We start from the raw sequence: 286,079 nt of genomic DNA, 5'->3' as shown, positions 1-286,079 counted from the left end.
AAGAGCGATGCCATCCAAAGCAGGAGGAAAGACAGAGATGAAGACAGCTGCAGAATTTAACAGAGTGGGAGGCGGCTGTGTGTGTGGAGAGCCGGAGGCTGCTTTCTTGTTATAGGCAGATCCCCTGGTTGGAGACCTAGGAGCTCAGGAAGAGACTTGGCATGTTGATCATCTGGACACCAGAGACCTGGCATCTTCCCATTTCTCTGCTCCACGTCTGGTCATGTTGGGTCCATCTGGAACAGAGGTTTTTGGTTTTTTGGGGGGCTGCCAAGGATAGAGATGCATCTTTGTGTGTGTTCTGGGGGGAGGGGCACATACTTTCCAAAGATTCCAGAAGACCCTTCTTGAGAGATCCTCATATTTCAGGAGGTCAATAGAATCAGGAACCCACTGGATCCCCAGCTGAGGTCAGAAAGGTGCCTGGTGATGATCCCAGACAGAACCCGCTCTCTGCCAGTGCAGGGGCTCCATAGGTCACCAGGAAGGTCACAGAGTTTGCTATTCATTAGATAGGGTTATTGCTCAGTAATTATGCCCAGATTTCAATCAGTTCCTTTTGTGCTAGGTGGCAAACTTAACCTCAGGAAATCCCCAGGGTTCTTGTTCATCTCTGGAAGGCTAGGGTGGTGTGAGGCATCAGGAGGCTTTTCAAGTTCCGAGGATGCACTGAACATGAGCCCAAATTCTAGGGATGACAAGTGGTTCTGCCTACTTGTCTCCTCAGATTCCAGGTACTAGATCCTCTGCCTGGGGAAGGGCTGCAGTCGAGCTGGATGTCGTGATGGTGGAGCTGGTACAGCTGCCTGAGTAGAGAAAGGGAACCTGCAGGAGGTAGCTGGGGATGGATACACTTGGCACTTCCAGCACAGGCAAGTGTGTCTCCCTCACATGTCACTCCCCGATCTAGGCCCCGACGTCTTCCTCTTCCTTGGAGCCTAGGGAAGGGAGCCCTGCCCTCAATCTGTGGCTCCAAGACAGGGACCCTCAGCCTTGGGGTCTGACTGTGCTGGAGAGTTGAGGCCTAGGCAGTTTCTTCCTCCCCTGGTGCAGGGAACAGGGCTTGCTCTGGCATAAAAATGGCTGCCATTTTACAGACACAAAGAGATAAGGGGGACATGGTGCAGGCTGGGGTTGAGGGCAGAAGGGTGTTTTCCTTCAGTATGTTGATCTGGTCCCATTGTTTGGGAAACTGTTGGGAGCTCCCTAAGGCTTGAAGGTGGCCTAAGCTTTGCTCTCTGAGTCTAGACCCTCAAGGGACAGCCCACAGGTGCTGCTCGGAAGTACTTTAGGCTTTGGTCTGCTTGGGCGTCAGCTCAGTAGGAACACCTACTATTCCCTGGGGACCACTTGATGCCCTCCTCTACCGGCCAGCCTATGTCAAGCCCCAGCATAAGGAGACACAGGGTCTCAGAGTGTGTGGCCAGTGGAGGATAAGGTACTGCCAGCCCTTGGTATAGCTACATGAAAGCTTGCATAGACCCTTCAACGCCTGCTAGGGCTCTCCTAGAGCATCCCTGTCTGTTCAGCATCCCCCACCTTCTTATTGGAGGCATCTTGATGCCCAGGATGGCATCTCCCCTGGTGGCATTATGTCTAGGTAATTTCTCTTGGACCCTGAGTGTGGAGTCCAGGCTGAGCCTTGTCCTGAGCTACTCCATATGGTGTAAGCAGTGGGTTTTTTTTTTTAATTAGTCTGTGCTTTTCCATGAGAGACCAACTCTGACCCTAAAGCTTGGCTTTGGGGCCTCCAGCACGGTTTGTTATCCAATTCCTACAGAGCATCTCCCCTTCGCATCTAGTCTTCACCCACTCTCTGCCCACCTCTGCTAGCTTCGTGTTGGGCCTCTTTAGAACGCACCGAACTCTTTTACAGCCTCATTAATCCTCGATGGCCGTTGTGTAACTGTCATTCACACACGTACGGAGGTATATACATTGCGTGAAGTGGAACGTGTGGCCTGACAATTATTAGCAATTACAACCGGACCAAAAGAACCTGCGTTAGTGCGTCAACCGGCTACCAAGGGGAATCAGGCCTACTTGGTAAGTTGGAGTCCACAAAGCATGACTCAGCCTAAGACCTGGTTCCCAGCACCCATATCAGTCAGGTCACAATCCTGTGTAACTTTAGTTCCAGGGGATCTGATGTCCACTTCTGGCCTATGAGGGCTCCTGCAGCCAGCCACATGTGTACACATAAACTCATGCAGACACATGTATGCAGATATGCACTTGTGCTCTCTCTCTCTCTCTGAGCGTGTATGCGCACACCCATGCAGGCCTGGGCACAAAAGCACACGCACAATAAATGAACAAACAAATAAATGACTAAAAATACCGATATAACTTAGGCGTTTGTTGTTAGTCACTGCATTCTGACACAGACACGGTCAGATAAGGTTCATAGAAAGGAAGTGAAGATGAACTCCATTCTGAGGAGTTCAATAAAGATCACCACAGCCTGAAGGAGGGCAATGAGCCCATAGGCCCAAGAAGGAGCTCCGGAAGGAAAGACAAAAAGAGCATGACAGTGGTCCTGAAGGGAAGAGCTGTGGGTTTCCCTTCTCCCCTGAGGTCATTGGTCACCAGCCCAGAGAGACAAAGGGAGCAGAGTCGATGAGCAGTGCTTCAGGAGGTCTGTGAGTATGATTAGTAACAGTGACACACCAGGACACTTTTGAGAGACAGATCAACTTTACTTGGGGTGAATCAAGGCTTATATAGTTTTGGGGAAGGGGGCAAAGGTCATTGACTAAAGACTAAGGTTCTGAGATATCTCAGTAGCATGAGGAGGCATTCCAGGAATCTCAGGAGTTAGCGTTTCAGGTTCTTCTTATGGGGAGAAAGGAAGCTGAATCTGTAATCTAACCTGGGCTACGTGTCATTCAGCAGGTATAAAGTGTGGGTCTGCAATCCTCCAGGGTAAGAAGGGGAAGCTGACAAAGGAAGTCTGCTATTTTGAATCGAGCTCATGGGCTTTCTGGTAATGTCAGACTTCGACCTCAACAGCAGGACTTTCCAACAAAGAGCCCTAGCTCCCTTCCGTTCCCAGTATGTGAGGAGAGTTAGTGTTAAATATTAGGCGGCATGACAAGCCCTGAAGGGGCAGACAAATCCTCCAGTTCCCTCAGCTTCCTTCAGATCCAAGAAACAAAAGGGGGTTTCTTCCTTTTATGGATTTCCAGGGGAAGGGTGCTCCATCCCACATGACCCAGCCTGTGTGCTGAAGCTGGGAAGGCAATGATAGAAGAGTAAGCTATCACTCAAGGCTGTCTTGATTCTGAGGAGTGGGAAGGAGGCGAACCCTGAGAGCTGTAAGGTCACTCACACTAGCTTATCCACTCTGCAGAGGGAGAGACTGCAGGGGTGGCAGCCAAAGGGTCTGTGACATAGCATGTCTATCTGTGTTTCTGATAGTGTTTTCCTGACACTGAGTTCCTGGTCTTTTACGGCAGTACCAAGCACTCAGATGTGTGGGACTGGCTGGAAAGGCTGGAGGGGCCCACAAACATAAGTGTAAAGTCCCAAGGAAGGGGCAGGAGTGACGGGATGAGGCAGCCTGGGAAGAAAGTGTAGGTAGCTCTCGGCCAAGGCCGCCCAGGCTTCCACCCCCAGGCTCCCGAGGAGCGGGGGAGAAATGAGCAAGAGGAGACACAGGAACTTGTGAGCCCCAGGGCAGCCTCTGGCAGCGAGCCAGCCAGCCTTGCTCACAGCAAAGGAGCAGACCACCTGTTCTAGAGTATCAGCAAAAGCACAAAGCCACCAAGGGGGTGGAGCCTTCCTGACAGCACTTCCCACCTCCCTTGCAAAAAACCCAGCCTTGCAGCACAAAGGGGTCTTTTGCCTTGAGGTGTGGAAGGACAGACAGAAAACAAGTTTCTAATAATGGTGATGATAATAATAGTAATGATAATAATAATAATAATCATCATCATCATCGTCGTCATCATCATCATCATCATGAATGGACAGTTACTAGAAAGCACCATGCATGTGTCTCCTAACTCCATAAAACTCAGTATCTTCCCATTCAGGAAACATCACTAACTTGTACCATATGGACATCTCCTCCTGACAGCTCTGGGCGATCAGCAAATGCACTTTGAGTGACTCACAGCCTATGAGGGAGAGAGTCCTGTCAGTGGCACAGATACCTGCTGATGGAACACCTTCCTGTCCGCTTCAGGCACCCACTCTAAAGGTTGCACATGCACACACCAGCTAAGGTAGGGAACTTCCCATGGGCCACTGCTCCATGGCTGTCTGGATGCACTGGTCCACGACCCCTCCCCCAGGTTCACATGGCCCAAGAAAAGAGCATATATGTTTTTCCTCAGGAGGTGCTGGCACATAGAAATGCCAGTGTGCTGCTGGTAGCTACACTTGGTGCAAGGAAGAGAATGCCAACACAAGCCACTGATCCTCATGCTGGCATAAAAAAGACAGGACACGTATCCCAGGGGAGGGGGACCCTAGAAGAGGAGACAAGGACGGAGCAGTAGGGGAGGAGACATGGGCTGTGGTCCTGCCGATGCACCTTGCCCTGGACTTCCGGCTTTGTAATTATATGGACATTTTTACACACACCCTAAACATGGTAGGCTAAAAAAACCCTTGAGCTGGGCAGAGTGATGCGTGTCACAATCTGAGTTCTTGGGAGGCGATGACAAGGGAATCTGGAGTTCTGAGTTAGCCTGAGCTACAAGAGACCTTGTCTTATCACACAAGACCTTGTTTCAGCTTGCATGTGCACACGGGTATACACGTACACACACACACACACACACACACACACACACACACACACACATCTCAAAACAACAGTAGCAAAAATACGAAGCAAACAAAATTATCCCTCCCCCAGCTGTGTGTCAAGTTGGTAGAACTTCAGAGAAACAATAAAATAGAAAAAGACAGTGGCCTCGGAATGTGGCTCTCTGAAGGTCTATTGACCTACAGACCAACCCTGGCGCTGTCCCTGGTTCTGACACGAGTGCTGAGCGGCAACTCCAATTTACCAGTTCTTTGTATAAAAGAGAGGTCCGGGGGTCTGAAGTTCGTTGAGATAACTGAACTGTCGAGAGCACTTGTTAATTTTGAAGGGAACTAGGGTTTGATTCTCAGCACCCACATGGTGCCTCACAATCATCTATAGCTCCAGTCTCAGGGAATCTGACGTCCTCTTCTAACCTCTGTGGGCACACTTGCAATTCCAGCACAGGGGAAGCAGAGACAAGGATCCCTGAGGCCAACTGGCTACCAACCTATTTGGTGAACTCCAGAGAGGGAGACTTTGTCTTAAAAATTAGTGCCCTTGCTTTTCAGCCATGGCAGCCATCTTCTAGTAAGTCGCCAAAATGATGATCACAAAAGGAGAGAGGAGAGACACTCGGTCTATGTTCTCTAGGCCTTTAGGAAACATGGAGTTGGTCCTTTGGCCACACACATGCAAATCTACAAGAAGGGTGATGTTGTAGACATCAAGGGAATGGGCACTGTCCAAAAAGGAACGCCCCATACATGTTACCACGGCAAAACCGGAAGAGTCTACAATGTCACCCAGCATGCCTCAGGCATCATTGTAAACAAGCAAGTTAAGGGCAAGATTCTAGCCAAGAGGATCAATGTGCGGATTGAGCACATCAAGCACTCGAAGAGCAGAGACAGCTTCCTGAAGCGGGTGAAGGAGAATGATCAGAAGAAAGAGGAAGCCAAAGAGAAGGGCACCTGGGTTCCGCTGGAGCACCAGCCTGAGCACAGAGAAGCCACTGTGGGGACTAACAGAAGAGAGCCTGAGCTGCTGGAGCCCATTCCATTTGGATTCACGTTATAATGTACAAAAAGGAAATAAAGGACCAGGATTGCAAAGTGATAAAAAAAAATCAGTTCTCTCTCTCTCTCTCTCTCTCTCTCTCTCTCTCTCTCTCTCCTCTCTCTCCTCTGTCTGTCTGTCTGTCTCTCTCCTCTCTCTCTCCCTCCCTCTCTCTGTCTGTCTGTCTGTCTGTCTGTCTGTCTGTCTGTCTCTCACTCAGTTGGCCCCGCTTTGGCTGGCTTGGAACTCACTATGCAGATTCAGCTGGCCTGGACCTCACAGAGATCTGCCTGCCTCTGCCTCCTGAGTGCTGAGATTATCTTCCATGCCCAGCTCAAGATGGACAGTTTCTGATTAGCTATACCCAGGTTGACTGCTGACCTCCACAAACATGTACACACACACATGCATCCCAGCATGAACATATTCACAGACAACTGCAGACACATAGCAAAAATAAATAGGTAAAAACAAACCCTGGGCCATGAACACACAGTCCTTTGCATGGTCTTTCACAGAGTGTCCCAGGCAGGGTCAAGACCCACTCACTGTCCTTGCCACCCCTATGGCCCTAGAAACAGCAGTATGAGCCAAGCTAGGTCAGTCAAAGCCACTCCCTGAGGGGGTGGGCTGCCCAGGCTAGAGGGGGGCTGGGTCACATCTTGGCATTTCATTTTTAAAAGTCCTTTCTTCTGCTAATCATGGCTACCATTGTTCTTGCCTGCAAAAATCCTGGTAGGGAAAACCAACAGTCCGCAAGCATCAGGAGGAAGTCAGAGTAGCCTGGAAACCAGGTTGGGAATCTCGTCTCCCTGGCAACCAAGTCCAGCCTGGGGAGAGCAGGTCTCCCGCTCTCCATTTTCCGTGCTCCCAAGGGGCCAGCCTTCCCCTCCTTAAGCATGATTCTTTCTCCATCCTAGCCTCCTCCTGTGCACTGCCCCCACCTCAGCTCTTGCATAAGCTAGCCCTTACCCACCTGTGTTTTCCGGTGTGGCAGGCAGATTGCCTTCAAATGTAGGGGCTTAAAACAGCAAATTTGCTTTCTCTGGTGCCTGAGGCAGGAATCCAGGTGCTTTGTAGGGGGCTCTGGACTGTGATCTCAAATCAGGTTAGGGCTTCTGACCCATCTGAAGGCTTGGCCAGGCAAGGTCCACTCCCAAACTCACTGATGTGGCAGGTGACTACATCAGGATTAGGGCCAAAGCCACAGTCTTTGTGACTCACTCTTGAAGGTGCTGTCTTTGTCTCTATATTTTAATAAAGCAAATTCATTTTGCTTGGGCTGAGAGAGGGCTGAGGGAGATCACAGGTTGAGAATGTCTGCGGGTGGTGTCTGGGGAGGTTAACGTGCAAGCCCACTTCACCACTCCCCTAGAGATTAAGATTTGGGGGCCCAACTCACCTTGGGCTCACAGGTACTGAACAGAAACTTGACAGAGGCTTCCATCCTGGGAGTGGCCTGGCTGTGGTGAGGAAAGTCCCCATACCACCACGGACCCCTCTCAGCCACACCATTGCCTGTGTGGAAGTCCAGGGTCAACTGATAAAGGAGGGAGAAGCCAGTCTTTTAACAGTCCTCTCCCTCTGCCTCATGAGGGGTAGCATAAAATAAGAGATAGAGGAGCCACGTCTGGTTAAGGATGGCCATGACTGGATGCTGCCCTGCCTCAGCCCATCCTATGGCCCCTGTGGTTTTCTGCACTATACAGCCTGAGCCCCTGCTCCTCCCCATGTCTTCCATGTCTTTCGCATTAGGGAGATCCTGCCCACACTCTTATCCGCCTCCCAGGTGCTCTTTTCTGCCATGCACACCACAGCAAAGAGCCACCTCCCTGTTGGCTTAACTACCCCAGTCTGTCTTCTTCCCCAGCACAGGAGTCCTCATAGACATGACACCAGTCTTCTATGGCTGCCACAGGGAAGCCTCGTGCTGGCTTAGCATGAGAATCGGATGGTGGAAGGTGGTGAGGGTGAGACCACACCTGCTGAGGGCTACCATATCTCATCCTCAGCAACCCCACCCCTGCCCATTGCCTTTTGTGACCAGGGAAGACCAGAACAGACCACAGAGAACTCTGGTGAGTCTCCATCACTAGTGTCCTGCACTACACAGGAGTCTCCAGAGAGCAAATGGGTGTACAAATACGCAGAGTTATTTTAAGGAAGGGGTTCACTTGATTGTGGGACTACAGCTCTAACCCCTGCAGGTGGGCCAATAGTTAAGAGCCCACAGGAAACCATGCCCAGAGCCCAGACTGGCAGGATTCCCTCTTGCTCAGGCAGCCTCAGGCTTCCCTTCTATTTAGACCTTCAGATGATTAGATGTGTCCCACCCACACTGTACTTAGTCAAGACGTAACCATTTAAATGTTAGTCTGTGGGCTAGTGAGATGGGCCAGTGAGTAAAGGTTCTTGCTGCTAAGGCTAAAGTTGAACTCTAGGACCCACATGATGGAAGGAGAGAACTGACTCCTATAAGTTATCTTATGACCTCTGCCCTGTTGTGTAGCAATTTTCTCCTAGATAAACCTCTACCATAGAGGAAAGCTGGTTAAGACACAGAACTTAGGATATTGTAAAGGGAGGTTAAATAGTCTTTCCTGTAGGGAAGCTCTTCAAGTTCAGGAAATAACCAACACAAAGGTGTAGAGAGGATTTTGGTTTCTTCACACACACACACACACACACACACACACACACACACACACACACACACACAGTTGAGAGAGCAAGAAGGAAACAGGGAGAGGGAGAAAGAGGTTGTAGGAATATGCTTTTGTTTTAATCCCTGGTGTGGGGTATGGAGCTGCTTTAGATTGTCCACAGCAGCTGACTATGATTTGCCTCATGCTCCAGTAAGGGTGTGAGTTGGCCAACTGTAGATAGTTTCTGCAAGTATATGATGTTTGGAATTCTGGAGACTCTTGGAAGCTAGAACCCAGAGAGGGACTGTAGCTGCTGCTACGCTTTCTGCTAATGCTGCTGGTTGCTGGTTGCTGGTTGCTGGTTGCTGGTTGCTGGTTGCTGGTTGCTGGTTGCTGGTTGCTGGTTGCTGGTTGCTGGTTGCTGCTGTTGTAGTTTGTTGCAGTTTGTCAAGTGCACAAAGAGAGAAGGAGGAGGAGAAAAAGGAAGAGGAGGAAGAGGAGGAAGAAGAGGAGGAAGAGGAGGAAAAGAGGAGGAGGAGGAGAAGGAAAAGGAAGAGGAGGAGGAGAAGAAGGAGGAGGAGGAGAAGGAGGAGAAGGAAGAGAAGGAGGAGAAGGAAGAGGAGAAGGAAGAGAAGGAGGAGGAGGAGAAGAAGAAGAGGAAGAGGAAGAGGAAGAGGAAGAAGAAGAAGAAGAAGAAGAAGAAGAAGAAGAAGAAGAAGAAGAAGAAGAAGAAGAAGAAGAAGAGATATCCTAATGGCAAAGATCAAACTTGCCACAAGGAACTTGATACATCTATTCAGCAGAAAGTAGTCTGATGATATCGATTCTACTTTCTCCTCTAGCTTTCTTTCACGCCTACCTAGTGTTAGGGGTTGGAAGGGTGGAACAGGGGTAGAGAAGGGTGATACAGAAAGGAACCCAAAAAGTAGTCAAAGTCTGGTTACACAAAGGCTTCAGGAAGTCCCTGAAACCAACCAAAACTCACTAGAACCCTTATATAGCAAGTGGATATAAGCAGCGAGGACTACTGAGACCCACCAACCAAGCCACCTGAAGAGACAGAAACCCACTGAGCTGCCTGGAAGAGACACTCTGCAACCTGTGGATGTGCCTGCAGGCTTTGCAGTGTGTTCTTGGTTTCCAGCTTTCTTGAGTTCATAGCCTATGTTAGGATGGGCTTTTGGTGAAATAGCTGTCCTTGAGCCATTTCTATACTGTAAGGGGTGTCCATATTTCTCTAAGTAACCCTAAAATGAGTAAAACCCATTTGTTCGGCAAGTCAGACTTTGGTGGTCCTTACTTTGGTCTTTTGTGGGCTCTCTGTCTGGGGCAAGTAGATATTTATATCTCTCCTGTCATAATGTCACACAACATACCACAGTCATGGTACCCTGTGGAGAAACCCTGCTAATTAAGGAAACAATCTCCCATTGTGTTTCTCTTGAGCTCAGCACAAAATGAAGGACTCCCTTTACCAGGAGGGCTTCTCCCTCTCTGGCCTTGTCTGGGGAGTCTGAAATCCCCCACCTTCTACCTGTGGAAAGTTATGTAGCCTCGGTAAGATTTTGGGCTCAGCTTCCTTTCTCCTGATAAGAACCTGTCCAGCCAGCCCCTGGAATTTCTGGAATGCCTCTCCATGCAGATGAGGCATTATCTAGTACCCTAAGCTGTAGCCAATGATACTACTCACCTGCCTAGAAATCCACCTGCCTAGAAAGAGCTATCTCTTTCCTCCAATACTATATAGCCCTTGATTAATCCCAATTACAGTTGAGCTGCCTCTCTGAAACTGATCTTGGTAGTCATTTCTGTCACACTTGTGGGCTGTCGGAACCCTGATCTTAGACTATGTTCCCTTTGTTCACGTGGGCTGGTGGCCAGCAACCCCAGGGAGAAGAGAAGACCACAATACCCCCCCCACCAATAATAAATAAATAAAGTGTAATAAATGTTAATCTGGCTGAGTCCAGTGGCACTCATCTGGGCTACATAGACTTGAGACTAACCTGGGCTACATAGCGAGACCCTAGGAATAATGGGAAAAAAAGAGAAAGAAAATGCTCTTTCTCTTTTTTGCTGGCTAAATGTTAATCTTATCCACAAACACCCTCACAGACACATCCAGAATGATGTTTGGCCTACCATCTGAGTACCATGGGCCAGCCAAATGTCACATAACATTAGTTACACACTCTCCTACAGGGATTTTCTCATAGCTAAGGTGGTACACAGTCCATGCCTTACACTGTGACCCCCATGCCCTACGCTGTGACCCCCAAACCACAAGGGTTCTGATATTTGGTCTGTCCCTATCTCACCTCCCTGTAGATTGAGTCCTAGGCTCTCTGTCTGCCCACCCCACCCCACCCCACCCTACCCCACCCCAGCCCACCCCACCCTGCCTTCCTTTCTGCCCTGAATCCTTGGTATCTTTCCACTTCCAGTCTTTGCACATGTTGCCTGCCCCACATGTGGTCCCTTCATTGAGAGCTGCTAGTGGTTGCCCTGGAAACCTTCCTCTGCATCCTGAGCATCTAAAGGAGTCTAAAGTTTATCACTCACTTAGCTGCTTCTTACCAATGCAGGGTCTTGGATCCCTTACCCTAGAGCACCCTCCTGATTGGCATGTGCTGCTGTCCAGGGCTCCAGCTGTCTAGAAGCCACTTGCAGGTGCCTTTATTGGCACAGGATGACTTAGATTTCCCTTCTTGTAAGCCAGTTCTCTGTTCACTTTTGTATATTGGCCTCCCTTCATCCTCCTCTCCCTTCTTAAAGCATATTCTTTAAACGTTTATCTACGGAAGAGTGGCTAGTGCTAAAACTCTCTGAATCTTATCTGAAAACATGTATTTATTCAAGCTGTAAGACAGCATTCTAGCTGTGGTGTGGCCTGCTTATAATCTTAGCATTTGGAGGGCAGAGAGGGAGATCAGAAATTTAAGGCCAGTCTGGGCTATATTGCAAGTTCAAGGCCAGACTGAGTTACATGAGACCCTATCTTTAAAAACAACACCCAAAGTCCCCTCCAAACAAATACAGAATAAGCAATCAAAAACTTTGAGTCAGTATACTAGCTTTCTTGTTGCTCTGACATAAAATATCTCCATAAACAGCTTAAAGAAGGGAAGATAGACTATGGTTCACTGTCTCTGAGGTGTCTGTCCATGTTGCTTGGCACCAGGCTTTGGGTAGAACATCAGGGAAGGAGCGTTTGGTAGAGGTTGTTCTAGCTTCTTGACAGGCAGGAAGCACAGGGACAGGAAGGGACAGGGGCAACTCCACAGGATCTGTCACCGGTCCTCATTTCTCCATCCCTAACTCCTAAAGTTTCCGGAAAGACCCCAATGGCCACTGGCACTTGGGTGGTAATCTTTATAACCAAACATAGCAAGCGGAGTGGTAAACACTGGATCCTCAGCACTACAGAGGCTGAGGCAGAAGGGTGGTGAGTTAGTGGTCAGCTTGGGCTACCCAGCATGACCCTGTCATAAGAAAACAAAACCAAAAGAAACAGTTCAGTTGATTAATTACAGTTGTGTGTGTCTTAGGGGTACAAGGGAGCCTTTAGATACACAACACATTGTAGAATAATTAAATGAAGTCAATCAGCTTTTCAACCTCTTAGGTTTTCAATGAAGACATTTAAAATACTTTATCTTAGTAATTAAAAAAATACATTGTATTAACCATGGCCCTGGGCTGTGTAACAGATCTTAATAACTTACCCTCCTGTCTAAGGGAAATTTTGTCTCTTGGAGCCCAGCTCCTGGGCTTGATTATTTCATTTTTTCTCTGCTCCTCAAATGAGATCATGCACACATTCCCTTCCTTAACGTCCTGGCTAGCATTGTGGTACTCCATCTTTTTTTGGAATCATCATCCTAATTGCTGTCACATTACATTTCATTATGGTCTGAAGTAGCATTTCCTTGGTAACCAGTGATATTTAGTATTCTTCTGCAAACCGGTAACTACCTGCATGCCTTTTTTTGGAGACACATTTAGTTTGATCCTTTGTTGATTTTGAGTCAGGCTGTGTGTTTTTTTGACACTAAGTCATTTTCTAGACTTACGGTTATCCGAAAATTTGTTTTAGACTTAATTTTTAGAAAACAGTGCATAAGAGTTAGGTTATTTTCCCCAAACACCGTAAAGATACTAATTCACCCTCCTTGGTTTTGGTTGCTCTGCCTCCAGATTCTGTAGAATTATCTTCATCATTTTCTAGATTTTCCTGTCTTTGGTGGGCTTCATTTTTTGCTGTGTTGTGCTTAGGTAAATTGTCATTTGTTAGTTTGTTTATTATACATCAGAATCTCTACCAACACTTACCTTTCACCAGTTCTGACTTCTTTTAAATAAAATGTCTCTAAACACCGTCATTGGGATTTCAATTAGATTTTTCTTAGCTCTCTGCACACAATCTTTTGTATTTCTTTATGCTTCTAAACTTATTGGGTGTTACGTCCCTGATCATTTCTGGACAGGGGTCCTACCACTGAGCTATCTCCTCAGCCTTTCTGGATGATTTCTTCAGATTTGTCTTCCAGCTCATAAATTCCTTCTTTGTCTGTGTCTAATTTGCTGGCTAACTCCGTGCTGAGGTGTTTTTTTTTAAAAAAAAATCATCTTTATTAGGATAAAACACATCACATACCGTAAAATTCATTCTTTATTGAATACATTTCAGTGACTTTTAGTGTACCCATCACCAGAATCTAATTTTAGGGCATTTCATTACTACAAAATGAAACTTTTATCACTTCCCTTATTAGTCATGTCCCAAGTCAGTCATCCCCCTCTGTCCTTCATACTTGGCTAATCTTTCTGTCTTTGTTGGATTCTTACATTTTGAGCATTTCATATAAATAAAAGGATGTGACATGTAGGGTCTTTGTTGCCCCCACCCCCACCCGCATTATTTTTCAGTGATGGCTTAGTTTCTTTCAAGGCCCCCATTGGTCCTTTGTCATGTAAGTGAAGTTTCTTTGAGATAAACTCGTGGTTCAGTTTGGGGTTACGGGTTCCTTCTTCTGTATGTCTTGATAAGCACATCAACTTCTAGGGTTTAAGTTTGTTGTTGGCACTTATCCCTGTGTGAGTCTTTGGTTTGTTAATGTGAAGGTAAATCTAGGCAGGCCACTGGCTTTTTTAGTCTGCGGTCATGATGAACAGGGTTCATGGACCATCCACTCCCCTCCGTTTCCACAGAAAACTCTTGCCTAGAAGCCTCACCAGGCCTCTGCCCTGCAAGACTCCTAGGCTCAGGCACTGCTGCTCTCACCCTGCTGTTGGCAGGCTGGGTCTGGGCTCCACAAGGGCATTGACTTATTTGGCAGAGAATTGTGTATGAACTAATTCTTACCCTCTGCACTCTCTTCATCTAGATCCCTTCTTCAAAGTGTCTAGTTCCTCTCTTCCTCAGCACTTGTGAATTACTCAAGTGTTCATGCTGTTTGATCACCTGGTGACTGGTGTAAAATGGGCAGGAGGCTCTGTGTGTGTTCTCTTTACCTGTAACTGAACACTGAGATACCAAGGCGATATGAAACTATCATGTGCACCTATCATGTGCTCTTTACATCAAGGAGAAGAGACTGTGCGGTCAGATTGACAGCCGATGTTGTCACATGTAGCAAAGACCTGGTATTAGTGACAGTCATTTGTCTGGTGTGAGGTTCTGAGGTGGGGGTGGGGCGAGCGGGCAGAATCAAGGTCTGCTCACTGCTTTTCCCAGGGCCTGGGGGCTCTGAACCTGAAACCCCTTTCCTCCTGTGTGAAAAAAGAGGGAAGGTAGCTGTGGCTTACCCAGAGCTCAGGAGGGACGAAAGGACAGGCGGGAGCGGGAGTGCAAGGTGTGAACCTGGCCAATCATCCTATACCCCGGACCAGGATTGTCATCTCTGTGTGTGGGTGTGGTTGGTGACAAAAGTCCCTAGGGCTGAGTTGCCGGTGGGCGTCGTCATGGGCACTCTTAGGAGTAGAATTGGCTGAAACTACAGGACGCGAGGTGGAGGTTGGGGAGGGAGGAGCCCCAAGGCTGGACGTCTGAACCCCACGGCCCCTACCCCTCCACTTCCCTCTTTCGCTGTGTCTTTGTGCATTTTGCTTCCTTTAGCAGCCAAAGCTCTTCCGAGAATCTGCTAAGGGACCTCGGCCAAGCAGAGGGGGAGGATCCTCCCACGCCGGGTAGGGAGGTGGACAAGGGTGGGGGGCTGCTGCAGCGGGAGCGGGAGACCTAGAAGGGGAGTTGCGCGCGGACGAAGGGCGCCAAGGCCGGGTAGGGCGACCTGCTGCGTGGCCTCCAGCCCTGGGCGCCCCCCGCCCCGCGCGTCTCCCCGCCGCGCGCGGCCCCCGCCCCGGCTCCGCCCCGCCCCTCGCGCGGGGTCCGCGTCTGCGGCTGCGTTCCCCGAAAGACGAAGCTGCGCCCCGGTTCCGGTCCGCAGGGAGACCGAAGGGCATCGCTCCCCGCGCCGCGCCCGCCGCTGAGCCCCGAGTGCGGACACCCCAGGGATGTGAGTGCGCCCCCCACCCCGAGGCCCGCACTCCACGCCCCGATTCGCGGTGAGCGCCGAGGCGCGCGCGCGGGGACCAGGGGAGGGGACTCGGCGCGGGGTTCCCGGCCCCCCAGCCCAGGGGTGGGGACGAGGACGGGGACGCGGCGCGCACCCCTCCCCCGTCGGCAGGTAAGGTGCGCTCCCTCCTCCCGCTTTTCCTGTCCGGACGCACCTACTGCTCCTTGGGGAGAGACGACACCCTCCCCACGCAGGTGCAGGGCGAAGGCTGCGGGGACCTGGCCACCTCACGGGAGAGGGCAGACCTCTCCTCCCTGGAGGGGAGGCAATGATGGTGGATGCTCCCGGTGATGGGTTGGGGGTGGGGCATTGCGAGCTCCTGGACCTCCCACCCCCCCCAGACACCCCGCGCGCTTTTGATTCCTGGGGGGTGGTTATATCCTCAGGCCAGAAAAGGAAGGGTCCTTGGGGTTGGATCCTCTGACCGAGGCTATTTCCCTCCAGGCCTGCGCCCCAGAGGACCCCCGCCTGCAGCCCCCGCGCCTCTCTCAGGCCCTATCGGAGCATGCTGCCTGCAGCCATGAAGAGCCTCGGCCTGGCGCTACTGGCCTTGCTTCTCTGCCCCTCGCCCGGTGAGTCGGGGGCCTGCGGGGAGGGGTCATGTCGCGGGGAGCACCACTTTTATATGTCAGATCCAGCCATCCGGGGCTCTCTACACACCCGAGGGCATCCAGTGCCTTTCCACCTTGCTTCTAGTACTGCGCAGATGTCCCTCAATCTCAGAGATCCACCGAGCTTCCTATTAAGTCGGTGAACCTTTCCTGTGTTGAAACCTACCTATCTTTGGGGGTGCTGTATTCAGGAGTAAGAGGACGGGGGTGGGGGAGGCAGGATGTGTAGGTACAGCGTCAGGGTCAACCTGGAGGCTCAATCGAGTCTTGTGGGAGCGGAACTCTTCTATGGGCATGGTTCTGCCACGATGACTGCAGCAGATTGGGGAAGAAGGGGTGTAGGGTCTCGCTGTCCAGAACTGGGTTCCCCCTGGTCATCCCTCTTTCCGTGCCCTGCCTAGCCCATGGCCTGTGGTGCCAGGACTGCACCCTGGCCAATTCCAGCCATTGCGCCCCGAAGCAGTGCCAGCCCACTGATACCGTTTGTGCCAGCGTGCGGATCACGGACCCCAGCAGCAGTAAGTCTGGTGAGGGGGCGGGGCTACTGAAAGCTAGATCTAGGGGAGAGGTCAGAAGTGTCCTCTGAGTTCCTCTTACCTGGGACAAGAGCATGACTTTGAGGCAAGACAACAATGGCTTCTTCCTTCCTGGCTCCAAGGCTCAAATTGATCTGGAGGGTCCTGGGTTCTAGGGAAGGGACAGAGCTCAGGTGGAAGTGGACCTTAGCCCCTGTGCTTTCCTTCTTTCCCCCAGGCAGGAAGGATCATTCTGTGAACAAGATGTGTGCTTCCTCCTGCGACTTCGTTAAGCGCCACTTTTTCTCAGACTATCTGATGGGGTTCATTAACTCTGGGATCTTAAAAGTCGACGTGGACTGCTGCGAGAAAGATTTGTGCAACGGGGCATCAGCAGCGGGACGCAGCCCCTGGGCCCTGGCTGGGGGGCTCCTGCTCAGCCTGGGGCCTGCTCTCCTCTGGGCTGGGCCCTAAGACCCCTCCCTCCCTCCTGCTGGGCTTTGGAGCTTGTCCCCTGAGCCTGTTGCTGTCCCTTCCCAGCCTAGCCTGGCTGGGGCAGAGACAGCAAGGGCTTGGCATCAAGGTCTGAGGCTCTCAACCTCCCTAGATGTGAGTGAACCTTCTCCGTTTCTCCACCAGGTCCATATCCCAGGCCGCTGGATATCTCCAGGAGTCCAGACATCCTGGCAGGAAGCTGGGGTGGGGGGGAGGGGGAGGGCGAGGGACTCTGGGACTCTCCAGGTTCCTGAGGGGAGGGAGGTCAAGCCAGGGACAGCCCAACAGCCTGGCCTGAGGGGCATTAACTACAGAGAAATAAAGTCACTTCTGAGTCTTGTGCCCGGGTCTGAGCCTGGGTGTTGGAGGTGGGGCATGGTCTTGGTAGAGAGCAATGGCCAATCTAGGCACTGAGAGATCTGACAGATAGGGGTGTGGTCAGGGGTTCAGGGTTGTGGGAGTGTATGGTAAGACACCTGAAGATGCTCTGATTGGGGTTGCTTGGGGCTGGGAGCTTGGGAGGGGACAGTTAAGGAAGGTGGGGTGAGAGTTGAGATGGACAGGATGACAATGTGGGGCTGGCGGAGGGGGGGGGGGGAGTCGTGAGAAGTTTTCAAGCTCACCACCAGTGTAAGATTGCTCCTCGATGCATTCCCCAATGCACATGGCCAGTCTGGGTATGCGCCTCCCCGCAGAACACAGTCAGTGTCTGCTCTTCTGTTCACAGTCACAGGTGCCTGCACACACAGGCACCAAAACATTCTCACCAGTGTCCCCAGCGCCAGCGTGATGTGTCCAGGGTCCAGATGCACATTCCCACCCTTCCTAGGACGCACATTGGCCCAACGGCGGACACCGCTGCTCCTGCTCAGCTCTCTATGGGTGGCTAAGGGTCCTGGGGTTGCTTAAGGTGGAAGTCGAGGTCTCATTTCCTGGACTCTGTTCCTTCACTGGATATCTGCACCGTCTGCCCCACTATGAGTTGGGGTTCAGCGTGGATGGAGTCCTAAGGCCTGAAGATGCTGTTTCCCATGCAAAGTGGCAAAGGTGGGAGAGATGGGGAAGACTTGTATGGGGAGGTGAGCTATACTGGTCTTTCCATCCCAGCTGGTGGTCCTCAGTTTCATCCCTGAGTCCACCCTGCTTCGCTGCTTGCCAGATGCTCACCCCGTGATGCTCCAGGAAAACCCCAGGCATTCTCTGGGGCCTGAATTTTGGCCAGTGCTTCCCCCATGTCACCTGTGGCTGACCCAAACCCATGGTCACCGATGGTTCCTGGACCCCCCAGAAAGAGAACTAGTTCCTGTAGGATCTAGCCTTGACATTATTCCTGGGAACTGTGCTTGAGTGACTGGAGTAAGGCTCAGGCGGGTGACTGGGAAGGGGCAGTCCCTGTCACCACTAGTTGCTGATGTCTGCAATCTGTTGGACACAGCCAAGGACTTGTCCCTAGATGCTTGGTTCCTTTTGCATTTGCACTTTGCCTCAATTGACCCTTCTGCCCCGTCCCTCCTTCTAAAGCACTCCTTGTGCCTGGTGACTAGGGACACGGAGCACAGTTGGTGCAGGGCAAAGATGTATGTGGAGGGAACAGGAAGGCTGGGAGTAGTGGATGCCTGGGAGAAGTCCGAGGAGCTTCTGGAAAGCCAAGCCGCCCACAGGAGATGAGGAGACTGTATGCGCCAAATGTGTTGTCTTAACGGTGTTTAAAAAACGAACAGGAGCAAGATTCTCTGGCCTCACTGAAGAAATACATGAAGAGAAGAGGAACTCTCTTGACGTACCCTTGAGGGGATTCGGAGGGAGGGGTGACAGGCATAGAAGGCTGGGCCCCCTCAGCAACCTTATTTGAGTTACCAATGTTCTAATCTCAAGGAGAGGTCCATGGCCAGCTTTGGTATGGTATTGGGGTGCCTTCCTCGTTGGTGACAGGTACAGGCTTTCTGGACATAAGTGCTTCCGTGTCCCTTGCCGTGCTTTCTTTTTTTAATTATAGTTTTTATTTGCTGTATTGTGAATGTGTGTCATGGCACACACATGAAGGACAGAGGACATGGGGGGAGTTAGTTCTTTCTCCTTCCATCATGTGGGCTCTGAGGATGAAATTCAGCATCGGGATTGGTTGACAGGGCCTTTATGGACTGAGCCATCTCATCTCCCCTCCTGGCCCTTTTTGCTAGGAATCCACTTAGCAACCTCCTTCCAGGGAGTTAGACTTGGTGTCCTGTGGGTTTTCAAGTTCCAACTTGTCCTGGGGATGGGCGGCTCTGGTTTATTTAGCCAGCCCTTAGACTCAGAGTTGTCTTCAGATTTCTGTCACTGGCTTTGGAGGGTCTATCCTTGTCCTCCAGTGAGGGGCTGAGGTGATCAGCTATGAAGGGTTGGTTTGAGGAATGGGGAGGCAAGCAGAGAGGAAATTTCAGGAGGCTTTAGGTTCTCTAACAAGGTGATGAATCTGTCTTGTTTAGCTGTGTACTGTCAGGGGTTTCTGGATAAAGGATAGAACCTTGCCGACATCCCATCTGACAATATGTCGGCAATGGCTGAATGTCCTTGAGGCCCTTAGTCCATGTCCCTTGAGGAGTCCCGGTTTCTTCCTGCTGACCTTCCGTGCCAGCATTGGCCTCTTCCTAGCATCCATGACTCTATGTAGGTCTGGCAGTTAGGTGGCCACTTCCTTGTCTTGCTCTGTGGTACCACATGTGTGCTATACTGAGGCTGGAGGCATTGAGGTCTATCAAATTCTTGTACAGCCTGGGGCTTCCTGCCTCAGAAGCTCCTCTGTCTTCTTGTGAATCTGTGCTGTGTGTTCTTCAATGTTGACAGGCTTGGTAGCTGCACCCAGACATCATCCACCCGAGCTTCACTGTAGCAGGAGGGAGAGGGTTGTTCTAAGCGGCCACTGTCTTTCAGTGTCATTTATGAAACAACCCAATCTCCACACTGACTTTACAACACGATGCATTTTTTACCTAGACAGGATGCCCAAGAGTTACCATGTCTCTGGTTCTGGCACTGGTCTTGGCCATGCCTTTTCAGTTGGGGGAAACATTTTAATGGCTCCTGAGGCAAATGACCTTTGTTATTCCTCTGGAAACATTGCCACTTCTGCCCTTGATTCTAATATAGGTGAAGTCTCCCATATCCAGAGTCTCCTGTTAGAATCTGTTTTAGAGTTTGCTCTCTGGGGTCTGAAACTGGAGTGCAGGTGCAATCCTCATTCAGACCTATCAGGGCCTCCAAAGGACTATGTAGCTTTCTCCACATGGGCTGCTTGCCTCCCTAGGTGTGAATTGATGGGCTCTCCATAGCTTCTGTGGTAGTATAACGATAGGCCCTTTCCTTTGAAATCCAGTTTGTTATATTTATGTGAGAGGCTGATGTTTTTGGCTTTCTGGGTTTTTCCCCCCGTGGGTGGTTGGTTCATTCGGTAGGAGCGAGCAAATGAGATCTACTGACCAATCAGGGATAGGCCCTGAGTCCCCCAGCTTTTGTGCCTCCAGAAACCTAACTTCCCTTTGCTCCTCTAAGAGGAGTTGCTTAGAAATTTCAAAATAGGGAGCATGTAGCCAAGTGGAGGGGGTACACTGAGCAGGGACATTCCTGTTAATGGTACATCCCAAGGTCCCAGATCAGAGGGAGGTGATGCTATGATGGTGGCCCTCAGGCAGCCCCAGAAGGGCAGGTTGGAGGAGTTGACAGATACAACAAGGATGAAGATTCTTTTGGCTGATGACCATTGGGCTCCTACAGGTTTCCACAGATACCTAAGTGACAGACATGATGGTCTGCTCTCCCTACCCTCTAGCCACCACCCTGGGAAGACAACCTTGGTGTAGTCTGCCTTGGTGAATAGCTAGGTCTGGAAATAAAACAGCAGGAATCCCACCGCCATATTTCTCGTTTAGCTGAGTGGTGTCCCTGCACACACACTGTCAGCATGCTCTAATGCAGACCCCAGCGTATGCCTGATGCTCAGGCAGAGAGGGCTTAATAGGACGGGGCTGGTGAGTTGAAGGTGGAGTCCAGCAGGGATACTTGCTGTACCAGCTATGCAGCCCTAACCCTGGGATAGCAGACCCGAGTCACCTCTCCCAAAGTCAAACCTGCTCACAGCCTCTGAGCTGCCCACGGGAGTTGGAGCCAAGAGGTGTGGTTTTAAAACTCTGCAGTGGGAAGGTGGTATCCACGGCACTGAAGCTGGCCTGATACACAGAAGAGCTTACAGCAGTGAAACAGATGCAAACCACACTACCATTAGCAGGAGAGGAAACCCCCTCCCTGTTTCTAAATTCATTTCTGGCCTCACTGAGGGGTCGAACCACGTGATCTCCGAATGACGACGCCCAACCTTGACTCCAGTTTTCCTGCTCTTTTGTTCAGTTTCTATGTTCCTGGCACAGAGCCTTTGCAAAGGGTGGCTGAGTAGTGACAGAGGCCCTGAAGTCTCTTCCCAGAAGGCCTTTCCACTACCTTAGGAACTATACTCACCTTTGCTCACATTATTCATTCATATTTCAATTAGATTTTACAAGTAAAGGATGGCTGATGAATTTATGAGAGGCTCTTTCCCATCTGTTGACACAACCATGTATGTCCCCAGCTTAATGAGCAGATAATGTAATGAGTTGCGTTGTCAGGTTTCCTGATGGCAAGCCACCTAGGCCCTGGTGACATATTTTCAAACGCCACCACATTTAAACAGGCAGTGTTTAGTCCGCATGTTTGTGTCACAGATTCGCCCACGGTGCCCTGACATCTTCATCAGAGGCAAGTTTAGCACTGTGGCAGCCGGGGCCACAAGCGTCCCCTTCCTTCCATGCTCTGCTTGGAAACCAATGGAGTCCTCTAACACCATGGGCAGCTGTCTGTCAGCAGCAGTGGGTACCCTGTGCCCTCCCAGCTCTCTCCTTTCCCCGTGGGTACAGGGAGTCCCTTACATGGAGCTGAGCACACATCCATCTTCTGTGCTCAGTTCACCTTATTGCTCCCACCCCATATATGAGGAGTAGATTTGAAAGAGATAGGCTATCAAGGATAAGACATGGATCGATGGTAGAGCACTTGTCCAACATATATAGTCCTGGGGTTCAATACTCAGCTTCCCTTAAAAACAGAAGCGTGAGGCTAGGCAGGTGGCTCATCCGTTAAGGACTTCGGTTGCAGAGAACCTGAGTTCAGTTCCCAGCACCCACATAGTGGCTCAAAACCATTGATAAGTTCAGTTCCAAACTCCTCTCCTCACCTCTGTGGGCACCAGGCACCCATGCATACATGCAAGTAAGATATGAACACACATAAAAGAAATCTTAAGGAAACAAAGAGGAGAGAGAGAGAGAGAGAGAGAGAGAGAGAGAGAGAGAGAGAGAGAGAGTAGGTGTTGAGATAGACGTCTTCCTGAGTTGCAGGAAATGCTAGACTGCTTCCATGCAGATTTCTGCTCCCTCTCTGAGAGTTGCACCCTCCCAGTCTGGTCCTGAGCTGTGAGGTGGGACATCTGGGTGATGGGCTTTTGTGAATGTGGAATTAAGGCTGAGTCTAGCCGTTGGCTCTGCTGCTTCTGTTTCAGGCTGGCAGAATGCTGGTCCAGGAGCAGCAGCTGGAAAGCACTAGAAACTATGGGCTGAAGGGAGGTTTCCCACTCAATTCCCTCCAGGACTCTGTACCAGCCATACCTCATAATAAGCAGGGTGGGTACATCAGAAGAGATGGGAAACACTGGGAGATGTGCTGTTTATTAACCATTTTATTACTTGTTGGGTGCTGAGTGCTAGGCTCTACTTCTAGGATGGAGAAGCAGACAAGATAGAAGGGTGGGTTCTCTCATGAATTCTTGTGTGCATGGGCGTGTGCATTCAGGGTATATGGGTAGCTAGGGTATGTGGGTCTTCATTTACAGCGGAAGTTCTCAGGTGGGAGGCACACCTTTGTTTCAGATTCTACAAGGCTGGAAGATGGAACTTGATGATTATGGAGAGTCAAAGTGCTGCAGACCAGAGCCAAATGATCTTAGGCTATTTTTAGTCTCTTTGAAAGTCATTCATTGCTCATTCCTCTGTCTAACCTAACAGCTTTGTGACAATACTAAAAAAACAAAACCACCAGCCTTTACAATGTATTCTTAGCAAGCTACTAGCTTTGACCAATCCAAAAGCTAAGCCGATCACCAGAGAGCATCCGAGAATCCATTAGAGAACTCCCTACTTCGCTTTGCTACGGTGTGACTACCACTGTCTCCAAATGTTTATTTTTTCCCTTCTCATGTATCTGTGGTGTATGTGTACATGTAAGTATGAATGTTCACATGCATGTGCACATGGGTGTGGGTCTCTATGTGCATATGTATCAGCTTGTGGAGGCCAAAGCTGAGGGTCAGAGTATTTCCTGGTGACCCTCCACCTATTCACTGAGGTAAGGTCTCTTGCTGAACCCCAAAGTTCACTTGTACGGCTCGGCCATCTAGGCAGCTTGCTCTGGGGAATCCATCTCTACTTTCACAGCACTGGAGTTACAGGAGGGCTGGCTGATACACTCACCAGATGATTACCTGGGTTCTGGGAATGGAAACTACAATCCTGGTGACTATGACGTGAGTGGCAAGCACTTTAACTACTGACCCATCGCCCCAGCCCCTTGACCAATATATTTAAAAGTATTTTGATTTATAGCTTTCTTTGATCTGTTACTGTCTTTGTTAGGGTTTCCATTGCTATGAAGAGACACCGTGACCAAGGCAACTGATAAAAAAGACAGCATTTAATTTGGGCTGGCTTATCGTTTCAGAGGTTCAGTCCCTTATCATCATGGAGGGGAACATGGCAGCCTGTAGGTAGACATGGTGCTGGATAAGGAGCTGAGAGTCGTACATCTCCATCTGCAGGCAGCCAGCAGGAGGGTCTCTCTCCCCAACACTAACACACTTCCTCTTCAAGACCACATATCCTAATTAGCGCCACTTCCCAGGGGCCAAGCATATTCAAACCACCTCAGTTACTATAAAACTTCATGGAGCATGGAGAAACCTGAATCTGTGTTCCTAAACCATGGACATTCGTGTTCTTGGCGCCAGAATAAACTATCATTTTTTTTTCAGATGAGAGCTGTGTTTTTGCATTGGCTGTCATGGTTCTCAAACTTAAGGCCCCAAGCACAACCCATTTGTCACCCGAATCTGCACCAGGTACCAGCGAGGAGCCTTAGTGTCTACCATCCAGCATGACCTCTTCAGATGGACGCTGCTGAGTTCTTTCTGGGGCTCCTAACTCGCTTGGTTTGGGGGAAGGTCAATACATTATTTCTGGAAACTGATTGTTAGGATCCTGCTTATTGGATACTTTTCGGGGTTTGCTTTCCAAAGCATTTGTTTTAAGGTGTTCCATTTGTCCCTTCGGTTTAGGGGCATCTTGGCTCCCCAGGATTTGGTTTGTTGTTGTCAGACCCCCAAAAGGCATTTTGGTTTGTTAATTTGTTAGCAGTCAGCCTGGTCTCTGGTTGCTCCTCTGATATCTAATTTAAAGGACAGGGAACCTTTGGACAAAAGAGCATTATTTGGTATTCCAGCTGGGTTTTATGCTTGAAAACTGCTAATTCAAATTGCATGGGTTTCAAAAGAAGAAGAGGGGAATCTAACTAAAGATAACTTGACTTTGTGCTTCTCCCTATGGGGAGCATTTAATACCTCTAAATTATTGTGTGTGTTAAATGAAATGCCCTAGATAATAGGATTATAGATCATAAACGGGCAGCCTGCCTTAGCTGGATTTTAAATACATCTAAAGAAGAAAAGATGAGAAAACTGGTAATTCACAAATTACTAACAGCAATAATAACAATTCTAAGTTAAAGGGAGATGTTGAAATTAACAAGAGAATTTTGAGAACTAAAGATGGATTCTGAAAATTCTGATGTGGTCTTGGTACTTGTCCAACTAACCTGACCTTACCTCTCTTCTCTAAGCAGATTGTTCAGTATCAAAAAGAAGTGACTGTTGTGGCTTTTTGTGAGGGACGAAACACATTTCCTAAAAGGAAAGGGAAAAAGAAAGAAAGGAAGGAAGAGAGAAAGAAAAGAAAGGAAAAAGAAAAGAAAAGTCCAATTGGGAAGGTGGCCATGTCTGCTGATTAATTGGTAAACAGAGAAAGATGGCTGTTTGATTCTGTGTAACACAGAATTGATCTTTCCCTATTGCTAAGCCCTCCTTACAACTAGGGAATATAAAAATGGAAGCTTCTTACTCTGTCACTCCAGAAGGCACACTATGTGTTGTATGTGTTTGTGGCAGCTGTTTTCTGTAATTTTTTTTTTTAGTTTTTAAAATTGTTCGTTAATTAAATTAAATTAATTAATTTAAAAATTCTAACCAATGATGCACTATATAGCCCTAGCTTTTCAGGAACTTGCTAAGTACACCAAGCTGATCTCAAAATTGCAGAGATACACCTGCTTCTGTCTCCCCAGTCTTGGATGGGGAAGATGGACTGGTGGCAATCCAGTCCAGCAGATTAACCAGGAAAGGGTTGTTGTGTGTGTTAAATGAAATGCCCTAGATAATAGGAGCCTTCAGTAAGGGATGCAAGACTCTGTTCCAACAACCTGTGAAGCTATCATTTACTTGGTACTTGGATGTAGTTTTGAGTGGTTTTATGGAAGGGGCGGAGCAGGTTAGGGTAACAAAGGAGAGAGAATTCCAGGAGACCGTGGAAAAGGAAAGGGTCAAGCCAGAGGGTGGACTTGGTTAAAATTGTCAGAGCAGATAAAACGATTCCACCAGCTGCAGTGGACATCAGTTCTGTGGAGCAGAGCAAGAAAAGCCCAAACAAAGGATGTCTGAGAATCCTGGAGTCAATAACAAGAAGGAATTTCTATTTATGAACGAGCCCTCAGAGGCATAATGTTGAAACTCTCCCTGTATGAGGCAGGAGTGAGAATATGGTGGTGGTGGTTGTTTTTGTTGCTGTTGTTATTGCTGTTGCTGTTGTTGCTGCTGTTATTGTTGTTGCTGTTGCTGTTGTTGTTGCTGTTGCTGTTGTTGTTGCTGCTGTTGCTGCTGTTGTTGCTGCTGTTGTTGTTGCTGCTGTTATTGTTGTTGTTGTTGTTACTGCTGTTGTTGTTGTTGCTGTTATTGTTGTTGCTGCTGTTGCTGCTGTTGCTGCTGTTGTTGTTGTTGCTGCTGTTGCTGCTGTTGTTGTTGCTGTTGTTGTTGCTGTTGTTGTTGCTGCTGTTATTGTTGTTGTTGTTGTTACTGCTGTTGTTGTTGTTGCTGCTGTTGCTGTTGCTGTTGTTGTTGTTGCTGCTGTTGTTGTTGCTGCTGTTATTGTTGCTGCTGTTGTTGCTGTTGTTGTTGCTGCTGCTGTTGTTGTTGCTGCTGTTGTTGCTGCTGTTGTTGCTGTCGTTGTCGTTGCTGTTGCTGTTGCTGCTGTTGCTGTTGCTGTTGTTGTTGTTCTTGTTGTTGAGGATTTCTACTCTAACTCCCAGATTTGGGCAGTGGAGAAGGAAGGCAGGAGACTTTGTGGCGGCTTATTTTATGTGTGAAGAATCCTGCAATCTGGTGTGGATTTTCCTTTTGTGACTAGCAGGAAGGACAAACCTGCCAGATAAGCAAAACTGTGGTCTCTATGTATCAGCTCCATCTTCTGTTATGCGTTCTCCTTCCATCAAATGATTGGGGACTAACCAGGGCTTCTGGGGCTGGAGAGTAGGGGAGGGCTTTCTGATTGTCTCATTGTTCCCCAGTATCTCTAATACTTGGTCTTTTGGTGACTCTTTCAGTAGATAACTACAGTCTGGGTCAGGAGTTAGGCAGTTGTATGATTTGAATATGAAGTGTCCCCCATACACCCCTGTATCTGAACACTTGGTCCCCCAGTTGGTGGTACTGTCTCAGAAGGTTTTGGGACCTTTAGGAGGTAGAGCCTTGCTGGAGGAAGTGGGTCACTGGACTCGAAGCTTTATAGCTTAGTCCCTCTTCCTGTCCACTCCTTTTTTGTAGACCATTAGTCTCACACTCTGGCTGCCATACATTCCCTACCATGATGGAATGTATCCCTTCAAAGTGCAAGCCAGAACGAACACTCGCCTCTGAAGCCAGGTCTTGTCCGGTATTTGGTCAGAAGAAGAGGCATAGCTAATACAGCAGCTTCTGTCAGCTGTTAATGGGGAGAAGTGTTATGAGTGGCCCTGGGGTGCCAAAAGTCCTCTATTCTTTCCACTTGCAACCCACAAGTTCAGGGTGTGATGAAGGCAACTTCTAGAAGAAAGAGTTTACCTCAGTTTGCAGCTCCACTGGGGGGATTCATAATAGCAGGGAAGGCAGGGCAGCAGGGAGACAGAGCAGGAAGTTAAGAGACCACATCTTTAACCAAAGACACAGAAGCAGAGAGCCAACTGGATACCAGTGTAGGGCAATGAACTCTCAAAGCCCGCCCTCAGTGATGCACTTCCTCCAGGAAGCTTCACCACCTCCCCTACCAGCACTACCAACTTCGGACCAAAAGTTAACTCCTGAATCTATGGAGGTCATTCCTCATTCCGATTACCACAGTGCAAAAGGCATACCTGGAGTCTGTGTATATGCCAAGTTTTTGACGTCTTCCCAGGATGGGGGCGCTTTGTTAAAATAGTAAGCTCTGTTTTTTGTGCAAATGTGTTTGAGGGTCAGGGCGAACTCTTTGTACCCTGGGCCACTTGCTGTTCCAAGTTTGGGAATCTGGAGTCTGTTGAATCTACGTGAACCGCCCAAGCGTGCCCTAAAATTTATGAGCGCTGATGTGTAATGTGTCCTGTTGTAGAGAGGAGGGTTGTGACATTTAGGGGATTTTATTTGTGACTAAATCTAATGTTTTGATTTCCCAATAGAGCTGGACTTGGGTAAGGCAGGAGCTGGTGAGGTTCTGATAGGCATCAATTTGACTGTCAGTCTTTTGTTTTTATGCAAGCTTTTAAGGCTACTGGTCAATAGCAGGCGGTCACTGCCCCAAGGCACCGAGGCCAGCCTTCAGCAGGTGCTATCAAGTTGTTTAGAAAGGAAAACCAACCATGTCTGAAGTGCCACCATGCATTTGCCCCAGGAAGCCTAGGGCCATCCATCCCTTATGTGCTATGTGCAGGAGGTAATTCTTTTGAAGGTTGGGAAGAGCTGTAGCTGGGGCCTCAGTGAGGGTCATTGGGTCTGGAAGGCGATGACAAAGGAAAGAGCCACGTAGTGGTTTACATCCTAGTCCCACAAGGCCTTAGAGCTTTGACAATGGGTCTATGATTAGGTATATAGACCCTGAGGTAGCATGCCAGGCCAAGAAAGCAGAGTTCCTATTGTTCTGTGGGGCTGTAAGAGCGTGGTAAAGTGTTTTCTCTGGATTGTAATAGCCCTCTGTCTGAGTTAAGGGGAGACACCTTGGGAGGTAACAGATCATTGACTGAGTTGGGCATTTGCCAGGAAGACCCTGTGTCCACCCTTTTTTTTTTGGTAGGAAATTTAGGAGGATGATAGTATCTGGGAGGGACATCTGAAGGGAAGGACTTCAAACATGTAGGCAGATGAAGGTAGAGAAGGGCAAGTGAATGCCAGGGATTGCCCAAGGCATGCAGACTGCCTCAGAATCCCTGGGGAAGAACTTCCCAAGTGAGCTTTGGGCTGAGGCAGAGCTTGGTCCTGACCAGGCTAACCAGTGCCTTGAGGCCTTGAGGAACATTCTGGAGGAAGGGTTGGATCTCTGCTGTTCTTCTCCTGTATGGACTTCCTGAATTCCCAGGCTACCGTGAAACCGCCATCTCTGTCACCAGTTTCCCACATCCCACTAACTGCACGCAGCTCCTTCTCTCAGCTCTGCAGGGTGAACACAGACAAGGGGTACCGGGAAACTTTGTGAAGTGTCTGGTATATACGGTGTCTCTGGGGACATTTGGAGTCAGCAATGAGGTGTTGGTTAGAGCAGGGCAAAGGCTGGTCTCAGGGCTTTCTTTCCCTTTCATTAGGACTGGGATGCCTGGCTGTGTGGCTGGCTTGGGCCTACTCTATCCTCTTCAGGCTACTGAGCTACTCCCCCCAACCCCACATGGGTGGGTATAGACAAGTGGGCCTGACAGGACAGCCTCTCCGAAGACCATTGGTATTCCAAATTTACTGAATGAATGACTGGAAAGAATGATGAATAAAACAGAAAGGAGTGGAGTGGGATAAAAAACGTTGCATTTACCATAAGCCAGGAATCAAGTGCCTAGTGACACCCAGGCTGGGCTGGACACAGAAGGAGATTCCTGTGAGGAGCTTTGAAGAACAGATAGCCTGGAGTAAGGAGTGTGGCTTGTTTAAGAGTCCCAGGGCCAACCCTCTTCTTTTGACCTTGCTCCCAAACACTCACTTTCTGTAAAGCTTCCACCAGGGGGAGGTTGGAAGGTTCCTGTTCAAACCCTCCCCAGACTGTCTCTTTCTAGACTTGCGGTGCCCAGGCCACACATGACCGCATCTGGGTAATAGGAGCTCAGAAGCTTGAGGTGGCACTGACTGTGATGCTGACCCAGAGAATCTGGGGGATTCAGTCTGTCTGCAGAATATGTCTGAGGCGGGTGTGCGATCCGGTAATCACCATGGTTACCCGTGCCTTTGCAACTGAGGCTTCTTGGAAAGTGGCACTGTTTAAACTTTCCCTTTCCATCCATGCAGGCTACATGTGGGCCCTGCCAGCTCTGCTCATTGCACCTTGTTGGAGGACAGACAAAGTCTAGGTTTTTAGGCCTGCAGGGAGCCGAAGCCCAAATTTTACTGAATGAATTTAACGTATATCCAAACATGTCAAAACCCCAGTGCAGGCGGTGCCACTTATGGGAGCAAGAATACTGGCTCACTGCATGCTTGGGGTCGTTACTTTCTATGGTTTTCATCCCCTATCTTGGAGGCCACCACTGCCCTCATTTACAGTGGGGGAACTGGCAGAGTACAGGAATAGGGGCAGGGCACATTTTGTGGGGTGTCAAGAATCCTCACGATGTCACAGTGGCAGTGAGAGGCAGACATGGTTACAGGTGACAAAACTGTCCTTCAAAACAGGACCAGGAACCCAGAGACAGACCTAGCAGTATGCAGAGCCCATGTGTCTTAGTTAGGGTTTATTGCTGTGAACAGATACTGTGACCAAAGCAAGTCTTATAAAAGACAACCTTTAATTGGGGCTGACTTATAGGTTCAGAAGTTCAGTCCATTATCAAGAAGGCGGGAACATGGCAGTGTCCAGGCAGACATGGTGTAGGAGGAACTGAGTTCTAAATCTTCATCTGAAGACAAACAGAAGACTGGCTTTCAGGCAGCTAGGATGAGGGTCTTAAGCCCATACCCACAGTGACACACCTACTCCAACGAGGTCACACCTCCACATAGCGTCACTCCTTGGGCCAAGCATGTACAAACCATCACACCATGTGACAGGAAGGAAAAATGAGAGTCCCTTCTAGAGTGAACTGGAGCAGGGAACCAGATATTGGATCCCTTCCTCACCACACTCTAGGATCAAGGGACGGAGGGAAATGTCAAGAGGGAAGCCTGGAGAAGGGCTTTCCTATGACCTGTGCACAGGGAGAACTTCCAAAATAAGATACAAAAAGAGCGAATTATAACAAAAGGCTACTAGTGACAATCACAAGCTGAAAGCTTTCACTTGTGGAAATCTTAAAGCAAGAGGATGAATTCCAATTGGAGAAAAGACACTGGCAACAGAGTAAGTGATTGACATTGGTAAATAAGGGAAGCCCCTGGAAGATGAGGACCAGAGATCTGTTGGAAATGGCAGAGGCTTGCAGACAGGGGCAAGCCACAGAACAGGTCTCCAGTACGGAGGTCTCCAGTTTCACTAGTTGCCAGGGAAACAACCGCAGACATGAGCTGTCCCTGTTGGATTAACACACCTGGGAGAGCTGACAGTGCCATGTGTTGAAGACCTGCTTTGCAGCCCTGCCTCGACTTTTCAGGTCAGAGACAAATTGTACAGCCACCTGGGGGACACACAGTACCTTCTGGAAAGCTAAGTGGTTATGTCCCCCACGACCAAGACATCCCATGCCAGCATATCATCCAATAAAAATGTCCCAGGGGTCCCAAACATACCAGAGACTTGTATTTGATGCTTGTAACTTCACTGATCATAAGAAAAATAAATATCCAGAAACGGCCCATCAATAGGAGAAAAGTGTTAATAGTGATGTCATCACACAGTGGAATACTACACACCAGGTGCAAAGGACAGTGCCCAGCAGAGACAACTGTCAGCAAAACAAAAATGGGGACACAAGGCTCAGACGATTCACAAGCCTGCCACTCAGAAGTTACTCCACAATGCTTTATAAGTGTGTGGTAGGGAAATAAATCTATGCGGACTTGACAAAACGGGGGTCTGGTTCTGTTTTCTACTCACAGTATTCTTGAGACAATGTAGCAGGAATTGCAGACTGAATTGTCCACTAAGTTGCCCTAGAACTGAGGGTTGACTGAATGAACTCCTGATCCTTCTGCTTCAGCTCCCAAGTGCTGGGATCACAAACCTACATCACTGCATCTGGTTAAACACAGGACTTCATGCATGGTAAGGAAGTAATCTAGCAACCGAGTCACATCCCCAGCTTTTAAATCATTTTGGAGGTGGGATCTTCTTGTTTTGCTGTTCAGCTCCAGTGTAACTGAGATTAAATGTAGCTTACTATGCCTGACTAGACCGAATAAAGTTTCTTTCTTCCATCTAGCATCTGTTCAGTATCAATTAATTGATATCACCATCTGTCATTACATCGCAATTATCTACCTTTCTGCCAATTACATATCATTATCTCTGTATATATTATGTATCATCTATCAATTATCTCCTGTCTCTCATCTACCACCCTATCTATCTCTCTATCTACCTGTCTATCATCTCCCTATCTCCGTATCTACCTATTATCTATCTACCTATCTATCCATCTACCTATCTATCCATCTATTATCTATCTATCTATCTATCTATCTATCTATCTATCTATCTATCTATCTATCTAATATCTATCTATCTATCTACCTATCATCTATCTATCTATCTATCTATCCATCTATCTATCTAATATCTATCTATCTATCTATCTATCTATCTATCTATCTATCTATCTAATATCTATCTATCTTTATCTGGCATCTACCCACCCATCTTCATACCTACTGACCATCTGTCATCTATGTATCCATTATTTATTTGTCATGGTTTGAATGAGAGCTGTCCCTTTCAGGTTCAGGTATCAGAACACTTGAGGTGGTCGTGGGGAGGTGCAGCCTGGCAGAAGGAGGTGTGTCATGGGGGTGGGTGGTTTTGAGAGGTTTTAGTCTTGCCTGTCTTCCAGTTTGCTCTCTGCTTTCTGCATGTGTTTGGAGGTGGGATGTTTCCTCCTTCTGTCAGAATGCTGGTTCCTTGCTCCCATGCCTTTTGGGGTTCTTATTCTTCTGGACCCCTAAACCCAAAATAAACTCTTTCATCCCTAAGTTTCTCTTTCTTCTGCTGTGTTTTATCACAGCAACTCATTCTCCCTTAAATTGCTCTGTTGTCTGTTGTTTTGTTTTTATCACAGCAACAGAAACAAAACTAGGTGAGGGGCTGAGGCAGTGGAGCCACTTAGACCCTTGTGTTCAAGGCCACTAAGCCTCTATTGGAGGGGACGTGTAGGCAACAGAGGTTCTTGGATGTAGATGTCAGCTTCCTGGGAGGGTGGGCTCTGGGGAAGCTTGGAAGGTACCCTGGCAATGGGCTAGACCTAGTCATTTTCTTGACCCACAGGACCTCAACTAGCTGTGGGATGGCTGAGTGATAGAGCCAGGGAGAGGGATGCTGGTTAAAGCCCCCACAAGGCAAGGCATTCTGCCCATTTCTAGACATTCATTTTTGTTGCACGTGTTTGTTTCAGGTGCTGCTTGGCACTGAATTTCCACACTGGTTTCCCTGGAGACACTCACCAAGATGTTGCTGTTTTCTGGCAGGGTTGGCTTTCCCTGGGCTCCCTCTTCCTGGTAGCCAGTGTGTTGAGGGGCTTTTGTTCAGTTGTATCTGGGTTGCTTCTTGGGTGTGCAGATGACTTTCAGGTGGCACTGTGTAGGCACCTCCCATGTGATGTTATGGCTGCCCTGGACACTCACGCCTACCCATCCCCTGGGAGAGCGTGCTCTGCACAGCTGGCTGAGGTGGCAAAGTCAGGTTTCCTTTTTTGCTTTGAGACTTGCACTGTTAGAAACCAGCTGGGAGTCACATTGACCACACGTGTGTGCTGAAACACACATGGCAAAACACATAAATAATTTCTTAATCCCACCCTTATCATTGGCTTTTAAGAAAACCAGAATGTCCAGTAAACTGGGAGAAGGGAGGACAGCAGCCCTCTCCTGGAGGAAGAGGTTGAAGGTGACCTATTTTACTGGTGGTGGGGGGTCCCCTAAGCCTGCTGAGACATCTGCTGGAGGAGTGCACCCTCTGATGTTCACATGAGGGATGGCACTCGATCTTGAGCCACTGCATGGCTGTGAGCAGTGTCTGCACAACATTAGGAAAGATAAGACCACTGTCCCAGAAAGGGGAGGTGGTGGTGGTGGTGGAGTGGAGACTCATCTGCATAAGCTCCACCCCTACAATCTCCCATGTCTGTCTGATGGCTGCTGTGAATGTGCTGGGTGTACTCCAGGTGCCTCATTATGGCCACCACGCCACTAAGTTGTGTCCACTTATGTGAGGCTGTGCTAGAGTTCCCTCCATCCATGTTACCTGCATGGCTCTTGGCATTTTTGTTGGATCCCATCTGCCCTGGAGCAGGCTGCAAGTTCCCCATCACCTATGGGCATTAGCACAGGCTGATCCTTGAGCCAGAGCTAGACCATGGCACTCCCCTCACACACTCTTCAGTACTGAAGCAGCACTTCTCTTGAGAAACAATGAAGTGATAGAGAGCATCGTAACACTCTGAGCAGTGGCTCCAGGTGCTCAGTGAGGAGCGCTGCTGGGATGTGATTCCCCCCATTCTGAAACGATCCAGGTAAGCCCCTCTTGACTGGGAAGACAGGTCTACAGTTTCTCCTCCGTTGGTCTGTGGGAAGCCTCAGATCAGGGAAGGAGGGCTGAGGGTTAGAGTCTAGTCCTCGGGGATCTCAGCGAAAGAACTCAGGGCCCTGAAGCATCCCTTCTGTTGGCACAGTTCCTCTCGGGCCCTGTCTGACTTGGATCTCTAAAGGGCCCAGGACATCCATTCCTACTCTCCCCTATTATACCACCCCCATCACAGGGCTCCCAGGAAAGACACACGAGTGGTCCTGCTGCCTGGTGACAGCTGCATTTCAAGTAACCTTGCCCTAGTCTCAGAGTCAAGTCTCAGACTAGAATAGCTTTTCAGGGGCCTTTTAAAAATTATTTATTTTATGTAAGTGAGTACACTGTCGCTGTCATCAGACACATCAGAAGAGGGCATTGGATCCCATGTCTGGTTGTGAACCACCATGTGGTTACTGGGAATTGAACTCAGGACCTCTGGAAGAGCAGCCCATGCTCTTAACCACTGAGCCATCTCTCCAGCCCCACCCTTTGAAAAAAAACACCTTTAATAATGAGCATGGGGTCCCAGCATCACCACCTGGCCACATAGGCCGTGTTGGCTGATGGGACAAGTGTAAAGTCAGAGGTCTCCACACCCATGAAACCTTCCAAATGAACTTGTCTCTTCCTCTATAAAGTCAGGATTGTTTAAACAACTTGGTCAGCTGTCATGGTGGTGGGCATCTTTACTGACTACACATGGAAGTCAGAAGCAGGAAGATTTGGGGTCTGAGGCCAATTTGGCTACACGACAAGACCCTGTATCAAAAACAAAACAAAACAATAAAACAAGTAAACAAAAAACGAGGGCCAGGGCCGGAGAGGTAGCTCAGTGGTTAAGAGCCCTGGCTGCTCTTCCAGAGGACCTAAGTTCTAGTCCCAGAACCCACACAGCAGCTCACTACCTTCCATAATTCCAGTGCTAGTCCATCCACAGGGGCGGCATACATGTGGAGCACAGACACACACCCTTCAGTTAACCTCTTTTACAGCCCATTCCCCTTGAAGTGCTAAACTACAATGGTTTTTCTGTTTCAGAGATTTTGCAGATTATTTTTTTTCTTTTTTTTCCGGAGCTGGGGACCGAACCCAGGGCCTTGCGCTTGTTAGGCAAGCGCTCTACCACTGAGCTAAATCCCCAACCCCCGATTTTGCAGATTATTTGTTACTGTTGTTGCTGCCAGTCATGGTGGTGTGTGTCAGCGGGATATGAAGAGGTGTCGCCAGGAGGACCACAAGTCTAAGGCCAGCCTAGGATACTCGTTGTTTGGGATTGGAGAGATGCTCAGAGGTCAAGATCACTGACTGCTCTTGCAGAGGACCTGAGTTCAATTCCCAGACCCCACATCTGGCAGCTTAATGCCACCTATAACCACATGTTCAGGGACTTCGATGGCCTCTTCTGGTCTCTGAGGACGCCTGGATACACGTGGTGTGTAGGTAGACAGGCAGGCACACATAAATAATTTTAAAGGCTAGATAAGCTTTACTATGTGAATTTTGCGGGTGTGCTAGGTAAGGGAGGGGCATTCAGAGACCAGTTCTCTTCCTTCATCCTGTGAGTCCCAGGGATCGAACCCAGGTCGTCAGGCTTGGCAGAGGTGGCTTCATCTACTGCACTATTTGGCTGGTTTCAGTGGTTAATCTTAATTGTTCCTACCATTGGGAGAAACGAGCTACCTGTGTAACTACATAATAAGCAGATGTTTGCCTCATATTGTAGAAGCCACTCTACTTTTTACCCACCGTTTGTATGCACATGGTGCTATTATACACCATTTGTATACATGCGGTGGTGTTTTGTACCATTTGTATACACGTGGTGGTATTAACTCTGAACTAAACTAAAATGTGACTCAGAAAGAAAAGGGCTCTTGGATGGTAATAAAATAACCCTAATCACAGCATGAGCCTGTGAACTACCAAGGTCACATGTGAGATGCAGAAACCTGGACCCAGCCCCTCTTTCCACAAAACACCCTGACACAGAGAGATGATTTTCTCTTTAATTTCCCATTATTATGTAGGAGGTCCTGACAGGATAAGCCACGCCTTGTAAAGTCAGCATTGTTTATGGACTGCCCACCCTGTTGGGATAAGGACTCTCTGACCTCTCCCCACCAGAGTGCACCAGCAGGAGCTGTGGCTGGCAGGTTGCCAGGATTTCTCCTTCATTCTAAGCCTCTCTTCAAGAGGATCAACAGGAGAGGAAGGAGAGCAGTCAGCTAGTAACCTCTGCCCCTCTGTGTGTGTGCTAGTGTGTGCATGCGATGGTGGTATATATTTATATACACGTATGTGAAGGTGTATAAGAGGGTATGTATACACTCGTGCACTGCTTCTCTTGATGTGGGATGTGGTCACAATGGTCACTGGCTCAAACGACTGAGTTCAGTATTGGGGGATGTGACTCAGTGGTGCCACTTAACTAGCATGCATGAGGTCCTAGATCTAATCTCTGTAGTGTGGACAAAAAAGAAGGACTGAACTCAGTCCATTACCCAGAGTTAAGTCTGGCTTTGACCCTGTCACCTTGGCCACTGAGGTGCATGCTGAGACCCATTGTTGCTGGCTATTGGCTGGAAATAGAAATTCAGACAATGAGACAGTGAGTGATGTTGGAGGATATTTATCACAGGTAACAATTAATTGAGTCTCTGCATCCCAACGCTGCTGCATCCCAACGCTGTCTCCTCTTTAGGGACCCTGACGCATTCTGGTTCACAGGACACTGGCCCTGCTCTGGCTCATGGGCATGAGAGGGGCGGCTCTCACACAAGAACAGCTGCAGATAAACCAACTTTTAAGATAGCAGGTGACCAAGAGAGGCCTAATCCAGAAACACAAGAGGTATGTGAATGAAGAAGAGGAGGGGTGAGTGACACCCCGGCAATAGATTAGGAGAGAAACATCCCTGGGGGCCCTTGAGGAAAAAGCACCGCTGAGCTAACACCAAGCTCAGTTGATTAGTACATCCCTGTAATCTTAGCATTTGGGAGGCTGAGGCAGGAGGGTCACCATGAGCTTGAGTCTAGCCTGGGGTATATAGAGAATACCAGGCTAATCTAGTAAAATCAAAGACTAAACAAAAGGGCTCAGCTTCTGCCAAGCCTGATGACCTGGGTTCAGTCCTTGGATCCACACAATGAAAGAGAATGGAGTCCATGAAGTTTTCCTCTGACCTCCCCATGTGTGCCGCAGTGTGCATCTGCGTCCACAAGAATGCTCATATGCAAAAGAAATAAAAATCATCTAAACATTAACAGTAGCGCTATCGTGCACATTAAAAACAAATAGGCAGGATAACATTAACGTATACAAAAACTTCTTACAAGTGAGAATTAGCGTAGTAACTCTTTCCGGCTTTTGGGAGATAGGTCAGAAGATTGGGGATTCAAGGCTCAGTGTTGGGTGCATTGACTGTCAAAGGCCAGAGTGGATTACATGAACTCCTGTCTCAAAACACAAGCAAGCAGGAAAACCAATGACTGCAAGACCTTCCCTTAAGTTGGTCCAGCCTGGTCTATAGATTCACTTCTGGAAGAGCCTAGAGTTAGATTAAGAGATCCTTTATAAAACTAAGTAAAACTAAACACAAACAAACAAAAACAAAAAGCCCTACCAAAGAAAAGATGCTACCTACCATGTTACGCCAGGAACTTAAATGCGAAAATAGAATATTAGATCATGAGCTCTTTCCTTTCGCTGCTGTGTCTCCAGCCATGAGCATGCTCAGGCTACAGAAGAGGCTTGCCTCTAGTGTCCTCTGCTGTGGTAGAAAGAAGGTCTGGTTGAACCCCGAAGAAACCTACAAAGTCGCCAATGTGAACTCCTGTCAGCAGACCAGGAAGCTGATCAAAGATGGCCTGATCATCCGGAAGCCTGTGACTGTCCATTCCCGGGCTCGATACTAGAACACCATGGCTGATGGAAGGGCAGGCATACGGACATAGGGAAGTGGAAGGGCACTGCAACTCTCGGATGCCGGAGAAGGTGACCTGGATGAGAAGGATCAGGATACTGTGCCGGCCTCTCAGGAGATACCGGGAATCTAAGAAGATCGATGCCATATGTATTATAGCCTGTACCTAAAGGTCAAAGGGAATGTGTTCAAAAACAAGCGGGGATTCTCATGGAGTACATCCACAAACTGAAGGCAGACAAGGCCCGCAAGAAGCTCCTGGCTGACCAGGCTGAGGCTCGCAGGTCTAAGACCAAGGAAGCACGAAAGCGCCGGGAGGAGCGCCTCCAAGCCAAGGAGGAGAGCATCAAGACTCTGTCCGAGGAGGAAGAGACCAAGAAGTGAAGCTTCCCTCATGTCTGTACTTAGTGGGCAGGCTGTGGCCTCACGTGGATCAGTCATTAAAATAAAACAAGCCTTTAAAAATATTAGATCATGTAAGAGTATAATTAGTTATTGCTGTGCTCAAGAGGGAAAAACATTAACTAAAACTTGGAGGGGTTGGGCAGGTGGATGGCAAGTGGAAGTCTCACCTAGCATGTCCAAAGCCTTGAGCACCATCCCCAGAACCCACATGCCCATAATTCCAGCAATTGGAAATTTGCAGCAGAAGGATCAGAAGTTCAAGGTCATAGTTCATATATGAAAGAAATAAAAATTCTTTCAAGGTCAGAAGTTCATGACATAGTTTGAAGCATCCTGAACACTAAGAAAGCAAATGACCCAGAGTACTTCTCATAAAAGGTTGCTGAAACCTGATAAACTCATTAATATAAAAACTAACATCGCTGGGGGCCGGAGAGATGGCTTACTGGTTAAGAATACTGTCTACTCTTCCAGAGGTCCTGAGTTCAATCCTAGCAACCATACAGTGGCTCATAACCATTTATAGTGTGATCTAATTCTCTCTTCTCTCTATATATACACATACATGCATATATGCATATACATACATACATACTAAAAAATAAACATAACTAACTTAAAGGCATCTTAAAGAGACAACATTCCCTGCTGGCTCCACAATTTTTGCCCCAGGGGTAGGAAAAGTTTAGAAATATCTACCACCCACCTTCTAAGGTCTCTGTTACAAACCAAAGTTTGAGTCCACCAAACTTCCCCTGAAGAGCCAATGAATTTATTGGGCTTAGTTCAAGAGTGTGAGCAAGGACTGTAAAAGCAGTGGAGAGTTTGTACCCAGCATGGTGATGGCTTTCCTTCTCCCTTTATGAGGGAACATCAGCAGTCAGCAGCCTAGTCGGTTGATCTTCTGTAAGGAGGCCCAGATGCATGCCTGAAGATCGAGGTCATTTGTCTCAGTGCTAGCCCGGTACAGCATCAGCATCTTCCTTTCTCTGCTTACCCAGAGGTAAGGAATGGAAGGGATCCTTCTAAACCACGTGTCTGAATGGAGGTTTGTACTGATACAATGTAAAGAGCTGCCATCCCTCAACAATAAAGAAACAAAGAAACATGCAGGAGTAACCAAATAAGCAGACAGAAGACACCTAGCATTTCTTGTAGTTAGCATGATGGTTCATCTCCATTGTCAGCTTGACTGGATCTAAAGTTGCCCAGAAGGTACATGTCTGGATGTGTCTGCAAGAGCTGCCCTGAATGTGTGTGTGTGTGTGGGGGGAGGGCACCATTGAAGTGCAAATGCTTGGGTTCTTTAGAGATTCAATTGTTTCATGTGATGACCTGGAAACTGTCCTATCAGAGGAAGTTTTGTTAAGGCAGACACATTGTGTTTTGCTGAGAGCAGACATGTGGTATTTTTCTGGAAGCTACCTGGAAAAGGGCATGAGATGTTTTGCTAGAGCAGACGCTTGAGAGGACACGGGATGTTGGGAACAGGTATAAGTGTAACCCAACAGACAGTGGGTGACACAGTGTGGCATTGACTCACCTTGCCTTCTTCACTGATCATCGTTTGTTGTGACTTTGTAGAGGGACACACTTCAAAGGACATCTCTGGATACTGGGGCAGCTTCTTGATGCTTCTCAGACTTGGGCTGATTGGCGGAGCCTTGTGGTTTCCATTGTATCTAACGACAGTTGCTGATTCCTGAGTGCTGTTTGAGAGTGGCTTAAGCTACTGCTGCTGACTCCTGAACTGAATTGCTGATATCCTGACAAGGCAGATTAGAATCGCCCCAAAGAAATAGCAGGTCCTCATCCTCCTTTGCTGTTAACCTTTTCTCTCCACTACCTGTGGTGGGTGGTGGGCTAGAAGGGAGGTTAAAGCATTTAAAAAGCCTTATTAAAGTAGGTTTTGAAAAATCTAAGTCTACACATCGTCTCATGGGATACGGACTCTGATGGAATAAGAGAAAAGGGGGTAAACTAGCAGTGTGTGTTCCCATTTCTTTGCTTCTTGACCAACCACAACTACACAACGCCCTTTCCCACCATGATGGTTGAGCCCCTGTAAGTGAATAAAGCTGGCCTTTCCTCTCTTCAGCTGCCTTGATTGGGACTCTTGGCTCCCAGTGATGCAGAAAGTAATATAATTGGAAAATGTGACTTTCAAGTAACACCCATTAGAATAGCCACTGTGAAAACTGATGGTGTAAGTGAGGAGGTGAAAAAATTGGAAGCTTTGTGCTGTTGGAGGGAAAGGAAAATGGGGCAGCTGCGTAGGGGGTGGGGAATTAACAATTATTATATCATTCAAACTGCTTCCATGCCCGGAAAGAATTGAAAGCAGGGCATTGGCTAGGCATTTGCCTGTGTATACAGTCAGTACATACCTTTGTATGTAGTGGCCACAACAAAAGGTGGAGGTAAGCCAAATGCCCATCACTGGAGGAATGCATATATAGGATGTGTATGCATAAGGTACACGCTTATGCTGTGGTTGGTGAGGCTGTCCTTCAAAGGTCTGAATGCTAGAAGCTTGGTTTTAGATGCTGCCAGGCAGTGGGACCAGTAAGTCATGAAGCCTGGTAGGAAGGCAGGTCTTTCTGGAGGATTGATTCTTGATTACCTCTCCTGAAACCAGTCTGTTAATGTCTGGCAGACACAGCCATCTCACTCCTGAACCTGCAGAATTGTAAGCTAAAAAAAAAAAGAAAAAAAAGCCTCTTTTCTTTTCAGAGCCTCAGCCTCAGGTACTCTGTCATAGCAGCACAAAATGGATCAGGATACTACCCAGTCATAAGAAGGAAGGAAAATATGATACATGGAAAGGGAGGGACCTTGAAAACGTTATGGTGAGTCACAAAATGACGGCCCTGTGTGATGCCAGCCATAGGAGGGCCTTAGAGAAGTTACATTCCTGGAATGTGATTGCCAAGGGCGGGAAGCAGTTTTCATTCAGAAGGGCGGGAGAGCCCTGGAGGCAGTCAGTAGCAATGGTGTCACAGCAGTGCCAGAGCGCTCATGCCAGTGAACTAGACACTTCAAAATGGCTCCGGGGGAGTGTTTTGATATGTGCGTCTTACTGAAATTGAGACAAGACACCTCGAGGAACATGGAACACATTACAAATTGGGAAGAGGCAGGGAGCTGACCAACATCATCAAGGGTTGTAGGGTTTCAGGCAAAGACTCAGTGCAGAGCTGCTCTTTGTCTGCCTGGTCAGACACAGGGAAGTGTTGGAGGAATCCAGATCCCAGGGTGACCTGGAAACCAGTGAGGCGTTATTGGAGAAGGGCCTCACAGTGCGGTAGAAATGTGGGCAGCAACATGAAGCGTGCACACTGCTTCGGGGACCCCCAGCTGCAGTGAAAGTGGGGACCGACATTTCTACTGCTATGGACTCAGCCTAGGCATCTGAATCTTGGACCAGCTGGGGGGTTGGAGTTCCAGAGCCCTGTGATGGATGTGAATGAACCTCTGGGCATTCTCAGTAGGAGTCCAAGAGGGCACAGCTGACCCTAGAGAGAAACCTCTCTCCCCTGGGATCCCATATTGCTCCTTCAGGCTACCCTTGCTGCTTCAACCCTGGGGAAATGATGTCCTGATGGTGCCACCGCCACACATGCAATTTGGGTACAGTCTTTCTTATGCAGTCTAGGGATGCTGAGCCATCTCCTCACACGGTAAGGATTTACATGTCTACAGGGTGTTTGAGGGGGCGGAGGTGCCTCAGGTAGCCCCTCAGATGAGAGCTACTGTCTTCTGGGCAGGAATGTTAGCTTGCTTAGGGCCAGGGCATATAAACTTGTCTATATGAACTTGCCATGATCTGGGCATGCTCTGAAGAAGCCAAGCCTCTGCCTCCCATCCCTATCCCCTTCCTGGACTATCATGGTTTCCATGCAGTGTAGTGTGTCAGTCCCTGGGACAGAGGGCTCCTCGATGCCCAATAACTGAGCACTCACCCTCAGATTGCACACAGTGCTTACTGTGAGGCAGGTTCCTGACTGCTGTACCAATGTTTCCTCAGCTGGGCCATGTGTGCGTGTGTGTGTGTGTGTGTGTGAACATGCATGTGCATGTGTGAAACCTGGTCCCATGGACAGGCACCGAGACCCCCCTGGTTGATAAGGTGACAGCTTTGTTAGATAAGGCTCCTCCACAGGGAGTGTCTTAGTCAGTTTTCTATTGCTGAGGTAAAACACCAAGACCGAAATCGTCCTGGCGAGGAAAGGGTTTACTTGGCTTACAGATTACAGTCCTCAGGGGAAGCCAAGGCAGGAACCTGAAGGCTATAACTGAAGCAGAGACCATGGACGAATGCTGCTTACTGACTTGCTCCTCAGGGCTTGCTCAGACTATTTTCTTATACTACTAAGGACCCCCCACCTTGGGTGGCACCACCCATGTGGGCTGGGTCCTCCCATGTCAGCCATTAAACAAGAAAATACCTCACATACTTGTTTATGGGCAAATCTAATGAAGGCATTTTCTCAACAGAAGTTGCCTGTTTCCCAGATGACCCTGGCTTGTGTCCAATCAACAAGAAGAATTTCTAACTAGGGGAAGAAAACACACTTTAAGGCTCCAGACACTTTCAGGACTATGGGACCAATGAAAAGGACCAGACATCCTCTCACCAGGGATCTTTCCCATAGAGGACAGATCCCACCACCCAGTTCAATCAGAGAGGGGAAGGGACATTAATGAAGGAGGCCCAGACCCAAGCTGAGGTCAACTCAGGGTTCTAGATGCTCTGGTGCTGGGGACCCAGTGTCACAGGTTCTTGGAGCAGCACAGGACCTCAGTGCTAATGACCTAGAAGGGAGAGTCTCTGGCATAGTTATAGATACAGGTCCTGTTGGTATTCGTCGTTCTTTCCAGACCTGGACACAAGAGGGAGCAGGTCTCTATAGTCTAGAGACTCGGGGCTTTGAAAAGGAACAAGTCTTTCTGGAAGGAGACAAGAAGGCCAACATTGAGGCCATAGGTCTGAAGTTGCAGGGTGGGGCATGGTGGCCAGTCATTTAAACTCTGCAGGTGTCCTGGGAGTGAGCACTCCAGAAGCCTGGCTAGTTCTGGCTCCTGTGTGTGTCTGCAGAGGGCAGTGACTTCCCCAGCCTCAGTGCCTGGCCCCAGGTTGGTCCCTCCCTGGCTTGTGTGCACCCACAGGAGCTAACAGAGTCTTCTTCACAAATATGTGCCCATTTCACAAACTGAGGGATGGGTGCTGGGGCTTAGTCTGTCTGAGATTAAACTTTGTTTTTATCATTGCAGCAAAACAGCCTCAGCCTTACAAGTGCTACTATTGGTGAGGGCAAGACAGAGACAGTACAGGAAGGAGCCCAGACCCTGGCCCCAGGGTCTGCTCACCCTCTGGCCACGCAGCTGTTCTTCACAGGCATCTAGTGCAAGCTGTTGGGTCAGTGGTGGCATAGTCTATCTCCTCTATCCAGTGTTGTGTTAGAGGTGACCACATGAACTGTTGGCACACCCTTGGACTATAAACAGGGGCCAGTTTATTTTGTAATTAGTCTGCACTTTATTTCCATTCTCCAGGATATCAGTGCCAAAGGGCAGCTCTTACCTAGCTTATTCTGGAATCAAATGTGAGTGACCATGGCCAAGGAGCAGTTGCCAGTTACCCTAAGCACCACCCATGGTCAATGTGGTAACAGTTTCATGGGATTTTATAATAGCCAATCAAGAGAATCTTTCTTTTATGTGTATGAGTGCTCTATCTGCATATACACCTGTGTGCCAGAAGAGGGCCACAGATCCCATTAAGGGTGGCTGTAAGCCACCATGTGGTTGCTGGGAATTGAACTCAGGATCTCTGGAAGAGTAGTGAGTGTTCTTAACCGCTGAGCCACCTCTCCAGCCCCAAATCAAGAGAATCTTAAATCAAGACTCTTCAAAGTCTGGCAGTGGTGACACACATCTTTAATCCCAGCACTCAGGAGGCAGAGGCAAGCAGATCTCAGAGTTCGAGGCCAGCCTGGTCTACAGAGTGAGTTCCAGGACAGCCAGGATTACACAGAGAAACCTTGGGTCAAAACATTCTCTTCTGTGGTGCTCCCCACCCCCAAAAACTCCACCCCCAAAAACTCCTCAAATACATCAGTGGACACGTTGAGCAGACATACCAAAGCAAACCTGTGATAAATCTCAGGTTTTGGCCTCCAACAGGCTTGGATGACATGTTTAGTCTCTTAGTTGATCTGTGTATATCCCAAATGATTTTCCTAATAGTCATAAAGAAGCTAAGTCACATACAAGAGGCCAATAATAAATGGCTATTAAGGGGTCCCAAAAGCCCAAGAAAATTTGTAATTTGGGCCTGGACCTGCAACACTCCAACCTCTCTACAATCACTGAAGTTTTATTAGCCCGTGGTCAAGCAGGCGTGCTATATTTCCAGGAATTTTGTTCACAGTGAGACAAGGAACTCACTTGGCTGGTGGCATAAGGGGAGGTCAGAACTGTGGAAGGATCTCAACACCACCATGAACTCCAAGGAGTGTGTCTTGTAAATAAAAGAGGCTGTGGTTCCTCAGGAACAATGGCAACTGTGGTGAGACAGGAGCTCAGTGTGTCCAAGTCCCCAGGGCTGAGCCTGTCAGAGCTCACCTGAGGACTTTGCTGCTGCAGGTCCTGGGGACAGAAGGATGAACTGGATGAATCTGGCTCTCACCAGCTTTCACACCCAGTCATCCCAATGCCAGTGAGAGCAACATCCTTGCTGGAGACAGGAGAATGCTGGCACTGAGAGGGTGGCTGGGCAAAGCAAGGTGACAGGGGCACATCAGAATGGGAAAAGAAACCATGTGGTTCCTGTCCTCCAGCCTTCCTTGAAAACTGCAGGAAAACAGGCCCACTGGCAGCGGCAGTCAAGGGGGCTGCTGCTGTCTTGTCCACAGCAGGAGCCAGCACCCTCCGGTGTAGAAAGACTTAGCACCATTTGTATATGGGGTATCCACATGGCTGTTGGCACATGCTTGGACTAGATAGTCACATTTCAAAATGGTTTTTAAACTAGCCTAGCCACCAGTATGCAGAAATGCCTCAGGCAGTGCCACAGGCTTTGGGGGAGTCAGGAAGTGGGTGCCATCCTACTGGCCCTGACTTAATGAATTAGAGGCACAGCCTAACTAGGTGGACTTGGAACCTGTGGGTGGTACAGAGAGGCCAGCTCTGCCTCTGCTGGTCTTGAAAGAATCAGAGCCAGGGGAGAGGAACCTTCAAACACAGCATGGGCCCTCTAGACCTGAGTGTCAACCCTGAACAGTAGCCAGAAGCCTTAGGACCTAAGTAACCCTCAACCTCTGGATTAACAGCTTGGAGGTTATTGATACCCGGACTCCTTCCATAGAACCAAGACCATGAACATGAATTCTCTTTTTATCTGAGCCCTCTGGATCCGGGAAAGCCCCCATGCTGACTCCATCCTAAAAAGCCTATCACTGCTGTTCTGACCTCTCTGTCCCATGGGTGGTCCTTATAAGCAGCAGTCTAAATAATTAGGGTTTGCTAATTGGGCATGGGGAAACAGGAGTGTAATCCCAATGCCCAAGAGGCTGAGGCAGAAGTATTCCAACTTCCAGGCCAACTTAAGCTATAGGGTAAGAACTTGTTGGCAGAAAACAAGTAAGAAAAGAAAAAGAAAACAACCAGGCCTCAGATAGAGGTAGCAGAAAGGAACTTGTGGGTCTACAGTTGGGTGTGCAAAGAGGAAGTCTACCCAAGCTGGTGTCCTTGTATCCAAGAAGAGACAGGATACCAGGAAGGAGCTCAGAGGAGCCTCTAGCTCAAAAGCCAGCCTACCCTCTCCAGAGTTGCCTAGGTAAGGCACTCTGGGAGTTCACTAATGATGATGTTGCTTGGGTGGTTTATGCTCTGAAGATGGGTCTGCAGGCTATGAGAGTTAGTGTGGCAAACTGTGGCACTGAAGGCTATTGTCTGGGAGGGCGGGCTGCAGGCTATGAGAGTTAGTGTGGCAAACTGTGGCACTGAAGGCTATTGTCTGGGAGGGCGGGCTGCAGTCACAGCTCTCCCATGGGCATTCTACCCTGAGCCCTGAGCATCTTAGTCCAGAAGCTGACATCTATCCCTGTGGACTAAGGCTACAAGCTTATCTCCCCTTGGGACAATGCCACCAAATGTACTTGAACAATGAATGTCTGCCTAGATGGTTCTTAAAGTAACTGTTCCTCTATGAAATGACTTTGCCTCACATTCTAAAGAAACCAACTGTTTGACCTGAGAAACAAACATTTGTACAATTGTCTGACTAAGCAAGCCTTATTTAGATTGGCCAGACAGCTGCCCCTCCTGGGTATTCCAGAGAGCGGTCTTTCATAGGCCTTGAGATCCCTTTTACTGATGAAGGGTTAGGGTTGACAGAAAACAGATGTTAAGATAATTGGCTGTTAGCATCTGGACAGAAGAGAAGGCAACTCAGGGTTCAAGGCAGCCTGTGGGTTAGATAAGTGCAAAAGTATATCTGGTGGAAGGGGCGACATCACAGCGTTTGGGAGTTTAACAAGGCTATGGGGTGGGGGGCTGTTGGGGGGTGGATATTCTTCACAGGGTACAAGTTCAACATCGGTTAAAATACTCTGCAGAATTCATTAAGTTAAGGAAACAAACTTACCTTGTAAGGCAAGAAACTTAGTAACAATGTATAACAATGTTGCTCCTTTAATAACAATGTAGCTCTTTTGGTTTCGCACAACCCTCTACCCTAACCTGCCTGTACCTTTACTCTCCCTCTAAGGCTAATGGACCACACAGGCCCTTTTATGAGGTATGTGGTGAAGCCAACATTCTTCTCCTTGGATATTCCTTGGATGCAACATGGGATGCTCCTCCCATGAACATCCCCCACCCCATCCCTGCCTCAGGTCATTTGGGTGTTTTCAATGGATCCTTGTTCTCTGCCTGAGTCACTGTACCAAAACACAACCACAACCCCTTTCCCAACCTGGCTGGGCCCTGGGAGAGAAAAGAAGGTACCAGGAGGCACCTTCCCAGATTTCTTAAGCTGCACCCCCTGGGGCCTGGCAGGAGGGACAGCTGAGTTACACAGCACCTAGAACTAGCACCAGCCCGCTTTTCCACTCAGCTTTAGCCTGAGCTTGGGTTCTTAACGACACCTAAGGATGTGCTTGGCTGGGATGAGCAGTGTTCCCAGCCCAGCCCTGAGGGGGTGGGATCAAGTACTGAGGACCCTGAGGGCAGTTTGTTTTATCAACAACACAAACTGGTCAGGTGGGCCCCTCAGGTCCTCACAGTGCAGGTGACCAAATGCCCCTGGGTGGCTCAGTCAGGTCTGTGAAGAGGAAGCTCAGTGGTGACCTTCCAGTTCACTGCTTCCATTCAAAGTGTCCAGATCTTATTGCCCCAGAGCTTTAAATTGGAAATTAATAGTAAAAAAATGCAGCTCCAGTTTCTCAGATTCAACACATTTCCCTTGAGAACATTTGTAAAGTAGCTTGAAGGGATGATTGAGAAAAATCTGACTTCTATCTGGAAGCCTGAGCAGCATATTTATTGGGAACTATAAAGGTTAATATTCAGTTAAGGGGTTCATTTTTTATTTTGAAATAACCTTAGATTTATTATTTTTTTTAAAAAATAATTGCAAGAAAGCTCGATGCCTAGTCCCCACACCCATAACCCTTGTATTTGGGTGGAGGCAGAGGATCAGAAGTTCAAGTCCAGCCTTGGCTATATGAGACCCTGACTCTAAAAACAAAGCAAAAAAGTTGAAAAAACAAAAGAAAACGAGAGAAGTGTAAGAATTATTCTGTACTCTTTATGTTCATTTCCCAAACACTGACATTTCACATAACTACAGAGGAATTATCAAACTCACAAAATTAAAACCTAACACAACCCCAATCCTTGTTTGCAGAACCTTCTCGGCTTCTCCCCATTCTTTGACACCTGCTCCCCACACCTCCTCTAGGCTTCACCTCACTAGCTTGTCCTACCCATGCCTCTTAAATTCAGAGCAGGACCTCAGACTTGACTTTTTCGATGACCTCCACCCTTTAGGAATGTGAGGTCTCGTCTCTGTGCCTGCCCTCTGAATGCCATCCCATACTCCCACCCCGCTCTGTCCAGGGCTAGCATGGCCATGACCTTCCCTTATGTCTCAACTTCTCTCCATTAAAACCTGTAGCTTGTGACTATGATATGTGGTACATCATGTATGTGTTTCTTTAACACATGTGGATTTAATCTGTTTAGAGTTCATGGATTCTGGACCTCTCAAGCATTTACTTATGCCTTTCTCTGAGATGAGAAAATTTTCCTACTTTCTTGCCTGTCTTTCTTCCTTGGGTCAGGGATCCACCTCAGAGTCTCACAGGCTGGGTGAGCCATTCCACCACTGAGCTACCCCCACCTCCACCCGCACCCCCAGCTGTCATTTCCTCTAATGTTTCTTTCTGCCCATGCTATTTCTCCACTACCTCCCCCAGACCTGCTACACACTCATCAGGATTTCAGGTGTTAAGCTGCTCATGTCTTCCCTGTTTCTTCTGTCTGTGTTCAAGTCAGCTGTAACTTCCGAACTGATGTTGGACCCTTTTTTCCCTTTTTTCCTTTAATGGCAGTGGTATCTTTACATAATTTGCTTACATCTAGACATTATTTTATGTCCTATTACCTTGGTAAGCTTTACGATTTCCCATGCATACCTAAATCATGTAAATGTGTGTGTGTGTGTGTGTGTGTGTGCATATGTGTCTATATGTGTCTATACGTAGTGTATATATGTGTGTATGTGTATATATACACTTATATATATATGCACTTCCCATATACATATATGTATATAAATATGTGTGTGCACGAATGTGTCTACATGTGTCTATATATAGTATATATATGTGTACATGTATATATGTATATACACATTTCCCATATACATGTGTGTGCGTGTGTGTGTTTATGTGTGTATGTGTGTGCATATGTATCTATATGTGTCTATATAGTATATGTATGTGTATATGTATACAAAAATATATATATATATACACATTTCCCATATACATGTGTGTGTGTGTGTGTGTGTGTGTGTGTGTGTGTGTGTGTGTGTGTGTGTGAAGATGCTATGTTTTCTTAGCATCCCATCTTCCATGTCATCTCAGCCCTGGCATATGTTATCAGTCTCTTTTTGTTTCTGTGATAAACCATCCTGGGCAAAAGCAACTTACAGCAAAAAGACTTTATTTGGGTTAACAATTCCAGAAGAAGAGTCTAGAATGGCAGGAGAGCCATGGCAGCAGGCATCTGGAACAGGGAGCAGTCAATAGCAAACACAATGCAGAGGGTGGGAAGGAGGAGAGGGAGGGGCAGGGATGGTTTGGAAGTGGAATTAGACCATGAACTCTGAAAACCTGTCCCCCAAAGGACGTACTTCCTCCAGCAAGGTTGCACTGCCTAAGTGTTCCATCTCTAGCATCACTGCCAACCGGGAACCAAGCTCACAATTCCTGAGCCTATGGGGGATGTCTCTCTCTCAAACCACCTCACATCTATTGCGCACTGTACTGGCTGGATTTGTGTGTCAACTTGACCCAAGCTGGAGTTATCACGGAGAAAGGGGCCTCCCTTGAAGAAATGCCTCCATGAGATCCAGCTGTAAGGCATTTTCTCAATTAGTGATCAAGGGTGGGAGGGCCCATCATGGGTGGTACCATTCCTGGGCTGGTGTCTTGGGTTCTATAAGAGAGCAAGTTGAGCAAGCCAGGGGAAGCAAGCCAGTGAGTAACATCCCTCCATGGCCTCTGCTTCAGCTCCTGCTTCCTGCCCTGCTTGTGTTCCAGTCCTGACTTCCTTTGGTGATGAATAGAAATGTGGAAGTGGAAACTGAATAAACCCTTTCCCCCCAACTTGTTTCTTGGTCATGATGTTTTGTGCAGGAGTAGAAACCCTGACTAAGACAAGCATTCTTGTCCTTGTTATTGAGGTTTGCACAGTCTTTATTTAGTCTAAGAAGTGAATTTGGTGCTGTGAAGCTGAACACTTTTGACTGTGATGGACCAGTGCCTTTGCTTCAGCAGACACTGTGGTCTGTGTTGCAGGTACTAATCCACCTGCTATGGATGATGGCACCGATCAACTCAATTTCCTAAGCCTCGGTAATGTTTGGACCCACTGCTGGCCTGAAGCCCTGTGATGGGATTGCTTCCCAAAGACCCATCCCTTGATTGCTTCAGCCATTTTGCTGTTATCTCAACTCTCTCCTTTTGGCTGGAGACCTGGAGCTGTAGACAGCATGCAAGGACACTTTCCACCCATGAAGAAGTCAAATCGGGTTCACAGGAAAAAGAGCGAAGGCAGCCCAGAGTTGACTGCAGTCTGGGTGCGCGGACCTCAGCCCATCCACTTGGAGATGTGAGTTCCCTTCCCTCAGACCTTAGGCATTTGTTGTTTGGTTTGGTGGTGGCCACTGCTGTCTGAACTTTTCCTATCCATGGGCCTCTGCCTCCTGAGTGGCTGAAATGAAAGGCTTGCAACTGAGTTTTGAGTTAAAGCCTTGAAAGCTTCCTGCCACACTCAGGCTATTAGGTGCTTTGTGTATGGCTTCCTCTGCCATTTGTATGGTCATGGTTGTTTGACCTTTAGTTTAACCTCTTGTCTAACATGTGGCACATGACTACAAATCCATTTTTACTACCACCAAGTAGCTGCTGGCTCTGTCCAGAAGAGGAACTTAGGCACAACTCCAAAGGGTGTAGAGTAAGTGATACGGAGGTTGGGTGGATGAGCTCCCCTAGGGATCAACTCACCAGTGATATTGCAGTCAGCTGTCCATAGGCACTACAGGGAAAAGTTCTATGGTAAAACTACAATCTGATCATGGCACATAGAGAGAATAATTTACCAGGGAGGAGAAAACAAAAGCCAAAGTCGGGGACCAGCATTACCTGCAGTGCTGTGACTGGCAGCACCTGTCAAGATTATTGTGACAAGCTCGTGCATCGAAGTGAGTAGATAAAGAAGCGAGTCAGCTATGGACCGGAGGAGGGTTTGCCGTGCGATTATTCTAAGTTGGGCAAATGGTGCGAGATTCTCTCCTGGCTGCACTGGGGAGGCATTGTCTTGGCCTAGGCTGTGTCTGGAGAATTAATCCATTTCACTAAAACTACCCTAATCTTTGCCTACTTCTATCTACAATTCTTATTTTGAAAAGAGCCTCTCCACAAGGCTACTCACAGTGTCTTCCCTGGCTCCTCTCCATGCTGGGAGTCTTACTTGCTCTTTTCTTGGTAAATTTTGCATTCTCTCTTCGCCCACTTATGTGAGACATAGATGTATGAGACCAAGAACTCCAAGGCATCTGTCTCAGTTTGAATATTGATGACTATTGATTGGCTGGGCACCTTAGAACCTCGATCAAGCACATCTAGGCTGAGAAAGGCCTTGTTGATCTCAAATACCCGCTTCGCCTGCAACGGACCCTGGTGACACTTGTATGTAATATTTTTCAAGACAATTTGGCTCCAAGGAGGTACCCAGCCCATGCTATCATGGCAAGATGGTCCTCTTAGTACCTGCTTCCTTAGCATAAACCAAGGAGGATATCCGAGGCCTGGTACCCAGAGACTCCCAGCATCCATGACCCCTCCCCTGGGTCACTAAGCAGTGGATTTGGCACTACTGTGGTCAGTGTGGGGAGTGAGTGGGACTAAACTCTGTGTGAAAACCCAGAACTGCAGAGAAGGTCTTGCTTTAGTCGGGGACCCTGGGAACACAGACGCCGGACCACTGAAGGGCTATGGGATATATCAATCACTGGTTAGGAAGAAACTGCAGGGTCCTGGGTGGAGGTTATAATGTACTCCCCACCCCCAGCCACCTCAGCTGAGAGTGTAGTACATGAACCTGGAGAGCAGGGTCAGGGAAGCAGGCAGGTGTGTGTGGACCAGAGTGGTCAGATGTAAGGATCTGGGACTAAGAACCCACACACACCCAAAGGCTGGGACTGAATCAGAAATGTCCCCTACAGGGTCAGGTTTTAAACCTTTTCCACCAGCTGGTAGGAGTATTTTGGGAGGCTGTGGAACTTTCAGGAGGTTGGGGGTGCGGGCTTGAAGTTTTCACCTGGACCCTGGTCCCAACTCCCCCTCTCAGCTTTCTAGTCCATTCTAAAGTCAACAGCCTGCACTCTCACTGCAGGGGGCTGGGCTCCATAGTGCCTTCCCTATCATGATGGGGCAAACCATGGGCCAAATACTTTTTCCTTAAGTTGTTGCTGACTAGCCATGTGGTCACAGCAGGGATAGAATAATACATCTGTCCCATACCATGGGCCTCCCAGCAACCTCCCTGTTTTCTTGGGCAGGCACTTCATGGCCAGTAGAGCCCACTCGGCCTGACCAGCCTTAATCAGTCTCCTCACCGCTCTCTGTGCTTCTTACCTTTGCCCTTACCCAGGAACCCTTCCAAGGCCAGGTACTAGTCATGTCCACCAGGCTTCACTTTCTGCAGTGAAGCCACAACCAGATGTGTTTTTAGACCACCTTGGCATTCTCTCCTGTGTTGTGGCACTCCAGATTCTGTCCCCACCCCTTCCTCATACAGTGGTGAGTCAGCCCTCCCTGGACTCCACATCTGAGTTTGGATTGCAAGCTCACCCGCTCTCCCTATGCTGGACCTCAGGCTTCAGGGACAGCTCTGTGTTGAGTGTAACTGTCTGGATGGTTCCTTGCAGATCCTGGCTGCTCTAGCCATAGAAGGCTGTACTGAAAGCTGGGTCCCTGGGGCAGTGAGGCATTGAAGGATCAGGAGCCAGGCTGTGGGGAAGCAGCAGTTTACTGTCTCTGAGGAGTGAGATGTCCCAGTTCCCGTGCATGAACAGGGGACACAGGAAGAGCAGTGTCAGAATGTCCTGCACCTCTGGCTTCTTCAAGTCCATCTGCCTCTCATAGTGTTTGACCGTGTGCTAAAGGTCCAGGGCTTTCTTGAAGAAGCCCGTGGCCTGCTTTGGAAAAATTCCTTGTCCATCTCCATGAGGAGCAGAAGGGTTTTATTCTTTGTGGGCCAGGATGTTAGGTAGGAGCAGGCTCCTGGGTCCTAAGCAAAGGGTATGGTGTCCTCCCTTCTAGCTCAGGGACTGTGCTTTGCCTTGTAAGTCCTGGAATGGATGAAGGTGGGGTTTGAGGCTGTGTGTGTCAGGGAAGGGTATCCCAGGACAATGTTTCTCACAACAGGATGCAGAAGAGGCCCAGACCCATTGGCAGCAGGAGCCTCCCTGGTAAGGCTCTGAACCCCTCCCAGCTGTCAGGTGCTCTGTTGCAGTGATCCCACGAACAGCATCGTCTGGTGATCCTGGCCTGAATATTTTTCACTGACCACTCAAAGAGATCGTTGGAGTTGGGACAAGTGATGGCACAGCGCTTGCTGATCTGAGTCCTGCTCTTTGTACCTGCAGAAGAACAGAGACAGCGTGTGATCCTCGAACCCTGAAGCTAGAGCGGATGGGAGGGGGGCATGCAGTGTGGATGGCTGGATCTGGCCCTGCTGCTGCCCTTTCACAGCCCAGACCCACAGAGTATCTGAAGCTCTGCTCCTCAGAGTCACCACTAACCTGGCAAAGAGCTGAGGGGTCTCTGCACAGCCCCTGCTGACCCAGGAGGTGGAGTAGGCAAAAACAGAAAAGACCTGGTTACCAAAGAGTACATTACTTGGTGGTCTAGAACTTGGGATGGCTAAAGATGTTCTAGCAGAGCTTGTGGCCTCCTTGGAAGCCCAGAACAGTCCTCCCCTAGTGAGTGTGTCAGAATCTTCCAGAACACTTAGCCCCAAAGGAGTCCTGAGAGCCCAACCCCTGCACAGGGCTACCAGTCGTTACTCCCCAGCTCAAGATCGACTGACTAAAATCTTTGATCTGGGGTTGGTGGGGGGAGGGACAAAGGTGAAAGGCTAAGAAAACTTACAGAAAGTTTCCAAATCTTCAACTACAACAAATCCCTTCTCGGTAATAAGAAAAAGAGACCCTAGGGCAGGACTGCCACTGGTGAGAACCAGCTGCTCTCCTTGGGAGAATTCCACTTGGGAAATGGTGGCTTTAACCTGACATAACATAACTACAAAAGGAGGAAACACTTAAGAGGCAGCCTGAAGTACCTGTGGATATTACTGCGAAGGACAGCCCTGCTGGGGCTCAAACTCTACTGCACCTTCCAGGGGTTTGTCCTAGGCCAGCTCGAGCCTTTATTCTCAGCAATAGGCTTGAGGAAACAGGAGATGCCTCAAGTTTAAAAATTACTCTGTAACAAGGCTCAGGACTTTTACCTCAGAGAGGAGGTAACTCTGAGGCCTCTGCAGGGCCCCAGGGAACTAGATCCAGGTCCAAGTGACTACCTCCACCATGGGTGTGCTCATTTTCATATTTTTTCCTTTCCAGGGAGAAGGGACAAGTAAAGTGTTGGCTTTTGTTCCAGTATCCTCAGGCTGATATTACCTCAGGTCCCACTGCCTCTACAATTCCGAGTTATGCCCTACATGTGGGGGTGGCCTTGCCACACCCATCCCTCCCTGCCTGTATCATTTGGGAATTCTATGTCACATCACACCTTTTGTCCTGAGGAGAGAGCTCTAGAGGCAGTGACATATGAATTGACACGGAAATTGGACGAGAAAAAGAGCAGCCACATTCAAACAACACCTTCCCGTATTGTCCAGCACCTACAGGATGCAGTGTGGAACCAGGACCCTCCCTTGCCAACCGGCCTGAAGATATCCAGGCCGGAGAAAAGACTCACTCGTGTAAAGAAGAACCTCATTGCTCACGCAGACTTTTTCGCTAGGCTGGCACTCCATGGGATGACACAGGCTGGCCCTGCGAACCTTGAAGCACTGGAAGCAGCTCAGATTTCGTGCTGTGGACAACAACGTGGGACAGTGGGTGGGGAGCACAGGCCAGAAGCCCCTCCCACCCTTCCCCATCCTCCTCCACCCCTGTCCAGCCCTTACCTGGCACTACAGTGGCCATCAAGCCTCGGGTGAGCTCCACAGACACCAGAGATGCCCAGAGCACCAGGAGCGGGCCGGTCATGACTCCTGGGAGTGGCAATTGTGCTTGGATCCCACACAGCCAGGGGCCGTGCCCAGCAACAGCCCAGTGCGCCCAGACTGTGGTTTCTGAGGGAGGAGCTGCAGCACTTGCTGGAATCTGCATTCCCTCCTCAAAGGCTTCCTGCCCCATAACTCATTCAGGACTACACATGGCCGAGGCTCCCCCTGGTGGTCCAGGCTGCAGTGTTCACCTGAATCTTCTTACTTAGTCTGCCTGGTACCCATCTTACTCAACTTCCAACATCCACACTGCCTTTCCTTCACTATCCGATTCTTTATTCACAAAGAAAACAAGTGTCTTGCCTTTCCCCACCAAAGTGGATCAATAAAGGCTCCATCTCTGGGTGAAAGGAAACACTGTCAGAATCCAGCCAGTTCTGTTTACTTACATTGTAAAGTAAAAACCAATATGTTATATTATCCAACGTGAAGCCTTACTTCAAATGACGTAGCTGAACCAGGTGGGGTATACCTGTGATTCCAGCACTCGGGAGGCTGAGACAGCTAAACATAAGTTTAAGGTCATTCTGGGCCACACAGCAGAAACAATGTCTTAGGGTTTTACTGCTGTGAACAAACACCATGACCAAGACAACTCTTAGAAGGACAAGATTTATTTGGGCTGGCTTACAGGTTCAGAGGTTCAGTCCATTATCATCAAGGCAGGAGTGTTGTAGCATTCAAGCAGACGTGGGGCTCCAGGAGTTTAAAGTTCCACCTGTTATTCCAAAGGCAGACAGGAGAAGACTGACTTCCAGGCAGCTAGGATGAGGGTCTTAAAGCCCACACCCACAGTGACACACCTCCTCAGTCAAGGACAAAACTCCTAATAGTGCCACTCCCTGGACTGCACACATACAAACCATCACAAACATGAACAAGCAATGGAAGAAAATTCAAAGCAGCTTTTCAATCTTCAAATTTTGCAGCTTCATGTGCTGAAGTCCTGAGTCCCTAGGGTCCCTAATGTCTCGGCCGTATTGCCACAGGGCTATTAATGAAGTTCACCTAAGACAAAGTGGGACCATTAGAGCAGATCTTACCCAACTGGAATGATGTCCTATAAGAAGAGATCAGGCCATGGAGGTGTACAGAGACAACCAACTGAACGCATGGGGTGAAACGCCACCCGCTGGTCATGGAGAGGAACTAACTCTGCCCCCAAGGCTCCCTGGCTCTTGCCTCCAACCCTCTTATACCCAGTCTGGCCTTGAACTTGAGATCCTTCCATGCTGGGATCATGTGTGTGTTCTCCATGCCCTGCTCTCCACAGCCTCTATTAAAGGGTTTACCTGGAAAAATCAGAACCATCAGTAAGGTTCTGGAAAAAGTAGGAAGAGCTAAGGGGGGAAAATCAGCCAAAAGTCTGGACATGAGGTCAACACACAAAGGCAGTGTGGTATTTATAGATTACTGATGAAGAGCAAGACCAAGTGAAGGGAACACTTCTTTTTACAAGTAACCTAAAGAAGAAGTGGACACCTCAGAATAAGTTTAAACAGAGTGGCACAAGAGGGACATTAAAAGCCATGAAAAAAATGAAGTGGGCCTGAATAAATGGAAGGGTACTCTAGACTTAAAAATAGGAGGGTTTTTTTTATTTCATTTATTAATTAATTGATAATTTATTATTTATTAATTGTATGTTTATGTGCACACGTGCGTGTAAGAGGTGCATGTGTGGAAGTCAGAAGGCAACTTACAGGAATTCTCCTTCTCTTGTGTGAATCCCTGGGCTCCAACTTAGATTGTCAGGTGGAGGGTGGAGGGTGGAGGGTGGAGGGTGGAGGGTGGAGGGTGGAGGGTGGAGGGTGGAGGGTGGAGGGTGGAGGGTGGAGGGTGGAGGTGGAGGGTGGAGAGACAGAGGAGAAGGAAGGGAGGAAGGGAGGACAGGGAAGAGAGGGAGGGAAGGAATAAGGCAAGGGTCAGCTCCTACTAAAATTCACAAAATTCACAGGATTTTGTGGGACAAGACTGTAATCCCAGGAGTCTGAAGGCAGGGGCAGGAGGGTCAGAAGTTCAAGGGCACCCTCAAGTTCTTAGCAAGTTCCTGATTTACTTGAGATCCTGTCTCAAGGGAAACAAAAATACAAAACAAAAACTAGTACAATACAAACAGCCGCACGGGAGCGAGCAGAGTCCCGAAGCTCATACTCATGTACATGCTCAGGTGATTTGTAAGGGTCGTGGCTTGTCTGTCTGTGGTGAGAACAGTGTTTGCACAGCTGGGGCTGGGGTAGCTGGGTAAATTCAGAATCGAGTGATGCTTCCCTCACACATCATACCAATGAAATAAAATAAAATAAACCCAAGTACATCCACAGTTTCACCCAAAGAGCTTAGCTGTAACTCAATAACAAGTTCTTTGGCTTTTAAGGAGGAAAGCTGCACCTCCCTCAGGTTGCTTGTTTGTTTCAGATAATTCCCTTCAAAGAAAGCCACATAGACCCAGCCCAAATCTCCTATCTTCCTCACCAGACCCTAACCTTGCTGACTGCCATGCTAAATTCTGCCTCTAAGGGAGCTCCTCTCTGTAGATGAATGGGGTTGAGTCTGGGCCCTTTTCTGCCCCGACATAGGAGCTCAGCCTGCAAAGTCTCCCTTACTCTCCTGCTTTGTTTAGAAAGATGAGCGTTGGGACTCTCATTTCCTCTCTTCCTGTCTTTCCTGAGCCGTTTCTTTGGGACAAACCCACTGCGTTCAGTAACAAAACTACAGTCGTCGTTACCAAACAGGAAAACTCCTTCAACCTAGATTTGGTGATGGTGTCTTAAACCAGACTACAAGAAGGAACAGAGTCCCTGGACATGAGAAAAAACCTTAAGCTTAAGGTAGTAGTTGTGCAACAACGTGAAATCCCAGCACTGGGGTCGTGCAAGCAGGAAGAGCATGAGTCTGAGCCCAGCCTGGGCTGGAGAAATGGCTCTTAAGAAATGGCACTTACTGTACAAACAGGACATGTGTTCATAATTCCGGTGCCCAGGTAAAAAGCCTCCTGTGTCTGTGCTGACTGTAACCCCACCTTTCCATTGCTCCACAGGAAATGCCACTCCACTCTTCACCCCCTCCCCCAACCCCTGACAATCTTCTCTCCACCTTTATAAATTCATCTGTTCTGAATACTTTGTGTAAACAGAGCCAAGCAGTGCACACCTTCTGTGCCTGGCTTCTTTCACATATTCTAGGGCGCACCCCCAGTTCCCACCATTCAGTACTCTGTTCCTTTTTATAACAGAACCATATCCCATTGTAGCATGACTCTAGGTGAATCAGCCTTCCCTCGGTGGGGGGGGGGTTGGGTTGGGGGGAAACAGTGGACTCTTGGACAGGTGATTAACAGGTCTAAGTGAATGAAGGCTGTCTCTTGGCCAGGTGATTAACTGAGTAACTCTCTTCAAGGGCGGAAGGGAGGACACTGATACAAAATGTTCTAATCTTTGGAGCAACCCAGAATGTCCTATCTCTTACCAAGGCCACAGGTATTATATTCTTTCTACTAGGCCTTAAGTGGTGGCAAACCAGATGTGTACCAGGAAGTGGGGGGGTGAGGACTTGGAAGGGAAGTTTCAATAAAGGATCTGCACCTTGCACTGAATCATCTACAAAGCTGGTAACAGAACAGAACTTCTGAGACTGCAGAGGTGAGAGTGCTGCAGGCTCAAGGTTAGTGCTGTTTATCTTTACCACCCTAAACAGTCATTCCATGGCCACTGCTCCTCTAATCTAACATCCTGTGACTAACAGAAGCTTTAGGAATGCATTAATAAAACCCCAGCTTCCTCCAACCAGGAGTCATCAGACACCACCTGGAGTCTATAGCAGAGGCGTCCTGAATTCACTGTAACCTCTTCACCTGATGTTTTAACTCGTGTTGAGAAGTACCTCGATTTAGGGCTTTTCTTTTGTCCTTAATATAAAAACTTCATCGTATTGATCCATGGAACTTGGGGTTGTTTGTTTTCAGACCCAGGGTACAAGGAACTGAGGTGCATATTTTTACATACCAAAGCAGACCTGGCCTCTAAATTCTCCCAGCATCCCTCAGTCCTTACCTGGCCTACCCTGCCCTCAACCCTGAACTTTCTAGCCCAGAGGCTGGTTGCCCTTCCCCAAAGGCTGTTCCCTATAGAATCCAGACATTTTGGTCTCTGCTCCCCTTCCTTCTCTCCTCTCTCCTCTCTCTCTCTCTCTCTCTCTCTCTCTCTCTCTATGACTTTCTTTCCTCCCAGTGATATCTCTGGCCTTGGTCGTTGGGGGTCAATATATAATAATATTATATATATATATATATATATATATATATATATATATATATACTTTTTAAAAAAAATCTGACTTGAATTGGCTCATTTTACTATCAGAGAAATAACTTAGCAAATTTAAACTCAGGCTTTCCCCCAGACCACCCTCATTCATATTTGGCTTCAGAATGAACTACTTTCGATCCCCTTTGAGGTGAGAGCTAAATTTTTATGTCAGCAGGTCCAAAGCTTCTGTAGTCTTCTAGGCCACTGTAACAGATATTACTGGGAGATCACCAGAGATGGCCACTCACACATTCACACCGAGTGAAAAGCCAATTGCAAGTCTTTATTCCAGACATCTGGGACTACATCAAAGTGGTGGTTACCTAGTTGTGGCCCCCAGTGTCTAGAATAGAGAGTGTAAAGGCTGAAACCACATCCTGGCATCTCGGGCACAAGAAGCTCTGAGGAAGTCGGCAGTTTAAAGCAGGCCATTTTAACAGAAGCTAAGATGATTAGTTAGCCAGCATGGGGCAGGAGGTAGGCAGTGGGGAGCTTGTTTCACACAGACAGGCAGTTTTAATAAAAGCTAAGTTAGCTAGGACATCCTAGAATACAGACGGGTGGTTTTCAATGGATTCTCCCTCACAGAGATCAGATTCTAGTCAAAGCTGGAAATGTCCTTAGCAAGAGTACAAGATGGAGGGCCCTCAGGACTGTCTTGCCCCATCACACTGATGGATAGGGATACAGAGCAAGTGCTTTCAGAATCAAAATGGACTGACTTTTGTCAAGCTCTAACTCACATAAATAATAAGAAAAAAAAGGTATATGATAATAGCCAAGGGGTTGTGAAGGTAAGAATGTAGTGCTTATGTTTGGACACAAACCAGCATGAAGCACCAACCCATTATTCATATAAAAGGCCCCGGCAAAGACGCTTACCCATGACTGCTGAACCTCAGACTGGCTACACTGTTAGGTACTGTGGTGAGAAGACCACTATGGCAATTTGGAGCCAAATTTGAAACAAGTTTCCTTTTTATTGGGTACATATGAGAGCTCAGTAGTGACTGCCTCCAAATGGGGTTCTCCAAACCCCATCCACCTTTTTTTCTGAGACCTGGCTTCTTTGTGTAGCTCTCACTGTCCTGGAAGTCACTCTATAGACCAGGTTGTCCTTGAACTCTCAGAGATCTGCCTGTCTGTGCCTCCTGAGTGCTGGGATGGTTAGGAGTAAACTACAGAGTCTTGGCAAAGTAAGTTTACAGGAGACAGTGTAGCAGTAAGGACAAATCTGCAATAGAAAAAAAAAAACAAACAAACAAGAAAACAGTGAGGTCTTCAAGTGATTCGTGGAGGTTAGGAAAGATGACCAAAGCAGGTCAGGGCCATGGGATCGGGCAGATCAGGCTCTGGGAAACAGAGCCAGACTTCTTTTTAACAATGCAGCATAAAGTTCTCTTGCCTGCAAAATTTCATCAGGAGGGCTCCTCATTTCCTCCTGGACATATTCATCCCTGTCAAATCCTTGACTGTCTTTAATAATGTTGTTGAGTGTGGTTTGAGAGGTTCCCTGAAAAAATAATGTCCCCTTGGAAATAAAGTTTCAGTTTCCCAGAGAAACCAGCAAAAATGGCTGAAAACCATTGTGAACATTTGCTGACTGAGTTGGTTCCTGGAATTTCCTGAAGGCCTCACCAAATAGAGAAAAACTAACATAGCAGCCGATCAGAAACCGACCCATGTAACTTCCCTGGGGCTGGCTAATGGAGTTTTAGCTTAACCAGCCCTCGCTAAAATTTCTCTAGTTTTCTGTACAAGACTTGGTGCCCTTTGTCTGGACTTGCCATTTTAATAAGTGGCCAACATCCTTCAGGCAGACTTCTGGCTTTCTTGAAATTAAAAACACACTTGCCTATTGCATATGTGAACGGTCATCTCAGGGCGGCCATTTTGGAACTGAGACGAGCGATTCTAGCATTTGGGAACGCTTTGGAGGATGCAGGGCCCAATTATGATAACCGGTACAAATAATATTAGAGGGCCAATTGAGAAAAATGCCCCCATACACTCCAACTCTAAGGCATTTTCTTAGTTGGTGATTGATGGGGGGAGAACTCAGCCATTTGTGGGTGGGGCCATCCCTGTGTTGATGGCCATGGGTTGTATAAGAAAACAGGCTGAACAAGCCCTGGGGGTGGGAGGGGAGAAAGCCAGTAAGCAGCACTCCTCCATGTCATCTGCATCAGCTCCTGCCTCCAGGTTCCTGCCCCATTTGGCTTCCTGTCCTGACTTCCTTTTGGTGACCGACAGCACTGTGGAAGTGTAAACCTAGTACGACCTTTCCTCCTAGACCTCAGTGCTTTTTATCTCAATGTTTCCACTTGGAGCCTTGCTTGATGCATTCTCAACAGGCGGGGAAAAGGTCACTGTCCACTGTCGGGTTTCAGACCCAGGACAAGCCGCTAAGGTTCCTATTTAACGTATCAAAGCAGACCTGGCCTCCCTCTTTTTCCAGCATCTCTCAGTCCCTACCTGTTGCAAGGTGTGGCTGGCATACCCCACTTTCTGCCCTGAATATTCCAGCCCAGAGGCTGGGCTTCCAGTCTTCCAGAAGCTGTTTCCTATGTAATTCCGGGTGTTCTCTCTCTCTCTCTCTCTCTCTCTCTCTCTCTCTCTCTCTCTCTCTCTCTCTCTCTCTCCCTCTCTCTCTCTCTCTCTAATTATACAGTCTGTGTTTGTGGCCTGCCCCCATCTCTCCAGTGATTTTCCTGGTCTCATCCTTGGGACTGGTGAACCCACCTAAGAGCTACCCCAAATAAACCTGCTCTGTTGTTGTTGTTGTCGTTGTTGCTGCTGCTGCTGCCGTCGTCATCGTCCTCCTCCTCCTCGTCATCGTCTTATTTATTTCGGCTTGCATTGGTTCATTTCACAAGCAGAGAAAACCTATTAGTCACCTGCACAATTTTAAACATCCAACCTGAAACTGCAGTGAAGGCTTGAAATGATTGACATTTGTGGTAGTTTGGATTAAATGTTCCCCATAAACTAATGAACTTAAACACTTGGTCTCCAGTTGCTGGTGCTATTCAGGGAGGTTGTGGAACCTTTAGGATACGGAGCCTTGAAGGATAAAATAAAACATGGTGGATGGGTTTGGAGAGTTATAGCCTTGCCCCATTTCTCCTGCTTTCTCTGCTTCCTGCTCACATACCTTAGACTTTGCCCTGTCTGCTGCTTGCTGTCAAGGCTCTCCAGCATTATAGACTCTAATCCCAATAAGCCATAAACCCTAATAAATTCTTTCTTCCATAAGTCTCTCCTGGTCATCGTTGTGTTATGCACCAGGAAGTAATTGTTGTGTTTTTTTAAAAGATAAGAAGCCAGGAATATATTTGGTGGAGGCCCTGTATGGTGTGGGGGAAGGGGTGCCTCTGCCTGCCCATGCTGAGGCTTCCCTGCCCCCTAAGGGACCAGCCACAAGATTGGCAGATTTATATAGGAATGAGAAACAAGGGAAGTCTATGGCAGGGGTCCGGTCAGAAGAGCTGAGAAGAGCCACAGGTACTGAGTGAGCCCAGAGGCCAGCTCCTACCTTGATCTATTGGTATGCCAATAGACACCACAGACAGCCACTTACCCTTTCTGATAGCAGTGGGGAATGTCTTCTTTGTGAAAGTGAAAGACCCCCGGAGCGGGGAGACCCTCACTCAAGTCTCGGGATGATGCGACCCCCCAAGAACTCACGTGAGACCGTCCTTGCTGTAATAAACATGAGGTTTATTGATAGGAACCAGTGCACTGGGGTCGAGACTCATATCCCACGCAGGGGCAGTGGAGTTCATCCCCGAGAGGCTGGGAGAAAGGGTATTTAAAGGGAGAAACCACAACCCAAGGGGGCAGGGGTGGTATCATTGGAAAATCACAAGAATACCAGTGAAAAATCACAATGACAAACTCTCTGTTTCTCAAGATTGTTCTCTAAGATTTTAATCTAACTTTATGGTCAGCTAGTACAGGTAGAGGGCAGGGTCTGGAATTTGAGGTATTTAGGACTTTTTTAAACTTCTGACTTCTTAGCTGCATTTTTTATTCTTTCATTCCCTACTTCTTCTAGTGGCTAGGTATAATTATAGAACTAAATTTTAGTATCTTTATAATATTGGCTTTCTTGTCCTCCTAAAGCATGATACTGTTGGCATAACATTAAAATTGGAACAGTACTCACTGCTTCTCTAATGAAGGTAACTAGTTTCTTTAACACACATGAACCTATAATCAGAAGCAGAAGCAAAACTAAGAAGGGTCCCATAAGGGAGATCTACTAAACCAGCTCTCGAACCATCCCTGATGTGCTTCTCTGTCTCTCTGTCTTTTGTCTAACTTTTCTCTAAGTTTACTCATGGAGTCTTTAATTACCTCTGAATGGTCTACATAGAAGCAACATTCTTCTTTCAGTGTAGCACACAGACTCCTTCTTTAAGGAATATCAATCAGGTCTAATCTTCTCCTATTCTGAAGGACTACCTCTGAGAGGGAGGTTAGGTATTCTTGGAGGTCAGCTAAAAAATCTTTTTCACTCTTTCTATATCTGAGTCAATGGCTGTTCTGAATTCTCCATAATCCTTGTGTTGCAGGGCAACAGCAGATGTCCTTGTAGCTGCCCTTGCAGCACCTAGACTCAGCTTTAAGATAGCCCTAAGAAATTCTCAACTCTCTTTTGTGTCTTACTAAGTCTTTAGCATCAGGATTCCAATCTGGACACTATCTGAACCTACACACCAAGGTCATGACTGCCTTTTAGAACTTCTAAACTTATACAGGTTGTGATCCCTGAGGCACAGTCCCAAGAAGTGTTAGGAGTACTTATGTACGTAATGCCTTCATAGTAAGGGGACGTTACATCATTTGCAATAGAAATCAAGCCTACCCCCACACCTGCGATTGGGGGACCTATCTCAATGGAGCCCAGGGCTAACATGAAATTCTTGTTTCTAAAGCACACTCCTCAAGTGAGCATTATAGCAACCTCCCAGTCACATCTCTGATGTGCAAGTCTAGGGAGCTTTTTGAAGATCTGAGTGTCCCTCTCAGTCCCAGCTCTTAGTCCCAACAGCTAGTATGCGGCTGGTGAGGGCTGACATTTGACGGCTGTCAGGGTGGTCAGCAGCACCAGGTATGGTCCTTTCCAACGAGGCTCGAGTGTCTGGGCTCCGTGTCGTTGTATGTAGCTGCGGTCTCCAACCTGGAACTAATGAGATGTCTCAGGGGTCCCCGAGGCATAGGCTGCTGCCAGCTGTGAGCAGACTTCTTTCTGTATCACCTGTAGGTCTTTTAGCCTGGCATACAAATCATTATTACTATGACATGTTGGTTCAGTAACATCATCTAATACAGTCAGAGGAGCTGAGGCCCCATATAAGATCTCAAAGTAGGTAAGGCTGAATCTGGAAGGGATATTTCTTGCTCTGAAGAGAGGAAGAGGGAAGGAGTGCCACCCAGTCTGCACCAGTCTCCATGGTCAATTTGGTCAGGGTCTCTTTTAGAGTTTTATTTATTTATTCTACCTGTCCTGAACTTTGAGGTCTATAAATACAATGTAATTTCCAATCGACCTCTAAATACTTGGCCACACCCTGGCTTACCTTGGCAACGAAAGTAGGGCCGTTGTCTGACCAGATTACCTCGGGCACTCCAGACCTGGGGAAGATTTCTTCCAGTATCTTCTTGATGACTACCGAGGCCATCTCTTGCTTGGTGAGGAAAGTTTCTATCTATTCCTGAAAAGGTATCTACAAGCACTAGGGGATACTTGTGACCATATTTTCCTGGTTTTATCTCAGTGAATTTCACTTCGACTTTCTACTAAACTCTCTAGGTCTCTTTGCCCTATTTGCTTGCTAAGCATTCACTTGCTGACATACCTTATACTTTTTTTTACTGCCTCTCTGGCTAAAATCTTAAAGTCTATTACATATACCTTAACTACTTGGACAAGCTTCTTATCTCCTAAATGAGTCATTTCTGTATTTGGCAAAGTGAGTCTTTTGTTTGTTCTCTGGGGAATATAGCTCTCCCTCAAGTGTGCCATTGTCTTTTCTCTTTTAAGCAATTTGGGCCTTTTCTTCTGTTGCACATTCTAAGTGGGACCATCCCTTAGTCTGATCTCAGTTCTCAGTGACTGTCTCTTGCAGGCCTGTAACCAGGATAGTTTCCTGCATAGCCATTTCTCGAGCCACTTAATCTACTTTGCTATTGCCCCATGCCACTGAATCTCTTCCTTCCTGATGTCCTGGGCAATAAATAATACTCACAGTTGTTGGCTTCATCATGGCATCCAAGAGATGGCAAAGGCATCTGCGCTGACGTGCTGGGGGGTTGAGGTTCAGACATCCCAGATGACATTGTGTTGTCCACCATGGCAGCACCCACTCATCTCTGACCTTCATGAAGAGAACTGTTCCCGTCTGTGGACAAGGTAGCCTCGGCTTTCAGCAGGGGTTGAAGAGCCAGTCGCAGAGGTCTTTCCTCCACCCATGGGCTTCTGCCAGTGCTTGACACTCATGCTATGGTGGCTCCAGGTCAGGATTGGGCAGCAAGGTGACCAGATTGTCCCCAACCAGTGGAGAATCTAGTCCATGGCAGCTGACCAGTGGTCCCATCTTTTGGGACGTTCTATTCAAAGGCAAAACATCAGCCCTCTGCCACAGTTTAAGTCCTGGATTGAGTGATAATTGTTAGTGCCTGACTGGTAGGAACGGTGTGTTCCAGGCAGAACAGCACTAAGCCACACATCTCCCAGCATCAGGTACTGGCGCACTGAGATGGGTCTTAAGCACCACATACACAGTCTGCAGATATGCATACCCGTGGCCTCACCCTGCCATTTCAGCCCATGTAAGCCATTTTGGAGAGCAAATTTCTCATGAGCAAGGGATGGGGGCAGTCAGGGATAACCATGAACTAGTGAGTTACCCGGCCCATGCCAAGGTCCACTGTTCTTCGGGTAGTCCATAAGTATTGTTTGTTGCCAGTAGCTCCCTGTACCCAAGGTCTTTGATAGATACTGGCCCACTGGGGTGTATGAGCACAGAGCATTGGGTCCCTGTATCCACAAAACAACTGGGCGGGCTTCCCTTCTATCTGCGCATAGCCAGCACTCTAGGACCGAGAGGCTCTCCAGTGGCCCTTCTTATTCTTTCTGGGGCAGTCCCTGACCCAGTGTCCTTTTTCTTTGCATTAGGCACACTGATCTTTAGCCAGGAATTCTCTTCTTTTGCCAGGTACTGTCTTCCTAGGTTCCCTAACTACTGTGGCCAGTATATGTTCCTCTCTTGTCTTTTATCTCTCTTTAGCTCTCTAGCTTCCTCTTCTTTTTGTCTCTTCCCTAGCTTTCTGCTCTTTTTGTCTTCTTTCTTCCTTCCTTCCTTCCTTCCTTTCTTTCTTTCTTTCTTTCTTTCTTTCTTTCTTTCTTTCTTTCTTTCTTCAGTCTCTCTGTCTGCATCTTATAGCTACTAGGTGCTGTCCACTTTTGTGCACAGACCCTGAACCACGCACATTAACAACGTTATTTTCTCTGCAACTTACACTAACTCTCTCAGTGACTTAGCTTTAACCCTTCAAGTTTCTGCAACTTTTTCTTCATATCTTTTCCTTACTTTAGCCAAATTGGTGGGGCGTTTTTTCAGCCCCTCAGAGATCCACCATTGGAGTCTGATGGTAGACCTGGCGCTCCCTACCTTCAGGCATATTGAAATCAACAGGCAGAAGTGAGGGCCTTCCATCCATGTCTGGAACATTTTTTTCTGGCCTCTAGTAGGATTCTGTATTTCCTGTAACAGCTACTAACAAGCATCTCAAGTGGGATGGCGAGAAAACAAGAGTCCAGAAAATAGAGGTCCACTGAACAGGACAAATAGCATTCAGTCACACAGAAAGACAATCAAAAGATTAACAGACAAAAAAATAGAAGTGCACACAGAAACAAAAAACAAGCAGCCACCGTGAGATCACCACAAAACTGAACTTATTTAGAAGGGAGCTTCCGTGAGCTCACCAATGACAGATGAAGGAGAGCGGATTCCACATCACTCTTCCTTCCCAAGGAGACACCAAAGACAGATGAAGGACAGCAGATCAAAAATAATGGTTCAGTCAAAGGTGCATTCTGGAGGCCAGCCAATATCAAATGCTGGCCACTCCAAGGAGCAAAAAGTCTGCCACGGTACAAATTGTGTGCTCTAGCAGTCCAGTGGTCTAAAGTCAAATTCAGGAGTCCCATTGTCAAAGTCAAAAGAAACACAAAACAAAGACCTAAAATACACAGACAAAGACCACTCTAGAAATACAGATAGCTGGGAGGACGGGTCTCTTCCCCAGTCCAGGAGAATCACCGAATCCTCACCGGCACCCAGATGGGAATCTCCCAGGCATCCCTGGGGTTCCCCCAGACCTCCTGGGACATCTCCCAGGGCAGCACAATCAGTGAGCCCCTGGCATGTCTACCGCTCACACTCACGTCTCTCCTGAGACAGGAGCCTCCCTTCTCAGCCCGAGATGAGAGTGGCTGCAAAACTCGAGAGCAAATACAGACCCAGAGTTTAGGCGGCACAAAACACAAGGACACAGACAAAGACACAGATGCTATCTCACGTCCAAGTGGGTCTTTGGAGACAAGGGTGGTCGCTGATCCCGGACGAGCCCCCAAATGAAAGACCCCCGGAGCGGGGAGACCCTCACTCAAGTCTCGGGATGATGCGACCCCCCAAGAACTCACGTGAGACCGTCCTTGCTGTAATAAACATGAGGTTTATTGATAGGAACCAGTGCACTGGGGTCGAGACTCATATCCCACACAGGGGCAGTGGAGTTCGTCCCCGAGAGGCTGGGAGAAAGGGTATTTAAAGGGAGAAACCACAACCCAAGGGGGTAGGGGTGGTGCCATTGGAAAATCACAAGAATACCAGTGAAAAATCACAAGGAGAAACTCCCTGTTTCTTAAGATTGTTCTCTAAGATTTTAATCTAACTTTATGGTCAGCTAGTACAGGTAGAGGGCAGGGTCTGGAATTTGAGGTACTTAGGGCTTTTTTAAACTTCTGACTTCTTAGCTGCATTTTTTATTCTTTCAAAAGCAGGAAACCGGGGTTGGGGATTTGGCTCAGTGGTAGAGCGCTTGCGTAGCAAGCACAAGGCCCTGGGTTCAGTCCCCAGCTCCAGAAAAAAAAAAAAAAGCAGGAAACCAGAGTCAAAATTTGGGATCCCCTATGAACATGACAAGCAGGAAGCGTTCTTACACCTATGAAGCATCAACAACACGCTGGCTAAATGAGACTTGAACACAGATGACACTAATAGACAGATATGCCCTCCTAGAAGGGGGAAACCTTACAGGTCCCACCCAGACTTAGGCAAAGAACTGCGGGCAATGAAAACGAATTCTGAGAGTAAAGTCTTACAAAGGGAAAGCTCCTAACCCAATTTCAAGTACTCAGCTCTGAAATCAGCTAACATTATACAGTGTGAGCAAGTGGTATTTATGTAGTTAGGATCATATGTGTACATGCCTGTTTGTGTGTGTATTAACATCAATTAGATAAAAAGGATCTTTAAAATTTTGAGAGAGACCAAGTGGGTTACACGGGAGGAAAGGAAGAAGGAAATGATGCCATAACTTAATTTAAAAAATATTTAAAAACACACGAGGCTCTGAGTGCTCTTACATATGGTGAGAACATAATTATTTTTTAAAAAGTAAGGTATCTTTTTTTTTAAACAATTCAAGAGATCACACTCCCTGTAGTGAGCCATATTGGATTTGGGCCTGGATAGCTCAAAGTGGGTATGTGACTCTTGGCCACACATACTCCTAAAAGCCTCTCCCATGTATTTACGGCACAGGAAGAAAAGACCAAGTAGTAAACACCCGGTGTCTCCACTGCATGACCTCTGCTGACCCGGCTGATGCATGTGGAACTGACACACCTGGACCACACCTGGGTGGTGGTCAATTTACTTCTGCCTTTTGCTTCCTCAGCCTTTATCCTTGAGATTTAGGCTGGTCTTCTCAGATTTCTCCCTAATTAATTCAGGTCTCCTAGTTGGTCTTTTGTTACTGAAGTCAGGAGCCAGGTAGTCACGAGCCAGGGTTTCCCACTGTACTTCCCAGTTATTTTCTACCTGGAGACTTGGGTATATAAGTGGTGAATAAAGTTACAGGAGACTCTCACTCTTCTTCCTCACTCTCACTCTTCCTTCTGCTCTTCCTCTCTCTCTCTCTCTCTCTCTCTCTCTCTCTCTCTCTCTCTCTCTCTTTCTCTCTCTCTCTCTCTCTTTCTCTCTCTTCCTCTCTTCCTCTCTTCCTCTCCTGGCTTGACATGATAACCTGTGTGTGTGTGTGTGTGTGTGTGTGTGTGTGTGTGTGTGTGTGTTTCTTTCATCCTTTAGGCTTTAGCCTGATTCTCGGTACTGTGTCGGTGCTGGCGCCAACAAATGGAGGTCCCACCGAGATTGGAGAAGAAAGGGGTACCACCTACGGGACATCCCTGGAGCCCAGCTGGCATTGGAGAAGGGACGGATTGGGGTAAGATGGGCCAGAAAAGGCCTGGATGATTTGGGCTAGCCTGAGTAAAACTTGTCATAAAAAAGGCACAAGGTAACGGTAAAGTGTTTTTGCATATGCGTTCTGTTAGAGTTATATTTTAGTCTTTGGACCCTGACTAGAGATAGTTTACACCCTAGACATGAGAGAGAATGGGTTTGGGAAAAACAGTCCTCCCGGACTCCGCGGTTGCTTTGGAGAAAGAGGAAAACCTTTTCAGAGCTCTCCTAGGAACAGAGAGAAAGCAGGAGACGTCCTGCCTCTCTGCTGGCTCCTATTGGAGAAATGCTTATTTCTGGTTCTGGGTTCCATAGGTAGGATATGTGGTTCCCTTCGGTGGGACACCATCTAGTTTTTTCCCTCTATGTCTATTGTCTGTCCTTGGTGCACCAAGCTGTCCATGTCTGTCAGTTTATGTCTGTGACTTTTGTTTCTCGTTGCTTAAATGTTTTATGTTTCATGTTCAAAAGAAAAAATGGTAAAAACTTTATCTGTCAATCGTTCACATCTTGATTTGGTTTTAACTCGTTTCAAAAAGAGAACAATGAATAAAGAGCAGTTTCAATTGGCTTTTAGAGCCTACATCTGTAGCTAGAAGCCTAAGTCCGCTGGGCAAGCTCCCCAGGGGGCTGGCTAAATCTTTATACTAACGGATCCTAAAGGCACCAGGAGCTTCACAGCTTCTATGGTAATGAAACTGATAGCTGTTTCTCTTAGAAAAATCCCTGACTTATTATTCGACTTAGCAGGTGACAAGGTGCTTCTCTTAATATTACAGCTAGAAAAAGTAAAAATGGTGCTTGGTCTAAATATTAAAGACATGTGTAGCCACTTCAATTTTGTTTCTGATTGGTTTTAAATGTATAATTAAGCTCTACACGCCCTGGTTATGTACTATTGGCTTTTAAGTTATAGGATATGGCTAAAAAGGTATAATGTCAGTAACAAAAAGTTGACATAAAGCTGGTAATTTGGATAAAGTCATTCTAGACAACATGCGGCATGAGCCAACCTAGGGAAATAGGTCTAAATTGAGAAAATATTTTTATGGAACTCTTATTCTAAAAACCAGGCTTCTAAAAGATTTTAGGACAATGTCTCTTTGTTCAGGTATTGGAGACCACACCATCGTGCGTTCATATGTAGGAATTGGCAGTCAAACTTAGTAGCATGAAGGACAGACTCGGTGTCTTGGAGACTGGATTTTGGAGACTAGTTTGTTGGAGGTTGAGTTTTGCTTTCCAAAGTTGTAGTTTGCCCTGAAGTTATCTGTATTTTAATGCTAATTCCACTGCCCCAAGGACAGTACTCAGAACTCAGGTGACCTTGTGGTTTTCATTTCATGAGCTTGCTTATAATTTTAGAGAGCCCATGAAGTGAAATCATTAAAATTTTTTCAAAAGAATGGCTAATAGCCTTATTATGTAATTTTGTTGCTTCTTCAATGTAAGAAGTTAGAACTTTGAATCTTTCAGTGTATGTGGAAATTTTTACTACAAATCTTTGCTCTCAAAATGAGCTTTAATATTTGGGGAGTAGCTGTTACACTACTTCAGAAAAGAATATTTGAAACTAATTTTAAGCTTCTAAGGATATGTTAATTGGCTAAGTACCTCACCCTACCAGAGGACTTAGGTCTTTGTTATGCACATTGGAGATAAAGCTTCAGCTGTGTTAGTACAGAGTTGTGGACTGGAGTCATGGAAGTATTTTGAAAAGAAACCTGGTAAAACATATCTTATTCCAAACAAGAGTTAATTGGTTATTACAAAATACTGATATTTGGCCTATTACATATACAAAATTTTCAGGCAAAATTGATAATTTTACTCTTTGCATGCTTTTGTATTTCCTGTACATTTGTGCATGCAACCCATAGAAAATGCGCTTACTGTATTTATAGGTGGTTCATCTAATGAAAAGGCTACATGTATGATTGGATCACTTGTTTATTCTCTTGAGTTTCCGCTGCTTCAGCACAGATTATTAGATTACGTCCTGTAGCCACTGTTTTTAAATGTTAAAAAATCAAGCTTTCAATTCATATACAGATAGCCAATGTGTGGCTTCTGGTTTACAATTGATTAAAAGGTTTTCCTTTTTTTTTTTTTTTAGATACTACTAGCCCTCAAATTTTACAATTACTTAATGCTTTATTAGAGGCAGGTTTTCTACTTGAAATCAGTGAGTGATGATTTCAGTGTGAATTGTCTGACAACTCACTGTCCTTTCAGTGCTCTGGCTCAGACAACTAAACAAAACCATAGACCCAGCTCTTTGAAAATGGTAATGGAGTTGATAACACACCCTCCATTTGCTTACTTCAACGCCCAGCCTCACCCTGCCAACTCAGGGATTTCTAAATAAGGCTAAATCTGGACCTTGTTTACAGGATTTGGCATTTCTTTTTCTTTTTTTTTTTTTTGGTTCTTTTTTTCGGAGCTGGGGACCGAACCCAGGGCCTTGCGCTTCCTAGGTAAGCGCTCTACCACTGAGCTAAATCCCCAGTCCAGGATTTGGCATTTCTAATTAATGCTTATGTTTAGGTAAATAAAGCTGGTGAGGGGCTGGAGAGATGGCTTAGTGGTTAAGAGCACTAAGTCCTGTTCCTTTATAGGCCATTTAAGAACTCAAACTGGATTGCCTGGACCCCTTAGCAAGGGAGGACAATGATACCAGGCAGATTATAGGCCTTACATAGAAACAATTAGTCAAAAAATCTCATTCTTTATATATCCAAAACAATAATGCTGGAAACAATAATTTGGTATACAAGTCAATTTATGAATACAAGTGCTCAGTGTCCTCAATTATCTTAATAAATAACATTTTAACAATTTTAATAAATAAAAAGGGGGAGTTATCCCTGTATGCTAAATAATACTCTTTTTATTTCAATTTTAAAATTTGGATGCCAAGAAACTCTGAGTGTTTATGGCACCCTACAACTAGGCATACTTCTGCCTAGGTGAAATAGAAAGATCCACATATTGGCATGATCCTGTCCAGGTATTTTTATATGGGGAAGAGGGAATGTTTGTGTTTTTTCTACAGGATGCTACAAGAGTATGCCAGTTGCCAGAGGTGGCTGGTGAGACTTGCTGATCCTGGGAGCATGAAGATTCAGCTTTCGTGGTTCGGGTTCCTGGAGTCATTCCTGTGCCCTTAGAGGAAGACGGAGGATTCCCCCTCATCTTTTGTCATCACAGAAATTCTGGCGTTGCTGCAGTCATTGTGTCCCGTCCCACTGCGGCCTGCGCTCCGACCCTCTGTGCACTACTGCTTGCTGGAAGCTGCTGTGGACTGGGGAACTCTGCCCTGGTTCTGCAGATCTCAGATATAGTTCCATTGCCTGCTGGTTGTTCCAGAGAAGAATGATCGATCCTGAACTGTCCTGGAAAAGACCTTGGCATTTTCGCTGCTATTGTAGCAGCCATTACTGCTGCAGCCATTGTGTTGAAAGACCCCCAAAGGGAGCCCCCCACTCAAGTCTCGGGAAAGACGCGCACCCAGTAGGACACAGACACCGACCTGCTGCAATCACACGAGGAAGATTTATTGTAGGCGAGATGAAACGAGAGCTCAGGCCAGCATGCTGGGGTCGAGACTCCCACTCAAGTCTTGGGAAAGACGCGCACCCAGTAGGACACAGACACCGACCTGCTGCAATCACACGAGGAAGATTTATTGTAGGCGAGATGAAACGAGAGCTCAGGCCAGCATGCTGGGGTCGAGACTCATACACCACACAGGGAGTAGAGGAGTTCGACCCCGACCTGAATTTTCACAGAGCTTATAAAGGAAAAAACCACAAACCAGGGGGATCAAGAGGGAGGGAGGAGGGGAATTCCAAAACCACAAACTGCCCATACATTTAGGTCATATGCTAGTCATGTGTAACACTAGGCAACACACCCAGGACTTTGTGACATTGTGATTAGGGGTAGTGACATTTTACAGGGCCATTGGACCATTGTGGCCGGAGGCTATGGGTCATTGTGGCTGTTCCAGGAAACTTTTCATGCAAGAATGTTCCGGGAACCATTGTACAGCAAGGGAGGGGTGAAAAGTTCATGTTCTCACAGACCCTACTTCTTCTTTTTGGGTAGCTAGGCGGCTTATTATTAATTTTTAATCCTTCATTCCCCACTTCTTCTTTTTTTGTTAATAGTTCTAATCCTAGAACTTCATGGAGAACTCAGCTTCATCTAGCATAACAGCTTGGTATTGTAGTCTTAACATGAGGATTCTAACCTGGACACTATCCAAGCCTATCCACCAAGGTCATGACTAGCTTTTAGAACTTCTAAGCTTATACAGACTGTGATCCCTGAGGCACAGTCCCAAGAAGTGTTAAGAGTACTAACATATGCAATGTTACATCATTTGTAATGGAAATCAAGCCTATCCCACACCTATCTTGATAGAACCCAGGACAAACATGACTGAGTTTCCCTCTAGGTCCCAGCTCTCAGCCCCAACAGCTAGTACACGGCTGGTGAGGGCTGAGAATTGACAGCTGTCAGGGTGGTCAGCAGCACCAAGTACGGTCCTTTCCAGCGAGGCTCGAGTGTCTGGGCTCAGTGTAGCTGCAATCTCCGACCTGGAACTGATGAGATGTCTCAGGGGTCTCCGGGGCATAGGCTGCTGTCAGCTGTGAGCAGATTTCTTTCTGTATCACCTGTAGGTCTTTTAGCCTGGCACACAAATCATTATTACTATGGCACTATGACATGTTGGTTCAGTAACATCATCTAATACAGTCAGGGGGGCTGAGGCCCCATATAAGATCTCAAAGGGGGTAAGGCTAAATCTGGAAGGGGTATTTCTTGCTCTGAAGAGAGCAAGAGGGAAGGAGTGTCACCCAGTCTGTGCCAGTCTCCATGGTTAATTTGGTCAGGGTCTCTTTTAGAGTTCTATTTATTTACTCTACCTGTCCTGAACTTTGAGGTCTGTAAATACAATGTAATTTCCAATCGACCTCTAAATACTTGGCCACACCCTGGCTTACCTTGGCAATGAAAGTAGGGCCGTTGTCTGACCAGATTACCTTGGGCATTCCAGACCTGGGGAAGATTTCTTCCAGTATCTTCTTGATGATTGCAGAGGCTGTCTCTCGTTTGGTGAGGAAAGCTTCTATCTATTCCTGAAAAAGTATCTACAAGCACTAGGAGATACTTGTGATTATATTTTTCTGGTTTTATCTCAGTGAAGTTCACTTCGACTTTTCACCAAACTCTCTAGGTCTCTTTGCCCTGTTTGCTTGCTAAGCATTCACTTATTGACATACCTTATACTTTCTACTGCCTCTCTGGCTAAAATCTTAAAGTCTATTACATACACTTAACTACTTGGACAAACTTTTTATCTCCTAAATGAGTCCATTTCTGTATTTGGCAAAGTGAGTCTTTTCTTTGTTCTCTGGGGGAGTATAGCTTTCCCCTCAAGTGTGCCATTGTCCTTTATCTTTTAAGCAATTTGGGCCTTTTCTAAGTGAGGCCATCCCTTAGTCCGATCCTAGTTCTCAGTGGCTGTCTCTTGCAGGCCTGCAACCAGGATAGGCTCCTGCATAGTCATTTTTCTAGCCGCTTGATCTGCTTCGTTATTGCCCCATGCCACTGAATCTCTTCCCTCCTGATATCCTGAGCAATGAATAGTACTCACAGTTGTTGGCTTCACCAGGGCATCCAAGAGATGGCAACAGCATCTGAAGTGCTGATGTGCTGGGGGGGGGAGTAGAGGTTCAGCCATCCCAGATGACATTGTGTTGTCCACCATGGCAGCACCCACTTGTCTCTGACCTTCATTCATGAAGAGAACTGTTCCCGTCTGTGGACAAGGTCCTCGGCTTTCAGCAGGGGTCAATCAGCCAGTCACAGAGGTCTTTCCTCCACCCATGGGCTTCTGCCAGTACTTGACACTCGTGCTGTGGTGGCTCCAGGTCCGGATTGGGCAGCAAGGTGACCAGATTGTCCCCAACCGGTGGAGAATCTAGTCCATGGCAGCTGACCAGTGGTCCCATCTTTTGGGACACTATTCAAAGGCAAGACATCAGCCACTCTATCACAGTTTAAGTCCTGGATTGGGTGATAATTGTTAGTGCCCGGCTGGCAGGAGTGATATGTTCCAAGTAGAACAGCGCTAAGCCATTCATCTCCCAGCATCAGGTACTGGTGCACTGAGACAGGTCTTAAGCTCCGCATACACAGTCTGTAGATATGCATACACATGGCCTCACCCAGCCATTTCAGCCCACACAAGCCATTTTGGAGAGCAATTTTCTCATGAGCAAGGGATAGGGGCAGTCAGGGATGACTATGAACTAGTGGGTGGGTTACCCGGCCCACGCCAAGGTCCACTGTTCTTCGGGCAGTCCATAAGTATTGTTTGTTGCCAGTAGGCCCCTGTACCCAAGGTCTTTGGATACTGGCCCACTGGAGCATAGGAGCACAGAGCATTGGGTCCCTGTATCCATAAAACAACTGGGCAGGCTTCCCTCCTATCTCTGCACATAGCCAGCACTCCAGGACCGAGAGGCTCTCCAGTGTCCCCTCTTGTTCTTTCTGGGGCAGTCCCTGACCCAGTGTCTTTTTTTTCTTTGCATTAGGCACACTGATCTTTAGCCAGGAATTCTCTTCTGTTGCCAGGTACTATCTTCCTAGGTTCCCTAACTACTGTGGCCAGTATATGTTCCTCTCTTGTCTTTTATCTCTCTTTAGCTCTCTAGCTTCCTCTTCTTTTAGTCTCTTTTCTTCCCTAGCTTCCTGCTCTTTTTACCTTCTTTCTTTCTTTCTTTCTTTCTTTCTTTCTTTCTTTCTTTCTTTCTTTCTTTCTTTCTTTTCAGTCTCTCTGCATCTTCTTCTACAGCTATTAGGTGCTGTCCACTTTTCTGCACAGACCCTGAACCACGCATCAACTTATTTTCTCTGCAACTTACAATAACTCTCTCAGTGACTTAGCTTAACCCTTCAAGTTTCTGTAACTTTCTCTTCATATCTTTTCTTTTATCTTAGCCAGATTGGTGGGGCATTTTCCAGCCCCTAGGAGACCCACCCTTGGAGCCTGGGGGCAGACCTGGAGCACTCCCTACCTTCAGGGGTATGAAGAGAGCAGGCAGAAGTGAGGGCCTTCTATGCGTGTTGGAACCCTTTTTTTTCTGGCCTCTAGTAGGATTCCGTCTTTCCTCGGTGGTAAAGAAGACCTGTAACAGTTACTAACAAGCATATCAAATGGGATGGTGAGAAAACAAGAGAATCTTGTGAAGAGGGCAAACAGCATTTAGTCACACAGCTAAACCAGGAGGCCTTTCTTGGAACAAGAAGGCCATTGTCAGTGTCAGCTCCATGGCTTTGCCTCTCAAGAGAACCAGCCTCCAAATGACACTAGGCTTCTAGTAACAACTAATAACAAAAGGATGGAGAGATGGTTAGAACCTGGGTGCTAGATGCCAGGGGGCTGATAAAAGAATTGTAACCAGTTCACCTGGGGCTATCAGGACCTCAGTAGTAGCCCTTTACCAAACTGTCTCACTGGGTTTAAAGGGGCCAAGGAAAAGAAAACATTAATCCTGACCTTGGCTACCGCCAAGTAATTTAGTGCTGGAGACTGACTCCTCCCTTGGAATAAAGACAGCAGATAAGGCAGGCTTCCTTAAAGAACTTCTCTAAATGAGTGCTCTCCTACTGTGAGCAAATGTCAGAAATTCCTTTCCTATTCTTGTTTTCCTTATAGCCCCACCTAGCTCTCAGCCTTTTTAGATTATTCTTCCTGTAGCATTTCTAACACAGCCTGTCCCCCCCCCCCTTTTTTTTTTTTTAGCCTGTTAACAGCATTTTTGATCTTTTAGGCAGTTATGCACTAAGTGTCATACCGGCTGAAACTCTGCCTTTAAGATTCTTTGCTCCCAAGCAATATTTACTCACTTCTCTAGCTTATCTCAGCTGGCTGCGAGCACAAGCACAGATAAAACACTGTTTTAAAAACTAACTTTGGCTATCAACCAACACACCGCCACTAGAGCGGGGTCCACAAAATTAAGTTCCTTACTCACTAAGCATTAAGGGGACCAAGTAAAACTCTTCAACGAACAAAGCAAACAGTTTCATGATTTCAAACACAGTCATCGGTCCAAGATTTTAAACACGGTCGTCAGTCCAAATTCAAACACGAAACAAAAGCCAAAAAAAGACACTCGGCAATACCACAGAAAACAAACCAGACAAGCAAGACTAAAACAAAGCATCCTATAACCAATTTCCACAGATGCCTGGTACCTTCAGTACCTGGCCCAAACTTCAGCTTAACCTTAGCTGCTTCCGGGATACCAAACACAGAAACAGAATACAGACAACAAACACTAACACATCTAAGCACACTTGTCCGTGCCTATACTTAAATAGGCAGCCGAACATGACCTCCAAAGTCACAGTCAGATCTTTTTGACTGTCCGTTGCCGGGTCCTCCCGACACAATTCGGCTCGTGGAACGTTTCTCACGCGTCCCAGAGCCAGGACCCAACAAAGGCTGACTCGTGGAACGTCTCTCACGAGTCCCAGAGCCTGCGCGATTGGGGCATCCCCCGGTGCGCTTTCTAAAAAGGAAAAAAAGAAAGAAAAAGACTATTCGGAGTAGGAATCCTTCATCTACTCACAGGCGCCATTTCGGGAACCTTCTTCCACCCGTGCACAGGGCAGGAAACCTTCTTCTGCCCAGACAGTGCACTAAGACTCTCGTGCACAGGGCAGGAATCCTTCATCTGCCCAGACAGTGCACTAAGACCTTAAACCGGTACCGAAAAACACAGACTACAGGACTTAATTCACACACACTCACACACACGAGCACAAACAAAAGAGAAAAAAGAAAACAAAACCGACGTCGACTTCGTGTCGACCAGAGGCACTGAAACTGATCGGCAGGTCGCAGACCTTGCCTAACAAACCGGTCGTCAAGGAGTAAAGTCTCCTCTGGACCTATCAGATGGGGTTCACCAGGCGTCCCTGGTCCCCCCTTGTGTCCTCCTGGGACGTCTCCCAGGGCGAACGGACGGTGGGTACCTGGACACGTCTATCCCTATCCACCCCGCTCTCCTTCCTGGAGCGCGGTCTCACTGAGCGTCCGCAAAACCGAAACAGCGATCGCACCAGATTCCCAGACAGAACATAGACACAGACCCAGACACAGCGCTGAGATAAAACAGAGAATCTTACCTCCAAGTGGGTCTAGGACCCCTGGGTGGTCGTGCAGATCCCGGACGAGCCCCCAAATGAAAGACCCCCGAAGGGAGCCCCCCACTCAAGTCTCGGGAAAGACGCGCACCCAGTAGGACACAGACACCGACCTGCTGCAATCACACGAGGAAGATTTATTGTAGGCGAGATGAAACGAGAGCTCAGGCCAGCATGCTGGGGTCGAGACTCATACACCACACAGGGAGTAGAGGAGTTCGACCCCGACCTGAATTTTCACAGAGCTTATAAAGGAAAAAACCACAAACCAGGGGGATCAAGAGGGAGGGAGGAGGGGAATTCCAAAACCACAAACTGCCCATACATTTAGGTCATATGCTAGTCATGTGTAACACTAGGCAACACACCCAGGACTTTGTGACATTGTGATTAGGGGTAGTGACATTTTACAGGGCCATTGGACCATTGTGGCCGGAGGCTATGGGTCATTGTGGCTGTTCCAGGAAACTTTTCATGCAAGAATGTTCCGGGAACCATTGTACAGCAAGGGAGGGGTGAAAAGTTCATGTTCTCACAGACCCTACTTCTTCTTTTTGGGTAGCTAGGCGGCTTATTATTAATTTTTAATCCTTCAGTGTCTGCAGTGTCTAGAGTTACCCTCCCCCAATCTATTGTAGGCAAGTACAGTGGGTGAACTTTCTGGAGTAGTTGCTAACAATTGGGAATTCTAAATTTTATTATAGGAGCAGCTTGACTACGGCCCTTGGTGGTAGCAGCTTAGGAGAACCAGATGAGGTGCCCACTACTTATCGGGAGAGGCTCAACTTCCACAATCTCTTAAATTAATGCCTTCTGGCCCCTGCTCCTTTGCCCCTGGGCTCAAGTAAGAGGAATGAGAAGATGACCTGATGTAGCTATTCTCAGGGACGGGCAACTTCCTCTGACCCTTGACCAATCTAGACATGGAGCCTTGAGGGCGACAAGGTGGTCCTATGACAGAGAGGCTGGGGTCTGAGAGGTCAATCCTAAGACAGAGGTAGCTACACCCCGTTTAAACGTACGGGCCGGTCAAATGCTCCTCTGCCCAGTTTCTCCCCCAATAAACACACACGTATAGCCCAGAACGGTGTGTTACAGCATAAGTTCATTCCTAACCATTGGGGTGCAGTCCTAACTGCAAGAGTGGCTCGCCATGGCCGAGCTGGGCACTCTGTGAGGCATGTCTGATGTAGTGAGCCATATTGGATTTGGGCCTGGATAACTCAAAGTGGGTATGTGACTCTTGGCCACACATACTCCTAAAAGCCTCTCCCATGTATTTACGGCACAGGAAGAAAAGACCAAGTAGTAAACACCCGGTGTCTCCACTGCATGACCTCTGCTGACCCGGCTGATGCATGTGGAACTGACACACCTGGACCACACCTGGGTGGTGGTCAATTTACTTCTGCCTTTTGCTTCCTCAGCCTTTATCCTTGAGATTTAGGCTGGTCTTCTCGGATTTCTCCCTAATTAATTCAGGTCTCCTAGTTGGTCTTTTGTTACTGAAGTCAGGAGCCAGGTAGTCACGAGCCAGGGTTTCCCACTGTGCTTCCCAGTTACTTTCTACCTGGAGACTTGGGTATATAAGTGGTGAATAAAGTTACAGGAGACTCTCACTCTTCTTCCTCACTCTCACTCTTCCTTTTGCTCTTCCTCTTTCTCTCTCTCTCTCTCTCTCTCTCTCTCTCTCTCTCTCTTCCTCTCTTCCTCTCCTGGCTTGACATGATAACCTCTGTGTGTGTGTGTGTGTGTGTGTGTGTGTGTGTGTGTTTCTTTCATCCTGTAGGCTTTCGCCCAATTCTCGGTACTGTGTCTGTGCTGGCGCCGACAACTCCCCATACATTAGACTTAAATCTACCTATGATGTTATTTAGACCACTGTTTCTCACGAGCTTTTTTCTTCTTGGTAAGGAAGTTATCTGCACATCATCTGCCCATTATTGCATTAACCTAAATGTCAAGCGATAGTTAAATGTCTTTTCCCCATCACACCGTGACCTGGCCAATCCAATCGGTACCAAAATGTCTGCGAGCAAATCCTGGGTTCATCTCTCAAGTCCAGCCTTCAAGAATACAGGGAAAAATAATGAGAAAGAATCTATGCACTTTAATTCCAATGACTTAAACTGTCCATTGCTCTGGCTTCTGCTCCCCTCTGCCTAGGCCTTGTAAAAGACAGGACAGAACCCAACCAGATGTGCCTAACATCTGACTTAAGAGAAAAGTCTAACTGTGAAGGACTCTAGTTCTTACTGGAGTGGAAGAGCTATTAAGAGGCTTGGCCTGGTAGAACGTAGGTAGGTTATGGGGTTCTGTGAAGGACCCTAGGGGCTTCCACCAGCCTTACAACTACCGCCTCAGGTCAAGTTTAGGACAAGTACCAGTTTCCCACCTCGAGTTAAGGCTAGGCCAAGTTCCATTCTCCACCCACAGTTCTCAGGAGGAGCAGGTGCATTCTTGAAAAGCCACAGAATGTGCTGATAGTCACCTGAGCCTCTCTGGTCCCAGATAGAGTTCGAATGCATGTCATATGCTGGTAGCCAATAGATTCAAAGGTCAATATGCTTAGCTAACAAATTTAAACTGTAACCTTACTGGTGTAACCTGTACCCCTTTTGAAGAGTGGTTGACCCCCCACATGCTGGAGTGAGGCCAAATCTTTAAAGTTCAGACTCCATTTTAGAAAACCTGACCTAAGTTTAAATACAGGTAAACTAACTCTAGCATTAGTTTCCAAGTTGTCACACAGCAAAACTCAAGCCTAGCTCCGGTCTCTAGATTAATCCCCAACATGACCAGCATTTCCAGGTTATTACCACAAGAGACCTGCACCCGCAGGTTACAAGCCCACCCCTTTCCTAACAATCACCAATGCAGAAGAGAACAGAAATTAAGTTTCTGATATGATTCCCAGCACCAGCCAATTTTATGTTGAAGGCCATGAAAGAATAAAAAATACAGCCAAAAAGTCAGAAGTTTAGAAATGCTGTCTCACCCCTAAGAAGCCCTAAATACCGCAAATTCCAGACCCTGCCCTCTACCTGTAAGAGGTAAAAGGTCACATTTCTTGAGCCTGCTCTCCTAGATAATAGGGCTTAAAGATAAGGCCATTAGATAAGTGATCCAGAACTAGTAAAGATAACAAATCTTCTCCCAGGAAATAGCAGACCATAAAGTTAGATAACAATCTTAAAAGCAATCTTGAGAGATAGGAAGCTTCTCCTTGTGACTTTTCACTAGTATTCTCCACATTTTCCAATGACGCCATCCCTGCCCCCTTGGATTGTGGCTACTTCCTTTAAATACCCCTTCTCCCAGCTACTGGGGGCCGAACTCCTCTGCCCCTGCGTGGGATATGAGTCTCGCACTGGTTCCTATCAATAAACCTCGTGTAAATTACAGCAAGGACAATCTTACCTGAGTTCTTGGGGGGTCACGTCATCCCGAGACTTGAGTGAGGGTCTCCCCACTCCAGGGGTCTTTCAGCCACAGTAGATTCCCAATTAGATGCTTGCATGCGTATTCCCTGCCTGCTGCTTACTATAAAACTTTGCCCCATAGACATTCAGGGCTCCCCCACCTCACCCCAAAACCACCCTGCGTGACTGTGGTGCATGGTGGGGCTGAGCTAACTTGAATAGAATAAAAACCCTGCTGTGATGTGCATCAGATAGGCTCCTGTCCGGTTTTTGGGGATCACTAACATTTCCTTGGCACTACACTACTAATTTCTGCAGAGTAAAGGTTCTTTTCCTTTGCTTACTACTTGAGTCTGGGGTCATCCTTCAGCGATTCTCAGATCCTAACACTAAATGGTGGTTCTGCTTGCTTAAGCTGACTTGCAATATAATACCTTTCTGAAACCCCTCCTTCTGCTGACTGAAGGAGTCCATGAACATAAAAGTGAAGAAACCAAGCAGAGCCCAAGCAAACAAATAAACATGCCCGGACTTATTCTATCTGTCCTTCCTTCCCTGTGATGTTCGATATTAACTCTTAGGGGAGAGGGCACTGGTATGCTTCTATAATCTTACTTTTGTTTCCACCAGTGTCAGAGGTAGAATCCAAATCTTCTTTCGACCAAAAATTCTGAAACAGAGTGGATTAAAGAGAATGAACTAAGCCTGGGCTGGAGAGATGGCTCAGCAGTTAAGAGCACTGGCTGCACTTCCAGAGGTCCTGAGTTCAAATCCCAGCAACCACATGGTGGCTCACAACCATCTGTAATGAGATCTGATTCCCTCTTCTGGTGTGTCTGAAGACAGCAACAGTGTACTCAATAAATAAATCTTTTTTAAAAAAATGAACTAAGCCTTTAATCCCAGCACTTGGGAAGCACGCCTAGGGAGATCTATGAATTTGAGACTAGCTTGGTCTACAGAGCGAGTTCCAAGATGGCCAGGGCTACACTGAGAAAACCCTGTCTTGAAAAAAATCAAGAGGGGGTGGGAGAGAGGTTAAATACAAATAATTTCATAAGAAGGTCTGATTCACCTTAAGAGATAACTTTCTGTAAGTGGGCCTAAACAAAACCCATACATCTGACCTTCCTGTATTTGGTATTTTAAATTTTAAGGAATGTGTTCTTTTTCTGTTTGGAAAAATTGGGGTGTTTCTAGGGAAACAGGAGGTGTGATCCAGAATTGATCATAAGAGTCGGGCTGTCCTTAGGGGCTTCTTAGCCTCATAGTATCATTTCTAATGTTTAAAGGGGGAGGGGGGTTGCGATATTCAGAAGAACCGAGTAGAATCCTCCTTCAGGCAAGAGATTCATTAATACCAGCAGGCAGCTCAGCAAAGGTAGAAGTTCTGCTCTTCTCAGATAAAGTGCCTCTATTAACTTTTTTTTTTGTTTTTTGTTTGTTTTAGTGAGAGGAGGTGTCCCAAGCCAAACGAGAGGATGGTAGAGCATTACCCATACCCCAGGCATCTCTCAGAGCACCACCCCAATGCCTCTCCATGTCTCTTAGTGCCTTCTTTCTGTTTCCCTCTTAGCCTCGGAATAGTCTAATGCTACCTTGCATGGTTCCTCCTGGGTCTCTCCTTCAATCAACCCTTACAGGAGATCCCTACTTTTTGAGGGCCTCCCTACCTCTGCGTTCCTGTTATAATTGTTCCCCAGGTACAATAGGCCACCCTTGCTGGACTTGTACTGCAAAACAGAAAGGTAACACAAGTAAACTAACAGGATGTCTCCTAGCATTAGTTTGAGGGACTCACCAACACCCCACCCCCACCCCGATCAACCTCCCACATGAGATCTGTCATATGGTGAGGCTTCATGACATCCGTAGCTTAGATCAGAACACTTTGGATCTCTGGACAGCAGAAGTGAGGAGAGAATTGGATCTTGTGTCATCCTAAGGGAGGGATGGACAAAATATTAAGGCTCTTCACGACTCTGCAACAGTTTGAGGTCCCGATATGCCTTCAATGATTCCACATCTTGGTACTCAACCCCCCTGAATGTCTCGCTCTTGCACTTGATGGGTTGCCATCGGAGCCCTCCTCCTTCTCATCCCTTGTATTGTAAAAACAAGGTACTAATATAGCCACAGACACCATCAACCACGTTCTGGTACAATAACCATAATAAGCGATTCCCACAAACCATGCTGACAAATATGACAGGGCCCCATTCTGAGAAACAAAAGGGGAGATGTGGGTTCCCAAAACAGATGAGGGACAGTAGAGAGCTGACTGTTGTGTTTTACAAAAGGAAAACGAAGCCAGGGATATGTTTGGTGGAGTCTATGGTGCTGGGGGCAGGCAGTGCCTCTGCAGGCCCATAATGAGGCATCCTTTCTCCCTGAAGTACCAGCCATACAACAGGTATAGTATAGAGTAGAGTTTATTAGGGCATGGGGAGGGAGTTGTGGGACTGGGTGGGGAGAGAGAAGAGTTGAGGCTGTGCATGCTCACATGGAGAGAGAGGGGAGGGGAACAGAGAGAGAAGGGACAGAGGGGAAGAGAGGGAAGGAGCAAGAGAAGAGAGTGAGGAGGGGTAAAGCAGCCCCTTTGTAGTGAGTCAGGCTTACCTAACTGTTGCCAGGTAACTGTGGGCAGAGCCTAGAAGGAATGCTAACCCTGACCATACCACTGGACAGCCATCATAAAGCACTGAAGGATTGGGGTTCCTCTCTCCCTAAAGCAGGCTTGGACCTACTCAACTCCATTGAGACAAAAGCCAAGTTATGATAAAACCAGGCTGGTTTCTGTTTCCCCACCAGAGTACTGTCTTCTTTCAACCAGAGTACTGTCTGCTTAGAAACCATGTGATTGGCACCTGAAACACTTAGAAGCCTCTGCCCTCACCACCCACTTCCTCTTCTTTCCCTTTCCTCCCTTTCCCCTGATTCAAACTGTATAATCCAGCCCCTCTGTTTCAGAAAAGGAGCTGTCCTTTTCACACAGTCTTCTGAATCATTTATCCCCACCAAACTTACTACCCTGCAACAGCTGCTTCCCAGCACCTCTGCATCCTGAGACCACACTGGTGGGGGAGGGGCAAGTGGCACTTGGAAGAGGTACACTTAGTTAAGGAGAAACCTTTGCTGTGTGACTGAAGGCAGTGAGGGAGGCATATGTGACCTTGGCTACTTAACAGAGATCCTTCATTCTCTGTGGAGAGGAACAGGCTTGGCTAATATTTGACCTATTCAGTGTGACTGTAGTCCGGCTGCTGGCTGAGTTGTAAGGCAGGAGAGAGGCTGGGTGTGTTTTGTCTTGCATGTAGCCCTCTCTGCAGAGGGCCTGGCTTCACTCACACAAGCCTGGTAACATCAGGTACATCGAACTCTAAGAATCGGCAAGCCCACCGTTGCCCTCTCCTTAAGAGTTCATTTAGGGAGTCTGTCAGTAATTTGGGCAGGAGTCCTCACTAAGGGAAGCCTACTTCCCAAACAGTGGTGCTGGGTGGAAAGTGGAGGACTCATGAGAACCCCTAGTTTAAGACTTTTAGAGAAGCAGTCTGAAGCACTGTGGTGATGTGGTCCCATTGCCATCCTGGAATAGGGATAATTTTGCCCAGGAGCCTCAGCAATGGGGTCAGAGGAACAAAACGACGACAGGTATGTGATAACAGACAGAACTCTCTATATTCACAGGGGAGGACTGTCAAATGGGGTTCCAGCCATTACTCCCTCTTGCTCTCCTCCAGCCACAAGTGGTCTCAGAAGGTGCTAGAATGAAGAGGAAACAGAAGATGAATTGGCAGGTGAGACTTGGCGGTCACTTCATGGCTTGGATATTATGCGTGTTCCTGTAAGTGACCTCACCCATCATCTGTTAAAAAACCCATAAACTCATTTGGTGATAAAAATTGGAAGGGCTTGTCACTTGGATCTGCTACGGATGCCCTGTGTTTGTTTGCAGGGCCTTGGTCACTGCTGCTCTTTCCTTGACATAGACTCTTATATGCCTGGGACAGCATGTGAGGGGAATTACAGAGAAAAATTTCCTCCCTGTTCTCTTCCTCCTACCACGGTGGTGTGTGCTGGGTTATGCAATGTTGCTGGCAAACACGGTCTGATAGCATCATAGATTATAGGGTAACAAGGAAGGGATTTTTGTAATGGTGCTAGGGTACAGGCCATGGAAAGTAACAGAATTTTAACAGAGAAACGCCATCTTGTATGAATTCTGGGGTGATGGCACCGAGGCTTTGAAGCAGTCCTTAGGTTTGGTACTCATTACCGAAAAGGCCAATTCCCCACTGCTCCTTCAGAATCCTGCCTTTGGTCTACAGTGTCTCTCTTTTCGATTGATCATCCTACATAACCCAGAACATTGACACTGGAGTTGAATGTACATGTGGACCAGCCAGAAATGGCAGAGAGAATGAGACTCTTGTTTCAGCCCTGTGCCTCCCATCGGGAGAATCTGCCAATGTTCCCTGAGCCTCTGGCTACGTTTTCTTGGTAGCCTTGCCTGCTTAAGTGAATGCACTCAGTTTCACTGACTGTGGACCATTTTAGGACACAGTTGTCCTCTGAGCATGCCTGTCCTTTGCTATGGAATCCTCTTAGGATGATTTCCAGCTCAGGTCTCTTTTTGTGTCCAGCTTTCCTTCTGTAAACTGTATCAGTCAGTGCCTTGTAGAGGCTTAAGTGGGGCTACTCACTGAGCTCTAAGCTCCATGGAGTTAGGAAACTCAGACTCTGGCTTGATGTGGGCAAAATCCCAGGGCTGGGCCACAGATGTCATCAATATGTGGCTCATTAGTAAGGTTTTAATTGTTAGAATACTATGTCACCTGGAAGTGACATAAAGGCCAGGGAAAGTCATGCCCTTTGTGGAACACATTGGACTAGGAGCTCATAGGTGTAGGGACAGGGAACATATGAACCAGAGCAGGGAGAATGAGCATGTGGCTGCTTCAAGGAGGCTTTTGGGCAGAGGGGACACTAGGTTCATTCATCCTCTGCATAAGACTGACTTGTGTCATGAAAAACATCTCTGGCTCTAGCTTCCAGATGCTCATAGCACCCACAGCCCCAGATATCACCCAAACACATCAGACCCTGCTTAGTAACTTCCACCCTAGTTGCCAGTTAGTTCTTGGCCCAGGACTCTCACTTTGTGGATACAACAAGCTCTTAGGGGCCTGCTCACCAGACCTAGTCTCCAACTATTAGTCAGTAGCTTACCTGCTTATAGGAAGGAAGGTTGTGGGCTCTGAGCCACTGCAACCCATACCCCCTATTTAGAGACAGGAAAAAGGCAGGTGTTGGTGGCAGATCCAGCAGCAGCTACTGCCCACCTTTGATAGCTACGAGTTTGAGCCAGCCTGGTCTCACCGAGGAAGTTGTAGGACAGCCAAAGCCAGACAGAGAAACTCTGTCTCAGAAAATCCAAAACACAAAAACAAACAAACAAAAATAAAAAGCAAAAACCCGGAAAAAGTTGAGCACGTTGCTTCCTTCCTTTGCTTTCTGAATGGTAAGCACAAGTCACCCAAGGCCCCTGCCCTTCTGCCATCTGAGTTTTCCAGCACCAAGATCCCTCACCAACTGCGTGGTCTTCCCTCCCCAACTACTGTAAATCTGGCTCCCTGACCTAAACAACAAATCTCAGTAACTCTTAAGCAATAAACATTACACCCGGGAGGAAGTAAATCCCTAAACCGTCCCTTTTCAGGATGTCAGATGGGAGGAGCTGAGGGAAAGTAAAGTACTTATATAAGTCTTCATCTGCTAGAATTTTCCACGGTGCCTACAACCTGGTCACAGAGAGGAAGTAAGGAGTGGTGTCAGGAGGGAGCTGATAGTTGGCAAGCACAGAGAAGAGCCTCCTGATAGGGCTGAGGGTGGCAGTTTGAGGTTAGGAAGGAAAAGCTGGGTGGGTGGGAGATAAGAGTTGTAGAAAGACATCTATTCCTTGGGGAAAGCTCTTTGTGTGTGTGTGTGTGTGTGTGTGTGTGTGTGTGTTTTGGGGTTGGGGGTGAATGCCTGAGTTGTGTGGGAGCCCTGGGACTTGATTGGAAGTCTATTAACTGGCTGCAATTTCCAAGGTTTTCTCTGTGCACCCCTTCTCAGAGGATGAACAGTTCTTGTGCTATGATGTCCTGTGTGCTCATCTTTCTCCTGGCCCTACTGTGTGCAGAAAGAGGTGAGGTGGAAAATGAGAGGGGCAGGGGGGCACACTGGAGATGAAAACGGGCCTCGGGGTTGTGGATAAACCTGCATTTCCACTGTGTGCCCAGTGCCTGAGGTGTGCTGGGGTCAGGGGATTGGGGACTGGCGTGTGGTGGGTGAAGCCTCCTGTGCTGGAGGGCTTCCTGGGTCTGTAAACTGCCAGTGCCTGCCTTGCAACCATCACCACATGCCAGAGGGACTCTTGGAGAGCACTAACCTCTGCCACAAACCCTGGCCACCAGAGCGACTCTACCCTGCTGCCTTTGCCTCCCAGTCAGGACACTGACTTGTGTACACACAAACTGGCGAAGGCTTCTTTTGTGGCCAAGTTGCCAAGTCAAGGGGTTTGGAATCCTTAACTCTTGGCATTTGGCTTTTTCTTATGCCCCAGACTATGCCACATGAGGTCTAAATACTAGAATTTCCTTCTTTAAGAGGTTCTGAGATCAAATACACCTATTCGTCTAGTTACATCTGTATTGCAGGAAGCCTTAGCTTTGAGCTGGACTCTGAGATGTTCAGTGCTCAGTCATGCTCCAAGACCCAGAGACCAGCTCTGCAGGTTTAGGGTGGGAAGGGCAGAGCAGCCCTCCCCATGTGGCAGCCCCCAGTACCTACTTATACACCCATTCACTGCTTCAGCAGACGTTTGGTTTCTATGCCTTCCCACTATGGTGGCTGACTCTCTAATGCCTCTTGAGGTCCAGGTCTCTCCTGTGAGGCTGGCTCACTGAAACAGCAGCACCGAGCGTATTTGAACGACTGTTGTGCTTGGTTCACTTTTGCTTTGGTGGAGGTGACTGGGCAGTAGTGTCCTTGCTCTGTCCTAGTGGCCAGCAGCTGTGTGAAGGAAAGACGTTGTAGAGGAGGGGTCTGGGCTAGGAAGGGCATGCCCTAACCCTCCTCATGTATTGGCTTCTTTCTCAGCTCAGGGCCTAAAGTGCTACAATTGCTTGGGGATCCCATTTGATTATACCTGCTCATCAACTGCTACCTGCCCCTACCCTGATGGAGTCTGCGCTATTCAGGTGGCAGAAGTTGTTGTGAGTAAGTTCCCCGTATCCTGTATAAATATGGGTGGGGGTGGCTTGGAAGAAAAAGTCTGGGTACATGTTCTGGACCATGGTTCCCCCTCCTTCCAGGTAGAAACCTCCTGGGGTGGGAGTGGGACTCCTGCAAAGTGGGAACTGCTGGGGTCTGAGGAAGCTCTGGGGTGTGGATCATAAACCTGTTGGCATGCATGGTGTTCATCATCCCCTCCCCCCTCTGTTGCCAGGGTAGTCATGTGCTGCTCCTACCCTTCGGTTATATCTAGGATCTCACTGTCAGACCTGGAGAGCATTTAGTGAGTCTTTGTATATAGTGAAGGAATCTGGAGCTAGGGCTAAAGGAATGACAGGATTGATGATAGAAGGGAGACCTTAGGACATTTCAGACCCTTCAATGACCCAGTTTTCAACATATCCTCCAGATCGACAAGGCAGGAACAGCCCCATCCTATTATGCAGTTTCCTGTTCCAGACCACACCCTGCCTGTCTCCTGAAGTAGGACTCTTAGATGTAACTTCCCAGGGAACTGCAAGAGTCTGAGAGGCTGGTTGCCCTTTTTGCTATGCCTCTGAGTGATCGTTCACTGTGCTGTGTCTCTGTGGTGTGTGTGTGTGTGTGTGTGTGTGTGTGTGTGTGTGTGTGTGTGTGTGTGTCTGTCTGTCTGTCTGTCTGTCTGTCTGTCTGTCTGTCTATAAATGTGGGTGCATACATATGAATGTATGTAATATAACATAATGTGTGTGAAGGTCAGAGTACATCCTTAAGTACCATTCCTTAGGCACTGTCTACTTTTGTTTAATACACACGAGTTTTGCTTCTCCTGGAACTGGAGTTACAGAAGGTTGTTAACTACCATGTGGGGTCTGGGGCCCAAAACCTGGGCTTCTGTAAGAGCAAAAAGTGCTTTTGAACTGCTGAGCCATGTCTCCAGTCCCAACCACCAGGTTTTGGAGACAAGATCTTTCACTGGGACCTAGGAAAGGAGAGGAGGGAGGTGGCGGTGAGCTCCCAGGACCCTCCGATTCCCTCTCCCCAGCACGGAGATTATAACCAGCACCCCGTGCTTGGCTAGCTATTTATATGGTTGCTGGGAATTGAACTTGGGTCCTTAATGCTTCCATGTGGCAAGCACTTCACTGACTGAGCTGCTTCCACAGCACGTTGCATGTAAAGACACATGTGCACACACATGTGGATGTGCAGGCCCTGGGGAGGTACAAGTGTAAGGGACCCAGAAGTTGATGGGAATCTCCTGTGACAACTATTTTATTTACTGAGGCAGGGTCTCACACTGAATTCAAATCTTTCAGGTTCAGCTTGTCTAGCCAGTGAGCTCATCTCGGGGGATCCCCATCTTTGTATTTTAAGCACAGAGATACAAGTAGGCCACCTTGCCTGCCCATCTTTTGATGGGCTCTAGTGACCAGAACTGGGGTGGTGTGGGGTCTCCTGCTTGTGTAAGCAAGCACTTTATGCACCAAGCCTCCTTACCAGCCCATGGTTTTGATCTTTGTTTCATTTGTTTGTTATTTGAGGCAGGGTCTCACTCTAGCCCAGGTTTGCCCAGAAACCCCCACGTAACCCAGTGTGGAATGGAACTCATAAAAATTCTCCTTCCTCTGTCTTCCAAGTTCTGGGGTTATAAGTCTGAGCTACCATGTCTGGCTTCAACATGCCTTAGAGACAAGTCTGGGCCATCCAGGCCTGGTGACATGTGGCCCATCCTTTGGGGTGCTCTGTTCTTCCTGCATAAGAAGCGACTCACTCCCTAATGTCTTGCAGGCTCTGTAAGAGAGAAAGCAAAGAACCATATTTGCCTTCCCGTCTGCCCAACGAGTTCTCAAACTGCTGAGATCCTGGGTACTGTTGTCCAAGTGAATACTTCCTGTTGCACCAGAGATCTTTGCAACGCAGCAGGGCCCACTGGAGGCAGCACCTGGACCATGGCAGGGGTGCTTCTGTTCATCCTGGGCTCAGTCCTCCTGCAGACCCTGCTGTGATGTCCCCTCCAAAGCCCTGCCACCCTTGTCCTTTTATCCTCTTGTGTATTCACTCCTCCCTGGAGCCCTCTAGTGATAAATTCTGAGTAATAGAAACTCAGAGGTGGGGGTAGGGTGTGCAACACCTTGTTTCAACTCTATAGCCCCTGCTGGGTAGGTGCCCCACTCCCCTCTCTAGGGCTTTCAGATCTCTACTTCCTGGAATGCCATTGTGTTGTGGTTTGCTGCTCTTGGCCCTGGAGGCACGTGGACAGCACGAGGAAGAGGCATAAACCCAAGGCACTGTGTGACCACCTCCATCCATACATAAAAATCTGGGGTCCTGCAGGGTTCCCACACATGCATCTCAAGGTCCCCCTATTTGAGTCCAATAAACTCTCTGTTCTCCCAGTCAAGATCTCAGTTTTTCTTTTGCTACACTGTGTCTGCTGAGTCCTGCCTACCAGCTCACATCTCTGCCCTTTCTGCTACCTGCACTAGCTAGCTCATATTAGCCGGCTAAGAGTGGGGGACCACTTGGTTAGGGTGGGCTTCCCTCAGGGCTGATGCTGGAGGAAGGAAGAGGGGGGATGAAGAGCACTCTGCTTTATCTGCACAGGCAAGGTCTCTTGCTTGTGATTTGGCTGGATTAGACGCCTATTCTCTGCCTTGTGAATGCTGGTGGCCCTGAGTCTTCTTTATGTAACCATCTCCTGAGCCAGTTTCCTTCCCCATCCCACAGCCTTTGGTGGGGATAGAACCCAGGGCATCATGCATGTGAAGAAGCACCTTCAAGCCACACACATGGCACCCATGCATACATGCAAGTAAGATATGGACACACATAAAAGAAATCTTAAGGAAACAAAGAGGAGAGAGAGAGAGAGAGAGAGAAGGTGTTGAGGTAGACGTCTTCCTGAGTTGCAGGAAATGCTAGACTGCTTCCATGCAGATTTCTGCTCCCTCTCTGAGAGTTGCACCCTCCCAGTCTGGTCCTGAGCTGTGCGGTAGGACGTCTGGGTGATGGGCTTCTGTGAATGTGGAATTAAGGCTGAGTCTAGCCGTTGGCTCTGCTGCTTCTGTTTCAGGCTGGCAGAATGCTGGTCCAGGAGCAGCAGCCGGAAAGCACTAGAAACTATGGACTGAAGGGAGGTTTCCCGCTCAATTCCCTCCAGGACTCTGTACCAGCCATACCTCATAATAAGCAGGGTGGGTACATCAGAAGAGACGGAAAACACTGGGAGATGTGCTGTTTATTAACTTTTTTATTACTTGTTGGGTGCTGAGTGCTAGGCTCTACTTCTAGGATGGAGCAGCAGAGAGATAGAAGGGTGGGTCCTCCCATGAATTCTTGTGTGCATGGGCGTGTGCATTCAGGGTATATGGGTAGCTAGGGTATTGGGTCTTCATTTACAGCAGAAGTTCTCAGGTGGGAGGCACACCTATGTTTCAGATTCTACAAGGCTGGAAGACGGGACTTGATGATTATGGAGAGTCAAAGTGCTGCAGACCAGAGCCAAATGATCTTAGGCTATTTTTAGTCTCTTTGAAAGTCATTCATTGCTCATTCCTCTGTCTAACCTAACAGCTTTGTGACAATACTAAAAAAACAAAACCACCAGCCTTTACAATGTATTCTTAGCAAGCTACTAGCTTTGACCAATCCAAAAGCTAAGCCGATCACCAGAGAGCATCGAGAACTCATTAGAGAACCCCCTACTTCGCTTTGCTACGGTGTGACTATCACTGTCTCCAAATGTTTATTTTTTCCCTTCTCATGTATCTGTGGTGTATGTGTACATGTAAGTATGAATGTTCACATGCATGTGCACATGGGTGTGGGTCTCTATGTGCATATGTATCAGCTTGTGGAGGCCAAAGCTGAGGGTCAGAGTATTTCCTGGTGACCCTCCACCTATTCACTGAGGTAAGGTCTCTTGCTGAACCCCAAAGTTCACTTGTACGGCTCGGCCATCTAGGCAGCTTGCTCTGGGGAATCCATCTCTACTTTCACAGCCCTGGAGTTACAGGAGGGCTGGCTGATACACTCACCAGATGATTACCCGGGTTCTGGGAATGGAAACTACAATCCTGGTGACTATGATGTGAGTGGCAAGCACTTTAACTACTGACTCATTGCCCCAGCCCCTTGACCAATATATTTAAAAGTATTTTGATTTATAGCTTTCTTTGATCTGTTACTGTCTTTGTTAGGGTTTCCATTGCTATGAAGAGACACCGTGACCAAGGCAACTGATAAAAAAGACAGCATTTAATTTGGGCTGGCTTATCGTTTCAGAGGTTCAGTCCCTTATCATCATGGAGGGGAACATGGCAGCCTGTAGGTAGACATGGTGCTGGATAAGGAGCTGAGAGTCGTACATCTCCATCTGCAGGCAGCCAGCAGGAGGGTCTCTCTCCCCAACAGTAACACACTTCCTCCAACAAGTCCACATACCCTAATTAGCATCACTTCCCAGGTGCCAAGCTTATTCAAACCACCACAGTTACTGTAAAAACTTCATGGAGCATGGAGAAACCTGAATCTGTGTTCCTAAACCATGGACATTCGTGTTCTTGGCGCCAGAATAAACTATCATTTTTTTTTTTCAGATGAGAGCTGTGTTTTTGCATTGGCTGTCATGGTTCTCAAACTTAAGGCCCCAAGCACAACCCATTTGTCACCCGAATCTGCACCAGGTACCAGCGAGGAGCCTTAGTGTCTACCACCCAGCATGATCTCTTCAGAAGGACGCTGCTGAGTTCTTTCTGGGGCTCCTAACTCGCTTGGTTTGGGGGAAGGTCAATGCATTATTTCTGGAAACTGATTGTTAGGATCCTGCTTATTGGATACTTTTCGGGGTTTGCTTTCCAAGGCATTTGTTTTAAGGTGTTCACTTTGTCCCTTCGGTTTAGGGGCGTCTTGGCTCCCCAGGATTTGGTTTGTTGTTGTCAGACCCCCAAAAGGCATTTTGGTTTGTTAATTTGTTAGCAGTCAGCCTGGTCTCTGGTTGCTCCTCTGATATCTAATTTAAAGGACAGGGAACCTTTGGGCAAAAGAGCATTATTTGGTATTCCAGCTGGGTTTTATGCTTGAAAACTGCTAATTCAAATTGCATGGGTTTCAAAAGAAGAAGAGGGGAATCTAACTAAAGATAACTTGACTTTGTGCTTCTCCCTATGGGGAGCATTTAATACCTCTAAATTGTTGTGTGTGTTAAATGAAATGCCCTAGATAATAGGATTATAGATCATAAATGGGCAGCCTGCCTTAGCTGGATTTTAAATACATCTACAGAAGAAAAGATGAGAAAACTGGTAATTCACAAATTACTAACAGGAATAATAACAATTCTAAGTTAAAGGGAGATGTTGAAATTAACAAGAGAATTTTGAGAACTAAAGATGGATTCTGAAAATTCTGATGCGGTCTTGGTACTTGTCCAACTAACCTGACCTTACCTCTCTTCTTTAAGCAGATTGTTCAGTATCAAAAAGAAGTGACTGTTGTGGCTTTTTGTGAGGGATGAAACACATTTCCTAAAAAGAAAGGGAAAAAGAAAGAAAGGAAGAAAGAAAGAAAAGAAAGGAAAAAGAAAAGTCCAATTGGGAAGGTGGCCATGTCTGCCACCTCTTGGTAAACAGAGAAAGATGGCTGTTCGATTCTGTGTAACACAGAATTGATCTTTCCCTATTGCTAAGCCCTCCTTACAACTTAGGAATATAAAAGTGGAAGCTTCCTACTATGTCTGTCCAGAAGGCACACTATGTGTTTTATGTGTTCATGGCAGCTGTTTTCTGTATTTTTTTTTTAGTTTTTAAAATTGTTCTTTAATTAAATTAAATTAAATTAATTAATTTAAAAATTCTAGGGGTTGGGGATTTAGCTCAGTGGTCGAGTGCTTGCCTAGCAAGCGCAAGGCCCTGGGTTCGGTCCCCAGCTCCGAAAAAAAGAAAAAAGAAAACGAAAAAAAAATTCTAACCAATGATGCACTATATAGCCCTAGCTTTTCAGGAACTTGCTAAGTACACCAAGCTGATCTCAAAATTGCAGAGATCCACCTGCTTCTGTCTCCCAAGTCTTGGATGGGGAAGATGGACTGGTGGCAATCCAGTCCAGCAGATTAACCAGGAAAGGGTTGTTGTGTGTGTTAAATGAAATGCCCTAGATAATAGGAGCCTTCAGTAAGGGATGCGAGACTCTGTTCCAACAACCTGTGAAGCTATCATTTACTTGGTACTTGGATGTAGTTTTGAGTGGTTTTATGGAAGGGGAGGAGCAGGTTAGGGTAACAAAGGAGAGAGAATTCCAGGAGACCGTGGAAAAGGAAAGGGTCAAGCCAGAGGGTGGACATGGTTAAAATTGTCAGAGCAGATAAAACGATTCCACCAGCTGCAGTGGACATCAGTTCTGTGGAGCAGAGCAAGAAAAGCCCAAAGGAAGGATGTCTGAGAATCCTGGAGTCAATAACAAGAAGGAATTTCTATTTATGAACGAGCCCTCAGAGGCATAATGTTGAAACTCTCCCTGTATGAGGTTGGAGTGAGAATATGGTGGTGGTGGTTGTTGTTGCTGCTGTTATTGTTGTTGCTGCTGTTGTTGCTGTTGTTGTTGTTGCTGTTGTTGTTGCTGCTGTTGTTGCTGCTGCTGCTGTTGTTGCTGTTGCTGTTGTTGTTGTTGCTGCTGCTGTTGTTGCTGTTGCTGTTGTTGTTGCTGCTGTTGCTGCTGTTGTTGCTGCTGTTATTGTTCTTGTTGCTGTTGCTGTTGTTGCTGCTGTTATTGTTGTTATTGTTGTTGCCGTTATTGTTGTTGCTGCTGTTGCTGCTGCTGTTACTGCTGTTGTTGTGACTGCTGTTGCTGTTGCTGTTGTTGCTGCTGTTGCTGCTGTTGTTGTTGCTGCTGTTATTGTTGTTGCTGTTGCTGTTGTTGCTGCTGTTGCTGCTGTTGTTGCTGCTGTTGCTGCTGTTGCTGTTGCTGTTGCTGCTGTTGCTGCTGTTGCTGCTGCTGCTGCTGTTATTGTTGCTGCTGTTGGTGTTGTTGCTGCTGTTGCTGCTGTTGCTGCTGCTGCTGCTGTTGTTGTTGTTCTTGTTGTTGTTGAGGATTTCTACTCTAACTCCCAGATTTGGGCAGTGGAGAAGGAAGGCAGGAGACTTTGTGGTGGCTTATATTTTATGTGTGAAGAATTCTGCAATCTGGTGTGGATTTTCCTTTTGTGACTAGCAGGAAGGACAAACCTGCCAGATAAGCAAAACTGTGGTCTCTCTATATCAGCTCCCTCTTCTGTTATGTCTTCTCCTTCCATCAAAAGATTGGGGACTAACCAGGGCTTCTGGGGCTGGAGAGTAGGGGAGGGCTTTCTGATTTTCTCATTGTTCCCCAGGATCTCTCATACTTGGTCTTTTGGTGACTCTTTCAGTAGATAACTACAGTCTGGGTCAGGAGTTAGGCAGTTGTATGATTTGAATGTGAAGTGTCCCCCATACACCCCTGTATCTGAACACTTGGTCCCCCAGTTGGTGGTACTGTCTCAGAAGGTTGTGGGACCTTTAGGAGGTGGAGCCTTGCTGGAGGAAGGACTTGAAGCTTTATAGCTTAGTCCCTCTTCCTGTCCACTCTTTTCTTGTAGATCATTAGCCTCACACTCTGGCTGCCATACATTCCCTACCATGATGGAATGTATCCCTTCAAAGTGCAAGCCAGAATGAACACTCGCCTCTGAAGCCAGGTCTTGTCAGGTATTTGGTCAGAAGAAGAGGCATAGCTAATACAGCAGCTTCTGTCAGCTGTTAATGGGGAGAAGTGTTATGAGTGGCCCTGGGGTGCCAAAAGTCCTCTACTCTTTCCACTTGCAACCCACAAGTACAGGGTGTGTGATGAAGGCAACTTCTAGAAGAAAGAGTTTACCTCAGCTTGCAGCTCCACTGGGAGGATTCATAATAGCAGGGAAGGCAGGGCAGCAGGGAGACAGAGCAGGAAGGTAAGAGTCCTCATATTTAACCAGAGACACAGAACAGAGAGCCAACTGGACACCAGTGTAGGGCTATTTACTTCAAAGCCTGCCCTCAGTGATGCACTTCCTCCAGGAAGCTTCACCACCTCCCCTACCAGCACTACCAACTTTGGACCAAAGGTTAACTCCTGAATCTATGGAGGACATTTCTCATTCCGATTACCACAGTGTGAAAGGCATACCTGGAGTCTGTGTATGTGCCAAGTTTTTGACGTCTTCCCAGGATGGGGGCGCTTGTTAAAACACTAAGCTCTGTTTTTTGTGCAAATGTGTTTGAGGGTCAGGGCAAACTCTTTGTACCCTGGGCCACAGTTGTTGCTGTTCCAAGTTTGGGAATCTGGAGCCTGTTGAATCTACATGAACTGCCCAATGTGCCCTAAAATTTATGAGCACTGATGTGTAATGTGTCCTGTTGTAGAGAGGAGGGTTGTGACATTTAGGGAATTTTATTTTATTTGTGACTAAATCTAATGTTTTGATTTCCAGATAGAGCTGGACTTGAGCAAGGCAGGAGCTGGTGAGGTTCTGATAGGATCTCTGCTGTTCTTCTCCTGTATGGACTTCCTGAATTCCCAGGCTACCGTGAAACCGCCATCTTCTGTCACCAGTTTCCCACATCCCACTAACTGCACGCAGCTCCTTCTCTCAGCTCTGCAGGGTGAACACAGACAAGGGGTACCAGGAAACTTTGTGAAGTGTCTGGTATATACGGTGTCTCTGGGGACATTTGGAGGCAGCACTGAGGTGTTGGTTAGAGCAGGGCAAAGGCTGGTCCTCAGGCTTTCTTTCCCTTTCATTAGGACTGGGAAGCCTGGCTGTGTGGCAGGCTTGGGCCTACTCTATCCTCTTCAGGCTACTGAGCTGCTCGCCCCCCACATGGGTGGGTATAGACAAGTGGGCCTGACAGGACAGCCTCTCCGAAGACCATTGGTATTCCAAATTTACTGAATGAATGGCTGGAAAGAATGATGAATAAAACAGAAAGGAGTGGAGTGGGATAAACAACGTTGCATTTACCATAAGCCAGGAATCAAGTGCCTAGTGACACCCAGTCTGGGGTGGACACAGAAGGATATTCCTGTGAGGAGCTTTGAAGAACAGATAGCCTGGAGTAAGGAGTGTGGCTTGTTTAAGAGTCCCAGGGCCAACCCTCTTCTTTTGACCTTGTTCCCAAACACTCACTTTCTGTAAAGCTTCCACCAGGGGGAAGTTGGAAGGTTCCTGTTCAAACCCTCCCCAGACTGTCTCTTTCTAGACTTGCGGTGCCCAGGCCACACATGACCGCATCTGGGTAATAGGAGCTCAGAAGCTTGAGGTGGCACTGACTGTGATGCTGACCCAGAGAATCTGGGGGATTCAGTCTGTCTGCAGAATATGTCTGAGGCGGGTGTGTGATCCGGTAATCACCATGGTTACCGTGCCTTTGCAACTGAGGCATCTGGGAAAGTGGCACTGTTTAAACTTTCCCTTTCCATCCGTGCAGGCTACATGTGGGCCCTGCCAGCTCTGCTCATTGCACCTTGTTGGAGGACAGACAAGGTCTAGGTTTTTAGGCCTGCAGGGAGCGGAGGCCCAAATTTTACAGTGGATCCCAAAGGAGGGACGGCGATAATCCACCAAGGTCTCTCCCTAGCTCAGCAGAACCTGCCCTCCTCAAGGTGATCAGAGTTGCCAACAGTAGAGGGCTTGGGTAGGAGGTGCTGGACCCCAATAGGAGCCCCTAACTCCTTCTAGTGGGAATGTGGCCCAAAGCACCTTACCTGAGATTTCATAATGACATCCAGCAGGGTCCATGTGAGATGTCCCACAGCTCTGCCTCCTGCCTACTGCAAGATGCAGACTCTGCCAAGGAGCCCTGTGTGCCTGCCGCTGGCTGCTTCAGCTGTTTCCATGTCTGTTGTCCCAATCCCCAATTGGGAGGACCAAAGCCTCCCACAAGTAAGATACCCCCACCACAGATCTACGTCCCAGCTCAGGGCTCTATCCCCCTTCACAGATAATCTCATCTTCCTGGGCCTGTGGGAAAGGCCACACCTTTGCAGGCCTCCACTGTCCCTGCCTTGGAGGACAGGTATATACCTGGGAGGGAAATGCAGACCTTGGACCGTGAGAGAAGACATCGGACGGCCCAGGAATGTGGTGCCTCCTGTGAGGTCACAGAACAAAACTTCAGCTTTCCTTTGAAGCAGGAAGCAGGCTCACTATCCACTTCTGACTTTTCCCGTTGGGGATGTGAAGAACGTCTTTGTCCTCCCCTTCCATTGTAGAATACCCGGTGTAATTATTTTTAAAATCTGGGGAGGGAGAATGATGCTTGACGCCATAAATGACAGTGTGACCTTTGCCTCTATATTTTCTGGGGGTGGGAATGTGTGCCGGGCGGCCATACAATGGTGGAGGACATTAGATCTGGGCCTTGACTGGTCTTCTCAGAGAAAGGACTGAGCTCTCTGCCGGCAGATGTGTGGCAGAGCCTCCACCTCGTGGGAGCCATGTGGAGGCTAGAAGACCAAGGACACATGGTAAGGCTTAAGCAGCCTCTGCCGTCCCCGACAGGGCCCAAGGAAAGGAGAGTTTCCAGATTGATATGTGTGGCTGAGGGGGGATGGTCTTTGGATATGGGGCAGCTGGGAGTAAGTGATCAATAAAGGGGCTTCTGAGGCCGTGGTGGGTTTCCCTAATGGACTCATAAGAAAGAAGAGGTGAGCCCGGACCCACCCACCATGACTGCCTCTAAGGAGTCACACCTACCCACCTAATCCCAGGGGGAAGAGGGTGTGTATTCTGCTTCAAGAAGGGAACTCAGACAGAACAGGAGGAGGGAGGGTCAGCAGCACAGAGTGGAGAGAACACAGCAGGTGATTAACATGGAAGCTACAGAATTATACTCTGGGGTATAATCTGCCCCAAAGGCCTAATCTCCAGACACCAGACACAAACCCCAAATTCTGCCTCTATGAACTGTTGCAGCTCCAATGTCCCTGTCTCCCAAATGTCCCCCTGGTTCTCTCAGTAGTACCCTTGGGGGACAGCACAACTCTCAATATGACACTCTTGTGTCCCTGGAGGTCAAGATGGGACCATATAAAGAGCTGGAGCAGGGAACCAGATATTGGATCCCTTCCTCACCACACTCTAGGATCAAGGGACGGAGGGAAATGTCAAGCGGGAAGCCTGGAGAAGGGCTTTCCTGTGACCTGTGCACAGGGAGAACTTCCAAAATAAGATACAAAAAGAGCGAATTATAACAAAAGGCTACTAGTGACAATCACAAGCTGAAAGCTTTCACTTGTGGAAATCTTAAAGAAAGCAAGAGGATGAATTCCAATTGGAGAAATGACACTGGCAACAGAGTAAGCGATTGACATTGGTAAATAAGGGAAGCCCCTGGAAGATGAGGACCAGAGATCTGTTGGAAATGGCAGAGGCTTGCAGGCATGGGCAAGCCACAGAACAGGTCTCCAGTACGGAGGTCTCCAGTTTCACTAGTTGCCAGGGAAACAACCGCAGACATGAGCTGTCCCTGCTGGATTAACATACCTGGGAGAGCTGACAGTGCCATGTGTTGAAGACCTGCTTTGCAGCCCTGCCTCGACTTTTCAGGTCAGAGACAAATTGTACAGCCACCTGGGGGACACACTGTACCTTCTGGAAAGCTAAGTGGTTATGTCCCCCACGACCAAGACATCCCATGCCAGCATATCATCCAATAAAAATGTCCCAGGGGTCCCAAACATACCAGAGACTTGTATTTGATGCTTGTAACTTCACTGATCATAAGAAAAATAAATATCCAGAAACGGCCCATCAATAGGAGAAAAGTGTTAATAGTGATGTCATCACACAGTGGAATACTACACACCAGGTGCAAAGGACAGTGCCCAGCAGAGACAACTGTCAGCAAAACAAAAATGGGGACACAAGGCTCAGACGATTCATAAGCCTGCCACTCAGAAGTTACTCCACAATGCTTTATAAGTGTGTGGTAGGGAAATAAATCTATGCGGACTTGATAAAACGGGGGTCTGGTTCTGTTTTCTACTCACAGTATTCTTGAGACAATGTAGCAGGAATTGCAGGCTGAATTGTCCACTAAGTTGCCCTAGAACTGAGGGTTGACTGAACTCCTGATCCTTCTGCTTCAGCTCCCAAGTGCTGGGATCACAAACCTACATCACTGCATCCAGTTAAACACAGGACTTCGTGCATGGTAAGGAAGTTATCTAGCAACTGAGTCACATCCCCAGCCTTTATATCATTTTGGAGGTGGAATCTTCTTGTTTTGCTGTTCAGCTCTAGTGTAACTGAGATTAAATGTAGCTTACTGTGCCTGACTAGACCGAATAAAGTTTCTTTCTTCCATCTAGCATCTGTTCAGTAGCAATTAATTGATATCTCCATCTGTCATTACATCTCAATTATCTACCTTTCTGCTAATTACATATCATTATCTCTGTATATATTATGTATCATCTATCAATTATCTACTACCTCTCATCTACCATTGTATCTATCTCTCTATCTACCTGTCTATCTATTATCTCCCTATCTCCCTATCTCCCTATATACCTATCATCTATCTACCTCTCTATCCATCTATTATCTATCTACCTATTATCTATCTATCTATCTATCTATCTATCTATCTATCTATCTAATATCTATCTATCTATTATCTATCTAATATCTATCTACCTATCATCTATCTATCTAATATCTATCTATCTATCTAATATCTATCTATCTATCTATCTATCTATCTATCTATCTATCTATTATCTATCTATCTACCTATCATCTATCTATCTATCTATCTAATATCTATCTATCTATCTATCTAATATCTATCTATCTATCTATCTATCTATCTATCTATCTAATATCTATCTATCTATCTATCTATCTATCTATCTATCTATCTATCTATCTATCTTTATCTGGCATCTACCCACCCATCTTCATACCTACTGACCATCTGTCATCTATGTATCCATTATCTGTTTGTCATGGTTTGAATGAGAGCTGTCCCTTTCAGGTTCAGGTATCAGAACACTTGAGGTGGTCGTGGGGAGGTGCAGCCTGGCAGAAGGAGGTGTGTCATGGAGGGTGGGTAGTTTTGAGAGGTTTTAGTCTTGCCTCTCTTCCAGTTTGCTCTCTGCTTTCTGCATGTGTTTGGAGGTGTGATGTTTCCTCCTTCTGTCAGGATGCTGGCTCCTTGCTCCCATGCCTTTTGGGATTCTTATTCTTCTGGACCCCTAAACCCAAAATAAACTCTTTCATCCCTAAGTTTCTTTGGACTATGGTTTTTTATCACAGCAACTCATTCTCCCTTAAGTTGCTCTGTTGTCTGTTTGTTGTTTTGTTTTTATCACAGCAACGGAAACAAAACTAGGTGAGGGGTTGGGGCAGTGGGGCCACTTAGACCCTTGTGTTCAAGGCCACTAAGCCTCTAGATTGGAGGGGACGTGTAGGCAACAGAGGTTCTTGGATGTAGATGTTAGCTTCCTGGGAGGGTGGGCTCTGGGGAAGCTTGGAGGGTACCCTGGCAATGGGCTAGATCTAGTCATTTTCTTGACCCACAGGACCTCAACTAGCTCTGGGATGGCTGAGTGATAGAGCCAGGGAGAGGGATGCTGGTTAAAGCCCCCACAAGGTAAGGCATTCTGCCCATTTCTAGACATTCATTTTTGTTGCACGTGTTTGTTTCAGGTGCTGCTTGGCACTGAATTTCCACACTGGTTTCCCTGGAGACACTCACCAAGATGTTGCTGTTTTCTGGCAGGGTTGGCTTTCCCTGGGCTCCCTCTTCCTGGTAGCCAGTGTGTTGAGGGGCTTTTGTTCAGTTGTATCTGGGTTGCTTCTTGGGTGTGCAGATGACTTTCAGGTGGCACTGTGTAGACACCTCCCGTGTGATGTTATGGCTGCCCTGGACACTCATGCCTACCCATCCCCTGGGAGAACATGCTCTGCACAGCTGGCTGAGGTGGCAAAGTCAGGTTTCCTTTTTTGCTTTGAGACTTGTACTGTTAGAAACCAGCTGGGAGTCACATTGACCACACGTGTGTGCTGAAACACACATGGCAAAACACATAAATAATTTCTTAATCCCACCCTTATCATTGGCTTTTAAGACAACCAGAATGTCCAGTAAACCGGGAGAAGGGAGGACAGCAGCCCTCTCCTGGAGGAAGAGGTTGAAGGTGACCTATTTTACTGGTGGTGGTGGGGTCCCCTAAGCCTGCTGAGACATCTGCTGGAGGAGTGCACCCTCTGATGTTCACATGAGGGATGGCACTCGATCTTGAGCCACTGCATGGCTGTGAGCAGTGTCTGCACAACATTAGGAAAGATAAGACCACTGTCCCAGAAAGGGGAGGTGGTGGTGGTGGTGGAGTGGAGACTCATCTGCATAAGCTCCACCCCTAAAATCTCCCATGTCTGTCTGATGGCTGCTGTGAATGTGCTGGGTGTACTCCAGGTGCCTCATCAAGGCCACCGCGCCACTAAGTTGTGTCCACTTATGTGAGGCTGTGCTAGAGTTCCCTCCATCCATGTTACCTGCATGGCTCTTGGCATTTTTGTTGGATCCCATCTGCCCTGGAGCAGGCTGCAAGTTCCCCATCACCTATGGGCATTAGCATAGGCCGATCCTTGAGCCAGAGCTAGGCCATGGCACTCCCCTCACAGGCTCTTCAGTACTGAAGCAGCACTTCTCTTGAGAAACAATGAAGTGATAGAGAGAGCATCGTAACACTCTGAGCAGTGGCTCCAGGTGCTCAGTGAGGAGCACTGTAGAGAGCGGCGCGGCAAAACAAAGATGGTGCCGACATCCAGCCTTGTCTGGATATAAATGACTTACTGTGCATGTGCAGGCTTGTCCCCTTGCTAGGGCTCCCTTTAGTGGTGAACAGCGGTACTGCACATGTGCAGTTTATGCACCAGGTGTCAGTTGACCGTTAATATGCTAATGAGGTGATTCATTCTCCGCCAATCACTGGAGGACAAGTAGTGGGGTGATCCAAGCCCCACCAATCCCTGAGAGATAATTAGCATACAGTTGTCTATATAAGTCGAGTGATTTTGCTGCTCGGAGTCCCTGTTTAAGAGAGCTGTAACACTAAGAAGAGCTGTAACACTGAGAAGAGCTGTAACAATAAGAAGAGCTGTAACACTGAGAAGAGCTGTAACACTGAGAAGAGCTGTAACACTGAGAAGCGCTGTAACACTAAGAAGAGCTGTCACACAGTAAAGGCTTGCTCGAAGAAGAATCCTGTGGCCGTGCGTTGTTCTTGCTGGGGGGACATTGGACACACGATAAGTGGTGCCGAAACCCGGGAACCAACATCGCCGGTGCCGAGGGGACCCTTCAGTGTGCTGAAGAGGATTCAGAACTGCGAGAAGGTAAATTAAAAGGCAAGCTCCAAGAGGCATGCCCCTTTTTGGATTTAGTCTTGCCATGGAGGGATTGTTGCTCGTTTTTATAGTGACTGTTGTCTTCTTACTAGTTGTGTTAAAATGTGAGGACATAGTCAAGGCAGGACAGAACATTCAAGAGAGAATGTCAGAAACGGAGCAGAGTGAGAAATTAGGAGCACGCAAAAAGAAAAAGGTTACTAAAACAAAAGTGAAAGAGATACAAAAGGCGGAAGAAATGCCGCTGGAGGAAAAAATAGGTATGCCCGGGAGGATGAAGTACAAGTCATCCGGAGAGGATACTTTGTATCCATTAAAAGAATCAGAAGCCTTAGAACTGACTGGTAGTGACTCTGAGCAAGAGTTGTCAGAGTCGGAGGAGGAGGAATTAGAGGAAGAGGCAGCCAGATATGACGAAGAAAGATATGGGCCTAGGTGGAGAGCCACTGTGAAGAAACTGAAAGTTATTAATGCTGCAGTGGCCTCCACTTCCCCGCCTTATATAGAGGGGAAGTGTGAGTACTCTTTCTGTCCACCTGAAACACAGCGAGCACTTAGGCAAATGTTTCCTGTATTTGAGGACGATGGCGTTCATTCTCATCAGCCCCTAGAGCACAAGCAAGTTAAGGAACTGGCAGAGTCTGTTCGTGCCTATGGGGTTACTGCTAATTTCACCATGTCACAGGTAGAAAGACTAGCAAGCATTGCCATGACTCCAGCAGACTGGCAATCTGTGACAAAGGCCTGTCTCCTTAGCATGGGACAGTATATTGAGTGGAAGGCATTGTGGCACGATGCTTGCCAAGCACAAGCACGCGCAAATGCAGCAGCAGGACAACCTGCCTGGACATTTGACATGTTAACTGGACAAGGGCAATGGACCAATAATCAAACTGCCTTCCCCTTGGAGGTATATGCCCAGATTGCTATTAGTGCTGTCAAGGCATGGAAAGCTCTAACTAACAGAGGAGAGGTGTCCGGGAACCTGACCAAGGTCATCCAAGGACCAAGTGAGCCTTTCTCAGATTTTGTGGCCCGCATGATGGAGGCTGCTGGTAGGATTTTTGGAGACCAAGACCAGGCTATGCCCTTAATAGAACAGTTAGTTTTTGAACAATGTACCAAAGAATGCCGCAATGCAATCCTCCCCTGGAAATCTAAGGGGCTGCAGGCTTGGCTGAAAGCCTGTAGGGAAATAGGAGGACCACTTACCAATACCGGTCTAGCTGTGGCTATATTACAATGACAAAGGCGGCCTGGCCTCTCTAGTAGAGGCATCATGTGTTTCCAATGTGGAAAGCCTGGTCATATGAAAAGGGAGTGCAGGAATCAGAATCCTGGCTTTAATCCAAAGAAAGTCCCAGGACTGTGTCCAAAGCGTAAGAAAGGGAAGCATTGGGCCAATGAGTGCAGGTCAGTAAAGGACATAACGGGGAAACCCTTGGATGTGTCAAAAAACGTCCAACGGGGCCCCCGTCCTCAGGGCCCTCAAATATATGGGGCAACCACCTCCCCAGTAACCTGGGCTAATCAAGGTTCCCCAGGATGGCCACTCCGGGTTCCGCAGGATTAGACCTCCGTGCCACCTCCAGAATCGTCCTAACCCCTCAAATGGGGGTGCAGCCTATCCCCTCTGACTTTCATGGCCCTTTACCACCCCATACAGTTGGGCTGCTTTTAGGACGCTCCTCTACTACTCTTAAAGGATTGGTGGTACATCCTGGGGTTATTGATCAAGATTATGAGGGCCAGTTGAAGATCATGTGCTCCTCCCCACGAGGTCTCTTCTCCATTTCCCCAGGTGACCGGATTGCACAATTGCTTGTTTTACCCAGTTGTCACGCCCAGTTTAAATCGGGAAGTACAAAAAGAGGAAAGAAGGGTTTCGGCTCTACGGGCACTGATTCAGCATATCTTATGGTCGATTTACACGCTCGACCTACTCTGATCCTAACCATTGAAGGAAAGACATTTGAGGGAATTCTAGATACAGGGGCAGACAAAAGCATTATATCCACTAAATGGTGGCCTACAAAATGGCCCATTACTCAATCTTCCCATTCATTACAAGGTTTAGGTTATGAAGCTAGTCCAACTGTTAGCTCTAGGCCCTTAAAGTGGAAAGCCCCAGAAGGACAGGAGGGTAGTTTCGTCCCATATGTTCTTCCTTTACCTGTCAACTTATGGGGAAGAGATATTTTGGCTGAGTTAGGGCTTAAACTTATAAATGAGAATTCCCTACCAGCACAGAGAATGGTGAAGGATATGGGGTATGTCCCAGGAAAAGACATTGGTAAGCATCACCAATTCAACCCACTGCAAAACCCGATCGTCACGATCTGGGTTTTTCTTAGGGGCCATTGAGGGGGCTATGCCCATACCGTGGATAACATAGGAGGCTGTATGGGTTCTTCAATGGCCTCTCTCCTCTGAAAAGCTGGAGGCCGCTCACCAATTAGTAAAGGAACAGTTGCAATTAGGACATCTGGAACCTTCAAGCTCACCCTTGAATACTCCAATATTTGTTATAAAAAAGAAGTCAGGAAAATGGAGACTATTGCATGATCTTAGAGCAATTAATACACAAATGAAATTGTATGGATCAGTCCAACGCGGTCTTCTGCTTCTTTCTGCCTTGCCAAAGCAATGGGAGGTTATTGTAATAGATATTAAGGATTGCTTTTTCTCTATTCCTTTACATCCTAAGGATAAAGAGAGGTTTGCCTTTACTCTGCCTGCAATAAATCATGTGGAGCCTGATGAGCGCTATCAATGGAAAGTCTTGCCTCAGGGGATGGCAAACAGCCCCAATATATGTCAGTTATATGTACAACAGGCCCTGACTCTTGTCAGAGGGCAATATCCATCACTAACGATTCTTCATTACATGGATGATATACTCCTTGTGGATCCAAACCTCAAGAGCTTGAGATAGCATATGCTGACTTAATTAAGCATTTGCAACAGTTTGGGCTAACTATAGCTACTGAAAAGGTTCAGAGATCGCTGATGGGCAAGTTTTTAGGAGCCGTTGTACATCCAGAAGTTATTACTCCACAAAAAATTGAAATCAGGCGAGATCACCTACAAACTTTAAATGATTTCAAAAACTTTTGGGAGATATTAATTGGCTACGGCCATTCCTGAAAATATCTACTGCTGAGTTAAAACCTTTGTTTGATATATTGGAAGGGGATCCGCAATTAACATCCCCGTGATCCCTGTCTATGGAGGCTGTAGAGGCCCTCCGAAAGGTGGAGAAGACTCTTTCTGAGGCTCAATTAGTAAGGATACAACCTGATGAACCTTTTGAGCTATGTGTTTTGCAAACTGCTAAATTACCCACTGCGGTGTTATGGCAGAATGGCCCCTTACTTTGGATTCACCCACAAGCCTCTCCGGCTAAAACCATAGAGTGGTACCCCTCAACGGTGGCAAGATTGGCTATGAGAGGACTAAAAGTAGCTGTAACTCATTTTGGTAAACATCCAATAAAAATTGTTATACCCTATACTGCAGAACAGCTCCAAGTGCTGGCTGCTACAAATGATGACTGGGCAATACTTGTGTGCATCTTTTCAGGGGTGTTTGATAATCACTACCCCAGGCACCCCATTTTGACCTTTGCAAAATGTCATCCCCTTGTGTTTCCCCGGGTTACCAGCATGGAACCCCTTCAGGCAGGGGATATTGTTTATACGGATGGATCGAAAACTGGTTTGGGTACTTATGTGCATGACGGTAAAGTGGTAACTAAGCAATTTATCCCTAATTCCCCTCAATTAGTTGAGTGTTAGATTGTATTGGAAGTGCTCTGAGTGTTCCCTAGTCCATTAAATATTGTTTCAGATTCCTCCTATGTGGTTAATTCAGTTAAATCTTTAGAAGTTGCGGGAATGATTAGAACCACTAGTACAGTAGCTTCTATGTTTCTGGAGATCCAGCAGGAGTTACTATCTCGGCATTCCCCTTTTTTCATCACCCATATAAGGGCTCATTCAGGGTTGCCTGGCCCAATGTCTCATGGGAATAACCTGGCCGATTTGGCTACTAGAGCGACTACGTTTGCTGTGCTGACTCCTGTGGAAGCTGCCACCCAGTTCCATTCCTTGTTTCATGTTACTGCTGAGACCTTACGCAGACGTTTTCCTATTTCTAGAACAGAGACCAGAAAAATAGTGCTTCGCTGCGGTAATTGCAGTGTGTTTATTACCACCCCACATGTGGGCATTAATCCCCGTGGCCTTCGACCCCTGCAGGTTTGGCAGATGGATGTTACCCATGTCCCCGCCTTTGGAAAATTAAAGTATGTGCATGTTTCCATCAATACATGCTCCGGGGTCATAGTTGCTTCTCCCTTGTTTGGGGAAAAGGCCTCTCATGTCATTGCCCACTGTCTTGAGGCTTGGAGTGCTTGGGGTCTTCCTAGGCTGCTCAAGACTGACAATGGCCCTTCTTATACTTCAGAAAAGTTTAAACATTTCTGCAATCAGATGGGTGTTGCACACCTGACAGGACTTCCTTATAATCCTCAAGGCCAAGGAATCATTGAACGTGCCCATCGCACATTAAAGGCTTATTTAAATAAACAAAAAGGGGGAATTGGTGAGGTGCCGCCAACCCCCAAGGTTGCCATCTCCACTGCACTTCTTACTTTAAATTTCTTAAATTTAGACGCCCATGACTATTCGGCGGCAGAACGCCATGGGCAGTGGCCTATCCAACCCAAGGATCAGGTGAAGTGGAAGGATGTACTCACTGGAGAATGGAAAGGCCCGGATCCTTTTCTAATATGATCCAGGGGAGTGATTTGTGTTTTTCCGCAGAATCAAGAAAATCCAATTTGGGTACCTGAGCGTTTGACTCGAAAATTGCCTTCTGCTCTTCCTGAAGATGAGGCGATGAACCCTACTATTACTACTGGGAATGATAATACAGGTTAATTCGCTCACCCTGTGGGCTATTGCCAGATCCTGGCCAGTACCCATGCCAGTTCATAGCAATTCTACTGTTTTGAGAATAAGACTGGCAAGCATAATCTCTGGCCTTGGTTTCAATGGGTGCTGTCCAATGAGCAAGGGGCATATACATCCCTGACCCCCTTTGCTAGGTTGATGGGAGAGAACTTCGTGCTGTATAATGTTTCAGCTACCAGAAAAAGGTGATACCAGGTTGATCAATATTCAATATAATAACCTCTTGGTAAATAATACTGCCACTAGTACTTCAGTATGTGCTAGATCACCTTTTTTCTGATAAGCACTAATGTAAGCAGTGGTGCTTTGAATTGTAATAGCTCTGATGTAATCTGCTATGTAGCTGAATGCTGGGATGGCACTAATGACACCGCAGTGATGGTTAAGATTCCCTCCTTTGTGCCAATCCTAGTGGAGGCAAACCCAGATAACTTTCCTATTCTTAATTTGCTGAGAGCCAAAAGAGATTTTGGAATTACGGCAGCCATAATTTCAGCCATTGTGCTGTCTGCTGCCGCAGCTACCACAGCTGAAATCGCTATGGCCAATCAAATACAGATGGCTAAGACTGTCAATCAGATTGTATAAAGAACTGCAGTGGCACTAGAGATACAAGAAGAATTTAATACCCATTTGGCATCTGGCCTTCTATTAGCCAATCAAAGGATAGATTTAGTTCAAGAACAAATTGAAGCACTGTATCATATGACACAGCTGTCTTGTGTTTCCTCCTTTAGAGGTTTATGCATTATTCCTTTGCGAGCTAACTTTTCTCAGGATTTTCAACAGAACAAAGAAATCTCGAATTATCTGAAAGGAAACTGGTCCATGAAAGCAGAGCAACTATCAAGACAATTGCTGATGCAGATTGCTGTCCTCAACAGCACTAGGCTGGACCCCATCACAGTTGAAGACTTTACCTCATGGGTTACCAATGCTTTCTCCCTTTTTAAGGAGTGGGCGGGCATGTTTGTCCCGGGGAGCTATTGTCCTCCTGGGATGCGGAGTAGGTCTCTGGCTTATTGGCCGTTTAAAAAGAGAACATGCCAGACACAAAGTGGTTGTTTACCAGGCTATGACTACCATTAAAAAGGGTACTTCTCCCAACATATGGCTGGCCTCTTTGAAAGATCAAGAGTTCGCCCTAGATCATTTTTGTCACAGTCATGTGGAGTCATTGTATGCAGGGACGGGCAACTTTCCTCGAACTTGGACCAACCTAAGACACGGGGCCCGGTGGCGATAGGGTAACTCTATGACGGGTAAGGCCAAGTTTGGATGAGAACGACCTAAGACAGGACAATGACAAGATTGACGTGACACCCAGATCTAGACCAGTCATTTTATTAAACAAAAAAGGGGGAGATGTAGAGAGCGGCGCGGTGAAACAAAGATGGCGCCGACATCCAGCCTTGTCTGGATATAAACGACTTACTGCGCATGTGCAGGCTTGTCCCCTTGCTAGGGCTCCCTCTAGTGGTGAACAGCGGTACTGCACATGTGCGGTTTATGCACCAGGTGTCAGTTGACCGTTAATATGCTAATGAGGTGATTCATTCTCTGCCAATCACTGGAGGACAAGTAGTGGGGTGATCCAAGCCCCACCAATCCCTGAGAGATAATTAGCATACAGTTGTCTATATAAGTCGAGTGATTTTGCTGCTCGGAGTCCCTGTTCAAGAGAGCTGTAACACTAAGAAGAGCTGTAACACTTTGAAGAGCTGTAACACTAAGAAGAGCTGTAACACTGAGAAGAGCTGTAACACTAAGAAGAGCTGTAACACAGTAAAGGCTTGCTCGCAGAATCCTGTTGCCGCGCGTCGTTCTTGCTGGCGGGACATTGGGTGCGTGACAGAGCACTGCTGGGATGTGATTCCCCCCATTCTGAAACGATCCAGGTAAGCCCCTCTTGACTGGGAAGACAGGTCTACAGTTTCTCCTCCGTTGGTCTGTGGTAAGCCTGAGATCAGGGAAGGAGGGCTGGAGGGTTAGAGTCTAGTCCTCGGGGATCTCAGGGGAAGAACTCAGGGCCCTGAAGCATCCCTTCTGTTGGCACAGTTCCTCTCGGGCCCTGTCTGACTTGGATCTCTAAAGGGCCCAGGACATCCATTCCAACTTTCCCATATTATACCACCCCCACCACAGGGCTCACAGGAAAGACACACGAGTGGTCCTGCTGCCTGGTGACAGCTGCATTTCAAGTAACCTTGCCCCAGTCTCAGAGTCAAGTCTCAGAATAGAATAGCAATTCATGGGCCTTTCAAAAAATTATATATTTATTTTATGTATGTGAGTACACTGTCGCTGTCATCAGACACATCAGAAGAGGGCATTGGATCCCATGTTTGTGAGCCACCATGTGGTTACTGGGAATTGAACTTAGGACCTCTGGAAGAGCAGCCAGTGCTCTTAACCTCTGAGCCAAATCTCCAGCCCCACCGTTTTAAAAAAAAACATTGTTCATAATGAGCATGGGGCCCCAGCATCACCAGCTGGCTACATAGGCCGTGTTGGCTGATAGGACAAGTGTAAAATCAGAGGTCTCCACCCCCATGAAACCTTCCAAATGAACTTGTCTCTTCCTCTATAAAGTCAGGATTGTTTAAACAACTTGGTCAGCTGTCATGGCGGTGGGCTTCTTTACTGACTGCACGCAGAAGTCAGAAGCAGGAAGTTTTGGAGTCTGAGGCCAAAAACAATACAAAAAAAAAACATGTAAACAAAAAGCGAGGGTCAGGGCTGGAGAGGTAGCTCAGTGGTTAAGAGCCCTGGCTGCTCTTCCAGAAGACCTAAGTTCTAGTCCCAGAACCCACACAGCAGCTCACTACCTTCCATAATTCCAGTACTAGGCGATCCACAGGGGTGGCAAACATGTGGTGCACAGACACACACCCTTCAGTTAACCTCTTTTACAGCCCATTCCCCTTGAAGTGCTAAACTACAATGGTTTTTCTGTTTCAGAGATTTTTTTTTTTTTATTAACTTGAGTATTTCTTATATACATTTCGAGTGTTATTCCCTTTCCCGGTTTCCGGGCAAACATCCCCCTCCCCCCTCCCCTTCCTTATGGGTGTTCCCCTCCCAACCCTCCCCCCATTGCCGCCCTCCCCCCATAGACTAGTTCACTGGGGGTTCAGTCTTAGCAGGACCCAGGGCTTCCCCTTCCACTGGTGCTCTTACTAGGATATTCATTGCTACCTATGGGGTCAGAGTCCAGGGTCAGTCCATGTATAGTCTTTAGGTAGTGGCTTAGTCCCTGGAAGCTCTGGTTGCTTGGCATTGTTGTACTTTTGGGGTCTCGAGCCCCTTCAAGCTCTTCCAGTTCTTTCTCTGATTCCTTCAATAGGGGACCTATTCTCAGTTCAGTGGTTTGCTGCTGGCATTCGCCTCTATATTTGCTGTATTCTGGCTGTGTCTCTCAGGAGCGATCTACATCCGGCTCCTGTCGGTCTGCACTTCTTTGCTTCATCCATCTTGTCTAATTGGGTGGCTGTATATGTATGGGCCACATGTGGGGCAGGCTCTGAATGGGTGTTCCTTCAGTCTCTGTTTTAATCTTTGCCTCTCCCTTCCCTGCCAAGGGTATTCTTTTTCCTCATTTAAAGAAGGAGTGAAGCATTCACATTTTGATCATCCGTCTTGAGTTTCGTTTGTTCTAGGGATCTAGGGTAATTCAAGCATTTGGGCTAATAGCCACTTATCAATGAGTGCATACCATGTATGTCTTTCTGTGATTGGGTTAGCTCACTCAGGATGATATTTTCCAGTTCCAACCATTTGCCTACGAATTTCATAAACTCGTTGTTTTTGATAGCTGAGTAATATTCCATTGTGTAGATGTACCACATTTTCTGTATCCATTCCTCTGTTGAAGGGCATCTGGGTTCTTTCCATTTTCTGGCTATTATAAATAAGGCTGCGATGAACATAGTGGAGCACGTGTCTCTTTTATATGTTGAGGCATCTTTTGGGTATATGCCCAAGAGAGGTATAGCTGGATCCTCAGGCAGTTCAATGTCCAATTTTCTGAGGAACCTCCAGACTGATTTCCAGAATGGTTTTACCAGTCTGCAATCCCACCAACAATGGAGGAGTGTTCCTCTTTCTCCACATCCTCGCCAGCATCTGCTGTCACCTGAGTTTTTGATCTTAGCCAATCGCACTGGTGTGAGGTGAAATCTCAGGGTTGTTTTGATTTGCATTTCCCTTATGACTAAAGATGCTGTTTCAGAGATTTTGCAGATTATTTTTTTTTCTTTTTTTTTCGGAGCTGGGGACCGAACCCAGGGCCTTGCGCTTGCTAGGCAAGCACTCTACCACTGAGCTAAATCCCCAACCCCCTATTTTGCAGATTATTTGTTACTGTTGTTGCTGCCAGTCATGGTGGTGTGTGTCAGTGAGATATGCTGAAGAGGTGTCGCCAGGAGGACCACAAGTCTAAGGCCAGCCTAGGATACTCATTGTTTGGGATTGGAGAGATGCTCAGAGGTCAAGATCACTGACTGCTCTTGCAGAGGACCTGAGTTCAATTCCCAGCCCTCACATCTGGCAGCTTAATGCCACCTGTAACCCCCAAGTTCAGGGACTCCAATGGCCTCTTCTGGTCTCTGAGTACGCCTGGATACACGTGGTGTGTAGGTAGACAGGCAGGCACACATAAATAATTTTAAAGGTTAGATAAGCTTTACTATGTGAATTTTGTGAGTGTTCGAGGTAAGGGCAGGGCATTCAGACACCAGTTCTCTTCCTTCATCCTGTGAGTCCCAGGGATCAAACCCAGGCCGTCAGGCTTGGCAGAGGTGGCTTTCTCTACTGCACTATTTGGCTGGTTTGAGTGGTTAATCTTAATTGTTCCTACCATTGGGAGAAACGAGCTACCTGTGTAACTACATAATAAGCAGATGTTTGCCTCATATTGTAAAAGCCACTCTACTTATTATACACCATTTGTATGCACGTGGTGCTATTATATACCATTTGTATACATGCGGTGGTGTTTTGTACCATTTGTATACACGTGGTGGTATTAACTCTGAACTAAACTAAAATGTGACTCAGAAAGAAAAGGGCCCTTGGATGGTAATAAAATAACCCTTATCACAGCATGGGCCTGTGAACTACCAAGGTCACATGTGAGATGCAGAAACCTGGACCCAGCCCCTCTTTCCACGAAACACCCTGACACAGAGAGATGATTTTCTCTTTAATTTCCCATTATTATGTAGGAGGTCCTGACAGGATAAGCCACGCCTTGTAAAGTCAGCATTGTTTATGGACTGCCCACCCTGTTGGGATAAGGACTCTCTGACCTCTCCCCATCAGAGTGCACCAGCAGGAGCTGCGGCTGGCAGGTTGCCAGGATTTCTCCTTCATTCTAAGCCTCTCTTCAAGAGGATCGACAGGAGAGGAAGGAGAGCAGTCAGCTAGTAACCTCTGCCCCTCCGTGTGTGTGCTAGTGTGTCCATGCGATGGTGGTATATATTTATATACACGTATGTGAAGGTGTATAAGAGGGTATGTGTACACTTGTGCACTGCTTCTCTTGATGTGGGATGTGGTCACAATGGTCACTAGCTCAAACGACTGAGTTCAGTATTGGGGGATGTGACTCAGTGGTGTCACTTAACTAGCATGCATGAGGTCCTAGATCTAATCTCTGTAGTGCGGACAAAAAAGAAGGACTGAACCCAGTCCATTACCCAGAGTTAAGTCTGGCTTTGACCCTGTCACCTTGGCCACTGAGGTGCATGCTGAGACACATTGTTGCTGGCTATTGGCTGGAAATAGAAATTCAGACAATGGGACAGTGAGTGATGTTGGGGGATATATTTCACAGGTAACAATTAATTGAGTCTCTGCATCCAAACGCTGCTGCATCCCAACGCTGTCTCCTCTTTGGGGACCCTGACGCATTCTAATTCACAGGACACTGGCCCTGCTCTGGCTCATGGGCATGAGAGGGGTGTCTCTCACACAAGAACAGCTGCAGATAAACCAACTTTTAAGATGATTGATAAGAAGTAGCAGGTGACCAAGACAGGCCTAATCTAGAAACTAAGAGGGATGTGAATGAAGAAGAGAAGGGGTGAGTGAGTGACACCCCGGCAATAGATTAGGAGAGAAACATCCCTGGGGGCCCTTGAGGAAAAAGCACCGCTGAGTTAACACCAAGCTCAGTTGAGTAGTACATCCCTGTAATCTTAGCATTTGGGAGGCTGAGGCAGGAGGGTCACTATGAGCTTGGGTCTAGCCTGGGCTACATAGAGAATACCAGGCTAATCTAGTAAAATCAAATACTAACCAAGAGGGCTCAGCTTCTGCCAAGCCTGATGACCTGGGTTCAGTCCTTGGATCCACACAATGAAAAAGAATGAACTCCATGAAGTTTTCCTCTGACCTCCCCATGCGTGCCTCAGTGTGCATGTGCATCCACAAGTATGCTCATATACAAAGAAATAAAAATCATCTAAACATTAAGAGTAGCGCTATCGTGCACATTAAAAACAAATAGGCAGGATAATATTAACTTATACAAAAACTTCTTACAAGTGGGAATCAGGGTAGTAACTCTTTCCGGCTTTTGGGAGATAGGTCAGAAGATTGGGGATTCAAGGCTCAGTGTTGGGTGCATAGACTGTCAAAGGCCAGAGTGGATTACATGAACTCCTGTCTCAAGACACAAGGAAGCAGGTAAAGAAATGACGCAAGACCTTCCCTTAAGTTGGTCCAGCCCGGTCTATAGATTCACTTCTGGAAGAGCCTAGAGTTAGATTAAGAGATCCTTTATAAAACTAAGTAAAAACCAACACAAACAAACAAAAACAAAAAGCCCTACCAAAGAAAAGATGCTACCTACCATGTTACGCCAGGAACTTAAATGCGAAAATAGAATATTAGATCATGAGCTCTTTCCTTTCGCTGCTGTGTCTGCAGCCATGAGCATGCTCAGGCTACAGAAGAGGCTTGCCTCTAGTGTCCTCTGCTGTGGTAGAAAGAAGGTCTGGTTGGACCCCAAAGAAACCTACGAAATCGCCAATGTGAACTCCTGTCAGGAAGCTGATCAAAGATGGCCTGATCATCCGGAAGCCTGTGACTGTCCATTCCCGCGCTCGATACTAGAACACCTTGGCTGATGGAAGGGCAGGCATACGGGCATAGGGAAGTGGAAGGGCACTGCAACTCTCGGATGGCCGAGAAGGTGACCTGGATGAGAAGGATCAGGATCCTGTGCCGGCCTCTCAGGAGATACCGGGAATCTAAGAAGATTGACCGCCATATATATCACAGCCTGTACCTGAAGGTCAAAGGGAATGTGTTCAAAAGCAAGCGGGGATTCTCATGGAGCAGATCCACAAACTGAAGGCAGACAAGGCCCGCAAGAAGCACCTGGCTGACCAGGCTGAGGCTCGCAGGTCTAAGACCAAGGAAGCACGAAAGCGCCGGGAGGAGCGCCTCCAAGCCAAGGAGGAGAGCATCAAGACTCTGTCCGAGGAGGAGGAGCCCAAGAAGTGAAGCTTCCCTCATGTCTGTACTTAGTGGGCAGGCTGTGGCCTCACGTGGATCAGTCATTAAAATAAAACAAGCCTTTAAAAATATTAGATCATGTAAGAGTATAATTAGTTATTGCTGTGCTCAAGAGGGAAAAACATTAACTAAAACTTGGAGGAACTGGGCACGTGGATGGCAAATGGAAGTCTCACCTAGCATGTCCAAAGCCTTGAGCACCATCCCCAGAACCCACATGCCCATAATTCCAGCAATTGGAAATTTGCAGCAGAAGGATCAGAAGTTCAAGGTCATAGTTCATATATGAAAGAAATAAAAATTCTTTCAAGGTCAGAAGTTCATGACATAGTTTGAAGCATCCTGAACACTAAGAAAGCAAATGACTCAGTGTACTTCTCATAAAAGGTTGATGAAACCTGATAAACTCATTAATATAAAAACTAACATCACTGGGGGCCGGTGAGATGTCTTACTGGTTAAGAGTACTGTCTACTCTTCCAGAGGTCCTGAGTTCAATCCTAGCAACCATACAGTGGCTCATAATCATTTATAAAGTGTGATCTATTTCTCTCTTCTGGGTACTCATATATATATATATATATATATATATATATATATGCACACATACATGCATACATGCATATATACATACATACATACTAAAAAAATTAACATAACTAACTTAAAGGCATCTTAAAGAGACAACATTCCCTGCTGGCTCTGTGGGGAGCAGGTGTAGCAGCAGTCCCAAGATGGCGCCCAGGACTGCAGCTGGGCCTGTCACCAACCTAAGACAGGGATCAAGCGTAAGCTGTTTGTCTCCTGATGACGGGTAAGGGGCATTGCTGCAGGGGCAACCTAAGATAGGCATTCTCTCTGCCAAAAACATAAAGAAGGGGGAGATGTGGGGAGCGGGTGTGGCGACAGTCCCAAGATGCGCCTGGGACTGCAGCTAAGTCTCATGACTAGCACCTGACTTCCTCACACACCTGAAACTAGCCGTGTCCATTGTGAGAACTGTGCAGGTGCACCATGACACAAAATCAGGCCATGTGACGTGGACCTATGAATGGGATTACGCAGTCTGGACTGAGAAGGCTGAGTTGAGGGAGGATATAAGGGAGTGTGCTCGGGGGCTGGGAGAGAGAGAGAGAGAAGAAAAGAAAAGAAAGATTCCTGTTTGCATGTTGTAAGGTTCCTGAATAAACTGCTTTGAGAAGAACGTCGTGTGTCGCTCCTTTCTGCAGGACAGAGAAAGAAGCAACATGGCTCTACAATTTTTCCCCAGGGGCTGGAAAAGTTTAGAAATATCTACCACCCACCTTCTAAGGTCTCCATTACAAACCAAAGTTTGAGTCCACCAAACTTCCCCTGAAGAGCCAATGAATTTATTGGGCTTAGTTCAAGAGCGTAAGCAAGGACTGTAAAAGCAGTGGAGAGTTTGTACCCAGCATGGGTGATGGCTTTCCTTCTCCTTCCATGAGGGAACATCAGCAGTCAGCAGACCAGTCAGTTGATCTTCTGTAAGGAGGCCCAGATGCATGCCTGAAGATCGAGGTCATTTGTCTCAGTGCTATCCCAGTACAGCATCAGCATCTTCTTTTCTCTGCTTACCCATCCACGGTGAAGGAATGGAAGGGATACTTCTAAACCACATGTCTGAATGGAGGTTGGTACTGATACAATGTAAAGAGCTGCCGTTGCTCAACAATAAATCAACAAAGAAACATGCAGGAGTAACCAAATAAGCAGCCAGAAGACACCTAGCATTGCTTGTAGTTAGCGTGATGGTTTATCTCCATTGTCAGCTTGACTGGATCTAGACTCGCCCAGAAGGTACATGTCTGGATGTGTCTGCAAGAGCTGCCTGAATGTGTGTGTGTGGGGAGGTCACCATTGAAGTGCAATTGCTTGGGTTCTTTAGAGATTCAGTTCTTTCATGTGATGTTTACCTGGAAACTGTCCTATCAGAGGAAGTTTTGTTAAGGCAGACACATTGTGTTTTGCTGAGAGTAGACATGTGGTATTTTTCTGGAAGCTACCTGGAAAAGGGCATGAGATGTTTTGCTAGAGGAGACGCTTGAGAGGACACGGGATGTTGGGAACAGGTGTAAGTGTAACCCAATAGACAGTGGGCGACACAGTGTGGCATTGGCTCACCTTGCCTTCTTCACTGATCATCGTTTGTTGTGATTTTGTCGAGGGACACACTTCAAAGGACATCTCTGGATACTGTGGCAGCTTCTTGATGCTTCTGCAGACTTGGGCTGATTGGCTGAGCCTCTTGGTTTCTGTTGTATCTAACAACTGTTGCTGATTCCTGAGTGGTGTTTGAGAGTGGCTTAAGCTATTGCTGCTGACTCCTGAACTGAATTGCTGATATCCTGACAAGGCAGATTAGAATCACCCCAAAGAAATAGCAGGTCCTCATCCTCCTTTGCTGTTAACCTTTTCTTTCAACTAGCTGTGGTGGGTGGTGGGCTAGAAGGGAGGTTAAAGCATTTAAAAAGCCTTATTACAGTAGGTTTCGAAAAATCTAAGTCTACACATCATCTCATGGGATACGGACTCTGATGGAATAAGAGAGAAAAGGGGGTAAACTAGCAGTGTGTGTTCCCATTTCTTTGCTTCTTGACCAACCACAACTACACAATGCCCTTTCCCACCATGATGGTTGAGCCCCTGTAAGTGAATAAAGCTGGCCTTTCCTCTCTTCAGCTGCCTTGATTGGGACTCTTGGCTCCCAGTGACACAGAAAGTAATATAATTGGAAAATGTGACTTTCAAGTAACACCCATTAGAATAGCCACTGTGAAAACTGATGGCGTAAGTAAGGAGGTGAAAAAATTGGAAGCTTTGTGTTGTTGGAGGGAAAGGAAAATGGGGCAGCTGCTGTAGGGGGTGGGGAATTAACAAGAATTATTACATCATTCAAATTGCTTCTATGCCCCGAAAGAATTGAAAGCAGGGCATTGGCTAGGCATTCGCCTGTGTATACAGTCAGTGCATACCTTTGTATGTAGTGGCCACAACAAAAGGTGGAGGTAAGCCAAATGCCCATCACTGGAGGAATGCATATATAGGATGTGTATGCATAAGTTATGCTGTGGTGGGTAAGGCTGTCCTTCAAAGTTCTGAATGCTAGAAGCTTGGTTTTAGATGCTGCCAGGCAGTGGGACCAGTAAGTCATGAAGCCTGGTAGGAAGGCAGGTCTGTCTGGAGGATTGATTCTTGATTACCTTTCCTGAAACCAGTCTGCTAATGTCTGGCAGACACAGCCATCTCACTCCTGAACCTGCAGAATTGTAAGCTAAAAAAAAGAAAAAAAAAACGCCTCTTTTCTTTTCAGAGCCTCAGCCTCAGGTACTCTGTCATAGCAGCACAAAATGGGATCAGGATACTACCCAGTCATATGAAGGAAGGAAAATATGACACATGGAAAAGGAGGGACCTTGAAAACATTATGGTGAGTCACAAAACGACAGCCCTGTGTGATGGCAGCCATAGGAGGGCCTTAGAGAAGCTACATTCCTGGAATGTGATGCCAAGGGCGGGAAGCAGTTTTCATTCAGAAGGGCAGGAGAGCCCTGGAGGCAGTCAGTAGAAATGGTGTCACAGCAGTGCCAGAGCACTCATGTGTTTTGATATGTGCGTCTTACTGAAATTGAGACAAGACACCTCGAGGAACATGGAACACATTACAAATTGGGAAGAGGCGGGGAGCTGACCAGCATCATCAAGGGTTGTAGGGTTTCAGGCAAAGACTCAGTGCAGAGCTGCTCTTTGTCTGCCTGGTCAGACACAGGGAAGTGTTGGAGGAATCCAGATCCCAGGGTGACCTGGAAACCAGTGAGGCGTTATTGGAGAAGGGCCTCACAGTGTGGTAGAAAGGTGGGCAGCAACATGAAGCATGCACACTGCTTCGGGGACCCCCAGCTGCAGTGAAAGTGGGGACCGACATTTCTAGTGCTATGGACTCAGCCTAGGCATCTGAATCTTGGACCAGCTGGGGGGTTGGAGTTCCAGAGCCCTGTGATGGATGTGAAAGAACCTCTGGGCATTCTCAGTAGGAGTCCAAGGGGGCCCAGCTGACCCTAGAGAGAAACCTCTCTCCCCTGGGATCCCACACTGCTCCTTCAGGCTACCCTTGCTGCTTCAACCCTGGGGAAATGATGTCCTGATGGTGCCACCGCCACACATGCTCTTTGGGTACAGTCTTTCTTATGCAGTCTAGGGATGCTGAGCCATCTCCTCACACGGTAAGGATTTACACGTCTACAGGGTGTGTGAGGGGGCAGAGGTGCCTCAGGTAGCCCCTCAGATGAGAGCTACTGTCTTCTGGGCAGGAATGTTAGCTTGCTTAGGGCCAGGGCATATAAACTTGTCTATATGAACTTGCCATGATCTGGGCATGCTCTGAAGAAGCCAAGCCCCTGCCTCCCATCCCTATCCCCTTCCTGGACTATCATGGTTCCCATGCAGTGTAGTGTGTCAGACCCTGGGACAGAGGGCTCCTCGATGCCCGATAACTGAACACTCACCCTCAGATTGCACACAGTGCTTACTGTGAGGCAGGTTCCTGACTGTTGCACCAATGTTTTCTCAGCTGGGCCATGTGTGCGTGTGTGTGTGTGTTTGAACATGCATGTGCATGTGTGTAACCTGGTCTCATGGACAGGCACCGAGACCCCCCTGGTTGGTAAGATGACAGCTTTGTTAGATAAGGCTCCTCCACAGGGAGTGTCTTAGTCAGGTTTCTATTGCTGAGGTAAAACCCCAAGACCAAAATCGTCCTGGCGAGGAAAGGGTTTACTTGGCTTACAGATTACAGTCCTCAGGGGAAGCCAAGGCAGGAACCTGAAGGCAATAACTGAAGCAGAGACCACGGAGGAATGCTGCTTACTGACTTGCTCCTCAGGGTTTGCTCAGACTATTTTCTTATACATCTAAGGACTCTCCACCTCGGGTGGCACCACCCATGTGGGCTGGGTCCTCCCATGTCAGCCATTAAACAAGAAAATACCTCACAGACTTGTTTATGGGCAAATCTAATGAAGGCATTTTCTCAACAGAAGTTGCCTGTTTCCCAGATGACCCTGGCTTGTGTCCAATCAACAAGAAGAAATTTTAACCAGGGGAAGAAAACACACTTTAAGGCTCCAGACACTTTCAGGACTATGGGACCAATGAAAGGGACCAGACATCCTCTCACCAGGGATCTTTCCCATAGAGGACAGATCCCACCACCCAGTTCAATCAGAGAGGGGAAGGGACATTAATGAAGGAGACCCAGACCCAAGCTGAGGTCAACTCAGGGTTCTAGATGCTCTGGTGCTGGGGACCCAGTGTCACAGGTTCTTGGAGCAGCACAGGACCTCAGTGCTAATGAGCTGGAAGGGAGAGTGTCTGGCACAGTTATAGATACAGGTCCTGTTGGTATTCATCGTTCTTTCCAGACATGGACACAAGAGGGAGCAGGTCTCTATAATCTAGAGATTCAGGGCTTTGAAAAGGAACAAGTCTTTCTGGAAGGAGACAAGAAGGCCAACATTGAGGCCATAGGTCTGAAGTTGCAGGGTGGGGCATGGTGGCCAGTCTTTTAAACTCTGTAGGTGTCCTGGGATTGAGCTCTCCAGAAGCCTGGCTAGTTCTGGCTCCTGTGTGTGCCTGCAGAGGGCAGTGACTTCCCCAGCCTCAGTGCCTGGCCCCAGGTGGGTCCTTCCCTGGCTTGTGTGCACCCACAGGAGCTAACAGAAATTTCTTCTTGAGTCTGTTTATGGGGCCCTCCTGACAAACAGGAAGAATGGTAAGACACAAGGGCCGGTGAGCAGCAGAACCATGAAACTACAAGTTTACCTGTCCTGACCCAAACTAGCTCTGAGCTGTGGGTGTGTAGCCCTGTGAGGACTACAACATGTGTTGGTTGCTTCACACATATGTGCCCATTTCAGAAACTGAGGGATGGGTGCTGGGGCTTAGTCTGTCTGAGATTAACTTTTGTTTTTATCATTGCAGCAAGACAGCCTCAGCCATACGAGTGCTACTATTGGTGAGGGCAAGACAGAGACAGTACAGGAAGGAGCCCAGATCCTGGCCCCAAGGTCTGCTCACCCTCTGGCCACGCAGCTGTTCTTCACAGGCATCTAGTGCAAGCTGTTGGGTCAGTGGTGGCATAGTCTATCTCTTCTATCCAGTGTTGTGTTAGAGGTGACCACATGAACTGTTGGCACACCTTTGGACTATAAACAGGGGCCAGTTTATTTTGTAATTAGTCTGCACTTTATTTCCATTCTCCAGGATATCAGTGCCAAAGGGCAGCTCTTACCTAGCTTATTCTGGAATCAAATGTGAGTGACCATGGCCAAGGAGCAGTTGCCAGTTACCCTAAGCACCACCCATGTTCAATGTGGTAACAGTTTCGTGGGGTTTTATAATAGCCAATCAAGGGAATCTTTCTTTTATGTGTATGAGTGCTCTATCTGCATATACACCCGTGTGCCAGAAGAGGGCCACGGATCCCATTACGGGTGGCTGTAAGCCACCATGTGGTTGCTGGGAATTGAACTCAGGATCTCTGGAAGAGCAGTGAGTGTTCTTAACCGCTGAGCCACCTCTCCAGCCCCCAATCAAGAGAATCTTAAATCAAGACTCTTCAAGGTCAGGCAGTGGTGACACACATCTTTAATCCCAGCACTCAGGAGGCAGAGGCAAGCAGATCTCAGAGTTCGAGGCCAGCCTGGTCTACAGAGTGAGTTCCAGGACAGCCAGGATTACACAGAGAAACCTTGGGTCAAAACATTCTCCTCTGTGGTGCTCCCCACCCCCAAAAACTCCACCCCCAAAAACTCCTCAAATACATCAGTGGACACGTTGAGCAGACATATCAAAGCAAACCTGTGATAAATCTCAGGTTTTGGCCTCCAACAGGCTTGGATGACATGTTTAGTCTCTTAGTTGATCTGTGTATATCCCAAATGATTTTCCTAATAGTCATAAAGAAGCTAAGTCACATACAAGAGGTCAATAATAAATGGCTATTAAGGGGTCCCAAAAGCCCAAGAAAATTTGTAATTTGGGCCTGGACCTGCAACACTCCAACCTTTCTACAATCACTGAAGTTTTATTAGCCCATGGTCAAGCAGGCGTGCTATATTTCTAGGAATTTTGGTTCACAGTGAGAGAAGGAACTCACTTGGCTGGTGGCATAAGGGAAGGTCAGAGCTGTGGAAGGATCTCAACACCACCACGAACTCCAAGGAGTGTATCTTGTAAATAAAAGAGGCTGTGGTTCCTCAGGAACACTGGCAACTGTGGTGAGACAGGAGCTCAGTGTTTCCAAGTCCCCAGGGCTGAGCCTGTCAGAGCTCACCTGAGGACTTTGCTGGTGCAGGTCCTGGGGACAGAAGGATGAACTGGATGAATCTGGCTCTCACCAGCTTTCACACCCAGTCATCCCAATGCCAGTGAGAGCAACATCCTTGCTGGAGACAGGAGAATGCTGGCACTGAGAGGGTGGCTGGGCAAAGCAAGGTGGCAGGGGCACATCAGAATGGGAAAAGAAACCATGTGGTTCCTGTCCTCCAGCCTTCCTTGAAAACTGCAGGGAAACAGGCCCACTGGCAGCGGCAGTCAAGGGGGCTGCTGTTGTCTTGTCCACAGCAGGAGCCAGCACCCTCCGGTGTAGAAAGACTTAGCACCATTTGTATATGGGGTATCCACATGGCTGTTGGCACATGCTTGGACTAGATAGTCACATTTCAAAATGGTTTTTAAACTAGCCTAGCCACCAGTATGCAGAAATGCCTCAGGCAGTGCCACAGGCTTTGGGGGAGTCAGGAAGTGGGTGCCATCCTACTGGCCCTGACTTAATGAATTAGAGGCACAGCCTAATTAGGTGGACTTGGAACCTGTGGGTGGTACAGAGAGGCCATCTCTGCCTCTGCTGGTCTTGAAAGAATCAGAGCCAGGGGAGAGGAACCTTCAAACACAGCATGGGCCCTCTAGACCTGAGTGTCAACCCTGAACAGTAGCCAGAAGCCTTAGGACCTAAGTGACCCTCAACCTCTGGACTAACAGCTCGGACTCCTTCCATAGCACCAAGACCATGAACATGAATTCTCTTTTTATCTGAGCCCTCTGGATCCAGGAAAGCCCCCATGCTGACTCCATCCTAAAAAGCCTATCACTGCTATTCTGACGTCTCTGTTCCATGGGTGGTCCTTATAAGCAGCAGTCTAAATAATTGGGGTTTGCTAATTGGGCATGGGGAAACAGGAGTGTAATCCCAATGCCCAAGAGGCTGAGGCAGAAGTATCCCAACTTCCAGGCCAACTTAAGCTATAGGGTAAGAACTTGTTGGCAGAAAACATGTAAGAAAAGAAAAAGAAAACAACCAGGCCTCAGATAGAGTAGCAGAAAGGAACTTGTGGGTCTACAGTTGGGTGTTCAAAGAGGAAGTCTACCCAAGCTGGTGTCCTTGTATCCAAGAAGAGACAGGATACCAGGAAGGAGCTCAGAGGAGCCTCTAGCTCAAAAGCCAGCCTACCCTCTCCAGAGTTGCCTAGGTAAGGCACTCTGGGAGTTCACTAATGATGATGTTGCTTGGGTGGTCTATGCTCTGAAGATGGGTCTGTAGGCTATGAGAGTTAGTGTGGCAAACTGTGGCACTGAAGGCTATTGTCTGGGAGGGCAGGCTGCACTCACAGCTCTCCCAGGGGCATTCTACTCTGAGCCCTAAGCATCTTAGTCCAGAAGCTGACATCTATCCCTGTGGACTAAGGCTACAAGCTTATCTCCCCTTGGGACAATGCCAACAAATGTACTTGAACACTGAATGTCTGCCCAGATGGTTCTTAAAGTAACTGTTCCTCTATGAAATGACTTTGCCTCACATTCCAAAGAAACCAACTGTTTGACCTGAGAAACAAATATTTGTACAATTGTCTGATTAAGCAAGCTTTATTTAGGTTGGCCAGACAGCTGCCTCTCCTGGGGATTCCAGAGAGCGGTCTTTCATAGGGCTTGAGATCCCTTTTACTGGAGAAGGGTAAGGGTTGATGGAAAATAGCTGTTAAGAGAATTGGCTGTTAGCATCTGGACAGAAGTGAGGGGGACTCAGGATTCAAGGCTGCCTGTGGGTTAGATAAGTGCAAAAGTATATCTGGTGGAAGGGGCGACATCACAGCGTTTGGGAGTTTAACAAGGCTACGGGGTGAGGGGTATTGGGGGGGTGGATATTCTTCACAGGGTTACAAGTTCAACATCGGTTAAAATACTCTGCAGAATTCATTAGGTTAAGGAAACAAACTTACCTTGTAAGGCACAGAAACTTAGTAACAATGTATAACAATATTGCTCCTTTAATAACAATGTAGCTCTTTTGGTTTCGTACAACCCTCTACCCTAACCTGCCTGTACCTTTACTCTCCCACTAAGGCTAATGGACCACACAGGCCCTTTTATGGGGTATGTGGTGAAGCCAACATCCTTCTCCTTGGGTGTTCCTTGGATGCAACATGGGATGCTCCTCCCATGAACATCCCCCACCCCATCCCTGACCTCAGTTCATTTGGGTGTTTTCAATGGATCCTTGTTCTCTGCCTGAGTCACTGTACCAAAAGACAACCACAACCCCTTTCTCAACCTGGCTGGGCCCTGGGAGAGAAAAGAAGGTGCCAGGAGGCACCTTCCCAGATTTCTTAAGCTGCACCCCCTGGGGCCTGGCAGGAGGGACAGCTGAGTTTCACAGCACCTAGAACTAGCACCAGCCCCCTTCTCCACTCAGCTTTAGCCTGAGCTTGGTTTCTTAAAACCACCTAAGGATGTGCTTGGCTGGGATGAGCAGTGTTTCTAGCCCAGCCCTGAGGGGGTGGGATCAAGTACTGAGGACCCTGAGGGCAGTTTGTTTTATCAACAACACAAACTGGTCAGGTGGGCCCCTCAGGTCCTCACAGTGCAGGTGACCAAATGCCCCTGGGTGGCTCAGTCAGGTCTGTGAAGAGGAAGCTCAGTGGTGACCTTCCAGTTCACTGCTTCCATTCAAAGTGTCCAGATCTTATCGCCCTAGAGCTTTAAATTGGAAATTAATAGTAAAAAAACGCAGCTCCAGTTTCTCAGATTCAACACATTTCCCTTGAGAACATTTGTAAAGTAGTTTGAAGGGATGAAGGAGAAAAATCTGGCTTCTATCTGGAAGCCTGAGAGCCATGCTTATTGGGAAATATAAAGGTTAATATTCAGTTAAGGGGTTCATTTTTTATTTTGAAATAACCTTAGATTTATTATTTTTTTAAAAATAGTTGCAAAAAACCTCGATGCCTAGTCCCCACACCCATAACCCCTGTATTTGGGCGGAGGCAGAGGATCAGATGTTCAAGTCCAGCCTTGGCTATATGAGACCCTGACTCTAAAAACAAAGCAAAAAGTTGAAAAAACAAAAGAAAACAAGAGAAGTGTAAGAATTATTCTGTACTCTCTTTGTTCATTTCCCAAACACTGACATTTCACATAACTACAGAGGAATTATCAAACTCACAAAATTAAAACCTAACACAACCCCAATCCTTGTTTGCAGAACCTTCTCGGCTTCTCCCCATTCTTTGACACCTGCTCCCCACACCTCCTCTAGGCTTCACCTCACTAGCTTGTCCTACCCATGCCTCTTAAATTCAGAGCAGGACCTCAGACTTGACTTTTTCGATGACCTCCACCCTTTAGGAATGTGAGGTCTCGTTTCTGTGCCTGCCCTCTGAATGCCATCCCATACTCCCACCACCGCTCTGTCCAGGGCTAGCATGGCCGTGACCTTCCCTTATGTCTCAACTTCTCTCCATTAAAACCTGTAGCTTGTGACTATGATATGTGGTACATCATGTATGTGTTTTGTTAACACATGTGGATTTAATCTGTTTAGAGTTCATGGATTCTGGACCTCTCAAGCATTTACTTGTGCCTTTCTCTGAGATGAGAAAAATTTCCTACGTTCTTGCCTGTCTTTCTTCCTTGGGTCAGGGATCCACCTCAGAGTCTCACAGGCTGGGTGAGCCATTCCACCACTGAGCTACCCCCACCTCCACCTGCACCCCCAGCTGTCATTTCCTCTAATGTTTCTTTCTGCTGATGCTATTTCTTCACTACCTCCCCCAGACCTGCTACACACTCATCAGGATTTCAGGTGTTAAGCTGCTCATGTCTTCCCTGTTTCTTCTGTCTGTGTTCAAGTCAGCTGTCGCTTCCAAACTGATATTGGGCCCTTTTTTCCCTTTTTTCCTTTAATGGCAGTGGTATCTTTACATAATTTGCTTACATCTAGACATTATTTTATGTCCTACTACCTTGGTAAGCTTTACGATTTCCCATGCATACCTAAAGCGTGTGTGTGTGTGTGTGTGTGTGTGTGTGTGTGTGTGTGTGTGTGTAGGCATGTGTGTGTGTGTGTGTGGATGTGTGGATGTGTGTGCCTATGTGTCTATATGTGTCTATACGTAGTGTATATATGCTTTGCGTATGGCTTCCTCTGTCATTTGTATGGTCATGGTTGTTTGACCTTTAGTTTAACCTCTTGTCTAACATGTGGCACATGACTACAAATCCAATTTTACTACCACCAAGTAGCTGCTCGCTCTGTCCAGAAGAGGATCTTAGGCACAACTCCAAAGGGTGTAGAGTAAGTGATACGGAGGTTGGGTGGATGAGCTCCCCTAGGGGTCAACTCACCAGTGATATTGCAGTCAGCTTTCCATAGGCACTACAGGGAAAAGTTCTATGGTAAAACTACAATCTGATCATGGCACATAGAGAGAATAATTTACCAGGGAGGAGAAAACAAAAGCCAAAGTCGGGGACCAGCATTACCTGCAGTGCTGTGACTGGCAGCACCTGTCAAGATTATTGTGACAAGCTCGTGCATCGAAGTGAGTAGATAAAGAAGCGAGTCAGCTATGGACCGGAGGAGGGTTTGCCGTGCGATTATTCTAAGTTGGGCAAACGGTGCGAGATTCTCTCCTGGCTGCACTGGGGAGGCATTGTCTTGGCCTAGGCTGTGTCTGGAGAATTAATCCATTTCACTAAAACTACCCTAATCTTTGCCTACTTCTATCTACAATTCTTATTTTGAAAAGAGCCTCTCCACAAGGCTACTCACAGTGTCTTCCCTGGCTCCTCTCCATGCTGGGAGTCTTACTTGCTCTTTTCTTGGTAAATTTTGCATTCTCTCTTCGCCCACTTATGTGAGACATAGATGTATGAGACCAAGAACTCCAAGGCATCTGTCTCAGTTTGAATATTGATGACTATTGATTGGCTGGGCACCTTAGAACCTCGATCAAGCACATCTAGGCTGAGAAAGGCCTTGTTGATCTCAAATACCCGCTTCGCCTGCAACGGACCCTGGTGACACTTGTATGTAATATTTTTCAAGACAATTTGGCTCCAAGGAGGTACCCAGCCCATGCTATCATGGCAAGATGGTCCTCTTAGTACCTGCTTCCTTAGCATAAACCAAGGAGGATATCCGAGGCCTGGTACCCAGAGACTCCCAGCATCCATGACCCCTACCCTGGGTCACTAAGCAGTGGATTTGGCACTACTGTGGTCAGTGTGGGGAGTGAGTGGGACTAAACTCTGTGTGAAAACCCAGAACTGCAGAGAAGGTCTTGCTTTAGTCGGGGACCCTGGGAACACAGACGCCGGACCACTGAAGGGCTATGGGATATATCAATCACTGGTTAGGAAGAAACTGCAGGGTCCTGGGTGGAGGTTATAATGTACTCCCCACCTCCAGCCACCTCAGCTGAGAGTGTAGTACATGAACCTGGAGAGCAGGGTCAGGGAGGCAGGCAGGTGTGTGTGGACCAGAGTGGTCAGATGTAAGGATCTGGGACTAAGAACCCACACACACCCAAAGGCTGGGACTGAATCAGAAATGTTCCCTACAGGGTCAGGTTTTAAACCTTTTCCACCAGCTGGTAGGAGTGTTTTGGGAGGCTGTGGAACTTTCAGGAGGTTGGGGGTGCAGGCTTGAAGTTTTCACCTGGACCCTGGTCCCAACTCCCCCTCTCAGCTTTCTAGTCCATTCTAAAGTCAACACCCTGCACTCTCACTGCAGGGGGCTGGGCTCCATAGTGCCTTCCCTATCATGATGGGCCAAACCATGGGCCAAATACTTTTTCCTTAAGTTGTTGCTGACTAGCCATGTGGTCACAGCAGGGATAGAATAATACATCTGTCCCATACCATGGGCCTCCCAGCAACCTCCCTGTTTTCTTGGGCAGGCACTTCATGGCCAGTAGAGCCCACTCGGCCTGACCAGCCTTAATCAGTCTCCTCACCGCTCTCTGTGCTTCTTACCTTTGCCCTTACCCAGGAACCCTTCCAAGGCCAGGTACTAGTCATGTCCACCAGGCTTCACTTTCTGCAGTGAAGCCACAACCAGATGTGTTTTTAGACCACCTTGGCATTCTCTCCTGTGTTGTGGCACTCCAGATTCTGTCCCCACCCCTTCCTTATACAGTGGTGAGTCAGCCCTCCCTGGACTCCACATCTGAGTTTGGATTGCAAGCTCACCCTCTCTCCCTATGCTGGACCTCAGGCTTCAGGGACAGCTCTGTGTTGAGTGTAACTGTCTGGATGGTTCCTTGCAGATCCTGGCTGCTCTAGCCATAGAAGGCTGTACTGAAAGCTGGGTCCCTGGGGCAGTGAGCCATTGAAGGATCAGGAGCCAGGCTGTGGGGAAGCAGCAGTTTACTGTCTCTGAGGAGTGAGATGTCCTAGTTCCCGTGCATGAACAGGGGACACAGGTAGAGCAGTGTCAGAGTATCCTGCACCTCTGGCTTCTTCAGGTCCATCTGCCTCTCATAGTGCTTGACCGTGTGCTAAAGGTCCAGGGCTTTCTTGAAGAAGCCTGTGGCCTGCTTTGGAAAAATTCCTTGTCCATCTCCATGAGGAGCAGAAGGGTTTTATTCTTTGTGGGCCAGGATGTTAGGTAGGAGCAGGCTCCTGGGTCCTAAGCAAAGGGTATGGTGTCCTCCCTTCTAGCTCAGGGACTGTGCTTTGCCTTGTAAGTCCTGGAATGGATGAAGGTGGGGTTTGAGGCTGTGTGTGTCAGGGAAGGGTATCCCAGGACAATGTTTCTCACAACAGGATGCAGAAGAGGCCCAGACCCATTGGCAGCAGGAGCCTCCCTGGTAAGGCTCTGAACCCCTCCCAGCTGTCAGGTGCTCTGTTGCAGTGATCCCACGAACAGCATCGTCTGGTGATCCTGGCCTGAATATTTTTCACTGACCACTCAAAGAGATCGTTGGAGTTGGGACAAGTGATGGCACAGCGCTTGCTGATCTGAGTCCTGCTCTTTGTACCTGCAGAAGAACAGAGACAGCGTGTGATCCTCGAACCCTGAAGCTAGAGCGGATGGGAGGGGGGCATGCAGTGTGGATGGCTGGATCTGGCCCTGCTGCTGCCCTTTCACAGCCCAGACCCACAGAGTATCTGAAGCTCTGCTCCTCAGAGTCACCACTAACCTGGCAAAGAGCTGAGGGGTCTCTGCACAGCCCCTGCTGACCCAGGAGGTGGAGTAGGCAAAAACAGAAAAGACCTGGTTACCAAAGAGTACATTACTTGGTGGTCTAGAACTTGGGATGGCTAAAGATGTTCTAGCAGAGCTTGTGGCCTCCTTGGAAGCCCAGAACAGTCCTCCCCTAGTGAGTGTGTCAGAATCTTTCAGAACACTTAGCCCCAAAGGAGTCCTGAGAGCCCAACCCCTGCACAGGGCTACCAGTCGTTACTCCCCAGCTCAAGATCGACTGACTAAAATCTTTGATCTGGGGTTGGTGGGGGGAGGGACAAAGGTGAAAGGCTAAGAAAACTTACAGAAAGTTTCCAAATCTTCAACTACAACAAATCCCTTCTCAGTAATAAGAAAAAGAGACCCTAGGGCAGGACTGCCACTGGTGAGAACCAGCTGCTCTCCTTGGGAGAATTCCACTTGGGAAATGGTGGCTTTAACCTGACATAACATAACTACAAAAGGAGGAAACACTTAAGAGGCAGCCTGAAGTACCTGTGGATATTACTGCGAAGGACAGCCTGTCAGGCAGCCCTGCTGGGGCTCAAACTCTACTGCACCTTCCAGGGGTTTGTCCTAGGCCAGCTCGAGCCTTTATTCTCAGCAATAGGCTTGAGGAAACAGGAGATGCCTCAAGTTTAAAAATTACTCTGTAACAAGGCTCAGGACTTTTACCTCAGAGAGGAGGTAACTCTGAGGCCTCTGCAGGGCCCCAGGGAACTAGATCCAGGTCCAAGTGACTACCTCCACCATGGGTGTGCTCATTTTCATATTTTTTCCTTTCCACGGAGATGGGACAAGTAAAGTGTTGGCTTTTGTTCCAGTATCCTCAGGCTGATATTACCTCAGGTCCCACTGCCTCTACAAGTCCGAGTTATGCCCTACATGTGGGGGTGGCCTTGCCACACCCATCCCTCCCTGCCTGTATCATTTGGGAATTCTATGTCACATCAGACCTTTTGTCCTGAGGAGAGAGCTCTAGAGGCAGTGACATATGAATTGACACGGAAATTGGGCGAGAAAAAGAGCAGCCACATTCAAACAACACCTTCCCGTATTGTCCAGCACCTACAGGATGCAGTGTGGAACCAGGACCCTCCCTTGCCAACCGGCCTGAAGATATCCAGGCCGGAGAAAAGACTCACTCGTGTAAAGAAGAACCTCATTGCTCACGCAGACTTTTTCGCTAGGCTGGCACTCCATGGGATGACACAGGCTGGCCCTGCGAACCTTGAAGCACTGGAAGCAGCTCAGATTTCGTGCTGTGGACAACAACGTGGGACAGTGGGTGGGGAGCACAGGCCAGAAGCCCCTCCCACCCTTCCCCATCCTCCTCCACCCCTGTCCAGCCCTTACCTGGCACTACAGTGGCCATCAAGCCTCGGGTGAGCTCCACAGACACCAGAGATGCCCAGAGCACCAGGAGCGGGCCGGTCATGACTCCTGGGAGTGGCAATTGTGCCTGGATCCCACACAGCCAGGGGCCTTGCCCAGCAACAGCCCAGTGCGCCCAGACTGTGGTTTCTGAGGGAGGAGCTGCAGCACTTGCTGGAATCTGCATTCCCTCCTCAAAGGCTTCCTGCCCCATAACTCATTCAGGACTACACATGGCCGTGGCTCCCCCTGGTGGTCCAGGCTGCAGTGTTCAGCTGAATCTTCTTACTTAGTCTGCCTGGTACCCATCTTACTCAACTTCCAACATCCACACTGCCTTTCCTTCACTATCCGATTCTTTATTCACAAAGAAAACAAGTGTCTTGCCTTTCCCCACCAAAGTGGATCAATAAACGTTCCATCTCTGGGTGAAAGGAAACACTGTCAGAATCCAGCCAGTTCTGTTTACTTACATTGTAAAGTAAAAACCAATATGTTATATTATCCAACGTGAAGCCTTACTTCAAATGACATAGCTCAACCAGGTGGGGTATGCCTGTGATTCCAGCACTCGGGAGGCTGAGACAGCTAAACATAAGTTTAAGGTCATTCTGGGCCACACAGCAGAAACAATGTCTTAGGGTTTTACTGCTGTGAACAAACACCATGACCAAGGCAACTCTTAGAAGGACAAGATTTATTTGGGCTGGCTTACAGGTTCAGAGGTTCAGTCCATTATCATCAAGGCAGGAGTGTTGTAGCATTCAAGCAGACGTGGGGCTCCAGGAGTTTAAAGTTCCACCTGTTATTCCAAAGGCAGACAGGAGAAGACTGACTTCCAGGCAGCTAGGATGAGGGTCTTAAAGCCCACACCCACAGCGGCACACCTCCTCAGTCAAGGACAAAACTCCTAATAGTGCCACTCCCTGGACTGCACACATACAAACCATCACAAACATGAACAAGCAATGGAAGAAAATTCAAAGCAGCTTTTCAATCTTCAAATTTTGCAGCCTCATGTGCTGAAGCCCTGAGTCCATAGGGTCCCTAATGTCTCGGCCGTATTGCCACAGGGCTATTAATGAAGTTCACCTAAGACAAAGTGGGACCATTAGAGCAGATCTTACCCAACTGGAATGATTTCCTATAAGAAGAGATCAGGGCATGGAGGTGTACAGAGACAACCAACTGAACGCATGGGGTGAAACGCCACCTGCTGGTCAACGAGAGGAACTAACTCTGCCCCCAAGGCTCCCTGGCTCTTGCCTCCAACCCTCTTATACCCAGTCTGGCCTTGAACTTGAGATCCTTCCATGCTGGGATCATGTGTGTGTTCTCCATGCCCTGCTCTCCACAGCCTCTATTAAAGGGTTTACCTGGAAAAATCAGAACCATCAGTAAGGTTCTGGAAAAAGTAGGAAGAGCTAAGGGGGGAAATCAGCCAAAAGTCTGGACATGAGGTCAACACACAAAGGCAGTGTGGTATTTATAGATTACTGATGAAGAGCAAGTCCAAGTGAAGGGAACACTTCTTTTTACAAGTAACCTAAAGAAGAAGTGGACACCTCAGAATAAGTTTAAACAGAGTGGCACAAGAGGGACATTAAAAGCCATGAAAAAAAATGAAGTGGGCCTGAATAAATGGAAGGGTACTCTAGACTTAAAAATAGGAGGATTTTTTTATTTCATTTATTAATTAATTGATAATTTATTATTTATTAATTGTATGTTTATGTGCACACGTGCGTGTAAGAGGTGCATGTGTGGAAGTCAGAAGGCAACTTACAGGAATTCTCCTTCTCTTGTGTGAATCCCAGGGCTCCAACTTAGATTGTCAGGTGGAGGGTGGAGGGTGGAGGGTGGAGGGTGGAGGGTGGAGGGTGGAGGGTGGAGGGTGGAGGGTGGAGGGTGGAGGGTGGAGGGTGGAGGGTGGAGGTGGAGGGTGGAGAGACAGAGGAGAAGGAAGGGAGGAAGGGAGGACAGGGAAGAGAGGGAGGGAAGGAATAAGGCAAGGGTCAGCTCCTACTAAAATTCACAAAATTCACAGGATTTTGTGGGACAAGACTGTAATCCCAGGAGTCTGAAGGCAGGGGCAGGAGGGTCAGAAGTTCAAGGGCACCCTCAAGTTCTTAGCAAGTTCCTGATTTACTTGAGATCCTGTCTCAAGGGAAACAAAAATACAAAACAAAAACTAGTACAATACAAACAGCCGCACGGGAGCGAGCAGAGTCCCGAAGCTCATACTCATGTACATGCTCAGGTGATTTGTAAGGGTCGTGGCTTGTCTGTCTGTGGTGAGAACAGTGTTTGCACAGCTGGGGCTGGGGTAGCTGGGTAAATTCAGAATCGAGTGATGCTTCCCTCACACATCATACCAATAAAATAAAATAAAATAAACCCAAGTAGATCCACAGTTTCACCCCAAGAGCTTAGCAGTAACTCAATAACAAGTTCTTTGGCTTTTAAGGAGGAAAGCTGCACCTCCCTCAGGTTGCTTGTTTGTTTCAGATAATGCCCTTCAAAGAAAGCCACATAGACCCAGCCCAAATCTCCTATCTTCCTCACCAGACCCTAACCTTGCTGACTGTCATGCTAAATTCTGCCTCTAAGGGAGCTCCTCTCTGTAGATGAATGGGGTTGAGTCTGGGCCCTTTTCTGCCCTGACATAGGAGCTCAGCCTGCAAAGTCTCCCTTACTCTCCTGCTTTGTTTAGAAAGATGAGCGTTGGGACTCTCATTTCCTCTCTTCCTGTCTTTCCTGAGCCGTTTCTTTGGGACAAACCCACTGCGTTCAGTAACGAAACTACAGTCGTCGTTACCAAACAGGAAAACTCCTTCAACCTAGATTTGGTGATGGTGTCTTAAACCAGACTACAAGAAGGAACAGAGTCCCTGGACATGAGAAAAAACCTTAAGCTTAAGGTAGTAGTTGTGCTACAACGTGAAATCCCAGCACTGGGGTCATGCAAGCAGGAAGAGCATGAGTCTGAGCCCAGCCTGGGCTGGAGAAATGGCTCTTAAGAAATGGCACTTACTGTACAAACAGAACATGTGTTCATAATTCCGGTGCCCAGGTAAAAAGCCTCCTGTGTCTGTGCTGACTGTAACCCCACCTTTCCATTGCTCCACAGGAAATGCCACTCCACTCTTCACCCCCTCCCCCAACCCCTGACAATCTTCTCTCCACCTTTATAAATTCATCTGTTCTGAATACTTTGTGTAAACAGAGCCAAGCAGTGCACACCTTCTGTGCCTGGCTTCTTTCACATATTCTAGGGCGCACCCCCAGTTCCCACCATTCAGTATTCTGTTCCTTTTTATAACAGAACCATATCCCATTGTAGCATGACTCTAGGTGAATCAGCCTTCCCAGGGTGCGGGGGGGGGGGGGGTTGGGTTGGGGGGAAACAGTGGACTCTTGGACAGGTGATTAACTGGTCTAACTGAATGAAGGCTGTCTCTTGGCCAGGTGATTAACTGAGTAACTCTCTTCTAGGGCGGAAGGGAGGACACTGATACAAAATGTTCTAATCTTTGGAGCAACCCAGAATGTCCTATCTCTTACCAAGGCCACAGGTATTATATTCTTTCTACTAGGCCTTAAGTGGTGGCAAACCAGATGTGTACCAGGAAGTGGGGGTGAGGACTTGGAAGGGAAGTTTCAATAAAGGATCTGCACCTTGCACTGAATCATCTACAAAGCTGGTAACAGAACAGAACTTCTGAGACTGCAGAGGTGAGAGTGCTGCAGGCTCACGGCTAGTGCTGTTTATCTTTACCACCCTAAACAGTCATTCCATGGCCACTGCTCCTCTAATCTAACATCCTGTGACTAACAGAAGCTTTAGGAATGCATTAATAAAACCCCAGCTTCCTCCAACCAGGAGTCATCAGACACCACCTGGAGTCTATAGCAGAGGCGTCCTGAATTCACTGTAACCTCTTCACCTGATGTTTTAACTCGTGTTGAGAAGTACCTCGATTTAGGGCTTTTCTTTTGTCCTTAATATAAAAACTTCATCGTATTGATCCATGGAACTTGGGGTTGTTTGTTTTCAGACCCAGGGTACAAGGAACTGAGGTGCGTATTTTTACATACCAAAGCAGACCTGGCCTCTAAATTCTCCCAGCATCCCTCAGTCCTTACCTGGCCTACCCTCCCCTCAACCCTGAACTTTCTAGCCCAGAGGCTGGTTGCCCTTCCCCAAAGGCTGTTCCCTATAGAATCTAGACATTTTGGTTTCTCCTCCCCTTCCTTCTCTCCTCTCTCCTCTCTCCCCTCTCTCTCTCTCTCTCTCTCTCTCTCTCTCTCTCTCTCTCTCTCTCTCTGACTTTCTTTCCTCCCAGTGATATCTCTGTCCTTGGTCGTTGGGGTCAATATATAATAATATTATATATATATATATATATATACATACATGTATATATATATATATATATATATATATATACTTTTTTAAAAAATCTGATTTGAATTGGGTCATTTTACTATCAGAGAAATAACTCAGGCTTTCCCCCAGACCACCCTCATTCATATTTGGCTTCAGAATGAACTACATTCGATCCCCTTTGAGGTGAGAGCTAAATTTTTATGTCACAGGTCCAAAGCTTCTGTAGTCTTCTAGGCCACTGTAACAGATATTACTGGGAGATCGCCAGAGATGGCCACTCACACATTCACACCGAGTGAAAAGCCAATTGCAAGTCTTTATTCCAGACATCTGGGACTACACCCAAGTGGTGGTTCCCTAGTTGTGGCCCCCAGTGTCTAGAATAGAGACTTCAAAGGCTGAAACCACATCCTGGCATCTTGGGCATCAGAAGCTCTGAGGAAGTCCACAGTTTAAAGCAGGCCTTTTTTTTTTTTCTTTTTTTTTGGAGCTGGGCACCGAACCCAGGGCCTTGCGCTTCCTAGGCAAGCACTCTACCACTGAGCTAAATCCCCAACCCCTAAAGCAGGCCATTTTAACAGAAGCTAAGATGATTGGTTGGCCAGCGTGGGGCGGGAGGTAGGCAGTGGGGGGCTTGTTTCACACAGACAGGCAGTTTTAATAAAAGCTAAGTTAGCTAGGACATCCTAGAATACAGAGGGGTGGTTTTCAATGGATTCTCCCTCACAGAGATCAGATTCTAGTCAAAGCTGGAAATGTCCTTAGCAAGAGTACAAGATGGAGGGCCCTGAGCACTGTCTTGCCCTGTCACATGGATGGATAGGGATACAGAGCAAGTGCTTTCAGAATCAAAATGGACTGACTTTTGTCAAGCTCTAACTCACATAAATAACAAGAAAAAAAAGGTATATGAAAATAGCCAAGGGGTTGTGAAGGTAAGAATGTAGTGCTTATGTTTGGACACAAACCAGCATGAAGCACCAACCCATTATTCATATAAAAGGCCCCGGCCAAGATGCTTCCCCATGACTGCTGAACCTCAGACTGGCTACACTGTTAGGTACTGTGGTGAGAAGACCACTATGGCAATTTGGAGCGAAATTTGAAACAAGTTTCCTTTTTATTGGGTACATATGCCAGCTCAGTAGTGACTGACTCCACCTTTTTTTCTGAGACCTGGCTTCTTTGTGTAGCTCTGGCTGTCCTGGAAGTCACTCTATAAACCTGGTTGTCCTCGAACTCTCAGAGATCTGCCTGTCTGTGCCTCCTGAGTGCTGGGATGGTTAGGAGTAAACTACAGACTCTTGGCAAAGTAAGTTTACAGGAGACAGTGTAGCAGTAAGGACAAATCTACAATAGAAAAACAAAACAAAATGAAAAAACCCGAAACAAACAAGGAAAGAGTGAGGTCTTCATGTGATTCATGGAGGTTAGGAAAGATGACCAAAGCAGGTCAGGGCCATGGGATGGGGCAGATCAGGCTCTGGGAAACAGAGCCAGACTTCTTTTTAACAATGCAGCATAAAGTTCTCCTGCCTGCAAAATTTCATCAGGAGGGCTCTTCATTTCCTCCTGGACATATTCATCCCTGTCAAATCCTTGACTATCTCTAATAATGCTGTTGAGTGTGGGTTGAGTGGTTCCCTGAAAAAATAAAGTCCCCTTGGAAATAAAGTTTCGGTTTCCCAGTGAAACCAGCAAAAATGGCTGAAAACCATTGTGAGCATTTGCTGGCTGAGTTGGTTCCTGGAATTCCCTGAAGGCCTCACCAAATAGAGAAAAACTAACATAGCAGCCGATCAGAAACCGACCCCTGTAACTTCCCTGGCGCCCGCTAATGAAGTTTTAGCTTATCCAGCCCACGCTAAAATTTCTCTAGTTTTCTGTACAAGACTTGGCGCCCTTTGTCTGGACTTGCCATTTTAATAAGTGGCCAACAGCCTGCAGGCAGACTTCTGGCTTTCTTGAAATTAAAAACACACTTGCCTATTGCATATGTGAACGGTCATCTCAGGGCGGCCATTTTGGAACTAAGAGGAGCAATTCTAGCATTGTTCACCTGACAGGTGGTAACACTTTGGAGGATGCAGGGCCCAGTTATGATAACCGGTACAAATAATATTAGAGGGCCAATTGAGAAAAATGCCCCCATACATTCCAACTGTAAGGCATTTTCTTAGTTGCTGATTGATGGGGGAGAACTCAGCCATTTGTGGGTGGGGCCATCCCTGTGTTGATGGCCCTGGGCTGTATAAGAAAACAGGCTGAACAAGCCCTGGGTGTGGGAGGGGAGAAAGCCAGTAAGCAGCACTCCTCCCTGTCATCTGCATCAGCTCCTGCCTCCAGATTCCTGCCCTGAGTGGGTTCCTGTCCTGACTTCCTTTTGTTGACTAACAGCCATGTGGAAGTGTAAACCTAATACAACCTTTCCTCCTAGACCTCAGTGCTTTTTATCTCAATGTTTCCATTTTGAGCCTTGCTTGATGCATTCTCAACAGGCGGGGGAAAAGGTCACTGTCCACTGTCGGGTTTCAGACCCAGGACAAGCCGCTAAGGTTCCTATTTAACCTATCAAAGCAGACCTGGCCTCCCTCTTTTTCCAGCATCCCTCAGTCCCTACCTGTGGCAAGGTGTGGCTGGCATACCCCACTTTCTGCTCTGAATTTTCCAGCCCAGAGGCTGGGCTTCCCGTCTTCCAGAAGCTCTTTCCTATGTACTTCCGGTGTGTTCTCTCTCTCTCTCTCTCCCCCCCCAACCCCATCTCTGTCCCCCTCTCTGTGTCTCTGTCTCTCTCTCTCTGATTATACAGTCTGTGTTTGTGGCCCACCCCCATCTCTCCAGTGATTTTCCTGGTCTCATTCCTTGGGACTGGTGAACCCAGAAGAGCTGAGAAGAGCCACAGGTACTGAGTGAGCCCAGAGGCCAGCTCCTGCCTTGATCTATTGGTATACCAATGGACACCACAGACAGCCACTTAGCCTTTCTCATAGCAGTGAGGAATGTCTTCTTTGTGAAAGCAGGAAACCAGAGTCAGAATTTGGGAGCATGGACAAGCAGGAAGCGTTCTTAGACCTATGAAACATCAACAACATGGCTGGCTAAATGAGACTTGAACACAGATGACACTAATAGACAGATATGCCCTCCTGGAATGGGGAAACCTTACAGGTCCCACCCAGACTTAGGCAAAGAACTGTGGGCAATGAAAAGGAATTCTGAGAGTAAAGTCTTACACAGGGAAGAGCTCCTAACCCAATTTCAAGTACTCAGCTCTGAAACCAGCTAACATTATACAGTGTGAGCAAGTGGTAATCATGTAGTTAGGAACATGTGTGTACATGCCTGTTTGTGTGTGCATTAACATCAATTAGATAAAAAGGGTCTTTAAAATTTGGAGAGAGACCAAGTGTGTTACACAGGAGGAAAGGAAGAAGAAAATGATGCCATAACTTAATTTAAAAAAATTTAAAAACACACGAGGCTCTGAGTGCTCTTACAAATGGTGAGAACATAATTATTTTTTGAAAAGTAAGATATCTTTTTTTTAAACAATTCAAGAGATCACACTCCCCATACATTAGACTTAAATCTACCTATGATGTTATTTAGACCACTGTTTCTCATGAGCTTTTTTCTTCTTGGTAAGGAAGTTATCTGCACATCATCTGCCCATTATTGTGTTAACCTAAACGTCAAGCGATAGTTAAATCTCTTTTCCCCATCACACCCTGATCTGGCCAATCCAATCGGTACCAAAATGTCTGCGAGAAATCCTGGGTTCATCTCTCAAGTCCAGCCTTCAAGAATACAGGGAAAAATAATGAGAAAGAATCTATGCACTTTAATTCCAACGACTTAAACTGTCCATTGCTCTGGCTTCTGCTCCCCTCTGCCTAGGCCTTGTAAAAGACAGGACAGAACCCAACCAGATGTGCCTAACATTTGACTTAAGAGAAAAGTCTAACTGTGAAGGACCCTAGTTCTTTCTAGAGTGTAAGAACTATTAGGAGGCTTGGCCTGGTAGAAAGTAGGTAGGTTATGGGGTTCCTGTGAAGGACCATAGGGGCTTTCACCAGCCTTACAACTACCACCTCAGGACAAGATTAGGCCAATACCAGCTTCCCACCTTGAGTCAAGGCTAGGCCAAGTTCCATTCTCCACCCTCAGTTCTCAGGAGGAGCAAGACATCCTGAAAAACTGCAGAATGTACTGATAGTCACCTGACCCTCTCTGGTCCCAGATAGAGTTCCAATGCATATCGTATGCTTGGAAACCAATAGATTCAAAGGTCAATATGCTTAGCTAACAAATTTAAACTGTAACCTTACTGGTGTAACCTGTACCCCTTTTGAAGAGTGGTTGACCCCTCACATGCTGTTGTGAGGCCAAATATTTAAAGTTCAATCTCCATTTTAGAAAACCTGACCTAAGTTTAAATACAGGTAAACTAACATGATGTCACCTAGCATTAGTTTCCAAGTTGTCACCCAGCAAACCTCAAGCCTAGCTCCAGTCTCTTGGCTAATCCCCAACATGACCAGCATTTCCAGGTCATTACCACAAGAGACCTGCAACCGAAGGTTACAGGCCCACCCCCTTGCCTAACAACCACCAATGCAGAAGAGAACAGAAATTAAGTTTCTGAAATGACTCCCAGCACCAACCATTTTATGTTAAAGGCCACAGTAGCATCCCAATTAGATGCTTGCACGCGTACTCCCTGCCTGCTGCTTACTATAAACCCTCGCCCCAGCACTCAAGCGGCAGGTCCCCTGTGGTCCAGACACTGCCTGGACCTGAAGGGACCCGGTTAACAGTTCTCTGCACCAAAATCCCATGGGGGGAGAGCTAAACCTTCAGAGGGGCAGACATGCCTGGGAAGCCAGAAGAGACTACACTCTGCCCACATTTCTGACTCCAGAGGAAAACACCTAACACCATCTGGTACCCCAGTGCATGGGGGGCCCTGGGAAAAGGCGGCACAGACCCTCCTGGTTGCCCCTCTCACGGAGAGCTCAAAAGCAGCCCCCCCCCCCCACGATCAACTTGAGCTGTGGGACCACACGAAAGACCAACTTTTCTGCTCCAAGCGACCTGCCTGGTGGACTCAGGACACAGGCCCACAGGAGCAGCTGAAGACCAGTAGACAGGAAAGACTACACGCCCGAAAGCAGAACACTCTGTTCCCATAACTGGCTGAAGGAAAACAGGTCTACAGAACTCCAGACACACAGGCCTATAGGATGGTCTAGCCACTGTCAGAAATAGCAGAACAAGGTAACACCAGAGACAACTTGATGGTGAGAGGCAAGCACAGGAACCCAAGCAACAGAAACCAAGACTACATGGCATCATCGGAGCCCAATTCTCACACCAAAGCAAACACTGACTATTCAAAGACACCAGATAAGCAAGATCTAGATTTAAAATAACATTTATCATGATGCTGGAGGACTTCAAGAAAGACATAAAGAACTCCCTTAGAGAAATGGAGGAAAACATAAATAAACAAGCAGAAGTCTATAGAGAGGAATCACAAAAATCCCTGAAAGAATTCCAGGAAAACACAATCAAACAGGTGAAGGAATTAAAAATGGAAATAGAAGCAATAAAGAAAGCACAAAGGGAAACAACCCTGGATATAGAAAACCAAAGGAAGAGACAAGGAGCCATAGATATAAGCATCACCAACAGAATACCAAGAGATAGCAGAGAGAATCTCAGGAGCAGAAGATTCCATAGAAATCATCGACACAATGGACAAAGATAATGTAAAACGGAAAAAACTACTGGTCCAGAACATACAAGAAATCCAGGATTCAATGAGAAGATCAAACCTAAGGATAATAGGCATAGAAGAGAGTGAAGACTCCCAGCTCAAAGGACCAGTAAATATCTTCAACAAAATCATAGAAGAAAACTTCCCTAACCAAAAGAAAGAGATGCCCATAAACATACAAGAAGCCTACAGAACTCCAAATAGATTGGACCAGAAAAGAGACTCCTCCCACCACATAATAGTCAAAACACCAAATGCACAAAACAAAGAAAGAATATTAAAAGCAGTAAGGGAAAAAGGTCAAGTAACATATAAAGGCAGACCTATCAGAATCACACCAGACTTCTCACCAGAGACTATGAAAGCCAGAAGACCCTAGACAGAAGTCATACAGTCCCTAAGAGAACAGAAATGCCAGCCCAGGTTTTATCCAGCAAAACTGTCAATTAACATAGATGGAGAAACCAAGATATTCCATGACAAAACCAAATTTACACAATATCTTTCTACAAATCCAGCCCTACAAAAGATAATAAATGGTAAAGCCCAACATAAGGAGGCAAGCTACACCCTAGAAAAAGCAAGAAACTAATCATCTTGGCAACAAAACAAAGAGAAGAAAAGCACACAAACATAATCTCACATCCAAATATGAATATAACAGGAAGCAATAATCACTATTCCTTAATATCTCTCAACACCAATGGTCTCAACTCTCCAATAAAAAGATATAGATTAACAAACTGGATACACCATGAGGACCCTGCATTCTGCTGCCTACAGGAAACACACCTCAGAGACAAAGACAGACACTACCTCAGAGTGAAAGGCTGCAAAACAACTTTCCAAGCAAATGGTCTGAAGAAGCAAGCTGGAGTAGCCATTCTAATATTGAATAAAATTGATTTTCAACTAAAAGTCATCAAAAAAGATAAGGAAGGACACTTCACATTCATCAAAGGAAAGATCCATCAAGATGAACTCTCAATCCTAAATATCTATGCTCCAAATACAAGGGTATCTACATACATAAAAGAAACCTTACTAAAGCTCAAAGCACACACTGCACCTCACACAATAATAGTAGAAGATTTCAGCACCCCACTCTCATCAATGGACAGAACATGGAAATAGAAATTAAACAGAAACTTAGACAGACTAAGAGAAGTCATGAACCAAATGGACTTAACAGGTATTTGTAGAACATTGTATCCTAAAACAAATGGATATACCATCTTCTCACCACCTCATGGTAATTTCTCCAAAATTGACCATATAAACAGGCCTCAACAGATACAGAAAGATAGAAATAATCCCATGCGTCCTATCAGACCACCACAGGGTAAAGCTGGTCTTCAATAAAAATAAGGGAAGAACGCCCACATATACATGGAAGTTGAACTATGCTCTCCTCAATGATAACTTGGTCAAGGAAGAAATAAAGAAAGAAATTAACGACTTCTTAGAATTTAATGAAAATGAAGGTACAACATACCCAAACTTATGGGACACAATGAAGGCTGTGCTAAGAGGAAAAGTCATAGCTCTGAGTGCCTGTAGAGAGAAACAGGAGAGAGCATATATCAGCAGCTTGACAGCACACCTAAAAGCTCTAGAGCAAAAAGAAGCAAATACACCCAGGAGGAATAGAAGGCAGGAAATAATCAAACTCAGAGCTGAAATCAACCAAGTAGAAACAAAAAAGACAATACAAAGAATCAACAGAACTAAAGTTGGTTCTTTGAGGAAATCAACAAGATAGATTAACCCTTAGCCAGACTAATGAGAGGACACAGAGAGTGTGTCCAAATTAACAAAATCAGAAATGAAAGGGAGACATAACTACAGAATCATAAGTAATTCAAAAAATCATCAGATCCTACTGCAAAAGCCTATATTCAACAAAACTTGAAAATCTGAAGGAAATGGACAATTTCCTAGACAGATACCAGGTACCCAAGTTAAATCAGGAACAGATAAACCATTTAAACAACCCCATAACTCCTAAAGAAATAGAAGCAGTCATTAAAGGTCGCAGACCCTCATAGAAGGCCTCATACCAATACTATCCAAACTATTCCACCAAATTGAAACAGATGGAGCACTGCCAACTTCCTTCTATGAAGCCACAATTGCTCTTATACCTAAAGCACACAAAGACCAAACAGAGAAAGAGAACTTCAGACCAATTTCCCTTATGAATATCGACGCAAAAATACTCAATAAAATTCTGGCAAACCGAATCCAAGAGCACATCAAAACAATCATCCACCATGTTCAAGTAGGCTTCATCCCAGGCATGCAGGGATGGTTTAATATACGGAAAACCATCAATGTAATCCAGTATATAAACAAACTGAAAGAACAAAACCACATGATCATTTCAATAGATGCTGAGAAAGCATTTGACAAAATTTAACACCCCTTCATGATAAAAGTCCTGGAAAGAATAGGAATTCAAGGCTCATACCTAAACATAGTAAAAGCATACAGCAAACCATTAACTGAATTAAATTAACTAAACATTAAACTAAATGGAGAGAAACTTGAAGCAATCCCACTAAAATCAGGGACTAGACAAGGCTGTCCATTCTCCCCCTACTTATTCAATATAGTTCTTGAACTTCTAGCAGAGCAATTAGACAACAAAAGGAGATCAAATGGATACAGATTGCAAAAGAAGAATTCAAAATATCACTATTTGCAGATGATATGATAGCAGCCCCTTTGTAGTGAGTCAGGCTTACCTGGCTGTTGCCAGGTAAATGTGGGCAGAGCCTAGAAGGAATGTTAACCCTGACCATACCACTGGACAGCCGTCACAAAGCACTGCAGGATTGGGGCTCCTCTCTCCCTACAGCAGGCTTGGACCTACTCAACTCCATTGAGACCAAAGCCAAGTTATGATAAAACCAGGCCGGTATCTGTTTTTCCAACAGAGTACTGTCTTTCAACCAGAGTACTGTCTGCTTAGAAACACTTAGAAGCCTCTGCCCTCACCACCCACTTCCTCTTCTATCCCCTTCCCCTGACTCAAACTGTATAATCCAGCCCCTCTGTTTCAGAAAAGGAGCTGTCCTTTTCACACAGTCTTCTGAATCATTTATCCCCACCAAACTTACTACCCTGCAACAGCTGCTTCCCAGCACCTCTGCATCCTGAGACCACACTGGTGGGGGAGGAGCAAGCAGCACTTGGAAGAGGTACACTTAGTTAAGGAGAAACCTTTGCTGTGTGACTGAAGGCGGTGAGGGAGGCATATGTGACCTTGGCTACTTAACAGAGATCCTTCATTCTCTGTGGAGAGGAACAGGCTTGGCTAATATTTGACCTGTTCAGTGTGACTGCAGTCAGGCTGCTGACTGAGTTGTAAGGCAGGAGAGAGGGCTGGGTGTGTTTTGTCTTGCATGTAGCCCTCTCTGCAGAGGGCCTGGCTTCACTCACAAGCCTGGTAACATCTGGTACATCGAACTCTAACAATTCGCAAGCCCACTGTTGCCCTCTCCTTAAGAGTTCATTTAGGGAGTCTGTCAGTAATTTGGGCAGGAGTACACACTTAAGGGAAGCCTACTTCCCAAACAGTGGTGCTGGGTGGAAAGTGGAGGACTCATGAGAACCCCTAGTTTAAGACTTTTAGAGAAGCAGTGCGAAGCACTGTGGTGATATGGTCACATAGCCATCCTGGAATAGGGATAACTTTGCCCAGGAGCCCCAGAAATGGGGTCAGAGGAGGAAAACAAGGACATGTATGTGATAACAGAGAGAACTCTCTATATTCACAGGGGAGGACTGTCAATTGGGGTTCCAGCCATTACTCCCTCTTGCTCTCCTCCAGCCACAAGTGATCTCAGAAGATGCTAGAATGTAGAGGAAACAGAAGATGAACTGGCAGATGAGACCTGGTCGTCACTTCATGGCTTGGATATTATGCGTGTTCCTGTAAGTGACCTCACCCATCATCTGTTAAAAATCCCATAAACTCATTTGGTGATAAAAATTGGGAGGGCTTGTCACTTGGATCTGCCACTGATGCTCCGGGTTTGTTTGCAGGGTCTTGTTCTCTGCTGCTCTTTCCTTTACATAGACTCTTTTCTATGCCTGGGACAGCATGTGAGGGGGAATTACAGAGGAAATTTTCCTCCCTGTTCTCTTCCTCCTACCACGGTGGTGTGCGCTGGGTTATGCAATATTGTTGGCAAACACGGTCTGATAGCATCATAGATTTTAGGTAACAAGGAAGGGATTTTTGTAATGGTGCTAGGGTACAGGCCATGGAAGCTAACAGGATTTTAACAGAGCCACGCATCTTGTATGAAGTCTGGAGTGATGGCACCGAGGCTTTCAAGCAGTCCTCAGGTTTGGTAATCATTACCGAAAAGGCCAATTCCCCACTGCTCCTTCAGAATCCTGCCTTTGGTCTTTGACACTGGAGTTGAATGTACATGTGGACCAACCAGAAATGGCAGGAAGAATGAGACTCTTGTTTCAGCCGTGTGTCTCCCATGGGGAGAATCTGCCAATGTTCCCTGAGCCTCTGGCTACCTTTCCTTGGTTGCCTTGCCTGCTTAAGTGGATGCACTCAGTTTCACTGATTCTGTGGACCATTTTGGGACACAGTTGTCCTCTGAGCATGCCTGTCCTTTGCTATGGCATCCTCTCAGGATGATTTCCAGCTCAGGTCTCTTTTTGTGACCAGCTTTCCTTCTGTAACCTGTATCAGTCAGTGCCTTGTAGAGGAGTAAGTGGGGCTACTCACTGAGCTCTAAGCTCCATGGAGTTGGGAAACTCAGACTCTGGCTTGATGTGGGCAAAATCCCAGGGCTGGGTCACAGATGTCATCAATATGTGGCTCATTAGTAAGGTTCTAATTGTTAGAATACTATGCCACCTGGAAGTGACATAAAGGCCAGGGAAACTCATGTCCATTGTGGAACACATTGGACTAGGACCTCATAGGTGTAGGGACAGGGAACATATAAACTGGAGCCGGGAGAATGAGCATGTGGCTGCTTCAACAGGCTTTTGGGCAGCGGGGACACTGGGGTCATTCATCCTCTGCATAAGACTGACTTGTGTCATGAAAAGCATCTCTGGCTCTAGCTTCCAGATGCTCATAGCACCCACAGCCCCAGATATCACCCAAACACATCAGACCCTGCTTAGTAACTTCCACCCCAGTTGCCAGTTAGTTCTTGGCCCAGGACTCTCACATTGTGGATGCAACACGCTGTTAGGGGCCTGCTCACCAGACCTAGACTCCAACTATTAGTCAGTAGTTTATCTGCGTAGAGGAAGGAGGGCTGTGGGCTCTGAGCCACTGCAACCCATACCCCCTATTTAGAGACAGGAAAAAGGCAGGTGGTGGTGGCAGAAACAGCAGCAGCTACCGCACACCTTTGATAGCTAAGAGTTCGAGCCAGCCTGGTCTCACCGAGGAAGTTGTAGGATAGCCAAAGCCACACAGAGAAACTCTGTCTCAGAAAATCCAAAACACAAAAACAAACAAACAAAATAAAAAACAAAAACCTGGAAAAAGTTGAGCATGTTGCTTCCTTCCTTTGCTTTCTGAATGGTAAGCACAAGTCACACAAGGCCCCTGCCCTTCTGCCCTCTGAGTTTTCCAGCACCAAGATCCCTCAGCAACTGCGTGGTCTTCCCTCCCCAACTACTGTAAATCTGGCTCCCTGAGCTAACCAACAAACCTCAGTAACTCTTATGCAATAAACATGAGACCTGGAGGATGTAAGTCCCTAAACTCTCCTTATTCCGGATGTCAGGTGGGAGGAGCTGAGGGAAAGTAAAGTACTCATATAAGTCTTCATCTGCTAGAATTTTCCACGGTGCCTGCAACCTGGTCACAGAGAGGAAGTAAGGACTGTTGTCAGGAGGGAGCTGATAGTTGGCAAGCACAGGGAAGAACCTCCTGATAGGGCTGTGGGAGGCAGTTTGGGGTTAGGAAGGAAAAGCTGGGCGGGTGGGAGATAAGAGATGTAGGCAGACATCTATTCCTTGGGGAAAGCAGTGTGTGTGTGTGTGTGTGTGTGTGTGTGTGTGTGTGTGTGTGTGTGTGTGTTTTGGGGTGGGGGATGAATGCCTGAGCTGCCTGGGAGCCCTGGGACTTGATTGGAAGTCTATTAACTGGCTCCAATTTCCAAGGTTTTCTCTCTGCACCCCTTCTCAGAGGATGAACAGTTCTTGTGCTATGAAGTCCTGTGTGCTCATCTTTTTCCTGGCCCTACTGTGTGCAGAAAGAGGTGAGGTGGAAAATGAGAGAGGACAGGAGGGTATATTGGAGTGGAAACGGGCCTTGGGGTTGTGGATACACCTGTATGCCCAGTGCCTGAGGTGTGCTGGGGTCAGGGGATTGGGGACTGGCGTGTGGTGGGTGAAGCCTCCTGTGCTGGAGGGCTTCCTGGGTCTGTAAACTGCCAGTGCCTGCCTTGCAACCATCACCACATGCCAGGGGGACTCTTGGAGAGCACTAACCTCTGCCACAAACGCTGGCCACCAGAGCGACTCTACCCTGCTGCCTTTGCCTCCCAGTCAGGACACTGACTTGTGTACACACAAACTGGCGAAGGCTTCTTTTGTGGTCAAGCTGCCAAATCAAGGGGTTTGGAATCCTTAACTCTTGGCATTTGGCTTTTTCTTATGCCCCAGCCCATGCCACAGGAGGCCCAAATACTAGAATTTCCTTACCTTAAGAGGTTCTGAGCTCAAATACACCAATACATCCAGTTATGTCTGTATTGCAGGAAGCCTTAGCTTTGAGCTGGACTCTGAGATGTTCAGAGCTCAGTCATGTTCCAAGACCCAGAGACCAGCTCTGCAGTTTTAGGGAGGGACAGGGCAGAACAACCCTCCCCATCTGGCAGCCCCCAGTACCTACTTATACACCCATTCACTGCTTCAGCAGACGTTTGGTTTCTATGCCTTCCCACTATGGTGGCTGTCTCTCTAATACCTCTTGAGGTCCAGGTCTCTCCTGTGGGGTTGCTTCACTGAGACTGCCGCACCGAGCATATTTGAATGACTGTTGTGCTTGGTTCACTTTTGCTTTTGGTGGAGGTGACTGGGCAGAAGTTTCCTTGCTCTGTCCTAGTGGCCAGCAGCTGTGTAAAAGTAAACACATTGTAGAGGACGGGTCTGGGCTAGGAAGGGCATGCCCTAACCTTCCTCATGTATTGGCTTCTTTCTCAGCTCAGGGCCTAACGTGCTACAATTGCATAGCTGTTCCACTTAATACTACCTGCTCAACAGCTACCTGTCCCTACTCTGATGGAGTCTGTGTTTCTCAGGTGGTAGAAGCTGTAAAGGGTAAGTTTCCTGTATCCTGTACAAATATGGGTGGGGGTGGCTTAGAAGAAAAAGTCTGGGTACATGTTCTGGACCATGGTTCCCCTCCTTCCAGGTAGATACCTCCTGGGGTGGGAGTGGGACTCCTGCAAAGTGAGGACTGCTGGGGTCCGAGGAAGCTCTGGGGTGTGGATCATAAAACCTGTTGGCATGCATGGTGTTCATCATCCCCTCCCCCCTCTGTTGCCAGGGTAGTCATGTGCTGCTCCTACCCTTCCGTTATATCTAGGATCTCACTGTCAGACCTGGAGAGCTGGAAGCATTTAGTGAGTCTTTGTATATAGTGAAGGAATCTGGAGCTAGGGCTAAAGGAATGACAGGATTGATGATAGAAGGGAGACCTTAGGGCATTTCAGACCCTTCAACGCACCAGTTTCTGACATATCCTCCAGATAGACAAGGCAGGAACAGCCCCATCCTGTTATGCAGTTTCCTGTTCCTGACCACACACTGCCTGTCTCCTGAAGCAGGTCTCCTAGATGTAACTTCCCAGGGAACTGCAAGAGTCTGAGAGGCTGGTTGCCCTTTTTGCTATGCCTCTGAGTGATCTACACTGTGCTGTGTCTCTGTGGTGTGTGTGTGTGTGTGTGTGTTTGCACGTGTTTGTCTATAAATGTGGGTGCACATGTATGAATATATGTAATGTAACGAAATGTATGTGAAGGTCAGAGGACATCCTTAAGTACCATTCCTTAAGCATGGTCTACTTTTCTTTAATACATAGGAGTTTTGAATTTTGTGGAACTGGAGGTGCAGAAGGTTGTTAATCACCATATGTGGTCTGGGGCCCAAACCCTGGGCTTCTGTAAGAGCAAAAAGTGCTTTTGAACTGCTGAGCCATGTCTCCAGTCCCAGCCATCTTTTTTTGGAGACAAGATCTTTCACTGGGACCTAGGAAAGGAGAGGAGGGAGGTGGCGGTGAGCTCCCAGGACCCTCCGATTCCCTCTCCCCAGCACGGAGATTATAACCAGCACCCCGTGCTTGGCTAGCTATTTATATGGTTGCTGGGAATTGAACTTGGGTCCTTAATGCTTCCATGTGGCAAGCACTTCACTGACTGAGCTGCTTCCACAGCACGTTGCATGTAAAGACACATGTGCACACACACGTGAATGTGCATGCACTGTGGAGGTACAAGTGTAAGGGACCCAGAAGTTGATGGGAATCTCCTGTGACAACTATTTTATTTACTGAGGCAGGGTCTCACACTGAATTCAAATCTTTCAGGTTCAGCTTGTCTAGCCAGTGAGCTCATCTCGGGGGATCCCCATCTTTGTATTTGAAGCACAGAGATACAAGTAGGCCACCATGCCTGCCCATTTTTTGATGGGCTTTAGTGACCAGAACTGGGAGGAGGGTGTCTCATGATTGTGCAAACAAGCAACCACTTTATGTACCAAGTCTCCATACCAGTCCATGGTTTTTATCTTTGTTTCGGTTGTTTGTTAGTTGAGACAGGGTCTCACTCTAGCCCAGGATAATCCAGAAGCCCCCACGTAACCCAGTTTTGAATTGAGTTCATAAAAATTCTCCTGCCTCAATCGTCCAAGTTCGGGGATTACAAGTCTGAGCTACCATTTCTGGCTTCAACATGCCTTAGAGACAAGTCTGGGCCATCCAGGCCTGGTGACATGTGGCCCAGATTTTGGGGTGCTCTATTGTTCCTGCATAAAAAGCGACTCACTCCCTGATGTCTTGCAGACTCTGTGAAAGGGAAAGCAAAGAGCAATCTATGCCTTCCCGGCTGCCCCAAGTTTCCTCAAAGAACTGAGATCCTGGGTACTGTTGTCTACACGAAGATCTCCTGTTGCAATACAGATTTTTGCAATGCAGCAGGTCCTACTGGAGGCAGCACCTGGACCATGGCAGGGGTGCTTCTGTTCAGCCTGGGCTCAGTCCTCCTGCAGACCTTGCTGTGATGACCCTTCCAAAGCCCCGCCACCCTTGTCCTTTTATCCTCATGTGTAATCACTCCTTCCTGGAGCCCTCTAGTGATAAATTCTGAGTAATAGAAACTCAGAGGTGGGGGTAGGGTGTGGAATACCTTTTTTCAACTCTATAGCTTCTGCTGGGTAGGTGCCCCACTCCCCTCTCTAGGGCTTTCAGATCTGTACTTCTTGGAATGCCATTGTGTTGTGGTTTGCTGCTCCTGGCCCTTGAGGCAGGTGGACAGCATGGGGAAGAGGCATAAACCCAAGGCACTGTGCCACCACCTCTATCCATACATAAAAATCTGGGGTCCTACAGGGTTCCCACACATGCCTCTCAAGGTCCCCCTATTTGAGTCCAATAAACTCTCTGTCCTCCCAGCCAAGATCTCAGTTTTTCTTTTGCTACACTGTGTCTGCTGAGTCCTGCCTGCCAGTTCACACCTCTGCCCTTTGTGCTACCCGCACTAGCTCACTCATGTTAGCCAGCTGAGAGTGGGGGACCACTTGGTATGGGTGGGCTTCCCTCAGGGCTGATGCTGGATGAAGAAAGAGGGGGGATGAAGAGCACTCTGCTTTATCTGCACAGGCAAGTTCTCTTGCTTGTGATTTGGCTGGAGTAGACACCTATTCTCTGCCTTGTGAATGCTGGTGACCCTGAGTCTTCTTTATGTAACCATCTCAAGGGCCTCTTTCCTCCCACACTCATTGGTGGGGATAGAACCCAGGGCCTAATGCATGTGAAGAAGCACCTTCAAGCCACACATGAGCACAAGTCATTTGCTTGCAATGGGGAGGCCCAGGAGACAAGTCCTCAATGGAGGGTTGTTGCTTTCCTATTCAATTCTATTAGTCCAGAGGTAGAAATCGTTCCCTGCATGGACTCATGACTTAGCTCAGAGTGACCAAATCTTCACACTCCCTCTCCTGGAGTCCTAGTCTATATTGGATGCCCCCAGTGTAGGCCTGATTTGACACATTTGCAACTAGGGATCCATCATTCCTCCCTTGAAATCTTGCTGTCCCAGAGCCTGTGTAGTTAACATCACAGGAGTCCTCACAAATATGGACAGCACCCTGGAAACATGGGTGCTATGGACATTATTAAACCCTGCTCTTGGAGGTCCTGAACATCTGAGATTTTGTCAAGGTGAAGATCATTTAAGGTAGAGTTATCACTCAACTAAGGAAGCCCTTGTCCCTGCAGCCTTCTCCCCTGGGACAAGCACAGACCCAGGAATGTGGCCATGGTGCTTGTTGGGCCATAAAACTTGAGTCATGAGTGAAAAGCTCTCAGGGAGAACTTTCCCTTGGGATGGAGACCCTCCAACTCTAAAGACCAGACCGAGACACCACAGGATGCAATCAGCAAGAGGATTTGGTTTATTGTCGGGATACACAGGCACAGGCACCTGCGGGCGCTTCAGTCACTCGGGGGACTGGCGCGCCCCACGGAACCAAGGATGGGCTTTTTATAGGATTTTGGGGGAGCAGAAGCAAGCATACAGAAGCAGATGCATGGTTACAGGGATATAATTGGTGGATTCTAATATGGCAAGGGTTTAGCCCGGGGGCAAGTTTCCTAGCTACCTTCCTGAAACATAACGGCTGACTCGGCCCCCCAAGGGTTCAGCCCGGGGGCAAGTTTCTTAGCTACCTTCTTGGAACATAACGGCTGACTCGGCCCCCCCCCCCACCAGGGTGTGGGACCTCTCCCGGGGCTTTTTTTCATTGTCAGGTGCTCAACCGAAGTCGTCCTGTTGCCAGGCCTTCAACCAAACACATCCTGCTTGGCAGCCGCTGTGTACTCAGTGTTCTAACCTTTCCCTGAACCAGTCATCTTAAGTACAGCCTTGCAAAATGGCGTTACTGCTGCTAAGCTGGGGTCTTTCATTCCCCCATTTTTTTTGCTAACTTTGAGTGAAATCTTTCACTCGACTTGGTCAAGAAATTTCTGTCTGGTGGGGGCTTATTCCCCCACTGACTCTAGGCCACAAAAGGACTAGGAGGAGCCACGTAGGAGTTTTAACTTTAAGGGGTTTGGAGTGCGCTGAACTCTCCATGTCTGGGGTGTAGTGTTGTGATTAGTCAATTCCTCAGACCGGACTGCCTTGACGTGTGGTGCGTGGATCTAAGCCGAGACTCCGTCTACCTTTAGGGCGGTCGGGGTAGTCAGGAGGATGGTGTAGGGTCCTTTCCACCGTGGCTCGAGATTCTTGGTCTGGTGTCTGCGCACCCACACGGTGTCTCCAATCTGGAACGGGTGTGGCACCACCGGATGCTCAAGCTTGTCCTGGTAAGCAGCGGCCAAAGGTCTCCAGACGTCTCTCTGCACAATCTGTAGGGCCTGTAAATGGGCCCTCAGAGAAGGGCTGTCAGCAAAATCAGCAATGTTTGAATCAAAGAAATGGACAAATGGGGGTGGTGTTTCATACATTATTTTAAAAGGAGTTAGACCATGGGGGCCCGGGGTATTCCGGGCCCGATATAGAACTAGGGGAAGGAGGGCCACCCAATCCTTTGAGCCAGTTGCAAGCGTAAGTTTGGATAAAGTCTCCTTAATTGTTCTATTTATGTGTTTTACCTGACCTGAACTCTGGGGTCTATAGGCACAATGTAATTTCCAATCAATCCCCAGCAATTTGGCCACCAACTGACTTACTTGGGAGACGAAAGCGGGCCCGTTGTCCGACCCCAATGCTTGAGGCATGTCATACCTGGGAAAGATTTCCTCGAGGAGCTTCTTGGTGACCATTTTTGTAGTCTCGTGCTTTGTGGGGAAGGCTTCGACCCATCCTGAGAAGGTGTCTATAAACACTAGGAGATACTTGTATCCATATATACCTGGTTTAATTTCAGTAAAATCAATTTCCCAATGGATGGCGGGACGGTGTCCCCTAGGACGAACTCCTTGTCCAATCATGGTCCTTCCCAGGTTAACCTGAGCGCACGCTTTGCAACTCTCAGTCACCTTTTGTATCGCTTTGTCTCGATTCAAAAAAACACAGATTTATCTCTTCCCGATCTAGTAAGGTTTTCATCTTCTTAAACCCCAAATGGGTTAATTTATGTAAAAAGGAGATCAATTCAAAAGTCCTTTGTAGACCCACTGTTTTAGTTGAGGGTGGTAGATGGCCCCCATTTTTTTAGGAGCTCTATGTCCTCATGGGCATAAACCCAACTGGTTTGTCCCACTGGTGGGGGCGTGGGTTGGTCTGGGCTATTTAAGGGCAAGATTTGTTTGCTCATGGCCACTTCTCGCGCCGTGGCATCGGCCAGCCGGTTTCTTCGTGCCTCTGGGTTGTGCCCTTTCTGGTGTCCTGGACAATGTATAATACTCAGTCTTTTGGGCAAGAATAGGGCTTCTAAGAGGGCCAGAATTTTAGCCTTATTTTTAATATCTTTATCCTCAGATGTGAGCAGCCCCCGCCTCCAGTAGATCTCCTCGTGGATGTGTGCCGTGGCAAAGGCATAACGGCTGTCTGTATATATATTTAGCCTCTTACCTTTTGCCACCTTGAGCGCCTGAGTCAAGGCGATGAGTTCAGCCTGTTGTGCGGATGTACCAGCAGGCAGGGCTTTTGCCCAAATCACTTTGTCCTCCGTAGTGACCGTAGCTCCAGCCTTTTGCTCTCTCTCTGCCAAGAAGCTGCTGCCATCGGTGTACCATATGTGGTCAGCATTCTGAAGAGGCTGGTCAGATAGGTCCGGCCTGGTTCCATGTACTTCTGCGAGGATTTGTAGGCAGTCATGCTGTTCTGCCTCCTCTGGTAGAGGAAGCAAGGTGGCAGGATTGAGGGCGACTACGGGCCCAAACTGAACCCGTTTTGCATCCAGTAACAAGGCTTGGTAGTGGGTCATGTGGGAATTAGAGAGCCAGCGGTCTGGGGGCTGCTTTATCAAGACCTCCACTGCGTGGGGTGCTAGGATGGTGAGTGGCTGTCCCAAAGTCAATTTTCTAGCGTCCTTGATCAGGACAGCAATAGCAGCCACCATCCTTAGGCACTGTGGCCAGCCGGAGGCCACAGGGTCCAATTTCTTAGACAGGTAGGCCACAGGGCGTTTCCAGGGTCCCAACCTTTGTGTTAGGACTCCTTTAGCATACCCCTGTTTTTCATCGATGAACAGTTCAAAAGGTTTGCAGGAGTATGAGGGTGGGATGCTGCCAGTGCCGGGTTTCTTAACAGGCAGAAGAGGCGTATTCCAAGGCGACCAGCAGGGGACTAGGATGCCTTGATCCAGAAGCCTCGTAATGTGAGGCCTTATACCTTGATAAGCTTCATGTGACAGGGGGTATTGTTTTATGGAGACTGGAGTTGTAGTGGCTTTTAACTGTATAATTAAGGGGGGCTGTTGGAGCGCCAACCCCATCCCACCAGTCTCTGCCCAAGCCAGTGGAAAATTTGTGACCCAAGTGTCTATTTCTAGGGATTGTGGCTTGTCCTGTCCCGGTTCATATAGTCTATATTCATCCTCTAGTTGTAGGGTTAGAACTTGAAGGGGAGTTCCATGGGGGCCAGTTATTTGGGCCCCTCCTTCCTCAAAATGAATTTGTGCTTTTAGTTTGGTGAGCAGGTCACGGCCCAGCAGAGGGTACGGGCAGTCCGGAACATGTAAGAAGGAATGGGTCACCTTACCGGTAGCCAGCTGAACCTGGCGGTCCGTAGTCCATCGGTATTGTTTCTCACCAGTAGCTCTTTGTACCCAGGCCGTCTGGTCGCTGAGTTGTCCTGAAGCTCGGGTGAGGACTGAATGCTGGGCTCCTGTGTCTACTAGGAAAGTAACCGGCTGCCCCCCAACTTTAAGCGTTACCCTGGGCTCAGGGGGGGGCTCCTGGCCCTGACCTCCCTAATCTTTATCTAGAGCCAAGAGGGAGGTTCGTGGTCGAGGCTTTCGGGGTCCACCAGGCTTCTTGGGGCACTCTCTGGCCCAGTGCCCTTTCTCTTTGTAATAGGCACATTGATCTTTATCCAGCTTCAGCCCCTTTTGAGCTCCCCCCTATCTCCCTTTCTTTCTTGGCCCTGAACTACGGCGGCCAAGATTCGACTTAATTCTCTCTCTTATTAAAAATCTTTTCAGCTTCTTTAAGTAAATCCTGTAATGTATAGCCCTGTAAATTTTTTAACCTCTGTAACTTAGTCCTGATATCTGGAGCAGCCTGCCAGATGAAGGACATAGAGACACTCGTCATTTGTCCTGGGTCATCTGGGTCATAGGGAGTGTACATACGGTAGGCCTCCTTAAGTCTCTCTAGAAAGGCGGAGGGAGTTTCCCCTGTTTCCTGTGATACCTGTTTTACCTGAGCCAAATTAGTAGGGCGTCGTATAGCCCCTCGGAGACCCGCTAGAAGCAACTGGCGATAAAGGCGTAGGTGTCCCTTACCTTCAGCTGTATTAAAATCCCAGTTTGGTCTCTTAAGTGGGAATGCAGCATCAATTTCCTCAGGCAGCTGGGTGGGACGCCCATCATCTCCCAGAACATGCTTTCTGGCCTCTAGGAACACTCTTTGTTTTTCTTCTGAGGTTAAGAGGGCCTGTAAGAGCTGTTGGCAGTCATCCCAAGTAGGCTGGTGGGTGAGTAAAACAGATTCTATTAGGTCGGTGAGTGCCACCGGATCTTTGGAGAAAGAAGGGTTGTGTTGTTTCCAATTGTAAATGTCAGCTGCTGAAAACGGCCAGTATTGGGTCTGGCCACCGGTTCCCTGTCTAAGTGGGAAAGCCTGGGAGGTTGAATCTGGCATCACCTCGCGCTTATTGTGTAATCTCCCTGCGACAGGGGAGAAACCCTTATCAGACTGTGGCCCGGCAACTGATCTGTCTGGCGGCTCTGCCTCCTCCGTTTTAGCCGGGCCTGTCATAGAGAAGATCTATGAGAGGGGAGTTTGGGTCTGCCGGGAGGACAGGTTTCTTAGAAGGCTCTGATTTCACAAAGGTAGAGAGAGGAAGACGTGGCCAGCGGACCGGGCAGGGCCGAGGGGACAGGCTGGGGTTGAGGGGAGGCCAATTCGGGTCCACGAAGGGTTCCGCCCAGGGGGGGGGGTTTAAGGCGAGACTCTCTCAAGTGATAATATAAGGAACCTGGTCAGGATGTCCGTGGATGACCCGATCTTTAACCTGTAAAATAATGATCTTATTAAATGTGCCATTCACTGGCCATCCCGCTCCGAAAGTGGGCCACTCGGATGTGCAGAGAGTCTGCCATTTTTCTTTTTTTTTTAACCTCGACGGACTGGATGTGTGCCCGGTCGTGGACGTCTTTCTAATGATCAAGAGTGAGACTTAGGGGCGTTGTTAGGGACTGTTCCATGTTAGTTCTAAGGAAGATTAGAACACAGAGAAAACAAACAACACCAACAGTCAAACAAACAACAGACAGGCGTGCTGCACGGCTTTGGTACCAAACTGAAAGCAAAAAGTCAGATGGAGGTGGCAAAGGTCCGGGGCCCTCTGAAAGCCAAAAATACAGACAGAGGTGCCGTTAGTCCGGATCCTTCTCCTCTAACCAGAGTCCCAGATTGGGCCCCGAAAAGTCGGGCCCCTAACACCCTTGGAACGTCTTCCAGGGCTGCGGGACGAGAAGTCCGAGCTCGTCAGCTCCTTCTTCGTCCTGCCCAAATTCCAAACAACCTGGCTGAGCGCTCACAGAACAGACCTGGCTGAGCACTCACAGAACAGACCTGGCTGAGCGCTCACAGAACAGACAGAATAAGGCAGAACGAGACAGAATCAGACAGACGCCGGCCGGCTTACCTCCCAGTGGGTGGTCGGTGGTCCCTGGGTGGAGGATCTCCTTTCCCGGCCAATGCACCAAATGAAAAGCTCTCAGGGAGAACTTTCCCTCGGGATGGAGACCCTCCAACTCTAAAGACCAGACCGAGACACCACAGGATGCAATCAGCAAGAGGATTTGGTTTATTGTCGGGATACACAGGCACAGGCACCTGCGGGCGCTTCAGTCACTCGGGGGACTGGCGCGCCCCACGGAACCAAGGATGGGCTTTTTATAGGATTTTGGGGAGCAGAAGCAAGCATACAGAAGCAGATGCATGGTTACAGGGATATAATTGGTGGATTCTAATATGGCAAGGGTTTAGCCCGGGGGCAAGTTTCTTAGCTACCTTCTTGGAACATAACGGCTGACTCGGCCACCCCCCACCAGGGTGTGGGACCTCTCCCGGGGCTTTTTTTCATTGTCAGGTGCTCAACCGAAGTCGTCCTGTTGCCAGGCCTTCAACCGAAGTCGTCCTGTTGCCAGGCCTTCAACCAAACACATCCTGCTTGGCAGCCGCTGTGTACTCAGTGTTCTAACCTTTCCCTGAACCAGTCATCTTAAGTACAGCCTTGCAAAATGGCGTTACTGCTGCTAAGCTGGGGTCTTTCAATGAGTAGGGATTCTGGAAATTTCTTCTATATTCTGCGTTGATTCTGTTGCAGCCTTTTCTTGAAAAGCTCTCAGGGAGAACTTTCCCTCGGGATGGAGACCCTCCAACTTTAAAGACCAGACCGAGACACCACAGGATGCAATCAGCAAGAGGATTTGGTTTATTGTCGGGATACACAGGCACAGGCACCTGCGGGCGCTTCAGTCACTCGGGGGACTGGCGCGCCCCACGGAACCAAGGATGGGCTTTTATAGGATTTTGGGGAGCAGAAGCAAGCATACAGAAGCAGATGCATGGTTACAGGGATATAATTGGTGGATTCTAATATGGCAAGGGTTTAGCCCGGGGGCAAGTTTCCTAGCTACCTTCCTGTAACATAACGGCTGACTCGGCTCCCCAAGGGTTCAGCCCGGGGGCAAGTTTCTTAGCTACCTTCTTGGAACATAACGGCTGACTCGGCCCCCCACCAGGGTGTGGGACCTCTCCCGGGGCTTTTCTCATTGTCAGGTGCTCAACCGAAGTCGTCCTGTTGCCAGGCCTTCAACCAAACACATCCTGCTTGGCAGCCGCTGTGTACTCAGTGTTCTAACCTTTCCCGAACCAGTCATCTTAAGTACAGCCTTGCAAAATGGCGTTACTGCTGCTAAGCTGGGGTCTTTCATTCCCCCATTTTTTTTGCTAACTTTGAGTGAAATCTTTCACTCGACTTGGTCAAGAAATTTCTGTCTGGTGGGGGCTTATTCCCTCACTGACTCTAGGCCACAAAAGGGCTAGGAGGAGCCACGTAGGAGTTTTAACTTTAAGGGGTTTGGAGTGCGCTGAACTCTCCATGTCTGGGGTGTAGTGTTGTGATTAGTCAATTCCTCAGACCGGACTGCCTTGACGTGTGGTGTGTGGATCTAAGCCGAGACTCCGTCTACCTTTAGGGCGGTCGGGGTAGTCAGGAGGACTGTGTAGGGTCCTTTTCACCGTGGCTCGAGATTCTTGGTCTGGTGTCTGCGCACCCACACGGTGTCTCCAATCTGGAACGGGTGTGGCACCACCGGATGCTCAAGCTTGTCCTGGTAAGCAGTGGCCAAAGGTCTCCAGACGTCTCTCTGCACAATCTGTAGGGCCTGTAAATGGGCCCTCAGAGAAGGGCTGTCAGCAAAATCAGCAATGTTTGAATCAAAGAAATGGACAAATGGGGGTGGTGCTCCATACATTATTTCAAAAGGAGTTAGACCATGGGGGCCCGGGGTATTCCGGGCCCGATATAGAACTAGGGGAAGGAGGGCCACCCAATCCTTTGAGCCAGTTGCAAGCGTAAGTTTGGATAAAGTCTCCTTAATTGTTCTATTTATGTGTTTTACCTGACCTGAACTCTGGGGTCTATAGGCACAATGTAATTTCCAATCAATCCCCAGCAATTTGGCCACCAACTGACTTACTTGGGAGACGAAAGCGGGCCCGTTGTCCGACCCCAATGCTTGAGGCATGTCATACCTGGGAAAGATTTCCTCGAGGAGCTTCTTGGTGACCATTTTTGTAGTCTCGTGCTTTGTGGGGAAGGCTTCGACCCATCCTGAGAAGGTGTCTATAAACACTAGGAGATACTTGTATCCATATATACCTGGTTTAATTTCAGTAAAATCAATTTCCCAATGGATGTCGGGACAGTGTCCCCTAGGACGAACTCCTTGTCTAATCACGGTCCTTCCCAGGTTAACCTGAGCGCACGCTTTGTAACTCTCAGTCACCTTTTGTATCGCTTTGTCCCGATTCAAAAAACACAGATTTATCTCTTCCCGATCTAGTAAGGTTTTCATCTTCTTAAACCCCAATTGGGTTAATTTATGTAAAAAGGAGATCAATTCAAAAGTCCTTTGTAGACCCACTGTTTTAGTTGAGGGTGGTAGATGGCCCCCATTTTTTTTTAGGAGCTCTATGTCCTCATGGGCGTAAACCCAACTGGTTTGTCCCACTGGTGGGGGCGTGGGTTGGTCTGGGCTATTTAAGGACAAGATTTGTTTGCTCATGGCCACTTCTCGCACCGTGGCATCGGCCAGCCGGTTTCTTCGTGCCTCTGGGTTGTGCTCTTTCTGGTGTCCTGGACAATGTATAATACTCAGTCTTTTGGGCAAGAATAGGGCTTCTAAGAGGGCCAGAATTTTAGCCATATCTTTACCCTCAGATGTGAGCAGCCCCCACCTCCGGTAGATCTCCCCGTGGATGTGTGTCGTGGCAAAGGCATAACGGCTGTCTGTATATATATTTAGCCTCTTACCTTTTGCCATCTTGAGCGCCTGAGTCAAGGCGATGAGTTCAGCCCGTTGTGCGGAGGTACCAGCAGGCAGGGCTTTCGCCCAAATCACTTTGTCCTCCGTAGTGACCGCAGCTCCAGCCTTTCGCTTTCCCTCTGCCAAGAAGCTGTTGTCATCCGTGTACCATGTGTGGTCAGCATTCTGAAGAGGCTGGTCCGATAGGTCCGGCCTGGTTCCATGTACTTCTGCGAGGATTTGTAGGCAGTCATGCTGTTTTGTCTCCTCTGGTAGAGGAAGCAAGGTGGCAGGATTGAGGGCGACTACGGGCCCAAACTGAACCCGTTCTGCATCCAGTAACAAGGCTTGGTGCAAGAATTAGAGAGCCAGCGGTCTGGGGGCTGCTTTACCAAGGCCTCCACTGCGTGGGGTGCTAGGATGGTGAGTGGCTGTCCCAAAGTCAATTTTCCAGCGTCTTTGATCAGGACAGCAGTAGCAGCCACCATCTTTAGGCACGGTGGCCAGCCGGAGGCCACAGGGTCCAATTTCTTAGACAGGTAGGCCACAGGGCGTTTTCAGAGTCCCAACCTTTGTGTTAGGACCCCTTTAGCATACCCCTGTTTCTCATCGATGAACAGTTACTGAGCAAATTGTAAGGGTTTGGAACAGTCGGATGAATATCTTCTATCCTCTTGTTGACCTTTCTCAAGTCTTGTACTGGCCTATAATCTCCAGTGCCGGGTTTCTTAACAGGCAGAAGAGGCGTATTCCAAGGCGACCGGCAGGGGATTAGGATGCCTTGATCTAGAAGCCTCGTAATGTGAGGCCTTATACCTTGATAAGCTTCATGTGACAGGGGGTATTGTTTTATGGAGACTGGAGTTGTAGTGGCCTTTAACTGTATAATTAAGGGGGGCTGTTGGAGCGCCAACCCCATCCCACCAGTCTCTGCCCAAGCCAGTATCCTGTCCCGGTTCATAGGGTTAGAACTTGAAGGGGAGTTCCGTGGGGGCCAGTTATTTGGGCCCCTCCTTCCTCAAAATGAATTTGTGCTTTTAGTTTGGTGAGAAGGTCACGGCCCAGCAGAGGGTACGGGCAGTCCGGAACATGTAAGAAGGAATGGGTCACCTTACCGGTAGCCAGCTGAACCCGGCGGTCCATAGTCCATCGGTATTGTTTCTCACCAGTAGCTCTTTGTACCCAGGCCGTCCGGTCGCTGAGTTGTCCTGAAGCTTGGGTGAGGACTGAATGCTGGGCTCCTGTGTCTACCAGGAAAGTAACCGGCTGCCCCCCCCCAACTTCAAGCTTTACCCTGGGCTCAGGGGGGGCTCCTGGCCCTGACCTCTCTAATCTTTATCTAGAGCCAAGAGGGAGGTTCGTGGTCGAGGCTTTCGGGGTCCGCCAGGCTTCTTGGGGCACTCTCTGGCCCAGTTCCCTTTCTCTTTGTAATAGGCACATTGATCTTTATCCAGCTTCAGCCCCTTTCGAGCTCCCCCCTATCTCCCTTCCTTTCTTGGCCCTGAACTACGGCGGCCAAGATTCGACTCATTTCTCTCTCTTATTAAAAATCTTTTCAGCTTCTTTAAGTAAATCCTGTAATGTATAGCCCTGCAAATTTTCTAACCTCTGTAACTTAGTCCTGATATCTGGAGCAGCCTGCCAGATGAAGGACATAGAGACACTCGTCATTTGTCCTGGGTCATCTGGGTCATAGGGAGTGTACATACGGTAGGCCTCCTTAAGTCTCTCTAGAAAGGTGGAGGGAGTTTCCCCTGCTTCTTGTAATACCTGTTTTACCTGAGCCAAATTAGTAGGGCGTCGTATAGCCCCTCGGAGACCCGCTAGAAGCAACTGGCGATAAAGGCGTAGGTGTCCCTTACCTTCAGCTGTATTAAAATCCCAGTTTGGTCCTCAGGCAGCTGGGTGGGACGCCCATCATCTCCCAGAACATGCTTTCTGGCCTCTAGGAACACTCCTTGTTTTTTTTTTTTCTGAGGTTAAGAGGGCCTGTAAGAGCTGTTGGCAGTCATCCCAAGTAGGCTGGTGGGTAAGTAAAACAGATTCTATTAGGTCGGTGAGTGCCACCGGATCTTTGGAGAAAGAAGGGTTGTGTTGTTTCCAATTGTAAATGTCAGCTGCTGAAAACGGCCAGTATTGGGTCTGGCCACCGGTTCCCTGTCTAAGTGGGAAAGCCTGGGAGGTTGTATCTGGCATCACCTCGAGCTTATTGCGCAATCTCCCTGCGACAGGGGAGAAACCCTTATCAGACTGTGGCCCGGCAACTGATCTGGCCGGCGGCTCTGCCTCCTCCGTTTTAGCTGGGCCTGTCAGAGAGAAGATCTATGAGAGGGGAGTTTGGGTCTGCCGGGAGGACAGGTTTCTTAGAAGGCTCTGATTTCACAAAGGTAGAGAGAGGAAGACGTGGCCGGCAGACCGGGCGGGGCCGAGGGGGCAGGCTGGGGGTTGAGGGGAGGCCAATTCGGGTCCACGAAGGGTTCCGCCCGGGGGGGGGGTTTAAGGCGAGAAGAAACCTGGTCAGGATGTCCGTGGACGACCCGATCTTTAACCTGTAAAATAATGATCTTATTAAATGTGCCATTCACTGGCCATCCCGCTCCGAAAGTGGGCCACTCGGATGTGCAGAGAGTCTGTCATTTTCCTTTTTTAACCTCGACGGACTGGTTGTTGCCCGGTCGTGGACGTCTTTTTAATGATCAAGAGTGAGACTTAGGGGCATTGTTAGGGACTGTCCCATGTTAGTTCTAAGGAAGATTAGAACACAGAGAAAACAAACAACACCAACAGTCAAACAAACAACAGACAGGCGTGCTGCACGGCTTTGGTACCAAACTGAAAGCAAAAAGTCAGATGGAGGTGGCAAAGGTCCGGGGCCCTCTGAAAGCCAAAAATACAGACAGAGTGCCGTTAGTCCGGATCTTTCTCCTCTCCCAGATTGGGCCCCGAAAAGTCGGGCCCCAACACCCTTGGAACGTCTTCCAGGGCTGCGGGGCGAGAAGTCCGAGCTCGTCAGCTCCTTCTTCGTCCCGCCCAAATTCCAAACAACCTGGCTGAGCGCTCACAGAACAGACCTGGCTGAGCGCTCACAGAACAGACCTGGCTGAGCGCTCACAGAACAGACAGAATAAGGCAGAACGAGACAAAATCAGACAGACAGACAGACGCCGGCCGGCTTACCTCCCAGTGGGTGGTCGGTGGTCCCTGGGTGGAGGATCTCCTTTCCCGGCCAACGCACCAAATGAAAACCTCTCAGGGAGAACTTTCCCTCGGGATGGAGACCCTCTAACTCCAAAGACCAGACCGAGACACCACAGGATGCAATCAGCAAGAGGATTTGGTTTATTGTCGGGATACACAGGCACAGGCACCTGCGGGCGCTTCAGTCACTCGGGGGACTGGCGCGCCCCACGGAACCAAGGATGGGCTTTTATAGGATTTTGGGGAGCAGAAGCAAGCATACAGAAGCAGATGCATGGTTACAGGGATATAATTGGTGGATTCTAATATGGCAAGGGTTTAGCCCGGGGGCAAGTTTCCTAGCTACCTTCCTGAAACATAACGGCTGACTCGGCTCCCCAAGGGTTCAGCCCGGGGGCAAGTTTCTTAGCTACCTTCTTGGAACATAACGGCTGACTCGGCCCCCCACCAGGGTGTGGGACCTCTCCCGGGGCTTTTCTCATTGTCAGGTGCTCAACCGAAGTCGTCCTGTTGCCAGGCCTTCAACCAAACACATCCTGCTTGGCAGCCGCTGTGTACTCAGTGTTCTAACCTTTCCCGAACCAGTCATCTTAAGTACAGCCTTGCAAAATGGCGTTACTGCTGCTAAGCTGGGGTCTTTCATTCTGGCCTCTGCTTCTGAGCCGTGTGTTTACAGGTATGCACTACTGAAAGACCCCCAGAGCAGGAAGCCCTCTCTCAAGTCTCATGATGACACAACCTTCCAAGAATGCATGTAAGACCGTCCTTGCTGTAATCACATGAGGTTTAGATAGGGAGGAGTGCACTGGGGTTGAGACTCTTATCCCACACATTGGCAGAGTTTGACCCTGAGTAGCTGAGAGAAGGAGTATGTGAAGGAAGAAGGCACAACCCAAGGGCACAGGGATGGTGTCATTGGAAAGTGTCGAGAATACCAGTGAAAAATCACAAGGAGAAGCTTTCTATCTCTCAAGATTCCTTTTTAGATTGTAATCTAACTTCACTGGTCAGCTAGTTCCTGGGAGAAGCTTTCTGTTATCTTTATTAGGTCAGGATCATGTACTTAAGGGTCTTATCTTAAGCACTATTATCTAGTTTCTGGGAGACCTGGCTCAAGACATGTGACCTTTTATTTACTCACTGGCTGGGAGCAGGGTCTGGAATTTGAGGTATTTAAGGCTCTTAGGGGTGAGATAGCATTTCTAAATTTCTGACTTCTTGGCTGTATTTTTTATTCACCCACTACTACCCTGGCCATTCCCTGTGTGTTTTAAAAGGGCAGAATGCCCACCGCCTTGCTGGCTGAGATGCTCAGGCCATTTAGGAGAACTGGCTCCAAATGCATGAGCACAGGAGAGCTGGTCCTGACCCCCACCAGAGCAAAGCGGGAAACCTGGTGGGTGTCCATGCCCACACTGACATGGCACCAAGAACCAGGCGTAAACCTGCAGGATTAAAAGGCACACACATGCGGGTTATTCATGTTAAGAAAGAATGCCCACACTGTGGCTTTATATTCCGAATATATACCCCAAATTAACCAGGTGGAAAAATCTGGGAAGCACAGTGGGAAACTCTGGCTTCAGGCTTTGCTAACAAAGACTGAATATGAATCCATGCCCCAAATTTACTGGGGAGCAATCCAGGAAGACCAGCCTAAATCCCAAAAACAAAAGACTGGGAAGACAAAAGGCAGGAACCAATCATTGCCCAGGTGTGTTGCTACTGGGTCAGGCTGTTCCTTTATTAGGAACAAAAGGCTTCCACATGCATCAGCAGGGCTCAGCAGGGGTCAAACCTTGCAAGGGACCCAGAAGGGTCTGACAAGGAGGTGAAACACTGCAGGGAACCCATGAGGGGTCCCCCTATTTTATTTTATTTTTTTACTAAACAAGTCCCCCTATATTATTTTTTAAGCAGCACCTGTCTTAGGACACTTTGGGTTATCAGACCTCTTTCCTGTCTCTGGAAAATTCTGCCAGTCTCAGAATTTCCTGTCTTAGGTGACGCCTGGTTCCAAAGAGTTGCCTGTCCTTAGCTAACTGCTTCTTGTGAAGGCTGAGCCCAATGTGGGCAGAGGGTTTGTCTCCTACCAAGCAGAACTAGACCTGCTTAGTTGCTGCCCAGGAGTGGGAATGCTGTTTGTGCATGTGATAAGAAGCATAAAGCTGACTACAGCGGTGCCCTAAGGGCCATAACACTGAGGGCCATTGTCAAGCTGTTCCTGTATTAAAATTTAATAGAATTCCCAATCGTCAGCAACTACTCCACAAAGTTTACCCACTGTGCTTGCCTAACAACAAACTGGTAGGAGGGCAATTCCAGACACTGCAGACACAGTGGCAGCAATGGCTGGTACAATAGCAGTGAAGATGCCAAAGTCTTTCCCAAAACAGTTCAGGATCGGCCATCCTTCTCTAGAACAACCGGCAGGCAATGGAACCAGGTCTGAGATCCGCATAACCAGGGCAGAGTTCCCCAATCTCCAGTAGCTTCATGCAGATGGCATTCCTGTGAAATCACAGACTGCAAAATGGCAACACCAGTCATGGTGGCAACAGCCACCAGGGGAATGAGGAGGGGCAGTGGTAGCAGTTGGAGTCCAGTCTTCTCCTGCATGCAGCAGTGCACGGAGGGTTGAAGTGCAGGCCATGGTAGGACAGGTCATGAAGTGACGATAACAATGATGCAGCAACGCCAAAATCTCCATGCTGACAAAAGATGAGGGGGAATCCTCCATCTTCCTCCAAGGGCACAGGAATGACTCCAGGGACCCAAATCATGACAGCTTAATCTTCATGCTCCCAGGATCAGCATGTCTTACCAGCCACTCTGGCAGTTGGCACACTCCTGTAGCATCCTGTAGGAAAAACACAAACATGCCCTCTTACCCATATAAAATACCTGAACAGGATCATGCCGTATGCCAATATGTGGGGCCTTCCATTTCACCTAGGCAGAAGTATGCCTAGTGCTAGGGTGCCATAAACACCTTGGCATTCAAATTTTAAAATTGAAATAAAAGAGAGCATTATTTACATAATTGTATAGCATACAGGGATATAACTCTCCCTTTTTATTTATTAAAATATTGCTAAGATATTAATTTATTAAGATAAGTCCTTGAGGATTACCACTACTATGTGATACAGGAAGAAATTGAGGACACTGAGCACTTGTATTTATAATTTGACTTGTATACCAAATTATTGTCTCCAGCATTATTGTTTTGGTGATATAAAGAATGAGATTGTTTGACTAATTGTTCCTATGTAAGGCCTATAATCTGCCTGGTATCATTGCCCTCCCTTGCTAAGGGGTCCAGGCAATCCAGTTTGAGTTCTTAAATGCCCTATAAAGGAACAGTACTTAGGGCTCTTAACCACTAAACCATCTCTCTAGCCCCTCACAAGCTTTATTTACCTAAACATAAACATTAATTAGAAATGTCAAATCCTGTAAATATGGTCCAGATTCAGTCTTCCTAGAAATCCCTGAGCTGGCAGAGCGAGGCTGGAGTTGAGAATAAGCAAATGGAGTTTTCCTCTTTTCATGAGGGTGTGTTGTCAACTCCATTATCATTTCCAAAGAGGTCAGTATGAGTCTATGGTTTTGTTTAATTGTCTGACCCAGAGCACTGAAAGGAAAGTGAATTGTCAGACATTCACACTGAAATCATCACTCACTGATTTCATGTAGAAAACTTGCCTCTGATAAAGCATAAGTAATTTTAAAATTTGAGGGTTAACAGTACCTAAAAAAAGGAAAAAAAATTTATCAATTGTAAACCACAAGCCACAAATTGGCTATCAGTACATGAATTGAAAGTTTGATTTTTTAACTTTTAAAAAACAGTGGCTACAGCATGTAATTCAATAATCTGTGCTGAAGCAGGGGAAACTCTAGAGAATAAACGTGTGATCCAATTATATATGTTGCCTTCTCATTAGATGAACCATCTATAAATACAGTAAGTGTATTTTCTATGGGCTGCATGCACAAATTTACAGGAAATACAAAAGCCGGCATTGAGTAAAAGTATTAATTTTGCCTCAAAAATTTGTAGATGTAATAGGCCAAATATCAGTATTTTGTCATAACCGATTTGCTTGTTGTTTGGCATAAGGTATGTTTCACCAGGTTCCTTTTTAAAATACTTCCATGACTCTAGTCTACAATTCTGTATTAACACAACAAAAGCTTTATCTCCAATGAGGATATCAAACAAAGGCTTAAGTCCTCTGGTAAGGTGAGGTACTTAGCCAATTAACATATCCTTAGGAGCTTAAAATTAGTTTCAAATATTAAAAAGGAATATTGAATCTTTTCTGGAGCAACAGCTATTCCCCAAATATTAAAGCTCATTGTGAGAGTAAAGGTTTGTAGTGAAAATTTCCATATACACTGAAAGATTCAAAGTTCTAACTTCTTTCATTGAAGCAGTGACAAAATTACATAATATAGGGCTATTAGCCATTCTTTTGTAAAAATTTTTAATGATATGACTTCATGGGCTCTCTAAAATTATAAGCAAGCTCACTAAATGAAAACTCACAATTGCCAGGACATAAACAAATTGCATAAAAACAATCCTCTAAATCTGTCTTGAAATGGCAGTTGGAGTAAGCAAACAGGGTGTAAAGCTCTTACAAGTTCCAAAACCTCATCATTCCTTTGTAAATCCTGTAACAATCTCTACCTGTTTGATTTTTTTCTTAATTACAATTAAGTTTGAGTTAGCCAGTGTAACACTGGCAATCCTTAACCACAATCTTTAAGTTCTCCTTGTAACACCAGAGCACAGCCACAACTTTGGAAAGCAAAACTAAACTTCCAACAAACAATCTAGCCTCCAAAATCCAGTCTCCAAGACACTGACTCTATCCTTCATGCTACAAAGTTTGACTGCCAATTCCTACATATGAACTCACGATGGTGTGGTCTCCAATATCTCAACAAAGAGATATTATCCTAAATTCTTTTAGAAGCCTGGTTTCTAGGATAAGAATTCCATATCTCAATTTAGACCTGTTTCCCTAGGTTGGCTCAAGCCACATGTTGTCCAGAATGGCTCCATCCAAATTACCAGTTTTAAGCCCACTTTCTGTTAACAATGTTAGAATTTTTAACCATATCCAATAACTTAAAAGCCAATAGTCCCTAACGAAGGCATGCAGAGCATATTTATACATTTAAAACCAATCAGAAACAAAATTGAAGTGGCTACTCATATCTTTAATATTTAGACCAAACACCATTTTTACTTTTTCTAGCTGTAATTTTAAGAGAAGCACATTGTCACCTGCTAAGTCTCATAATAAGCTATGGATTTTTATCAGCTCCTGCATATGCTCAGGGCCCCCGGGCAGCTTCTCCAGCTGACCTTGGCTCCTAGCTACAGGTGCAGGGCTCCAAATGTCTATTGAAACTGCTTTTTATTCATTTGTTCCTTTTTTGAAACGAGTTAAAAGCAAATCAAGGTGTGAACCACCAGCAGATGAAGTTTTTACCATTTTTCTATGAACATGAAACATAAAACATTTAGGCAACAAGAAACAAAAACCACAGACATAAACTGACAGACATGGATAGCTTGATGCACCAAGGACAGACAATAGACATAGAGGGAAAAAACTAGATGGTGTCCCACCAAAGGGACGCAGATATCATTTCTTCAATAGGAGCCAGCAGAGAGGTAGGACATCTCTTGACTTCCTTCTGTCCCTAGGAGAACTCTGAAAAAGTTTCTTTCTCTTTCTCCAAAGCATCCAAGGAGACTCCAAGAGGACTGTTTTTCCCAAACCTATTCTTTCTCATGTCTAGGGTGTAAACTTTCTCTAGTCAGGGTCCAAAGACTAAAACATAACTCTAAAAGAACACATATGCAAAAACACTTTACCATTACTTTGTCCTTTTTTTTATTACAAGTTTTACTCATGCTAGCCCAAATCACCGAGGCCTTTTCTAGCCCATCTTACTCCAATACGTGCCCCCTTCTTTGCCAGCTGGCTTCCTGGGATAGGGTGTTAAAGGGATATCCTTGACCTTCCTTGGGACCTCTGTAGGACTGCCCCTCTCATGAACCCTGTCTGCTAATGGCAAGTTTCTGAAGATTGTTGACCAGGCCCTAAAGGACAAGGGTACCAAGGCTACCTCCACTCAGAGGAGAGTGGTCTGAGAATGTTATGGAGACACCATATACCACACTCCATCCCAGGCCTGGGCAGAGGCCAGACAGTCCTACGTGGCACTACTACAGTCCCTGCTCCCTGCATTTGCTCTCCCTCCGAAGGTTCCCATAGTTCCCTCCCTCCTCTAAACTTCAGGAAATCAAAACTCAAATTCTCAGCCTCTCTTCCTCTTCCCAAAAGTCAAACTGAAAGCTAGCTCCTGTCCTCCTCCACTTCCACCAACTTACTTTCTCCTCTCTCTCAGGCATCTGTCTGTCTGTCTGAAGGCAGTGGTGCCCCACCCATGGTCAGTCTTGAGTAGGACTGGGACTCTAAGCAGGAAGGTGGGGTAGGGATTCTGCCAAGTGAAATTTCCATTCTGAACAGCTTGGGCTCACCAAACACACAAGTCAGACTTAATCTTCCCCAGAGCCCTCAGTTCGCAGAATACCCCCAAGTGCTCCTGGCATCCTCCTCTCGCTCACAGGGTCAGTGTTGTTAGTGAGTGTAATAGCTCTCTCAATGTGTGCTTGCTACCAGGGGGTTCCATTGACTTGAAAGCTGAAATGTGCTCTGACTGCTATGATAGCTTCTGCCACTAGGGGAGCGTGTGGCGCAGCACGGAGCCCTGGTTTAAAGCACTCTACCAGAGCCACCTTCCTGGGAAAGGATTGGTTTGCTTTCTGACCAAAGCTGTGCCTGTCAATAAATTAAAGGGACAAGGGTGGCCTCAACTGTTAAAAGAAGAGAGTACGGGTGGCACGTCTACCTCCCGTAGTAACCATCAGCCTAAAGTCATTCGATGCACAGCCACAACTGAGTGTCCCAGCCCCTTGACTAGAACAGACTCCACCTTTCCACCATAGAGCCTTTCCACCTGCTGGGCAGATGACTGAGGCTCTTGGTCTAATAATTCCATCTTCCATTGTGAGTCTACGTTTCCACCTTCCCGCTGGGGTGTTGGAACACTGCTCGTGGAGGGAAAATGCAGGGGCGCCAGGCATTACTTACAGCTGCTTGCTGGGGTGCCTGGCTCATGGGACTGACTGGTCACCAACAGGTTACTCAGGGGCGGTGAAAGACAGTCTAAGATACGGGTCCCACCCCATGTTTCTCCAGGTGAGCAATGGCAGGGGCTGGGACAGAGGCTGTGCTCCTCAAACTCCTGGATACCCAGACGCCACAGAGAACCTCAGAGTTGAGCATGGGGTTCATATCCTCCTGTGTACCCAGAGGCCATTGAGGACTGTAAGGAATCGGGAACAAGGGCCGAGGGCCTGAGGGTGTGTGTGGGTGTGCTGGGGGATCCGACTTAGCTCAGGGTGAGTGCCAAGAGTGTGGAAGGCCCTTCTGCTAGAGATTTAGATGCAGTTTTCTATGACAAAGGCGCCCCCTCATGGTAGTTCTTGATGAAGGAGACAGTCATTGCTTGTCTAAACTGCTTTATTCATGGCACACAGAGCTGCATATAATTTACTCAGGGTGAACCAGAGACTAAATACCTTTTGTATTGCTTATTGGCTAAACCACTTGGAGAGCCTAGATACCTCATTAGCATAGAGACCTCTAGGCTCCATGTTATGTGACCAGTTGTCATGGTCCTCTTAATGGGGTGTCATGGTGTCCTCTAGGGCAGGAATCTGGCCGGGAGCTAGACTGAACTTCTACCGCTCTTAATTATGAGTTTTCTCGGGGTTCTGAACTTTGTGACTACCTTACCAGTTCTATCCGGGAGCCCAATACCAACCCCAGGGCATACTGAAATGGCACCACACCCATGGGTGGTGCGCCCAGAATTCTACATGAGGTGGATGCACTCTCTAATATGATTTAAAATAATAGGAACAGAGCCCTACAACTTAAGGAAAAGAACCTGACATTCTTGTTGCCCCCTTTTCCCTCTCCGAAATTCAATGGCTAATCAAAAATCACTCCTTCCCTGCGACCAGTTTAATAGGATTCTCAGGACAAATTGATAACCATTATCCCCATGAAAAATGGGTCTCTGTCCTCCCTCTGTTGCCATGGCTGCCCCCCAAAGCCCACAGTTGAAGCCCCCTCAATATTTACTGATGGGGGAAAGAGGGTAGCTTCATGAGTAATACACTACTCCCCTGAGGATGAGCCTCCTATGCTCGGATTCAGAGAGCTGCCCCACAACTCCTCCAATATAAGGAGCTATATGATATCTCTCTAGCCCTAAAGGAAATCAAGGAGCCCCTCAACCTTTTTTCAGACAGTGTATATGCTGCTGTCATTTTGCTCCCCTGGCTGTGAAGAGCCTTTGTCAAACTAGACACCAACCCACTCTCCCCTCTACTCATGCAGGTTTCCATCCTCCGACAGGAAAGAACTGCCCCCTGCCCCCAATGTGAGATCTCACAGTCCCCTGCCACTGAGGGAAATACCCTCACTCACCAAACCACCTCAACAGGGACATTCATGGTCTCCACTGAGCAGGCAGTCCAATTCCATTCACGCACACACACAAATAAAAGGGGGCTTCATGCTCACTTCTCCCACATCGCCCTTGCAGAACCCCAGAGGATAATAAAAACATGCTCCTCTTGTGCAGCCTCACTATCACCCCAGCTTTACAAATGGTGGGTACCAATCCCTGAGGCCTTAATTTCAATGTCTTATGGCAAATCGATGTCACCCATATCACCAATTTGGTAGGCAGGAATAGGTTCTTGTTACCATAGGCACATACATTTCATATAGGCTACAGCCCAAAAGGTGGAAACTCAACAAAGTCATGCTCTTCACCTCTGCCCTCATGTGCATTCCTTAAGAGAGAAAAACTGAAAATGGCCCTGCCTTCCCTAGCTCTCAATTCTAAACCTTCTGCATATGTTGGGAAATTGCCCGCCATACCCAACAAACCTCAAGGCCAAGGAATAATAGAAAAACACATCAAACCCTAAAAGCCCAACTTTTAAAACATAAGAGAACCACCCTAATGTACAATTAATGCTATCCGTGACTGCACTCAACATAGTTAACATCTATAAGAACTCTAAACACTCTCCTATCTCCCTCCATTGACACACACCAAAATTAACCACATCACCTCCTAGTATGAAGGCGAGATCCTTTGGATGGGATTTGGAAAGACCAGTCCCTCTACTTACAACTGGGAGGGGTTTCATTTGTGCTTTCCCACAGGACCAGCCTAAACCTGTCTGGGTTCCTGTCAGAAATGTCCAACACCACCCCACCAACCAAGAAGATTGCCTGCCCCTTGCTGGCAGATCAAGGACAGAGGAGGAGGAAGCAGAGGAAATGCCACACCCAAAGGAATAGCAAGATCTCCTGGAAGGACATTCATGACTTGGTGACTGCTGCCTGGCCACAAGCCCTCCACAAGCCTCCCTCTCCTCTCTTCTTATGACTGTTTTTGTCATCCTTCATACAAACGCTGCTCCTGCCCAGGCTCTCCCTAGCTTTCTCAACACCTACCACTGGAGATTCTTTACTGGAGAGACCTAGAGCAGACACAAGAGTCATAAGAAAAGCATAGGAACCCAGCATTGCTCACTCGAAGGATGTGAGACCAGAATTGAGATCTACACCCAGATTGCACCTCCACTCCACCCAGTCCTTTCCTCTGCCTTCCTTACCGGAATGCAGGCCAATGTCTCCGAGAGGTCTCCATCGATGGAGGCTGCAATACTGGAGCTGCAGAATGGAATCCACCAGCCACAGTGACACCAGGCTCACCAAGATTATTACTCATTTTCCATGGGATGAATGTTGATGAACAGGAGTATGGTACACTCTACCCTAATGTCTGTCCCAAATATCCATAGCTGACTTCCATGTCTCTCACAAACTTTTCCCTTCCTCCAAATCAGTCTTTGCCCATGCTAATATTCTTCAGCAGGAAAATCTGTCTCAGGAGGAACTACAGCCTACCTTTTCCTGGCTACAGTACATTCAATATGCAGCTGACCTCCTTCCCTTAACCACCCACCCCAACTCCTCCCAACACTCTGCCTGTGCTTCGCTCTCCTGAGGCTATTAGCAGCCATTCCTATCCACATTTCCATTCATGAACCCCATGGACCCTCGCCTGTGTGAAAAGCACAGGATATTCCTCTCTTCGACCTAAAGGGGGGAGGGCATTTCTTCCTCTTTGCCTTGTAGAACCCTCCTCAAAACCTCATCTTACAGGCTCCTGATACCTTCCCATCACCAAATCAGTATGGGTTAAACCCCTGCTCTCCTCTGGTGCAAAGGCCCTACAGGTTTCCGAATTAAACCCCCTTCTCCAGGCTTCTGCACTCCTGTAATAATTGTTCCCAGGTTTGTCTCTATGAACCTGAAGAACTTGCTTTGCAGATGGAGGAAGAGAGAGACAGAGAGAGAGAGAGAGAGAGAGAGAGAGAGAGAGAGAGAGAGAGAGATCTTCATTCCTTTGCTTGTTGGACTGGGTCTTGATGTCTCACTAGGTGGGACAGGAACTGCTGAAGCAGCCCTCATCCAAACAGCATTTGGGCGTCGATGTCCAGGACAAGCTCAACCAAGCAATGGCTTCCATTCCAGACAAGCTTGAGTCCCTTCAGTGCCAGGTAACCTCCTTAGCAGGAGTTGCTCTCCAAAACCGGAGGGACCTGCACTCATTGCCTGCTGAACAGGAAGGGACTTGTGTTCTGCTGGGGGAGGAATGATGCTTGTATGCCAATGATTCTGGGATAGTAGAACAAGATGTGCAAATGCCCAAAGAGCTCCTGGGGCATCTTCAGGTGCTCCGAACACCCCTTCCCCGCTTGGTATTCTAACCCCTTGGCACCTTGGATTCTTCCCCTCCTTGGCCCCGTACTAGCCATTGGAACCTTGGTTTTTTGGCACCTTGTCTAATCCAGTTTCTAAAGCAGCAGCTGAGAATCGTTGCAAAGATCACTACCAATCAGGTTTTGGTTCAGTACCAGGCTGTCCCAACCCAGGAGACAGTTATGCCAGTGACACCTCTGCTTTATAAAAAAGGAAATGGAGGAGTTGTGGGGCAGTGTCCTGTGCCACCAGACAGAACTGACAAAGTTGTAGCAAAGTTCAGAACCTTCATAAAACAGATAATTGAAAATGGCAGGAGATGACTGTCCCGTAGTATGTGACCAAGACACCCTACTGGGAGGACCAGGGCAATCAGTTATGTACAGATAACACCTGAAAATTCCTTCCCCATGCAAATAAAACACCCCTGACTGAACTGTTGGGAGCAACTATAGATGGCACTGACATCTATTGGTTGTTTGTGGTATGCAACCATTTAAGCCGTGTCTTTAGCTTTCTTCTGGCATTTTACTAGGCCACAGTTGATAAGCATGTTAATAAGATATCTTCACTCCACCAATCCCCAGAGGTAAGTTTACAGCCACTGTCTGTTTTGTACTTAAGGCGAGTGCCTTTGTTCTCCAGGGTCCCTGGAATCAACAATGAGGTGTTCCTGCAATAAAGGCTGGTAAAGAAGGATCCAACAGTGTCGCGTCTTCCTTGCTGGTTGAGGTGGGTGCTTCAACTGGTGGCCCGTACGGGGAACCCAAGAAAATTATCTTTTCTCGTCTGGATTCAGAACTTTTTCAGCCTCAGGACGGTCGACGTCGGTAAGTTTCCCAGAAGGGGCAATTAGTGGCCGGAGTTGGGACATAAGGCTCCCGAAATTGGGACAATAAAGCTCCTAGATAAGGGATTATAAAATTTCCCTAGTAGGACAATAAGGTTCTCTGAAGAAGCAGAGATGATGATAGCCCTGGTTTAGAGGCAAAGGGGTTTGTGGAGCATGGCAATGTTGTCTTTCCCATTTGATCCTTTGTGGGTTGGACTAGCACTTTTGCCTTATACTCTTTTTGTGTTGTGGTTTTGCTACTGTTTGAATTGCCACCGTCCAGGGCACGAATGCATTTGTTGGGAAGAGCCCACTGATGAGCCACAAGATCGTGTGTAAATAAACACGCCAGGTCGCCAGCTCACCCTGCTCGTGAATCGATCGTAAATAAGGTCGTAAAAGCATGGGAAACTCACACTCCACCCCGCTCCTGTCAGCTCTTCAGGAGCTTCTAGGTCAGCATAAGCTTAAAATTGAAAAGAAAATCCTGTTGAGTTTTCTTGATGAATGTAACTGTTGTGCTCCATGGTTTATAGTGTCGGGGTCACTCACTTTAAGAGCGTGGGACAAGTTAGGAAAAGATCTGGTGTAGGGAGCGGCGCGGCAGCTGTATGATAATGAGGTGAATCTGGCGCCCTCCTAACAACAGTACTGAGCATGCGTGGGGTTTTGCACCTGGCGTCAGTCTGGCTGGGGCGGTACTATGCTAAATGGAAGTTCATGCCGCGCCAATCTCTGGAGGACAAGTAGCTGGGATGGCAGTGGGGAGACTCGTGCCCCACCAATCCCTGAAAGAAGATTAGCATACTGTTGTGTATATAAGCCGAGCGGCTTTGCCTGCTCGGCGTGGTAACACTTAAAGCTGTAACACTTGGAGCTGTAACACTTGAAGCTGTAACAATTAGGGCTGGCTACCGCCGCCTCCCTGTATCAACAAAGAAGGTGTCCTGCAGTAAAGGCTGTTGGGAAGAATCCAACCGTGTTGCGTCTTCCTTGCTGGACGAGGTGGGCGCGACAAAGTGGTGGCCCGTACGGGGACGAGGACATCCTCGTGGATCTCAGAACTCTTCAGCTTCAGGATGAGCGATGTCGGAAAAGTTTCCGGTAAGGGACGATAAAGTTCTCTGGAGGTGAGCAGAGACATGGGAGCCTTGGGTTAGAGGCTAAAAGGTCTGCAGTCTGCAGCAATGTTGTTTCGAGTTGATCCTTTGTGGGCAGGATTTATAATTTTGTTTCTTTTTTTCTTTGTGTGGGATAGAGAAGCCACAGACAGCAAGCTTAAGCCCGGACCAAAACCTCTCTGGCGGATGGTCCCTGCCTGCTTAGAGGATAAACGATGTGAGGAAGCTGTTTGGACAGGTCAGAGGGTCCTTCCAGAGCAACAAGAAAGTATGTCAGAGGGAGAAAAGGTCTTGAAAGAAAAAAAGAAAAGAAAAGGAGATAAAAAGAACAGAGAAAAGACAGAGATAAAAAAAAAAAGAGGATAATCAGGACCAGGAAACAAATAAGATATATTCTTCTTTAAAAGCCTTGACCTTAGAAATGTCAGACAATCTAGAAAGCATCACTGACAGCTTAGAGAAAGTGAAAGTAAAGGTAGAACCATCGGGTCCCGGGCCTCCCGCAGAGCAACAAAGGGAAGCGCAGGACTCGACCTCAGTTCCACCACCAGACTCTTATTGACCCCTCGAATGGGAACTCAGGTGGTGGATACAGATTTTAAAGGCCCCAGTAAGCAGAATTCAGAAGGATCACAGAAATTGAAAGCATGTGCAAAGATAAAGATTTGGGGTAGTGGTAGTGGTCAAAAGGGGACAAGGTAATAATGGTAAAATGTTTTTGTGTATGTGTTCTTTTAGAGTTAAGTTAAAATCTAGAGAAGCAAAGTCGATTCTCATAGATACTTTTAGTCTTTGGACCCTGACTAGAGACAGTTTACACCCTGGACAAGAGAGAGAATGGGGTTGAGAAAAACAGTCCTCCCAAACTCTCCACAGATGCTTTGGCAGAAGAAGGAAATGAGCTTAAATTTTTTGGAGCTCTCCTGGGAACAGAAGGAGGTGGGAGACGTCTTGCCTCCTTGCTGGCTCCTATTGGAGAAGTGCTTATTTCTGGTTCTGGTAGGTACCTACCTTTAGGTAGGATGTCTGGGTCCCTTTGGTGGAACACCATCTAGTTCTTTTCCTCTGTGTCTATTGTTTGTCCTTGGTGCACCAAGCTGTGGATGTATGTCAATTTATGTCTGGGTTTTGCTTCTCGTTGCTTGAATGTTTTGTGTTTCATGTTTAAAAAAAATGGTTAAAACTTTAAATGCTGGTTGATTCACCCATTGATGTAGCTTTAACTCCTTTCAAGAAAGGAACAAATAAATAAAAAGTTTCAATTGGCTTTTGGAGCCTGCATCTGTAGCTAGAAGCCTAAGTCGGCTGGACAAGCTCCCCAGGGGGCTGGCTAAATGTTTATACTAGCCGCCCTAGAAGTGGCCTATACAAAAGTGGTTAAGGTGCTTAAAAACAATCAATTGTTCATAGCACCTGAAAAGGTTCAAATGGGCCAAATGGGAGAATATTTAGGAACAAAAATCACTCCTCATAATATTTCTCCTCAAAAAATTGAATTACGAAAAGACCATTTAAAAACATTAAATGACTTTCAAAAATTACTAGGAAGCATAAATTGGATTCGACCCTATATTAAAATGCCCAATGTAGATTTACAACCACTTTATGAGATCCTGAAAGGGGATTCTCAGCTTACTTCACCCCGTGTTTTAACCAAGGAAGCACGATTATCTTTGTGGAAAGTAGAAGAAAGACTAGAAAAGGCAATACTAAAAAGGTACAAGGAAGAGTAAGATCTGTATACTGAGAACTTTTGGTCAGCCTACAGGAGTATTATGGCAACAAGGTCCACTTCTTTGGGTATATCCCCATATTTCTCCTAATAGAACCCTTGAATATTACCCTTCTCCTTTTACCTTGAAAGTGGCGGTGTGTTGGTTGATAGCCAACGTTAATTTTTGAAGCATAGTGTTTTATCTGTGCTTGTGCTCAGTAGGGGGGAGCGAAACTAGCTGCGGAGCTGCTGCAGCGAACATGGAGACTGCTCAGTCTCACCCAATTTTTCTGGCTCTTCAGGAGCTGTTTGAAAGAAAAAGGCTTAGGATAAAAAGAAGCACTATAGAGAGATTTCTTAGTGAATGCGATGCTATTGCACCTTGGTTCGCAGTCTCTGGGAATCTCAGGTAGACAGCTGAGATAAGCTGGGAGAGATTTACATTTTGCTTGGGAACAAGGAACCTTAAAGGGACAGGCTGCGTTAGAAATGCTACAGGAGGAATGATCTGAAAAGGCTGAGAGTGAGGTGGGGGAGGACTCTAAGGAAAACAAGAACAAGAAAGGAATTTCTGCCAGTTGAAGGCCTGACCTTCAACTTTTGCTCACAGAAAGAGAGTGCTCATTAAGAGAAGCTCTTTAAGGGAACCTACCTTATCTGCTGGCCTTATTCCAAGAGAGGAGTCAGTCTTTTCTCGTTAGTCATCATTAACATGGAGAGTGCCTTTGATCCTATCCCCACAGCAGCCAGTTCCTGCCCCTATGGTCAAAATGCCCCAGATTGGGGGACAGAGAAGCCCTGCGGACTGCAAAACTGCCAACAGCCAAAGGTGAAAGTTAAAACAGAGAGCATTCCAGGCCCAAGCCTAACCAGATGTTTTTCAAATGTAGATGCTTCATCAACTCTGACCAACTTTTACTCGGACAGGACGAGATAAAAATAATGAGGACCTGAAGATCCGACCCTTCTCCTGATTTAGTAGCTCTGTTCCAAGAACCAGGGGCCATAAAACCTTTTGGCGTCCCCTTATCTCCTGGAGCCATAAAACAGGGACGTATTGGGTAAGATGGGCTAGAAAAGGCCTCGATGATTTGGGCTAGTGTGAGTAAAACTTATAATAAAAAAGAGACAAAGTAATGGTAAAGTGTTTTTGTGTATGCATTCTTTTAGAGTTATGTTTTAGTCTTTGGACCCTGATTAGAGATAGTTTACACCTTAGACATGAGAGAGAATGGGTTTGGGAAAAACAGTCCTTCTGGACTCTCCACAGATGCTTTGGAGAAAGAGAAAAACTTTCAGAGCTCTCCTGGGAACAGAAGAAAGGCAGGAGACGTCCTGCCTCTCTGCTGGCTCCTATTGGAGAAAATGCTTATTTCTGGTTCTGAATTCAATAGATAAGATATCTGGGTCCCTTCAGTGGGACACCATCTAGTTTTTCCCCTCTATGTCTATTGTCTGTCCTTGGTGCACCAAGCAGTCCATGTCTGTCAGTTTATGTCTCTGGTTTTTGTTTCTCGTTGTTTAAATGTTTTATGTTTCATGTTCAAAAGAAAAAATGGTAAAAACTTTATCTGCCGGTCATTCACACCTTGATTTGGTCTTAACTCATTTCTATAAAGGGAACAAATGAATAAAAAGCAGTTTCAATCGGCCTTTGGAGCCCTGTACCTGCAGCAAGGAGCCTAGGTCAGCTGGAGAAGCTGCCCGGGGGCGGAGCATCTGCAGGAGCTGATCTTAAAGGCGCCAACAGCTAGCTCCTCAGCTTTTGGTACGGGAGCTGATGGCTGTTTCTCTTAGAAAAATCCCTGTTGTTATTAGATTTAGCAGGTGACAAGGTGCTTCTTTTAAAATCACAGCTAGAAAAGCAAAAATGGTGCTTGGTCTAAATATTAAAGACATGTGTAACCACTTCAATTTTGTTTCTGACTGGTTTTAAATGTATAAATATGCTCTACATGCTTTGGTCATAGATTATTGGCCTTTAAGTTATTGGATATGGTTAAAAAATTATAACATCTATAACAAAAGGTTGGCATAAACTGGTAATTTGGATAGAGTCATTCTAGACAATATATGACATGAGCCAACCTAGAAAAACAGGTCTAAATTGAGATAATATTTTTATAGAACTCTTATCCTAGAAGCCAGGCACCCCCCAAATCACAGAATGTAAAATTGTATTGGAAGTTTTTAAAAGATTTCATGATTCTTTTAATTTGATTTCTGATTCTGCTTATGTAGTTAACACTGTGCGCTCACTTGAAATTACAGGGCCAATTAGGTCGACTAGTACTGTATGTCAAATTCTTTTAGAATTACAAAAATTGATTTGGGCCAGAAAAAATAAATTCTTCATAGAACATATTCAAGCTCATACTAATTTGCCTGGTCCCATGGCCAGTAATAACGCTCTGGTGGATGCTAGTACTCGTAGAGAATTTATTGTTCATGCAGCTCCAGTTGATCTCGCTAGAGAATTTCATCAAAAGTTTCATGTTCCTGCTTTCACTCTTAAACAAAAATTTAAAATCTCTAGAGCTGCAGCTTGTGATGTGGTATTAAGTTGCCAGAACTGTGTTCAGTTTCACCACCCTCTTCAGGTGGGAATTAACCCTCGTGGTCTGATTCCACTAAAACTTTGGCAGATGGATGTCACGCACATATCTCAATTTGGAAATTTAAAATATGAGCATGTTTCTGTTGACACCTGTTCTGGTATTATACATGCCACTCTGATGACTGGTGAAAAGGCTCGTAATGCCATTAGTCATTGCTTAGAGGCATGGGCAGCCTGGGGAAAACCTGATAGTCTCAAGACAGACAATGGGCCTGCCTACACTGCAAAGTCCTTTCAGGCATTTTGCCAAACAATGCAGGTCAAACATACTACAGGATTGCCATACAACCCCCAAGGTCAAGGAATTGTGGAAAGAGCACATCGTACTTTAAAAGAGCTCTTACAAAAACAAAAAGGGGAAATTGCCTATGGCAGAACACCAAGAGAACAGTTGTCTTTAGCTCTTTTCACTCTAAATTTTTTAATTTTGGATGCGCATGGCCGCTCTGCTGCAGATCGCCATGCTGCTACTAAACCTATGACTTATGCAGAGGTAAAGTGGAAGGATGTCTTAACTGGTGAATGGTGTGGCCCAGATCCCGTAATTTCGAGATCTAGGGGAGCTATTTGTGTTTTTTCACAGAATCAAGACAATCCAATCTGGGTGCCTGAACGTTTGACTCAAAAACTGCCTCCTGCTATTCATGAAGATGAGACTACGAACCATACTATTACTACTGGGAATGGTAATCCATGTTGATTCACTCACGCTGTGGGCTATTGCCAGATCCTGGCCAGTACTTATGCTGGTTCATAGCAATTCTACTGTCTTGCCAACCTTTTTCTCCACATTCTGTTTGCGTGATGTTCCTTGTATAGTGCCTAATGGAGAATTGCCCCAACAATATACTGCCACTAATCTTTCTTTATTACATACATTATGTTTCACTCTAAAAAATTCCTCCCAGCCTTGTATATGGCTGCGAAGGACAACATTGGCTAATTGGTTAGATCCTGTGAGCAATAGTGCTATGGCCACTGGAACCATCCTGGCTGCTTTGAGTCAAATTACCCAAGGAGCCTCTTCAGGCAGTGGAGACACGTCAATCAAGAAGTCTGCTAGGTTAAACATTACAACCTTGATTATGATGCATAATTGTAGTTTTCCATCACCCCCGGGGCAAGGTATTCACACACTGGATGACTCTACTTGTTGTAGAGTCCTACCTACTTGCCCCCCATATCAAGCCTTTCCACCTAAATTTACTCCTTGTCAAAGCCCATTCCATAGATCAAAAAATTCCTACCGGGATCTGAATTTTCCCCTCCTCTTGGCAATGTCCAATATGATGGGGAGAAAAATAAGACTGGCAAATGTAATTTTTGGCCCTGGTATCAATGGGTATTATCAAATGAGCAGGGAGCATACACATCTCTAACTCCTTTTGCTCGATTATTAGGTGAATATTTTGCATTGTATAATATTTCAGCCACTAGAACCAATAACAAAACAAGTTTAGTAGATGTAAAGATTAATAGCCTATTAGCAAAGGACACTGCCGTTGGCGCTTCAGTATGTGTCAGACCACCTTTCTTCTTTCTGATAAGCACTAATGCAAGTGATAATGCTTTAAATTGCAATAACTCTGATGTAGTTTGTTATTTAGCTGAATGCTGGGATGGCACCAATGATACCGCAGTGATGGTCAAGATTCCTTCTTTTGTGCCTATCCCTGTAGTAGCAAATCCAGATAATTTTCCCATACTTCATTTACTAAGAACCAAAAGGGATTTTGGTATTACGGCAGCTATAATTTCAGCCATTGTACTATCAGCCGCTGCAGCAACAACAGCCGAGATTGCTATGACTAATCAGGTACAGATGGCTGAGACTATCAATCAGATTGTGGAAAGAACCGCAGTGGCATTAGAGATACAAGAAGAATTTAATGCCCACTTGGCATCTGGCTTTCTATTAGCTAACCAATGAATGGATTTGCTTCAGGAACAAATTGAGGCATTATATCATATGACACAGTTGTCCCTTGTTTCCTCTCTTAGAGGCTTATGTGTTACTCCATTGCAAGCTAACCTTTCTCAGTATTCTCAACAGAGCAAAGAAATCCCGAATTATCTGAAAGGAAACTGGTCCATGAAAGCAGAACAATTATCGAGACAATTGCTGATGCAGATTGCTGTCCTTAACAACACTAGAGTGGAACCCATCACGTTTGGAGATTTCACCACAAAGCGATTGTTTACCAGGCTATGGCGGCCATTGAAAGCGGTGCTTCTCCCAGTGTATGGCTGGCCTCTTTGAAATATTAAGAGTTCACCCTAGATGGTATTTTGTCACTGTCATGTGAAGTCATTGTATCCAGAGACGGGCAACTTTCCTCAGGCTTGGACCAACCTAAGGCAGGAGCCCGGTGGCAATAGGGTTTTTCCAACGACGGGTAAGGCTGAGTTTTGGAGAGGAACGACCTAAGACAGAAACAATGACATGTATTGATGTGACACCCAGATCTAGACCAGTCATAGACAGAGGTGGCTATGCCGTTTGAACATTCAGGCTGGTCTAATGCCCCTCTGGCCAGTTTCTCCCCTAATATTAAACACACACGTATAGCCCAGGACGGCGTGTTGTACATAAGTCATCTCTAGCCATTGGGGTGCAGTCCTAAGTGCAAGAGTGGTTCGCCATGGCCGAGCTGGGCACTCTGTGAGGCATGTCTGATCTCTCTCAGACCACTAACTCCACCTAATGGATTCATTTTTAAATAAAACAAAAAAGAGGGAGATGTTGGGAGCAACTATAGATGACACTGACATCTATTGGTTGTTTGTGGTATGCAACCATTTAAGCCGTATCTTTAGCTTTCTTCTGGCATTTTACTAGGCCACAGTTGATAAGCATGTTAATAAGATATCTTCACTCCACCAATCCCCAGAGGATAAGTTTACAGCCACTGTCTGTTTTGTACTTAAGGCGAGTGCCTTTGTTCTCCAGGGTCCCCGGAATCAACAATGAGGTGTTCCTGCAATAAAGGCTGTTAAAGAAGGATCCAACGGTGTGGCGTCTTCCTTGCTGGTCGAGGTGGGTGCTTCACTGAACCAATAGGAAGCACCTTCCCACCTCATCCCCAAATGTTTATAAAGTTCCAGTCCACAAGGAATAGGTGCACAAGTTATTTCACCAAAGAGTGTCTGAAGGAACCTGTGGCATTGAGCTGTAACACTCCATGGAAGAGTTTCCTGAAGCTTTCACCACTGGATCTGGATCCGCAGATCCCCAACATGTAAGGTGCTTGTGCTTGACCACAGACACTTCCTGGTCAGTGGCTCTGACTTCATGTCTAGCTGTCCTTGGCTTCTGGCCATCTCTAACCAACTCTAGGGTAGTCTGCCTTACTCTGGCTTCCCCTTGGAGAGCAGTAACACTTTGGGTATTCTGGTCGTGCTTGAGACCATTCACTCCCGACAGCTGGACTAAGGTTCCCCACCAGCTGTGCTCCGTACACAAACCAGCATTCCATCTTCCAAATTTCTCCAGTGGTCTCTGAGCTATAGTCATGGTCCCTCAGAGTTCTAAGTGTGCAGAGAGGCCCACCTGCAATCAGGCAACCCTTCCTAATGAGACCGTGTGCCAGTCAGCCCCACCTGAGACCTGACAGCTGCCTGGGCTGCTCTGGGTTGGAGGGGTTTCCAGTTGACATGAAAACCCCTGCAGCAAAGGGCTGTCAGAATGGGAGGCGAGGGAGAGGGTCCCAGGCCCTCTGGAAGCTGAGGTGCTGTGACCATGAGGCCTGATGAAGCAGGCCAAGGTGCCTTAGAGTTCATTGTTGGGGCAGCTGTGCATGGTGGCCCAGACTGAGAAGGAAGACAAGATCTCCAGGATAGTTTAACTTAGTTAAGGTCTGAGAGGAAGACTGGACTGGACTTGCAAATCAGTCCTGCCTACCTGGGAGAAATTATTAATTATACTCCTCTCTTGGGATAGTAGATTTCATGAAATTGGAATTTCCTCTGATATTTCCTGTTGGAAGGACCAAAGGCTGCGGGGAACAGGAGGAAGAACTTGTCCCCTGGAGAAGGACTTATAACTTGTGAGAGATTGTAGACTTGAGAACTGAGAACGTGGTGGGTGCAGGGAACACTTTGGCTGGACTGTCACGAGAGGGGGGCAATCCCTACTAACTGGAGTTACACAGTTATAAGCCACCGTGTGGGTGCTGGACATGGAACCTGGGTCCTCTGGGCAAGCAGTTAGTGCTCTCAACTGCTGAGCCATCTTACCAGCTCCTGATTTGCAAGCTTCATTAAATAATACAGTTCAGTAAAAATAAAAAATAAGTTTTAATTTTAAAAAAAAGTGGTGGGCTGGAGAGATGGCTCAGAGGTTAAGAGCACTGACTGCTCTTCCAGAGGTCCTGAGTTCAAATCTCAGCAACCACATGGTGGCTCACAACCATCTGTAATGAGATCTGATGCCCTCTTCTGGTGTGTCTGAAGACAGCGACAGTGTACTTATATATAATAAATAAATATTATTTAAAAAAAAGTGGTAAAGAAAAGAGAAAAACAACAACAGAAAACGGACTCTTGCATTAGTGGACTCTAGGCTCTTGTGTCTCAGAACAAAGGACTGCAACCAGGGACACAGGGTTAGAATTCAAGATAGAGTTTAGAGGAGGAACAGACTCCCAGGAGTAAGAGTGGGCTACTGAGCTGAAGAAAAAAACCCCAAAGCATCCACCATGAAGTATAGATGCCTTTACAAGACTTTTACATTGCCCCTACCCTTTGTACTCGGGTACATGTGGGCTCTTCCTGCACATGCTCTGTTTATTAGAGGACATCCATTAGGGAAGTTTTTCTAGTATTCTGCTTTGATCTCGCTCAGTTTGTTGGAGGACACTCAGGTGGAGAGGGGTCCACCTGAGGTTGCAGTCCTCAATCTCTAGTCTGTCACTGGAGTCCTTGGGACAGAGGGAGGTGGCTAAGCACGTGCTGGTTGGAGCAGGGCTAGGAGGATCAGACTGGGGAAGCCCTGGTCACTGATCACTAACTAGCAGCAGTGACAGGAGAGCTGCTCTGGGTCTGGAGGCAGAATGGGTCCAGAATAAATCAGAGAGATAAGTTGGATTATGTCTAATCGGATCTATCATGGGTGAGGCTCATGGCTCCACCCTTGCACCTCACTTGAAAGACTGGACAGCTTTCTGAGAGGTGCAGTATGCACCTTTCCTTCTCTCCACCCTGTCCCCCATTTACCCTCCCCCCACCTACACACACATACGCACATACGCACACAAATACATGGACACTCACACACACACACACACACAAATACACGGACACTCACACACACACACAGACACACACACACACAAATACACGGACACTGACACTCACACACAGACACACACACACACACACAGACACACACACACACACACAGACACACAGACACACACACACACATACACACACACACACACACAAACAAACACTCACATGCTTCTGCCTCCAAGCTCCAGGAAATCGAAACTAAACTCTGGGATACTTTCGATTCTTCTTTCAGGAGGTGAAACTTGGCGCCTGGCCCCTCCCTTCCTATTCTCCCTCCTCTTTCTGATCCTTGCCCTCATTTTTCAAGTCATCCCTGGAACGTTAACTCCTTCTGCCCATCTTTCTCCTGGGAAGAGTCTGAGCAGATCACTCGATGTTCCAGTATTTAGCCTTGAAAAGATCATGTCCTCCAGACTAGAGCAAATGATAGCCAAGGTTCCCAGTCCACGAGTAGGCTTCAACTCTTGAGCCTTGTGACACCAGCCCTATCACCCTATCCTATCACAGAGAGGGAGCTAAATCAAGGTAGGGAGAAAACCAGAGCTTGTTAGGTGTCCCTGTTACTTCCTGGTGCCCTTCTGGTTCCCACGTCCCAGGAGTCTAACCCAGGGTCTTCACACTATTTTTGGTAGTTAGACCTGCTAGGACCACAAGCCAGTCTCTAGGAACGTTACCTAGATCCGTCATGAACACCACAGTGGATATTGTCTACACTGAGGCAGTCCAAGCTTTTTGCAGAAGACTTGACTCCCTCCTTTCTCTATTGCCTTTCAATAGTCCAGTAACAAAGCATCCTTCTGTCCTGAATCTCAGAGCCACCATAGTTGCTCTTCTGAGGAGATTTCCCCAGAGCTTGTTCTTTTCAGTATGAGCCTGGACAGAGATATCTGGTATGAGGCTAGTTCCTTCAGGGTATAGGTCATGGGAGCCCTGGTCTTGGGAATCATGGCACAAAGCCACTACCTTCATAGATTTCAGTCCACCCCGAGTCCCTGAGTGACTGACCCCCACTGGGCAGTACTCCTCAGACATTGATATCATCATAGCCAGCAACTGTGTGGATCTTATCCCATTACAGTAGCACCCGATAGCCCAGAGAGACGGGAAAATCTGAGAAACAGCCTCCTCAGGCACCCAGACTCGAGAGTGGCTTCAAGATCTTCTTCATTAGTCCGTGTCCTCAACAGTCCCAGCATTGAACCCCATTACACCCAGTGCAATAGCATCTGCCTGTAACTCTAGTACCTGAAACTCAAGTGATATCCCACCTCAGAAACAAACAAACAAAAAGGTCTTAGGGTCAGGTGTGGTGGCACATGTCTTTAATACCAGCACTCAAGAGGCTGAGGCAGGGTTACTGTGAACCTGGGGGGAGCTAGTCTTAACGTAGTGAGACTGTCTTAAAATACCAGAAAAAAAAGAAAGAGAGAGAGAGAGAGAGAGAGAGAGAGAGAGAGAGGCAGGCTGGAGAAATGGCTCAGCTCTCTGTGCTGTGCAAGCGAGCTGTGGTTTTGACAAACGCAGAATCAGGGACTCAATGTGACAGTGTACAGAATCCTTTCATAGCCACTTATTCTCCTATACTTCCATCCTTTCCAGCCCCGTAACTCATTCAGGACGACACATGACCGTGGCTCCCCCTGGTGGTCCAGGCTGCAGTGTTCAGCTGAGTCTTCTTACTTAGTCTGCCAGGTACCCATCTGTCCCAACTTCCAACATCCACACTGCCTTCCCTTCACTCTCCAATTCTTTATTCACAAAGAAAACAAGCGTCTTTCCTTTCCCCACCAAAGTGGATCAATAAAGGCTCCATCTCTGGAAAGGAAACACTGTCAGAATCCAGCCAGCCCTGTTTACTTACATTGTAAAGTAAAAACCAATATGTTATATTATCCAACGTGAAGCCTTACTTCAAATGACATAGCTGAACCAGGTGGGGTATGCCTGTGATTCCAGCACTCGGGAGGCTGAGACAGCTAAACATAAGTTTAAGGTCATTCTGGGCCACACAGCAGAAACAATGTCTTAGGGTTTTACTGCTGTGAACAGACACCATGACCAAGGCAAGTCTGAGAAGGACAAGATTTATTTGGGCTGGCTTACAGGTTCAGAGGTTCAGTCCATTATCATCAAGGCAGGAGGGTTGTAGCATTCAGGCAGACGTGGGGCTCAAGGAGCTTAAAGTTCCACCTGTTATTCCAAAGGCAGACAGGAGAAGACTGACTTCCAGGCAGCTAGGATGAGGGTCTTAAAGCCCACACCCACAGCGGCACACCTCCTCAGTCAAGGACAAAACTCCTAATAGTGCCACTCCCTGGGCCGTACACATACAAACAAACCATCACAAACAAGAACAAGCAACAGAAGAAAATTCAAAGCAGCTCTTCAATCTTCAAATTTTGCAGCCTCATGTGCTGAAGCCCTGAGTCCCTAGGGTCCCTAATGTCTCGGCCGTATTGCCACAGGGCTATTAATGAAGCTCACCTAAGACAAAGTGGACCCATTAGAGCAGATCTTACCCAACTGGAATGATGTCCTGTTAGAAGAGATCAGGGCATGGAGGTGTACAGAGACAACCAACTGAAGGCATGGGGAGAAACGCCACCTGCTGGTCAAGGAGAGGAACTAGCTCTGCCCCCAAGGCTCCCAGGCTCTTGCCAGCAAGCCTCTTGTACCCAGTCTGGCCTTGAACTTGAGATCCTTCCATGCTGGGATCATGTGTGTGTTCTCCATGCCCTGCTCTCCACAGCCTCTATTAAAGGGTTTACCTGGAAAAAGCAGAACCATCAGTAAGGTTCTGGAATAAGTAGGAAGAGCTAAGGGGGGAAATCACCCAAAAGTCTGGACATGAGGTCAACACACAAAGCCAGTGTGATGTTTTATAGATTACCGATGAAGAGCAAGACCAAGTGAAGGGAACACTTCTTTTTACAAGTAACCTAAAGAAGAAGTGGACACCTCAGAATAAGTTTAAACAAAGTGGCACAAGAGGGACATTAAAAGCCGTGAAAAAAAATGAAGTGGGCCTGAATAAATGGAAGGGTACTCTAGGCTTAAAAATAGGTTTTTTTCATTTAGTTTATTAATTAATTGATAATATATTATTTATTAATTGTATGTTTATGTGCACTCGTGTGTGTGACAGGTGCATGTGTGGAAGTCAGAATGCATTAATAAAAACCCCAACTTCATCCAAGCAAGAGTCATCAGACACCACCCAGACTCTATAGCAGAGGTGTCCTGAATTCACTGTAACCTCTTGGCCTGATGTTTTAACTTGTGTTGAGAAGTACCTCGATTTAGGGCTTTTCTTTTGTCCTTAATATAAAAACTTCATCGTATTGATCCATGGAACTTGGGGTTGTTTGTTTTCAGACCCAGGGTAAAAGGAACTGAGGTGCGTATTTTTACATACCAAAGCAGACTTGGCCTCTAAGTTCTCCCAGCATCCCTCAGTCCTTACCTGGCCTACCCTGCCCTCAACCCTGAACTTTCCAGCCCAGAGGCTGGATGCAATTTCCCAAAGGCTGTTCCCTATAGAATCCAGACATTTTGGTCTCTCCTCCCCCTCCTTCTCTCCTCTCTCTCTCTCTGTCTCTCTGTCTCTCTGTCTCTCTGTCTCTCTCTCTCTCTCTGTCTCTCTCTCTCTCTCTCTCTCTCTCTCTCTCTCTCTCTCTCTCTCTCTCCACAGTGACTTCTCTGGCCTTGGTCCTTGTGGTCAATATATAATATATTTATAAAATAAATATATTTATGTATATTTAAATATACAATATATATTTTTGTATGCATAAAGTATATGTATATATATATTAAAATCTGGCTTAAATTGCTCATTTTACTGACAGAGAAATAACTTAGCAAATTTAAACTCAGGCTTTCCCCCAGACCACCCTCATTCATATTTGCTTTCAGAATGAACTACTTTTGATCCGCTTTGAGGTGAGACCTAAATTTTTATGTCAGCAGGTCCAAAGCTTCCATAATCTTCGAGGCCACTGTAACAGATATTACTGGGAGATCGCCAGAGATGGCCACTCACACAATCACACCGAGTGAAAAGCCAATTGCAAGTCTTTATTCCAGACATCTGGGACTACATCGAAGTGGTGGTTACCTAGTTGTGGCCCCCAGTGTCTAGAATAGAGAGTGTAAAGGCTGAAACCACGGGGCTGGGGATTTAGCTCAGTGGTAGAGCGCTTACCTAGGAAGCGCAAGGCCCTGGGTTCGGACCCCAGCTCCGAAAAAAAGAACCAAAAAAAAAAAAAAAAGGCTGAAACCACATCCTGTCATCTTGGGCACAAGAAGCTCTGAGGAAGTCGGCAGTTTAAAGCAGGCCATTTTAACAGAAGCTAAGATGATTGGTTAGCCAGCGTGGGGCAGGAGGTAGGCAGTGGGGGGCTTGTTTCACACAGACAGGCAGTTTTAATGAAAGCTAAGTTAGCTAGGACATCCTAGAATAGAGAGGGATGGTTTTCAATGGATTCTCCCTCACAGAAATCATATTCTAGTCAAAGCTGTGAATGTCCTTAGCAAGAGTCCAAGATGGAGGGCCCTCAGCACTGTCTTGCCCCATCACACTGATGGATAGGGATACAGAGCAACTGTTTTCAGAATCAAAATGGACTGACTTTTGTCAAGCTCTAACTCACATAAATAACAAGAAAGAAACGTTTATGAAAATGGCCAGGAGGGGTTGGGGACTTAGCTCAGTGATAGAGCGCTTGCCTAGCAAGCTCAAGGCCCTGGGTACAGTCCCCAGCTCTGAAGAAAAAAAAAAAAAGAAAGAAAATGGCCAGGAGGCTGTGAAGGGAAGAATCCAGTGTTTATGTTTGGACACAAACCAGCATGAAGCACCAACCCATTATTCATATAAAAGGCACCGGCAAAGATGCTTCCCCATTGACTGCTGAACCTCAGACTGGCTACACTGTTAGGTAATGTGGTGAGAAGACCACTATGGCAATTTGGAGCCAAATTAGAAACAAGCTTGCTTTTTATTGGGTACATATGAGAGCTCCGTAGTGACTGCCTCTAAAATGTGATTAATGTTTCTTAGTCTTCTTCCCACCCACATCCACCTTTTTTTCTGAGACCTGGCTTCTTTGTGTAGCTCTGACTGTTCTGGAAGTCACTCTATAGACCAGGTTGTCCTTGAACTCAAAGACATCTGCCTTTCTGTGCCTCCTGTGTGCTGGGATCTTTAGGAGTAAATTCCAGAGTCTTGGCAAAGTAAGTTTACAGGAGACAGTGTAGCAGTAAGGACAAATCTGCAATAGAAATACAAAAAACAAAATAAACAAACAAGAAAACAGTGAGGTCTTCATGTGATTCATGGAGGTTAGGAAAGATGATCAAAGCAGGTCAGGGCCATGGGATGGGGCAGATCGGGCTCTGGGAAACAGAGCCAGACTTCTTTTCAACAATGCAGCATAAAGTTCTCCTGCCTGCAAAATTTCATCAGGAGGGCCCCTCATTTCCTCCTGGACATACTCATCCCTGTCAAATCCTTGACTGTCTCTAATAATGTTGTTGAGTGTGGGTTGAGAGGTTCCCTGAAAAAATAAAGTTCCCTTGGAAAAAAAGGTTCGGTTTCCCAGGGAAAACAGCAAAAATGGGCTGTAAACCATTCTTGCCTCTGTGAGCATTTTCTGGCTGAGTTGGGTCCTGGAATTTTTGAAGGCCTCACCAAATAGAGAAAAACTAGTATAGCAGCCGATTAGAAACCGACCCATGCAACTTCCCTGGCGCCCGCTAATGGAGTTTTAGCTTACCCAGCCCTCGCTAAAATTTCTCTAGTTTTCCATACAAGACTTGTGCCCTCTGTCTGGACTTGCCATTTTAATAAGTGGCCAACAGCCTGCACACAGACTTCTGGCTTTCTTGAAATTAAAAACACTCTTGCCTGTTGTATATGTGAATGGTGGTCTCGGGGCGGCCATTTTGGAACTGAGAGGAGCGATTCTAGCATTGTTTATCTGACAGGTGGGAACGTTTGGAGGATGCAGGGCCCAGTTATGATAACTGGTACAAATAATATTAGAGGGCCAATTGAGAAAAATGCCCCCATACACTCCAACTGTAAGGCATTTTCTTAGTTCGTGATCGATGGGGGAGAGCTCAGCCATTTGTGGGTGGGGCCATCCCTGCGTTGATGGCCCTGGGCTGTATAAGAAAACAGGCTGAACAAGCCCTGGGTGTGGGAGGGGAGAAAGCCAGTAAGCAGCACTCCTCCATGTCATCTACATCAGCTCCTGCCTCCAGATTCCTGCCCTGTTTGGCTTCCTGTCCTGACTTCCTTTTCGTGACCGACAGCACTGTGGAAGCGTAAACCTAATACGACCTTTCCTCCTAGACCTCAGTGCTTTTTATCCCAATGTTTCCACTTTGAGCCTTGCTTGACGCATTCTCAACAGGTGCGATGAAGGTCACTGTCCACTATCGGGTTTCAGACCCAGGACAAGCCGCTAAGGTTCCTATTTAACGTATCAAAGCAGACCTGGCCTCCCTCTTTTTCCAGCATCTCTCAGTCCCTACCTGCTGCAAGGTGTGGCTGGCATACCCCACTTTCTGCCCTGAATTTTCCAGCCCAGAGGCTGGGCTTCCCATCTTCCAGAAGCTCTTTCCTATGTACTTCCGGTGTGTTCTCTCTCTCTCTCTCTCTCTCTCTCTCTCTCTCTCTCTCTCTCTCTCTCTCTCTCTCTCTCATTATGCAGTCTGTGTTTGTGGCCCACCCTCATCTCTCCAGTGATTTCCTGGTCTCATTCCTTGGGACTGGTGAACCCACCTAAGAGCTACACCAAATAAACCTGCTCTGTTGTTGTTGTTGTTGTTGTTGCTGCCGTCGTCATCGTCCTCCTCCTCCTCGTCATCGTCTTATTTATTTCGGCTTGCATTGGTTCATTTCACAAGCAGAGAAAACCTATTAGTCACCTGCACAATTTTAAACATCCAACCTGAAACTGCAGTCAAGGCTTGAAATGATTGACATTTGTGGTAGTTTGGATTAAATGTCCCCCATAAGCTAATGAATTTAAACACTTGGTCTCCAGTTGGTGGTGCTATTCAGGGAGGTTGTCGAACCTTTAGGACATGGAGCCTTGAAGGATAAAATAAAACATGGTGGATGGGTTTGGAGAGTTATAGCCTTGCCCCATTTCTCCTGCTTTCTCTGCTTCCTGCTGACATACCTCAGACTTTGCCCTGCCTGCTGCTTGCTGTCAAGGCTCTCCAGCATTATAGACTCTAATCCCAATAAACCAAAAATCTTAACAAATTCTTTCTTCCATAAGTCTCTCCTGGTCATCATTGTGTTATGCACCAAGAAGTAATTGTTGTGTTTTATAAAAAAGATAAGAAGCCAGGAAAATGTTTGATGGAGGCCCTGTATGGTGTGGGGGAAGGGGTGCCTCTGCCTGCCCATGCTGAGGCAGCCTGCCCCTTAAGGGACCAGCCACAAGATTGGCAGATTTATATAAGAATGAGAAACAAGGGAAGTCTATGGCAGGGGTCAGGTCAGAAGAGCTGAGAAGAGCCACAGGTACTGAGTGAGCCCAGAGGCCAGCTCCTGCCTTGATCTATTGGTATGCCAATAGACACCACAGACAGCCACTTAGCCTTTCCCATAGCAGTGGGGAATGTCTTCTTTGGGAAAGGAGGAAACAGGTGCCAGAATTTGGGTGCATGGACAAGCAGGAAGCATTCTTATACCTATGAAACATCAACAACATGGCTGGCTAAACGAGACTTGGACACAGATGACACTAATAGACAGATATGTTCTCCTGGAATGGGAAAACCTTACAGGATCCACCCAGATTTAGGCAAAGAACTGTGGGCAATGAAAAGGAATTCTGAGAGTAAAGTCTTCCACAGGGAAGACCTCCTAAACCAAGGCCAAGTACTTGGCTCTGAAATCAGATACGTTCAGCTAACATTACACAGTCTGAGTGAAAGATCCTAGCTCGAGTCTCAGGATGGGGCGCCCCAGGAAACACCAATCCCGGACGAGCCCCCAAATGAAAGATCCCCGAAGAGAGACCCTTTCTAAAGTCGCGGGAAATTGTGGACCCCAGACACAGAGAGACCATTTTGGATGTAATAAACAAAGGCGAGGTTTATTACGGGGATCTATTTATTACGGGGATCTCCAGGTTGACATGTATCCTGTGCAGGAGACAGAGGTGTTGACCCCGAAGCTCAAAAGTCAGGGGTTTATATAGGGAAGGCTAGGGGGTTACACACAATAGGCTAATTTCTGGCGCAGCTATAAGTGATTGGCTCATTTAAACATGGCAGTGAGATTACAGCACAGCAGGAGAGTACGTATTGACTGGAGCGTACAGGATTTTAGAAGCTAGGGGCGTATCAGGGTTTGAAGGACATCTGGTTAAGGTGTGACTCTGAGTAAGCTGTGGGAGGTGCCTTTCTGCCAGATGGTTTGGGTCAGTCCTGATAACTCGGGCTGGTTCCTGCATTCCTTTTCTTTATCTTAATGGTCTATTAGTCCTAGCAGCAGGGCAGGGCTGCCTGGACTTGCTTTTCACAGTGTTTAGCCCTGAGTTTGTGAATTTTGAAACTTACTCTTTTCACTTCATATTTTTAAACCTTAAATCTGTATAACCTTCCTTTCATGAGCAAGTGGTATTTATGTAGTTAGGAACATATGTGTACATGCCTACTTGTGTGTGTATTAACATCAATTAGATAAAAGAGGTCTTTAGGGAGAGAAGTTTGAAGGAAGATGAAGAGATGAGAACAGAAAGGAGAGAGACAGGAGGGAAGGAGGGGGCAGAGAGAGAGAGAGAGAGAGAGAGAGAGAGAGAGATTCCTTGGCAGGACAATGGATGCTGACGTTAAGATTCTGCTCTGTGTATTTACAGGTTGTTATCAATGTTCTTAAGGGATGGAAGGTACTGGGCTTTGTATGTTTAAGTGGGCAATTATATCAATTGTATCTAAAAAGAGGGGGGTCTTTAAAATTTTGAGAGATCAAGTGGGTTAAACTGGAGGAAAGGAAGTGGGAAATGATGCCATAACTTATTTTCAAAAAAAATTAAAAACACACAAGGCTCTGAGTGCTCTTACATATGGTGAGAACATAATTATTTTTTAAAAAGTAAGGTATCTTTTTTAAAACAATTCAAGAGATCACACTCCCCATACATCAGACTTAAATCTACCTCTGATGTTATTTAGACCACTGTTTCTCATGAGCTTTTTTCTTCTTGGTAAGGAAATTATCTGCACATCATCTGCCCATTATTGTGTTAACCTGAACGTCAAAGGATAGTTATCTCTTCTCCCCATCACACCGTGATCTGGCCATTCCAATCGGTACCAAAATGTCTGTGAGCAAATCCTGGGTTCATCTCTCAAGTCCAGCCTTCATGAATACAGGGCAAAATAATGAGAAAGATTCTATGGACTTTAATTCCAACAACTTAAACTGTCCATTGCTCTGGCTTCTGCTCCCCTCTGCCTAGGCCTTGTAAAAGACAGAACAGAACCCAACCAGATGTGCCTAACATCTGACTTAAGAGAAAAGTCTAACTCTGAAGGACCCTAGTTCTTACTGGAGTGGAAGAGCTCTTAAGAGGCTTGGCCTGGTAGAAAGTAGGTAGCTTATGGTGTTCCTGTTAAGGACCCTAGGGGCTTTCACCAGCCTTACAATTACCACCTCAGGTCAAGATTAGGTCAAGTACCAGCTTCCCACCTTGAGTTAAGGCTAGGCCAAGTTCCATTCTCCACCCTCAGTTCTCAAGAGGATCAAGTGCATTCTTGAAAAACCGCAGAATGTACTGATAGTCACCTGATCCTCTCTGGTCCCAGTTAGAGTTCGAATGCATGTCATATGCTTGGTAGCCAATAGATTCAAAGGTCAATATGCTTAGCTAACAAATTTAAACTGTAACCTTACTGGTGTAACCTATACCCCTTTTGAAGAGTGGCTGACCCCCCACATGCTAGTGTGAGGCCAAATCTTTAAAGTTCAGACTCCATTTTAGAAAACCTGACCTAAGTTTAAACGCAGGTAAACTAACAGGATGTCACCTAGCATTAGTTTCCAAGTTGTCACACAGCAAAACTAAAGCCTAGCTGCAGTCTCTTGGCTAATCCCCAACATGACCTGTAGTGAGCCATATTGGATTTGGGCCTGGCCGCTTTTTGACTGCATAGCTCAAAGTGGCTAGGTGACTCTGGGCTGTTTGGCCACAGATATTCACCCCTAAGATGACTGCCATAAATTCTTGAGATTGTTGGACAAAAAGCCTCTCCCATGAATTTACGGCACAGGAAGATAACGTTCAAGGGATGCCTCAGCTCCAGCAGATACCAGTCATCTCCTGAGCCAATACCCAGTGTCTCCACCACCTGACCTCATCGTCAGATGAAAGAGAATTAATAAACTAAGCCTTTAATCCCAGCACTTGGGAAGCACGCCCAGGGAGATCTATGAATTTGAGACTAGCCTTGTCTACAGAGCGAGTTCCAAGATATCCAGGGCTACACTGAGAAACCCTGCCTTGAAAAAAATCAAGAGGGCATGGGAGAGAGGGTAAATACAAATAATTTTATAAGAGGCTCTGATTCACCTTAAGAGACAGCTTTCCATAAGTGGGCCTAAACAAAACCCATACATCTGACCTTTCTGTATTTGGTATTTTAAATTTTAAGGAATGTGTTCTTTTTCCATTTGGAAAAATTGGGGTGTTTCTAGGGAAACAGGAGGTGTGATCCAGAATTGATCATAAGAGTCAGGCTGTCCTTAGGGGCTTCTAAGCCTCATAGTATCATTTCTAATGTTTAAAGAGGGGAGCGGGGTTGCAATAGCCAGAGGAACCGAGTAGAATCCTCCTTCAGGCAAGAGATTCATTAATACCAGCAGGCAGCCTAGCAAAGGTAGAAGCTCTGCTCTTCTCAGATAAAGTGCCTCTATTAATGGTTTTTTGTTTTTTGTTTGTTTTTTTGTTGTTGTTGTTTTTTTGGTGAGGGGAGGTGTCCCAAGCCAAACGAGGGGATGGTAGAGCATTGCCCATATCCAAGTCATCTCTCAGAGCACCACCGCAATGCCTCTCCCTGATTTTTAGTGCCTTCTTTCTGTTTCCCTCTTAGACTCGGAATAGTCTTGCTACCTTGCATGGTTCCTCCTCAGATCTGAGTCTGTCCTTTAATCATCCCTTACAGGAGATCCCCACTTTTTGAGGGCCTCCCTACCTCTGTGTTCCTGTTATAATTGTTCCCCAGGCCACCCTTGCTGGACTTGTACTGCAAAACAGAAAGGTAACATAGGCAAACTAACAGGATGTCACCTAGCATTAGTTTCCAATCAGGCATCAGCATCTTCACCGCCGGCCTCAGGGACTCACCAACACCCCACCCCTACACCCCTACCCCTGGTCAACCTCCAACATGAGATCTGTCATATGGTGTGACTTCATGACATCCTTAGCTTAGATCAGAACACTTTGGATCTCTGGACAGCAGAGGTGAGGAGGGAATTGGATCTTGTGTCATCCTGGAGGAGGGATGGACAAAATATTAAGGCCCTTCATGACTCTGCCACAGTTCGAGGTCCCAGTATCCCTTCAATGATCCTGCCTCTTGGTACTCAACCTCCCTCAATTTCTCCCTCTTGCCCTTGATGGGTAGCCATTGGAGCCTCCCTGCCCCCACCAGCGGGGACTCAGTTATTCGTTGGTGTTGAGGGGGACCCATACCTGAGGGAGAACAGGCGAGAAAGAGGAGTGAGACCAAGCAATGTCCTTGTCAAGATCTGTTTATTGAGAGGAATGTACAGCATTTAAAGCTCTGAAGCAGGAACTGAAGCTTAGGGCAGGAGGAGTACTGGGAAGTGCCCAAGAACATAAGGTGAATCATTAAACCGCAAGATGTTCTTCTTCTTTGAAAAGGTCAAGCCCTTCTCAGGAATCTGCTCAGGCCAGGACTCTAGCCTTGCCCAGTCCTGCAGTCCGGTCCCAGTATCTCCCCCTTTCTTTAACTATCAGTGGGAGGAAGGTCTGACTAGGCTATATGGTTTGCATCCACGACCAGCACCTATAAGGAATTGGTGAAACCCGTGTCTTAGGCTACACAGGTTGTCCCCATGTCTGGCACTCTCACTTAGGTTTTATTATTCTTGCCAGGGTGGAAGTAGTGGTCTGTAATTGGTCAGACATGCTTCACAGAGTGCCCAGCTCGGTCATGGCGAGCCACTCTTGCAGTTAAGACTGCACCCCGATGGCTAGGAACAATCTTATGCTTTAACACACCATTCTGGGCTATATGTGTGTGTTTTGTGAGGGTGGCTGACCCAGATCCTGGATCTGGCACTCTCAGTTAGGTTTCATTATTTCCTCCAGGGTGGAAGTAGTGGTCTGAGATAGATCAGACATGCCTCACAGAGTGCCCAGCTCAGCCATGGTGAGGCACTCTTGCAGTTAGGACTGCACCCCAATGGCTAGGAACAATCTTATGCTTTAACACACCATTCTGGGCTATACGTGTGTGTTTTGTGAGAGTGGGCGACCCAGATCATGGACCTGTGCTAATTCCGTTGTAGGGTTACTTCACAGAGGTGAGGTGTGTGCCTGGTATGTGGCACCATAATATTCCTGTCATTGACGCTTCCACCAGCGACTGATTTTCCAGCCTGAGTTATAGGCTGTATTTAGGATGGAGAAGTTGAGGCCAGCTGTGGGCAACCCAAGGGGAGTATCACACTCCCTGGTTATCTCAGCCTCCTCACAATGGAGGCAGTGGTAATGGACTGAGACCTGCTTGGTAGCTGAATTCACCTGGGCCTTGTTAAAATCAGTTAACTTTCTAAGCACCCATGGACCAAAGGAGACGAGTAGCAGGAGTCCTATAATGGGACCCAGGATACTGGGTAGAAGAGTGGTGAGCAGGGGAGAGGCAGAAAACCAATTTTTATACCAGGCTTCACTCTTTTCTCTTTCTCTTTGTCTCTTTTGTAGACTTTCTCTAACTTTTTGTAGGCTGTTTTCTACTAATCCTGTCTTATCAGCATAAAAGAAACACTCCTCCTTGAGGGCCGCACAGAGCCCTCCCTGTTGGAGAAAGAGAAGATCTAATCCCCTTCTATTTTGTAGAACAACCTCAGCCAAGGAAGTGACTGAATCTTTAAGATAGGTTATTCCTTGTTAAAGCTCACTGATGTCCCTCTCTATGGTGGCACTGAGCTGATGATAACTTTGTTGGGAGGTGGTCAGGGAGGCAACCCCAGTTCCTGTCCCCACAGCTGACAGGCCTAGGAGTACTGCAAGAGTCACAGCAGTGATGGGTTCTCTCTTTGTATGTGGGGAGGTGCCTCTTTCCCAGAACTGCAGGAACTCAAGATTGGGCCAGGGAACTTGTGCAGCGGTGGTGGAGTTGGCAGACACCACATCTCCAGCACCATTAAGAATCACCCAGGTAGAGTTGAAGATCTGGTAAGGTGATGTAGCAAGGGCAAACATGATGATGCTTCCAAGGATCCAGATGAAGGGGAACATGGTCAACATGGTCTGTAATTATGCATAGTTAGACTTTTCCTCAGGGTTGTCCCTGGGTGGGTTAAAGGTCTTAACAAGGCGCTTGGGTAGCCTTAACAAGGCTTAACGGGCGCCCCCAGTCTGTGAATCATAAATGCAGGCTGATCCACGTCCCCAAATGAGGACAGGATCAGGGCCATACCATTGGGATGTTAACGGGTCCTTCCATAGGACTCATGCATAATCATAAGAAGTATGGGGGTGCCACAAGAGATCTGCAGCAGTTTTTCCATCTTTGTCCAGGGTAAGGTAGTTAAGGACAAAGAGTGCATGATTTATTAAATGTTTGTGATTACCAGGAGGGGGAATAATATTCCCCCATTTGACTGTAATTTATGGATCATATTTTTAAGGGTTTGGTGAGCTCTTTCAACTATACCCTGTCCCTGAGGATTATAAGGAATGCCCGTGACATGTTTAATTCCGAGTTGGGAACAAAAGTCTTTAAAATTAGAGCTAGTATATCCAGGTCCACTATCTGTTTTAACAATCTTAGGTTGAGGTAAATCTGTGAGGCAAGCCAGAACATGACTTATAACATGTTTGTTGGCCTCCCCTATCTGCAGGGATGCATAGATAAAGCTGCTAAGGGTATCAATGGTGACATGAATATATTTTCATTTACCAAAGGGGGAAGATGGGTGACATCCATTTGCCAGAGCTCTCCAGGAACCAGCCCATGGGGGTTGACCCCTAGGTGGGGGTCAGGCAGTAGGGTCATGCAGCCTTGAAATTACGGACTATTTGGCGAGCCTGTTCACAGGTGATCTTATATTTAATCCTAAGGGTTTGTGCATTAAGGTGATGTATGTCATGTGGTTTTTGGGCAAGTGTAAGAGGTAGTGTAGAGAAGTGTAGAGAAGGCCCCCTGGGCCAAGGTCATGAGCTGGGTGACATCGGCCAAGGGGCCTGGCATTCTGGTATGTGCTCATATGTGTCCCACAAAGAAGGGGCAAGAATGCCTCTGAATATACTTTTGTAAGGGAAACAGGGGGGCAGCATTGGTGGTAGGCCGAATATAGGGCACTGTTTCTAACAGGGGGATAGAAAAGGCAAGATGAGCTATCTGCATATAGGTTAAAGGGTGCATCAGGTAGCACACGAAATACTGCGAGGATAGCTTGAAGCTCTACCAGCTGAGTGGAATCTAAAGGGGTAGAGAACTGTTGTATTTGACCATCAATGGAAAATGCGGCTTGTCCATTAGAGGAACCATCTGTAAAGACAAGGTGGATTCCCAACATAGGGTGGTCATGTGTTACCTTTGGAGAGACCACTGGGACTGTAATTTTGTGGGAAAAAAAACTGTATCAACTTATCTGAGGGTTAATGATTATCTATCTTACCCTGAAAGTCAATGCAGCTAATTGTCCATTCGTCTATATGTTGACCGAGCCAAGAGACCTGGGAGGGGCTATAGGGTAAGATTAAAGCATCAGGGTCCCTTCCAAAGAGCTTATGGGACTGTTCTCTTCCAAGACGTATGATTTGTGCCACCAGCAAGGGATAGGTGGGAAGGACCTGAGTTGAGGAGGCGGGCAAATGTATCCAGTAAAGAGGATATTGCTGCCAAAAAAACTGCATCATTGGAAAATGTCGAGAATACCAGTGAAAAAAATCACAAGGAGGAGGTTCCTGCTTCTCAAGATTGTTTAACTTTATGGTCCGCTAGTTCCTGGGAGAAGTTTCCTGCTTCTCAAGATTGTTCTCTAAGGTTTTAATCTAACTTCATGGTCAGCTAGTTCCTGGGAGAAAGTTGCCGAACCAGCTGATGTAATTACCCATTCTATAGCCCTAGGAGAGGCTTCCTGGAACATACAATTGTGGGGCCTAACCTTTTTTTTTTTCTTCTGCTCTAAACTTTGTGTCTAGGGGGGCAACTTTAAAACTTTTACCTTTAATTCCCCACTTCTTCTAGTGGCTAGTTCTAATCATAGAACTAAATTAAAACATGATATTGCTGATGTAACATCAAAATCTGAACAGCACTCTAAGAAAGGTCCCATAAGGGAAGATATCAGAGTAGTCATCCAAGGAGATCTACTAAACCAGCTCTCGAACCATCCCTGATGCACTTCTTGGTCTCTCTGTCTTTTGTCTAACCTTTTTCTAAGTTTACTCATGGAGTCCTTAACTACTCCTGAATGGTCTACATAGAAGCAACATTCTTCTTTTAGTGTAGCACACAGACCTCCTTTTTCAAGGAATATCAGGTCTATTCTTCTCCTATTCTGAAGAACTACCTCTGAGAGGGAGGTTAGGGATTCTTGGAGGTCAGCTAAAAAGTCTTTTTTACTCTTTTTATATCTAAGTCAATGGCAGTTCTGAATTCTCCATAATCCTTGTGTTGCAGGGCAACAGCAGATGTCCTTGTAGCTGCCCTTGCAGCACCTAGACTCAGCCTTAAGATAGCCCTAAGTAATTCTCAACTCTCTTTTGTGTCTTACTAAGTCTTTAGCATTAGGATTCTATCAGGACACTATCTGAACCTACACACAAAGGTCATGACTGCCTTTTAGAACTTATACAGGTTGTGATCCCTGAGGCACAGTCCCAAGAAGTGTTAGGAGTACTAACGTATGCAATGTTACATCATTTGCAATAGAAATCAAGCCTATCCCCACACCTATCCCAATGGAACCCAGGACAAACATGAAATTCTTGTTTCTAAAGCACACTCCTCAAGTGAGCATTATAGATTTCCTGTAACAGCTACTAACAAGCATCTCACATGGGATGGTGAGAAAACAAGAAGGGAGTCCATAAAATAGAGGTCCACCGAAGAGGGCAAATAGCATTCAGTCACACAGAAAGACGATCAAAAGATTAACAGACAAAAAAACAAAAGTGAGCACAAAAACAAAAAACAAGTGGCCACTGCAAGATTGCCACAAAACTGAACTGATTCAGATGGGAGCTTCCATGAGCTTACCAAAGACAGATGAAGGGGAGCAGATTCCACATCACTTCTCCTTCCCAACCAGAACCTTCCCATTGTCAAAGTCACAAGTAACACAAAACAAAGACCTAAGACACACAGACAAAGACAACTCTAGAAATACAGATGGCCGGGAGGGTGGGTCTTTTCTCGAATCCAGGAGAATCACCAAATCCTCACCGGCACCCAGACAGGAACCTCCCAGGTGTCCCTGAGGTCCCTCACCTCCTGTGACGTCACCTCCAGGGTAGTGCAATCGGTGAGCCCCTGGCACGTCTACGCTCACACTCGTGTCTCTCCTGAGACACGAGCCTCCCTCTCAGCCTGAGATGGGAGCAACTGCAAAACCAGAACTCCAGAACTCGCGAGCAAACACAGACCCAGAGTAGCAAATACAGACCCAGAGTTTAGCCATCACAAAACACAAAGACACAAAGACACAAAGACACAGACACTATCTCCTGAATCGTAACCGCCTCGGATCCTTTTTCTTACAATAAGTCATTTCAACACTTTTCAACCTTGTCCCAAGTATAGGAGCTAATTTCTGGTCCTTCAATAATAAACCAAGGACAAATTTCTGACACAAAGACAAAAAAATTTAACGAGATCCTTTTTCTTAACTCTTACTCCCCTTTCCCTGAGAGAAGCTTTAAGGCCTTTGATAAAGACTGCTTCCTTAGACATTTTTTGCCCATTCTCAATTAGTCAGAAAACTCTTACCTGCTACGTCTTTCTCTCATGAGCGGTGAGAGCGCATAGCTATGAACACCAGATCGGCGCAGCTACTTTCACTTTATCTGTGTCGATTTCTGGACAAATACCCAGGGTCCTCAACTTCCGTAACTTGAACCCCACGTCATGTGCCACTTGCCCCCACCAGCGGGGACTCAGTTATTCGTGGGGGTCGAGGGGAACCCATACCTTCGAGAGAATGGGCAAGAAAGAAGAGCAAGACCAAGCAGTGTCCTTGTCAAGGTCTGTTTATTGAGAGGAATGTACAGCATTTAAAGCTCTGAAGTAGGAACTGAAGCTTAGGGTGGGGAGTACTGGGAAGTGCCCAAGGACATAAAGTGAATCATTAAACTGCAAGATGTTCTTCTTCTTTGAAAAGGTCAAGCACTTCTCAGGAATCTGCTCAGGTCAGGGCTCTAGCTTTGCCCAGTCCGGCAGTCCGGTCCTGGACACCCCACTCCTTCTCATCCCTTGTATTATAAAAAAAAGGTACTAATATAGCCACAGACACCATCAACCAAATTCTGGTACAATAACAAGCTATTCGCACAAACCATGCTGACACATATGACATGGCCCCATTCTGAGAAACAAAAGGGGAGATGTGGGTTCCCAAAACAGATGAGGGACAGTAGAGTGCTGACTGTTGTGTTTTACAAAAGGAAAATGAAGTCAGAGATATGTTTGGTGGAGATATGTATGGTGCTGGGGGGTGGGGGTGGGAGGTGCCTTTGCAGGCCCATGCTGAGACATCCTTTCTCCCTGAAGTACCAGCCATACAATAGGTATAGTATAGAATAGAGTTTATTAGGGCATGGGGAGGGAGTTGGGGTACTGGGGAAGAGAGAGAAGAGTTGAGGCTGTCCATGCTCACATGGAGAGAGAGGGGAGGGGAACAGGGAGAGAAGGGACAGAGGGGACAAGAGGGAGGGAGCAAGAGAACAGAGTGAGGAGGGGTGAAGCAGCCCCTTTATAGTGAGACAGGCTTACCTGGCTGTTGCCAGGTAACTGTGGGCAGAGCCTAAAAGGAATGCTAACCTTGACCATACCACTGGACAGCCCTCATAAAGCACTGCAGGTGAAAGAATAAAAAATGCAGTCAAAAAAGTCAGAAGTTTAGAAATGCTGTCTCATCCCTAAGAAGCCCTAAATTCCTCAAATTCCAGACCTTGCCCTCTACCTGTAAGTAAGTAAAAGGTCACATTTCTGGAGTCTGCTCGCACAGGAACTAGATTAAAGGACTTAAGATAAGGCCCTTAGATATGCGATTCCCAACCTAGTAAAGATAACAGAAAGCTTCTCCCAGGAACTAGCTGACCATAAAGTTAGATTAAAATCTTAGAGAACAACCTTGAGAAGCAGGAAGCTTCTCCTAGGAACTAGGGAACTATAAAGTTAGGCAAGCTTGAGACAGGAAGCTTCTCCTTGTGATTTTCCAATGATGCCATCCCTGCCCCCTTGGGTTGTGGCTTCTTCCTTTAAATACCTCTTCTCTCAGCTACTGGTCATCGAACTCCTGTGTCCCTGAGTGGGATATGAGTCTCAACCACAGTGCACTGGTTCTTATCAATAAACCTCGTGTAAATTAGAGCAAGTACGGTCTTACGTGAGTTCTTGGGGGGTGGTGTCATCCCGAGACTTGAGTGAGGATCTCCTCGCTCCGGGGGTCTTTCACAGGATTGGGTCTCTTCTCTCCTCAAAGCAGGCTTGGACCTACTCAAATCCATTGAGACCAAAGCCAAGTTATGATAAAACCAGGTGGGTTTCTGTTTCCCCACCAGAGTACTGTCTTCTTTCAACCACAGTACTGTCTGCTTAGAGACCATGTGATTGGCACCTGAAACACTTAGAAGCCTCTGCCCTCACCACCCACTTCCTCTTCTATCCCTTTCCTCCCCTTCCCCTGACTCAAACTGTATAATCCAGCCCCTCTATTTCAGAAAAGGAGCTGTCCTTTTCACACAGTCTTCTGAATCATTTATCCCCACCAAACTTACTACCCTGCAACAGCTGCTTCCCAGCACCTCTGCATTCTGAGACCACACTGGTGGGGGAAGGGCAAGCAGCACTTGGAAGAAGTACACTTAGTTAAGGAGAAACTTTTGCTGTGTGACTGAAGGCGGTGACGGAGGCATATGTGACCTTGGCTACTTAACAGAGGTCCTTCATTCTCTGTGGAGAGGCTTGGCTAATATTTGACTTGTTCAGTGTGACTGTAGTCAAGCTGCTGCCTGAGTTGTAAGGCAGGAGAGAGGGCTGAATGTGTTTTGTTTTGCATGTAGCCCTCTCTGCAGAGGGCCTGGCTTCACTCACACAAGCCTGGTAACATCTGGTACATCTAATTCTAAGAATCGGCAAGCCCACTGTTGCCCTCTCCTTAAGAGTTCATTTAGGGAGTCTGTCAGTAATTTGGGCAGAAGTCCATACTAAGGGAAGCTTACTTCCCAAACAGTGGTGCTGGGTGGAAAGTGGAGGACTCATGAGAACCCCTAGTTTAAGACTTTTAGAGAAGCAGTCTGAAGCACTGTGGTGATGTGGTCCATCGCCATCCTGGAGTAGGGATAACTTTGCCTAGGAGCCCCAGCAATGGGGTCAGAGGAGCAAAATGACGAAAGTTTTGTGATAAAGGACAGAACTCTCTATATTCACAGGGGAGGACTGTCACCTGGAGTTCCAGCCATTACTCCCTCTTGCTCTCCTCCAGCCACAAGTGGTCTCAGAAGATGCTAGAATGTAGAGGAAACAGAAGATGAACTGGCAGGTGAGACTTGGTGTTCACTTATTGGCTTGGATATTATGCGTGTTCCTGTAAGTGACCTCATCCATCATCTGTTAAGAAACCCCATAAACTCATTGGGTGATAAGAATTGGGAGGGCTTGTCACTTGGATCTGCCACCGATGCCCTGTGTTTGCAGGGTCTTGTTCTCTGCTGCTCTTTCCTTTACATAAACTTTTCTATATGCCTGGGGCAGCATGTGAGGGGAATTACAGAGAAAATTTTCCTCCCTGTTCTCTTCCTCCTACCATGGTGTGCGCTGGGTTATCCAATGTTGTTGGCAAACACGGTCTGATTGCATCATAGATTATAGGGTAACAATGAAGGGATTTTTGTAATGGTGCTAGGGTACAGGCCATGGAAGGTAACAGAATTTTAACAGAGCCACGGCATCTTGTATGAATTTCCGGGTGATGGCACCGAGTCCTTGAAGCAGTCCTCAGGTTTGGTAATCATTACCGAAAAGGCCGATACCCACTGTTCCTTCAGAATCCTGCCTTTGGTCTACAGTGTCTCTCTTTTCAATTGATCATCCTACATAACCCAGAACATTGACACTGGAGTTGAATGTACATGTGGAACCAGCCAGAAATCACGGGAAGAATGAGACTTTTGTTTCAGCCCTGTGCCTCCCATCAGGAGAATCTGCCTGATGTTCCCTGAGCCTCTGGCTTCCTTTTCTTAGCAGCCTTGCCTGCTTAAGTGGATGCACTCAGTTTCATTGATTCTGTGGACCATTTTGGGACACAGTTGTCCTCTGAGCATGCCTGTTCTTTTGCTATGTCATCCTCTCAGGATGATTTCCAGCTCAGGTCTCTTTTTGTGTCCAGCTTTCCTTCTGTAACCTGTATCAGTCAGTGCCTTGTAGAGGCTTAAGTGGGGCTACTCACTGAGCTCTAAGCTCCATGGAGTTAGGAAACTCAGACTCTGGCTTGATGTGGGCAAAAGCCCATGGCTGGGCCACAGATGTCATCAATATGTGGCTCATTAGTAAGGTTTTAATTGTTAGAATACTATGCCACATGGCAGTGACATAAAGGCCAGGGAAACTCGTGTCCTTTGGGGAAAACACTGGACTAGGACCTAATAGGTGTAGGGACAGGCAACATACAACTTGGAGCAGGGAGAATGAGCATGTGGCTGCTTCAAGGAGGCTTTTGGGCAGAGGAGTCACTGGGGTCATTCATCCTCTGCATAAGACTGACTTGTGTCATGAAAAGCATCTCTGCCTCTAGCTTCCAGATGCTCATAGCACCCACAGCCCCAGATATCACCCAAACACATCAGACTCTGCTTAGTAACTTCCACCCCAGTTGCCAGTTAGTTCTTGGCCCAGGACTCTCACATTGTGAATGCAACACGATGTTAGGGGCCTGCTCACCAGACCTAGTCTCCAACTATTAGTCAGCAGTTTACCTGCTTAGAGGAAGGAGGGCTGTGGGCTCTGAGCCACTGCAACCCATACCCCCTATTCAGAGACAGGAAAATGGCAGGTGGTGGTGGTAGAAGCAGCAGCAGCTACCGCACACCTTTGATAGCTATGGGTTCGAGCCAGCCTGGTCTCACCGAGGAAGTCGTAGGACAGCCAAAGCCACACAGAGAAACTCTGTCTCAGAAAATCCATAACACAAAAACAAACAAACAAAAACAAAAACCAAAAACCCGGAAAAAGTTGAGCACGTTGCTTCCTTCCCTTACTTTCTGAATGGTAAGCACAAGTCACACAAGGCCCCTGCCCTTCTGCCCTCTGAGTTTTCCAGCACCAAGATCCCTCACCAACTGCGTGGTCTTCCCTCCCCAACTACTGTAAATCTGGCTCCCTGAGCTAACCAACAAACCTCAGTAACTCTTAAGCAATAAACATGAGACCTGGAGGATGTAAGTCCCTAAACTCTCCTTATTCCGGATGTCAGGTGGGAGGAGCTGAGGGAAAGTAAAGTACTTATATAAGTCTTCATCTGCTAGAATTTTCCACGGTGCCTGCAACCTGGTCACAGAGAGGAAGTAAGGAGTGGTGTCAGGAGGGAGCTGATAGTTGGCAAGCACAGGGAAGAGCCTCCTGATAGGGCTGTGGGAGGCAGTTTGAGGTTAGGAAGGAAAAGCTGGTCGGGTGATAGATAAGAGATGTAGGCAGACATCTATTCCTTGGGGAAAGCTTCGTGTGTGTGTGTTGGGGATGGGGGTTGGAGGCCTGAGCTGCGTGGGAGCCCTGGGACGTGATTGAAAGTCTATTAACTGGCTCCAATTTCCAAGGTTTTGCCTGTGCGCCCCTTCTCAGAGGATGAACAGATCTTGTGCTATGAAGTCCTGTGTGCTCATCCTTCTCCTGGCCCTACTGTGTGCAGAAAGAGGTGAGGTGGAAAATGAGAGAGGGGCAGGGGGCACACTGGAGATAGAAACGGGCCTTGGGGGGTTGTGGGTACACCTGCATTTCCACTGTATGCCCAGTGCCTGAGGTGTGCTGGGGTCAGTGGATTCGGGACTGGCTTGTGGTGGGTGAAGCCTCCTGTGCTGGGGTGCTTCCTGGGTCTGTAAACTACCAGTGTCTGCCTTGCAAGCATCACCACATGCCAGAGGGACTCTCGGATAGCACTAACCCCTGCCACAAACCCTGGTCACTAGAGCGATTCTACCCTGCTGCACTTGCCTCCCAGTCGGGAAACTGACTTGTGTACACACAAAAAGCAAAGGCTTCTTTGTGGCCAAGTTGCCAAGTCAAGGGATTTGGATTCCTTAACTCTTGGCATTTGACTTTTTCTTATGCCCCAGCCAATGCTACATGAGGCCCAAATACTAGAATTTCCTTACTTTAAGAGGTTCTGAGTTCAAATACATCTATACATCTAGTTACGTCTGTATTGCAGGAAGCCTCAGCTTTGAGCTGGACTCTGGGAGGTTCAGTGCTCAGTCATCCTCCTAGACCCAGAGACAAGCTCTGCAGGTTTAGGGTGGGACAGGTCAGAACAGCCCTCCCCATCTGGCAGCCCTCAGTACCTATTTATACACCCATTCACTGCTTCAGTAGATGTTTGGTTTCTATGCCTTCCCACTATGGTGGCTAATGCCTCTTGAGGTCCAGGTCTCTCCTGTGTGGTGGCTCACTGAGACAGCAGCACCGAGCATATTTGAATGACTGTTGTGCTTGGTTCACTTCTCCTTTTGGTGGAGGTGACTGGGCAGTAGTGTCCTTGCTCTGTCCTAGTGGCCAGCAGCTGTGTGGAGGTAAAGACATTGTAGAGGAGGGGTCTGGGCTAGGAAGGGCATGCCCTAACCCTCCTCATGTATTGGCTTCTTTCTCAGCTCAGGGGCTAAACTGCTACAATTGCACGATGATCCCATTTGGTAATACCTGCTCATCAACTGCTACCTGCCCCTACCCTGATGGAGTCTGCACTATTCAGGTGGCAGAAGTTGTTGTGAGTAAGTTCCCCGTATCCTGTATTTATATGGGTGGGGGTGGCTTGGAAGAAAAAGTCTGGGTACAAGTTCTGGAGCATGGTTCCCCTCCTTCCAGGTAGATACCTTCCGATTCCCTCTCCCCAGCATGGAGATTATAACCAGCACCCCGTGCTCGGCTAGCTATTTATATGGTTGCTGGGAATTGAACTTGGGTCCTTAATGCTTCCATGTGGCAAGCACTTCACTGACTGAGCTGCTTCCACAGCACGTTGCATGTAAAGACACATGTGCACACACATGTGGATGTGCAGGCACTGGGGAGGTACAAGTGTAAGAGACCCAGAAGTTGATGGGAATCTCCTGTGACAACTATTTTATTTACTGAGGCAGGGTCTCACACTGAATTCAAATCTTTCAGGTTCAGCTTGTCTAGCCAGTGAGCTCATCTTTGGAGATCCCCATCTTTGTATTTTAAGCACAGAGATACAAGTAGGCCACCATGCCTGCCCATTTTTTGATGGGCTTTAGTGACCAGAACTGGGAGGAGGGGGTCTCACACTTGTGCAACAAGCAAGCACTTTATGCACCAACCCTCCTTACCAGCCCATGGTTTTGATCTTTGTTTCATTTCTTTGTTATTTGAGACAGGGTCTCATTCTAGCTCAGGTTTGCCCAGAAGCCCCCATGTAATCCATTGTGGAATTGAACTCATAAAAATTCTCCTGCCCCAGTCTTCCAAATTCTGGGGTTACAAGTCTGAGCTACCATGTCTGGCTTCAACATGCCTTAGAGACAAGTCTGGGCCATCCAGGCCTGGTGACATGTGGCCCATACATTTGGGTGCTTTGTTGTTCCTGCATAAGAAGTGACTCACTCCCTAATGTCTTGCAGGCTCTGTAAGACTGAAAGTAAAGAGCAATCTCTGCCTTCCCGGCTGCCCCAAGAGTCCTCAAACACCTGAGGTCCTCGGTACCGTTGTCCATGTGAATACTGACTGTTGCAATACAGATCTTTGCAACGCAGCAGGTCCCACTGGAGGCAGCACGTGGACCATGGCAGGGGTGCTTCTGTTCATCCTGGGCTCAGTCCTCCTGCAGACCTTGCTGTGATGGACCCTCCAAGGCCCTGCCACCCTTGTCCTTTTATCCTTATGTGTAATCACTCCTTCCTGGAGCCCTCTAGTGATAAATTCTGAGTAATAAAAATTCAGAGGGGGGATTGAGTGTGGAACACCTTGTTGCAACTCTATAGCCACTGCTGGATAGGTTCCCCACTCCCCTCTCTAGGGCTTTCAGATATGTACTTCCTAGAATGCCATTGTGTTGTGGTTTGCTGCTCTTGGCCCTGGAGGCAGGGGACAGCACAGGGAAGAGGCAGAAACCCAAGGCACTGTGACACCACCTCCATCCATACATAAAAATCTGGGGTTCTGCAGGGTTCCCACACATGCCTCTGAACATCCCCCTATTTGAGTCCAATAAACTCTCTGTTCTCCCAGCCAAGATCTCAGTTTTTCTTTTGCTACTCTGTGTCTGCTGAGTCCTGCCTGTCAGTTCACATCTCTGCCCTATCTTAGCTAGCTCATGTTACCCAGCTAAGAGTGGGGGACCACTTGGTTTGGGTGGGCTTCCCTCAGGACTTATGCTAGAGGAAGAAAGAGGGGGAATGAAGAGCAGTCTGCTTTATCTGCACAGGCAAGGTCTCTTGCTTGTGATTTGGCAGGAGTAGACGCCTATTCTCTGCCTTGTGAATGCTGGTGACCCTGAGTCTTCTTTATGTAACTGTCTCCTGAGCCACTTTCCTCCCCCAGCCCACACCCATTGGTGGGGATAGAACCCAGGGCCTCATGCATGTGAAGAAGCACCTTCAAGCCACACACCAGCACAGGTCACCTGAAAAGAGCACTTGCTTGTGGTGGGGAAGCCCAGGAGACAAGTCCTCAATGGAGCATAGTTGCTTCCCTGTTCAATTCTATTAGTCCAGAGGTAGAAATCATTTCCTGCAGGGACTCATGGCTTAGCTCAGAGTGACCAAAGCCTCACACTCCCTCTCCTGAGTCCTAGTCTATATTGGATGCCTCCAGTGTAGGCCTGATTTGACACATTTGCAACCAGGGATCCATCAATCCTCTCTGTTTAGCCTTGAGACCTTGCTGTCCCAGAGGCGAGCAGATCCTGTGTAGTTAACATCACAGGAGTCCTCACGGATATGGACAGCACCCTGGAAACTTGGGTGCTATGGACATTAGTACCCACTGCTCTTGGAGGTCCTGAACATCTGAGATTTTGTCAAGGTGAAGATCCTTTAAGATAGAGTTATCAGTCATCTAAGGAAGCCCTTGTCCCTGCAGGCTTGTTCCCTGAAACAAGCACAGATTCGGGAATGTGGCCATGGTGCTTGTTGGGCCATAAAACATGAGTCATGAGTAGGGATTCTGGAACTATCTTCTATATTCTGCATCGATTCTGTTGCAGCCTCTTCTGGCATCTGCTTCTGGGGTTTACAGGTATGCACTACTGAAAGACCCCCAGAGTGTGGAGGCCCTCACTCAAGTCTCAGGATTACTCGACCTCCCCAAGAGCTCACGTAACACCGTCCTTGCTGTAATCACATGAGGTTTATAGGTAGGAACCAGTGCACTGGGGTCGAGACCCATATCCCACACAGGGGCAGAGGAGTTTGATGCTGAGTAGCTGAGAGAAGGAGCATTTAAAGGAAGAAGCCACAACCCAAGTGTCGAGAATACCAGTGAAAAATCACAAGGAGGAGCATTCTGTCTCTCAAGATTCCTTTTAAGATTGTAATCTAACTTTATGGTCAGCTAGTTCCTGGGAGAAGCTTTCTGTTATCTTTATTAGGTCAGGATCTCACACTTAAGGGTCTTATCTTTAGCCCTTTTATAAAGTTTCTGGGAGAGCAGGCTCAAGAAATGTGACCTTTTATTTACTCACTGGCCAAGGGCAGGGTCTGGAAATTTGAGGTATTTAAGGCTTTTGGGGTGAGATAGCATTTCTAAACTTCTGACTTCTTGGCTGTATTTTTTGTTCTTTCACTACCACCCTGGCCATTCCCTATGTGTTTTAAAAGGGCAGACTGCCCACTGCCTCACTGGCTGAGACGCTCAGCCCCTTGAGCAGCGTTGGTCTCAAGGGCATGAGCACAGGAGACCTTGTCCTGACCTGTACCAGAGCAAAGCGGGAGAACTGGTGGATGTCGATGTCCACACCAAGATGGCACCAGGAACCAGGCATAAGCCTGTGGGATTAGAAAACACACAAATGTGGGTTATTCTTGTAAAGAAAGAAAGCCCACCCTGTGCCTTTATTTTGTGCATATATACCACAAATTGACCAGGTAGAAAAATCTGGGAAGCACAGTGGGAAACCGTGGCTTAAGGCTTAGGTAACAAAAGACTGAATACTGAATTCATGCCCCAAGTTTACTGGGGAGTAATCCAGGAAGACCAGCCTAAATCCCAAAAACAAAAGACTGGGAAGACAAAAGGCAGGAATGAATTGACCATCTCCCAGGTGTGTCAATACTGGGCCAGGCTGTTCCTTTGTTAGGAACAAAAGGCTTCCACATGCATCAGCAGGGCTCAGCAGGGGTCAAACAGTGTAAGGGACCCAGAAGGGTCTGACAAGGTGGTTAAACAGTTCAGGGAACCCATTTTCAGAAATCCCCCTATTTTATTTTTTTTTATTCAGCAAGTCCGCCTATATTATTTTTTAAGCAGCACCAGTCTTAGGACACTTTGGGTTATCAGACCTCTTTCTGGTCCCTGGAAAATTCTGCCAGTCTCAGAATTTCCTGTCTTAGGTGAGGACTGGTTCCACAGTGCTGCCCGTCCTTAGCTAACTTCTTCTTGTGAAGGTTGAGCCCAATTTAGGACAGAGGGTTTGGATCCTATGAAGCAGAACAACACCTGCTTAGTTGCTGCCCAGGAGTGAGAGTGCTGTTTGTGCATGTGAGAAGAAGTATAAAGCTGACTACTGCGGTGCCCTAGGGCCAAAACTCAGAGGGTCATAACACTGAGGGCCATTGTCAAGCTGTTCCTGTATTAAAATTTAGAATTCCCAATAGTCAGCAACTACTCCAGAAAGTCCACCCACTGTGCTTGTCTAACAATAGATTGTGGGGAGGGCAATTCCAGATGCTGCAGACACAGTGGCTATAGCAACAATGGCTGCTACAATAGCAGCGAAGGTGTCAAAGTCTTTCCCAAGACAGTTCAGGATCGGCCATCCTTCTCTAGAACAACTGGAAGGCAATGGAACCAGGTTTGAGATCCACATAACCAGGGCAGAGTTCTCCAGTCCCCAGCAGCTTCACGAAGATGGCATTCCTGTGAAGTCACAGACTGCAAATTGGCAACACCAGTCGCAGCGGCAACAGCGACCAGGGGAATGAGGAGGGGCAGGGGTAATGGTATTCTCCTCCTGCTTGCAGCGGGGCACATAGGGTAGGAGTGCAGGCCATGGTGGGACAGGTCATGCAGCAGAAGTAACAGTGACTGCAGCAATGCCAAAATCTCCATGCAGACAAAAGATGAGGAGGAATCCTCCATCTTCCTCCAAGGGCACAGGAATGACTCCAGGGATCAGAACCATGAGAGATGAATCTTCATGCTCCCAGGATCAGCATGTCTTACCAGCCACTCTGGCAGCTGGCACATTCCTGTAGCATCCTGTAGGAAAAACACAAACATGCCCTCTTACCCATATAAAATACCTGAACAGGATCATGCCATATGCCTTGGTATGTGAAGCCTTCCATTTCACCTAGGCAGAAATATCCCTAGTTGTAAGGTGCCATAAACACTCAGAGTTCCTTGGCATCCAAATTTTAAAATTGAAATGAAAAGAGCATTATTTAAATAATTGTGTAGCATACGGGGATATAACTCCCCCTTTTTATTTATTAAGATATTGCTAAGATATTAATTTATTAAGATAAGTCCTTGAGGATTAACACTATTATGTGATACAGGAAGAAATTGAGGACACTGAGCACTTGTATTTATAATTTGACTTGTATACCAAATTATTGTCTCCCGCATTATTGTTTTGGTGATATAAAGAAAGAGATTGTTTGACTAATTGTTCCTATCTAAGGGCTATTATCTGCCTGGTATCATTGTCCTCCCTTGCTAAAGGGTCCAGGCAATCCAGTTTGAGTTCTTAAATGGCCTATCAAGGAACAGTACTTAGTGCTCTTAACCATTAAGCCATCTCTCTAGCCCCTCACAAACTTTATTTACCTAAATATAAGCATTAATTTGAAATGCCAAATCCTGTACATATGGTCCAGATTTAGCCTTAGAAATCCTGCGCTCCAGGGCGAGGCTGGGGGCTGAGAGTAAGAAAATGCAGTTTTCCTCATATTGAGAGGGTGTGAGATCAACTCCATTATCATTTCCAAAGAGCTAAGTATGAGTCTATGGTTTTGTTTAGTTGTCTGAGCCAGAGCACGAAAGGAAAGTGAGTTGTCAGACATTTATACTGAAATCATCACTCACTGATTTCATGTAGAAAACTTGCCTCCGATAAAGCATAATTAATTATCAAATTTGAGGGTTAGCACTACCTAAAAAAGGAAACTTTTTTAATCAATTGTAAACCACAAGCCACACATTGGCTATCACTATATGAATTGAAAGCTTGATTTTTTTAACATTAAAAAACAGCAGCTACAGCAAGTAATTCAATAATCTTTGCTGAAGCAGGGGAAACTCTAGAGAATAAACGTGTGATCCAATTATATATGTTGCCTTCTCATTAGATGAACCATCTATAAATACAGTAAGTGTATTTTCTATGGGCTGCAAAAGCAGGCATAGAGTAAAATTATAAATTTTGTCTCAAAATTTTGTATATGCAATAGGCCAAATATCAGCATTTTGTAATAACCAATTTACTTGTTGTTTGGAATAAGGTATGTTTCACCAGGTTCCTTTTTAAAATGCTTCCATGACTCTAGCCTACAATTCTATATTAACACAACAAAAGCTTTGTCTCCAATGAGGATATCAAACAAAGGCTTAAGTCCTCTGGTAAGGTGAGGTACTTAGACAATTAACATATCTTTAGAAGCTTAAAATTAGTTTCAAATATTAAAAAGGAATATTGAATCTTTTCTGGAGCAACAGCCACTCCTCAAATATTAAAGCTCACTGTGAGAGTAAAGGTTTGTAGTGAAAATTTCCATATACGCTGAAAGATTCAAAGTTCTAACTTCTTACATTGAAGCAGCAACAAAATTACATAATATAAGGCTATCAGCCATTCTTTTGTAAAATTGTTTAATGATATCACTTCACGGTCTCTCTAAAATTATAAGCAAGCTCACTAAATGAAAACTCACAATCGCCAGGCCGGAAACAAATTGCATAAAAACAATCCCCTTAATCTGTCTTGAAATGCCAGTTGGAGTAAGCAAACAGGGTGTAAAGCTCTCACAAGTTCCTAAACCTCATCAATCCTTCATAAATCCTGTAACAATCTCTACCTGTTTGATTTTTTTTCTTAATTACAAATAAGTTTGAGTTAGCCAGTGTAAGACTGGCAATCCTTATCCACAATCTTTAAGTTCTCCTTGTAACACCAGAGCACAACCACAACTTTGGAAAGCAAAACTCAACCTCTAACAAACAATGTAGCTTCCAAAATCCAGTCTCCAAAACACTGAGTCTATCCTTCATGTTACAAAGTTTGACTGCCAATTTCTACATATGAACGCACGATGGTGTGGTCTCCAATATCTCAACCACGAGACATTGTCCTAAATCTTTTACAAGCTTGGTTTTGAAAGAACCTCACTCTAGTCTCGAGATGGTGTGCCCCAGGAAACACGAGAGACTAGTCTTGATGTAAAAGTAAGAGGCCGTTTATTTGTAATGGAGCTCCAGGCTGACACGTGTCTCACGCAGGAGACAGAGGAGTCGACCCCGAAACTCAAAAGTCAGGGGTTTATATAGGGAAAGCTAGGGGGTTTGGCGCAGTTACACACAATTGGCTCATTCAAACATAGCAGTGAGATTACAACACAGCAGAAGTGTACGTGATGACTCGGGCGTTCGGGATTTTAGACGCCAGGGGCTTATCAGGGTTTGAAGGACATCTGGTTAAAGTGTGACTCTGAGTAAGCTGGGGGAGATGCCTTCCTGCCAGATGGTTTATGAGTCAGTCCTGATACCTTGGGCTGGTTCCTGCATTCCTTTTCTTTATCTTTATGATCTGCTAGTCCTAGTGGCAGGGCGGGCCCCGTCATGCCTGGACTTGCCCGGGCTTGTTTTTCACAGTGTTTAGCCCTGAGTCTGTGGATTTTGAAACTTACTTTTAATTTTATATTTTTAAACCTTAATTCCGTATAATTTTCCTTTCAGTTTCTAGGATAACAATTCCATAAAAATATTATCTCAATTTAGACCTGTTTCCCTAGGTTGGCTCATGCCACATGTTGTCTAGAATGGCTCCATTCAAATTACCAGTTTTAAGCCAACTTTCTGTTACCCATGTTACAATTTTTTAACCATATCCAATAACTTAAAGCCAATAGTCCATAACCAAGGCATCCAAAGCATATTTATACATTTAAAACCAATCAAAAACAAAATTGAAATGGTTACTCATATCTTTAATATTTAGACCAAACACCATTTTTACTTTTTCTAGCTGTAATTTTAAGAGAAGCACCTTGTCACCTGCTATGTCTAATAATAACTCAGGGATTTTTTCAGCTCCTGTAGACACTTAGCCCCTCCGGGCAGCTTCTCCAGCTGACCTCGGCCCCTAGCTACAGGTGCAGAGCTCCAAAGGCCGATTGAAAGTGCTTTTTATTCATTTGTTCCTTTTTTGAAACGAGTTAAAACCAAATCAAAGTGTGAACCACCAGCAGATAAAGTTTCTACCATATTTCTTTTGAACATGAAACATAAAACATTTAGGCAACAAGAAACAAAAAACACAGACATAAACTGACAGACATGGATAGCTTGATACACCAAGGAGAGACAATAGACATAGAGGGAAAAAACTAGATGGTGTCCCACCAAAGGGACCCAGATATCATTTCTCCAATAGGAGCCAGCAGAGAGGTAGGACGTCTCCTGCCTTCCTTCTGTCCCTAGGAGAGCTCTGAAAAAGTTTCCTTCTCTTTCTCCAAAGCATCAGCGAAGAGTCCAGGAGGAGTGTTTTCCTAAACCCATTCTTTCTCATGTCTAGGGTGTAAACTTTCTCTAGTCAGGATCCAAAAACTAAATTATAACTCTAAAAGAACACATAGGCAAAAACACTTTACCATTACTTTGTCCCTTTTTTTATTACAAGTTTTACTCACACTAGCCCAAATCACCGAGGCCTTTTTTAGCCCATCTTACCCCAATACCTCCCTCCTTCTTTGGCACCCGGCTTCCTGGGACGTCCCGACGGGAGACCTTCTCTTTCCCGATCTCGGTGGGACCTCCATTTGTCGATGCCCATACTGACATGGCACCAAGAACTGGGCATGAGCCTTCGGGATTAAAAAACACACACACCCACACATGCACACACACACACACACACACACACACACACACACACACACACACACACACACACAGGTTATTCCTGTTAAGAAAGAATGTCCACCCTGTGGCTTTATTTTCTGAATATATACCACAAATTGACCTGGTGGAAAAATCTGGGAAACTTCAGCTTAAGGATTAGGTAACAAAAGACTGAATTCTGAATTCCTGCCCCAAATTTGTTGGCCAGTAATCCAGGAAGACCAGCCTAAATCCCAAAAACAAAAGACTGGGAAGACAAAAGGCAGGAACCAATTGACCATGGCCCAGGTGTGTTGCTCAGGGCCAGGCTGTTCCTTTGTTAGGAACAAAAGGCTTCCACATGCATCAGCAGGGCTCAGCAGGGGTCAAACCCTGCAAGGGACCCAGAAGGGTCTGACAAGGAGGTGAAACACTGCAGGGAACCCAGGAGGCTCTGACAGGTGGGGTGCCCAACTCAGTTACCATGCAGGGCCAGATCCAGGGCTTGGAGTTGGCCCACCCCAACATCTTCCCATCTATGAACTGTGGGAGCACATGAAGGTGCTGGTCCTGTAGATCCAAAGCTACAGAATCTCCATGACACAGGGCAACAGCAGGATTCCAGAGAGGCGTTCAGGCACAAACTCAGTATTGATAGTGTAGCAGTAGCCAGGGACTGCAACCAGAGCAACAACTTACCCTCATGATCATCTGCCAGTAAGGTTGTTTGAATAAGGTTATACTGTGTGGCACACCGTGGCTACCATGTACAGGTATTTTCCTTATTTTTTATTTTATTTTAGGTTTATGTTTTAAGGGGGGAGGTTTCAAGGTGGAGGATGAATATCGAGGGAGGGGGAGATGAGTGGGATTGGAGATCATGACGCAAAATTCACAAAGAGTTAATAAAAAGGTTTTATTTTTAAATGGGGACTATGCACTTGAAAAACTGTGATGCACCTGAATGGGGTAGATCCAATTAAAGCAAGGGAATGCATCAGAGCTCCTCAAGAAGAAGAGCTGCCTATGTGTCACGCACAAACACACCACACATAAACCACACACACACACACACACACACACACAACACACACATACACACACATATAGCACACACATACACACAAACACACCACACACAAACCACACACACACATACACACACACACAACGCACACATACACCACAAACACCACACCACACACACACCACACACAAACCACACGCACCACACATACACACACCACACACACCACATATACGGCACACACACACCATACACACCACACACACACACCACAGACATATACATACACACCACAAACAGCACACTGCATGCCCACACCACACACACACACACACCACACACACCACAAACACCACACTGCACGCCCACACCACACACACACCACACACTTACACTTATACACACACACACATCACACACACATACACTTATATACACACACACACACATCACACACAGACCACACACATACACTCATACACACACCCATCACACACCACACACAAACCACACACACCACACATACCACACACCACACATACACACATACACACACCATACACACAACACATACACACCACACCACACACCACACACAGCATACACATACACCACACACACACCACACACACACACCACACACATACACACACCACACACACACACCACACGCCACATACACATACCACTCATACACCATACACACACACCACACACACACACACCACACATACACCATACACACACCACACATATACGTACTACACACACACCACATACACACACCACACACATACACACACCACACACACACACCACACGCCACATACACATACCACTCATACACCATACACACACACCACACACACACCCACACCACACGCCACACACACACACACCACACATACACCATATACACACACCACACATACACATACACACACACCACATACACACACCACACACATACACACACCACACACATACACACACACACCACACATACACCATATACACACACCACACATACACATACTACACACACACACCACATACACACACCACACACACACACCACACACATACCACACACACATAAACACAGACACACAAATACACACACACACACAAACACAGACCACACATCACACATAAACCACACACACACAGTGGGAGGAGATTAATAGATAAATAGGTTATAATCCCAAGGTTATTTTGATTACCAGTGTGAGGAAGAATTAGAGAAGAGATCAGGGGCTAGTGCATAGTAAAGCAGTCATGGCCAAGGTGGGGTCTAGTTGAGCCTTGTCCCAATTCTTCAAGGCCATCTTGTCAATGACAGCAGCATCCCAAGACCCTCAAACCCTTTAGTCTTCTAAGAACTCCCACTGGTATAAAACCAGATCCTTGCTCTTGATGCAGAACGGAATTTGAGAATGGGCCTTGTCTTAGAGTTTCTATTCTTGCACAAATCATGGTGACCAAGAAGCAAGTTGGGGAGGGCAGGGCATCACCAATGGCCTCCAAGGCTGTGCATCTCTGTGGTATCACCTTCCTCGTTAGATCCAGCGTTGGGGTAAGGCTGAGAACAGGAGGACACAGCAGAGCACCAGTCTTTACACCTCCTCCCTAAAAGGTAGAGCTGTGGGGGACCTCTGGATTCCAAACTCAGACTCAGGACCTACCAAGGGAAAGGCTTCTTTCTGGTAAGCAGTGAGGAGCCAAGGTCTGGGAGCCTTGGCCTGGGAGAGGTTCTCTGAGACACTGGGCTGGGGAACCTGAGGAAAGAGAGAGGAGAACAGTGGGAAGGACTGGCCCTGGGTGTGGGATGGGGCCTAGGGGTCGCTTGCTTAAGAACAGAAGAGATCTGACTACCACATGACCCTGAGAAGAAAAGAAGATGGCAGCTGCTCAGGTAACCCAAAGCAGTATTTCCGAGAATGTCAGGACCACCAGAAGAGGGCGCCTGTTTCTGGTCCCTCTTTGTCTCTCACCCCTTCCTGGAAGGTATATGTGAGAACAAAGCAAACTGGAGAGCAGGAACCTGGACACCTGGTTGAAGCAGCTTGACTGACCAGCTTATCCCTCTCACCCCAATGTCTATTCTCAGTCCTTCAAAAAGCCCTCAGACCAACAGCCCAGTGGTAGCCCATTCCTTAGGACGACGTCTTATTGCTTATTGTAGCTTTGCCCTCACTTATGAATTCACAATAATTGTTGTGTTTATAAAAAGATAAGAAGAGAAGGAATATGTTTGGTGGATGTAGTCAGGTATTGGGGAAGGGGGTGACTGTGCGGGCCCATGCTGAGGCATCCTTTTCCCCTGAGGGACCAGAGACACTAAATATAGTATAGAATAGAATTTATTCAGGGCCCGCAGGGGAGGGTTGAGAGGGAAGTAGAGACAGAGAAAGGAGAGAGTAGAGAAGTAGAGGAGTAGAGGCTGACCATGAGCACTCTGAGAGAGAGGGGGGAGGGAAAGAGAGAGAGGTGGGAAGGGACAGAAGGACAGAGTGGGATCAAGAAGGCAAGAGAGTAAGACAGAGCACAGGGGGCACACAGCCCCTTTTATAGTGAGTCAGGTACACTTGGCTGTTGTCAGGTAACTGTGGGGCGGGGCCTAGACAAAATGCTAACAATAATCTTGTCCCTAAAACTCTGCGGTCTAACTTGGGACCTGAGAAGGTGAACGCTGCTGGCTTGGACGGCCTCTGGGTTCCGAGGATCATAGCTGAAAGTAAAAGCATCCGCTCAGGACCCCCAAGACCAAGTTCTCAGCACAAAGGCGATTTCATGTCCCAGAGGGCAGGGATGAGAGACAAAAACAGGAGGTAGGTGATGAAGGGGAAGGGAACAAGGGGGATAGGGGCAAAGGAGAGGGGTAAGGGATATTTGTCCTAGGGGACGAAGGACTACGTCTGGGAAGAGGGGAGACAGACATGTCCCATAAGTAAATGGGAAACCCTTTATTAGCCCAGCTGTTTAATTTTAAGTGGGCATGCTAATTAGTTGAGCCAAAGGGGTCTTCATATTGCTGGACCTTGGTAGTCAGTCTCAGGAGGAGGAAGTGGCTAAATAAGGGAATAGACCTTGATGGCTAGCTTTTGGGCTGAAATCTAACAGTTTTTAACAAAGCCGAGGGAAATGGGGAGAAGGCCTGCCAGAACCATGTTGGCCATGCTGGAGACAGATTCCCTTCACTAGCCTCTGAGGCTAAGTTTGCTAAAAGCTGAGAAAGGCTCTGTCAAACTTAAGGACACCCCACATTTTCCTCTATCACCCCATCCTACCAGTTCTGATCAAGAAGTAGGGTGGCCCTGGAGGAGAGTTGTAAGATGAAGATTTATTCTACCAAAGTCCAGTCTCCCAACCCAACCTCCAGCCCAGAGAACAGGGTGTTTAAGGGACATCCTAGACCTTCCTTGGCACCTCTGTAGGATGCTGTTCTCATGAACCCTGTCTGCTAATGGCAAGTCTCTGAAGATTGTTGACCAGGCCCTAAAGGACAAGGGTGCCAAGGCTACCTCCATTCAGAGGAGAGTGGTCTGAGAATATTATGGAGACACCATATACCACACTCCATCCCAGGCCTGGGCAGAGGCTAGAGAGTTCTACGCGGAGCTATTACAGTCCCTGCTCCCCTCATTTGCTCTCCCTCCGAAGGTTCCCATAGTTCCCTCCTCCTCTAAACTTCAGGAAATCGAAACTCAAATTCTCAGCCTCTCTTCCTCTTCCTAAAAGTCAGAACCCAAAAGCTAGCTCCTGTCCTCCTCCACCTCCACCAACTTACTTTCTCCTCTCTCCCAGGCATCTGGCTGTCTGTCTGAAGCCTGTGGTGCCCCGCCCATGGTTGGACTCTAAGCAGGAAGGTGGGGTGGGCATTCTACCAAGTGAAAGCTCCTTTCTGAACAGCTTGGGCTCACCAGACTCTAAATAACTATTGTATTGCTTATTGGCTAAACGACTTGGAGACCCTAGATACCTCATTAGCATTGAGGCCTCTAGGCTCTACTCTATGTGACCAGTTTTCATGGTCCTCTTAGTGGGTTGTCATGCTGTCCTCTAGGGCAGGAATCTGGCTGGGAGCTAGACTGAACTTCTACCCTTAATTATGAGTTTTCTTGGGGTTCTGAACTTTTTGACTGCCTTACCAGTTCTTTCTGGGAGCCCAATACCAAACCCAAGGTGTGCCGAAATGGCACCACACTCATGGGTGGTGTGCCCAGAATTCTAAATGAGGTGGATGGACTCTCTAATATGATTTAAAATAATAGGAACAGAGCCCTACAACTTTACAAAAAGAACCTGATATTCTTGTCTCTCCTTTTTCCCTCTCTGATATTCAATGGCTAATCAAAAATCACTCCTGCCCTGCTACCAGTTTAATAGGATTCTCAGGACAAATTGATAACCATTATCCCCATGAAAAATGGGTCTCTGTCCTATTGTGTTGCAATAGCTGCCCCTCAAAGCCCATAGTTGAAGCCCCCTAAATATTTACCGATGGGGGAAAGAGGGTAGCTGCATGAGTAATACACTACTCCCCTGAGGATGAACCTCCTATGCTCGGATTCAGAGAGCTGCCCCACAACTCCTCCAATATAAGGAGCTATATGATATCTCTCTAGCCCTAAAGGAAGTCAAGGGACCCCTTAACCTTTTTTTTCAGACAGTGTATATGCTGCTGTCAGTTTGCTCCCCTGGCTGTGAAGAGCCTTCATCAAACTAGAAGCCAACCCACTCTCCCCTCTACTCATGCAGGTTTCCATCCTCCGACAGGAAAGAGCTTCCCCCTGCCCCCAGTGTGAGATCTCACAGTCCCCTGCCACTGAGGGAAATACCCTCACTGACAAAACCACCTCAACAGGGACATTCATGGTCTCCACTGAGCAGGCAGACCAATTCCATTCATGCACACACAGAAATAAAAAGGGGCTTCATGCTCACTTCCCCCACATCACGCTTTCGGAGCCCCAAACGATAATAAAAACATGCTCCTCTTGTGCATCCTTACTACCAGCCCAGCTTTACAAACGGTGGGCACCGATCCCTGAGGCCTCAAATTCACTGTCTTATGGCAAATCGATGTCACCCATATCACCATTTCGGTAGACAGGAATATGTTTTTGTTACCATAGGCACATACATTTTATATAGGCTACAGCCCAAACGCGTGAAAACTCACCATACGCTCTTCACCTCTGCCGTCATGGACATTCCTCAAGCGATAAAAACTGAAAATGGCCCTACCTTCACTTGCTCTCAATTCTAAACCTTCTGCATATGTTGGGAAATTGCCCGCCATACAGGGATTCCCCACAAACCTCAGGGTCAAGGAATAATAGAAAGAACACATCAAACCCTAAAAGCCCAACTTCTAAAACATAAGACAACCACCCTAATGTACAATTAATGCTATCCGTGACTGCACTAAACATATTTAACATCTGTAAGAGCTCTAAACACTCTCCTATCTCCCTCCATTGACACACACCAAAATTAACCACATCACCTCCTGGTATGTGGGCGAGATCCTTTGGATGGGATTTGGAAAGACCAGTCCCTCTCCTTACAACTGGGAGGGGTTTCATTTGTGCTTTCCCACAGGACCAGCCTAACCCTGTCTGGGTTCCTGCCAGAAATGTCCAACACCACCCCACCAACCAAGATGATGGCCTGCCTCTTGCTGGCAGATCAAGGACAGAGGAGGTGGAGGCAGAGGAAAAACCATACCCAAAGGAATAACAAGAACTCCTGGAAGGACACTCATGACCTGGTGACTGCTACCTGGCCATGTGCCCTCCACAAGCCCCCCTTTCCTCTCTTCTTATGACTGTTTTTGTCATCCTTCATACGAACTCTGCTCCTGCCAAGCCTCTCCCTAGCTTTCCCAAGACCTACCACTGGAGATTCTTTACTGGAGAGACCTACAGCAAGCACAACAGTCATAACAAAAGCATAGGAACCCAGCATTGCCCACTTGAAGGATGTCAGACCAGAATTGAGATCTACACCCAGATTGTACCTTCACTCCACCCAGCCCTTTCCTCTGCCTTCCTTACCGAAATGCAGTTGAATGTCTCCGAGAGGTCTCCATCGATGGAGGCTGCAGATACTGGAGCTGCAGAATGGAATCCACCAGCCACAGCGGCACCATGCTCACCAAGATTATTACTCATTTTCCATGGGATGAATGTTGGCAAACAGGAATATGTTACACTCTACCCTAATGTCTGTCCCAAATAACCGTAGCTGACTTCCATGTCTCTCACGAACATTTCCCTTCCTCCAAATCAGTCTTTGCCCATGTTAATATTCTTCAACAGGAAAATCAGTCTCAGAAGGAACTACAGTACATTCAATATGCAGCTGACCTCCTTCCCTTAACTACCCACCCCAACTCCTCCCAACACTCTGCCTGTGCTTCTCTCTCCTGAAGCTATTAGCAGCCATTCCTATCCACATTTCCCTTCATGAACCTCATGGACCCTCGCCCGTGTGAAAGCACAGGATATTCTTCTCTTTGACCTAAAGGAGGATATTTCTCCCCCTTTTCCTTGTAGGCCCCTCCTTAAAACCCCATCTTACAAGCTCCTGGTACCTTCCCATCACCAAATCACTATGGGTTAAACCCCTGCTCTCCTCTGGTGCAAATGCACTACAGGTTTCCGAATTAAACCCCATTCCCATGCTCCTGAACTCCTGTAATAATTGTTCCCCAGGTTTGTCTCTATGAACCTGAAGAACTTGCTTTGTAGATGGGAGGAAGAGAGAGAGAGAGAGAGAGAGAGAGAGAGAGAGAGAGAGAGAGAGAGAGAGAGCACTTCATCCCTCTGCTTGTTGGACTGGGTTTCGATGTTTCACTAGGTGGGACAAGAACTGCTGAAGCAGCCCTCATCCAAACAGCATCTGGCCTTCGACGTCCAGGAGAAGCTCGACCAAGCAATGGCTTCAACTCCAGACAAGCTTGAGTCCCTTCAAAGCCAGATAACCTCCTTAGCAGGAGTTGCTCTCCAAAACCAGAGGGCCCTGGACTTACGGCCTGCTGAACAGGTAGGGACTTGTGTTCTACTGGGGGAGGAATGATGCTTGTATGCCAATGATTCTGGGATAGTAGAACAAGATGTGCAAATGCCGAAAGAGCTCCTGGGGGATCTTCAGGTGCTTCCAACACCCCTTCCCCCCTTGGTACTCTAACCCCTTGGCACCTTGCATTCTTCACCTCTTTGGCTCCGTACTAGCCATTGGAGCCTTGCTTCTCTTGGCACCTTGTCTCATTCAGTTCCTAAAGCAGCAGCTGAGAATCGTTGCAAAGATCACTACCAATCAGGTTTTGGTTCAGTACCAGGCTGTTCCCAACACAGGAGACAGTTATGCCAGTGACACCTCTGCTTTATAAAAACGGAAATGGAGGAGTTGTGGGGCAGTGTCCTGTGCCACCAGACAGAACTGGTAAAGTTGTAGGATAGTTCAGAACCTCCATAAAACTCGTAATTGAAAACAGCAGGAGATGCCTGTCCCGGAGTATGTGATCAAGACACCCTATTGGGAGGACCAGGGCAATCAGTTATGTACAGATAACACCTGAAAAGTCCTTCCCCATGGAAATAAAGCACCCCTAACTGAACCAATAGGAAGCACCTTCCCACCTCATCCCCAAATGTTTATAAAGTTCCAGTCCACAAGGAATAGGTGCACAAGTTATTTCACCAAAGATTGTCTGAAGGAACCTGTGGCGTTGAGCTGTAACACTCCATGGAAGAGTTTCCTGAAGCTTTCACCACTGGATCTGGATCCGCAGATCCCCAACATATAAGGCGGGTTTGCTTGACCACAGACACTACCTGGTCAGTGGCTCTGACTTCAGGTCTAGCTGTTCTTGGCTTCTGGCCACCTGTAACCAACTCTAGGGTAGCCTGCCTTACTCTGGCTTCCCCTTGGAGAGCAGTAACACTTTGGTCATTCTGGCCGTGCCTGAGACCATTCACTCCTGCTAGCTGGGCTAAGGTTCCCCACCAGCTGTGCCCTGGTACACAAACCAGCATTCCATTTTCCAAATTTCTCCCGTGGTCTCTGAGCTGTAGTCATGGTCCCTCAGAGTTCTGAGTTTGCACAGATGTCGGCGCCTGCACCGACACGGTACCGAGAATCGGGTGTGAGCCTGTGGGATTAAAGAAACACACACACACACACACACACACACACACACACACACACACACACACACACATACACACACAGAGGTTATTCGTGTCAAGCCAGAAGAGGAAGGGCATCCTGTAACTTTATTCACCAAACTATATACCCCAAGTACACCAGGTAGAAAATATCTGGGAAGCCCAGTGGGAAACCCTGGCTCGAGACTTCGGTAACAAAAGACCGACTATGTGACCTGAATAAACTAGGGAAACATCCAGGAAGACCAGCCTAAAACCTTAAAGACAAAGACCGAGAAGACAAAAGGACAAAAGAGAATTTGCCACCACCCAGGTGTGTGGTGCCAGGCGAGACTGCTCCTTTGTAGGAACAAAAGGCTTCCAAATGCATCAGCAGGGCTCAGCAGGGGTCAAACCCTGCAAGAGACCCAGAAGGGTCTTGTTCAGGCTGAAAGCATTCCGTGATTATAATCTTGTGCCGTAAATTCATGGGAGAGGCTTTTTGTCCAACAATCTCAAGATTTTATGGCAGTAATCTTAACTGTGGCCATACAGTCACAAAGCCGCCAGGCCCAAATCCAATATGGCTCCCTACATCTCCCCTGTTTTTCTTTTATAAAAGACCATCAGGTGGAAGTAGTGGTTTGAGAGAGATCAGACATGCCTTATAGAGTGCTGAGCTCGGCTATGGCGAGCCACTCTTGCAGTTAGGACTGCACCCCAATGGCTAGGAATGAACCTATGCTGTAATACATCGTTCTAGGCTATACGTGTGTGTTTATTGGGGGAGAAACTGGGCAGAGGAGCATTTGACCGGCCCGTACATTTAAACGGGGTGTAGCCACCTCTGTCTTAGGATCGGCCTCTTGAACCCCAGCCTTATCTGTCATAGGATCACCTTGTCGGCCTCAAGGCTCCATGTCTTAGTTTGGTCAAGGGTCAGAGGAAGTTGCCCATCACTGATGATGGCTACACTGGGTCATCTTCTCATTCCTCTTATTTGAGCCCAGGGGCGAAAGGGTAGAGGCCAGATGGCATTAACCTAGGCGATTTTGGAAGTTAAGCCTCTCCCAATATGTAGTGGGCACCTCATCTTGTCCTCCAAGGGCATGGGAATGACTCCAGGGACCCGAACCAGGAGAGCTGAATCTTGGTGTCAGCAGACAGGACAGCTGCTTTTTCTGGAGTTGTATTGGCGGAGATCACTGCTGGCTGAAGTGTGCTCCTTGTTCCCACTGGTATCAGGATCACGATCTCCATCGGTACCGGATTCCATGGAGACAGGATGTATGCAACGTTCAGGAACCCAAATGGGTGCTCCTGCATCTCTAGGGAAAACACAAGCAGAACACCTAACCCTAACTAAGACAGGGTCGGGTCCCTTCCATAATACTGAGGTCAAATCTTTCCAATGGACCAGACATTCCTTATGTCTTTTTTCCTTTCCAATGTCTATTTGCTGCTGAACAATTATTCTTATCTACTAACAAAAAATTCAAAATATAGGTAATAAAGGCAAGTTTAGCAGGTGGGGAATTCTGTCCCCTGTTTTAGTTTTTTCAAGATAATTCTTAAGTGTCAAATGAGCTCTTTCTACTATGGCTTGTCCTTGAGGGCTATAAGGAATGCCAGTCTTGTGTACAATATCATAATCCTCACAAAATTTCTTAAAAGGTCCACTAGTATATGCTGGACCATTATCAGTTTTTAATTGTCGTGGGACTCCCATAAAGGCAAAGGCCTGTAAGCAGTGACTTTTAACATCTTTAATTTTCTCTCCACTATGAGCAGAGGGAAAGAACAGGCCAGAATAGGTATCAATAGACACATGGACAAACCGTAGCTTCCCAAAGGAAGAAATATGGGTAATATTCATTTGACAAATATCATTAGGTTGTAACCCTCTTAGGTTAACTCCCAAATTGGGAGAGGAAATAAATGGGGTACACTGGGGACATTGACTGACTATTTGAGCTGCTTGTTCTTTAGTTACTCCATTGTGAAACCTCAAAGAACTAGCATTAAGATGAAATTTTCTGTGCATCTGTAAAGCTTTATCATAGGCAGTACTATTCATTAACACATAGCAACATGAAGATCGAGTATAAGAATCGGCCAATTCATTGCCTTGTGCTAAGGGGCCAGGTAACATGGAATGACCTCTTATATGGCCCACAAAAATAGGTTCCTGACACTGCCACAGCAAAGCCTGTACTTGTAAGAAGCAGGCGCAAATGGATGAAAAAGGAGCAACGAAGGCAGTGGTCTCAAGGGGTGAAACAATTTGAGACACATATACACTATCAGTGTATATGTTGCAAGGTTCAACAGGAAACATAACCAAGGCTAATTGTAAGGCTTTCAATTCTGCTAGCTGTGCAGAACAATTAGGAATTTTTATAACCTCTACCTTCCCTCCAGACACTACTGCAGCACCACCATTGGAGGAACCATCAGTAAATACTAAACGAGCCTTTTGTAAAGGAGAACTAACAATAATTCGTGGAAAAATTTCTGGATGCGTTTTGAAAAATTGACAAATCTTACTATCAGGATAATGGTTATCAAATCGACTAACAATTGTGCACATTAAAATAGCCCAATCTGTAAGACCCTGGGCTAAATGCTGTATTTGTTCTTTGGTATAGGGAGTAATAATAAGATCTGGTTCTTTACCAAAAGTCTGTAAGCTAATTCTTTGAGCCTTAAACAGTAATTGAGCAACAGCCTGAGGATAAGCCATCACTATTTTCACAGGTGAAGCTTGTAAATAAACCCACATTAAAGGTCCATCTTGCCAAAAAAGTCCCGTAGGGGAATAAGCAGATACAAAAATCAAGAATAAAAGAGGCCTATAATAATCAGTATAATGAAGGTGAGCCTCTTCCAAAGCCCGCTGAACTAAATTTAAACATTCACGAGCTTCTGGAGTTAATTGTCTAGGTGAATTTGGAGAGGAATCGCCCTTTAAAATATCAAACAATGGCTTCAACTGTCCCGTGGTTAATTTTAACGTCGGTCGGAGCCAATTTATATCTCCTAATAATTTTTGAAAGTCATTTAAAGTCCTCAGTGTATCCAATCTAATTTTACGTTTTTGTGGGTGAATTCTTTTTGTAATAATTCATGTCCTAAATATTGATATGGGAAGTCCTTTTGGACCTTTTCAGGGGCAATCACTAGTCCTGCAGCAGCCAAATTTTCTTGTAAGTCAGCGTATGCTGTCAGCAACTCCTTTTCATCTGGAGCCGCTATCAAGATATCATCCATAAAATGGATGATATAAATCTGTGGATATTTCTGCCTTAAAGGCTTTAGGGCAGAGGCTACATACACCTGACACATGGTAGGATGGTTGGCCATCTCCTGAGGTAACACAACCCAATGATAGCGATGAGAAGGCTCTTGAAAATTTATGGAAGGAATGCTAAAGGCAAATCTCTCACAGTCTTTAGGATCTAGTGGGATAGTAAAGAAACAATCCTTTAAATCAATAACTATCATATGCCAATTTTTAGGTATAGCTACAGGAATAGGGAGACCAGGCTGAGTAGGTCCCATAGGTATCATAATTTTATTGATTTCCCTTAAATCTTGTAATAATCTCCACTTCCCAGACTTTTTCTTAATCACAAAAATAGGTGTATTCCAAGGGGAAGTGCAAGCAACAATATGACCCGCTTCTAATTGTTCCTGTGCTAATTGATGAGCTGCCTCTAATTTTTCCTTGGATAGGGGCCACTGTGGAATCCACACCAGATAGTTAGACTTCCAGGTGATGGGCAAAGGTTTAACATTCGGAGGCTTATTACCAGTGGCCCTTAGGATAAATTTCCCAAGCCTGTTTTATTGCTTACACTACAATGTTTGCCTTGTAAATTTCTGCCCAATCCTCTCCCTGAGATGAGGCCTTGTTTCCTCATCACATTTCGTACAGGCTGAGTTGTCAGCACAGCCCCCATATCATTGAGCACATCTCATCATCCCCACAAATTGGTAGGTATTTGCTCTAAGACAAAAGGCTGAAACCATCCCTCGTGCCCTTCCTCGTCTCTCCATTTAAGAATCTTTTTAGAGGAGCTGTAGCTGTCCCCACTCCTTGTAGGGTGGTGTGAGATATTTTTAGCGGCCAGGCCTTTGGCCAGAAAGCTTTAGCTATTACAGTTGTATCAGCTCTGGTATCTAGGAGCCCAGGCAGGGGCTTTCCTCCAACCCATAGAGTAAGCGTGGGATGCTTCTCTAAGGAGGACACCCAAAATGCTCCGGCCCAGTGGACCCAAAACCCTGATTACCACGGGCGGATTTAAACACAGGATTATCAGTATGAAACCGGGGTAAAAGGACCAATTAAGCTATTCTATCCCCTTGAGGAATAACTACAACTCCTTTTTCTACAGAAACCATAATTTTAATTTCTCCAGTAAAATCGGAGTCAATCACTCCAGGAAAGATTCTTACTCCTTTCATCAGGGCACTGCTGTGGCCTAATAAAAGGCCTATACTCCCAGAGGGGAGAGGACCATGTACCCCAGTGCCAAGTGCCTGGGGACCCATTTGAGGGGATAACACTGCTCTGGCAGAGGAGCAGAGGTCCAGTCCTGCGCTTCCTGGGGTCCCTCTGACCAGGTCCTTGACAAAAAGGGATTGGTTTGAGGGATAAACTGTGTTGGGGTAGGTTCTACCACAGAAGTTTTCATGGCTCCGTACACTCTGGCTTGTGGGCCCTGGAGCGGCCCCGTCTCCCATTTCCCGGAAGGTTTAAAGGCCGCCCCTCAACATCTTGCTTAGATCTACCCTCATTTCCCCAGTGATAGTCTTTACGGCACCGAGGGCATAATCCAGGGCTTCATATCTTTTTGTTCTGAGGGCACTCTCTTTTAAAATATCCAGGTTGTCCACACCCGAAACAAGTCCTGGTTCTTCCATTTCCCTTCCACATGGCCGCAGCCATGACCTGTCCCATTCCCATCTATTTCTTTACACAATTTAATATAGTCTATCAAACTCTTATTCTTATGAGATCTAATAACCTCCTTATCCATTTATTAGAATTCTCATACGCCAATTGTTTCACTAAAGGCATTGCAGTATCAATATCTCCAAACAACCTCCCAGCCAACTGTAATAATCTATCCACAAATTCCTGGAAAGGTTCTGAGGGTCCTTGTACTACCTTCGATAATTGTTCTCCGGCTGCCTTATTGGGCAGGGCCTTCCAAGCTCTAACTGCCGCTGTGGAAATTTGACCATAAACAGCAGGATCATATTGAATCTCGGCTGGAAGGGCCGCATATTGTCCTGTTCCTGTCAACATTTCTAGATTTCTCTGGGGGAATCCTGCTTGCACATTAAGTCTAGCTAGTTGCACACATTGTTCTTGAAATTCTCCCCTCCATAATGGAAAGTCTCCCCTACTCAATACTGCCCTACATAATTGTTGCCAATCTCCAGGAGTCAGAGTGGATGCAACATAGGGCTCAAAAATGGCAGAAGTAAAGGGAGCAAGGGGACCATAAGCAGAGACTGCCTCTTTCAGGTTTCTCAACTCCTTAAAACTCAGAGGAGCATGCTGTCTGAAGGGTTGACCTGCATTGCTGGGGTCCGGAACCTCAACAACAGGATACGCTGCTCCTTGTCTAAGGGGAGGCTCAGGGAAAATTACCCCTCTCCTTGTAGCCCTGTCTTCACAACACCACTCCAAGGAAGAATAGGGTTCATAGGCAGGAGGAGCAGTAGCTCCCTCACCTTTAAAGAAGGGATTTACACTAGGGGGACGAGATTCTGATCTTTCAGTGGCCCTGTGCTTATTAATCTTCCTCTTAGGCACCTCTATTTCCTCTTCTGAAGTCCGTCCTTCCTCCTCCTTTGAGCGAGAATCCTGAACTGAATCAGACGTTTGTAAGGACCTACAAGAGGCATCATCTTGTGCCGCTCCAAATGTTCTTTCTATTTCTGACATCCGTCCCCTTATTTTAGCATTAGTACCCAAGAGAGCATCCTTGACCAATCCCCACAAGGAAAGCGTGGTGGCAGGAATGCTCTCGGGGCCATTTCTCCACAGTGTTCTTTGCAAATCTCTCATAACCTAGGTGTTCAGTCTTGGCAGGACCAAGGGCTTCCCCTTCCACTGGTGCTTTTACTAGGCTATTCATCGCTACCTATGAGGTTGGAGCCTAGGGTGATTGCTGGATAATCTTATGTCAACGCAACATATGCTAAGTCATCTGCAAAGAGAAAGCCATGAGGAGCAAGCCAGTAAGCAGCACCCCTCCATGGCCTCTGCATCAGCTCCTGCCTCTAAGTTTCTGCCCTGCCTGAGCTCCTGTCTTGACTTCCTCCAGGGATGGAGTAGGATGTGAAAGTGAAAGCCAGATAAACCCTGTCTTCCCCATCTTGCTCTTGGTGACAGTGTTTCCTCACCATGGCAATGGCAACCCTCATGAAGAGGATGCATAAAAGGTTTGATACTGAAACTGTAAATTTAATGCAAAGCACCACAGCTTCCATTTCAAATGCCAATTCTCAATCTACATAAGTTCGATTAAGTTGTATAGACTTTAGGTCTGGTTAATGGATTTGGTATGTAGTGTTTTCATTTGCACCATTAAAAAAGTATTTCAATTTTATGTGTCTTAAGTGGTTTGCCTGCATGTGTCTCATGTGTATGCAGTGCCCTCCAGAGGACACGAGAGGGGGGCAATCCCTACTAACTGGAGTTACACAGTTGTGAGCCACCATGTGGGTGCTGGACATGGAACCTGGGTCCTCTGGGCGAGCAGTTAGTGCTCTCAACTGCTGAGCCATCTTACCAGCTCCTGATTTGCAAGCTTCATTAAATAATACAGTTTAGTAAAAATAAAAAATAAGTTTTAATTTAAAAAAAAGTGGTAAAGGGAAAAAAGAACAACAAAAAACGGACTCTTGCATTAGTGGACTCTAGGCTCTTGTGTCTCAGAACAAAAGACTGCAAACAGGGACACAGGGTTAGAATTCTAGATAGAGTTTAGACGAGGAACAGACTCCCAGGAGTAAGAGTGGGCTACTGAGCTGAAGAAAAAACCCCAAAGCATCCACCATGAAGTATAGACCCCTTACGAGACTTTTACATTGCCCCTACCCTTTGTACTCGGGTACACTGTGGGCTCTTCCTGCAAATGCTCCATTTATTAGAGGACGTCCATTAGGGAAGTTTTTCTAGTCTTCTGCTTTGATCTCGCTCAGTTTCTTGAATGACACTCAGGTGGAGAGGGGTCCACCTGAGGTTGCAGTCCTCAATCTCTAGTCTGTCACTGGAGTCCTTGGGACAGAGGGAGGGAGCTAAGCACTTGCTGGTTGGAGCAGGGCAAGCAGGATCAGACTGGGGAAGCCTTGGTCACTGATCACTAACTAGCAGCAGTGACAGGAGAGCTGCTCTGGGTCTGGAGGCAGAATGGGCCCAGAACAAATCAGAGAGATAAGTTGGATCATGTCTAATCGGATCTATCATGGGTGAGGCTGACGGATCCATCCTGGCACCTCACTTGAAAGACTGGACAGCCTTCTGAGAGGTTCAGTATGCACCTTTCCTTCCCTCCACCCTGTCCCCCATTTACCATCCCCCCACCTACACACACACACACACACACACACACACACACACACACACACACACACACAGACACACACACACACACACGGACTCTCATACGCTTCTGCCTCCAAGCTCCGGGAAATTGAAACTTAACTCTGGGATACTTTCGATTCTGCTTTTAGGAGGTGAAACTTGGCTCCTGGTCCCTCCCTTCCTATTCTCCCTCCTCTTTCTGGTCCTCGCCCTCATTTTTCAAGTCATCCCTGGAATGTTAACTCCTTCTGCCCATCCTTCTCCTGGGAGGAGTCTGAGCAGATCACTCGATGTTCCAGTATTTAGCCTTGAAAAGATCATGTCCTCCAGACTAGAGCAGATGATGGCTCAAGGTTCCCAGGCCACGAGTAGGCTTCAACTCTTGAGCCTTGTGACACCAGCCCTATTACCCTATCCTATCACAAAGAGGGAGCTAAATCAAGGTAGGGAGAAAACCAGAGCTTGTTAGGTGTCCCTGTTACTTCCTGGTGCCCTTCTGGTTCCCATGTCCCAGGAGTCTAACCCAGGGTCCTCACACTGTTTTTGGTAGTTAGACCTGCTAGGACCAGATGCCAGTCTCTAGGAACGTTACCTAGATCCGTCATGAACACCACAGTAGATATTGTCTACACTGAGGCAGTCCAAGCTTCTTGCAGAAGACTTGACTCCCTCCTTTATTGCCTTTCAATAGTCTGGTAACAAAGCATCCTTCTGTCCTGAATCTCAGAGCCACCACAGTTGCTCTTCTGAGGAGATTTCCCCAGAGCTTGTCCTTTTCAGTATGAGCCTGGACAGAGCTATCTGGTATGAGGCTAGTTCCTTCAGGGTATAGGTCATGGGAGCCCTGGTCTTGGGAATCATGGCACAAAGCCACTACCTTCATAGATTTCAGTCCACCCCAAGTCCCTGAGTGACTGACCCCCACTGGGCAGTACTCCTCAGACATTGATATCATCACAGCCAGCAACTGTGTGGATCTTATCCCATTACAGTATCACCCAAAAGCCCAGACAGACAGGAAAATCTGAGAAACAGCCTCCTCAGGCACCCAGACTCGAGAGTGGCTTCAAGATCTTCTTCATTAGTCCGTGTCCTCAACACTCCCAGCATTGAACCCCATTACACCCAGTGCAATAGCATCTGCCTGTAACTCTAGTACCTGAAACTCAAGTGATATCCCACCTCAGAAACAAACAAACAAAAAGGTCTTAGGGTCAAGTGTGGTGGCACAGGTCTTTAATACCAGCACTCAAGAGGCTGAGGCAGGGTTACTGTGAACCTGGGGGGAGCTAGTCTTAACGTAGTGAGACTGTCTTAAAATACCAGAAAAAAAGAAAGAAAGAGAGAGAGAGAGAGAGAGAGAGAGAGAGAGAGAGAGAGAGAGAGAGAGGCGGGCTTGAGAAATGGCTCAGCTCTCTGTGCTGTGCAAGCGAGCTGTGGTTTTGACAAACGCAGAATCAGGGACTCAATGTGACAGTGTACAGAATCCTTTCATAGCCACTTATTCTCCTATACTTCCATCCTTTCCAGCCCCCTAACTCATTCAGGACGACACGTGGCCGTGGCTCCCCCTGGTGGTCCAGGCTGCAGTGTTCAGCTGAGTCTTCTCACTTAGTCTGCCAGGTACCCTTCTGTCCCAACTTCCAACATCCACACTGCCTTCCCTTCACTCTCCAATTCTTTATTCAGAAAGAAAACAAGCGTCTTTCCTTTCTCCACCAAAGCGGATCAATAAAGGCTCCATCTCTGGGTGAAAGGAAACACTGTCAGAATCCAGCCAGCCCTGTTTACTTACATTGTAAAGTAAAAATCAATATGTTATTATCCAACGTGAAGCCTTACTTCAAATGACATAGCTGAACCAGGTGGGGTATACCTGTGATTCCAGCACTCGGGAGGCTGAGACAGCTAAACATAAGTTTAAGGTCATTCTGGGCCACACAGCAGAAACAATGTCTTAGGGTTTTACTGCTGTGAACAGACACCATGACCAAGGCAAGTCTGAGAAGGACAAGATTTATTTGGGCTGGCTTACAGGTTCAGAGGTTCAGTCCATTATCATCAAGGCAGGAGGGTTGTAGCATTCAAGCAGACGTGGGGCTCCAGGAGTTTAAAGTTCCACCTGTTATTCCAAAGGCAGACAGGAGAAGACTGACTTCCAGGCAGCTAGGATGAGGGTCTTAAAGCCCACACCCACAGTGACACACCTCCTCAGTCAAGGACAAAACTCCTAATAGTGCCACTCCCTGGGCCAAGCACATACAAACAAACCATCACAAACAAGAACAAGCAATGGAAGAAAATTCAAAGCAGCTCTTCAATCTTCAAATTTTGCAGCCTCATGTGCTGAAGCCCTGAGTCCCTAGAATCCTTAGTGTCTCGGCTGCATTGCCACAGGGCTATTAATGAAGCTCACCTAAGACAAAGTGGACCCATTAGAGCAGATCTTACCCAACTGGAATGATGTCCTGTTAGAAGAGATCAGGGCATGGAGGTGTACAGAGACAACCAACTGAAGGCATGGGGAGAAACGCCACCTGCTGGTCAAGGAGAGGAACTAGCTCTGCCCCCAAGGCTCCCAGGCTCTTGCCAGCAAGCCTCTTGTACCCAGTCTGGCCTTGAACTTGAGATCCTTCCATGCTGGGATCATGTGTGTGTTCTCCATGCCCTGCTCTCCACAGCCTCTATTAAAGGGTTTACCTGGAAAAAGCAGAACCATCAGTAAGGTTCTGGAATAAGTAGGAAGAGCTAAGGGGGGAAAATCAGCCAAAAGTCTGGACATGAGGTCAACACACAAAGCCAGTGTGATGTTTTATAGATTACCGATGAAGAGCAAGACCAAGTGAAGGGAACACTTCTTTTTACAAGTAACCTAAAGACGAAGTGGACACCTCAGAATAAGTTTAAACAAAGTGGCACAAGAGGGACATTAAAAGCCGTGAAAAAAAAATGAAGTGGGCCTGAATAAATGGAAGGGTACTCTAGGCTTAAAAATAGGAGGGTTTTTTCATTTAGTTTATTAATTAATTGATAATATATTATTTATTAATTGTATGTTTATGTGCACTCGTGTGTGTGACAGGTGCGTGTGTGGAAGTCAGAATGCATTAATAAAACCCCAGCTTCCTCCAACCAAGAGTCATCAGACACCACCCAGACTCTATAGCAGAGGTGTCCTGAATTCACTGTAACCTCTTGGCCTGATGTTTTAACTCGTGTTGAGAAGTACCTCGATTTAGGGCTTTTCTTTTGTCCTTAATATAAAAACTTCATCGTATTGATCCATGGAACTTGGGGTTGTTTGTTTTCAGACCCAGGGTACAAGGAACTGAGGTGCGTATTTTTACATACCAAAGCAGACCTGGCCTCTAAATTCTCCCAGCATCCCTCAGTCCTTACCTGGCCTACCCTGCCCTCAACCCTGAACTTTCCAGCACAGAGGCTGGTTGACCTTTCCCCAAAGGCTGTTCCCTATAGAATCCAGACATTTTGGTCTCTCCTCCCCCTCCTTCTCTCTTCTCTCTCTCTCTCTTCACAGTGATTTCTCTGGCCTTGGTCCTTGTGGTCAATATATAATATATTTATAAAATAACTATATTTATGTATATTTAAATATAAAATATATATTTTGTATGCATAAAGTATATATATATATATTTAAAATCTGGCTTAAATTGCTCATTTTACTGACAGAGAAATAACTTAGCAAATTTAAACTCAGGCTTTCCCCCAGACCACCCTCATTCATATTTGGCTTCAGAATGAACTACTTTCACTCCCCTTTGAGGTGAGAACTAAATTTTTATGTCAGCAGGTCCAAAGCTTCTGTAGTCTTCTAGGCCACTGTAACAGATATTACTGGGAGATCGCCAGAGATAGCCACTCACACATTGACACCGAGTGAAAAGCCAATTGCAAGTCTTTATTCCAGACATCTGGGACTACATCGAAGTGGTGGTTACCTAGTTGTGGCCCCCAGTGTCTAGAATAGAGAGTGTAAAGGCTGAAACCACATCCTGTCATCTTGGGCACAAGAAGCTCTGAGGAAGTCGGCAGTTTAAAGCAGGCCATTTTAACAGAAGCTAAGATGATTGGTTAGCCAGCGTGGGGCTGGAGGTAGGCAGTGGGGAGCTTGTTTCACACAGACAGGCAGTTTTAATGAAAGCTAAGTTAGTTGGACATCCTAGAATAGAGAGGGGTGGTTTTCAATGGATTCTCCCTCACAGAGATCATATTCTAGTCAAAGCTGGGAATGTCCTTAGCAAGAGTACAAGATGGAGGGCCCTCAGGACTGTCTTGCCCCATCACACTGATGGATAGGGATACAAAGCAAGCGCTTTCAGAATCAAAATGGACTGACTTTTGTCAAGCTCTAACTCACATAAATAACAAGAAAAAAAGTATATGAAAATAGCCAGGCGGCTGTGAAGGGAAGAATTTAGTGCTTATGTTTGGACACAAACCAACATGAAGCACCAACCCATTATTCATATAAAAGGCCCCGGCAAAGATGCTTACCCATGACTGCTGAACCTCAGACTGGCTACACTGTTAGGTAATGTGGTAAGAAGACCACTATGGCAATTTGGAGCCAAATTTGAAACAAGCTTGCTTTTTATTGGGTACATATGAGAGCTCAGTAGTGACTGCCTCCAAAATGGGATTCTCCAAACCCCATCCACCTTTTTTTCTGAGACCTGCCTTCTTTGTGTAGCTCTCTGTCCTGGAAGTCACTCTATAGACCAAGTTGTCCTCGAACTCTCAGAGATCTGCCTGTCTGTGCCTCCTGAGTGCTGGGATGGTTAGGAGTAAACTCCAGAGTCTTGGCAAAGTAGGTTTACAGAAGACAGTGTAGCAGTAAGGACAAATCTGCAATAGAAAAAAACAAACAAACAAACAAACAAACAAGAAAACAGTGAGGTGTTCAAGTGATTCGTGGAGGTTAGGAAAGATGACCAAAGCAGGTCAGGGCCATGGGATGGGGCAGATCAGGCTCCGGGTAACAGAGCCAGACTTCTTTTTTGTTGTTGTAAAAGTATAAAAATGAAAAAAGTAATGGTTGTCTTTTACCTCGCTAGGTCCGCACCGCGGTGCCCCAAGATATCTGCTAGATATCTTGGCAGAAACACATCCTAGCCCCACACTTTCCTACACTCAAACCTTCACATAAAAGAACACACAACACAATCTTTTTTTTTTATTAACTTGAGTATTTCTTATATACATTTCGAGTGTTAGTCCCTTTCCCGGTTTCCGGGCAAACATCCCCCTCCCCCCTGCCCTTCCTTATGGGTGTTCCCCTCCCAACCCTCCCCCCATTGCCGCCCTCCCCCCAACAGTCTAGTTCACTGGGGGTTCAGTCTTAGCAGGACCCAGGGCTTCCCCTTCCACTGGTGCTCTTACTAGGATATTCATTGCTACCTATGAGGTCAGAGTCCAGGGTCAGTCCATGTATAGTCTTTAGGTAGTGGCTTAGTCCCTGGAAGCTCTGGTTGCTTGGCATTGTTGTACATATGGGGTCTCTACCCCTTCAAGCTCTTCCAGTTCTTTCTCTGATTCCTTCAACGGGGGTCCTATTCTCAGTTCAGTGGTTTGCTTCTGGCATTCGCCTCTGTATTTGCTGTATTCTGGCTGTGTCTCTCAGGAGCGATCTACATCCGGCTCCTGTCGGTCTGCACTTCTTTGCTTCATCCATCTTGTCTAATTGGGTGGCTGTATATGTATGGGCCACATGTGGGGCAGGCTCTGAATGGGTGTTCCTTCAGTCTGTGTTTTAATCTTTGCCTCTCTCTTCCCTGCCAAGGGTATTCTTGTTCCCCTTTTAAAGAAGGAGTGAAGCATTCACATTTTGATCATCCATCTTGAGTTTCATTTGTTCTAGGCATCTAGGGTAATTCAAGCATTTGGGCTAATAGCCACTTATCAATGAGTGCATACCATGTATGTCTTTCTGTGATTGGGTTAGCTCACTCAGGATGATATTTTCCAGTTCCAACCATTTGCCTATGAATTTCATAAAGTCATTGTTTTTGATAGGTGAGTAATATTCCATTGTGTAGATGTACCACATTTTCTGTATCCATTCCTCTGTTGAAGGGCATCTGGGTTCTTTCCAGCTTCTGGCTATTATAAATAAGGCTGCAATGAACATAGTGGAGCATGTGTCTTTTTTATATGTTGGGGCATCTTTTGGGTATATGCCCAAGAGAGGTATAGTTGGATCCTCAGGCAGTTCAATGTCCAATTTTCTGAGGAACCTCCAGACTGATTTCCAGAATGGTTGTACCAGTCTGCAACCCCACCAACAATGGAGGAGTGTTCCTCTTTCTCCGCATCCTCGCCAGCATTTGCTGTCACCTGAGTTTTTGATCTTAGCCATTCTCACTGGTGTGAGGTGAAATCTCAGGGTTGTTTTGATTTGCATTTCCCTTATAACTAAAGATGTTGAACATTTCTTTAGGTGTTTCTCAGCCATTCGGCATTCCTCAGCTGTGAATTGTTTGTTTAGCTCTGAACCCCATTTTTTAATAGGGTTATTTGTCTCCCTGCAGTCTAACTTCTTGAGTTCTTTGTATATTTTGGATATAAGGCCTCTATCTGTTGTAGGATTGATAAAGATCTTTTCCCAATCTGTTGGTTGCCGGTTTGTCCTAACCACAGTGTCCTTTGCCTTACAGAAGCTTTGCAGTTTTATGAGATCCCATTTGTCGATTCTTCAAGAACTATATTGAATAAGTAGGGAGAGAGTGGGAAGCCTTGTCTAGTCTCTGATTTTAGTGGGATTGCTTCAAGTTTCTCTCCATCTAGTTTAATGTTAGCAACTGGTTTGGTGTATATGGCTTTTACTATGTTTAGGTATGGGCCTTGAATTCCTATTCTTTCCAGGACTTTTATCATGAAGGGGTGTTGAATTTTGTCAAATGCTGTCTCAGCATCTAATGAAATGATCATGTGGTTTTGTTCTTTCAGTTTGTTTATATAATGGATCATGTTGATGGTTTTCCGTATATTAAACCATCCCTGCATGCCTGGCATGAAGCCTACTTGATCATGGTGGATGATTGTTTTGATGTCCTCTTGGATTCGGTTTGCCAGAATTATATTGAGCATTTTTGCGTCGATATTCATAAGGGAAATTTGTCTGAAGTTCTCTTTCTTTGTTGTGTCTTTGTGTGGTTTAGGTATAAGAGTAATTGTGGCTTCATAGAAGGAATTCGGTAGTGCTCCATCTGTTTCAATTTTGCGGAATAGTTTGGATAATATTGGTACGAGGTCTTCTATGAAGGTCTGATAGAATTCTGCACTAAACCTGTCTGGACCTGGGCTCTTTTTGGTTGGGAGACCTTTAATGACTTCTTCTATTTCCTTAGGAGTTATGGGGTTGTTTAACTGGTTTATCTGTTCCTGATTTAACTTCGATACCTGGTATCTGTCTAGGAAATTGTCCATTTCCTGTAGATTTTCAAGTTTTGTTGAATATAGGCTTTTATATTAAGATCTGATGATTTTTTGAATTTCCTCTGAATCTGTAGTTATGTCTCCCTTTTCATTTCTGATTTTGTTAATTTGGACACACTCTCTGTGTCCTCTCGTTAGTCTGGCTAAGGGTTTATCTATCTTGTTGATTTTCTCAAAGAACCAACTTTTGGTTCTGTTGATTCTTTCTATGGTCCTTTTTGTTTCTACTTGGTTGATTTCAGCTCTGAGTTTGATTATTTCCTGCCTTCTACTCCTCCTGGGTGTATTTGCTTCTTTTTGTTCTAGAGCTTTTAGGTGTGCTGTCAAGCTGCTGACATATGCTCTTTCCTGTTTCTTTCTGCAGGCACTCAGCGCTATGAGTTTTCCTCTTAGCACAGCTTTCATTGTGTCCCATAAGTTTGGGTATGTTGTACCTTCATTTTCATTAAATTCTAAAAAGTCTTTAATTTCTTTCTTTATTTCTTCCTTGACCAGGTTATCATTGAGTAGAGCATTGTTCAATTTCCACGTATATGTGGGCATTCTTCCTTTATTGTTATTGAAGACCAGTTTTAGGCCGTGGTGGTCTGATAGCACGCATGGGATTATTTCTATCTTTCTGTACATGTTGAGGCCCATTTTTTGACCAGGTATATGGTCAATTTTGGAGAAAGTACCATGAGGAGCTGAGAAGAAGGTATATCCTTTTGCTTTAGGATAGAATGTTCTATAAATACCTGTTAAGTCCATTTGGCTCATGACTTCTCTTAGTCTGTCTATGTCTCTGTTTAATTTCTGTTTCCATGATCTGTCCATTGATGAGAGTGGGGTGTTGAAATCTCCTACTATTCTTGTGTGAGGTGCAATGTGTGTTTTGAGCTTTAGTAAGGTTTCTTTTACGTATGTAGGTGCCCTTGTATTTGGGGCATAGATATTTAGGATTGAGAGTTCATCTTGGTGGATTTTTCCTTTGATGAATATGAAGTGTCCTTCCTTATCTTTTTTGATGACTTTTAGTTGAAAATTGATTTTATTTGATATTAGAATGGCTACTCCAGCTTGCTTCTTCCGACCATTTGCATGGAAAGTTGTTTTCTAGCCTTTCACTCTGAGGTAGTGTCTGTCTTTGTCTCTGAGGTGTGTTTCCTGAAGGCAGCAGAATGCAGGGTCCTCGTTGCGTATCCAGTTTGTTAATCTATGTCTTTTTATTGGGGAGTTGAGGCCATTAATGTTGAGCGATATTAAGGAATAGTGATTATTGCTTCCTGTTATATTCATATTTGGATGTGAGGTTATGTTTGTGTGCTTTTCTTCTCTTTGTTTTGTTGCCAAGACGATTAGTTTCTTGCTTCTTCTAGGGTATAACTTGCCTCCTTATGTTGGGCTTTACCATTTATTATCCTTTGTAGTGCTGGATTTGTAGAAAGATATTGTGTAAATTTGGTTTTGTCATGGAATATCTTGGTTTCTCCATCTATGTTAATTGACAGTTTTGCTGGATAAAACCTGGGCTGGCATTTCTGTTCTCTTAGGGACTGTATGACTTCTGTCTAGGGTCTTCTGGCTTTCATAGTCTCTGGTGAGAAGTCTGGTGTGATTCTGATAGGTCTGCCTTTATATGTTACTTGACCTTTTTCCCTTACTGCTTTTAATATTCTTTCTTTATTTTGTGCGTTTGGTGTTTTGACTCTTATGTGACGGGAGGTGTTTCTTTTCTGGTCCAATCTATTTGGAGTTCTGTAGGCTTCTTGTATGCCTATGGGTATCTCTTTTTTTAGGTTAGGGAAGTTTTCTTCTATGATTTTGTTGAAGATATTTACTGGTCCTTTGAGCTGGGAGTCTTCACTCTCTTCTATACCTATTATCCTTAGGTTTGATCTTCTCATTGAGTCCTGGATTTCCTGTATCTTTTGGACCAGTAGCTTTTCCCGCTTTACATTATCTTTGACAGTTGAGTCAATGATTTCTATGGAATCTTCTGCTCCTGAGACTCTCTCTTCCATCTCTTGTATTCTGTTGGTGAAGCTCGTATCTACAGCTCCTTGTCTCTTCTTTTGGTTTTCTATATCCAGGGTTGTTTCCATGTGTTCTTTCTTGATTGCTTCTATTTCCATTTTTAATTCCTTCAACTGTTTGATTGTGTTTTCCTGGAATTCTTTCAGGGATTTTTGTGACTCCTCTCTATGGGGTTCTACTTGTTTATTTATGATTTCCTGGAATTCTTTCAGGGATTTTTGCGATTCCTCTCTGTAGGCTTCTACTTGTTCTCTAAGGGAGTTCTTCACGTCTTTCTTGAAGTCCTCCAGCATCATGATCAAATATGATTTTGAAACTAGATCTTGCTTTTCTGGTGTATTTGGATATTCCATGTTTGTTTTGATGGGAGAATTGGGCTCCGATGGTGCCATGTAGTCTTGGTTTCTGTTGCTTGGGTTCCTGCGCTTGCCTCTCGCCATCAGATTATCTCTAGTTTTACTTTGTTTTGCTATATCTGACAGTGACTAGACTGTCCTATAAGCCTGTGTGTCAGGAGTGCTGTAGACCTGTTTTCCTGTTTTCTTTCAGCCAGTTATGGGGACAGAGTGTTCTGCTTTCGGTCGTGTAGTTTTTCCTCTCTACAGGTCTTCAGCTGTTCCTGTGGGCCTGTGTCTTGAGTTTACCAGGCAGGTCACTTGCAGCAGAAAAGTTGGTCTTACCTGTGGTCCCGAGGCTCAAGTTCACTCGCGGGGTGCTGCCCTCGAGCTCTCTGTGGCGGCAGCAACCAGGAAGATCTGTGCCGCCGTTTCCGGGAGCTTCAGTGCACCAGGGTTCCAGATGGCCTTTGGTGTTTTCCTCTGGCATCTGAGATGTGTGCAGAGTGCAGTCTCTTCTGGTTTCCCAGGCGTGTCTGCCTCTCTGAAGGTTTAGCTCTCCCTCCCACGGGATTTGGGTGCAGAGAATTGTTTATCCGGTCTGTTCCTTCAGGTTCCGGCGGTGTCTCAGGCGCAGGGGTCCTGCCGCTCCTGGGCCCTCCCCCACGGGAACCCAGAGGCCTTATACAGTTTCCTCTTGGGCCAGGGATGTGGGCAGGGGTGGGCAGTGTTGGTGGTCTCTTCCGCTCTGCAGCCTCAGGAGTGCTCACCTGACCAGGCGGTGAGGTCTCTCTCCCACGGGGTCTGGGAGCAGAGAGCTGCTGCGGGCCGGGATCCGCGGGTGTGGGCCTCCCAGTAAACACCCTGAGCTTCTTTTGTGACGCAGCCGTAGCGCACCTTCCGCCTCAGTGAAGCCGGGGTGCGCAGTCTGCGCAGTTCCTGCCGCCGGGCCGCAAACCAGGGCCCGCAACACGGCCCAACCTTCTCCGCCCTCTTCGCCATGACCCACAATAATCTTTGACCCAATTGGTAAGATATGATTGCCCACTTAAACATACAAAGCCTGGTACCATCCATCCCTTAGGAACATTGATAACAACGTGTAAATACACAGAGCAGAATCTTAACATCACCTGCCATGGCTTCTCACCCTCTCCTCCTCCAGTCTCCTCTCTGTTCTAGTCTCCTCCTCTTCCTTCAAACTTCTTTCCCATGCATCCTTCCTTCTCCTCCAGTGATAGGCCTCCTTCTATCCTGTACCTGCCCCTCACCTGTACTTTACAAATTCAATGGGGAGGTGGTTCTAGTGAAGTCACCTGAGTTCTGAGTACGTAACTAGGCAGCTGTCCTGGGGGCAGTGGAAATAGCATCAAAATACAGATAACATCAGGGCAAACCACAACATTTTTAACAATACAGCATAAAGTTCTCCTGCCTCCGAAATGTCATTGAGAGCGTTCCTCATTTCCTCCTGAACATATTCATCCCTGTCAAATCCTTGACTGCCTCTAATAATGTTGTTGAGTGTCGGTTGAGAGGTTCCCTGAAAAAAATAAAGTTCCCTTGGAAATGAAGTTTTGGTTTACCAGGGAAAACAGCAAAAATGAGCTGTAAACCATTCTTGCCTCTGTGAGCATTTGCCGGCTGAGTTGGTTCCTGGATTTCCTGAAGGCCTCACCAAATAGAGAAAAACTAACATAGCAGCCGATAAGAAACCGACCCATGTTACTTCCCTGGCACCGGCTAATAAAGTTTTAGATTACCCAGCCCTCACTAAAATTTCTCTAGTTTTCTGTACAAGACTTGGCGCCCTTGTCTGGACTTGCCATTTTAATAATTGGCCAACAGCCTGCATGCAAACTTCTGCCTTTCTTGAAATTAAAAACACTCGTGCCTATTGCATATGTGAATGGTCGTCTCCGGGCGGCCATTTTGGAACTGAGACGAGCGATTCTAGCATTGTTCACCTGACAGGTGGTAACACTTTGGAGGATGCAGGGCCCAGTTATGATAACCGGTACAAATAATATTAGAGGGCCAATTGAGAAAAATGCCCCCATACACTCCAACTGTAAAGCATTTTCTTAGTTGGTGATTGATGGGGGAGAGCTCAGCCATTTGTGGGTGGGGCCATCCCTGGGTTGATGGCCCTGGGCTGTATAAGAAAGCAGGCTGAGGGGCTGGGGATTTAGCTCAGTGGTAGAGCGCTTACCTAGGAAGCGCAAGGCCCTGGGTTCGGTCCCCAGCTCCGAAAAAAAGAACCAAAAAAAAAAAAAAAAAAAAAAAAGAAAGCAGGCTGAACAAGCCCTGGGGTGGGAGAGGAGAAAGCCAGTAAGCAGCACTCCTCCCTGTCATCTGCATCAGCTCCTGCCTCCAGGTTCCTGCCCCATTTGGCTTCCTGTCCTGACATCCTTTTGGTGACCAACAGTACTGTGGAAGTGTAACCTAATACGACCTTTCCTCCTAGACCTCAGTGCTTTTTATCTCAATGTTTCCACTTTGAGCCTTGCTTCATGCATTCTCAACAGGCGGGGAAAAGGTCTCAACTCCCCAATAAAAAGATATAGATTAACAAACTGGATACGCAACGAGGACCCTGCATTCTGCTGCCTACAGGAAACACACCTCAGAGACAAAGACAGACACTACCTCAGAGTGAAAGGCTGCAAAACAACTTTCCAAGTAAATAGTCTGAAGAAGCAAGCTGGAGTAGACATTCTAATATCAAATAAAATCGATTTTCAACTAAAAGTCATCAAAAAAGGTAAGGAAGGACATTCATATTCATCAAAGGAAAAATACACCAAGATGAAATCTCAATCCTAAATATCTATGCTCCAAACACAATGGCACCTACATAGATAAAAGAAACCTTACTAAAGCTCAAAGCACACACTGCACCTCACACAATAATAGTAGGATATTTCAACACCCCATTCTCATTAATGGACAGATCATGGAAACAGAAATTAAACAGAGACGTAGACAGACTAAGAGAAGTCATGAACCAAATGGACTTAACAGATATTTGTAGAACATTCTCTTCTAAAACAAATGGATATACCTTCTTCTCACCACCTCATGGTACTTTCCCCAAAATTGACCATATAATTGGTCATAAAACAGGCCTCAATAAATACAGAAAGACAGAAATAATCCCATGCCTCCTATCCGACCACCACGGGGTAAAGCTGTTCTTTAATAATAATAAGGGAAGAATGTCCACATATACATGGGAGGTGAACAATGCTCTACTCAATGATAACCTGGTCAAGGAAGAAATAAAGAAAGAAATTAAAGACTTTTTAGAATTTAATGAAAATGAAGGTACAACATACCCAAACTAGGGACACAATGAAGGCTGTGCTAAGAGGAAAACTCATAGCTCTGAGTGCCTGCAGAAAGAAACAGGAAAGAGCATATGTCAGCAGCTTGACAGCACACCTAAAAGCTCTAGAACAAAAAGAAGCAAATACACCCAGGAGGATTAGAAGGCAGGAAATAATCAAACTCAGAGTTGAAATCAAACAAGTAGAAAGAAAAGAGACCATAGAAAGAATCAACAGAACCAAAAGTTGGTTCTTTGAGAAAATCAACAAGATAGATTAACTCTTAGGCAGGATAACGAGAGGACACAGAGATTGTGTACAAATTAACAAAATCAGAAATGAAAAGGGAGACATAACTACAGATTCAGAGGAAATTCAAAAAACCATCAGATCCTACTACAAAAGCCTATATTCAACAAAACTTGAAAATCTGCAGGAAATGGACAGTTTCCTAGAGAGATACCAGGCACCCAAGTTAAACCAGGAACAGATAAACCATTTAAACAACCCCATAACTCCTAAAGAAATAGAAGCAGTCATTAAAGGTCTCCCAAACAAAAAGACCCAGGTCCAGATGGGTTCAATGAAGAATACTATCAGACCCTCATAGAAGATCTCATACCAATACTATCCAAACTATTCCACAAAATTGAAACAGATGGATCACTACCGAATTCCTTCTATGAAGCCACAATTACTCTTGTACCTAAACCACACAAAGACCCAACAAAGAAAGAGAACTTCAGACCAATTTCCCTTATGAATATCGACGCAAAAATGCTCAATAAAATTCTGGCAAACCGAATCCAAGAGCACATCAAAACAATCATCCACCATGATCAAGTAGGCTTCATCCCAGGCATGCAGGGATGGTTTAATATACAGAAAAACATCTATGTAATCCATTATATAAACAAACTGAAAGAACAAAACCACATGATCATTTCATTAGATGCTGAGAAAGCATTTGACAAAATTCAACACCCCTTCATGATAAAAGTCCTGGAAAGAATAGAAATTCAAGGCTCATACCTAAACATAGTAAAAAGCCTTATCCAGCAAACCAGTCACTAACATTAAACTAGATGGAGAGAAAATTGAAGCAATCCCACTAAAATCAGGGACTAGACAAGTTTGCCCACTCTCCCCTTACTTATTCAATATAGTTCTTGAAGTTCTAGCCAGAGCAATCAGACAACAACGGGCGATCAAAGGGATACAGATTGGAAAAGAAGAATTCAAAATATCACTATTTGCAGATGATATGATAGTATATTTAAGTGATCCCAAAAGTTCCACCAGAGAACTACTAAAGCTGATAAACAACTTCAGCAAAGTGGCTGGGTATAAAATTAACTCAAATAAATCAGTAGTCTTCCTCGACACAAGAGAGAAAGGAACCGAGAACGAAATTAGGGAAATGACACCCTTCATAATAGTCCCAAATAATATAAAATACCTCGGTGTGACTTTAACCAAGCAAGTGAAAGATCTGTAGGATAAGAACTTCAAGCTTCTGAAGAAAGAAATTGAAGAAGACCTCAGAAGATGGAAAGATCTCCCATGCTCATGGATTGGCAGGATTAATATAGTAAAAACGGCCATTTTACCAAAAGCTATCTACAGATTCAATGCAATCCCCATCAAAATACCAATTCAATTCTTCAGAAAGTTAGACAGAACAATTTGCAAATAAATCTGGAATAACAAAAAACCCAGGATAGCTAAAACTATCCTCCACAATAAAAGGACTTCTGGGGGTATCACTATCCCTGAACTCAAGCAGTATTACAGAGCAATAGTGATAAAAACTGCATGGTATTGGTACAGAGACAGACAGATAGACCAGTGGAATAGAATTGAAGACTCAGAAATGAAACCACACACTGAAGGTCACTTGAGTTTTGGCAAAGGAGCCAAAACCATCCAATGGAAAAAATATAGCATTTTCCGCAAATGGTGCTGGTTCAACTGGAGTTCAGCATGTAGAAGAATGCAGATCGATCCATGCTTATCACCCTGTACAAGGCATAAGTCCAAGTGGATCAAGGACCTCCACATCAAACCAGATACACTCAAACTATTAGAAGAGAAAGTGGGGAATCATCTCAAAAACATGGGCACTGGAGAAAATTTCCTGAACAAAACACCAATGGCTTGTGCTCTAAGATCAAGAATGGACAAATGGGATCTCATAAAAGTGCAAAGCTTCTGTAAGGCAAAGTATACCGTTGTTAGGACAAAATGGCAACCAACAGATTGGGAAAAGATCTTTACCAATCCTACAACTGATAGAGGGCTTATATCCAAAATATAAAAAGAACTCAAGAAGGTAGGCCACAGGGAGACAAATAACCCTATTAAAAATGGGGTTCAGAGCTAAACAAACAATTCACAGCTGAGGAATGCCGAATGGCTGAGAAACACCTAAAGAAATGTTCGACATCTTTAGCAGTAAGGGAAATGCAAATCAAAACAACCCTGAAATTTCACCTCACACCAGTGAGAATGGCTAAGATCAAAAACTCAGGTGACAGCAAATGCTGGTGAGGATGTTGAGAAAGAGGAACACTCCTCCAGTGTTGGTGGGATTGTAGACTGTTACAACCATTCTGGAAAACAGTCTAGAGGATCCTCAGAAAATTGGACATTGAACTACCTGAGGACCCAGCTATACCACTCTTGGGCATATACCCAAAAGATGCCTCCAACATATAACAAAGACACATGCTCCACTATGTTCATAGCAGCCTTATTAATAATAAGCAGAAGCTGGAAAGAACTCAGATGCCCTTCAACAGAGGAATGGATACAGAAAATGTGGTACATCTACACAATGGAATATTACTCAGCTATCACAAACAATGACTTTATGAAATTCATAGGCAAATGGATGGAAGTGGAAATATCATTCTGAGTGAGGTAACACAATCACAGAAAAACACGCATGGTATGCACTCATTGATAAGTGGCTATTAGCCCAAATTCTTGAATTACCCTAGATGCATAGACCACATGAAACTCAAGAGGGATGACCAAAATGCGAATGCTTCACTCCTTCTTTAAAAGAGGATTAAGAATACCCTTGGCAGGGAATAGGAATGCAAAGTTTAGAACAGAGGCAGAAGGAACACCCATTCAGAGCCTGCCCCATATGTGGCCCATACATATACAGCCACCCAATTAGATAAGATGGATGAAGCAAAGAAGTGCAGGCTGACAGGAACCGAGGTAGATCTCTCCTGAGAGACACAGCCAGAATACAGCAAATACATAGGCGAATGCCTGCAGCAAACCACTGAACTGAGAACGGGACCCTAGTTGAAGGAATCAGAGTAAGGACTAAAGAGCTGAAGGGGCTTGAGACCCCATATGAACAACAATGCCAACCAACCAGAGCTTTCAGGGACTAAGCCACTACCCAAAGACTATACATGGACTGACCCTGGACTCTGACCTCATAGGTAGTAATGAATAGCCTAGTAAGAGTACCAGTGGAAGGGGACGCCCTTGGTCCTGCCAAGACTGAACCCCCAGAGAATGTGATTGTTGGGGGGAGGGTGGTAATGTGGGGAGGATGGGAAGGGGTACACCCATAGAGAAGGGGTGTTGGGGTTAGGGGGATGTTGGCCTGGAAACCGGGAAGGGGAATAACAATCAAAATATAAATAAGAAATACTCAAGTTAATAAAGATGAAAAAAAAAACACCTCGCCCCGAAGACATTTAGGGCTACCCAACCCCACCCCAAAACCACGATGTGTAACTGTGGTACCTTGTGGGGCTGAGCTAGCTCAAATAGAATAAAAACCCTGCTGTGATGTGCATCAGATTGGCTCCTGTCCGGTTTTTGGGGATCACTAACATTTCCTTGGCACTACACTACTAATTTCTGCAGAGTAAAGGTTCTTTCCCTTTGCTTACTACTTGAGTCTGGGGTCATCCTTCAGCGAATCTCAGACCCTAACACTAAATGATGGTTCTGCTTGCTTAAGCTGACTTGCAATATAATACCTTTCTGAAACCCCTCCTTCTGCCGACTGAAGGAGTCTATGAACATAAAAGTGAAGAACCAAGCAGAGCCCAAGCAAACAAATAAACATACCCGGACTTATTCTATCTGTCCTTCCTTCCCTGTGATGTTCGATATTAACTCTTAAAGGAGAAGGCACTGGTATGCTTCTATAATCTTACTTTGTTTCCACCCAGAGTCAGAGGTAGAATCCAGATCTTCGTTTGACCAAAAATTCTGAAACAGAGTGGATTAAAGAGAATTAATGAACTAAGCCTTTAATCCCAGCACTTGGGAAGCCTGCCCAGGGAGATCTGTGAATTTGAGGCTAGCCTGGTCAACAGAGTGAGTTCCAAGATGTCCAGGGCTACACTGAGAAACCCTGTCTTGAAAAAAAAAATCAAGATGTGGTGGGAGAGAGGTGAAATACAAATAATTTCATAAGAGGCTCTGATTCACCTTAAGAGACAGCTTTCCTTAAGTGGGCCTAAACAAAGCCCATATGTCTGACCTTCCTATATTTGATATTTTAAATTTTAGGGAGGGGCAACTGTGTTCCTTTTCCTTTTGTAAAAATTGGGGTGTTGCCAGGGAAACAGGAGGTGTGGTCCAGAACTGATTATGAGAGTCTGGCTGTCCTTAGGGGCTTCTTAACCTCATAGTATCTGTCCCCGCCAGCGGGGACCCAGTTATTCAGGGTCCCAAAGAGGCTTTCTACCTGTGGGCCAAAATGGGGGTGAAGAGAAGAAGGAGGCCAAGCAAGATTCTGTTGTCAAGGTCTCGTTTATTGAGAGAAATGTACAGCATTTAAAGCTCTGAGGCAGGAATAGAAGCGGGAACTGAAGCTTAGGGTGGGGGAGTTTGGGAAGTGCCCAAGGATATAAGGTGAATCACTACACTGCAAAATATCCTCCTATAACAAAGAGGCAACAGTCTTCCGGGGACATGTTCTTTGAAAAGGTTGAACCCTTCTCAGGAATCTGCTCAGGGACATCCGGTGTTTTGCTCAGGCTGAAACATCCTGTCATTGCTCCCAGGGTCTTCCTGGGAGAGGCTCTTAGTTCAACAATCTCAAGTCTGTATGGCAGTCATTTCAAGGTTAAACCTCTGTGGCCATGCAGCCCAGAGTCAAGTAGCCACCTTGAGCTATGCAGTCACAAAGCGGCTAGGCCCAAATCCAATACGGCTCACTACAAGTATCATTTCTAATATTTAAAGATGGGAGCGGGGATGCGATAGCCCGAGAAACCAAGTAGAATCCTCCTTCAGGCAAGAGACCTTAATGGCAGCAGGCAGCACAGTAACAGTGGAAGTTCTGCTCTTCTCAGATAAGTGCCTCTGTACTCTTAACGTTTTTGTTTTGTTTTGTTTTGTTTTGTTTTGTTTTTTCGGTAGGGGGAGGTGTTCCAAGCCAAACAAGGGGATGGTAGAGCATTACCCATACCCCAGGCATCTCTCAGAGCACCACCCCAATGCCTCTCCATGTTTATTAGTGCCTTCTTTCTGTTTCCCCCTTAGCCTTGGAATAGTCTACTGCTACCTTGCATGGTTCCTCCTGGGTCTCTCCTTTAATCAACCCTTACAGGAGATCCCCACGTTTTGAGGGCCTCCCTACCTCTGCGTTCCTGTTATAATTGTTCCCCAGGTACAATTGGCCACCCTTGCTGGACTTGTACTGCAAAACAGGAAGGTAACATAGGTAAACTAACAGGATGTCACCTAGCATTAGTTTCCAATCAGGCATCAGTATCTTCACTGCCGGCCTCAGGGACTCACCAACACCCCACCCCCACACCCCTACCCCGGGTCAACCTCCCACTTGAGATCTGTCATATGGTGTGATTTCAGAACATCCGAAGCTAAGATCAGAACACTTTGGACCTCTGAAAAGCAGAAGTGAGGAGGGAAATGGAACTTGTGTCATCCTGGAGGAGGGATGGACAAAATATTAAGGCCCTTCATGACTCTGCCACAATTCGAGGTCCCAATATGCCTTCAATGATTCCGCCTCTTGGTACTCAACCCCCCTCAATCTCTCCCTCTTGTCCTTGATGGGTAGCCATCGGCGGTCCCCTCCTTCTCACCCCATGTAATATAAAAACAAGGTACTAATATAACCACAGACACCATCAACCAGTTCTGGTACAATAACAAGCTACTCCCACAAACCATGCTGACAGATATGACATGGCCCCATTCTGAGAAACAAAAGGGGAGATGTGGGTTCCCAAAACAGATGAGGGACAGTAGAGAACTGACTGTTGTGTTTTACAAAAGGAAAACAAAGCCAGGGATATGTTTGGTGGAGTCTATGGTGCTGGGGGCGGGCAGTGCCTCTGCAGGCCCATAATGAGGCATCCTTTCTCCCTGAAGTACCAGCCATATGACAGGTATAGTATAGAAAAGAGTTTATTAGGGCATGGGGAGCGAGTAGGGGGACTGGGGGGGGGGGGAAGAGAAGAGTTGAGGCTGTGCATGCTCACATGGAGAGAGAGGGGAGGGGAACAGAGAGAGAAGGGACAGAGGGGAAGAGAGGGAAGGAGCAAGAGAAGAGAGTGAGGAGGGGTAAAGCAGCCCCTTTGTAGTGAGTCGGGCTTACCTAACTGTTGCCAGGTAACTGTGGGCAGAGCCTAGAAGGAATGCTAACCCTGACCATACCACTGGACAGCCATCATAAAGCACTGAAGGATTGGGGTTCCTCTCTCCCTAAAGCAGGCTTGGACCTACTCAACTCCATTGAGACAAAAGCCAAGTTATGATAAAATCAGGCGGATTTCTGGTTCCCAACCAGAGTACTGTCTTCTTTCAACCAGAGTACTGTCTGCTTAGAAACCATGTGATTGGATGAAACACTTAGAAGCCTCTGCCCTCACCACCCACTTCCTCTTCTATCCCTTTCCTCCCCTTCCCCTGACTCAAACTGTATAATCCAGCCCCTCTGTTTCAGAAAAGGAGCTGTCCTTTTCACACAGTCTTCTGAATCATATAATCATATATCCCCACCAAACTTACTACCCTGCAACAGCTGCTTCCCAGCACCTCTGCATCCTGAGACCACATTGGTGGGGGAAGGGCAAGCAGCACTTGGAAGAGGTACACTTAGTTAAGGAGAAACCTTTGCTGTGTGACTAAAGGCGGTGAGGGAGGCATATGTGACCTTGGCTACTTAACAGAGGTCCTTCATTCTCTGTGGAGAGGAACAGGCTTGGCTAATATATGACCTGTTCAGTGTGACTGTAGTCCGGCTGCAGGCTGAGTTGTAAGGCAGGAGAGAGGCTGGGTGTGTTTTGTCTTGCATGTAGCCCTCTCTGCAGAGGGCCTGGCTTCACTCACACAAGCCTGGTAACATCTGGTACATCGAACTCTAAGAATCGGCAAGCCCACTGTTGCCCTCTCCTTAAGAGTTCATTTAGGGAGTCTGTCAGGAATTTGGGCAGGAGTCCACACTAAGGGAAGCTTACTTCCCAAAGAGTAGTGCTGGGTGGAAAGTGGAGGACTCATGAGAACCCCTAGTTTAAGACTTTTAGAGAAGCAGTCTGAAGCACTGTGGAGATGTGGTCCCATCGCCATCCTGGAGTAGGGATAATTTTGCCCAGGAGCCCCAGCAATGGGGTCAGAGGAGCAAAACGACGACAGGTATGTGATAACAGACAGAACTCTCTATAGTCACAGGGGAGGACTGTCAAATGGGGTTCCAGCCGTTACTCCCTCTTGCTCCCCTCCAGCTGTAAATGGTCTCAGAAGATGCTAGAATGTAGAGGAAACAAGATGAACTGGCAGCTGAGACTTGGCGGTCACTTACTGGCTTCGACACTATGCATGTTACTGTAAGTGACCTCAACCATCATCTGTTAAAAAACCCATAAACTCTTTGGGTGATAAGAATTGAGAGGGCTTGTCACTTGGATCTGCCACCGATGCCCCATTTTTTTTGCAGGGCCTTGGTCTCTGCTGCTCTTTCCTTTATATAGACTTTTTTATTTGCCTGGAACAGCATGTGAGGGGAATTATGGAGAAAAATTTCCTCCCTGTTCTCTTCCTCCTACCACGGTGGTGTGTGCTGGGTTATCCAATGTTATTGGAAAACACGGTCTGATCGCATCATAGATTATAGGGTAACAAAGAAGGGATTTTTGTAATGGTGCTAGGGTACAGGCCATGGAAGGTAACAGAATTTTAACAGAACCACGCCATCTTGTATGGGGTGATGGCACCAAGGCTTTGAAGCAGTCCTTAGGTATGGTACTCATTACCGAAAAGGCCAATTCCCCACTGCTCTTTCAGAATCCTGCCTTTGGGGGTTGGGGATTTAGCTCAGTGGTAGAGCACTTGCCTAGCAAGCGCAAGGCCCTGGGTTCAGTCCCCAGCTCCTAAAAAAAAATCAAAAAACAAAAAAAAAAAAAAACAAAAAAAAAAAACAGAATCCTGCCTTTGATCTACAGTGTCTCTCTTTTCAATTGATCATCCTACATAACCCAGAACATTGACACTGGAGTTGAATGTACATGTGAACCACCCAGAAATCACAGGAAGAATGAGACTCTTGTTTCAGCCCTGTGTCTCCCATCTTGGGAATCTGCCTGATGTTCACTGAGTCTCTGACTTCCTTTCCTTAGCAGCCTTGCCTGCTAAGTGGATGCACTCAGTTTCACTGATTCTGTGGACCATTTTGGGACACAGTTGTCCTCTGAGCATGCCTGTTCTTTTGCTATGTCATCCTCTCAGGATGATTTTCAGCTCGGGTCTCTTTTTGTGTCCAGCTTTCCTTCTCTAACCTGTATCAGTCAGTGCCTTGTAGAGGCTTAAGTGGGCCTACTCACTGAGCTCTAAGCTCCATGGAGTTAGGGAACTCAGACTCTGGCTTGCTGTGGGCAAAATCCCAGGGCTGGGTCACAGATGTCATCAATATGTGGCTCATTAGTAAGATTTTAATTGTTAGAATACTATGTTTAGGTCATGGAAGTGACCTAAAGGCCAGGGAAACTCATGTCCATTGTGGAACACATTGGACTAGGACCTCATAGGTATAGGGACAGGCAACGTACAAACTAGAGCAGGGAGAATGAGCATGTGGCTGCTTCAACAGGCTTTTGGGCAGCGGGGACACTGGGGTCATTCATCCTCTGCATAAGACTGACTTATCTCATGAAAAGCATCTCTGGCTCTAGCTTCCAGATGCTCATAGCACCCACAGCCCCAGATATCACCCAAACACATCAGACCCTGCTTAGTAACTTCCACCCCAGTTGCCAGTTAGTTTTTGGCCCAGGACTCTCACATTGTGGATGCAACACGCTGTTAGGGGCCTGCTCACCAGACCTAGTCTCCAACTATTAGTCAGTAGTTTACCTGCTTAGAGGAAGGAGGACTGTGGGCTCTGAGCCACTGCTACACATACCCACTATTCAGAGACAGGAAAATGGCAGGTGGTAGTGGTAGAAGCAGCAGCAGCTACCGCACACCTTTGATAGCTAAGAGTTCGAGCCAGCCTGGTCTCACCGAGGAAGTCGTAGGACAGCCAAAGCCACACAGAAAAACTCTGTCTCAGAAAATCCAAAACACAAAAACAAACAAACAAAAATAAAAACCAAAAACCAGGAAAAAGTTGAGCACGTTGCTTCCTTCCCTTGCTTTCTGAATGGTAAGCACAAGTCACACAAGGCCCCTGCCCTTCTGCCCTCTGAGTTTTCCAGCACCAAGATCCTTCACCAAGTGCGTGGTCTTCCCTCCCCAACTACTGTAAATCTGACTCCCCGAGCTAACCAACAAACCCCGTTAACTCTTATGCAATAAACATGAGACCTGGAGGAAGTAAGTCCCTAAACTCTCCTTATTCCGGATGTCAGGTGGGAGGAGCTGAGGGAAAGTAAAGTACTCATATAAGTCCACATGTGCTAGAATTTTCCACGGTGCCTGCAACCTGGTCACAGAGAGGAAGTAAGGAGTGGTGTCAGGAGGGAGCTGATAGTTGGCAAGCACAGGGAAGAACCTCCTGATAGGGCTGTGGGAGGCAGTTTGGGGTTAGGAAGGAAAAGCTGGGCAGGTAGTAGATAAGAGTTATAGACACACATCTATTCCATGGAGAAAACTCTGTGTGTGTGTGTGTGTGTGTGTGTGTGTGTGTGTGTGTGTGTGTGTGTGTGTGTTCGGGGGTTGGATTGGATGCCTGAGCTGCGTGGGAGCCCTGAGACGTGATTGGAAGTCTCTTAACTGGGTGCAATTTCCAAGGTTTTCTCTGTGCACTCATTCTCTGAGGATGAACAGTTCTTGCGCTATAAAGTCGTGTGTGCTCATTCTTCTCCTGCCCCTACTGTGTGCAGAAAGAGGTGAGGTGGAAAATGAGAGAGGGCAGGAGGGTACACTGGAGATGGAACGGGGCCTCTGGGTGGTGGGCACCTGCATTTCCACTGTATGCACAGTGCCTGAGGTGTGCTGGGGTCAGGGGATTGGGGACTGGCTTGTGGTGGGTGAAGCCTCCTGTGCTGGGGTGCTTCCTGGGTCTGTCAACCTGCCTTGCAACCATCACCACATGCCAGAGGGACTCTTGGAGAGCACTAACCTCTGCCACAAACCCTGGCCACCAGAGCGACTCTACCCTGCTGCCTTTGCCTCCCAGTCAGGACACTGACTTGTGTACACACAAAGTGACAAAGGCTTCTTTTGTGACCAAGTTGCCATGTCAAGGGGTGTAGAATCCTTAACTCTTGGCATTTGACTTTTTCTTATGCCCCAGCCCATGCCACATGAAGCCCAAATACTAGAATTTCCTTACTTTAAGAGGTTCTGAGCTCAAATACACCAATACATCCAGTTATGTCTGTATTGCAGGAAGCCTCAGTTTTGAGCTGGACTCTGAGATGTTCAGAGCTCAGTCATGCTCCAAGACCCAGATACCAGCTCTGCAGGTTTAGGGTGGGACAGGGCAGAACAGCCCTCCCCATCTGGCAGCCCCCAGTACCTACTTATACACCCATTCACTGCTTCAGCAGACGTTTGGTTTCTATGCCTTCCCACTACGGTGGCTGTCTCTCTAATACCTCTTGAGGTCCAGGTCTCTCCTGTGGGGCTGGCTCACTGAGACAGCAGCACCGAGCGTATTTGAACGACTGTTGTGCTTGGTTCACTTTTGCTTTTGGTGGAGGTGACTAGGCAGAAGTGTCCTTGCTCTGTCCTAGCGGCCAGCAGCTATGTAGAAGTAAAGACATTGTAGAGGAGGGGTCTGGGCTAGGAAGGGCATGCCCTAACCCTCCTCATGTATTGGCTTCTTTCTCAGCTCAGGGGCTAAACTGCTACAATTGCACGATGATCCCATTTGGTAATACCTGCTCATCAACTGCTACCTGCTCCTACCCTGATGGAGTCTGTGCTATTCAGGTGGCAGAAGTTGTCATGGGTAAGTTCCCTGTAGCCTGTATAAATATGGTTGGCGGTGGCTTAGAAGAAAAAGTCTGGGTACATGTTCTGGACCATGGTTCCCCCTCCTTCCAGGTAGAAACCTCCTGGGGTGGGAGTGGGACTCCTGCAAGTGGGGACTGCTGGGGTCCGAGGAAGCTCTGGGGTGTGGATCATAAACCTGTTGGCATGCATGGTGTTCATCATCCCCTCCCCCCTCTGTTGCCAGGGTAGTCATGTGCTGCTCCTAACCTTCAGTTATATCTAGGATCTCACTGTCAGACCTGGAGAGCTGGAAGCATTTAGTGAGTCTTTGTATATAGTGAAGGAATCTGGAGCTAGGGCTAAAGGAATGACAGGATTGATGATAGAAGGGAGACCTTAGGACATTTCAGACCCTTCAACGCACCAGTTTCTGACATATCCTCCAGATAGACAAGGCAGGAACAGCCCCATCCTGTTATGCAGTTTCCTGTTCCTGACCACACCCTGCCTGTCTCCTGAAGTAGGTCTCCTAGATGCAACTTCCCAGGGAACTGCAAGAGTCTGAGAGGCTGGTTGCCCTTTTTGCTATGCCTCTGAGTGATCTACACTGTGCTGTGTCTCTGTGGTGTGTATGTGTGTGTGTGTGTGTGTGTGTGTGTGTGTGTTTGTGTGTGTGTGTGTGTCTGTCTGTCTGTCTGTCTATAAATGTGAGTGCATAAGTATGAATGTATGTAATGTAACATAATGTATGTGAAGGTCAGAGGACATCCTTAAGTACCATTCCTTAAGCACTGTCTACTTTTCTTTAATGCACAGGAGTTTTGAATTTCCTAGAACTGGAGTTACAGAAGGTTGTTAACTACCATGTGGGGTCTGGGGCCCAACCCCTGGGCTTCTGTAAGAGCAAAAAGTGCTTTTGAACTGCTGAGCCATGTCTCCAGTCCCAACCACCAGGTTTTAGAGACAAGATCTTTCACTGGGACCTAGGAAAGGAGAGGAGGGAGGTGGCGGTGAGCTCCCAGGACCCTCCGATTCCCTCTCCCCAGCACGGAGATTATAACCAGCACCCCGTGCTTGGCTAGCTATTTATATGGTTGCTGGGAATTGAACTTGGGTCCTTAATGCTTCCATGTGGCAAGCACTTCACTGACTGAGCTGCTTCCACAGCACGTTGCATGTAAAGACACATGTGCACACACATGTGGATGTGCAGGCCCTGGGGAGGTACAAGTGTAAGGAACCCAGAAGTTGATGGGAATCTCCTGTGGCAACTATTTTATTTACTGAGGCAGGGTCTCACACTGAATTCAAATCTTTCAGGTTCAGCTTGTCTAGCCAGTGAGCTCATCTCGGGGGATCCCCATCTTTGTATTTTAAGCACAGAGATACAAGTAGGCCACCATGCCTGCCCATCTTTTGATGGGCTCTAGTGACCAGAACTGGGAGAAGGGAGGTCTCCTGCTTGTTTAAGCAAGCACTTTATGCACCAAGCCTCCTTACCAGCCCATGGTTTTGATCTTTGTTTCATTTGTTTGTTATTTGAGGCAGGGTCTCACTCTAGCCCAGGTTTGCCCAGAAACCCCCACGTAACCCAGTGTGGAATGGAACTCATAAAAATTCTCCTGCCTCAGTCTTCCAAGTTCTGGGGTTTTAAGTCTGAGCGACTTGTCTGGCTTCAACATGCCTTAGAGACAAGTCTGGGCCATCCAGGCCTGGTGACATGTGGCCCATCCTTTGGGGTGCTCTGTTGTTCCTGCATAAGAAGTGACTCACTCCCTGATGTCTTGCAGGCTCTGTAAGACTGAAAGTAAAGGACCATATTTGCCTTCCCGTCTGCCCAACGAGTTCTCAAACTGCTGAGATCCTGGGTACTGTTGTCGACATGAAGATTTCCTGTTGCAATACAGATCTTTGCAACGCAGCAGGGCCCACTGGAGGCAGCACCTGGACCATGGCAAGGGTGCTTCTGTTCAGCCTGGGCTCCGTCCTCCTGCAGATCTTGCTTGAGGGCTCCTCCAAGGCCCCGCCACCCTTGTCCTTTTATCCTTATGTGTAATCACTCCTCCCTGGAGCCCTCTAGTGATAAATTCTGAGTAATAGAAACTCTGAGGTGGGGGTAGGGTGTGGAACACCTTGTTTCAACTCTATAGCCCCTGCTGGGTAGGTGCCCCACTCCCCTCTCTAGGGCTTTCAGATATGTAGTTCCTGGAATGCCATTATGTTGTGGTTTGCTGCTCTTAGCCCTGGAGGCACGTGGACAGCACGGGGAAGATACAGAAACCCAAGGCACTGTGCCACCACCTCCATCCATACATAAAAATCTGGGGTCCTGCAGGGTTCCCACACATGCCTCTCAACATCCCCCTATTTGAGTCCAATAAACTCTCTGTTCTCCCAGCCAAGATCTCAGTTTTTCTTTTGCTACACTGTGTCTGCTGAGTCCTGCCTGCCAGTTCACATCTCTGCCCTTTCTGCTACCGGAACTAGCTAGCTCATGTTAACCAGCTAAGACTGGGGAACCACTTGGTTAGGGTGGGCTTCCCTCAGGGCTGATGCTGGAGGAAGAAAGAGGGGGAATGAAGAGCAGTCTGCTTTATCTGCACAGGCAAAGTCTCTTGCTTGTGATTTGCCTGGGTTAGACGCCTATTCTCTGCCTTGTGATTGCTGGTGACCCTGAGTCTTCTTTATGTAACCATCTCCTGAGCCAGTTTCCTTCCCCATCCCCCACCCTTTGGTGGGGATAGAACTCAGGGCATCATGCATGTGAAGAAGCACCTTAAGCCACACACAAGCACAGGTCACTTGCTTGCGGTGGGGAAGCCAAGGAGACAAGCCCTCAATGGAGCGTAGTGGCTTCCCTGTTCAATTCTATTAGTCCAGAGGTAAAAATCATTTCCTGCAGGGACTCATGGCTTAGCTCTGAGTAAACAAAGCCTCACACTCCCTCTCCTGGAGTCCTAGTCTATATTGGATGTCCCCAGTGTTGGCCTGATTTGACACATTTGCAACTAAGGATCCATCATTCCTCTCTGTTTAGCCTTGAGATCTTGCTGTCCCAGAGGTGCGCAGATCCTGTGTAGTTAACATCACAGGAGTCCTCACAGATACGGACAGCCCCCTGGAAACTTGGGTGCTATGGACATTATTACCCCCTGCTCTTGGAGGTCATGAACATCTGAGATTTTGTCAAGGTGAAGATCCTTTAAGGTAGAGTTATCAGTCATCTAAGGAAGCCCTTGTCCCTGCAGCCTTCTCCCCTGGGACAAGCACAGATCCAGGAATGTGGCCATGGTGCTTGTTGGGCCATAAAACTTGAGTCATGAGTAGGGATTCTGGAACTTTATTCTATATTCTGCATTGATTCTGTGGCAGGCTTTTCTGGCCTCTGCTTCTGAGCCCTGGGTTTACAGGTATACACTACTGAAAGACCCCCAGAGCGGGGAGGCCCTCACTCAAGTCTCAGGATGACGCAACCCCCCAAGAACTCACGTAACACTGTCCTTGCTGTAATCAAATGAGATTTATAGGTAGGAACAAGTGCACTGAGGTTGAGACTCTTATCTCACACAGGGGCAGAGGAGTTCGACCGTGCATAGCTGAGAGAAGGAGTATTTAAAGGAAGAAGCCACAACCCAATGGGGCAGGGATGGCGTCATTGGAAAGTGTAGAGAATACTAGTGAAAAATCACAAGGAGAAGCTTTCTGTCTCTCAAGATTCCTTTTAAGATTGCAATCTAACTTTATGGTCAGCTAGTGCCTGAGAGAAGCTTTCTGTTACCTTTATTAGGTCAGGATCACGTACTTAAGGATCTTATCTTAAGCACTTATATCTAGTTTCTGGGAGAGCAGGCTCAAGAAATGTTACCTTTTACTTCTTACAGGTAGAGAGCAGGGTCTGGAAATTTGAGGTATTTAGGGCTTTTTAGGGGTGAGATCACATTTCTAGACTTCTGACTTCTTGGCTTGTATGTTTTGTTCTTTCAATACCACCCTGTCCATTCGTATGTGTTTTAAAACGTCAAACTGCCCACCACCTCGATGGCTGAGGTACTCAGGCTCTTCAGGAGAGCTGGCCCCAAGGGCATGAGCACAAGAGAGCTGGTCCTGACCCCCACCAGAGCAAAGCAGTAGAGCTGGTGGGTGTTGATTCCCACACCAAGACAGCACCAGGTACCAGGCATGAGCCTGTGGGATTAAAAAACACACACAAGTGGATTATTCTTGTAAAGAAAGAAGGCCCACCCTGTGGCTTTATTTTGCTAATATATACCCCAAATTGTCCAGGTTAAAAAAATGTGGGAAGCACAGTGGGAAACCCTGGCTTAAGGCTTTGGTAACTAAAAACTGAATACTGAATTCGTGCCCCAAATTTACTGGGGAGTAATCCAGGAAGACCAGCCTAAATCTCAAAAAGAAAGACTGGGAGGACAAAAGGCAGGAAGGAATTGACCAGGCCCTGGGGTGTCACTCCAGGGCAGGCTGTTCCTTTGTTAGGAACAAAAGGCTTCCATGTGCATCAGCAGGGCTCAGCAGGGGTCAAACCCTGCAAGGGACCCAGAAGGGTCTGAGGAGGAGGTAAAACACTGCAGGGGACCCAGGAGGCTCTGACAAGTCTCCCTATTTTTTTTTATTAAGCAAGTCTCCCAATATTATTTTATAAGCAGTGCCTGTCTTAGGACACTTTGGGTTATTAGACCTCTGGAAAATTCTGCCAGTCTTAGAATTTCCTGTCTTAGGTGAGGCCTGGTCCCAAAGAGTTGCCCGTCCTTAGCTAACTGCTTCTCATGAAGGCTGAGTCCAATTTGGGCAGAGGGTTTGTCTCCTACCAAGGAGAACAACACCTGCTTAGTTGCTGCCCAGGACTGGGAATGCAGTTTGCCATGTGATAAGAAGCATAAAGCTGACTACTGCGGCGCCCTAGGGCCAAAACTCAGAGGGCCATAATACTGAGGGTATTGTCAAGCTGTTCCTGTATCAAAATTTAGAATTCCCAATCATCAGCAACTACTCCAGAAAGTTTACCCACTGTGCTTGCCTAACAACAGATTGGGGGTAGGGCAATTCCAGACACTGCAGACACAGTGGCTGCAGCAGCAATGGCTGCCACAATAGCAGTGAAGTTGCCAAAGTCTTTCCCAAGACAGTTCAGGATCTCCCATCCTTCTCTGGAACAACCAGCAGGCAATGGAACCAGGTCTGAGATCCGCATAACCAGGACAGTATTCCCCTGTCTCCAGCAGCTTCATGCAGATAGCATTCCTGTGAAGCCACAGTCTGTAAAATAGCAACACCAGACACAGTGGCAGCAGCCGCCGGGGGAATGAGGAGGGGCAGGAGTAATGACTGGAGTCTGGTCTTCTCCTCCTGCATGCAGCAGAGCACAGAGGGTACCAGTGCAGTCCCTGGTGGACAGGTCATGCAGTAGCGGTAACAATAATGCAGCAATGTCAAAATCTCCATGCGGACAAAAGATGACGGGAATCCTCCATCTTCCTCCAAGGGCACAGGAATGACTCCAGGGACCCGAACCATGGGAGCTGAATCTTCATGCTCCCAGGATCAGCATGTCTTACCAGCCACTCTGGCAGCTGGCACACTCCTGTAGCATCCTGTAGGAAAAACACAAACATGCCCTCTTACCCATATAAAATACCTGAACAGGATCATGCCATATGCCAATATGTGGAGCCTTCCATTTCACCTAGGCAGAAGTATGCCTAGTGGTAGGGTGCCATAAACACCTTGGCATTCAAATTTTAAAATTGAAATAACAAAGAGCATTATTTACATAATTGTATAGCATACAGGGATATAACTCCCCCTTTTTATTTACTAAGATATAGCTAAGATATTAATTTATTAAGATAAGTCCTTGAGGATCAACACTATTATGTGATACAGGAAGAAATTGAGGACACTGAGCACTTGTATTTATAATTTGACTTGTATACCAAATTATTGTCTCCAGCATTATTGTTTTGGTGATATAAAGAATGACATTGTTTGACTAATTTTTCCTATGTAAGGCCTAAGGGATCCAGGCAATCCAGTTTGAGTTCTTAAATGGTCTATAAAGGAACAGTACTTAGTGCTCTTAACCACTAAAACCAATCGTTTTGGCAAGAAAACAAAGAAAACAAAAGCACACAAACATAATCTCACATCCAAATATGAATATAACAGGAAGCAATAATCACTATTCCTTAATATCTCTCAACACGAATGGTCTCAACTGCCAATAAAAAGACATCGATTAACAAACTGGATATGCAATGAGGACCCTGCATTCTGCTGCCTACAGGAAACACACCTCAGAGACAAAAACAGACACTACCTCAGAGTGAAAGGCTAGAAAACAACTTTCCAAGCAAATGATCTGAAGAAGCAAGCTGGAGTAGCCATTCTAATATCGAATAAAATTGATTTTCAACTAAAAGTCATCAAAAAAGATAAGGAAGGACACTTCATATTCATCAAAGGAAAAATCCACCAAGATGAACTCTCAAGCCTAAATATCTATGCTCCAAATACAAGGGTACCTACATACATAAAAGAAACCTTACTAAAGCTCAAAACACACATTGCACCTCACACAATAATAGTAGGAGATTTCAACACCCCACTCTCATCAACGGACAGATCATGGAAACAGAAATTAAACAGAGACATATACAGACTAAGAGAAGTCATGAACAAAATGGACTTAACAGATATTTGTAGAACATTCTATTCTAAAACAAATGGATATACCTTCTTCTCACCACCTCATGGTACTTTCCCCAAAATTGACCATGTAATTGGTCATAAAACAGGCCTCAACAGATACAGAAAGATAGAAATAATCCCATGTGTCCTATCAGACCACCACGGGGTAAAGCTGGACTTCAATAATAATAAGGGAAGAACGTCCACATATACATGGGAGGTGAACAATGCTCTACTCAATGATAACCTGGTCAAGGAAGAAATAAAGAAAGAAATTAAAGACTTCTTAGAATTTAATGAAAATGAAGGTACAACATACCCAAATTTATGGGACACAATGAAGGCTGTGCTAAGAGGAAAACTCATAGCTTGGAGTGCCTTTAGAAAGAAACAGGAGAGAGCATATATCAGCAGCTTGACAACACACCTAAAAGCTCTAGAACAAAAAGAAGCAAATACACCCCGGAGGAGTAGAAGGCAGGAAATAATCAAACTCAGAGCTGAAAGCAGCCAAGTAGAAACAAAGAGGACCATACAAAGAATCAACAGTACCAAACTTGGTTCTTTGAGGAAATCAACAAGATAGATTAACCCTTAGCCAGACTAATGAGAGGACACAGAGAGTGTGTCCAAATTAACAAAATCAGAAATGAAATGGGAGACAAAACTACAGAATCAGAAGAAATTCAAAAAAATCATCAGATCCTACTGCAAAAGCCTATATTCAACAAAACTTGAAAATCTGCAGGAAATGGACAATTTCCTAGACAGATACCAGGTACCCAAGTTAAATCAGGAACAGATAAACCATTTAAACAACCCCATAAATCCTAAAGAAATAGAAGCAGTCATTAAAGGTGTCCTAACCAAAAAGAGCCCAGGTCTAGATGGGTTCAGTGTAGAATTCTATCAGACCCTCATAGAAGACCTCATACCAATATTATCCAAACTATACCACAAAATTGAAACAGATGGATCACTACCGAATATCTTCTATGAAGCCACAATTACTCTTATACCTAAACCACACAAAGACCCAACAAAGAAAGAGAACTTCAGACCAATTTCCCTTATGAATATCGACGCAAAAATGCTCAATAAAATTCTGGCAAACCGAATCCAAGAGCACATCAAAACAATCATCCACCATGATCAAGTAGACTTCATCCCAGACATGCAGGGATAGTTTAATATACGGAAAACCATCTATGTAATCCATTATATAAACAATCTAAAAGAACAAAACAACATGATCATTTCAATAGATGCTGAGAAAGCATTTGACAAAATTCAACACCCCTTCATGATAAAAGTCCTGGAAAGAATAGAAATTCAAGGCTCATACCTAAACATAGTAAAAGCCATGTACAGCAAACCAGTAGTTAACATTAAACAAAATGGGAGATTCGTGACACAATTCCACTAAAATCAAGGACTAGACAAGGCTGCCCACTCTCCCCCTACTTATTCAATATAGTTCTTGAAGTTCTAGCCAGAGCAATCAGAAAACAAAAGGAGATCAAAGGGATACAGATTGGAAAAGAAGAATTCAAAATATCACTATTTGCAGATGATATGATAGTATATTTAAGTGATCCCAAAAGTTCCACCAGAGAACTACTCAACCTGATAAACACCTTCAGCAAAGTGACTGGGTATAAAATTAACTCAAATAAATCAGTAGACTTCCTCTACACAAAAGAGAAACAAGCCGAGAACGAAATTAGGGAAATGACACCCTTCATAATAGTCCCAAATAATATAAAATACCTCGGTGTGACTTTAACCAAGTAAGTGAAAGATCTGTAGGATAAGAACTTCAAGCCTCTGAAGAAAGAAATTGAAGAAGACCTCAGAAGATGGAAAGATCTCCCATGCTCATGGATTAGCAGGATTAATATAGTAAAATGCCATTTTACCAAAAGTGATCTACAGATTCAATGCACTCCCCATCAAAATACCAATTCAATTCTTCAGAGAGTTAGACAGAACAATTTGCAAATTCATCTGGAAAACAAAAAACCCAGGATAGCTAAAACTATCCTCCACAATAAAAGGACTTCTGGGGGAATCACTATTCCTGAACTGAAGCAGTATTACAGAGCAATAGTGTTAAAAATTGCATGGTATTAGTACAGAGACAGTCAGATAGACCAGTGGAATAGAATTGAAGACCCAGAAATGAAACCACACACCTATGGTCACTTGATTTTTGACAAAGGAACCAAAACCATCCAATGGAAAAAAGCTAGCATTGTCAGCAAATGGCGCTGGTTCAACTGGGGGTCAGCATGTAGAAGAATGCAGATCAATCCATGCTTATCACCCTGTACAAAGCATAAGTCCAAGTGCATCAAGGACCTCCACATCATACAAGATACATTCAAACTAATAGAAGAGAAAGTGGGGAATCATCTCAAAAATATGGGCACTGGGGAAAATTTCCTGAACAAAACACCAATGACTTATGCTCTAAGATCAAGAATTGACAAATGGGATCTCATAAAACTGCAAAACTTCTGTAAGGCAAAGGACACTGTTGTTAGGACAAAACAGTAACCAACAGATCGGGAAAAGATCTTTACCAATCCTACAAGTGATAGAGGGCTTATATCCAAAATATACAAAGAACTCAAGAAGTTAGACCGCAGGGAGACAAATAACCCTATTAAAAAATGGGGTTCAGAGTTAAACAAAGAATTCACAGGTGAGGAATGCCGAATGGCTGATAAACACCTAAAGAAATGTTCAACATCTTCAGGAGAAAGGGAAATGCAAATCAAAACAACCCTGAAATTTCACCTTACACCAGTGAGAATGGCTAAGATCAAAAACTCAGGTGACAGCAAATGCTGGCCAGGATGTTGAGAAAGAGGAACACTCCTCCATGATTGGTGGGATTGCAGACTGGTACAACCATTCTGGAAATCAGTCTTGAGGATCCAGCTATACCACTCTTGGGCATATATCCAAAAGATGCCCCCAACATATAACAATAACACATGTTCTACTATGTTCATAGCAGCCTTATTTCTAATAGCCAGAAGCTGGAAAGAACCAAGATGCCCTTCAACAGAGGAATGGATACAGAAATGTGGTACATCTACACAATGGAATATTACTCAGCTATCAAAAACAATGAGTTTATGAAATTCATAGGCAAATGGATGGAACTGGAAAATATCATCCTGAGTGAGGTAAAACAATCACAGAAAAGCACACATGGTATGCACATATTGGTAAGTGGATATTAGCCCAAATGCTCTATTTACCCTAGATGCACAGACCACATGAAACTCAAAAAGGATGACCAAAAGGCAAATGCTTCACTTCTTCTTTAAAAGGGGAACAAGAATACCCTTGGGAGGGAATAGGAAGGCAAAGTTTAGAACAGAGGCAGAAGGAACACCCATTCAGAGCCTGCCCCACATGTGGCCCATACATATACAGCCACCCAATTAGATAAGATGGATGAAGCAAAGAAATGCAGGACGACAGGAACCTGAGGTAGATTTCTCCTGAGAGACACAGCCAGAATAGAGCAAATACATAGGTGAATGCCAGCAGCAAACCACTGAACTGAGAACGGGACCCCAGTTGAAGGAATCAGAGAAAGGACTGAAGAGCTGAAGGGGCTTGAGACCCCATATGAACAACAATGCCAACCAACCAGAGCTTCCAGGGACTAAACCACTACCCAAAGACTATACAGGGACTGACCCTGTGCTCCAACCTCATAGGTAGCATTGAATAGCTTAGTAAGAGCACCAGTGGAAGGGGAAGCCCTTGGTACTGCCAAGACTGAACTCCCAGTGAATGTGATTGTTGGGGGGAGGGCGGTAATGGTGGGAGGATGGGAAGGGGCACACCCATTGAAAAGGGGTGTTGGGGTTAGGGGGATGTTGGCTTGTAAACCGGCAAGGGGATAACAATCAAAATGTAAATAAGAAAGACTCAAGTTAATAAAGATGGAAAAAAACACCAGAAAAAGCATCAGATTGGCTCCTGTCCAGTTATGGGGGATCACTAACATTTCCTTGGCACTACACTGCTAATTTCTGCAGAGTAAAGGTTCTTTCCCTTTGCTTACTACTTGAGTCTGGGGTCATCCTTCAGCGAATCTCAGATCCTAACACTAAATGGTGGTTCTGCTTGCTTAAGCTGACTTGCAATAAAATACCTTTCTGAAACCCCTCCTTCTGCCGACTGAAGGAGTCTATGAACATAAAAGTGAAGAACCAAGCAGAGCCCAAGCAAACAAATAAACATCCCCGGACTTATTCTCTCTGTCTTTCCTTCCCTGTGATGTTTGATATTAACTCTTAGGGGAGAGGGCACTGGTATGCTTCTATAATCTTACTTTTGTTTCTACCCAGTGTCAGAAGTAGAATCCAGATCTTCTTTTGACCAAAAATTCTGAAACAGAGTGGATTAAAGAGAATTAATGAACTAAGCCTTTAATCCCAGCACTTGGGAAGCCTGCCCAGGGAGATCTCTGAATTTGAGGCTAGCCTCGACTACAGAGTGAGTTCCAAGATAGCCAGGGCTACACTGAGAAACCCTGTCTTGAAAAAAATCAAGAGGGGGTGGGAGAGAGGTTAAACACAAATAATTTGATAAGAGGCTCTGATTCACCTTAAGAGACAGCTTTCCTTAAGTGGGCCTAAACAAAGCCCATATGTCTGACCTTCCTGTATTTGATATTTTAAATTTTAGGGAGGGGCAACTGTGTTCCTTTTCCTTTTGTAAAAATTGGGGTGTTGCCAGGGAAACAGGAGGTGTGGTCCAGAACTGATCATGGGAGTCGGGCTGTCCTTAGGGGCTTCTTAGTCTCATAGTATCATTTCTAATATTTAAAGAGGGGAGCGGGGATGCGATAGCCCAAGCAACCAAGTAGAATCCTCCTTCAGGCAAGAGACCTTAATGGCAGCAGGCAGCACAGTAACAGTGGAAGTTCTGCTCTTCTCAGATAAAGTGTCTGTATACTCCTAACGGTTTTGTTTTGTTTTGTTTTGTTTTTTCGGTAGGGGGAGGTGTTCCAAGGCAAACAAGGGGATGGTAGAGCATTACCCATACCCCAGGCATCTCTCAGAGCACCACCCCAATGCCTCTCCATGTTTATTAGTGCCTTCTTTCTGTTTCCCTCTTAGCCTCGGAATAGTCTTGCTACCTTGCATGGTTCCTCCTGGGTCTCTCCTTTAATCAACCCTTACAGGAGATCCCCACTTTTTGAGGGCCTCCCTACCTCTGCGTTCCTGTTATAATTGTTCCCCAGGCCACCCTTGCTGGACTTGTACTGCAAAACAGGAAGGTAGCATAGGTAAACTAACATGATGTCACCTAGCATTAGTTTCCAATCAGGCATCAGTATCTTCACTGCTGGCCTCGGGGAGTCACCAACACCCCATCCCCACACCCCTACCCCGGGTCAACCTCCCACTTGAGATCTGTCATATGCTGTGACTTCAGAACATCCATAGCTTAGATCAGAACACTTTGGACCTCTGGCCAGCAGAAGTGAGAAGGGAATTGGGTCTTGTCTTATCCTGGAGGAGGGATGGACAAAATATTAAGGCCCTTCATGACTCTGCAACAGTTCGAGGTCCCAATATGCCTACCTCTTGGTACTCAACGCCTCTCAGTGTCTCGCTCTTCCCTTGATGGGTAGCCATCGGCAGCCCCCTCCTTCTCACCCCATGTATTATAAAAAGAAGGTACTAATATAGCCACAGACATCATCAACCCAGATCTGGTACAATAACAAGCTATTCCCACAAACCATGCTGACACATATGACATGGTCCCATTCTGAGAAACAAAAGTGGAGATGTGGGTTCACAAAACAGATGAGGTACAGTAGAGAGCTGATTGTTGTGTTTTACAAAAGGAAAACGAAGCCAGGGATATGTGTGGTGGAGTCATTGGTGCTGGGGGCGGGCAGTGCCTCTGCAGGCCCATAATGAGGCATCCTTTCTCCCTGAAGTATAGCCATAGGACAGGTATAGTATAGAATAGAGTTTATTAGGGCATGGGGAGGGAGTAGGGGGGCTGGGGGAGGGGAGGAGGAGTTGAGGCTGTCCATGCTCACATGGAGAGAGAGGGGAGGGGAACAGGGAGAGGAGGGACAGAGGGGAAGAGAGGGAAGGAGCAAGAGAAGAGAGTGAGGAGGGGTAAAGCAGCCCCTTTGTAGTGAGTCAGGCTTACCTGTCTGTTGCCAGGTAACTGTGGGCAGAGCCTAGAAGGAATGCTAACCCTGACCATACCACTGGACAGCCCTCATAAAGCACTGCAGGATTGGGGCTCCCCTCTCCCCAAAGCAGTCTTGGACCTACTCAACTCCATTGAGACAAAAGCCAAGTTATGATAAAATCAGGCCGGTTTCTGTTTCCCCACCAGAGTACTGTCTTCTTTCAAGCAGAGTACTGTCTGCTTAGAAACCATGTGATTGGATGAAACACTTAGAAGCCTCTGCCCTCACCACCCACTTCCTCTTCTATCCCTTTCCTCCCCTTCCCCTGACTCAAACTGTATAATCCAGCCCCTCTGTTTCAGAAAAGGAGCTGTCCTTTTCATGCAGTCTTCTGAATCATTTATCCCCACCAAACTTACTACCCTGCAACAGCTGCTTCCCAGCACCTCTGCATCCTGAGACCACACTGGTGGGGGAGGGGCAAGTGGCACTTGGAAGAAGTACACTTAGTTAAGGAGAAACCTTTGCTGTGCGACTGAAGGCGGTGAGGGAGGCATATGTGACCTTGGCTACTTAACAGTGGTCCTTCATTCTCTGTGGAGCGGCTTCGCTAATATTTGACCTGTTCAGTGTGACTGTAGTCCAGCTTCTGTCTGAATTGTTAAGACAGGAGAGAGGCTGAATGTGTTTTGTCTTGCATGTAGCCCTCTCTGCAGAGGGCATGGCTTCACTCACACAAGCCTGATAACATCTGGTACATCGAACTCTAAGAATCGGCAAGCCCACTGTTGCCCTTTCCTTAAGAGTTCATTTAGGGAGTCTGTCAGGAATTTGGGCAGGAGTTCACACTAAGGGAAGCCTATTTCCCAAAAAGTAGTGCTGGGTGGAAAGTGGAGGACTCATGAGAACCCCTAGTTTAAGACTTTTACAGAAGCAGTCTGAAGCACTGTGGTGATGTGGTCCATCGCCATCCTGGAGTAGGGATAATTTTGCCCAGGAGCCCTAGCAATGGGGTCAGAGGAGCAAAACGACAACAGGTATGTGATAACAGACAGAACTCTCTATATTCACAGGGGAGGACTGTCAAATGGGGTTCCAGCCATTACTCCCTCTTGCTCTCCTCCAGCCACAAGTGGTCTCAGAAATTGCTAGAATAAGAGGAAACAGAAGATGAACTGGCAGCTGAGACCTGGTTGTCCCTTAGTGGCTTGGATATTATGCCTGTTCCTGTAAGTGACCTCACCCATCATCTGTTAAAAAACCCATAATCTCATTGGGTGATAAGAATTGAGAGGGCTTGTCACTTGGATCTGCCACGATGCCCTGTGTTTGTTTGCAGGGGCTTGTTCTCTGCTGCTCTTTCCTTGAAATAGACTCTTATATGCCTGGGACAGCATGTGAGGGGAATTACAGAGGAAATTTTCCTCCCTGTTCTCTTTCTCCAACCATGGTGGTGTGTGCTGGGTTATGCAATGTTGTTGGCAAACACGGTCTGATAGCATCATAGATTATAGGGTAACAAGGAAGGGATTTTTGTAATGGTGCAAGGGTACAGGCCATGGAAGCTAACAGGATTTTAATTGAACCATGCCATCTTGTATGAATTCTGGAGTGATGGCACCGAGTCTTTGAAGCAATCTTTAGGTTTGGTAATCATTACCGAAAAGGCCGATACCCACTGTTCCTTCAGAATCCTGCCTTTGGCCTATAGTGTCTCTCTTTTCCATTGATCATCCTACATAACCCAGAACATCGACTCTGGAGTTGAATGTACATGTGTACCAGCCAAAACTGGCAGGAAAAATGAGACTCTTGTTTCAGTCCTGTGCCTCCCATCGGGAGAATCTGCCCGATGTTCCCTGAGCCTCTGGCTTCCTATCCTTGGTAGCCTTGCCTGTCTAAGTGGATGCACTCAATTTCACTGATTCTGTGGACCATTTTGGGACACAGTTGTCCTCTGAGCATGCCTGTCCTTTGCTATGGCATCCTCTCAGGATGATTTCCAGCTCAGGTCTCTTTTTGTGTCCAGCCTTCCTTCTCTAACTTGTATCAGTCAGTGCCTTGTACAGGCTTAAGTGGGGCTACTCACTGAGCTCAAAGCTCCATGGAGTTAGGAAACTCAGACTCTGGCTTGCTGTGGGCAAAATCCCAGGGCTGGGTCACAGATGTCATCAATATGTGGCTAATTAGTAAGGTTCTAATTGTTAGAACTATGCCACATGGTAGTGACATAAAGGCCAGGGAAACTCATGTCCTTTGTGGAACACATTGGACTAGGACCTCATAGGTGAAGGGACAGGCTACGTACAAACTGGAGGAGGGAGAATGAGCATGTGGCTGCTTCAAGAAGGCTTTTGGGCAGCGGGGACACTGGGGTCATTCATCCTCTGCGTAAGACTGACTTGTGTCATGAGAAACATGTCTGCCTCTAGCTTCCAGATACTCATAGTACCCACAGACCCAGTGTTGTCTCCGTCTCCGTCCTGCAGAAAGGAGCGACACCACGACGTTCTTCTCAAAGCAGTTTATTCAGGAACCTTTCTTTCTGCATGCAAGCAGCAATCTCCCACCCCCAAGCACACTCCCTAATGAAAAACCCGTAACCACGCCCCATCAGTCCACTCTACGAAGTCTCAGTTCATAGGTCCAGGCCAAATGGCCTGATCTTGTGTCATGATGCGCCTGCACAGCTCTCACGATGGGCGTGGCTTAGTTTTAGGTGTATATGAAAGTCAGGTGCTAGTCATAAGACTTGGCAGCAGTCCCAGGCGCCATCTTGGGATTGCCGCCACACCTGCTCCCCACAACCCAGATATCACCCAAACACATTAGACCCTGCTTAGTAACTTCTACCCCAGTTGCCAGTTAGTTCTTGGCCCAGGACTCTCACTTTGTGGATGCAACACGCTGTTAGGGGCCTGCTCACCAGACCTAGTCTCCAACTATTTGTCAGTAGTTTACCTGCTTATAGGAAGGAAGGCTGTGGGCTCTGAGCCACTGCAACCCATACCCCCTATTTAGAGACAGGAAAAAGGCAGGTGTTGGTGGCAGATCCAGCAGCAGCTACAGCACACCTTTCATAGCTATGAGTTCAAGCCAGCCTGGTCTCACCGAAGAAGTCGTAGGATGGCCAAAGCAATACAGAGAAACTCTGACTCAAAAAATCCAAAACACAAAAACAAACAAAAACAAAAATCAAAAATCCAGAAAAAGGTGAGCACGTTGCTTCCTTCCCTTGCTCTCTGAATGGTAAGCACAAGTCAACCAAGGCCCCTGCCCTTCTGCCCTCTGAGTCTTTCAGCACCAAGATCCCTCACCAACTGCATGGTCTTCCCTCCCCAACTACTGTAAATCTGGCTCCCCGAGGTATCCAACAAACCCTGTTAACTCTTAAGCAATAAACATTTGACCTGGGAGGAAGTAGGAGGAAGTAAATCCCTAAACCCTCCCTTTTCAGGATGTCAGGTGGGAGGAGCTGAGGGAAAGTAAAGTACTCATATAAGTCCACATGTGCTAGAATTTTCCACGGTGCCTGCAACCTGGTCACAGAGAGGAAGTAAGGAGTGCTGTCAGGAGGGAGCTGATAGTTGGCAAGCACAGGGAAGAGCCCTCTGGATAGGGTTGTGGGAGGCAGTTTGAGGTTAGGAAGGAAAAGCTGGGTGGGTGGGAGATAAGAGTTGTAGAAAGACATCTATTCCTTGGAGAAAGCTCTGTGTGTGTGTGTGTGTGTGTGTGTGTGTGTGTGTGTGTGTGTTGGGGGGTTGGATTGGATGCCTGAGCTGCGTGGGAGCCCTGGGACGTAATTGGAAGTCTCTTAACTGGATGCAATTTCCAAGGTTTTGCCTGTGCGCCCCTTCTCAGAGGATGAACAGATCTTGCGCTATGAAGTCCTATGTGCTCATCCTTCTCCTGCCCCTACTGTGTGCAGAAAGAGGTGAGGTGGAAAATGAGAGAGGGCAGGAGGGTACACTGGAGATGGAACTGGGCCTCTGGGTGGTGGGCACCTGCATTTCCACTGTATGCACAGTGCCTGAGGTGTGCTGGGGTCAGGGGATTGGGGACTGGCTTGTGGTGGGTGAAGCCTCCTGTGCTGGGGTGCTTCCTGGGTCTGTAAACTGCCAGTGCCTGCCTTGCAACCATCACCACATGCCAGAGGGACTCTTGGAGAGCACTAACCTCTGCCACAAACCCTGGCCACCAGAGCGACTCTACCCTGCTGCTTTTGCCTCCCAGTTGGGACAGTGACTTGTCTACAAACAGACTGGCAAAGGCTTCTTTGTGGCCAAGTTGCCAAGTCAAGGGGTTTAGGATCCTTAACACTTGGCATTTGACTTTTTCTTATGCCCCAGCCCATGCCACAGGAGGCCCCAATACTAGAATTTCCTTCTTTAAGAGGTTCTGAGCTCAAATACACCTATACATCTAGTTACGTCTGTATTGCAGGAAGCCTCAGCTTTGAGCTGGACTCTGAGATGTTCAGTGCTCAGTCATCCTCCTAGACCCAGAGACAAGCTCTGCAGGTTTAGGGTGGGACAGGTCAGAACAGCCCTCCCCATCTGGCAGCCTCCAGTATCTACTTATACACCCATTCACTGCTTCAGCAGACGTTTGGTTTCTATGCCTTCCCACTATGGTGGCTGACTCTCTAATGCCTCTTGAGGTCTAGGTCTCTCCTGTGAGGCTGGCTGACTGAGACAGCAGCCCTGAGCATATTTGAACGACTGTTGTGCTTGGTTCACTTTTGCTTTGGTGGAGGTGACTGGGCAGTAGTGTCCTTGCTCTGTCCTAGTGGCCAGCAGCTGTGTGGAAGTAAAGACATTGTAGAGGAGGGGTCTGGGCTAAGAAGGGCATGCCCTAACCCTCCTCATGTATTGGCTTCTTTCTTAGCTCAGGGCCTAAAGTGCTACAATTGCATAGAGGTCCCACTTAATTCTACCTGCTCATCAGCTACCTGCCCCTAACCTGATGGAGTCTGTGTTTCTCAGGTGGTAGAAGTTGTCATGGGTAAGTTCCCTGTAGCCTGTATAAATATGGGTGGGGGTGGCTTAGAAGAAAAAGTTTGGGTACATATCCTGGACCATGGTTCCCCCTCCTTCCAGGTAGATAGCTCCTGGGGTGGGAGTGGGACTCCTGCAAGTGGGGACTGCTGGGGTCCGAGGAAGCTCTAGGGTGTGGATCATAGAAACTACTGGCATGCATGGTGTTCATCATCCCCTCCCCCCTCTGTTGCCAGGGTAGTCACGTGTTGCTCCTACCCTTCGGTTTTATCTAGGGTCTCACCGTCAGACCTGGAGAGCTGGAAGCATTTAGTGAGTCTTTGTATATAGTGAAGGAATCTGGAGCTAGGGCTAAAGGATTGACAGGATTGCTGATAGAAGGGAGACCTTAGAACATTTCAGACCCTTCAACGCACCAGTTTCTGACATATCCTCCAGATAGACAAGGTAGGAACAGCCAGCCCTACCCTGCTCTGCAGTTTTTTTTTTCCTGACCACACTCTGCCTGTCTCCAGAAGTAGGTCTCCTAGATGTAACTTCCCAGGGTACTGCAAGAGTCTGAGAGGCTGGTTGCCCCTTTTGCTATGCCACTGAATGATCTACACTGTGCTGTGTCTCTGTGGGGTGCGTGTGCGTGCGTGTTTGTCTATAAATGTGGGTGAACATGTATGAATGCATGTAATGTAATGCAATGTATGTGAAGCTCAGAGGACATCCTTGAGTACCATTCCTTAGGCACTATCTAATTTGTTTAATAAACACTAGTTTTGGTTCTCCTGGAACTGGAATTGCAGAAGGTTGTAAACCACCATATCAGGTCTGGAGCCCAAACCCTGGGCTTCTGTAAGGGCAACCAGTGCTTTTGAACTGCTGAGCCATGTCTCCAGTCCCAACCACCTTGGTTTTGGAGACAAGATCTTTCACTGGGACCTAGGAAAGGAGAGGAGGGAGGTGGCAGAGAGCTCTCAGGACCCTCCGATTCCCTCTCTCCAGCACGGAGATTATAACCAGCACCCCGTGCTTGGCTAGCTATTTATATGGTTGCTGGGAATTGAACTTGGGTCCTTAATGCTTTCATGTGTCAAGCACCTCACTGACTGAGCTGCTTCCACAGCACGTTGCATGTAAAGACACATGTGCACACACATGTGGATGTGCATACACTGTGGAGGTACAAGTGTAAGAGACCCAGAAGTTAACGGGGAATCTCCTGTAGCAACTATTTTATTTGCTGAGCCAGGGTGTCACACTGAATTCAAATCTTTCAGGTTCAGCTTGTCTAGCCAGTGAGATCATCTTGGGGGATACCCATCTTTGTATTTTAAGCACAGAGATACAAGTAGGCCACCTTGCCCGGCCATCTTTTGATGGGCTCTAGTGACCAGAACTGGGGTGGTGTGGGGTCTCATGCTTGTGTAAGCAAGCACTTTATGCACCAAGCCTCCTTACCAGTCCATGGTTTTGATCGTTGTTTCGTTTGTTTGTTATTTGAGGCAGGGTCTCACTCTAGCCCAGGATAACCCAGAAGTCCCAATGTAACCCAGTGTGGAATTGAACTCATAAAAATTCTCCTGCCTCAGTCTTCCAAGTTCTGGGGTTACAAGTCTGAGCTACCATGTCTGGCTTCAACATGCCTTAGAGACAAGTCTGGGCCATCCAGGCCTTTTGACATGTGACCCAGACTTTGGGGTGCTCTGTCATCCCTGCATAAGAAGCAACTCACTCCCTGATGTCTTGCAGACTCTATAAGACAGAAAGTAAAGAGCAATCTCTGCCTTCCAATCTGCCCCAAGAGTCCTCAAATTATTGGGATCCTGGGTATCATTGTCTACTCGAAGATTTCCTGTTGCAATAGAGATCTTTGCAATGCAGCAGTTCCCAATGGAGGCAGCACCTGAACCACGGCAGGGGTGCTTCTGTTCAGCCTGGGCTCATTCCTCCTGCAGACCTTGCTGTAATGGCCCCTCCAAGGCCCCACCACCCTTGTCCTTTTCCCCTCATGTGTATTTACTCCTCCCTGGAGGCCTCCAGTGATAAATTATGGGTTATAGGAACTCTGAGGTGGGGGTAGGGTGTGGAACACCTTGTTTCAGCTCTATAGCTCCTGCTGGGTAGGTGCCCCACTCCCCTCTCTAGGGCTTTCAGATATGTAATTCCTGGAATGCCATTGTGTTGTGGTTTGCTGCTCTTGGCCTTGGGGGCAGGTGGATAGCATGGGGAAGAGGCAGAAACCCAAGGCCCTGTGCCACCACCTCCATACACACAGAAAAACCTGGGGTACTGCAGGGTTCCCACACATGCCTCTCAACATCCCACTATTTGAGTCCAATAAACTCTCTGTTCTCCCAGCCAAGATCTCAGTTTTTCTTTTACTACACTGTTTCTGCTGAGTCCTGCCTTCCAGTTCACATCTCTGCCCTTTCTTTGTGCTACCCGCACTAGCTAGCTCATGTTACACAGCTAAGAGTGTGGGACCACTTGGTTTGGGTAGGCTTCCCTCAGGCTGATGCTGGAGGAAGAAAGAGGGGGGATGAAGAGCACTCTGCTATATCTGCACAGGCAAGGTCTCTTGCTTGTGGTTTGGCTAGATTAGAAGCCTATTCTCCGCCTTGTGAACACTAGTGACACTGAGTCTTCTTTATGTAACCATTTCCTGAGCCACTTTCCTCCCCCAGCCCACACCCATTGGTGGGGATAGAACCCAGGGCATCATGCATGTGAAGAAGCATCTTCAAGCCACACATGAGCACAGGTCACTTGCAAAGTGCCCTTGCTTGCGGTGGGGAAGTCCTGGAGACAAGTGCTTAATGGAGGGTAGTGGCTTCCCTGTCCAGTTTTATTAATCCAGAGGTAGAAGTAATTTCCTGCAGAGAGTCATGGCTTAGCTCAGAGTGACCAAAGCCTCACACTCCCTCTCCTGGAGTCCTAGTCTATATTGGATGCCCCCAGTGTAGGCCTGATTTGACACATTTGCAACCAGCGATCCATCATTCCTCTCTTTTTAGCCTTGAGATCTTGCTGTCCAAGAGGCAAGCAAAGCCTGTGTAGTTAACATCACAGGAGTCCTCACGGATATGGACAGCACCCTGGAAACATGGGTGCTATGGACATTAGTACCCCCTGCTCTTGGAGGTCATGAACATCTGAGATTTTGTCAAGGTGAAGATCCTTTAAGGTAGAGTTATCACTCAACTAAAGAAGCCCTTGTTCCTGCAGCCTTCTCCCCTGGGACAAGCACAGATCCAGGAATGTGGCCATGGTGCTTGTTGGGCCATAAAACTTGAGGCATGTCAGGGATTCTGGAACTTTCTTCTATATTCTGCCTTGATTCTGTTGCAGGCTCTTCTGGCCTCTGCTTCTGAGCCCTGGGTTTACAGGTCTGCACTACTGAAAGACCCCCCAGAGCAGGCCCTCACTCAAGGTTCAGGATGACAAGAGCTACCAAGAACTCACATAAGACCGTCCTCGCTGTAATCACATGATTACAAACACTGCAAGGGACCCAGAAGGGTCTGAGAAGGGGGTGAAACACTGTAGGGCACCCAGGAGACTCTGATAAGTCCCCTACTGCATTTTTTTTATTAGGCAAGTCCCCCTATATCATTTTTTAAGCGGCACCTGCTTAGGACAGTTTGGGTTATCAGACCTCTTTCCCGTCTCTTGAAAATTCTGCCAGTCTCAGAATTTCCTGTCTTAGGGAAGGCCTGGTCCCAAAGAGTTGCCTGTCCTTAGCTAACTGCTTCTCGTGAAGGCTGAGCCCAATTTGGGCAGAGGGTTTGTCTGCTACCAAAGAGAACAACACCTGCTTAGTTGCTGCCCAGGACTGGGAGTGCTTTTTGCACATGTGATAAGAAGCATAAAGCTGACTACAGCAGCGCCTTAGGGCCAAAACTCAGAGGGCCATATCACTGAGGGCCATTGTCAAGCTTTTCCTGTATTAAAATTTAGAATTCCCAATTGTCAGTAACTACTCCAGAAAGTTTACCCACTGTGCTTGCCTAACAACAGATTGATGGGAGGGCAATTCCAGACACTGCAGACACAGTGGCAGCAATGGCTGCTACAATAGCAGCGAAAATGCCAAGGTCTTTCCCGAGACAGTTCAAGATTGGCCATCCTTCTCTAGAACAACCAGCAGGCAATGGAACCAGGTCTGAGATCCGCATAACCAGGACAGTATTCCCCTGTCTCCAGCAGCTTCATGCAGATGTCATTCCTGTGAAGCCACAGACTGCAAAATGGCAATACCAATCAGAACAGCAACAGCCACCAGGGTAATGAGGAGTGGCAGGGGCAACAGCTGGAGTACGGTCTTTTCCTCCTGCATGCAGCAGTGCACGGAGTGTTGAAGTGCAGGCCATGGTGGGACAGGTCATTCAGCAGCTGTAACAGTGAGTGCAGCAATGCCAAAATCTCCATGCGGACAAAAGATGACGGGGAATCCTCCATCTTCCTCCAAGGGCACAGGAATGACTCCAGGGACCCGAACCATGGGAGCTGAATCTTCATGCTCCCTGGATCAGCATGTCTTACTAGGCACTCTGGCAGCTGGCATACTCCTGTAGCATCCTGTAGGAAAAACACAAACATGCCCTCTTACCCATATAAAATACCTGAACAGGATCATGCCATATGCCAATATGTGGGGCCTTCCATTTCACCTAGGCAGAAGTATGCCTAGTGGTAGAGTGCCATAAACACCTTGGTATCCAAATTTTAAAATTGAAATAAAAAAGAGCATTATTTACATAATTGTATAGCATACAGGGATATAACTCCCCCTTTTTATTTACTAAGATATAGCTAAGATATTAATTTATTAAGATAAGTCCTTGAGGATCAACACTATTATGTGATACAGGAAGAAATTGAGGACACTGAGCACTTGTATTTATAATTTGACTTGTATACCAAATTATTGTCTCCAGCAGAGAGGTAGGATGTCTCGTGCCTTCCTTCTGTCCCTAGGAGAGCTCTGAAAAAGTTTCCTTCTCTTTCTCCAAAGCATCCATGGAGAGTCCGGAAGGACTGTTTTTCCCAAACCCATTCTCTCTCATGTCTAGGGTGTAAACTTTCTCTAGTCAGGGTTCAAAGGCTAAAACATAACTCTAAAAGAACACATAGGCAAAAACACTTTACCATTACTTTGTCCCTTTTTTATTACAAGTTTTACTCACGCTAGCCCAAATCACCGAGGCCTTTTCTAGCCCGTCTTACCCCAATACCTCCCTCCTTCTTTGCCAGTCGGCTTCCTGGGACGTCCCATCAGGAGTCCAGGAGTCCTTCTCTTTCCTGATCTCGGTGGGACCTCCATTTGTCGATACCCACAATGACACAGCACCAAGAACCGGGCATAAGCCTGCGGGATTAAAACACACACACACACACACACACAGACACACACACACACAGACACACACACACACACACAGACACACACACACACACACAGACACACACACACACACAGACACACACACACACACACACACACACACACACACACACACACACACACACACACACGGGTTATTAGTGTTAAGAAAAATGCCCAATCTGTGGCTTTATTTTCCCAATATATACCACAAATTGACCTGCTGGAAAAATCTGGGGAGCACAGTGGGAAAGTCCAGCTTGAGGCTTAGGTAACAAAAGACTGAATACTGAATTCCTGCCCCAAATGTACAGGGGAGTAATCCAGGAAGACCAGCCTAAATCCCAAAAGGAAAGACTGGGAGGACAAGAGGCAGGAAGGAATTGACCATGGCCCAGGTGTGTCACTCCAGGGCAGGCTGCTCCTTTGTTAGGGACAAAAGGCTTCCATGTGCATCAGCAGGGCTCAGCAGGGGTCAAACCCTGCAAGGGACCTAGAAGGGTCTGACAAGGAGGTGAAACACTGCAGGGGACCCAGGAGGCTCTGACAGGTGGGGTGTCCAACTCAGTTACCATGCAGGGCCAGATCCAGGGCTTGGAGTTCACCCACCCCAACATCTCCCCATCTATGAACTGCGGGAGCACATGAAGTTGCTGGCCCTGTAAGATCCAAGCTACAGAATCTCCATGACACAGGGCAACAGCAGGATTCCAGAGAGGAGCCCAGGCACAAACCCAGTATTGATAGTGTAGCAGTAGCCAGAGGGTTCCAACCAGAGCAACAACTTACCCTCATGATCATCTGCCAGTAAGGTTGTTTGAATAAGGTTATACTGTGTGGCACACCGTGGCTACCATGTACAGGTATTTTCCTTATTTTTTAATTTATTTTCGGTTTATGTCTTAAGGGGGGAGGTTTCAAGGGTGGAGGATGAATATCGAGGGAGAGGGAGATGAGTGGGATTGGAGTTCATGATGCAAAATTCACAAAGAGTTAATAAAAACTTTATTTTTAAAGTGTGGACTAT

General features: G+C 46.8%; 8 protein-coding genes across 28 annotated transcripts; 5 read left to right on the top strand and 3 right to left on the bottom strand.

The window, feature by feature from the left end:
* Positions 1–14,416: 14,416 nt before the first annotated feature.
* Ly6h (lymphocyte antigen 6 family member H) lies at positions 14,417–16,998 on the top strand. 5 transcript variants are annotated; one of them, XM_006241783.5, is made up of 5 exons: positions 14,508–14,649; positions 14,907–15,024; positions 15,480–15,607; positions 16,048–16,164; positions 16,400–16,996. In XM_006241783.5, the coding sequence occupies exons 3-5, from the start codon at positions 15,541–15,543 to the stop codon at positions 16,633–16,635; spliced, it is 420 nt and encodes a 139-aa protein (XP_006241845.1). In that variant the 5' UTR covers positions 14,508–14,649; positions 14,907–15,024; positions 15,480–15,540; the 3' UTR covers positions 16,636–16,996. The 5 variants fall into 5 exon arrangements, with proteins under 5 accessions (XP_063119340.1, XP_006241845.1, XP_038934733.1 ...); XM_063263270.1 differs by having other exon boundaries at positions 14,417–14,975; XM_039078805.2 differs by lacking the exon at positions 14,508–14,649 and having other exon boundaries at positions 14,672–15,024.
* Positions 16,999–53,084: 36,086 nt separating this feature from the next.
* Positions 53,085–55,165, bottom strand: Ly6l (lymphocyte antigen 6 family member L). The gene is made up of 3 exons (NM_001408784.1): positions 55,051–55,165; positions 54,840–54,956; positions 53,085–53,500 (listed from the first exon to the last, which is right to left on the bottom strand). Exons 1-3 carry the CDS (start codon positions 55,130–55,132, stop codon positions 53,277–53,279), a joined length of 423 nt encoding a protein of 140 aa, NP_001395713.1. The 5' UTR covers positions 55,133–55,165; the 3' UTR covers positions 53,085–53,276.
* A 3,518-nt stretch (positions 55,166–58,683) lies between these two features.
* Positions 58,684–153,567, top strand: Ly6cl1 (Ly6-C antigen like 1). Of its 9 annotated transcripts, none has more exons than XM_039079776.2 (7): positions 105,047–112,190; positions 121,148–121,264; positions 137,228–137,307; positions 147,737–147,840; positions 150,083–150,155; positions 151,102–151,218; positions 152,960–153,567. In XM_039079776.2, exons 4-7 carry the CDS (start codon positions 147,829–147,831, stop codon positions 153,175–153,177), a joined length of 420 nt encoding a protein of 139 aa, XP_038935704.1. In that variant the 5' UTR covers positions 105,047–112,190; positions 121,148–121,264; positions 137,228–137,307; positions 147,737–147,828; the 3' UTR covers positions 153,178–153,567. The 9 variants fall into 9 exon arrangements, 7 of the variants coding, with proteins under 7 accessions (XP_063120221.1, XP_038935704.1, XP_038935702.1 ...); XM_039079774.2 differs by having other exon boundaries at positions 105,050–112,190; positions 150,058–150,155; XM_063264151.1 differs by lacking the exons at positions 105,047–112,190; positions 121,148–121,264; positions 137,228–137,307 and adding an exon at positions 58,684–58,815 and having other exon boundaries at positions 150,058–150,155.
* Positions 88,768–92,303, top strand: Ly6al (lymphocyte antigen 6 complex, locus A-like). The gene is made up of 3 exons (NM_001128099.1): positions 88,768–88,837; positions 89,791–89,910; positions 91,696–92,303. Exons 1-3 carry the CDS (start codon positions 88,768–88,770, stop codon positions 91,911–91,913), a joined length of 408 nt encoding a protein of 135 aa, NP_001121571.1. The 3' UTR covers positions 91,914–92,303.
* LOC120093684 (lymphocyte antigen 6L-like) lies at positions 131,522–134,156 on the bottom strand. Its single transcript, XM_039080270.2, has 3 exons — positions 133,715–134,156; positions 133,504–133,620; positions 131,522–132,152 (listed from the first exon to the last, which is right to left on the bottom strand). Exons 1-3 carry the CDS (start codon positions 133,944–133,946, stop codon positions 131,929–131,931), a joined length of 573 nt encoding a protein of 190 aa, XP_038936198.1. The 5' UTR covers positions 133,947–134,156; the 3' UTR covers positions 131,522–131,928.
* A 979-nt stretch (positions 153,568–154,546) lies between the features above and the next one.
* On the bottom strand, positions 154,547–207,775 carry LOC108351510 (uncharacterized). 4 transcript variants are annotated; one of them, XM_063264662.1, is made up of 4 exons: positions 205,760–207,768; positions 164,688–168,883; positions 162,053–164,072; positions 154,547–161,707 (listed from the first exon to the last, which is right to left on the bottom strand). In XM_063264662.1, exon 4 carries the CDS (start codon positions 157,555–157,557, stop codon positions 156,301–156,303), a length of 1,257 nt encoding a protein of 418 aa, XP_063120732.1. In that variant the 5' UTR covers positions 157,558–161,707; positions 162,053–164,072; positions 164,688–168,883; positions 205,760–207,768; the 3' UTR covers positions 154,547–156,300. The 4 variants fall into 4 exon arrangements, with proteins under 4 accessions (XP_063120732.1, XP_063120733.1, XP_063120734.1 ...); XM_063264663.1 differs by lacking the exon at positions 162,053–164,072 and having other exon boundaries at positions 205,760–207,770; XM_063264664.1 differs by lacking the exons at positions 162,053–164,072; positions 164,688–168,883 and having other exon boundaries at positions 205,961–207,775.
* Positions 207,776–208,025: 250 nt separating this feature from the next.
* Positions 208,026–213,444, top strand: Ly6i (lymphocyte antigen 6 complex, locus I). Of its 3 annotated transcripts, XM_006241766.5 has the most exons (5): positions 208,026–208,103; positions 208,423–208,532; positions 210,802–210,899; positions 211,849–211,968; positions 212,839–213,444. In XM_006241766.5, exons 3-5 carry the CDS (start codon positions 210,830–210,832, stop codon positions 213,054–213,056), a joined length of 408 nt encoding a protein of 135 aa, XP_006241828.1. In that variant the 5' UTR covers positions 208,026–208,103; positions 208,423–208,532; positions 210,802–210,829; the 3' UTR covers positions 213,057–213,444. The 3 variants fall into 3 exon arrangements, with proteins under 3 accessions (XP_006241828.1, NP_640350.1, XP_006241827.1); NM_139257.2 differs by lacking the exon at positions 208,026–208,103 and having other exon boundaries at positions 208,459–208,532; XM_006241765.5 differs by lacking the exons at positions 208,026–208,103; positions 208,423–208,532 and adding an exon at positions 210,469–210,552.
* Positions 213,445–257,632: 44,188 nt separating this feature from the next.
* Ly6al1 (lymphocyte antigen 6 complex, locus A like 1) lies at positions 257,633–264,183 on the top strand. Of its 4 annotated transcripts, none has more exons than XM_039080267.2 (3): positions 257,633–258,045; positions 261,683–261,802; positions 263,577–264,183. In XM_039080267.2, exons 2-3 carry the CDS (start codon positions 261,712–261,714, stop codon positions 263,840–263,842), a joined length of 357 nt encoding a protein of 118 aa, XP_038936195.1. In that variant the 5' UTR covers positions 257,633–258,045; positions 261,683–261,711; the 3' UTR covers positions 263,843–264,183. The 4 variants fall into 4 exon arrangements, with proteins under 4 accessions (XP_038936195.1, XP_038936196.1, XP_038936197.1 ...); XM_039080268.2 differs by lacking the exon at positions 257,633–258,045 and adding an exon at positions 258,141–258,236; XM_039080269.2 differs by lacking the exon at positions 257,633–258,045 and adding an exon at positions 260,381–260,735 and having other exon boundaries at positions 261,688–261,802.
* The last annotated feature ends 21,896 nt before the right edge of the window (positions 264,184–286,079 follow it).

The sequence above is a fragment of the Rattus norvegicus genome, chromosome 7 (genome assembly GCF_036323735.1).
Source record: "Rattus norvegicus strain BN/NHsdMcwi chromosome 7, GRCr8, whole genome shotgun sequence".
Classification (NCBI taxonomy): domain Eukaryota; kingdom Metazoa; phylum Chordata; class Mammalia; order Rodentia; family Muridae; genus Rattus; species Rattus norvegicus.
Note: the sequence above shows the minus strand (reverse complement) of the source record. Positions and strands in the feature narration are given on the sequence as shown.

Coding starts and splice junctions, on each gene's coding strand:
- Ly6al (NM_001128099.1), top strand. CDS start 88,768: ATGAACAGTTCTTGTGCTATGATGTCCTGTGTGCTCATCTTTCTCCTG. Junction 88,838..89,790: donor CCTACTGTGTGCAGAAAGAG/GTGAGGTGGAAA, acceptor CTTCTTTCTCAG/CTCAGGGCCTAAAGTGCTAC. Junction 89,911..91,695: donor GGTGGCAGAAGTTGTTGTGA/GTAAGTTCCCCG, acceptor AATGTCTTGCAG/GCTCTGTAAGAGAGAAAGCA.
- Ly6i (XM_006241766.5), top strand. CDS start 210,830: ATGAACAGATCTTGTGCTATGAAGTCCTGTGTGCTCATCCTTCTCCTG. Junction 210,900..211,848: donor CCTACTGTGTGCAGAAAGAG/GTGAGGTGGAAA, acceptor CTTCTTTCTCAG/CTCAGGGGCTAAACTGCTAC. Junction 211,969..212,838: donor GGTGGCAGAAGTTGTTGTGA/GTAAGTTCCCCG, acceptor AATGTCTTGCAG/GCTCTGTAAGACTGAAAGTA.
- LOC108351510 (XM_063264664.1), bottom strand. CDS start 157,557: ATGGGGTTGGCGCTCCAACAGCCCCCCTTAATTATACAGTTAAAAGCC.
- Ly6al1 (XM_017595247.3), top strand. CDS start 260,666: ATGAACAGTTCTTGCGCTATAAAGTCGTGTGTGCTCATTCTTCTCCTG. Junction 260,736..261,682: donor CCTACTGTGTGCAGAAAGAG/GTGAGGTGGAAA, acceptor CTTCTTTCTCAG/CTCAGGGGCTAAACTGCTAC. Junction 261,803..263,576: donor GGTGGCAGAAGTTGTCATGG/GTAAGTTCCCTG, acceptor GATGTCTTGCAG/GCTCTGTAAGACTGAAAGTA.
- Ly6cl1 (XM_063264151.1), top strand. CDS start 147,782: ATGAACTGGCAGATGAGACCTGGTCGTCACTTCATGGCTTGGATATTA. Junction 150,156..151,101: donor CCTACTGTGTGCAGAAAGAG/GTGAGGTGGAAA, acceptor CTTCTTTCTCAG/CTCAGGGCCTAACGTGCTAC. Junction 151,219..152,959: donor GGTGGTAGAAGCTGTAAAGG/GTAAGTTTCCTG, acceptor GATGTCTTGCAG/ACTCTGTGAAAGGGAAAGCA.
- Ly6l (NM_001408784.1), bottom strand. CDS start 55,132: ATGACCGGCCCGCTCCTGGTGCTCTGGGCATCTCTGGTGTCTGTGGAG. Junction 54,957..55,050: donor GATGGCCACTGTAGTGCCAG/GTAAGGGCTGGA, acceptor TGTTGTCCACAG/CACGAAATCTGAGCTGCTTC. Junction 53,501..54,839: donor TGAGGTTCTTCTTTACACGA/GTGAGTCTTTTC, acceptor GTTCTTCTGCAG/GTACAAAGAGCAGGACTCAG.
- Ly6h (XM_063263270.1), top strand. Junction 15,608..16,047: donor GCTTCTCTGCCCCTCGCCCG/GTGAGTCGGGGG, acceptor TGCCCTGCCTAG/CCCATGGCCTGTGGTGCCAG. Junction 16,165..16,399: donor GATCACGGACCCCAGCAGCA/GTAAGTCTGGTG, acceptor TCTTTCCCCCAG/GCAGGAAGGATCATTCTGTG.
- LOC120093684 (XM_039080270.2), bottom strand. CDS start 133,946: ATGGGGCAGGAAGCCTTTGAGGAGGGAATGCAGATTCCAGCAAGTGCT. Junction 133,621..133,714: donor GATGGCCACTGTAGTGCCAG/GTAAGGGCTGGA, acceptor TGTTGTCCACAG/CACGAAATCTGAGCTGCTTC. Junction 132,153..133,503: donor TGAGGTTCTTCTTTACACGA/GTGAGTCTTTTC, acceptor GTTCTTCTGCAG/GTACAAAGAGCAGGACTCAG.